We start from the raw sequence: 288,358 nt of genomic DNA on the forward strand, positions 1-288,358 counted from the left end.
TGAAGGTATAAATTTAGCTTTCTCTCCCCTGAGGAATTTCCCTATGGCCTGTACAAATGCAGATAACATTGAGAAGAACCCCCTGCCACGTCATCTTTCGTCACCGGGCCAGAGTGACCCACAGGGAGTGCGGAGTTGAATTTAGGTGCAAGGCTTAAGGATCACTTAGGAAATGTCTACGAAGCTCGATGTGTTATTTGCAGGCTTAAGCTGACCCAGCTGAATTTAATCCCTCTTTTCTCTGTCAGTGTGCTGGCCTTCTGAGGGCCGGCACTGACACGGTGAGTGCCCTGTTAGCTTAAGGGAGACCATGGATTCTGAAGGAAGCTCTCCTGATACGGAAGCAGTAAACCTGGCCGTTAGGATGTAAGATGCTTCTGTCCCCACGGCAGGCCCTCATCAGCTGGAGGTGCTCAGACCTCATACTGGAAAGGAGGGATTGCAAGTTTCCTGATCACTTCTCTCACTTAGGGTTCTTTGATTGCTGGTACCCAAAAAGGACTGGTTAACTTCAGCCAAAGGCAATTGATGGGAAAGATATGGAATACCTCACAGATTCTAAGGGCCTGCTGGAAAACCTGACGTGGAAAGCGTACTAGGGATTCAGGGAGTAGGAACTGATCTTACCACATGCGCTGGGTGAAATCAGCTCCACCTTTAGTCTATGCTTGCAACTCTGTCTTTCAGATTCAACTCCTGAGTCTTACTGGCCTAGCTTGGACCTTGTGTTTCTCCCATGGCTAGGAATTCAGTGAAAAACATTTAACTGACAGTCCCATGTAATGGGGGAGAGGTAATTTTCCAAAAGCAAAACCACAGTGCTTTTGCTCCCTTAGAAAGGGGAAGTCAATGCTGAATGCCTGTGATACCCCAGCTGGTCCACTAGCACGTTAACCCCATGTATAGCCTCTTGGTGGAGCCTTGAGCTTTGCCTCATTCTAACCAAGGAACGAGAGAGTATTTCCTCGCGTCGCCTCCCTCAACCTCATCTATAGAGCATTGGCAAGGCATGTAGACTTCGCCGAAGATTTTGGGGGGAGAGTAGAGAGGGTTGGCATTGACCATCATAGGGAAAGTGACTCCCCACACGTCTTGAGAGTAGGGACCACGTCCTTCTATTCGCCATCACGTCTCAGTACCTACTACAAAACTTGGCTTAGGCTTCTGGAGATAAATAGTTGAGGGAATGAATCCATTTTATAACCGAAATTCTCTTGAACTGGCCCCCTGCCTTTCTCTCCATCCTTTCCCCATGTGACTTTTCCAGGACCCCCTAATGTCTTGGTCAACCTCGCTCTGGCTCTAAAACTCCATACTCAGCAAAATAAAAGGCTTACTGTGCATCAGACCTACCCACCTTAGAAAGGCATATCAAAGGTATTCACCAAATACAAAGCAAGACTAGGTTAGGAAGCAGGGCAATTCTGCTGCTAAAAAAATCAAGATGATTTCATTAAGTTTGTTATTTCAAATGTTTGATGATTATATATCCCCCAAATTCTGATTTGCCCCCTATACTGGGTTAAATGGTGACTCCCCCAAAACATATCCATGTACTAGTTCCCGGAACCAAGGAATGTGACCTTATTTGGTAAAAGTGTCTTTGCAGATGTAATTAGGGATCTTGAGATGAAAAGGTCATCCTCGATTTTCTGGGTGGGTTCTGAATCCAATGACAAGTGTCCCATAATAGGCACATGGGATACTTGACAGAAGAGAAGATACAGACACACGGAGGAGAAGGTGATGTGAAGATGGAGGCAGAGATTGGAGCGATGTGGCTGGCCACAAACGAGGCCAACAGAAGCTGGGAGAGGCAAGAAACAGCTCCCCTAGAGACTTTGGAGGAGGTGTGCTCTGACACTGTGATTTTGGACTTCTGGCTTCCAGATCTGTGAGAGAATAAATTTCTATTGTTTTACGCCATCAAGTTTGTGGTGATTTGTTACAGCAGCCACAGGAAACTAATATATCCCCTCAAGTACTGTAACAAGCTCCTAACTGTCTTCTCAGAATTCCTTAAATGCAATCAATGTAGTCTTTTCTGCCTCTCACACCTGGAACACTCTCAACTCTATCTCTGGCCTAGCAAGGGGTATTGGTAATCATATGTTATCTCTTCAGGTGAGCCAATCAAACTTCCCAAGACACAAAGAAAGGTTGAGCACCACTGTTCCCACCAGATAAGATAACTTGGATGCATCTCTTCCTTGTTCCCTGACAGAGCTTTAATTTAGAAGCTGACCACTAGGCTTCTCTCTGCATCCCAATATCTGCCTACTTTTGTTGTAGACCACTATCATTGGCAAGACATTACAAACATGGAATTTTGGGTTTCTCATATAAACTCAAAGATCCGTTAGGCTAAGGGGTACCAAAAAGATGAAGTAAACCTGTGATATTTCAACTGATTTTTAGATATAGAACTCTTTGCTGTACTAAAATTTCAACTCTTAATAGATAAAAAGACAAAAGTGAAGCTGATCTAAAATTGGTTAGGAAGAGGGAGGACGGGTGGCTCAGTTGGCTAGAGCGCGAGCTCCGGGCAACGGGGCTGCCGGTTCAATTCCCACATGGGCCAGCGAGCTGTGCCACCTGCAACTAGAATGAAGTTAAGGAGCTGCTGCTCAGCTCCCGGGTGGCCAGATGGCTCAATGGGTTGGAGCGCGGGCTCTCAACCACAAGGTTGCCGGTTCAACTCCTCAACTCCTGCAAAGGATGGTGGGCAGCGCCCCCTGCAACTAGCAACGGCAACTGGACCTGGAGCTGAACTGCACCCTCCACAACTAAGATTGAAAGGACAACAACTTGACTTGGAAAAAGAAAGTCCTGGAAATACACACTGTTCCCCAATAAAGTCCTGTTCCCCTTCCCCAATAAAATCTTAAAAAATTTTGGTTAGGAAGAGAGGGGTCCCAGCTAGTGTTGTCTCAACCACCCCCGCCCCCCATTTCAGTCCTTTTTTGTCCTCATTTTTTCTTAACAAATCCCTTGAAATTATCCTGGCTTCTGTTGTTAAAAAATTTTGTTTCTAAGTTTGTCTTGTTTCTGGGCCATTGCTACAGAGAACAGCTCCTTTCCTAATCTTGGTTGTTTCTTTAGGAAACCAATAAATCACTCTCCTCTTTTCCTCCTCAGCTTGGAACCAACTGAGAGATAATTACAGTTATTAGATAGAGATAAAAATGTTAGCTTCATTACTGGGAAGAGCTGGATTGGAAGATAGTCCATAGTGGTGTAGTCATGTGGATGTCCTAAAATGGGACCCCAGAATTTGAAAGACACCCCTGGTCATTGGCACAGGTAGGCAAGCACAGGATGGAGTTTACTACAGTCTTACCACCAGGAAGAGCAGAGAAGGCGGCTTCCGGAGATCTGATAGACTTCACAAGGGCTAAACTCAGTTCCTTAATCTCCTCACCAGTTATATGTCTTCATCTTGGAAGAAAAATGAGTTTCTTGTTTACTTTCCCTTCCTGGGAAATCCCTTCTCTTCTATGGAAATGTAAGGAGTAAGGAAACATTTCCCCCTAAGAAAGTATTTCTCCCTAAGAATGTCCTCTTCCATTCCCATGCACAAGGCAGAGAAGCTCCTCTTGGAGACCCAGGACCCAAGTGGCCTCTCAGTAAGGCATATTGCATATTAGTCAATAGATTAGGCTAATAGCTGTAACAAACCTTAAATCTCCATTGCAAAACACAGCAGAGATACGTTTCTTGTTCAAATCACAGTCCAATGGAATTGTGAGTAGGCAGGTGGGATGGTGGAGGTGAGGCGGGGGCGTGGGGAGCAAGGAGGGGCTCTGGTCCCTTATGCAGGGCCTCAGTCTCCTTTCATTTAGTTCAGGGATTTTAAACTTTGTGTGTGTGTTCCATGGTACATCATCTCCTAGGTCCCCAGTGTCCTCCACTGACTTCTTTGTAGGTGGTGAACAGATGGAGGAATAGCACATGGAGGGCTGTGCAGGAGATTTTAGTTAGCGGCCAGGCTGAAAGCCTGTCATTTCTGCCTTCTCCTATTGGCTGGCACTCAGTCACATGGTCCCAACTGACCCCAAGGGAAGCTCAGAAACCTAAGTCTCCCCGACATCAGAGGAGGAACATTACATGAAGTTGATTGAACACAAAGCACTGTCTCAGCACAGCATTGCATTCACATAAACAACCCAGCCAACCAAATTCACGTCTTTCCTTGAGAAATCCAAAGAACAGATCTACTACAATGCTGCTGCTTTTTAAAAAAAAAAAATTTTATTGGATACTGTACCTTCAGGAAATCGCACACATCCTAAGTGTACAGCTTGATGCGTTTTTACAAATGGAACACACCTGTGTAACTAGCCCTCCCGCCCGATCCGCATACATCACCAGCCCCCCAGCCCTTTTGAACCCCTGCCAATCATCAAGTCCCCCACGTGAGCCACTAATCAGACTTGTAACCACGAAGATTAGTTTTGCCTGGTTTTTGGATGGTCTATAAACGGAACCATACCACGTGTACTCTTTTGTGTCTGGCTTCTTTTACTTAACATTACACCGGTGAAAGCCATTCATGGTGTTGTGTGTAATGGTAGTGCTTTCATTCTGGCTGCTGTAGAGCATTGGATGAATGCACCGTTATTTACTTATCCATTCTACTGTTGATGGGCATTTGGGTGGTTTCAGGATATAACGAGCAGCACTGTACAGTTCAGTGCACACCTTTGGTGAACATACGGACACGTTTCTGTTGGGCGGGCACCTGCTATACCACATCCTGAGAAGTGGGAATTGCCAGACTGTGTGTGCGTGTTCAGCTGTAGTGGAAACTACCGGTTTTCCAAAATGACTGTACCAATGGCATACACTCCTCGCTGCTGTGGTGTGTGAGGGTGCCAGCACCTGGTTGTCTTTCCTTCCCCCACTCCTTCTTAAAATGCTCAGTCTTGCTTTGTTCCATTTTGTCCCTCACACCTGAGGCTGTGCTAGAACCTCTAACTCCCTACCTTCAAGAACACTGTTCCCCAAACCCAAAGTTTTGAATGTCAACATTTCTCCCCTCTTTCCCTTTACTTCCTGTGGGGACAGGGCCCCAGAAAGCAGTTTCCAGGCTCTTGGCCTCACATAGAAAGGTGCTGGCTCAGGTAGTAAATGATCGTCAACTGTGATTGGATGGCCATCAGCTGTGGCTGGTTGGCCGTCAGCTGTAACCAGTGAGCCATTGGCCACTAATATAACTGCTGTGGCTACGCTAGCAGAAAATGGGGGCTAGCAAGAAGATGGTGGCTGAGCTAGCAAGAGCGGATTGCAGACAGGCGGATGCTGCCAGAGAGAATATAGTGGTATGACGCCCCTACTTGTGGCTCCAGTGGTGTTCCTTTTTGGTCTCACCATATCCTGCATTCTTATGTGGGGAGCGGGAGCAGAGACCCTGCAGGCCGCCCAGCACGACACCTGTGTTCCTGTGCAGGGAGCGGGAGCAGAGACCCTGCATGACACCCTGCATGACAAATGGCGCAGCTAGCAGGGTACGGTGCCAGCCAAAGCTCTCCGAAGGGCGGTGGAACAGTTTGTGGGTATGAACACTCAGTCTCTGGAAGACCAGGAGGAGCAGCTGCCAGAGAGCTGGACCTTCGTGGAGGGGTGGGAAGACGTGGACGGTTCTCCCACCAGCACAGCAAAAGCCGTGCAGCTGCTGGAGAGCTGGACCCCTGTGGAGAGGTGGGAAGACGTGGATGGTTCCCCAACCAGCATAAGATGGAAAAAGCGAAGGACATTGCGGCCCTGTGGGCTGGGAAGTGCTTGCTGAGGCAGCCCGGATGCGGGACTTGTAGTCCCAGGAGGAAATGCTTGCTGAGTCCTCCATGGGAGATGAGGGTGAGGTCAAGGTCGTTCCTCACCCCCAGGACAGCCCTGGCAAATGACTATGGACTATGGGGAATTGCCTTCCATCCCTAATTTAATGGACTGCTTGACTGTTTGCTTGGAACTTACCACCATGTAGTGGAACTGGCGGATATTTGTTTGACTGGCCACCATTGAGAATATGTAAGCACCTTGACTGTGAGCCGCTGTTGTTCCAGCACGGTACCCTGAGAGTCCCAGAGAGTGGCAGTGCCCTGAGAGCCCTGGCTGAGCCCAGGAAGTCTGGCTGTGCCCAGACGCACTGGTGGTGCCCTGAGAAACCCTGGCTGTGTCTGGGGAGACTGGTGGTACCCTAAGAAACCCAGGAAGTCTGGCTGTGCCCAGAAGTACTGGTGGTGCCCTGAGAAACCCTGGCTGTGCCCAGAGAGCCTGGTTGTGTCCAGGATATTGCATTCACCCCCAGGCTCCTCGCACAGGGCCCCTCGTGGAAGATGCTTGTCGCGTAGATTGTGAGGCGAGAGCCTGTAGGGGTGGATGTGGGGACAGAGCCCCAGAAAGCAGTTTCCAGGCTCTCGGCCTCACATAGAAACGTACTGGCTCAGGTAGTAAATGACCATCAACTGTGATTGCATGACCATCAGCTGTAACCAGTGAGCCATTGGCCACTAATATAACTGCTGTGGCTACGTTAGCAGAAAAAATGGGGGGCTAGCAAGAAGATGGTGGCTGAGCTAGCAAGAGCGAATTGCAGAGAGGCGGATGCCGCAGCGAGAATATAGTGATATGACTCCCCTACTTATGGCTCCGGGGGTGTTCCTTTTTGGCCTCACCATATCCTGCGTTCTTGTGTGGGGAGCGGGAGCAGAGACCCCGCAGGCCCCCCCGCACAACACCTGTGTTCTTGTGCAGGGAGCGGGAGCAGAGACCCTGCATGACACCCTGCATGACAAATGGCGCAGCGAGCACGGTCTCCCGCATGACAGGTGGGAAGACTTGGACAGTTCCCCAACCAGCATAGGCTGGAGAAAGCAAAGGTTGTTGTGGCCCTGTGGGCTAGGAAGTGCTTGCTGAGGCCCTCACCCCCAGGTTGGGGAGGACTTGGAGCCCTTGCCCTGCGGAGAGGGCACACGTTGTGAGGCTAACGCACAGCCCTGGCGAATGACTATGGACTATGGGGAATTGCCTTCCATCCCTAATTTAATGGACCACTTGAGTGTTTGCTTGGGAACATACCACCATGTGGTGGAACCAGTGGATGTTTGCTTTTGTGCCTAGACAGGCCGCCTTCGAGAATATGTGACAGCCCTGGCTGAGTCCAGGAAGTCTGGCTGTGCCCAGAGAGAGTGGCAGTGCCCTGAGAGCCCTGGCTGAGCCCAGAAGCACTGGTGGTGCCCTGAGAAACCCTGGCTGTGCCCGGGGAGACTGGTGGTACCTTAAGAAGCCCAGGAAGTCTGGCTGTGCCCAGAAGTACTGGTGGTGCCCTGAGAAACCCTGGCTGTGTCCGGGGAGACTGGTGGTACCCTAAGAAGCCCAGGAAGTCTGGCTGTGCCCAGAAGTACTGGTGGTGCCCTGAGAAACCCTGGCTTTGCCCAGAGAGCCTGGCTGTGTCTAGGATATTGCATTCACCTCCAGGCTCCTCGCACAGGGCCCCTCGCGGAAGACGCTTGTCGCGTAGATTGTGAGGCGAGAGCCAGTAGGGGTGGAGTGTGGGGACAGAGCCCCAGAAAGCAGTTTCCAGGCTCTCGGCCTCGCATAGAAAGCTGCTGGCTCAGGTAGTAAATGGCCGTCAACTGTGACTGGATGGGCATCAGCTGTGGCTAGTTGACCGTCAGCTGTAACCAGTGAGCCATTGGCCACTAATATAACTGTTGTGGCTATGCTAGCAGAAAATGGGGGGCTAGCAAGAAGATGGTGGCTGAGCTAGCAAGAGTGGATTGCAGAGAGGCGGATGCCGCCAGCGAGACTACACTGATGTGACTTCCCTACCAATGGCTCCCTGGGTGTTCCTTTTTGGCCTCACCATGTCCTGTGTTCTTATGTGGGGAGCGGGACCAGAGACCCCGCAGGCCGCCCCGCATGACAAATGGCGCAGCGAGCAGGGTACGGTGCCGGCCAAAGCTCCCCGAAGGGCAGTGGAGCAGTTTGTGTGTATGAACACTCAGTCTCAGGAAAACCAGGAGGAGCAGCTGCCGGAGAGCTGGAACCCCGTGGAGGGGTGGGAGGACGTGGACGGTTCTCCCACCAGCAAAGGCCAGAGAAAGCGAAGGTCGTTGCAGCCCTGTGGGCTGGGAAGTACTTGCTGAGGCAGCCCAGATGGTGGACTTGTAGTCCCAGGAGGAAATGCTTGCTGAGTCCTCCATGGGAGCTGAGGGTGAGGTCAAGGTCATCCCTCACCCCCAGGACAGCCCTGGCAAATTACTATGGACTATGGGGAATTGCCTTCCATCACTAATTTAACGGACAGCTTGACTGTTTGGGAACATACCACCATGTAGTGGAACTGGGGGATATTTGCTTTTGTGTCTTGACTGGCCGCCATTGCTAATATGTAAGCACCTTGACTGTGAGCCGCTGTTGTTCCAGCACAGTACCCTGAGAGTCCCAGAGAGTGGCAGTGCCCTGAGAGCCCTGGCTGAGTCCAGGAAGTCTGGCTGTGCCCAGAGAGAGTGGCAGTGCCCTAAGAGGCCCTGTCTGTGCCCGGGGAGACTGGTGGTGCCCTAAGAAGCCCGGGAAGTCTGGCTGTGCCCAGAGAGAGTGGCAGTGCCCTAAGAGGCCCTGTCTGTGCCCGGGGAGACTGGTGGTGCCCTAAGAAGCCCGGGAAGTCTGGCTGTGCCCAGAGAGAGTGGCAGTGCCCTAAGAAGCCCTGTCTGTGCCCGGGGAGACTGGTGGTGCCCTAAGAATTCCAGGAAGTCTGGCTGTGCCCGGAAGCACTGGTGGTGCCCTGAGAAACCCTGGCTGTGTCCGGGAAGACTGGTGGTACCCTAAGAAGCCCAGAAAGTCTGGCTGTGCCCAGAAGTACTGGTGGTGCCCTGAGAAACCCTGGCTATGGCCAGAGAGCCTGGCTATGTCCAGGATATTGCATTCACCTCCAGGCTCCTCGCACAGGGCCCCTCGCGGAAGACGCTTGTCGCGTAGATTGTGAGCCGAGAGACTGTAGGGGTGGATGTGGGGACAGAGCCCCAGAAAGCAGTTTCCAGGCTCTCGGCCTCACATAGAAACGTACTGGCTCAGGTAGTAAATGACCATCAACTGTGATTGCATGGCCATCAGCTGTAACCAGTGAGCCATTGGCCACTAATATAACTGCTGTGGCTACGTTAGCAGAAAAAATGGGGGGCTAGCAAGAAGATGGTGGCTGAGCCTGCAAGCGGCACAGTGAGGGTTGAGAATTGTGTGGCTCCTGTTTCCTGTGTCTCCAATCCAGCTGCCAGCGACAATATAGTGGCACGAACCCCCTATCCGTGGCTCCCTCGGTGTTCCTTTTTGGCCTCACCATGTCCTGCATTCTTGTGTGGGGAGCAGGACCAGAGACCCCGCATGATAGGCCTGCTGAAGAGGGTGCTGAGCAGAGGCAACTGGGCCCTAAGAGTGACCCCTGTGCTGGGGTGCTGGAGTGCTCTTGCCGAAAGGTCACTGTCACTGCTCTGACTTCACTTGTGGCCGCCCTGATTAACGTGCACTTGGGGGTGGGGGTGGGGGAGGTCCCAAGGCCTGAGATGAAGCTGAGCATCAACTTTCGAGAAATGCATTATCATTAATCAGCATGACTGGGGCCCCAAGCACACTAAGTGGCCTCTTGTGATTAGGAACGGGCCCTTGAAAAAGAAAAACGCAGTGTTTTAGCATTTTGAGTGTGTGCATTTGACAATGGCTTTCTGGATAGCTGTGGGGGGTCAGGAGGGGAGTTCATAAGCAGGGCCCCATGGTGTGTGTGTTGGGAGGGAACCGGCCTGGAGTGCAGGGCCTGAGGAACAAAGACAGTTGGAGGAATTATGGGTCTGGCCTTAGTGGCAGGAGAGCAGATTCTGTCCACTCCAGGTTGAATTCTGATGGGGTAAGTTTCTTCGGGCAGGAACTGGAACCTGCAGGGGTGATGAGGACAGCTGGGCTCGGGACTGCCTCTGGGACATAACGGTCATAATACACCTGGAATTCTGGAATTAGAAGGAAATAATCTGGCTCCCACCTTGGAAGGCTATTGTGAGACTCTAATCAGATAATAAATTGAAATCATTTGGCTCTCCTCAGAAATGTTAGTTCCTCTTCCCTTCCCAATATCTAATCCTCACAATTACCCTCTGAGGGTGTTACAAGCCCCAGACTGCAAATGAACACACTGGGGCTCAGAGGAAGCCAGTGACCCCCATCACCAGTTAGAGGCAGAACCAAATCCTTACCTTCTGTTTATATTCAGCGTGGACTGGGAGTCCGGCCGACCTGGGCAGAGCTGACACTGCCCTCTACCAGCCCTAGCACCTTGAGCCAGTTATTAAACCTCCGTGAGCTCCCGTTTCCTCAACTTGATAAACAGAAGGATGAGACCCACCTCACAAGATTCGCACGACAGCTCGATAAGCTACTGTTTGGGAAGCATGTGGTACAAAGACTGTCCACAACAAATATTAGTTCCTCTGCCTTCTTTCCTTTTCCCTCCGATCAATCATCACGACAGCCTGGGGAGGTTGGTGTCATTGTTACAGATAGGGAAACTGAGGCTCAGAGAGATGATGACCCTGCCTCTCTGCCATGTCCCACTGCAGTGAAGCAGCACTAAAACTACTTAGCACCCTCCTGCCATTAAAGTGGTATGAGGTACAATGGGCCTAGTGGGTCACCCTAAATTCCGCCTTTAGAAATGATTCTATTTGCTGTCAAGCCAGTTTGGGGAAAGGTTTGTTTAAAATCACCTTTTTTCCCTATAAAAATCTGAGTTGGCCCCAGTTCTGCCTTTCCTTATGTAACATGTCCTGCAATGTGCATGAAGGGCATGTTAATAGCAGCATTATTTATAAGCGTAAACTAGAAATGAACCAGAGTCCATCAATAATCGAGTAGGTCAAGTGTGGTTTCCTCCCACGATGGAATACTACACAGCTAGGAACACGAACAAAGCACTGCCACAGATAGCAACGTTGGCAAATCCCAGAACGTTGCATGAAAGAAACCAGGAGCAAAAGTGTATATACTGTGCGATTCCCTTTGTATAAAATTTGAGAATAGGCAAAAATAATCTACGGTATTAGAAGTCAGGTTAGTGATCACGTTTAGAGAGGGGACAATTACCGGGAGGGGCCGTTGGGGGGTACACCTGGGGGTACTGGTAATTTCCTATTTATTGATTTGGGTTATGGTTCACTTGATTAAAATGTATTGAGCTGTAACCTCACGATTTGTATACTTTTTGTGAGGACAGTATAGTTTTAACGTTTGCTTAAGAAGATTATTGGGTAGCTAAGAGAATCCTTGGAAAGGCTGGAGAATCAGGCTTCAGGCTAAGTCCCTGGCAACACATTATTACTGTGTTGCATCCTGACAAGGACGAAGGTGAGCGAATGGCTTGCGGTAGATGGACTGCCACTCGTCTAGGGTACTGGGAAAGCTGCGACCAGAGGGTTGAGGTCTAGGATTGCAAAGCTTAATAGGAGAAATGTTATATTCCCACCCTGTGGACAATGGCTAGATGACAGCTACCCATGTTATCCATTATCACAACCAGCATCGCTTGCTATGGCAAAGTATTATTGTGTATATTAGTACATTATCTCATATAATAGCCACCTGTAGGGCAGGTTTTGCTGTCACTTTAGAACTGACCAGAATGTGGCCCAATTTGTTAGGGATTTGTTCAAGTCACCTACAGGTACTAAGTGGCAAAATTGGTAGTGGAACCCAGGCCTTTTGACCCCAATTTTTTTTTCTCCCCTGCACAATGCAGTTCTTATTCTAACTTCTTACTTAGTATGGCATTGTCTTAGGAGGTAATCAGGATAGGTATTATTATCCTAAAGCCACAAGGAAGATAAATATCTTTTAAATCATTTATCCACCAACTTCTCATTCATCTACTCACCCATCCATCCATTCACCTATTCACCTAACATCTATCCATCTGTCCACCCACATATCCATCGGCCCATTGACCTATCCAAACATCTATCCACCCACTCATCTACCTACCCATATACTCATTCACCCATCCAGCCATATATTAATCCATTCATTCATCAATCTATCCAGTCACCATTCAATTAATCAACACACATGTGTTAGGTATGTACTATGTACTAGGCAGTACATTAGGGTCCTGGAGCTACAGAGATGCCTGGGATGTGACTCTGTTTCATGGTGGAGACAGAGTGGTAAGTGTCACGACGGAAGTCTATTTAAAGGGCGATGGGGAATCAGGGGAAGGAGCAATCATCTCCCTGACACAGCAGGATAAAGGAACACAAGCTCTTCTCTGCAGGTAACAACGCTAAAAATACTTGGTGGGATGCGAACTATGCCGGTCCATCATACTCTGGGGCCAAGGGAGGCTTTTGTCATCCGTAGAAAGATGCAGATGCTTATTGTGTGTATGTGTGCACGTGTGTTGGGAAAGGGAGAAAAAGGAAAATTTAAACATACTTCATGGACAAGAATCTTGTCTAATTCACAGAGAAAGACAAATACCATATGCTCTCACTTATATGTGGAATCTAAAGAAAAGAAATGAATGAACTAATCAGAAACAATTTCAGAGACATAGAGGAAAAACTGAGGGTTGCTAGATGGGACGGGGGTGGGGGAGGTGGGGATAAGGGGGAAGGTGAGGGGATTAGAAAGCACAGTCGGTAACCACAAGATGGCCACGGGGATACGAAAGTTAATTTGGGGAATATTTTAAAGATTTTGTAGGGTATCCAATGGACACTTGTCTCATTAGGGAGACCACTTCAGGGAAGATGTAGATGCCTGATCACTGCACTGTACACCTGAAGCTGAAGCTGAACAATAATGAATGTCAACTATAATTATACATATATAGTTACAAGAAGCAGAGTACAGCATTAGGAATAGAGACAGTGGAAATGTAATGGCTGTGTCCGATGTCAGAGGGGTAGTGGATGGGGGGAGGGAGTTGTCACTGTGTGAGGGATATAAATGATAAATGTCTAACTATTACATTGTTTTGTGCACCTGAAACTAATAAAAAAATGTTATAAAAATTAATTAAGAATCTTTTCTAATTCATATTCGTATCCCCAGCACATAGTATAGTGCTGACTATATAGGAGATGCTCAGTAAATGTCAGGAAACGTTGCTGTAATCTGCAGGGAGAGAGAGATGAAATGAATGGATCAGGAATGACACCAACAACCAACCACCTACTACCACCTTAAAAGATACTCAACTTCATTTCTCCCGACCATGCTTCAGTTTGAATTGGGACTGTTAATTTGAAGGCAGATTTGTTCTTCATTATTCCTTGAGATCTGAAGATGGTCTTCCTACTTGCTCGAGCCTGTAAAAGAAGAGGCTACTCTGGTTTCCAATAGTGTATGTTGGGTCAAATTTATAACGGACAATTCGCCTTGTGTGGCTCAGCGACTTTAGGAATAAGGGCACTGATGGCTCTGCCAAAGACACCTTTGATGCATGGCTGCAATAATAATGTTTATAGTAGAAAAAAACAACAACAGCTGGTTCTGGAGTCATAGCATTTCAGTTCTGGCCCCGGAAGATGGTCTTAGTACTGGTCCTAACTAGAAGATGACCTTACGCAAATGAGTTGCTCGTGCCGGACCATTCTTTTCTCATCTCTAAAACCAGGGGGGCTGGGTTGGATGAATTCCAGCACCTTGCATTTTGGTGGCTCTGAATCGATGGCTTATTTAACTGATTCCTGACTGGAATCCATTTGTGTCCATTTGAGCTCTTGCCTTCCTCAGGCTGGAATTCCTTTCGTGACCCTGCTCCACCATGAGCTTGTAGGACCACTGTTTTCTGCTGTATGTGCTGCTAAAGGCAGTCAGCATCCCTGATGCGGTGACATTTGAAATAGAAATGTGCACTGAGTGGGTCTGCGTCATCCAGAGTCCCTTGTCCTGTCATTGGCTTCTGTTAGGCTTGGCCATGGGAGGCGGTGACAGGAGACTGAGGGTGGGAGGAGAGAGAACACTTGTTCATTTTCTCTCTCGTGGATGTTGTGTCACCAGCAGCAGCTACAACTCCAAGTCCAGCTCAGGGGTCCCTTGTCTGTGAGGCTAGCAATCACTGAGGTATGGTAACACTCTTCCCTCCACTGTTCCTTCAGTCTTAGGGGTGGTAACGGCTTCTCACGGTTGCTGGTCTCTGGGAGCCTCCTCTTTCTTCACCCTACCCACAGTGTCTAAGTGTCCCTGCAATGAAACCTCTTCATGGGAACCACCTGCGGCGAGTACATTTTCTTCTTAGGTTTCTGACCGTCTAGTCCTATACCAGTGCCTCCCCTTTGGTATCTAAGTGAGTTCTCTCCAATCTCCAGGATGCAGCCATTATCTTCCCAATTCACACGCAAGGAAACCAAGGCTCAGAGAAGTTCAATGACTTGCCCCAAACCACAGAATTTCGATCGCCTGTTTTCAAAGTCTGTTCTTCCTCCCCAGTTGTGCTGCGAGCGAGGTTTCCATCTCCTTCCTTGTCTCTAGGCAGCGTGGCATCTAAACGCTTCCGTGCTTCCTGTTTTTCCTTTCTGGCATCTTGGGACAGGATATTCGTCTGCCTGGGCTCTACCATTTAGGTCTAGAAAATGTCAATGTGCCTTTCCAGAGTCTTAAGTCATCTGTGTGGGCAATAATTGGTGTGTGTCGTTAGTTAAAACCCAGCTTTCACGTTTGGTCCACTTTCAGCTCAGGCAGGTGGGGAGGCAGCCTCCTGCCACAGAGTCAAGGCACAAATAAGGAAAAAACAACAGGCAGTCTAACACTACTGTCTGTAACCCAGGCGTTGAATCTTTCAGGTTTGGCTTTGACCTTGAACGCCAAAAGCCTCTCCATTTGTCCCAAGGAAATACTCAGAGACATGGGAAAAGAAGGATGAACAAAAATTGTAGTGGAAAAAAAAAAAAAGATTAGAAACACACTGCATGCCCATCAGCAAGGGATTGGTTAAATAAATCACATGGCCTGACATTGGACATGACTCATTAAAAAATCCACTAAAACTGATCTGCATTTGTTGACATGGAAACAATGTCCAGAGCAAGTTGTGAAATGAAAGGAGCTGCTTATAAAACAGGACACATGGTGGGATGCCATTTTTTTTTTTTTTTTAAAATAAAAAACCATCTGTTTTGCTATATCTCCATATTCAACCTGGCAACCTACAGTCTCCAACCTTCAGGCTCATCGACTCCTCACTGATTCCAAACACACCTGCAAAACCCATCTCCCCATCCCTACTGGGGAGCTGCTATTCCTCCTTCAAGAGGGTTCCCATCACAACTTCTCGTACCTTCTTCTTCTGCTCTGGAGCTCTTTGCTCACCACTGTGACAGCTCCCATTGGGTTGGGAAGTTACTCACCTGATTTTCTGTCTTGCTCCGTCGTGAGGCCATGGTTGGATTCAATTTGGGGGCATCAAAGCTTGGCCTCTACTGCATGCTCTGTACGTGTTTGTCGGATACATGATTGAGTAAATGGACCAAGGTAGGCTGCTGGAGGAAAGGGTCAGAATGATCTAGTTTCTTTCACATTTGTGCTTTGGCCTGGGTCCTGCTGATGCTGCTCATGATGTGAGAGGCAGAAGAAATTGGCACCAAAACTTAGAATTGCTAAAATGTAGGACACGCCTTTAATCCCCCACGGAAATGTTTATATTGAAAAAACATGTTTTTGAGTCCATACTGTGAATAAACAAACAAATGCTAGGGGTAGAAGAGGCAGCTCTTCTTTTCAGCAGGATGTCAACTGATAAACGCAGAAGGAAAGAGAGCTAGAAAGCCACCATTTTGCAGCCGTCAAAGTGTATTCGTTGATTCAAGCAACAATCATCAGTGGATGACAAAAACCATTGGGTGAAATGTGGTTGGAGAGCAGGGCGGGGTATTTACACAGTCTCAGAGTATCTGCCTCAAACAATCGGTCTCAGATCAATGGTTGTTTACAAAGGCAGAAGAGGTACCTTTACAGGGGAGAAACCTGGCAGATACCACCTTCACCAGTGACCAACATGGACACCGCCAATAACAGGACAAACTGACATCTGATACGTCTCCAAGTCTCTCACTGAGAAGGCCACAGCAGTGTAGGCAGCGCTCCTGCCAGAATCCTATAGTATTTGAGAATCGAATCCTGAGGACACAAATCAGACAAATGCCGCAAAACAGTGAGCCTTACTCTTTAAAGACATCGTTTTGTGAAAGACAAAGAAAGGCTGGGAAACTGTTCCAGACTGAAAGAGAGCAAAGAAGCATGACAAGTAACTGCAAAACGTGACTCGGGATTGGATTCTGGAAACAAAACTTTGACAGAGAGGGCAGTATGAGACAACTGGCAAAATTGGAATATGAGATGTATATGCGATATGTGGTTTTGTAGTAATGATAATTTCCTGAATTTGTTAGAAAACTGCTTAACTGCTTAAAGCTTTCGAATGTACAGAAAAGTGGCGAGAATAGTATAATAAGCACCTGTATACTCATTACTTAGGTTTAACAATTGTTAATTTGCCCTCCTTTGTTTTCTGAAATATTTAAAATATTTAAGAGGAAATTATATGTATCTCATGACATTTTGCCACTTTAATATGCATCTTTAAAAGTAAGGACTTTTTTTTTTATCGTAACCCTAGTACCATTAACATGCCTAATGATAAGTAATAATATCCTAATATTATCTAATATTGATCCATATTCAAATGTCCCCCTTTTCTCTACATGTTTCTTAGAGTTCGTTGGTTCAAACCAGGATTCAACCAAGACCGTGTGTCATGCTTGGTTGTTATATAAGAAGAGCCTTAAATTTATGTCCTAGATCCTTGTTTTTATCTCCTACTCAATTCCCTTCTTTTCCTCCTTCCTTCTTTCTTCCCACAATATTGATCGAGAGCCTTATGATGTGTTATGCATTGGGGATACTGAGATGAATAAGACAAGCTCCTTGCCTCAGGCTTCTCACAGACTAATGAAGGGGGAACAGTCACAGGAAGAGATAATTATAAAACAGTGTGTGAGCACTCTGCCCGAGATAGATGCTGGTTATTCCACAACTCTTTGTAACGTCCATCGAATAACGAGAAGAAGAAAAGGAAAGATAAACTGGTTTAGGGAGGCAGTTGGAAAAAACAATGAAATAAAATTTTATGGGTCATGATGTGGATTTCACATTCCCTTCGTCTCCTGGTCCTTCACTCTTAGGAGTCAACAGGAGTTGGTCGTTCAAATCACTTGCTGTCCAAGTTGTTTCAAGCCTGTGTTTATTTCTCTTCGCAGAGTAATAAAACCCCAACCCTCGCCTTCTGTTTCCAGTTAGCCTTATATGACCACAAACATGGAGAGTCCTTGCAAGGAAGACGTCCACTCCCTTGGAGTGGAAGTGAATGGAAGAATCCCTGTGGGACATAACCCACATCTCAGCCTGTTGTGAACACGCATGTGCCCATGTGCTGTTCTCAATGTTGTAACAGGGCCACTTGATGTAGGGCTGGAGCGATGTGGTTAAAAAAAACATGGGTTTTTAGTCTCAGAGAAACCTGGGTTCAAATCCTGCCCTGATACTTCCTAGTTTCTGTGGCTCTGGGCAGATTTCTAAATCCAACCTCCAAGACGTTTTTCTGAAGTCTACATTGGACTCCTCCGATGTGGAAAATTTGTGCAATTTCCCCGCTGCAAAGCATCACCATTTTCATGTGTCATGGAAGTCCTTCCTTCTTGTAGCCCTAATGGTTCTCACAAGATGCTGCCACACAAAGGAGTCAGAAGCACCCTGTAAAACTTCTGGAACACACATGGATTTTAAAAAAATCCCTTGTAGAGAAATTCGTCCTGCTCAGGCCAATCTAGTGCTCAGCCTGGTTCCCGGGCCAACGCCTGGAAGGTTCACTCACTTCTGCTGGGAGGAGATGGTGCGTAGGAGCCTGTCCAGGCGTAGAGCAAGAGCAGCTGTCTATCCAGAGCAGCTGGTTAGATGACCCCAAACAAAGGTTCTCTGTTTCTCTCACAAATGCCATTGTGAGTGTAGCTTGGTTGAGGAGAGACGCAGAGTGACAAGTTCTGGGTTTGAAGAAGTATTTCTGAACAGCCTACTTTTTAGTTTTCTATGCTGCCGTTTGCTGCTCTTTAATTAAATGCTCTTTATGGGCACATATGCGTCTTCAAAGCTCCTCCGGGGAGCTGGCTGATAATCTTCGCTCCAAAGCTTTAGAGCTGTGCCCTAAGACTTTCTTTAGTTCACTGCTGTCCTGAAATATTCTTCCAAAGCCTTCATTTGAGGGTAAGGGTTTGGGAGCGTAGGGGTTTGGAGGCTTTTAAGAGGCGTGTTGGCCCAAGCTCCTATAATCATAGAATCTCAGAGTTGGAATGGTCGGTTGATGGTCATCTGGCCTAAACGCCCTCAGTTTTCAAATGAGAAAAAGAGGAGAAGTGACTTACCCAGGGTCATACAACCCATTAGTGGTAAAGCAGGGGCCTGAAATTAGGGCACCTGAATCCTGGGTGGCCTGGCCATGTGGTTGTGGAAAGTCACTTGTCCTCGGCTGCGTCCCTGTGTTTCTGTCTCTTCCGGGCTCAGGAGAATTCCGCCCAGACAGACAACAGTATGAGCAAATGTGAAGATGAGTTTGGTCCATGGAAAGGGGTAAGGAGTCTCATCCTCTTAAGAGCAGGATATGTTTTCATGGGTTTTCCAGTTTCATTTCACTGAAACGACTGGCTTGTGTCACCCTATTGAAGCGGTGACCCTCATGGTCCAGCCCTAGAACCAGTCGCAGAAGCATAGTCCAAATAAGCCAAAACATGAAGAAAAGGGAATTTAATTTTTGTCTGTCTTTCTGGAAGGACATTAGGCTTCCATGCCTTCCCCGTGGCAGCCTGTCTTACAGGCTGTTTCCTCTCTCCGTTCTTTATTACATTGATTGATTTGATCTTTTTCCCTTGGATCCTTCTACTTCTCCTTCGACCCCTCTGCTGTTGTCTTCCTTTGCTGACTCCAGACTCTGCACCAAAAATGTCGAGGACGTGGTCTCTCGGGGCACCGGGGAGAAAGGAGAATTAGGCTGTCAGTGAGAGGGTCTCTTAGGGTAAAGGGAAGACGTTTGTGAGATTTAATCGATTTTATCCCATTTGGGTATTTTCCCACAAACGATTTTTTTTTTCCTTCAAATATCTAACTACCATCCTTAGTCTAATTACGCGTCTGAAGTTGCTAGTGCAGGTTTATTCCTACAACACATGGGTGAATGCATGCTTGCCTTCTCCCAAGAAAAGGGAAGTGCAGGCAACAAAAACAGTCAGTGCACAGGCACCAGCAGGAAGGAACCTGGAGAGAGGTGGGATGAGGTATACAATGGATCTGAGACTGGGAGATACAGGCAGGGCCTGGAGCCCAGAGGACCTGTGTGCAGAGCTCAGGAGCCTGGGTTTTCTTCTGTAGGCAGTGGGAGCATAGGAGAGGCATGGTCAGACTTATGTTGTAGAGATCACTCTGCTGCTGTCTGCAGAACAGAGGGGGTGGGTGGGGGTGAGACTGGGGCAGGAGGCGAGTTAGAGGGCTGTGCAGGGAAAGAGGTGAGGGTCTGAATGATGACAGTAGCTGCAGGGGTTGGGGAGGGATCATTTGGAGAGAGATTTGGGAGCTAGGAGTGAGAGGACATGGTGTTTGGTTAAAACTCAGGACGAATGACAGGTGTGAAAAATGCCCCCCCCCACCCGCCCCCAGATTTCTGGCTTGGACAATTGGCTGCTGCTGCCGCCATTCACCAAGACAGGAAATGTAGGGGCAGGTTCTGGGGGAAAAGATACATTAAATTTGGGAGATGTGTGCAGTCCTTAAATTCAATTTCCCTGCAACTAAACTTTAACTTTTCTATTTGGTTTCTAATTTCTATTATCACACTAAATATATATATTAACAACTTTATTGAGATATAATTTACATACCATACAGTTCACCCATTTGAAATGTACAATTCAACGGCTTTTAGTATATTTATGGAGCTGTGTAACTATCACCACAGTCGATCTTAGAGCATTTTCATTACCCCACAAAGAAGTCTCACGCCTCTTAGCCCTCACCCCACATCCTCTTTCTACTCTCCTGCCCCCTCAACCCAAAACCACTTTCTGCCTCTGTGGATTTGTCTATTCTACATATTTCATGTAAATGGAATCATAGCCAATATTATTTTAAAATATAATTGAATCTGCTTTTATATTTTCAATTGTTATCAGTTCTGCAGACATATGCTGGGCAGTGGAGTGATGGCGTGGGTTGTATCACAACTCTTTCATTTCCAAATGACAGCAATGCAACTTGAACTAACTTAAGCAAAAGGGAGATTCATTGGCTGACATAACTGGGAAAAATGGGGTGGACCTAACTTTAGGGCTGACTGGACCTAAACACTCAAATGATGTCATTAGCCTTCTCTCTCTCCTGCATTTTGTCTCTTTCCATCTCTTTATCCACCCCCACGCCTTCAATTTCTATAAACCTCAAGAAAGACTCAGCTTGGGTCATGTGCATACCCCTTGGACCGCCCACTGAGGTCAGAGATGAGTGCTATGATTGGCTACACCCGAGTCACATGACCACCCAGGGACAAAAGAGTCCTGTTCTAGGCTGGTGCCACACAGACGTCCTATAGTTGGGATAGGGAAAGAGCAGATCCATAGAAGACTTCCTGAGAGGAAGGGATGTGAGTGTTGCTAAAAAAGAGGGGAAAGCGACGCTGGGTGGATGCATTCAGCACACTTCCTGACCTAGAAGAGCGTCACACACAGGGAAGATTAAACAACGAAACCCACATGTGGTTAGGACTGCATAAATCCTGTTGATGGTAACTGCTTCAAAAGTTCAGAGCATCAGGGCTCTTAAATCTAGTTTTCCTGTTACCCAAGATTTACCTTTATTTGGTCTGGTGGAACTTCATCTGGGCCTGGAAAAACAGGTAGGAGGATTCAGGCAAGAAATGGGAAGGAGCTGAAACTGCAGGGACCCAGGGAGTGTTCATCAATCAAAGATCACGAGTGTGGCTCCAGGAAGAGATTGTGTAAGAAGTTGGGGGATAAATTTGGAGACCTGGGCCTGATCCCAAGGTCTGTGACCCCGATTCAGCTATGGGAAGTAGGTCCCCAGTAAAAGAATTTGAATATGTTTTGTTTCACTTTACATCTGTTTTATATAATATTTTACTTGTTTGGGGAAACCCTAAACCACTTTTCAATTTCCCATCATATGAGCAAATAGCATAATGTTTGGCTGTTTTTCAGGTTCTTTCCAAGTAGATAATCATTTCTGGTTTTTTTGTTTTTTTTTTTCATGACTGGGTTTGAATTGGGGTGACTGTTTTTCAAAATGGTTGCTCAAAGCAGATCGTTTCTTCTTTTGTTACATTTTTGTTACACATTATAGACTGCTTGTTGGATTTCTACTACTCAATACCCTGACATTGTATAAACTCATTCATTTCTGCTGCCTGTCCCTTCCTCTGATTTATCCATTTGGCAAAGTCCTACTCATCCTGCAAAACAATGATCAAGTTTCCTTCAGGAGGGAACAGACTATGCCTAACTTATTTCAACACCCAGCAATTAGCACAGGAGAAGCGAACACATGTATAAGAGGATTTATATCTATGTAGCCCAAGGACGGCACGTGGCTTTTGTGTCAATCAGGAGTGCATTTGATTGCAAGCATCAGACAAATCCGATGAGCGGTGGGTTATCGAAATAGAGGTTTACTTTTGTAACATTTCAAGAAGTTTGAAAACTTTAATTGCAGCACTGATTAAGCGACTCAATGAAGCCGTCAGGGGCTTACTCTCAAGATCACCAATGCATACACGGGAAGAAGAAGGGAGGGAGAGTGGGACCAGCTATGCAGTGGTCTTCTGTGTGTCTCATTAGCCATTCCTAGCTGCAAGGGCAATTGAGTTTCTCACCTGAGGCTGGGGTATGTTACTGGGTCTGTTAGCAGGAAGAAGCAGGGGATGGATATGAGCTGGACGATCGATGGCACCCACCGCGTATTTCATCTCATGTTCTAAGGTTGATAGACTTGAGGCGGAGCTCTGTGTTAAGTATTGTGAAGACCTGTCCAAGCCCAGCAGGCAAAGGCCTTTTGCTTGATTATTAGAGCCTGCTGTGGGTATGGAGAGGGGCAGATGATCTGCATGCTTGGTGTGTACCCACTCTTTTTGGTGCAATGATGGCATCTCTGCTGTGGTTTATAAGGACACCCATCAGCGCGGTGCTCCAGACGGGAGCTTTCAGGAATCAGCGGGAGTGCCTCCTCCTTCCTGGTTCTGTCCAGATCCCATTGTGGCAGGCCAGTGAGCGCTGTTGGTTGGAAGTGGCTGTCCGCCTGGCGTCTTGGAAGGACACGGGCACCCACACCTGATGTACCATGTCACCTCCATCCTGCTCCCCAGGGCCTTGGAGTCTGCACTCTAGAAACGGGCTCCATGGTGTATTAGATCCCTGCCTCCCGCCCTCCTCCATCCCCACCCTCCCTGAGCTGGAGGAAGTATGGTGGGGGGAACCCCTTCAGAGCAGGGTTTTTTGCACTTGAATGAGCTGGTGTCAAACTGTAGAATCGATTCAACAGGTGGGGAGGAGGTTCTGTGTTTCTAACAGGTACGCTGGTGATGCCGATTCAGGGAACACACTAGGTAGCAAGGACATGGAGATGAGCCATCCAGTAGGAAATGGCTCCATCCAGGAGGAAAACCTAGCCAGCCACCCGTGTCTATTTACGTTTACTGCCTTTCCTTTGGTGTTTGTCTCATAATCTCATCAACCCACTAGACCTGAGTTTCTAGTGAGAGAAACCCAACTCAAAAGGTTTTTAGCTTAAGTGAAAAAGAGAAATATGTAGGTTTTTATGAAAACTGGAAAGATAGGGAGTGGGACTTGGGAATGGCAGGGTCCAGGGACTCAAATGCTGTTGCCATTGTGGTCACCACCACCACCACCACCACCGCCACCACCACCACCACCCTCCTCATTATCATCCTCATCTTTCTCCTTTCATTGCTTCCTTGCCTCTTTTCTTGAAATTTTTTTTTGTCCTCACTCTACCTACAGACTGGCTTCCTCTCTCTGGCAGGGGCTTTGGCAGGTGACTCCAGGCTGATGTCACACTCACATGGTAAAGGGGGCTCTTTCTCCCAGCGTCTGATTTCTCCTGCATCGCACTGCACCTGGCTCTGTGGACGGGGGGCTGGAGTGCCAAGGCTCGCCCTGTGGGAGGGGTATGGGTCACCCCAATGGGCAAGATGAGTGTACCTTAAAGAAAGAGAAGGTGGTGCAAAGAGGTACGGGGCAGACAAAACCAGCAGATTCTTATTCCACCCTACTATTCTCTTCCACCTAAGAATCCCATCCATCTATTCCCTTTAAGAACCTCTTACTGATTTCTGCCACCCTTTCATCATTCGCAATGGAGAAAAGATAGCTTGACATATTTTGCTGGGTGGTTTAAAGAACACAGCCCATCTTCCCTGTGGAGTTTCATTGCACCCAATTATCAAGGCTTCTCTTTGGTGCAGAACTTAAAATTAAAAGACAAATGTTCTGGCTAGGTTTTCCTTTTGCTTTCCTCAGGCATTTGAGAACATCTCACACTGCTTTGCTTGAAGAATTTATTTAAATTCCTTGAGAGTGACAAGCAAACTACAAGGGTGGTAAGTAGCAAGAGGGGAAGGCACCTGCCTGCCAAAGGAGCAGCTGGAGGCTGGGTTTGGTCTGAAGTTCATGAATGGGCTGGAAGGACAGGACAACATTGGGAGATGAGGCCCGTGGAAGGTCCAGTGCTGGGAGCATACACAGAAAACACCGTGCCGGCAGGACCAGGAAACAAGTCAGCTAAAGCCACTTTTCACTTTTTTAAGTAAGAAACGTGCAGGTTAGGATTTGTGGATTTTGGTGGGTAGAGGAGTGGTAAGGAGAGGATTGGTTAACATATGGCGAAGTCTCCAAAGTCAGAGGCACAGGTATGTGGAATGTCATCCCAGACCTGGATCCAGCTTCTTCCTGTCTGCCTTCCTCTCACAAACACCCCATCTGGCTATGGCACTGCCTGGCCCAGTGCCCCTCCCCAGTCAGAGCAGCAGGAGGGAAGGAACATTTGTGGATGAAGTACCTACTGTGTGCTGGGCACTTTGTGTTCGTGAACTCAGTTAATCCTCACACCAGACCTACGATGAAAGTCTGTACCTTCAGATGTCAGATGAGAGATAGGGGTCTGAACAAGTGAGATAAATTCCAAGATCACGTTGGTCATCGCCAACAGAGCTGGATTCAAACTCAGCTCTGTATGACTGCAGAGCTGGCATTTTTCATCCATCCATCTATCCATCCAGCCAACAAATATTTATGGAACATCTACTATGTGCCTGACACTGTCAAGGACAGAGGATATGGGAGAGGGAACAAGATGGACACAGGCCTTGCTCTCCTGGATCTTGCGATGTAGGAGGATGAAAAAGACAGAAAAAAAAAAAAAAGATATATACCATGTTGTGAAAAGTGAGGTGGAGGCAAATAAAGTAGGGTTAGAGGAAAGCATGCCAGCTATGCAGGGTCAGGGCTAGGGTGAGGCAAGTGAGGCACGTTGGATGCAAAATTTAAGGAGGTGCCTATTCTCAGGATCCTGCAAGTACAGGCTAGGCACTTGCATAACCTTGGCTCCTTAACTTTTGCACCTGTAGGTACCTTGCTCACCTCACCTTCATCCTGGTCCTCCAGATAGGGAGTTGTGGAGGGCAGGTGATATCTGAACAGAGACACCAGGAGCCCTTGCAAGGGTCCAGGTGTGGAGTTAGGTATCTAGAGCATGAGCTTTGGGGTGGGTGCGGGGACGGAGCAGATTCCACTAAGCAGAAGACATCCTTACATCCTGACTATATCATAGACTGGGGGCATGCGGGGGACCAAGGGACAGAGAATGAGGAAGGGGTGAAGAAGTTCTGGAGGAAGAGATTAGTGGGCAGATATCTCCAAGGCAACTGGAGCCCACAGCCAATGGCTGTGGCAGGATTGCAGGGTTTCCAAGCCAAGGATCAGAACTCTCCCACAATGCAACTGCGTTTGACCTCAATAGTGAGGGCATCTTCCAGAGAAGAGCCTCTTTGGAACTCTTGGTTGTTCCATGTTTTCTGTATTTGGGAAGTGGGAGGAGAGAGGAAGCTTCTTTTATCTGAAGAATAGGCGTATGCATGCTTTGACACATTTCGTTTAGATAAACTGGCCTAACGCCTGTAAGTCCATGTAAAGATGAAACCTCTAGACCAGAGATTCCCGCAGTGGGGTCCCTGAACCAGCAGCATCAGCCTCATTTGGGAACTTAGCCATGCGCATTCTCAGGTGCCACCCAGACCTACTGGATCAGAAACTGGCACCAGCCCTTCAGATGATTCTGGTGCCTTTTCAAACCTCTGGTCTAGATGAGAGTCACCCATGAACGGTGAGGGGCTCTTTAAATCTCACCTGGGCAGAGACACAAAAGCCAGCCTTCTTGGAGAGATGGCAGTATCCTAGTCACCAGTAGCCTGGGGACCAAGTGATTTACCTGAGAGTGAGTGGTGGTGCTGGGCGTTGCCTGTAGGTCTCATTCCCATTCTGATGCTCTGCTCTGCAGGGCTTTAGGACTCTATTTGTGCAGCCCTGGAGAAGCGGGGCCTATCGCTTACTTTGCTACGTCAAAGAGATACGATGAAGATCCCCACATCAATATTTACACTGGTTTTTAAAGTCCCAACGTGCGATGTCTAACCTCACCCAGACGGGAAATGAGAAATGTGGTCATACAGATTTGAAACAGGGGGTGGCTGGGTTGGAACCCTCATGCTGTTCCCTGGGAACCAAACAGAAATGAAGAACCCGGAGCAGAGGAGAAAGTTATAAAAATGTTTAGTCTTTGCTTTATTGAGTTACAACAAATGAGCAACAAGTTAGAAAAATCGTATTTTTCCCCCCCAAACTCCCTATTGTTTTATGTGTGCAGTGTACTCAAATGGGGGGTGGCGGGGGATTGCAAACACAATTCATATTGCAACATTTACACCAGATATGTCTCTTGGTTTTTCTTCTTTAAAAGTTAGGACTAACTGGAAAAAAAAAAGTGCACTCAGGAATCTAAAATTGGCCCAAAACAAACACACAAACAACAAAAAAAATGAATTCATGGTGAGGCTTCAAGCTGAAATCTTGTCAAATACCACACTGAAAAAAGGCAGTTAGGAACAGAAATGAAAACCAAAGCAGTTCATCTTTGTATCATCTACATAGGAAGATCTCTTTTTGTTTTCATTTCACAAAAGTAATGAAAAGGCTAACAACGTGGTGGCCCTTTCTGCAGTATCTAAACAGGGGCTTAAATGGTCAGTCACCTGCTACCTAATCCTCCCGGTGCTGGTTGGGCCCCAGGTCTGACCTAAGAGGCCAGGCTGTTGAGAAACCAGACTTGTAAGAGGCAGTTCAGAAAGCCTTCTGTGTGGCTAAACAGGGACCCACAGGCAGTTGGAGGAACAACTGGAAACGGATTTGATTTGGAAGATCTACCATCTGTAAAACCTTTCCAGTTGAGACTGACGCCTGAATCCCAGCCCTTCTCCCCGAGAAATCTCCCAAATTTCAAACTACTTTTAAAAATGAACTCTTCCTACCTAAAATCCAGTAGATATAATGGCACTAATGCTAACATTCTCCCCTTCCCCCAAATTAATAAAATAAAAATAAAAAAAGAAACGGAAGAAAGAAAAAAGCACATGTGATCAGCCCTCCCCTCCTGGAAAAACCTTACAATGGTAATGCTGGGAAAGGAAGTTGCCCTCGATTAAAAAGGTAGCAAAATTCCCACATTGTACAAATTGGTTCCAGTTGAGCAAGAAATGGGGGACAGGGCAGAGGAGCAAACTATTTACAAGGACCCACTGAAAATGCAGTAGTAGGACTTTGGCACTATGAACAATTCCCACCGGTCCTCTGGGAGGTGCGTGTGACAGGGGCTGGGTTCCTGCACCCCGCAGGCACACGCCAGCTAAGTAGTTCCGCTTGGAGTCTCTGGCCAGGTGGCCCACCAGCCCGGGAGAGACGCTGTCTTCTTTCTTCAGAGACAGAGCATCCCCTTTATCGGCACAGCTGTTCTGAAGGACTTCCCTAGAAGGAAGACACAAAACCAGAGAGACAAGACGTCAGGGAGGTGACAGGCATTCCCTGGGTGGACGAGTCAGGGGCGGCCTCTTCCTGGCTCTCCTGGGGAGGACGCCTTCCAAGGTCATCCTGGGACTTGGAGGAGAGACAAGCAGCCTTCACGTTTGGGGCCTGTTTTAAAGTGTTTCCTGAGTACAGTCTGACATGATGGAGATCACAGTCCAGAATCAGGTCTCTGAAAACAGGATGGCTTCCTGGGGAAGTGAAGGAGATGGCCTGTGAGTCTTGTCATCCTTACCAGACCCTTTTATTATTGCTGTGGAGGCAGCCAGTCTCAGTGGCTCTGAAAAGGCCACAGTCAGACAAACCTGGACTTGGGGCCCAACTTTTCCATTTACTGGCTGTGGGGCTGCACACATGTGACTGATTCCGTCTAGGGCTTGCTTAGTCTTTGCTTCTACAAAACAGGAATGATAACAGCATCCACCTGATGGACTTGTGATGATGAAGTAAATTGATACATGCACCAGCATTTGGAATAGTGCTCAGTACATGGTTAGTATTTTACACGCTTTCACCGTTTTTGTTAGATGGAGCCGTTTCCAAACATGGCAGGATACACATATCTATCTATTTTAGTAATTATAATAAGATGATTTTTAAGTTCACTTTTTATTTAATATTTATAGCAACGCTCGGAGGTGTAGGTATTATCATTCCATTTTATAGGTGGGAAAACTGAACACAGAGAGGCTAAGTAATTTGCCCAAGATCACACAGCCATTAAGTGGCAGAGCCAGGATTCCAACCCAGGCAATCTCCAGAGTCTGCGCTGATACTATACACATGGTATTTATTAAAAGAGTCAGTATGGAGAAATGTTTAATTCTTACATATACTTTGAAGTGATGAAAATAATCCCAGGACCTTGTTATGGGTTGAATTGTGTCCCCACAAAAGATATGTTGAAGTCCTAATCCTCAGCACCTCAGAAAGTGACCCTACTTGTATATGTGCTGCTGAAGCGAACACAGAATGTGACCATACTTGTAAAATTCCCTTACTTAGGGAAGTTAAAATGAGGTGATTAGGATGGGACCTCATCCAGTATGACTGGTGTCCTTATAAAAAGGGGACACTGGACACAGAGATGACATACACGGGGAGAATGCCATGTGAAGGCAAAGACAGAGGTCAGGGTGACACTTCTATAAGCCAAGGAATGCCAAGGACGGCCAGCAACCCCAGAAGTTGGAGAGAGAGGCCTTGGGACAGACGCTCCCTCACAGTCCCCAGAAGGAACCAACCCTGCCAACACCAGACTTCCAGTCTCCAGACTGTCAGAGAAATAAATGTCTGTTGTTTAAGCCACTCAGTGTGTGGTACTTTATGGCAGTCCTGGGAAACTAAGACAGAACTCTGTTATTCCTTTTGTGGGCTCCCGGGATCAAGAGATCCTGGGCCAGGAATCCCAGGGGAGGGCTCGGGGACCTCAAGGGTGCAGCCAGTGTCCCACAACAGGCTGGAAGTTTATCAAATGGTAGAAGCCACTGGCTTTTCCTTTACCTCCTTCCTAGTAAGGCCGCGTCACTGCTCTGCTGGCCACTTCTCTGGCTGAGAAAGCCCTGAGAAGTGTGTTTTTCTTTTTTTTTTTTTTTCAGGGGACCAAGGGCCAGAAGACTAGATTCTCAGCCAAAGGTGTCAGCTGATCATCTATGTAGTCATTTATTCCTAATGTCTGGCTACCAAACGTACCCACATTTCCTAGATGCGCCCGACAATAAGACTGAATCTTGGAGTTAAGAAACCAGCTTTCGAAAGAAATGTCTATGGATGAAAGCAAATCCCAGAGGTGTCCTTGAGATCTGCTACCGCCTGAAAGGGATCCAGCAAAAGTCACCGAATCATAAGAGCTACAGAGATCCTTATGGGGGATTGCAACACCACTCACTTCACGAAGGAAAAAAATGGAAGCACAGGGAGAAAAATTCATCTCCCTAGGTCACAAGACTCGTCAGCAGTGCAGTCAGAAGAGTCGTGAATCACGACCGTGATGATAGTGAGAGGGGCTAATACTTATCTTACACTTGTTTTGAGCCAAGCCCAATGACGGGTGCTAATACAGAACATCTCATTTAGGCCTCACAGTAACCCGGGAGGTCAGTGACTGTTAGGCCCCCCTGGCAGTGAAGAAATGGAGGTTGGGAGACATTAAATGACGGCAAGTCAGTAGTAAGTGGTAGAACCTGGATTCTACCTTGGTCCATCCAATGAATTGCTCTTCCCCATACCTGGCCCACGGCCAGGGCTCCTTGAACTACGTGCACAGCCTCTCCCTGCACGGAGCCACCAAGGGACAGGAGACAGCACGTCTGCTTCAAGGGCAGGGGCTGGCAGTCCCATGCAGAGCCACCGCGCCCCTGGTATAGGTGCACAGAGTACAGCCAGCCTCCCGTGTTCCCCACGGAAGAGGCATTTCCCCAGCAAACAGGCTCTTTCACCGCCTTTGGAAAGGGGGCTGTCTCTGGTTGGATGTCCACCTGTACAGGTCTCAAGACACCAGGAAACAAGGCCCAGGGCGTTGGATAGACAGCTACTGTTCTTCCTTCTCCCAACCAGGCTGACGAATGCCAGGTCAGCCCAGGACTGTGGGTACCGGCCGTGGTGGGACAAAGTGGAAAGAGATGTGAAGTTGGATCCAGGCTCTGCCATTTCCTGTGTGCCAAGCTCAGGCGACGTCCCCGACCCTCACTCCCACAGTTCATACCCGACAGGCGGCTGGACGGTCATACATAAGGCAGGAAGATGCTCCAGAAATATCGCTTCATTTCTCCTTGAGGAAGGCCAGGTGTCAATTAGAGTCTTGGGTGTAAACGGGCTCGCCTATGTGTGTGAGAGTATACATGTGTTCTCCCTTTTTCCCTCTCCCATAAACAAAACTCAACCCTGTCTCTTCCAGTGATTGGCGGAAATTCACGGTTTTAGATAAACCTCAATATTGAGGAGGCTTTCCATCCATCTGGCAATGAGTTTTTATGATTTCCTGTGTAATTTCTTATGGACACGAACATGCATAATCCTCCAACTATATGCATGAATAAAGAAAAAAAATGCTGAACAAGTCTTTAAAAAAATCCAAACAAACAAACAAAAAATCCCCCAACCAACCAAACAAACAAAAAACCCCACCACAACAAAAAAAACAGATTGCAAGGCCAAAGGAGTGACTTGGAGAAAGGGTGACCAAGTCACTTTTTTTTTCAGCTTTTGCAGACCTCCCAGAATCTGTGTAAGCACCCTTGGAGCCGCTGGGCTTCAAATCTCCTTTGAACTTTCGCAGGGCAGCGTGGGCAGGACTTGGGCTGTGAGAGTTGGCAGCACTCTTACAGTAAGGCTGGGAAAACCCTGGATGCAGAGGGGGAGGAAGCAGAGGCAGGGGTGGTGCCTCCATCGGGCCCAATCGCCTATTCCCTGGGCAGCATTCCCAGGTTGCCGGCCACTTCCCAGATGCCTGGTCCCAGCCACCGTCAGTTCTCGTCAGTTCTCCTTGTTAAATGTCCCTGAGCTGGGGCTTCCCAGCACAGCTTCCTCAAATTGCCTGGTTGATTGTACATCCTGTGAGACCCCTGAGGACATGGACGGTACCCACCGTGTTCGCTGCTGACTCCTTCTACCCGATGCCTGCACTGTGTCTGGCCCACTCGGGATACTCAGATATCCATTAATGAATAAAAAATGGGAAGAGTGCATGGTGCTGTTAGAGGTGGTTGGTTATACGAGGTTGGTGACAAAATTCACATTTCAGGGTTTTTATAAAGAGGATCAGTGATATTTGACTATGTGGCCTCTTGCTAATCTCCTGGGTTTCTACGTGGAGTCTTACCCCTTGGTCACAGCCATTCCCCACCGCAGAGAACCAACGACCTATCCTAGAGCACCAGGTCTCAGCTTTGGGAGGAAACCGCAAGGTCATTGGGCCACTATTCCAACATTTCTACCAACCAAGTGGATAGAGACGTCCAAGTCCAGCCTCTCCCTGCACTGTGCTGAGGACAGGGAACTCACTGCCTCTTGTAGCGGTCTCTTTCTATCTTGGGGGACAACTTGGACTGTTAAAACGTACTATCTAATTCTTTAGCAAAATCTGCTTCCCTATTACTTCAACCGTTGGGGAAACATGCAACAATTAGAATTCTTTTCCCATGCAATAGCCTTTGTTTCTGCTTCTCTTTAATTTTTCCTGTAGGGATTTCCCAAAGCCCTGCGGATTCAGGAGAGAATAACACTATATTCCATGAGAAAGAAAAACAAGCACTGCGGTAGTGGTGATTCATTCTCTCTCATCGTATTTCTGAGTCAAATGGTCTTTTATTGAGCAGGGCCTATCAGAGTTGAATTAGAATCGAGATAAGGAAAAGACAGTGACATGGAGAAGGATGAGGCAACTTCCCAGCGGACAGGGAAAACTCCATACCATCCTAGAGAGTCCCCACACCAGACCTTGGTCAACCCTGGCACATCTGGCAAAGCTCTTCGGTCAAGAGGAACCCCAACCGAAAAAGGCAGCTTGGAAAGGCAGGAGGCAGACGGCCAAATTCTTGCCCATATGGAGAAGTGTGCAGCATCCACTGAGCAGCAGACGCGAATGCTAGGTCCCTGCTTAGGGGCTTTCACTTATAATATCTCATTTAGTCCTGACAACAACAGACAACTCTATTAGAAAGTGTTACGGACTAAGGTATGTCCCCCACCGCTGTGTATAAATTGAAGCTTTAATCCTCAATACGACTATTTGGAGATGGACACTTTGAGGAGGTAATTAAGGTTAAATGAGGCCGTATGGGTGGGGCCCTAACCTGATAGGAATAGTGTCCTTATAGGAAAAGGAAGAGACACATGCACAGGGGAAGAAAGGCCATGTGAGGACACAGAGAGAAGGTCTGTAAGCCAAGGAGAGAGGTCTCACCAGCAACCAACCCTACTGGCACCCGGATCTCGAACTTTCAGCCTCTAGAACTGTGAGAAAATAAATTTCTGTTGTTTCAGCCACTCAGCCTGTGGTATTTTGTTATGGCAGCCCGAGTTGACGAATATAGTAGGTATTAAGGTTACAGCAACTTAACTAATGAAAGAGAACAAAGTAAAATGTATAGGCACGTGGACGCTCTAGAATTTTCCACCATCCATCCTCCACTGACCACTGGAGCAGAAAAGTCTAACCGCCCAGACATTTGCAAGATGACTTTCTCCTTTTGTTTCTTCCTCGTGTATCTCACAGGGTCTCAAACTTTCTCTACAGGATCACACACAGAATCCCAGCCAGTATACTTTATTGTGAGTAAGAGGAGTTTCAAGGGAAAATCTGATTATCTGTGAGTCCATCTAACACCCCTGCCCTTCTTTCTATGCAGTGTGAACTCATAGCCACAATAGCCACCTTTCAGGTCCCCTGATGTGGTACGTCCCCTCTGGCCTCAGAGCCCGTGAGCGGTTTTTTTCTGCCTGGAATGTTTGTCCCCTCCCGTCCACCCAGCCAACTCCTACTTAATCTTTTAGATTTTAATTCACCCACTAACTCTTCAGAGAAGCCTTCTTTGACCCCTTAAGTCAGGTTTAATCCCTCTAGTCTATATTCTCACAGCACCATATACCTTTCCTTCCAAATACTTGCCAGTGTAGTAACTTTCCCTTTTTGCTTGATGAAAGATGGATGACAGCTGCATTCCCCATTAGACTATGGGCCCCATGAGGGCAGGGACAGGCTAGGCACCACTGCCTTCCAGAGTCTGGCCCATGGCAGGCAGTCCACAAACACTTCATGGATGAATGAGCCAAGGCACTGGTCGTGAATGTCCCTGAACTTGTCACTTCCTCTCGTCGGGGTCCACATCCTTCCTCTGAAAAATGAGGGGCTTAGGTTTCATGATTCCTAAGTTGCTACAAGCTACCCAAAGCACAGTGAGAATTCTTAGTGTGAAAAGCTCCAGAATTAGGTAAATGGAAGTGATAACAGTTAATGTTCCATTAGGTACCAGGGTACTGAGGGTTTTGTGCAGTCTCTGAGAAGCCATCACCCAGTAAATATCCAGTGACCAGTCTCCAACAGACCTGTCCCTCGAGCTGCACACACACATGAAAAGCAAACTGTCCTCAACTCCTCGGACTGCCGTCATCTAATGGGGTTAATGAGAGATGGAAAAAAAAAAGAAAAAAAAAAAAAAGAGAGAAGCAAAAGGATGGAAATACCAGACCCTGGATAATTAAAAGCCAACTATCTTTGGTAATTCTTAGGTTGGTTCAATAAATTGTTCTTGAGCATCTGCTCTGAGTAAGGCACTGGGCATTCAGAGACCAATGGGCTATGGTCCCAGCCTTCAAGGGTCTGTAGAGGGGACACAGGGAAACGGATAATTACAGTATTTCCTTCAATCCTCCCTCCCTCCCTCTCTCCCTCCCTCCCTCTCTCCCTCCCTGTCTCCCTCCTTCCCTTCCATCCATCCATCCATCCATCCATCCATCCATCCATCCATCTATCCATCCATCCAAATATCTGTATTTGGGCAGCTGACCTGAACAGACTGTGGGGACATACATATCCTGGGTCCTAAATTGTAGCCAGGGTGCAACACTTGGCAGCCTTGAATATTTTAAGCAAGCTGAACTATGGAAAATACTTTGTTCTGACAATTCACACATGTTACCTCTTCCCTAATTATCAGGAGATGGGAATGAGCAGACATCAGGAGGCAGCAAAGTACTGAGTGAATAGTTGTGTATTAGTCTCCATTCCCACACAGAGTTAAGAAATGACCGTATCCTGTTGGTTTGCTTATGTGGCGTCACTGTTGGAGAGGTGGTGGGCCATGGTGGTGGGGTCAGGCACTGATCTGACAGATGAGAGGTGGCCTCCAGGCTCCACCAGCTGCTAGCTGAGGAACCCAGAAGTCTCTCTGAGCCTGTTTTGCCTTCTGTAAAAAGGGGGAAAGAGCCATACCTATCTTATAGGGTTGTTGTGAAGTTTAAATGGCTTAATAAATGTGCTTAGCAAAATGCTGAGCACATGGCATATACAAATGAATAGGAACTCTTCGTAGTAGTAGTGCCGGAATATTCCATCTGGCCAAACATCAAGGCATATGTCTGACAATGTCTTGTTCAAGTACTCTAATTTTTAGGAAAGGAGGGATTTATGTGTCAGCCTCTTACCAGGACAAGTCTCTCAATGGATGGCTCGAGAATTATTTGGACATGGAAATTGAATCAAGACAACACAATTCAAGGCTTAGGAAAGATTGCTTATCTCTGTGACTAACCCCAGGACTGAGGTGAGCCTGAGCTGAGTCAAATGCTGTCATGAGCCTTGCAAAGAAAGTATCAGTCAGAGGAAATGGTCAGGGGAGATGCTTAACTGCTATAGAGGAAATCCCACCCTAGTGTCAGCTCTCAGCTGCTTACCCAACTTCTGTCTCTCTCATACGTACATCACATAACACCTTTTATGAAGTCAAAACCATGCATTATTCTCAGGATTATTATATGTGTAACAACTGAACTCAACTGCAGGTTCCTAAATAAATATATGTTTAAATATAGGCATCGCTGAATATTTATGAATTTCAAGACACCCATGTGTTTGGTTCATAACAGCTGTGAAGTAATTTGGCGAGTTTATTTTCCTCTAAGTCAAAACGTTCCTTTAAGGAACCTCTGTCGAGGACGTCACCTTTCAGTGCAGACTGCAACCCCTTCCTCAGTGCAATGGCACTTCCGAAATATCAGGAAGCCCGTTAGGGATATTGGATGTCGCTAGGTATTGAGTAGACCTTAGTGTCTGGTTTAGGAATATTTGCCAGTGCACACTTGTGGCATTTACCATAATTTACCATACAAAGGGGTTCCTGGGTATTCCTGCCTTTTCAGGGATACAGCCAGTTCCTAAATCTCTGAGTTCTCAGATGTTAATGCAAAACTCAACTCCAAAACCTCTAGGTATTCTCTTCCCTGCTACTGGGGGGGAGGTCAACCAGAGAAGGGCCATTTATGTCAGAAACAAAGAGGCAGAGACGGCAGTGGGAAGAGTGAGGCTCAGTGGTGAAACTGGGTGCTGGCTGGGGGCATGTGCTAAGTTCCTTGGTTTCTGAGTCTCAGTTTCTGCGTTTATAAATGTATAGATAAGTTACCTCTCAGGGTTGCTAAGAGAACTGCGTGAGGCCATCTGTGCCCAGAGCTCCCAGCTCAGCCTGTGCTACTCAGGACGCCCTGCTCCACCCTTCTATTCTTCCTCCTGTCCTTCCCGAAGCTCCTCTTCACGGTTGTAGCTCTGTTTCCCCATCCTGTTTCTCTTGGGCCTCTGGTGGAGGCCAGGCACAGTGGCAGCCAGCCCAGCTGGGCATTTCCAACTGGTGGTTGGGAGAGAAGGGATGGGGACAGGTGGCCTCTGGGGGAGCTGCCCGTCCCAGACAACCTCCCACTCAGTGATGGTCATCCAGAAGCACCATGGAACTCACTCTGGGATACAAAAACATAGCATCCTTATACTCCCATGCAGCAAACCAACTGCTTCAGAATAGCTTTTGCCTACTGTGGGAAACCACTGGGTTTTCTTTCAGTTTGCCTCGTTTCATTGTTTACTGAACCTCAAACTCTGGTTTGCCTTGTCTATTCCTTCCACTTGAACCACTCTTTTCCTTGTGTGTGGATTTGGGTAACTCCTTCCCATCAGCTAGCTCCTGAGTCGGATGGCCCTTCCTCCAGGAAGCCTTCCCTGATCTCCAACCTGGGTGTCCCTCCTGGATGCGCCCACACACAGCTGTGCATGTCTCCATCATACCCCAGAGCACGCTGGCTAGGAAAGGGAAGAACAGTTTCCTCTCTCCTTGGCCTGGCTGAGCTCCATGTGAATGAGGACTCTGTAATCGGTCTTCACGATCTCCAGCGCCCACCACATAGTGGATGTTCAGAACGCAGTCATTGAATTGAACTGAACTCTATCGTCTGTTCAGTAGTAGGAGGAACAAGTAATCATGGAGACTTATGTCATGTATCTGAAAAGGTCAAGGACAGAAGACAAGGAAAGCTAGGAGCTTTCAGGCAGATTCTGACTAGACCAGAAAAGAAAAAAAAAATTGCTCCTTCATCTCAGTGAGGGAGACAGGGGCTGGACTGGCAGGGTTTTGTAAGAAGCAGGAAAATGGCCAGAGGGAGGACGAAACTGAGGTAAGCCAGATAAAAGTGGATAGTTGGTGCTATTGGTGACGTCAGTAGCCTTTAGGCCCCCTCCTGTCACTAGGCCTCCTCCGCCCCCTCCCACGCGCCCCCCCGCCCCTTGCATCTTCACCCACAACCCATTACCACTTCCTCCTGAAAAGTGAGAGGAGAAAGATCTGATGGCTTTCTGTGACTGGCTGCTCACTAAATAGCCGATGACACCAGCTAAAACAAGGTTGCTTGAGGACTTCTTTTTTTTTTGCCAGGTGCCTTATTTTATTACCGAATAAATAAATGAATGAGCGACATGGCCAGCCCAAGTTATCCGCATTCATTAATGAAGAGGCATGGTAACTTCCAGGGAATTATCAATCATTCTGGAAGTTCTTATCTTTATTTCATTATTTTGAAAGGTGACCTGGGGGACCTCTTCCATTGCCTTTTAAGTGAACTGTGGAGAAGCCGACCTGGGCGGGCTGTAAATCCTGCATCTCTTTCCTGGTTTCAAGCTGTCTGTGGAATATTTCCGCTTTGGCCAAGGTGGACCTTTCCCTCCTGAGTCTTTCTCCCTGCTACCCTCCTTTCCCTGACCCCCATTTCTAAATTCACCACCAAGCAAGCTGCTGTGCTTCAGGCCTTGATTTGCATGGACCTCTTGTGAAACACACACACCAAGGGCTTGGGTGACACGTCCCATCATGTGGATGACATGGCCATTAGTAACCATGGTAACCTCCCTTCCCCGGCTTCTGTGGCTCCATAGGCCTAAATTTACACCAGTCTCTCCCAGATATGAAGGGGTTCTGAGGACCCAATCAGTGCAGCTAGGAGCAGGGTCATTTAATGAGACACACAGTGCAGCTTCCATTAGCCACGATGAGGCAAACACCCAAACCTTTCAGGTTAATAGAAACAACCCCAAATCTCTAACCAGTAAACTTGGATACTTACTCTTAAAAAAATCCAAAAAGAAAAGGATTAAAAAAAAAGAAAAAGGAAAAGACACATCCTTTTCGTGTTTGTTTCTTACAGCACCAAACATAAAACAGGCAGAGGATGTACTATTACAACTGTGACTAGAATTTAGCACGGACAGGCCCCAAACAGGCCACAGGAAGCACTGCTGTCACCCATCAACACAGCCTTTCCAATAAGAGCATGAAATCTACCAGCCCCCCGACCCCCATTTTTCTTCCTTTTTAAAAAAAAGAACCCATCGTCTTTGTCAACATCTGTGTATCCTACAAACTATATGGACTCCGGAAACATAAAGAAAGACACCCAGCATCCTCCCCTAGTTACCTGGCCGGGGGGGGGGGGGGGGGGGGAGGGAACAGGTGGAATTACCTGTCTAGGCCTGGCCAGCCTCGGCAGGGACGCTGTCGGAGTCTGAGTCGGCCAGCTCTGCTGTGCCTTCGGGGGCAGTCTGACTCCAGCTGTCCGACCTGTCTGAGATGGCGTCCTCCTCTCCGACTGTCACCTCCACCCAATCCACAACGCCGGACTCCTCATTTTCATCACTGCCCTGGCCATCCCGGCTGTTGCCCTCTGACCTGTCTGAGGTGACCTCTGAGGGCTTTGCAGCCGGCAAACCGTCTTTTGCTTGCTCGCTGCCCACTTTTACCCTGGGCACCACCTTCTCCAAATCCTCTTCACAGAGCCTTTTGGGGTCCTTGTAATATTGCTGACCCACCCCACTTCCGTTCTTTGGGCTCTCGGTGACGGTGGCTTTAGCTGCTTTCCTGGACGCGATGTCGTAGCCGTGGTCCTCCGCCACATGCTGTTGCTGGTATTGCTCCATCCACTTCAAGGTCCCAGTTTTTAGCAAGCATCTGTTCTCCTTAAACCAACGCACAATTTCAGTTCGGACCAGGCCGGTCTTGGCTGCTAACTGGTCGTACTCCTGGGGGGTAGGCCACTGGGTTCTTGCAAACGTGCTCCTCAGGAGATGAACCTGTTCTTGACTTTTTGTAATGGCTGGTGAAGGGCTGGGCAGAGAACTGACCAGCTGGGCACCGGAGAGCTGGTCAAGTCGAGACAGAGCACCATTGGGGGCCACCACATCTTGGCCTCTTTTGCCAGACCCCATGGAATCCAAGACTGCTTGTTCCATGCTGTCCCGGAGCTTCCGCCTCTCTGAGAACCAGGAGTCGATCTCCCTCCTGCTCAGCTTGGTCTCCACCCTTAGCCGATCCAGTTCTGCTTGGGTAGGAAAAGAGCTTTTCAAAAAGCTGTCTTCCAGGAGTTTAACCTGACCTTGTGTTTTCTCCTTGAACTTCTGGGGGGCAAAGTCTGGGTATGCATGGTACGTGCGACCGTGTCGGGAGGCCGCGATGGCCAACTGGTCTTTGGCAAGGGATTCGCTGGTGATGTGGACGATGCCCCTTTGACACCGATACCGGTGGTCACTGAACCACTTCTTGATCTCACTCCTGGCCAGGCCGGTCACCTCGATGAGTCGGTAGACCTCAGCATCGTCAGGGAACTGGCTCTGGAGAAAGCTTGCCTTGAGATGTGCTATCTGCTCCTTTGTCTTCTTGCGGTCGCTGGATGGGGTCAGTGAAGGGTTGGCCACTTTGGGTGGGGGCTCTGGCACCTGAGTGACATGTGGACGCTTGGGCTCAGGGGCAGCTTGGGGAGTGACTAACGGTCTCTTCTGGCCGTGGTTGGTCACTCCGGCCATGGCAAGTGTGATGGGGGAGCAAGAGACAGTTGTTGACCCGCTCGTCACCTGAGTCAGCACCAGGCTGGTCTGGCCGAGGATTTGGCACGGTAGAGCTGTCTGGAGGATGGGCTGCGACATCTTCGCGGGGGCCAGCTGGGCGGGCAGCACAGTGATCGTCGGGGAGACTGTCTGGATGGTACCATTAAACATCTTCTTCCGGGCCTCCTCCACTTCCTCGGGGGACCAGCTGATGCCATGCTTCAAGCGCTGGGTGGCAAACCAGATTCTGATGTGCTCTTCTGGGTGTTTGGAAGCAGCGGTCAACCAGGACAGCTCAGCTTGGGTTGGGTAAGGGAACTTGTTGAAGGAGTTGATCATGGTGGCATTCGTGTCCAGGGCAGAGTTGTATTTGGTAGTATTCAGTGGGACGGGGACCTTGGGGACAAGGTTGATATTTGGTGGGAGCTGGACTGAAGGCATGACGTGCCCTAACTCCTGGAGCAGCTCCACACCTCCGAGTCTCGAGAGGATCTCAGCTGCGTCCGTTACCAGGCGGGCAGTCCCTTCCATGTGGTTCTCCGGGGTGGCCTCTTCAGGCTTCTTGGGCACCTTCTTGGCGTCAGCTTTCGGTTTCCCCGTCTTCATGATGGGAGTTTTGCTCACGGAGATCCCAGGGTCACTGTCACCGCCTCCAGGGCCACTGGTGGTGATGGACACGACGTGGTTGGTGGCTTCGATGGACTGCTCTAAGACGGTCTGGTTATTGCGCTTGATTAACTTCAGCTTGAAGTTGGTCTCCCCGGGATGGAACTTGGAGTTGTGGTCAGACAGCGAGTCGTACTTTTTGGTTGTGAAGTTACATTCGGCACACACGTACAGGGGGTTGAGGATGACATTGGGATGCTGTGTGTCCACGTGCTCCGTGAACTCGTTCAGGTTTTGCGTGGAGTAGGGACAGTATTTGCACTCATAACCACCTTGGAGCTTTTTGGATGGGTTCTCCCCTGTAGATTTCACCTCTATCACTTCATTTTCTTTGGAAGAGTTTTCAGGTTCCGCTGCCCAACTGTCCTTGGCCATTTCAGGCTGTGGCGTGCTGATCCCTTTGTCTTTGGCCCTGTCTCCTTCCTCGGGCACATCTTGTTCTAGCACTTGTGATGTCCGAACCATGCACGGGGTCGTAGATTTTCGTTTGCTTGCCATGGCGCTTGTCTCTGTGCAATGGCTTATTTTGGAGAGGGCAGGGGCACGTAGGGAAGGGGCAGTGAAATTTTTGGAACAAACAAGGTCAAAGAAAGGCTTTTGGCTTTATCCCCCCTCCAATGGCTTTGGCTTCCTTTCAGTACTGAAATCTGGTGTTTGAGTTCCCAGAGTGATCTCAGCACAGAAAATTGTAATCGCTCCAATGGCTAAACACAACTGGCAGCATCATATCTGTAGGACAAGAACAAAGAAAGGGTCAGTGTTTCTTCAATAGGCGAAAGAAACTAGCATTTCTTTCTGAGTTGCACCCATGACACAGCCAAGGGGCACCCAAAGCAAACACCTAGGAGAGCACAGATGGTGTGAGAGTGGGTGCACGTAGAAATGAAAGATCATATTCTTCTCCTCTTCCCTTCTCTGGGAAGGGCAGTGGGAATGGGCCCAAAACAAGCCAACAAGGATGTAGGTCACTCGTTCACGTTTAGAGACAAATGGACACAGAAAGCAACAAACGTAGTGGGATCCTCTGAAGCGGTTGGTGAATGGTGGAGGGAACGTCGCACATGAAATGTGGCTGGGCTGGCAAGGTGCTTTAATTGATGGTACATCAGAAGCAAGATGCTTACCTGGGGCTGGCAAGTGGCGTTTATTAATATATGGGCATTAGAAAATAGATATGAACTTTGATCCCTTATCATAAAAGTACAGGTAACCCCCGTATAACACAGTTGTTAGGTTCCTTAAAAAAATGCCATGTTATGCGAACCCGTGTTATACAAAACAAAGAACTAGTGCAAAAAAGGGGGTTAGGTTCCAAAAATTAAAAAAACGTACTATTATATTTTTATAATTAAGTGACATGTCCTTATTAAAGCAATTTTCACCAAAAGTATAACATATTAATATGTATTAAAAAATGTTTTCTTCATCATCATTACTAAGCTTTTATTACACTCTGTGTTGTTCGGGGATTTCTCTAATTCTCAAACCGTGTTAGAGTGAAACTGTGTTCTAGGATGCCCTGTTATACGAGGGTTCCCCCCAATTCTCGAACTGTGTTAGAATGAAACCGTGTTACAGAAGTGCCGTATTATACGGAGGGGTACCTGTAAAATCACTATAGAGAATCCAGAAAATGCATTTAAGTACAAAGGAAAAAAACAGTCATCCCAAATATTGTAGTTCTTTCATTTCACTTGAAAAGTTCCTGATTTTTATAAATATGGAGCAAAATAATGATTTAAACATGGCTGCATGATACCACATTGTAGAGATATACCGCACATAATATATTTAGCTATTCAACTTTTGTTGGACACTTATTTCTAATTTTTGGCTTTTCTTAACAAAATTGCAATTGACACCCTGAGTCTTTATTTCTGAGAAGTACCTGTGGATGAATGCTTAGAAATGGAAGCACTGGGTCAAACAGTGTCAACATTTTAAGTTCTCTTGGCTCATATGGCCAAGTTTTTGCACCAATTGGCCTTTCCCCTGGCAAGGAATGACAGCGCCCAACTTACCACTCAACCTACATCAACTATTACCATGAAAAAGCTGATAAGATAGGTGAAAATTCCATTAATATGCTTTTGTGCTTTGTCTTGATTGCTAATAAGGTTGAACGGTTTTCAAAGACTTACGTGCCGTTTGTATTCTTTCTTTGTGAATTGTCTCTTTATGCCACTTTTATATTGTGACTCTCAGTGGTTTTAGTATTAATTTGCGAGAGTTCTCTATACATTAAGAATAGCAGTACTTAATTGGTTGCAAAATTTCCCCAGTCTATCATTTACGTGTTAGTTTTTCATATAGTGCTTTTCATGGTTTACACATCAAATTTTAATTTTTAGGTAGCAAATTTATCAATCTTTTCCGCTTGCGGCTTCTTTCATTGTGATTTTATGTATAGAAAGTGATTCCCTGCCTTGATAGCAGAGACACATTATTTTGTGTTTGCGTAGAACGATTTAGCTTTATTTTTTACATTTAACTCATCTGGAACTGATCGTGGGTTCAGCTGTAACACACAACTCGAACCATTTTTCTTGAAAGTTACCAATGATCTCAGTAGCATGTATTGTGTTATCTTTTCTCTTCTCAGTAACTTGTGACACCATCTTTGTTATACATTCAATTTTTAAATATACGAGGGCATTTCTGGGTTATCTATTCCATGTTTCCTATTGAGCTACTGAGTCTCACACTTACACCTAAATTTTTTTCCCTGTAGATTAGATTTTTTTAATATCTGGAGATATTAAGGGAGTTCTCCCTTGTTACTCTTCTTGTGCAAAACAGTTCTGGGTCATTTTGATCACCTATTCACATAAATCAGTTCTCGTAAAGCAGAATCATCTGCAAAATCAAATAGAATTTTGATTGAGATTGCATTAAACAAATATTAATTTGGGAGTACAGGAATAATTGGCTTATTATTAGGAGGTAGGCGATGTGAACACAACCCAACCTGGAGAACTGATGGGCTATGCATCTAAATGCATAGGCTGATGTGGAGCGGGCCTTGCATTTTGTGGCTAACGGAGGAGAGAGGTGTGTTTTGGAACCCGGATAGCTGACATCTGGGGACAGGGGAATGGAAGAGATGGACTATCACCTCCTGCCCCTTCCACCGGCTTGGTTTCAGGTCCCCTTGATAAGCGTGCTCAAGGGCAGAAGTGAAGACTTATTTTCGTGAGCTACTACTCTGTGGGACTCTGAGCCCATACCCATCTCCTTAGGGGCTCAGGTGACAAACTTGAGCAGGACTCAGGAGAGGGGTATTCCTTGCCTTGTGCACTCAAACTCAGACACTCGAAGGCTGGAGTCCTGGCATTTTCATACTGGGCAACTTCATCTGTAGTGGGTAAGGGTCCCTCAGGGCACTGGTGAGGACAGGACACGGGCACAGTTAGAGCAGACTGGCACCATGTCTTTTTGCTGACCACTCTCAAGTGACATCTTCAGCTCCCAGGTCCCCACTGAACATTAGATTCTTGATTCCCGCACCCCCCCCCCCCCCATGCGTCACTCCCTCCAGAATTCTTTGTCTCCATCAACACTTCCACCATTGCTCACTTGGGCTAAAAGCCGCTCTGCCTCACCCCACACAGTCAACCCATCAGCAATCCTGTTGACTCTGTCTTCAAAAGAAATCTAGTATCATATCACTTCTCACCACTTCCACCTCTCCCTGCCTTGTTTAAGGTACCATCATGTCCCACCTGGAAGCCTAGAGAAGCCACTCATGGGTCTCCTGCTCCATTCCTCTCCAGAGCAGCAGAGGGATGTTTGGAGATAGGAAGCAGTTTACGTCACCTCTGTGCACGACAAAGGCCTCTGTCGGCTCCCCATCCGAGTGAGCTCCATGCCTTTATTGCAGCCTGCAAAGCCCGCAAGTCCTGGCCTATGCTTCCCTCTCCTCCTCGTGCATCGCACTCTGGCTGCTGGAATGGGTGTACCACCTCCATTACAGGGGCTCTGCCAGAGCATCCCCTCCCTAGGACCCCTCAGTTCTCAGGGCTCCATTTAAAAGATCCTCCCACAGAGAAGCCTTTCCTGACCACCACCCCATCTAAAATAATGCCCCCCTCAGTCTCTCTCGTTCCTTACTCTGCTTTGCTTTCTTCATAGCACTTGCCAACATTGAAAATTTATTTACATATTTTTGTGGTTGAAGGAAGGAAGAGAGAGTATTTACCTACCTGGTTTGTTGTTTGTGTCCCCCTCTAGAACTGTGCTCGCAATATGGCAGCCACCAGTCACATGTGGCTCTTAAATTTAAATTAATTTTAAAAATGCAGTTCCTTAGTCACACTAGCCACATTTCAGGTGCTTGAGAGCCACACGGGGCTGGTGGCTATTGTATCAAACAGTGCAGGACATTTCTATCGTTGAGGGACATTCTACTGGACAGTACTGCTCTAGAATGTAAACTCCATAAAGGCAGAAACATCTCACTATGGTCTCCCCAGAGCCTGAAACAGCACCTGGCCCTCAGTATGCGTCCCACCAACATTAGGTGAATAATTAAATTAACTGTAACTGATACAGAGTGATCAGGTATAGAGATATTTCTTGTGGGTGCTCAGTAATGTGTATGTATGTGCACGTGTGTATGTGCCTGTGTACACATGTGTGTGCGTGTGTGTGCGTGTGTGTGTGTGTATTGGGACTTGTATGAGTGGACGAACTCTGTAAAGGAAAGGAGGTCCTATAGTCCCATAGTGGGTACTTTTGACACAGCAGAATGTAGCTAAATTTGCACCCATTTAGTCTAGAGGCTTGGGCATTTGAATTACAATTTTTTTGAAGAGAAGAGAGCAAAAGGACACTTTTCTTTTGCAGAACAAAGAAATGGGGCAGGAATGGGTGTGGAGGAGAAGAGACCTTTCTTACAGAAACTCCCCACGTCTAGAATTATTTAAATCTGTTGACAAGTGAGGCCGAGGAACGAGCCACATGGTGGTAAAACATCCTACAAGCTTCCCAATATTCCAAAAACTGTGGTTCAGAATAACCACTATCTTCTAAAACTTAATCGGCAACCCAGAATCCCAACCACAGCAGATTAAAAGGAAGGAAAGATGAAGGAAGGAAAGAGAGAAAGGGGGGAGCGCTGTGAAAATGCTGAGCCTTTGAAGAATTCATCTCTGGGCGGCCCACTGGGGGTGCTGCAAGAACCCGTGCCCATGGGAGATCAATCCTGGGGCAACCAGGGGTGAGTGTCTGTGAACAGCAGCAAGCTGGTGTCGGTCTTTTTGAAAGTCTGTAAGCCACCAATGAGGTCAGGACCAGTGAGGCCTGGTACTTGCCGGCATGAAGGCTGCCTTGTCTCTGGCAAAGTCTGCAGGTTTAGGTATACACTGGCCAAAGTCGGCAAAAACAAAAAACAAACAAAAAACCCTGAATGAACGAATGAATAAAATGCATGTTAAAACACCAACACAGTCCCTTTTACGCTGTGGTGAGTACCCCAACAGACCAGCTCTGCATCTCGGATCTTACCCTACGCCAGCTTCCCAGTGGGTCTGAACGGGGCGCAGGCACATTCTGTGCCCACCTGCAAACATGCCACGTAAAGGACTTCAACATGTGCATTTTTTGGGGGGCCGGGGAGGCGGCACAATTCAGCCCATAACAGCCGGGCAGGGCAGTGCCATCTGAATGCCCCTCGATGGCACAAAAACGATTTGTTCATGCAGCCAACAACAAATACTGACCAGGCACACATCACTGCTAGTCTCGATTCTAGGCGCCAAGGATGCAGGAGTGAACAGACAGGAACCTGCTCTCGCGGAGCTGGCATTCACGGGGGAAAAAACATGCAGGATGCCCGATGATTGACAGATACTCTATGGAGAAAAGCCAAGCTGCAGAGGATGGGGGGCGTGCAGTGGACAATGGTGATTTTAAGCAGGGAGGTCAGGGACTCCATGAAAAGGGGTCAATGGAGCCTCTGGATGCTGCCTAGACAAGAAGCAGAAAGAGCTTGTGAAACACCGAGGAGGCTGTGCTTCATTTTGTAGGATGGGGAGGGTGAAGGATGCCTAAATGCTTTACAGGGGAGATAATGGCCATGACCGTGATCAACTGAAATTCTCCACACTTTGTTGATGAATCCTCACAACCCTGCAAAGCAGTTGTCAGTAGCCTCAACTTACAGAAGAGAGAACCCAGGCCAGGGAGGAGAAGTGCCTTGCCCAGGTCACATGGCTAGTTTGTGGCAGAGCTGGCATTTGAACAAAGTCCGTCCACGCTGTGCCCGGGCTCTTGGCACACAGCACACGGCCTTTCCTGGTTACACAGGGCTCCAAAGGTGAGGTAGGCTTCTGCCTTGTAGAGAGAAAGGAAGAGCAGGCAGAGGAGACAGCAAGAGCAAGGAACTGTCTGAGGAATGACAAGGACAGAGGTTAAAGGGCAGGGCGTGAGGGTGGAGCCGGAAGGAGGCTGACAAGTGAAGATGTGAAGGGCCTTGAACACCATGCTGAGTTAGGATTTCATTCTGCTGGCAATGGAGTGTCAAAGTCTTCCAAGCAGGGTCATGGAAGCAGCAGTGTCTCAGAGATGTTTGGAGGTGGGGAGGGCAGAAAGAGCAGACACATCAATGAAGGTAAGAACCCCCAAGCAGAGGAACCATAATCTTAACTAACCCTAAGTGAAACAGTCAGGGCTCCGGCTGCTAAGAGACACTCTCCTCTCCAGCCTCCAAGTTTGTCCTTGAAGCAGACATTGAGGATTCTTTACTTTTCACCTGGAACTTTCTTGCATTCAGCTCGGACTTTCTTCCTCACCAAGGTATGGCTGGATGCTTTGGGTTTAAATGTGGCAAAACTGTCCTTTCACCATTTTCCCAATAACAATGACAGCTAACATTCACTGAAGGCTTAGTGTCTGCCAAGTCTCAGTGTTTCACTTCTCAAAAAAACCTATGTAGCTACTGAGGCTCAGAGAGGTTAAGGAGCTTGGTTAAGGTCACACAGCCTGGAGCCACCACAGGGCTGGGATACAAGCTTTTTGTGCAAACTGCCTGGGGATCTTGTTCAAACTCGGATTCTGATTCTGTAAGACTGCATTTCCAACATGCTCCCAGGTGAGAATGATGCTGCAAAGGTGGCCCATGCTCGAAGTAGCAAGGCTTTATACGCCTCCCCAAGTAAGCACTTCCCACTGTCATGCCCTTGGTCACCCTCCACCAACCCTTATTTCCAGGGACAGGGTGGTAGCATTTCTTGACCTTTCCCCATGAGTGGACTGTGACCCTCAAGGGAAGGAAAAATGGGTCAAACCATCAGACCAGCCCTTGGAAACTCTTCTCAAGGTAGCTGACATGCAGCCTGGCTGCCAGATGAGGGAAATGTCTCAGTTCTTGAGCTCCCTAGGGAGGCATCTGGGGGAGGCGAAGAGTCAGACTGCAGAGGCCCCCCCCATGGCCAGGGGTCTCCAGCCAGAGGGGCAGAGGGGCTTAGAGGTTTGAGCAAGTGGAGGAGCCCGGGCTCCCGGCCTCCCAGGTGGGTTTCATACCTACTACCAGGGAATACATGTGCTCCTTTCAAGAAATCGCACCTTCAGGCTTCAGGGGGTGAGGGGCAGACACCACTTCTCATTTCAGAGCCTCTCACTGAGTCTGTCAGAGGAAATAACAAGGCTGTCTCGGAGCCTTTTTTTTTTTTTGGAGCTTTTAAAGGAAGTATCTTGTCAAGATATCAAAGCCAAAAAGGATGCTTTTAGCTTTGCAGGGTCTTCTGACAGAGCTGTTAACAGATTCTGCTTCAGTTCAAGGGTAGATTTGTGTGTGTGTGTGTGTGTGTGTGTGTGTGTGTATGTGTGATTGTTCCTTTATGTTTTAAAGTCACAACATTTCACCTCCTCCCCCCAGAAGAAGGAATTCTGAGGCGTGGGTTTGTGGTGGTGGTGATGAGATTGCGGGGTGGGGTAGGGAAAGGAATTGGATGCAGGGGTCCTCGGTTTTGCTCTAAGCTTCTGGCTATGCAGCTTTCTCCTCATGTATCTCCATCCTTGCCTCCATTTTTCTCATCTGTTAAATGGGAATTACTTTTGAAAGGTCACTGGTGACCATGAATTAATTCCCAAGTTTTACTGATTTCTCCTCAGGCTACTTTAAATCTACACTTGAATTTGGGGTGAGCCTACAGTGTGCCTCCCAAACCAGCCTGGGTGCTTTGTCAAAATACCCATTCCTGAGCCTGAGTCCAGACTTATTAAAACCAAACATGCAAGAGCAGGCCCAGGAATCAGCATTTCTAACAAGCAGCCATGTGACTGATATGCAGACAGGATTGGAGGCCTTGGCAACAAGACCTCCCTTGGTTTCTCCTAATTCAGACGTGGATGGGCTGAGGCCAACTCAGTGCCACAAAGACAGGAGATGCTGCTCACTGCATTCCATGCTGGACTGGAGCGGGACAGCGTGCTCCAAGGGAAGTGACAATTCAGAGGATGATGCAGAAATGGAGGGAGAACTGTACAAAAGAATGATGGCAGTAGAGAATAGAACAAAGAACGCTGGGTGCTCAATAACATAGTGTGAGACGTCTTTAAAAACAACAGGGTCCAGAGCAACAGAGTTGGAGGCTGGGGAAGGTGAGGTTTAAGAGGTTACTTCCTGTTACCGGTGTCTGTGCTTAGCTTTTATTGCTCAGTTGCTCAGATGATATATATATATATATATATATATATTTTTTTTTTTTTTAAAGAAAAGAGGGGTTTGCGGATCTAGTTAAGCGTGGGCAGGAAAATGTAGTAACAAGGTACTGTTTACATGTAGAATCTTAATAGTCCCACAATACCAACAGATGTGTGTATGTGTGTGTATGTGATCTCCATTTCACAGATGAGGAAACTGAGGCTCAGAGAGGTTAAATGGGCTGCTGAGCAGGATGAAGCCCAGATAATCCTGCCTCCACACCCACTGCTTGGTTGTTAATCGTTAGCAATTCCATTTCCTGACACTGAGTCGATAAATTAGATTTCTTATAAATTCCAAGTGGCTTTCCCCCTCTGGGAGTGTTCAAAGGAGAAAGATTTTAATTGAATTATAATGTCTTTTTCAACTTGCTACTCTCGAGGCACTCTCTGATTAGGTAGAAGAAAGCCTGCATGGTCTCCTCTAGCTGAAGAAATTCAGTGGATGACAGGAAGTTTGCGGCTGCTCCACCTGACCCACCACATTAGTGGCACCATGTGTGGGGACAGAACCCCAAAAAGCAGTTTCCAGGCTCTCGGCCTCGCATAGAAAGCTGTTGGCTCAGGTAGTAAATGGCCATCAACTGTGATTGCATGGCCATCAGCTGTGGCTAGTTGGCCATCAGCTGTAACCAGTGAGCCATTGGCCACTAATATAACTGCTGTGGCTATGCTAGCAGAAAATGGGGGCTAGCAAGAAGATGGCGGCTGAGCTAGCAAGCACGTATTGCAGTTAGGATGGTGGGTTGCGGACAGTGTGGATCCAGCCTCCAGTGAGAATATAGTAACGCCAGCGAGAATATAGTAGTATGACTCCCCTATCTATGGCTCCGTGGGTGTTCCTTTTTGGCCTCACCATGTCCTGCGTTCTCTTGTGGGGAGCGGGAGCAGAGACCCCGCAGGCCACCCTGCACGACACCAGGCCTGTAGGTGACACAGGGCTCTGAGAGGAGGCTGGTGTCCTGCTAGCAGTGGGGTAGTAGTGGTGACCTGAGACACTATTCAGTTAGTACTTAGGGGCAGAGAATGTCAGCTACGCCTGAGAAGGCAGACCCATCCTGGGCCCCTGTGAACCTGGAGCCCAGAATTTAGTCATTTACTCAGACACAATGAATTAGAAAGCTCAGACACTTTTCACCCTTCAGTAGGTGAGGACTGGGCCTCCAGTGGCCTTGCTTCCCTCAGTACTTATCATTCGTGCCCACCTGGTTGGTGGAAGAGGGCACAGCCTGGCGTCCAGCCTCCCCAATTTGGATCCTGGCTCTACCACTTACTAACAGAGACATCCTTCTCTGGCCACAGCCAAGATGTCCACCTCACAGGTCCCAAACACACCACAACCCAGAGAACACCAAACGCAGCACACCCACTCACCATGGCCAGCCTCAGTTCCTGCAGCTGTAAAATGGGGTGAATCTCCACCTGTAGGACTGGCTTGAATGAACCTTTAACACTGGCAGCTGTGGTTCCCTTAAAGGGTGATTTTAATTAGTGAGCTGGTATTAGTGATGAGGGAGCGTTCTGCCCCCTCCTCCTCCTCCGTCTACCTTCAGATCATCTCGCCCTTTTCCCCCCATGACCCCCTTCAGCTGCCAACCCGTGTATAAGGTGCAGCATGTTTACACCAGCTTATCTCACCTGAGTCATGCTGCTCCAAGATCTATTTTCTTATCCTTTGTTCATGCCCAAAGAAATTTCTGTGGCAACTGTGCCAATATTTTTAATTTCCCCAACTTTGCCTCTCTGTTTTAGTAGGAGATTTTGCCTTGTATCTTGCTGAGAATATCAAGGTCACCTGATGAAGGTCACAAGACAAAGGGCACCTTCTTCCCCATCTCTATACTCATCTCTTTTTTCTCCACCTTGGAGGAAGTAGCTGGACTCCTCATTATAAGGCCAACCCCTCCACCTGACTCCAGCTCAGCACTCATCAGCTCTCTCGGCTCTATCTCCTTCCATCAGATCCCCTCCCTTTTCGGTCACAAACACTTCTCTAAAAAAGTAACCGAAGCAAAACAAATACAGAGAGCAACACCGAATTTCCCAAAGCTGCTCAATTCCGCCATCGTCTACACATTACTATTGCAACTCTTGCTTCCTCTGGCGGCAGTGAAGAACTCAGGCTCCCGAGTGAAAGAGGCTTACCGTCTAGGTCTGGTTCTGCCACTCACCAGTATGTGAATTTGGACAAGTTACATCAATCTTCTGAAGCCTCAGCTTCTCCATTGCAATAGGGGGATGAAAATGGTACAAATGAGCTATTTGAGCACAATGTTTGGCTCTGGGCCCCATTCATGATGAGCTCTGAGCTTGCAACACAGGGTACCTGTTGTTCAGATAACGTAACCATCAAACATCTCCAAGGAAGTTTGAGATTCCTGCTGTTCATTCCTTCTGTTACTGCACTGTCCATCCCTCACACTCAGCACATTCTGTCCTCCTGTTCTGTTGATGCTTTTGTCGTCAGCTGCCAAATAGAGCCCATATTACCGCTTCTGGGGGGCGAACTGTCTTCCTCAAGCCCCCCCACCGCCCCGGCTTCCCTGGGCCAGGCTCCTGGTTCTCCTGGCAGCCCCTTCTTTGCTTCCTCGTCCACTTTCTGCTCTCATAGGTGCATCTCCATGCCCTTGGCTCTTTCTCATCCCTCTTCTCTCCATGCTCCTTGGGGATCCCATCCACTCCAAAGCTCTAAACTCATCCCTGTAGCTAGATAGCGACCAAAACAGACTTTCTAGTCCCAGCTCCTCTCTGCAGAGCCCCAGACCTTCCGTTCTGCCTGCTGGATGGCAGTCATGATGGGCTACGTGGACTCGTAAGTGGACAAAGGCTGGAGTGGCCATTCTCCACTGAAACCTGATTAAAAAAAACAAAAAACAAAAACAAGGCCAAGATGATTTATGAAAACCAAGGAAAAGAGCGTATAGGTAAAAAAAAACGGAAGGTCCATTCCCAACAGGTTGGATAACAGACTCAACTCAGTTACCAACACCTGGAAGGTGTATCTGAAGGGAAAATTTGGCAGAGGCTGGAATGTCTGGCCTTAGTGCCTCTTCCAACTGTATATATACTCTGTGCTTCTATGATCTTCACTGGGAGTCGCGTGGGCACCTCCAATTTAGCACATGTAGAACCAAGCTCATCACCTGCCTCCCAAACCTGATCTTTCTGTAATGTTTCTTTATTCCAAAAAAAAAAATAAAAAAAAAAAATGCACCACAATCTACTCAGTCAGGCTGGAAACCTAGCTGACTCCTGCTCCTCCACTCTCCACTCTCCCCTCACCCGTAGTTTATTATGCACTAGGTCCTCCCAATTTTTCTTCCGTCACGTTTTCTCATTCTTCATTCCTCTGCGTTAGGCCGAGACTTCCTCCTGGCTTTGCTCGGCAGCTCCAGTAACTCCCTACATCGTGGTCTGGCCTCTGGGCTTCACCTGTTTGTGGCAGGCATTGCCTGTCCAGCATTCTTTCCTTCTTCCTTTGGCAATGGCAAGCCAGTTCTTTCTAGAGAAAGACCCCTACCCACTCTTGGCCCATGTGGATCCCGCAGCAGTAGGCATGTGACTCGGGCCTGACCACCGAGAACATTATGTGAGTAAAGAATGGGCTGGTGACCCAGTGGAGCAGTCAGAACCAGTGCGGGCTCCATGCTGGAGCCTTTTTTGGAACCATTGGGAGAAAAATGTACTCCTTTTCTGGTGGCATTGGTGAAGGGATTGGACGTAAGCCCAGAAGCGCCAGTGGCCATATTGCCACGTGAGGGGACACATGCCTGAGAGCTGAGAGGAAAGCCAAGCTAAGAGATGCAGAGAATGAGTCCTGATCACATCCCACTAGATACTGCTACTCCCGAACCCAACATCTTCCCGGACTTCTACATTATGTCAGTTTGCTTAAGCCAGTTTGATGGGATTTTTCTGTCACCTATCACTGAAAATATCCTGACAGAGTTTCAGGCCAACCTCTGCCACTATTTCTTTCTAAAACAGCAATTCTCAGCCATTTCCTGCCATGATAGATGTGCGAGGTGACACGCCCATTTGCAACATTCTCTCATTCTTGTTGTGTTGGCTATTATTCCACACCATTCCCTCTTCCTTAAGAAAGAATCTTAGGACGTTATTGGGAGTGACATCTCTATAGGGACAACCTTGAGTCCTTGCTAATCAAGAACAGTGAGTCATTTATAAACTCCAACAGTTCATTTTTAGAAACAGATTTCTTGCCACGACATACCTGACAACTGATGCCATGATTGAGCATCACGTTTCTAAACACGAATCTGACCACATCATCCTTTAAAACCTCCCTAGAAGTATTGTGAGCTGGCTGTGCGAAGCACTTCTGGCCACCCATTTCCATCTTGATGCTCCATTTCCAGCCCCAAACACCCCTTGTATTTTAAAAGGGAAATACAGCAGAAGACCTGCTTTTTTTAGAAACAGAAACATGGACCTTTCAAAAGACACACATTATCAGACATACATTCCTTCGATCGTTCATTCATTCATTCTTGAGTGCTGGCTGTATGCCGACACTGCTTTAGATACTCAGGAAATAAGGCATAACATTCCTACTCTCAAGGCACTAATGGTCTAGGAGCGGGAGGCAGAAAAGAAATAGAAAACAAAGAACTTACAGATAGTGGTAAGTGCTCTGTAAAGAGTTTCTAAAAGTGATGTGATGGAGACTGAAGAGCTACTTTCCATGAAATAATCAGGGAAAGCCTCTGAGGAGAGGATTGATCTATTGAGAAAGAGCAAACTTGAAACAATAACGAGTACCAATGAAAACAGAGGCGGAGACTCACTGACTACTTGTGACATTCCATGTTCATGGCAAAGTAATTTTCAAATTATTCAGTTATTATTGACAAATTCTATTCTCCTCAAAGATATTTCTTTTTTGAAAGGTCTCAAAAAACTTCACGGAAAAGTACAACTGTTTTCCTGTTAATTATCAACATGGAAACAAAACTCTTCAATGGTCATATTGTGGAAGAAAAGTTCTTCTTTTCCCTACTTTGGACAGTTCAGGAATAGATAAATATGAGGTGAGTTGAGAGCTCCGAACAACTCCAAAAAGGAGGAGGGGAGTTGTCTGTGCATCTAGAGCAAATATTAGAAGAAACTTGAATCCCAAGGAATAGTTTGGAGAAAGTGGATTCAAAAATAAAACTATAGCATATTGTTTTTGGAAGGAGCCAAAATGAAGCACTGTCTTGATAGCTTATAAACGCTTTGCCCCCAAATACCATATTCTGCCTTTAAGGACAGAAGCTAAAAGAGAAAAGGCAGAATCAAGAAGGTTCACAGGGCATCGAAGTCGGAAGGCTCTTCGAGGTGACTTGAGCCTGTATTTGGGTAAAGCCAACTATGATATCTGGGAAGGGAGAGAGTGCAGGTGTGGTGAGAGGAATCAGAATCTAGTCCTTTGTCATCATTATAAGACTTTAATGGCCGACTGCCTGGGGCAGGTGGGTGAAGTTTCTCTTAGAAGTGGTTGTGTTGGGGCAATGGGTTCTGCTGGGTGGCTGTCTGTTCCCAATGTCATGGTGAGATCAATGTGTTTTAAGCCGAATTGGTCCCTGAGAAGCCAATTAAGCAGAGTGGGGAAGTCTGCTAGCTTTGGCATTAGAACAGACCTGGGTGTGAACTGAGGCTCTCTCCAACACCTACCAGTTGGATGACGCTGGCAAGATACTTCACCTGTCCTAGATGTGGTTTCTTTATCTATAAATCTGGAGCTAATGCCTACATCTCGGGATTGTCAGGATGCCACAAACGGCGTAATGCTTGTAAAGACCTCATCAAAACACGAGGTAGCTGCAAACTCTCAATAAATGGCAGCAATGCTGATGATGACGCCAGAGCAGCTCCACTATGACGTATTATAAATGAGGAGTTAGTGTTGTAAAAGACGGGAAACTGTTGTTGCGTGTGTCTGCCTGGGTTTCCAATCACAAATCGATCATCCTGGAACATCTTTAATCCCTCTCTTTCTCTGAGAAATCATTTTTAAAAAAGCAACAAGATTTAGACATAGTTTGAAGCAAAGTGGCTTCATTATTTTTACAGTTAATATTTAGCAGTTAATTATCATCTTCTCCAAGGCAAAGCATCCTTTTTTCTGGGTAGAAAGAATCATAACATCCACCACCACATACAGGCACCCACACCCACACACCCACAAACATGGAAAAGCAGGGCTGGGAGAAGAGTGATGTGTTTCTGAAAGCGGAAAAAAAAAAAAAATTCTTGCTGCGACAGAAAGAAAAAGGAATGAATTCTGGTTTCCCATGTCATGTACATAAATAAATAAGGCACTATCAAATGTTTAAGATGGGCCGACTCTGATTTACAATCCATCAAATTCTGCTATCCAAACGTTTAGAAAGGCTGTGAGACAGTAGGGATTCATCATATTGACAATTCCCTATGTAACCTTTTCATTTCATTCTTTGGGTGGTTCACGCACACTCCGTCTTCTTCCCGGAGCCAGGAGAGTAGTGAGATTTCTCTATTCCCCAGACACAGATCAGGGCGAGACAGGACTTTCCAGCAATCACCGATTCTGTCAGATCTCTCTCTCTTCTGTCTGCCCGCCCTCCCTCCAGTGCTCCTACCCATCCTTTGCATCACCAAACATACAGCTGTCTCTTGAACCTCTTTTATCTCTACCTCGAAGAGACTTCCCTTCACCTCAAAGCCTGGGATAAAGGATGAAGGTTTACTTGTACTCTCTGGTACAATGTTCTCCACAAAGCCATTCATCCAAGCCCGTTCAATCCTAGACAAAAAAATCACACAGATTTAGATCGCATCTGGGGGCTATACTTCTCATCTCTGCACAGGACACAGGGTATAAAGCAGACTGAATAATGGTCCCCAAAGCTTTCCAGGTCCTAATCCCTGGAACCTGTGAATGGGACCTTATATGGCAAAACGGACTTTGATGAGGTAATTAAGGTAAAGATCTTGAGATAGAGAGATTGTCTTGGAACCTCCGGGAGAAACCGGCCTTGCCAATGTCTTGTCTTTATTGCGGTGAATCTCAGTTTTTGACTTCTGACTTCCAGAACTGTAAGAGAACTTCTGATGTTTTGAGCCACTAAGTTTGTGGTCGTTTGTTACAGCAGCCACAGGACACGAACACACAGGGCAAGCTGAGCTAGGTTTGCAGCCTGTGACCTTTGTATCACTCCACGCCACACGTTAGGCGGGCTTCTCCCTGCTTCTCGGCAGAAGCTGGAGGCCCGGCTCCCACCAACACTCGTGCAATAAGAAAATAAAAACAGTAATAGTAATGACGACAACCGTAATAAGAACAGTAGGATGTCCTATCTTGATTGCAAACCCAACTTGTCCCAAGCCCAAATGGTCACCTGGCTTCCTCATTTCTTCTCCCACACCTGTGGGGGTACCCAGCTTTCTGTCGTCCGGGATGGCAAACACAAGTCATTTCGGATACTCCCCCTGCCGTGCCCTTCTTCATATGTGTTCCCAGGGAGTGATACCTTAGCTCATGAGTGTTTTTCTTCTCAATCTGAATACAAGCGCTGTCATTTCCTGTAACAGTCTAGATGGTTCCACATTCGTCCAAGCCATCATCATACCTCGTCTGGTTACCGAAATGGAATGACTTTCCTTTCTTCCACCATTTCCCCCATTCCAATTGGCTTTGTGTCTGCTGCCAGGCACACTCATCCAAGCTCTGAGTTTACTCCAGCACTTACTGCGTTGAGGCCCAGTCACGGCTTCCTGTCCTCCACTGAACCCCATTCCAACTGTCTGATGAACTTTCAGGGTTTCCCACGACACAATTCCAAGGGTCTTACCCACACTCACACACTCTTCTCCCTGAACCTTCTGCGTCTAGCAGGTTCTTTGCATCCCACCCCTGCCAAATATTTTTTGATGACTTGCCAGGCAGACCTCTAGTCTAGGCATTGGGGAATGAATGAAACAGTCCATTTCCCCCTGATAAGCCAGTATTCTTAAAAGCAAGATTGTCTGCCTCTTAACAACCCATTAGTCTGATGTTCCTTTATTTACTTAATAGATATTTGAGCACCGACTAAGCATCAGGTTTTGTCTTGGGGGCTGGAGATGTGGGGGCGGGGGGCACAAGCTAGGCTTAGAGCTGTCCTCTTGGAGTTCAATTCTAGTAGAGGAGAAAGCAAATTACAGAAGCAATGGTAATGTAGGCGTGCTAAGTGCAATCTCAGGGGCAGTGTGGGGTGTTCAGAGAGAAAGGCAGGAGGAGAGCTGGGAGAGGCAAGCAGAGGCCTCGGTGGACTTTATCGTGAGGATGACGGGAAACCACTGAAAGGGGAGGGGGACGTAGGTGCGGTGACCGGCATGAATTGACATGTGTTTTAGAAGGTACCAAGTTAAATCCTTCTATGCCTGACACTTCTGTAGCTTGCCTCCAGCTTTCCTCCTGGGTCCCTCTGGGCCTGACTCCTAACACAAGGCGACTTTGAGCAACCAAGGCTTTGAGTTTATGCTGTTCAGCTATTCATTCACTATGTCACTATGTCCCAGGAGCTGGACTAGGTTGTGAGGCTACAAAGGTGAATGAAGATATCACAGTCCCCTATGACTGGTGGTAGGCTGAATGATGGGCCACCCAGAGATATCCAGGTCCTAAGCCCTGGAACCTGTGAGCGTGACCTTATATGGCACAAAAGATTTTGCAGATGCGATTAAGCTAAGGATGGGGAGATGGGGAGATCATCCTGGATTATCTGGGTGGGCCCTAAACGCCATCATAAGTGTCTTTATAAGAGGGAAGTGGAGGGAAATGTGAGAGAACAGAAGGCCTTGTGACATAAGCCGAGGGAAGCAGAGTCACACAGAGAAGATGCTGGCTTTGAAGATGGAGGAAAAGGCCATGAGCCAGAGAATGCAGGGAACGCAGCTCTGGCTGCTGGAAGGGAGGGGAACAGATTCTCCCCTAGAGCTTCCACAGGGAGTGTAGTCCTGCCGGCACCTATGGCCTCATGGGAGTTCCCAGCGACCTGTTGAATGAGCACACACTTAGGCCTGGTTTACAGATGGGTCTGCACGATATGCCACCTGGAAGGGAACGACTGCAAATGACATGCAGCCAATAGCTCCTGGAATTCTCTGGTCTTCCATGTTCCCCATGATCCTGAAGCAGCTGGCTTGACAGAATGGTGGAATGACCTTTGGAAAGTTCATTTATAGCAGCCACAGGAAATGAATACAATTCACATTTTCATGGCGCTTACCTTCGAGTGCCAGACATGGCCTTTAATTTAAAAAATAGCACATAAATTAATAGCTACTGACAAACTGACAATAGCTGGACAGCCTAACTTTATAAGAGAAAGCATTTCTCCAGGGCAGGGGCAGGGGCAGGGGCAGAGGCAGGGACTGTCACCCTTGGCTCCTCACTGGCATAAGCAGGGGAGCTCTTAAATACCCCAGCGCTCAGGCCACACACCATACCAATTAAGCCAGACTGCCTGGGGGTGGGGTTCAGGCATCTGTATTTTTTAAAGCCCCCTAGGTGATTCCAATGGGCAGCTGAGTTTGAGAAGCACTGGTGTCAGGCGAACCACTTCCCAGGAGACCTGAGTTGGGGAGCATGGGTGTTGCTTCTGTGGAGGCTGCTCTAAGATGGGGGATGGGGTTATTCCCACTCTGTTCTCCTACTAGGTGGGGTCGTAAATCTCGGCTGTCATCCCACTTGAGCAGTTATCAGAAAGTACTGGCCTGAAACTAATATACAAAAATATTGAATATCAACTATAATTGAAAAAGGAAACAAAAGACAAAGAAAAAAAAAAGTACTAGCCATTCTATTGTGTCTTCTGCCGCAGGTCAGGCCTTCCTCCTGTGTCACCTGCACTGTCACAAGGACCTTCCCACGGGTCCCCCATACTCAGCCATCGAATTTTTCCAGGGCATTGTCCAAACTGCTGCCCTGTGATCCACCTCAAAAACAGACGATGGCACACCACTCCTTCCTCAACCCTGTAATGGCTTCTCAGCGCTCCTCAAATATTGTCCAAATTCCTCAGTGTCGTCATCAAAGCCCTGCTGATATTGCCTGGGTTTCTGATCCCCCCTCACCTGCACTGATTCTTTTGGAACCTGCTCTTCCCACACCCACTGCCAGGCCTCGTCCGTGCAGTTCTCTCTGCCTGGAATGGCTCTCCCTCCCAAATCTTCCTATTGAAGGCCAACTGAGCCTGTCTTTCAAATCGAGCTCAAACTTCTTCTCCCAAGGAATCTGTCCCAGTCCCTCTGCCAGAGTGTTTGCTCCCTCTCCTGCTCTCCAAGCACACAATGTGAAGTCTCCACAGGGTTCTATTAGAGTTACTTGTCCAGGTATCTCTCCCCTCCGTGGGTCAAGAGCTCATTCCGGGCAAGGACCTTGCCCTCTGCATCACTGTGTCTTTTACATCTCAGAGCACAGGGGCCTGCTCAGTAAGTGTTCGATCGACATTTACTGCACATCAGTCACACCCCATTACTTTATCCTCTATCCTGCACCTTTCCTTGGTGTCTAATGCAATTTGCAGAACACAGGCCCACTGAGAACCTCATTTGGCAATTATTTGACTTCAAGGGGACGACAAATTAGTATCCTCTCGTAACAGCTGACAGTAGAGGAAGTTATATAGTCTCACCTACATTTTTCTGAATAGCAGGATATTGCTGATTCAACTTCAAAGGAGGATCAGAGGTCTGTCAATACTCCTGTATTGTTAGCAGCAGAAGCAATCACAGCAGTAACTACTCAGAGGCCCTTAACTACCCAGCCACTTAGGTTCAACTCACAGGGTATGGGGCAGGTTGGGTCTTCTGCTCTCTCTGTCAAGGCCACTGGCTGTTCGTTCATTGGTTGACTGGTTTGTTCATTCATTCATTCAACAAAAAACGTACTGATGGCCTAACATATGACGGCACTATTTAGGGCACTGGGAATACTGCCCTCTGGAGTTTATATTTTGGACGCCTGGGTTATGGGGAGGGAGGGAGGGAGGGAGGGAGGGAGGGAGGGAGGGAGGGAGGGAGAGAGAGAGAGAGAGAGAGAGAGAGAGAGAGAGAGAGAGAGAGAGAGAGAAAGTGAGATGGCATGAGGTCAGGGTTTAGCCCAAGTCCATCTCTGCTCACCACTTGTTATGGGTTGAATTGTGTTCCCCCCCAAAAATATGATGAAGTCCTAACCTCTAGTACCTCAGAATGTGAGTGTATCTGGAAATAGGGTCTTTACAGAGGTAATCTACTTAAAATAAGGTTATTAGGATGGGCCCTAATCCAATAGGACTGGTGTCCTTATAAAATGAGGAAATTTGGAAGCAGAGACAGACTTGCACTAAGGAAGATGGCGTGAAGAGACACAGGGAGAAGACGGCCATCTACAAAAGCCAAGGAATGCCTCAGGCGACCAGAAGCTAGGAGAGAGGTATGGAAGAGATCCTTACCTAGATTCCTACTGAGGGAGCATGGCCCTGCCTGTCTTCGTTCAGACTTTTTGCCTCTAGAATTGAGACACAGTGAATTTCTCTTGTGTAAGCTCCCCAGTTTGTGCTTTGTTAGGGCAGCCCCAGGAAAAGAATACGCCACACAAAGCAGGGATATCTTCTTTCCAGGCGATTGTGGCCTGGAGAACCAGCCCGGCTGATTCTGCCAGTTTTGAAAATCTGGACTCACCTTTCATCAGGAAAGAGCAAAGTGACTTGGAAACGGAAATGCCTCACTTTAAGCAAACCTGATGTGTGAACACATAGCACTTACGCTCTAGAGAAATTGAGGGGTGGCTGTGTTACCGATAGGAACCTGTCAGAGAGTGTAGCATGGAGCTTTCACAATTCGGGGCCATTCCAGAATTCTAGTTTGCATAAAAATCTTCAAGCAGCCTTCTACCCTGAAAGGTGTGCTATCCAAACTCCACCTTCACCTGTGACCAGTGATGTCAGCCCTGCCTTTGGGTTCTGCTCTTAGGTTCCACCTTCAGCTTCTCAAACTTCCCTTCTAGGGCAAACAGGCAGGTAGATGTGGTGACGTTGTGGCAGATTAAAGATGGCCACACATTCTTTGATACTTTTCCCACTGATAGGTGGGGTACATGTCCCCATCCTTACCCCCCCTGAAAACCGGGCTGCCTTATGACTACTTTGGCGTGTAGAATGTGGTGAAAGTGACACTATTACAGACAGTTCTGGGCCAAGGCCTTCAGGAGGACATACAGTGTCTGCTTCCTTCCCCTTGGAGCTCTGGGCCGCCATGTAAGAAGTCTGACCGCCCTGAGGCTGCCACACTGTGAGGAAACCCAAGCTACCCACATGGAGAGAGAGAGATACTCAGCCAGCCCCCAGCTGCTCTAGTTCCGTCATGTTAAGTCACTCAACTGAGTTCCCCAGCCATCACGGAGTAGATGAGCCCAACTGCTACACTCTGCCTGAACTTCTCACTCACAGAATTGTGAGGTATAATCCATTTCTGTTTGAAATTCCTAAGTTGTGGGGTCATTTTTTTAAGCAGCAATAGTGAGCCAGAACAGACCCAAGATATCAACCAAGAGTGTGACTTCAAGACTGACAGGTAATCTTAATGCATGAAGGATGCTGAGGAAGGCTTGAGGTGGGGTCCATACCTGATGGGGCCACCTGGCTGGCTCTGTCAGCAGGATGACAGACACAAGCTCAACTGCCCCTACGCAGCCCATGGCCATGTGACTAGAAGGCAAGAGAATCAGTTTCTATCATAGGACACTGCTGTTAATAGATCTGTGCTGGCCACTGGGCCACGTGCTTCACGTATTATTGCTAAACTTCACAAAACCTTGAAAGCAGGTGTTTTACAAATATGGAAACTGAAGCTCAGAGGTGTGGGCTAACATGCTCAAGAACTAGAGCTAGTCCATGGCAGAGCTGGGGTTCAAGCCCAGGCTATGAGGCTTGGCTTTTGGAAGGAACTCATGGGGGTCAAAGTTGGGGTGACTTGACACAGGAAATGGCAGGGGGAGCGGGAACAGGAGGAAGGCCTTTAAAAGAAACAAACAAAATGGAGTTCAGTTATTCAAAGGTTCCCCTTGAACGGCTGCCATGTCATCCATGTGGCCAACATGGAATATTCCAGACACCAACCTAGATGCTCTGCAAAGAGTGTTCTGCAGGACTGAGAGACTGACGCCGTGTAAGCCCTAACGTCTGCTGATTTTGTAAGTGGATATATTTAGTGGTGGAACAGTTTTTCTTCCAGTTTCGTAACACTTAAAAAAAAAAATCCTGCTTGTCCTATTTTATTCCTTTCTTTCTTTTTTTCTTTCATAAACTCGCAAGTGACGTCGCCATTCTTTCCATAGCAACACACTAGGATCCTGACTCTGCTTTGCTGGGAGAAGTTCAAGCAGGACACGGGCAGAGGGAGAAGAAACTATGGGGTTGGGGTGGGGAAGAAACACTAAAACATCACCACTCAATATGAAGGCAGAAAAGACCTTGGCTGTTTTGGTACCGAGAGCTACAAGTGTCACCAGCTCCCGCTCCTATCCCACACGGAGGGGACGTGTTCTGCAGCCAGGGAGCAGATTCTGGAGACCCTTGTGGATTTGTTCCCAATGGGTCATGATGTTGACACTTGTGTTAGTCTTTCCGAAGTGCTCCCTTTCTTCAATTCTCTTTCAATCCTTCTGATGATGGTTGGGGGACAGCTTTAACTAGGTGACAACTTGTCTTCCATATTTTTCCTTACCATCCACTCATCTTTGCTTTTTAAAGGGAGGTGGATCCAGACATGTGGGGAAGGTTAGAGAGTGGAGGAAGGAATGGAAAACCAGCCCAAGTGCGGGTCCTTGAGGTCACATACACTGTCTCCTTTCCACCTCTCAATTGCCGTGGGGTGGACATTCTTATCTCTATTTCTAGGAGAAAACTCTGGATCTGAGCCCAAGAATCCAGAAGGTGCCGTGTGTAAGCAAGGGCTCTAAAGGCACCGAGCTGGAGACAAACATCGGTGTTGTTTGTTGTGGAGACAAACATCGGTGTTGTTTGTTGTGGTTTGGCATTGTCCGGTGTGCCTACGTGGCGCTCGGCCACTTTGGCCTGCAGGCAGAAAAGCCAGCACCTCCTCGTAAGGGGGACAAGCATTAACCAGATCCATTCTGCCCTGTTCTTTCCAACGTGACCTTCTATCTCTCATTTCTACTCTCTGAGAGGCTGCCGCTGCTGTAGCAAAGTGGAGAGCACGTGAGACGGAGAGTGCCTGGCAGTCATTAAAAAATAACACTTTGGAAGAAAGTAGAATGACATGGGAACATCCTCATATAATGATAAGTAAAAAAATGAAGTTACAACACGCCATATGATTCCATTTATCCTATGTCTGGAAAAGGCAAAATTAGAGAGAAAAGCCAGGGGTTACCAGGGGCTGGGGGTGGGGGCTGATGACGGGCACAAAAGAATTTTTGGAGTAATAGAATTGTTCTATATCTCGATTTTGATGGTGATCATTCAACTACATGGGTTTATCAAAAGTCACAGGAGTGTACCTGGTGGTGATGGCACTATCGCAAGGACTGTAAGAGTCACCTGCGGTAGCTCTGACACCCTGCTCGGGGCTGGGATAGCCGCCTCTGTCAGAACACTGAGACCGAGGGGGATGTGGCAGAGAGGGTCCTCCCCCACTAGTCCCACCTGCACCCCAGGTGGCTTTGGCTCTTTCACAAATTCTGATGCCATCAGCTGAGCTTGGGGGTGTTAGGGAGGAACTAGCTCCTTCTACAAGAAAATCGAGGGCTGTTAGGGAATAAAAGACATTAGACTCCAGCTCTATTCTTTCCTCTCCCATTCATTTTAAACTCTTTGAATGAGCCTTCTCCCTCAGTCTCCAATTCAGCTCCCCCATTCCTGAATTTAGCTCCCATCCTCTTCCCTCTCTATGAAAACTGTGATCCAAATACATGATTTCTTAAGGGCTACACTAAGCAATGTGCTAGGTTCTACTTCTGTCCCCAGGGTCTATTGCAACACCTGGCACACGTGGCTGCCTAATAAAAATGTTGGCTGAACCACTGAAATGACAAAGGCGGGTAGGATACAGTTTCTGACTTGGGAACCTGTAGTTCCTGTGTCTCAGGTTCCTCATCTGTGAAATGGGGATAATAATGGCACTTACTTCATATGATTGTGAGGATTAAATGTGTTTAATAAGAGGTACTTCGAATAGTGCCCGAGTCAAGGTAAGCTCTCAGGAGATGGCAGCCATTAGTTTTGTTATTACCACTTAGATGAGCCCAGACAAGACAGAGTGCCGAAAGTTATGAAAGGTAAAAGAAAACAAGAGGATTCAGAGAGCCTTCACAGCACAGACAGATGTGGTCTGTGGTACCTCTGACAGGTGTGTTGACAGGAACCCTAATGGCTTCCCTGGACAGAAACTGTGCTGTGATTGATTACTGATGTCTGTTCTGGGCAAGGAAAGTGGAATTGTGGTGTGTGTGCCTCCTCGGCCTATATTGTATTTGCTTTAGGATTCAGCCATGTCAGGGCACATCTGGAATTCTGGCAGGACAGGCCTGCCAACAAGTTTTTGAATTCTAAGGCTTACGGGGTTTTGGGGGAAGTAACGTATCTTTGGGGAAGGCACAGACCCTGACTGAAGGACATCATCTTAGACAGCAGAAGGCAATGCAGTTCTGACTGAGGCCGGTGCCCGGTCTTCATCAGAGCACCCTTTGGCCCAGATCCCAATGATCCATGTCTGAGTCCAAGAGAAGGGGACAAGTAAAACCTGACAGAGCTGTCTCAACAAAAATCTCTGCATGAAGCAGCATGGTGAGGGTGCCCTGGTGGAATGTAATGAGGGGGGACGGTTCTCCTCATTGCAACGGGAGGACACTGTGGGGACTTGGGCACTCTGGCAGAGCACGGTGTGGCTGCTGTGTGGCCTCCCAGGGGCCAGGACAGGAAACCCAACTCTGGTGCGTGCAGGTGGTGGTTTCATGGTGGCTCCTTAGAGTAAATACCCACAGTGTTCCCTGAGGACTCCCAGAAATAGTTAGAGGGCTGGAGATGATCCAGAGCTGGAGCCCCTACCCCAGTGGGTTGGGGACAAAGCCTTCGGCGTAGTGACTCAAAGGTAAGCCCAAGGCTGGGAGCCCTGAGAAACACACAGGTCATAGTTTTAATGCCATGTGGGGTTAGAGCTCCAAGTGCACAGGCGAGGGAGTTGCTAGCTGTCTGGCATGGCAGCAGGAAGCCTTCATAGAAACAAGAGTTGAGCCAGGTAAAGCTGTGGATGGGGATCTGGAAAAGGAAGGACACCCTGGACCGGAGAAGATGCATGAGCAGACGTACAGAGGCATGAAAGGGAATGCTGGGTCAGGGAATGGTGTGGATTTGGGGTGGGTGGAGGCCAGGAGACAAGTGGTGGGTGAGGGAGCCAGGACGGGCAGGGAGTGGGGAAGCCAGATGGGGAAGAGAATGCCTGCTAGGAGCAAGCACTCTGCTTTGTTCTATGGAGAGGGAAACTCCATAAGAAACAGGTAAAGTATAGGATGGATAGATAGAAGGAAGGAATTAGGATTTAGGAGAGGGCAGAGGCTCCCCTCCTTTCTTTGAGAGCAATATGGGAAGGAAACCCCGTTTGGTCTTTTAAAGGAAAGAAAACCAGAAAAGCAAGATCATGAACAGATACAGCAGAGAACGAAGGGTATTCGTGAACATATACACACAAAGCAAAAGGGTAAGAGATGTGTTATATTCTCAGCTCTGGGCCTCAGAAAAGTACCTCGAGGTTTAAAAGAAAAGAAAAAGAAAAAGAAAGGCTCCGAAGCCCCTCTCCACTGGATTGAGGTGGAAGGCACAAAGCAAAGGGATGATTAGAGTGTTCCCAGGATGCAATGCAACTTCCTGCAGGCACCCAGGGGGAAGGACCCCTCTTAACCTGGTCCTCGGTGCTCCCTTCCCAGCCTCCAAGGCTCAAAGGGACACGGCTGGAAGACGCACAGGCCAGGTCGCCCCGCCCAGCAGGGATGCAGCTGTGAATGAGCCTTCTTTCCTTGTTCTTGCCTTGTCGCCTGTCTTTGGAGCCTTGCTGAGAAGGAGAAAAATGGGGCCAAAGCTGAGATGAAAGTGTCTGTCATCTCATAAAAGAGCCAGGCGGATGCTCTGAAAGGCACAGAGGAGCCAACACCTGCCATTTGCACTTCAAGGTTTGAAATCCACTGAGGCAAGAGGACTGTCTGCCTTGCCCCACCAGTGCCCAGGCTCGGGCGAGCGATGGCCCTGGGGACCAGAGTCTGCTGGCCCTACACAGGGGCTATAGAAGGATGAGGAGGAGAGGAAGGCAAACTGCCGAAGCCCCGGGCCTGAAACCTGCATGTCAGAGGGCTGGTGACTTAAAAATCTATCATCTCCTCTCCTTGCTGGACAGGGGATTCATCGATCACTTTCTTTGGTCTTCAGACCATTGTGTGATGGGGAAAAGTACCCCCTGACCACAAACAGACATTTCCCTATTGTCATCACAAAATGAGACTCTACCAGAACTGAGAAAAGCATCGAGTCTGCTTCGGACGGGGCACGAATGCAGCCTTTGCTGCTTTTATTTGCTCTCCTGAGAAATTCTGTAACCCTGCTGGAACCCAAGGCCCAGACGGGGTCCGAAGAATCACTCATATCTGGGAGAAGAAAGGTTTTCTGGCAGAAATGTTTCACCCATATCTGGGAGAAGAAATGTAAAGCCAAGAGAGCAAAAGCAGAAAGAGACAGACGATTTTCCCAGTGAAATCCCCAAATGACCAGTACAGATCCTCTAACACATTTCTTACAATTGATTTTCTATTTCCCACAAATGATCTAGGAAGAGTATTCGGGGAAATCTCCAAGTTTGAAGAGAACACACCGTCCTTTTCGGTTGTGAAACACCAAGATGGTGGGCGAGATCACGGGAAGCGGAGCTGAGTGGGAAGACGAACTGCAGGATAAGTTTAGGGGTTATTCAGCCACGTGTGTGGAATGGTGGGCTCTCGGTTACCCGCTGTAATTATGGAAAGGCCTCCATGTGGAGAAGGGACTCAGGAGACCTGAATGCTACTTCTGGTCCCGTTCCTAAGGTGTCATTGCATTATCTGTAAGTCACAGACATTGGACGAGATGAGCTCTCTGTGTTCAGCTCCGCACCCTTCGGCTCTGAGATGCTAACAGCTTTTCTGAGAAAGGTGAAGGAGAAGCATGGCAGGCAGTCAGCAGGAATGGGTAAGGTGGGGGTGGGGCAGAAGATGCCCAGTCATGGCTGTAAGGAACCAGACGTGACACACCTAGCCTAGAGTTAGGTGTTGGAAAGGCAAAGAAGAAAGCAAGATGCTCCCTTTGGGGAATAACATATTTATCGCAGCAAGAATAATCTTAGAGAGACGTGCCACCCCAAAGAAGTTTGTCTGGGAATATCTGAATTACAAACTGAAAAACCCAAGAGAAGTGACGAAGCTCGGATAACAAAGCAATAGGGAGAAAACCAGTTCTCCAGGACTGAAGTATCTGAATTAACCTGTAAGATTTCTGAGTGAATTAAGATCCACTGTTATAAGAAATTAATTGCAAGTTTTAATCAGTTGGGGTTTTTTGGTAAGTGGCGAATCTTGGACGCAGTAAAATGCCAAGTGAAGGGCCTGAAAGGGCAGGTCTCAGAAACCAGGGGCAGGGTGAGCATTTCGCTCCAGCAGAAGCATATAATGAGCTTGAAAGTAGGCCAGGGCCGCACCAAGGACTGCAGGCGTGGCTGAGAAATAAACAGTGGGGCCCTTGGGCTTGTCAGGTGTCGGCAAATGCCATCTGCTGCCCACTCTGCCCCATTGTCTCCCCATTTCCCCATTTGTGATTATGGTGACCCTGGCTTGGGGGACTCAAGAGCTGTTAGTGTTCTGTTCCTTCTTAGTACATGCTGCCACCTTGGACCAGGCAGCCTTCCACAGGGCTGGCTGCCAGGACCAGGCAGCAGGATGAGAGCAGCAGCTCCCTGGTGCTGTTTGCTGGCTTGTCTGCTTCCTTCCATAATCTTCCCCGAGTACCTCCAAGGTGCCAAGGACTGTGCTAGGTGCTTGGAATAGAACAATGAACAATCTTTTCTCCCTGGGTCCGGGGAGGAGGCAGATAAGAACACAGACAGAGATGAGACAATAGATTGAGTGCTGTGAATGGAGGGAGGATACTATAGACAACCAGAGAACAGAGTGTGTGGGGTCTGTGATGTGGAGGTCAGGGAAGGCTTGCTCCAGGAGCCAGCTGAGCTCATTAAGGCCATAGGTATAGGATGGGTTCACCATAGACTTGGCAGAGCTTGCCGGGCTCTACGCACACAATCCCTTCCCTTCTATCAATAATGGACAGTGTCACAAAACCCTCCTTTTGTCATAAGAGGGAAACAGGTTAGAAGGTGACTGGCTCAGGGAAGAGCCATGAGTGATTGTAACACATGCTCTGTTAGTGAGCAAGTCCAAGCCAGAAAGACACCACATTCAAGCTCCACTGCTGATGCTGCTCAGACTGTTCAGTTACTCCCCTGTATTCCCTGAGTTTCGGGATGCTCAAAACAGAGCCCCTCAGCCTTTGCTGTTTGCCTGTTCCTGTCATGAGGGGCAGTGGTTAGGCTCTGGAGATGGGCAGAAGTGGGTTCAAATCTGGGTTCCTGCCACGCAAACTCTTGTGTCTGAAGGCTCAATGCAGCCTTATTCATGATGATCAAAAAGTGGAAATGCCTGTCAACTGATGGAGAGATAAATGAAACATGGTTACCCACACAATGAGATCTCACCTGGCAAAAGAGGAATACTGGCATGCTACAACACGTACCAGCCTTGACAACATTACGCTAAGTGAAATAAACCAGTCACAAAAGACCACATACTGAATGATTCCGTTCATATGACATGTCCAGAATAGGCAGATGTACAGAGACAGAAAGGAGATAAGAGGTTGCCTAGCGCTGGGGGAGAAGGGGATTGGAGGGAATTGGGAAGTGACTACAAATGGGACCATGGTTTCTTTCTGAGATGATGGGACATGTTCTAAAATTGCACAACTCTGTAAATATATTAAAAACCACTGAATGGTACACTTCGAAGGATGAATTATATGGCACATGAATATATCTCAATAAAGCCGTGATATTAAAAACAAATCTGGGCTCCCACCTCTTCTTGGTTCCCTCTAGACTGTAAGGTTCACAAGGGCAAGGACCCCTTTGTTTTGCCCACCATTGTCTTCGGAGGACCTGGCACAGAGTAGGTGCTTTCATATTTACTAATGAATATGTGGCCTTGGGCAAGCCCACAGGCTCTTTAAGCCTCAGTTTCTGCATCTGCACAATGAGTTAAGGATGCCTTCCGTAAAGGGCTGCTGACAATTAGGAGACAAGGCACTGGAGGCCCTTGGCAGTCTGAGGCACACAGTAGGGCCGATTAAAGGGTAGTCCCTGGATTTGCAGCTCAGTGCTATTGACCAGGCTCTGCAAAGGGGAGATTAGCTCCCTCCACCCCACCTCCCATCACATGTCCATTCTTAGCACGCAGTGACCACATGGTCACACAGAGCAGCCTGCATGATGCCATGAGTCGGCCATTAGAAGCCGCTGTGGAAGGTCAGGCTGACAGGCTCCCCAGTGCTGACAGCCCAGACCAGCAGGGGGGCTGGTGCATGCATGCGTCAGGCTGTATTTTCTGTTCCTGTCTGACAGCCTCTGTCAGACTGTGTCTGTCACTGCCTGCAGGTCCGATGCCAGCTCCGAGGCCATGCTGTGTGCTAGCAGTACACACTGAAAAGGTACAGTGTTTTCAAAACAGCTGTGTGGGTGTCTGAAGGTTCTGACCTCTGGAAGCCATGCCACTATTCCTATAAACTCATCTTGCAAAAACCGTGAAAGGGATCTTCCAGGCCACCAGATACTTAGAACTCCAAGCCTATCTCTTTGTCATGTTCAAATGGGGGGTGGGTGGGGGCAGAACCTCAGTGGGGTTCAGTGGGGGGGACAAACTCTGCTGGGGGTCCTGGTGGGCAGTCTTTTCATGGAGAAGCCCTCTATGTGGCGAGAGCAGGGGGAGGAGAGAAGAGGAAAGAGGGGGTGTGGGGGTGAGGGTTGGAGGTGGGGTGGGGGAGGGGTGTGTGTGTGGTGTGTGACTGCAAGGGACAGGGAGGGGTTGAGGAGATGGTGAGGCTGGCCTGCTGGTGCCCTCTAACTCAGTCCACCCACACTTCTACTCCCCACCACCCACGCTTCATCTTGGCAAGCCCCTTTCCTCCTCTGGGCACCATCGGGGAAAGGGGGCAGTTTAAAGCTGGCAGAGACCCTACCAAGCAACCCAACAGTTGACTGCAAGGGGCTGACTCACTAGTTTTCAGCCATTTTTGACTGAAACTCACAGTGAGATATACATTTTATGTGGCAATCCTGTGTGTGTGTAAACCTACGTATAAAAACAAAGTGAACCAAATAATACCCTCACTATGCAGGGTGTATTCTAATACCTTCTATTGTTTTCTGTTTCATTTCCGCAAAGCTTCCTGTCATGACCTGCCAGCAGGGACGTGCAACCAATACCGTGGCCAGGGCCCAGGCTCAGAAGGGGGTCCTATGCTTCGGCTATAATGTTCTGTAGTCACCGTCTCGAAATTCTAGATCATTTTATCTGTGAATTTTTATTTGGTAAGTCAAGTTGGATGGGACGCAGGGTTCCACTTCCCGGGTTGTGGGCCACTCACTTCCTGCCCCCACCCAGCAAGGGCTGCTGTCCCCCCACCCACCAACTCAGGGTACTGGGCACTGGCTCAGAATGGGTCATGGTCAGATGCGTGCCCAGGGTCCCCAAGAGGGTCTGCACTCTCCCAGGGATATCTGCATGCCTGAGGGAGCATGACATTAAATGGTGAATAAGAAACACTATGACAGGTTGAGAGACTGCAGAAGAAAGGGAAACGCTTTTCCCTGCTTTTCAAACAAGGGGCCCTGCATTTGCATCTCACCCTGGGACCCACACATCACGTAGCTGGCCCTGCCTAGTGGACCAAGTTCACAACTCCCTAATGAATTGTGACTGGCAGTTTGAAAAATCCTGCACTAGGCAGCAGAACGTTGCAGCTGACCAAAATGCAAGCTTTCATCAGACGGACTGAAGTTGAAAGCCCAGCACCACTATGAATTGGCTGTGCGCCTTTGGGCAAGCCACTGAACCCAATCAACATTGGTGTCCTCATTAGCAAAACCAGCATAACGACAGGACCTACCTTTATAGTTGGGGTGGATGCTGACGTAGATAAGGCAAGATGCCAAGGGTAGGGCCCTGAATTTAAGGAAGAAAGCAGCTAGTATCACTAGATCCCTCTGGTCTTTGGCCGGCCTCTGATTTTTCCCACTTTGACTTACTTCTCTGAAGAGGGGATTCGTATGCTGAGTTTTGAGGAGCAAGCAGCAGTTTACCAGGTGAACAGAAGGGGGAGGAGGATTTCTGGGCCTAGAGGCTGCAGAGCAGAGGCTGGGTTGTGTAGTGTGTAAGGGGAGTGGGAGCTGACCAGTTTTGAGAGGGTGCACTTCTGGGGGGCGGGAGGTGAGCTTCTGGGAGAGCAGTGGGGCTGAGGGGGGCGAGGGGAGTGGAATCCAGGCAACCTGACTTACCTGGTAGCCAGGGAAGGCAGGGAGGGTTCTATGCAGGTGAAAAGGCATGACGCTTTCAAGGATCACCCTGGCTAAGGGTGGGAGATGGACAGGTGAGGGTAAAACTGGAAGTGCCGAAGAGGTCAGGTGTCAGATTCAAGGTCCTGCATGGGTCACACGAGTGACAATGGGGATGGAAAGCTGAGGTTGACGATGACCCAGGAGGTTGGAGTGAGCACGGGAGGTGAGTGTGAGTGTCACCGGGGCCACCTTCCAGGTTTCTACCCTGAGTAAGTAGAAACAAGAGCAAGAACAGGTCTGGGGGAGGCAGGAGCAGGATTATGTGGTCTGGGCTCTGGAGGCGAGTGTATCAGAATAATGTGTGTTTAGTTTATTTTTAGAAACTACCAGGAATGCAAAGTCTATAAGTCAACTGAAGAGCAATGACTATTCACAAAGTTGTCCCACCCACCCCGTCACCCCCACTTTTTTTTTAACCAAACCTAACTCCTTTCAGCTACTATGCTCAAATCAGATAAACTTTAAGCCACAGTACAAGTGAGTTCTAACCCTCATTGGTTCAGCTTTATTGATTACTAGAATCAGGTGGAAGAAATTTAGAACAAGTTAGAACTAAGTGGCATCTATGGAAGAGAGGAAATCACTAAGGAAACTTGTAAAGGTGATTGATCCCTAGCCCTGGGGCAAGGCAAGTGTCCAGCTGCCAACGGAGTTCAGGTAAACTCAGATCAGACCAGGAACTAAACATCTACTTTGGAAAACAATGCCAACAACTGCCTTCTTTTCTGGAAGGGCCAAGCTTTACCTGTGCTTTCTCATTTCATAGTTATTATCCTAGCCACAGCCATTCACTGGCAAGCAGTTTTAAGTATTCTGAAAACTTAATTTTGGAGCCAAAGTCTACGATGCCTGAAAGCTGGGTAGGTGAGGGAAACAGGTAACTTCCTACAGTTTTAGGCCAGGGGAAAGGGAAGATGGTGATAACCAGGGTTTTCCATACAGACGGCACTTTACAGTTTACACAATGCTCCCACAGTGGCCCTCTTATTTGTGTTTACAATAGTCCTGCAAGATAGAGGGTAAGGTTTGTCGTCCCAATTTCACCCACGTGGAACTCATGGCCCACTGTGAACTAAATTATCGGATCAGAGGGCAAGTATATAGGCAGGTCTGTCTTTTGCAGCTGTCCTTCTGTTGTACTACCATCCACGGTGAACCCCTTAACTATCTCGAGATCATATATCGGGGGTGCCAAAGAAATGTATACAAGTGGACACTTTGGTCAGTGTTGCTCAAGCAGTAGTTCGCCATGATCAGAAGTGTCTGGACGTTGATGGTAACCACTTTGAGCACCTCTTGTCATTGCAGAAGTCACACGTGACTTGTATTCACCTTTTGTTATCGGTATATATTGAGTATTATTACAATTTTAATAGCTTTTTCCTTTCTTAAAATGTGTATACATTTTTTTGGAAATGTATTTGGGAAATGCAGCAACAGGTATTAGAATTAGTTTGGTTTAGATAACACACACACACACACACACACACACACACACACACTTCTGTAGTACCTGTCACACACCTTTCTCTGGGCTCTATGTGAGGGGTGGGATAAAGACGCTACCACTGCTACCACTTCTGGGTACTTAAGATCGAGGCACTTTATACATCTTTGATTTCTAGATGGAAAAATGTCTTCCAACCTTTGCTCAGTGGCTCTGGGCATCCAAACCAAGGCTGGAGCTGGACTGACTTCATGCTGATTGGGTACCTTCCATGCAGCTGTACCAGTTTCATTTCTCCAACACTTCTGGGAAGTTTCCCATTTTGAGGAAACTGAGGCTCAGAGCTGTGAAGTTGATGATTGACCCCTGAGATGGGGTAGGCCTTCAGGCTTTCTGTCCTCCTTAAGTTGAAACCATTTACATTTTTCAATCTCACACGCAACATATGGAATTTATGAAAACCTAAATGATACGGGAGCACTTAAAAGGACCTCCCACCTTTGCTTCTCTATTTCCATTCCCCAGAAGGAACTGCTTCTAACAGTCTAATGTATAATCCGTTTCCCGTGCACAAACACACCCACACATGGAGCTTATTTTTCACAGAAGGACTGCACTAGATGCATTATTCAGTGACTTGTGTTATTCAGTCAGCCACATATAGTGGTGATACCACATCCTCACATAAGGAGTAATCCTTTAATCCTTACTTATCCTCTTGGGCAGATCTCATTGTCTGAATGAAGCATAAACCACTCCCCTATTGATGGACTCTTGGTTGTCTCCAATTTCTCATTAATTCTGCACCAAACATAATTGTAAGTGTGACAGATCCTTGAGATATAAGCTCTCAATAAACATCAGGTAATTTTCAGCCTCCTTATATAGCTTGGATTAACTGATGGCCTCCGTTCAGTTCCTATTGCAATTTAGTGCTCATTTCAAAGAGATGAATTAACTATGCTTCAGTCTCCTGACCTTTAGGAAAACTGGTGATTTTCTTGGCCCAGAGGTTATAGTTACCTAACCCAAAACGGAAGTTGGGTTTAGATAGAGAGTAGTATCAGTTCAAAACTTTTCCCAGATTTTCTGACTCATTCCCTAACTGAGGCTGTCTTGCAGGAAACTCATTAGAGTTGTGTTTTAGGTTTCTAAGAGAAGCTGTGGAATTTTTGCCCAATGTAAAGAAGGAAGGAAGCCCGACAGCCTAACATTTCTGCTCTAGTCCAATTCATTTTATTCTACTAATTCCAACACCAAGAAGTTGAGCATATAAACTGCAAATTGTGTTCCCAGACCACTTTTTGCCCTGGATAGGGACCACGTTATCCCTCTCTTCCGTCTCATAGCATCCTTGAGATTCAGACTGTCTTCCTTTTTCAAAACTGACTCTGCTTTGCTTTTTGTGGTCCTTTTCCTTCAGGATGGGCAGCAAAGTAGAAAACAGTTGTGTATTCTTCCTTCCTTCCTGACATTCCCAAATTCCTTCTTTCAGCATTTTCTGTCTGTCTAGAGAACTTACTCTAGCCACTCTTTTAGGGTAGGTCTGCTGGCAACAAATTCTCTTAGTTTTCCTTTATCTGAGAATGCCTTGATTCCCCTTTCGTTTCTGAATGCGGGAGCACGTGTGTGCATGTGTGTGCATGTGTGTGTGTGTGTTGTGTGTGTTTTGCTGGATATAGGATTCTGGGTTGCCAGTTCTTTTGGGGCAGTTGCCTGACTCCTTTTAATAGACCTAAGCCCCTTGAGGAAGAGGACTCCATCTTACTCATTTTTGTATTCTCACCACTTACTGTAACACCCAACAGAATGGAAGCCTGTATCACATATTGGATCAGCAGAACTTGCCTGGAAGGGCAGACCACTAGTCACGTCACCTGTCCCAGGTACATTCTGATTCCACGCAGTCCCTTGAATTAGCAGGTGATCTAAAGTAGGTTTTTGCCAGGCTACTCATTATGTTTCACACACAGAATAGAAATTCAAGGACCACAGAGCTCTCAATAATTTCTGCCGGAGCATATTTTTCACATCTGGGGACCTGAGTTTTCACATCCCTCAGTCCTAGCAGTGGAAAGTTAGCAAATCCCTTCTTGCCACATCTCCTGAATCCAGCCATGACTTGAAAGGTTAATCAAAGTGGAATGAAGTTACTAATTTAGCCCCGGGATTCTCAACGGTAGATGGTTTTGTCCCTTTTGGGGACATCTGGCAAAGTCCGAAGACATTTTTGGTTGCCGCAATAGCGGGGATGTAGGATGTGCTACTAGCATCCAGTGGGTCGAGGCCAGGAGTGCTGCTACGCACCCTACAATGCAAGGGTAATCCATCACAACAAAGAATCAGCCAGCCCAAAATGTCAATAGTGCTGAGGATGAGAAATTCTGATTAGCCCAGCAGCCCCCAAATGTGCATGTGTAAGTGGTTTCAAAGAAGAAACATTGCTTAACAATTAAATTAGGTTTTATGAGATTTTTATTCCCAGAGAGCAGACCTAGATCACTGGGGGGAAAATGAAAGTGAGCATTCCGTGCGTAAGTAGAACCATCTTTATTTGGGAGCTCTTCTGAGGCAGTGCTTTGAGAAGTAAGGTCTTAGGACCTCGTACCATAAACCCACCTGGAAAGCTTATTCAAATGCAAACTCCATAGCCTCACCTCAAACCCACTGAGTTAGACTCTCTTGGGGAGAGTCTGAGAGATCTCCATTTTAGGGCATTTGTATAGATCATTAATTATGAACACAAAATGGACTCTCATAATTCTGATAGCTGTGTCAGTCCCAAAGTGACAGTCATGCCAGAGCATCCCGTGAAAGGCATACCCAGTGAATGCCCTAACCAGATAACTCCAGATGCAGGGTGGAGTGTGACCATCTGGACGGCTTTATCAGGCTGCGGATGGGGGCACCACACCCAGTGTCAAGCATAAAACCAGAGCTCTCTGACAGCTCATTGTTCAGGCTTCAACTGCTGAGCTGACAGCCACATCTGCACTTCTCCCAGATGGAGCACTTGAAGCTTTGCCTCCTGACCGTCTCACCAGCCCTACCCGATGCCCGATGCTACACACCCCAGCGCCATAGGGACACTCGCTGAACACCAGACTCGCTCTCTCATCTTTGTTACGTAAGACTCTGTTCGCCTGGCCTAATCCTATTATTGCAAACCTGTGTGACCTTCTTGTGTGAAACTGCTCGACTATCGGAGACTATCCTCTGGCCAGAGCCTTGGTTAATGCCCGTGGTAAACGGAATCAGTAGGACTAGATCCATGGCTTTATTCTAATAAAGTCTGACATTGTGGACAGAGAAACGTGTGTGAGACTGCTTCTTTGACAGCCACGTCCCACTCACGACAGGCAGCCAAGGTGATTCAGACACACACTGATAGTTTTCATCAATTCTTCCAGAAGTAGGGAAGATAAATTGGGGGGGATGGGAGTGGAGGAGGAACGCGGGTGGACAGACCACATGCTTGGTGTTTTTTAAAGAAGTTAAGTAAATATGCTCACATTCTAGCATGGTTCCTCCAGCTTCAGTCATTGATTCTCGTACTGCATTGTTGTGAGTTACGTTCTAGACAAATACCCCCTGTACTATTCTTTTCTTAATAATTGAAAAAAAAATCATTGTGTAAATTCTAGCATCATTCCAAGCAATAATACCTATCACAGGTTTGGGCAGCAGCTAGTTATATATTTTTTCCAATACTAAGGATAAACACATAACTACAAAAATAAACAATATTTGCCCATGCCACTTATGAGCCTTTGAAACCAACCACCTTGAACCCAGCGCTAGGACAAAATGAAGGACCGACGTATTTTGAGCATCACTGAGTCTCAAAAATTGGAACCCACAAGTGTGAGGAGCCCCCTAAAGCAGTTTCCATGATCATCCTGCTTCCAGAGACCCTGCTTTTTAGGTTTGGTGGGGGTAGACAGAGGCAGAAACATGCTACATTGAAGGCTACAAAAAATTTCATGTCTCTGCTAAAAACCAGAATAAGCATCTGTGGTTTACATGTCCCTTCACATCCTTTCCCCCAAAGCCTAAACTTGACATACTGTTAGTTTTAACTGCACACAGCCCACCTTGTTACAAATGCAGTGAATAAAGCAATAGCACTATGTGAGTGCGCCTGTATTAGCTGACACACTTTATTTTTGTCTTTCCCTCCAATTTGCATTAAGCCACCTGCATAATTTCCACCTCAGGTGAAACCGCTCTGCATCAGCTGTTTCCTACTTGAAATACATTGATTTTCCATGTAAGTCAGAAGATTGGGAAGTGGAGAGGAAGGTGTGATTGTGCAACTGGGTTAACAGGAGTTTAAGACATACCATTTTCAGACACAGGCAAGACAAGTGCAGCAAAAAGTCCTCCCCTTACTCCCCAGAATTCCTTTTTTACGGTAAATACAGGAGACTCAAGGTGGTGTCTCTGTGTGAGGAAACTGGAACTCACAGAGAGGGGAAGTGACTTGTCCAAGGTGACACAGTTATGAAGTTATTGAGCATAGCATGAGTATAAATACATACCCTTTTCCTACAGCCTCACAGGGCCTGTTATTTAAGAAGCTTCTCTCTTTGTACAATTGGAAACCATGCCCATTTAGCTCTAACTGGACAGACAATACAGGGTAGGAGCTTCTTCTGTTAAGAAGCATTTATGGAGCGCCTACTTCTACAAATCAAGCAGGTTCCAAGTATTGAGGACAAAAGTCCTGCTCTTCTCCAGCAGGAGTAGGGAAGAAAAGCAGTGAAAATATCTGTCTGGGAGAGGCAATGCTCTCAGGGCTGTGGGCGAGGGGCTGTAGGGTGGTGAGAAGGTCTATGTAGGACTCACAGGGGGCTGCTGCTCTGGGGAGGGAGAACAAATTACAAGATATGCTGCAGCCCTTGGGAACATTGGGATTCCATCAGGGTATGGATGAGGACCCAGGCTCATGGTGGCCAGTTTGCTGTTTGGGATCCAGTAAAGATTCAGGATAGGTTTGCTGAATGGATGGATGCTCTATGGCTGTTGACTGAACCCTTAATCCTGGACACCCAAGACTTTCGTGAAATTGTGAAGAGATCCAGAGAGTGAATACTGGACAAGTCCGTGCAAACCCACCGCAGCAACTGGCAGAACCAGGCTGAGAGCAGGTTCTGCGGAGCTGGGCCAGGAGCCCAAAGGTGCAGAGGGGAGGAGCAGACTGGGGCGGCCTGCCTGGGCACATATCCCGGCATGGCCACTTTCCAGCGGAGTGACCTTGGTGGGTGACTTAGCTTCTCTGTGCCTCAGTTTCCTTATCTGTGAAATGGTTATAATGGTACGTGTCTTGTGAAGCTTTAAGGAATGAATGCAGGTAAGGGCTCAGAACAATGCGTGGCACATAGAGAATGCTACATACGTCATGGCTGTTATCATTTTCCTGTCAGTGGGACACACTGGGATCGCTGGGTTCTATTTGGACAAGAAGCGAAACAAACAAAACAAATGCTACAATGTGAAGCTTGTGATGCTTGAGGGTGGGGAGGAAAAAAAAATGCAGAAGCAGGTCAACTAGGCTTAGTTCTGCCTCTGACCTTGGAATTCATACTTGCAAACGTCATTCTTTGTTTTTCTTCAAAAAAAAACAGAGTTGAATATGTGTACCTGTTCGTCAGTTTTTAGATCCTTTTCGGAAAGTGAATCGTTAATAACATCACCCCCCACCCCACCCCCAATCAGGATGAACAGCAGCAATTTTTCACTGATGGCTAACACCACCTTCATTACCATCCCTGAGGCTTTTTCTACAGTTTTCTCATTCCTAATACTTTTCCCCCCAGGGGTATACCAGAATGAATAAGAGCTTGGCAATGAAAAAGTCCCCTGCTCGATAACTTCATAGCTGTGTCATCTTGGGCAAGTCACTTCACTGCTCTGAGTTTCAATTCCTCATCTGTGAGATGGGGTTTCTGGTAAAAACTGGTGCTAATGTAGATAGCACCTAGCCAAGGTTTGCTTGGCGATGCTGAGTGAATGGTGGCTGATTTTCACAGTGTGGACAAATTAGGGAGTACCAAATATGCCCAGTTCCTTTGGACGACCTGAAATATGTCATTTACTTGAAGACGACTGGTGGCCATAATTTCTCATGAATTTGGGATTCCCGGCTGAGCAAGAGTGCTGGAGGCCTCCAACAAGCCACAGTGGGCCCTATGTTACCCGGGCCACCACATCTGGCAAGAAGAACCAAGCCGTCTTGACACACTGATTGGGGACACCCCTGTCCCTGCATCCAGACTGCTCCTTCTCTTGGCCCACACTGCCAGCTGCTTGGTTTTACAGAGTTGACCTGGGATTGAGAAAAGAGGCTTCACCACTGACCAGCTTACAGAAAACAACAAACTTAGTTCATTGTCAGAAAAAACAAAAATCACTCCGTGTATGAGGCAACATCCTGGGCCCTGAACCAGGCTTCACTTTCCCATTCTTTTAACAATCTGCTTCACTACATGACAATGACACTGCTCCATTAAATCTCCAAACGCCACATTAAAAAAAACAAACAAACAGACAGAACAAAATATTCCCCGTCTGAAGGATATAAACTCAAAACCAAATAGTGGGACACGATGTTTTCCAGAAACAATTAGACTTGATTTTCAGACTAAGAAATGTGATCATCAGTGATGTCTTAGACTTTCAGGGTTTTGTCAAGTTCTTTAAGAAAAGAACAAAGAAAGCTACGGTGCCGGAAGGCATTGAGTGATGGTGGCTACTCTTATCCCTGGAAGATGGTCACTTAATTCTCGTAACAATCCTTTGAGGTAGGTAGGTACCATTATTATTCCCATTTAATAGGTGACAAACTTGAGGCACAGAGAGGTGACTAACTTGCTGAAGGTCACACAGCTAATAAGTGGGGAGCTGGAATTTTAACCTTGGTCATAACCACTAGGCAGTACTGCCTTTCATGATCTAGAAGAGACTCCAGCACCCTGCACCAGGAGGAGCTGAGGCTCCCAAGGAAACCAGGCCTATCAGGGTGCCAAGAAATAACTCCTACTAGCTCAGGACACCATGGCTTTTAAAGTGTGTTCCCATATCCTGGTTGTTTGAAAGTCCATGTAAACTTAGGTGTTATACTTATCCCCATTTCACAGCCATGGAAACTGAGGCTCACAGGGGTTCAACCACCTCTGAGGTCACACCCATTATCTCCTAATTCCCAGGCACTGTTTTCTGCTTGATGCTGTGTAATTGAGTCTAAACAAAACTGGGGAAGGGTAGGGGGAAGCTTCAGACGTTGACAAAGCTCTCTCCTTACCCAGGACCATGCTCAGACCCAGGGAGGCCAAGAGGCAGCAGAGTAGGGACTGGTTTCAGAGCCAGATAGGTGGCTATGTGACCTTGGCCACATAGCTTCCTGTCTCTGAGCCTTGGTGTCTTGGTCTATAAAAGGGCGCCTGCTATGGTGCCTCATACAGAGCATGTCCTCAAGAGATGCTTGCATGGCACTGTGTGGAATGAGTAACCGTCTCCACTTAGTCACGGACAAAAAATTCAGAGGCATTTTTCTGTCCGTTCCAGAAGATCTCAGTACGGCCTCTTAATTCTCATATTGTTTTTCAATCACCAGAATTGATTTCCTTCATCCCTCTCCCCAGGGTCATTGCCAAGGAACTGTATTAAATTGCAATTAATGTTGACATGTGTCCCTCTCCCTCTTGTGCTCTCCCTTTTGTTAAAGGGGGCACACAGGTGGTGGCAAATTGAAGAGCCAATACTAATCAGATTGCAGGGGAGGTGTGAGGACGGAGGAGGGCATTTGCAATTAAATTAGGTGGAGAAATGTGCTTTCTGAGGAAAGGGACACCAAGGGGACGACGCCTGCTGCAGGGGAGCTGGCTTCTCTTCAGAGGCACCGAAGCAGACAGCCGAGAAGAGGGTGTGGCCGCTGGGAGTGTTACAGCATAATTGGCTTTACATGGCTCAAGTTTAGCAATTTCTATAAGCCCCTTTACAGTTGGAATTCTAAACAAATCTGTGCGCTCTCACCCTGTAGCATTTTTCCTGCTCTTTCTTTTGTTTCACTGTGGTCCTCACTAGTAACAAGACTTCTTAAGTCAGGGATATGGACCAGATAGTGTCATACCTACTATGTTTGGGATGCTATGTTGCTATTACAGGGGATCGAGGGGGGGGATGTCCCTGCCCTGTAGGCACCCACAGTCTAGGAACCAGGCAATTTCCATGTGGTGTGACAAATGCTGACCAAGATAAGTGTAGCGAACGATCACATTCTGCAGTTTGACCATCAGAACCATTTCTTTAAAATCTCCTGTCGGATCCCCAGGAGAACCCCAGTCCTCCCACCTGCCAAGCCAGACTCTTCCCAAAGAATAAGCTTTAGCAAGAGTTTCAATCAGCTCACTCTTAATTTTTTTTCTCTCCTGCAATCAGGGATTCATCAGCCCGCAATTTATTAGGACTACTATTATTGTCAGTAAGAGCACAGCTGGGCACTCAGGGTCCTGGCCAGAGCTCTCTGCAGACAGGAGGAGGCTGATAGCAAATGTAAGGGTGGGGGGAGTCCCATCCTGCCCCATCCTGGGATGCCGCTCAGGAGGGAGGCAGAAACACCCAAGTCTCCTCTTCCTGGACTGACTCTAGAGCCTCCCTACAGCTCCTTGTTGTGACTTTTTTTTTTTTTTTTTTTTAAAGGTACAGTTTTTACTAAAAGGGACGAGCTCTCCTCTAAAAATTCTTTCACTCCCTGTCCTCTTCTCTGGTTTCCTCTTGCACAAAATGGGCATAGCCAGACCTATTGCATGGGATTCTTGGGAGGATATAACAAGTTAATGATGATAAACACCCAATGATATGTGTCACTGGCATTTTTTGAGCACCAGTTCTATGTTTTACGTACTATGCACACAGTATCTCATTTAATCCCCACAGAAACATTATGAAGTGATTTTGGGGGGTTTATTTATTATTCAGTGAAAAAAAGTCCTCCATTTATTGAGTACCTACTATGTGCCAACTATTACGCCACATTCTGGGGACCCAGCCATGAACAAGCCAATGCCCTGCTGACAAAGAACTTATGTTCTAGTAGCTGCTGTTATAGCATTTTACAAACCAAGACGCTAAGGCTCAGAGACATGAAGCTACTTGGCCAGACAGGTGACACCTGTCTGGCTCTGAAGCTAGTCCCAGGTCCTCATGTGGGTTTCTCTGTTAGCAGGTGAAAGATGAGGGTCAAGATACTAAGATGGATAAAAAGGTGACAAGGTAGAATTAGGAAAGTGGGTAAAGAGAGAGAGGAAGACCATCTTCCCTTCTACGTGTATCATAACTTTATAAAAGATGTGAAAATGCCAGGTGGGGCAGCTGGACCTTCCTTCCATAGTTTTTGGTCCAGAGTGACATGATCAGACACCCTCAAGGAAACTGGGTGGCACAGAACAATTCATTCTTGCACCTTCTGAAGGAGACGAGTGGCGATTTCTGTGTCTCTGGACTGTCAACGCAGCAGGCACAGTCTGCAGGACCAGAGGCAGGACTTCGGGTTTATATGTTGCTCACCCACGTTGAAGGATGAAATGGCAGCTGCCTGGTCCTCATATTCTCTTTTGGAAACAGAACACCCTTGGAGAAGAGGGTGTGGGCTCCTGTTGCTGACTTGGAACCTTCTATACAACCTTGGACAAGAGGAGCTCTCTAGGACCACCCAGGGAGGCAGGCTTCAAATGCAGCTCTCAGGCTGGCCAGGGCCCAAGGGAAAGACTGGTCAGCTTGGGTCACAGCCATACACTATCCCATGAGGAGCCCTCGTAGGCAAGCAGGCAACGCCTGCAGGAAGAGGCCCAGACGCAGGGTGGGGGGAATGGGATAGGGACAACCTTCGTTTGCCGGGGCCACCAGCTCCAGGCAGCTCCGGGGGACATGGCTCCTTGACTTCCTCCTCCGTCTACTTCTGCCACTTCTTTTTGTTCCATTTTCTTCCTTTTCTCTTTGTCCTTCATTTGTGTGTATGAGTATTTTCATTTTTGGATGCTTTTCTTTCTTCTCTTGCCTTCTATCCACTCACACTCACCGATCACCCCAATCTCTCTCTTCTATGTCACGCATATTCACTCTTACACGGACGTGTACAATGGCAGAGCACACGGTGAGGTACATGAGCCCAGGAAATAAATCTGGTTCAAATTCTGCCTCTGATGCACACGTCTGAATCTCTCTGAATCTCCATTTCCTTGTCTTACGAAATGAAGACGATAATTAGAAATTTCCTCCTCGGATGATGGTGGCGACTAACCATATAGGGCTTGGACCTGAGTAAATGCTCTTTGAATGAGAGCCGTCTGTTCCTTCTCAGTTCTGTTATAACCCTTGCCAACAACGATGGCAATGACAACTTTTTATTATGCGTTTGCCTCTTTGGAAGCACTCAGTAAGTGTAGCTGCTAGGATAATGATAATAATTTTGTTAATTCTGTTATAGCACATTGCTTAACTCGAAAAAAATTAATGGGCTAATTTTTAGAGCAGTTTTAGGTGTACAGAAAAACTGTGTAGAAAGTACAGTTCCCACAAAGTCCACTCTCCTTCTCTCTGCCATTTCCCCTAGTACTCACATCTTGCAAACGGTGTGGCCCATTTGTTACAAGTGCCAAACCAATGCCCACACAATGAAACTGACCACTAACCAAAGTCCATAGTTTACATGAGGGTTCCCTCTTTGTGTTGTACAGTCTATGGGTTTTGACAAATGGAGAATGACAGGTATCCATCATTATAGCATCACACAGAATAGTTTCACTGCTGTGACTGCCCCCCGCCCCCCATATTCCACCTAGTCACCTCCCTCTGCCTCCCCCTGTACCCCTGGCAACTCTTGATCGTTTCATTGTCTTGATAGTTGGCCTTTAGCAGAATGTGATAGAGTTGGAAGCATACAGTGTGTGACTGTTTGAGACCGGTTCCTTTCACGTATTAATGTACACTTAAGGTTCCTCTGAGTTCTTTTGTTGGGCTTGATAGCTCATTTCTTTTATGGCTAAGTAGCACTCCATTGCGTAGACGGACCACAGCTTGTTTATTGGTTCGCCTACGGAAGGGCATCATGGTTGTTTCAATTTTTGGCACACATTGCTTAACTTTTAGTGCCATTTTGGCGCATTTTCATTAATTTTTCCCCTTAACTTGGCAGCCTTTCAGAAACACTGATCTAAACATATGTGTACTCAACTCATCAGTGCGTCCCAAAGATGCAGAGCAAGAGGTTTCTGTATCACATGTGGACAGCAGCAGAGTCCACTGGGCCCCACAGCCCGTGCTGCAGACCAGGGGGTTTTGCCACAGGCCTGAAAAGGGTTAACGATTTCCTCCCATGTTGGATGTTTATGATATTTTAAATCAGGGTTTCTCACCCTTGACACAATTGACATTTTGGGTCAGCTGACTCTTTGTTGAGGGGGGCTGCCGTCCCATTGGAGGCTGTTTAGCAGCATGCAAAAATCCTTCACCCACTTGACACCAGTAGCAACCCCACCTCAAACTGGGATAACCAAAAATGTTTCCAGACACTGCCAAACGTTCCCTGGGGGACAAAGCCGACTGACCCCTCAGCCCTCCCACTGCTGAGAACCACTGTTCTAAATATTTTGTTCTTGTCAGTGCTGTTAGGATGAGAACTTCAGATGCCACTTCAAATCTCCAACATAAAACCCCGAAACAAAACCCCACCTGTAGGAGGGGCCTCTCTTTACTAGGCAGGAGGGAGGTGCCCTCATCTCCCCATGACTTCCTGCATTTCACTCTCATTGCGTGTGTTTGCATTCATCACAGCTGAATGCTGCCACTATGCAGACTGGCCTCTGGATGGTTCCTCTAGAGATGACACATGCAACATTTCCATGATTTTAAGCTTTCACTGACTTGCCAAATATCGTACTGCTAAGGAGGGCAGGCCTGTCTCCTGACTACAGTCCAGTGACTTTTCCATGAGCCAAAAAGGAGTCATCAGTGGAGTCATGACAGGCAACAATCCTCTCTTCCACTCATACTCCAATTTATCCATCAGCAACTCCTGTTGGCTCTTCCTCCAAAATACACCCTGAATCTGACTACTTTCCACCACTTTTCTAACCCGAGTCCAAGCCGCCATCTCCGCCTGCCTGCTCTCCTTCCTGCTCTCTGTCCTCCACTCAACCAGTTTCTACATTGCTTCGGGATAATACTTAAAACATCTAAATCTGATCATGTCACTCCCAGCTCCAATGGCTTCCATTTCTGTTCTGAGTTTGGCAGCGTTGCTACCACTCTGCCTATGAGCTTTACCTCCACCCCTGAAGAGGTGTCTTAAGTGGAAGAACCAGAGGCTGGACATATAAGGGTCAGGAAAGGGCAGGTGGGCCCAGTGTAGGTACCCCCTAGCTCTGCTGGGTTTACTGGGCCCACCTGCACCCTGGTTTCCACCACTTGCTCCTGACTCCAATAGTTTTCTCAGTCCCCCTTCCCCTCCCGAGAAGCCAGGCGTCAGCCTGGCCAACGTTACACCCTCGATATGGGGGCTGCTGCCAGCTTCTGCCCTCAGGTTCCCCCTGTCCAGTCCCCAAGGGCTCTGGCTTCTCCAGTGGCGGCCCAGAGGGGCCAGGTCAGCACCCTGAGCACAGGGGCGAGTTAGCGCCGATGAAGACTCTACCCCATGGGAGACAGGAGAGGGAAGGGGCTGACAAAGAAATTCCTCACTCTTTCTGCCCCGATGGGCTCGTCTGAGACAGGGTCTTGTCAGTGCTGTTATCATGCTTGTTTTGAAAAGGCAGATTTGTTCCAACACGATTGATATACAGGTTAGAGGAAAAGTTGCGAAAACCTGAATTTTGCATTTGTTTGTGTCCGATTGCATCTGTGAGAAACAGCAGGCAAACACAGACAACTTTATCCAGCTGAACAGGGCCTCGCTGAAATACCCATGACGCACACACGCTCCCACCTCACACGTGGGCCAGCTACCTCAGTTTACCTTGTGTTATGAGCCATTCTTGTCCACACCTGGTGTTACCACTTTCGTCCAATTTCACGCTCCGTCCTCAACTTCACAATAACCCACACACTGCAACCCCTATGACACCCAATTCCTCAAGCTAATAGGTCTTTCCTTAAAGGAAAGCACCCCATTTATGGTAGTGTTGGTAGATTTCTAAACTGTGTGTAAAACTGTGCTACTGCTTTTATTAGGTTCTCTCTCTCTCTCTTTTTTTTTAACGTGACATGACAAAGTTTTTAAGTGTTGTATCCCTAACCTCATTATCCCCATAAGTCTTGTGATTTTAATTGTGCAGTTTTGCATTGTGTGGTAGCTTTGGGTAACATATATGCTGCATTATAGTACAGCTGACTATATTCTATATCGCCCTTCTGAAGACATCCCAGGATTCAGAGGAACTGGCTAGATTTTCTGATGAAGTACACAATCAGTGGAACAATGCTTTCGTAGCCTTGTTTTCTTGCTGCCCACCTGGCCCTGTCCCCACCCTGTTCCCTCATAACACCTTAGGATTTTGCCTCAGCCTCTGTTTTCTAGGGAACGCAGGCTAAGATAGAACATTGAACATGGAGGGACATATAGCAAATGCAAAACTGTAATGTGGACACAGGCTGGTTATATCTGGGGGACAGGAAGACAGATGGCGTGGCTGGAGCACAGTGGGGGAGAAACAGTGTATAGGAAATGTGGTTGGAGGGGCAGAGAAGGAAGAGGTCTGTTAGGGTTTGGTCAGCCAGGGAAAGGAGTTTGGACATCAGTTCAGTTGCAGGGAGAAGCTGTTAGATGTTCCCTGGGAGTGATGTGCTTTGATTTGCACTTTAGAAAGATAACTGGCTCACATGTGAAGGATGGATTACAAGTAGCAAGACCGTAAGTGGGGAGACCACTCAGGTCCAGGTGAAATGAGGGGGTCTGGACCTGGGTGGCAGAAGTTGGCCTCAGGAAGTGGCAGGGCATCACAGTTGTCCTGTGGACTTGGGAGGGAAGGGAGAAATTCTAGGGGACCCAAGGTTCAGTTGTGTATATTTCATTATTTTTCAGTTTGGGGCGGGTCACTATTCTTTAGAGGAAGGAAGAAAGAATATTTAAAAAAGTAATGATGATTCCTGAGGGTGGAGGCATTGGACGTGGTTGCAAAAATGCAAAAGCTCATCTGTTGGCTTTGGAATTATTATTAAAAATAAAAAGAGGTGTGTGTGTGTGTGTGTGTGTGTGTAGAATTATGCAAGGAAAGGCTATTGTTCCCATTCACTCCTTTCACAGAAAAATAACCACAACATGATAAACTGCAGTGCAATGCTTGTCTACGTCTGAAATGTGGCCAAAGAAAGGAAAGATTAATCGCACAGGGAAGGCTGCTATCTCAGGGGCAGATTTAGACAACAAGCTAGCAATCTGGAGACTGATTAGAAACCGCTAACATCAGAACTTCCAGTTAGGGACTACGCGTTAACAGCCGTCTTTTTTGAGGGGGGCATGGGAGCAGGGAGGGAGATTGATTTCAGTTAATTAAACCTAGTGCTTCATTAAGTGTTCTCAGATACAAACGGTATCCTTTATGCATGGTTAATGCAAACTGCGTTCACAGCTCCATCAAGTTTGCTGGCTGGAAGTTTTGGGGAAATGGGGGTGGTTTCCACTAGATATATAATAAATGCGGGCACTTTTCTAATTGTGAGAATCGTGGAGTGGGACAATAGGTGACTTAGGGATGGGACAGAGCCCCTTCTCAGGAGAGTCAGGCAGCCTGGAAAAGCAGAAAAGTTTAAGATCTTGGGGTCAGACAAGCCGGTTTCCAGTCTCCATGGGCCTCTCACCAGCAGGGTGACCTCGGGCAAGTCACCTAGCCCAGTGGACTCTAAATGTTTTCATCATATGAGATGCCTTTTGTGATTCCATCCCCGTGCCCTGATAAGGATTCTGTCCACAAACTGCATTTATCCAACTCGACTTCATTTCTATTTAGAATTGATCAAAATGCACGTATGTAGTAACGGCCACAGGTACTTATTGCGTGCTTCCTACGTTTGTTCTAGGTAGGCCCTTGCGTAATGTCATCCATCGGTGCTGTTACGTTAAGTAAAACGACAGATAACCAAACTGATTTTACCACAGGCTAACTGACGTAAACAAGACTTAAGTTCCTACAGTATCTCATCAACATTGTAAGGAGATGTGATAAGGAGATGAACCAAATGACATTATTCAAGGACGAGCTATTTGTTTTAAGCATGTGGCATGGATTCACCATTTAATCCCCATAACAACTCTAAGACGTAAACATTATTATCCCTATTTTATAGAGGAGAAAGCAGAGGCACAGAGAAGTAAAGTAACTTTGCCAACGTCCCACAGATAGTAAAGGATGGAACAGAAATCTAGACCTAAGGTTGAATGCAAAGAAACGGAGTTTTTGTCAGTGTCAGACTTGACCTCTTTTGCTAGGGGCTGGCAGCCAAAACGTAGCTGCTCTGGCTTTGGTTTTCTTACGTGTAAAACACGGGCACGCATCTCTATCTAACTGCCTTCTAGGAGTTAAAAGGCGCCGACTTCAGGATGCTTAGAAAGCTTTGAGATTCACGATATGGACGATGAGGGTAGAGGGGCCCTGAGTGCTCAAGCACAGATCCTTTTAGAAATCTTACGTGCCCAGCAAATGAACCCGCGGCAGTATCTCACCTGAATCAGAGGAATTTGGTCACATAGGTCATTTGGTGTTACGTGTTCCAGTGATGATGCTACTGCCTTCTGAGTCATCAGGTCAGTGAACTCAAGCTTTGGATGGAGCAGGGTTTCTTTTCTGTTGTTTCTTGGGGCGTGAACTCATGGTTCTCTATTGTTCCTATTATCTGAAGGGACCAGGTGCTTGGGCTGCATCTGTTTGAGATGCTTTTTAGGGTGGTGGCAGGGTTTTACCTTTGCTTCTATTGTGGCATGCCTCTTCTCAATCTCACGGTGCCAAAGGGACAACGACAGCTAGTATTTGTGGGGTCCTTGCCAAAGCTTTACATGGGAAGCAGAAAATGCAAAAGTTCTGGAGGCAGATGGCCTGCATACAAGTCCCAGCTCCACCATGGTGGGACCTCTGGAAGGTCACTCAGTGTCACTGAGCCTCAGCTCCTCCCCATAAAAATGAGACAGTAACTACTTCTCTCAAGGGGTTTGAGGATGAAATGAGCGTGCCAGGAACATTTCCAACCGTAGGGCAGCACTCAAGAATCTTAGTCGTTCATTTTAAACTCCTTTACTTCTCATAACACCCCTATCAGGGACATAAGATTCTCTCCAAGGGAAGGAGAGGGCAAGTGCCATCCAAGGCCACATGTCTGCCAGAGGCAGAATCAGGATTTGAACAGTCTGAAGAGTATGTGGGAAGGTAGTATGAGTTGGAGATTGGTGATGGTGGAGAAAGAGTGAGAAAGGGAGGGGTGGGTTTCACACGTGGCTTTGAGGAAGTCACTTAAGCTCTCTGAGGCTCAGTTTTCTCATCTGTGAAATGGGAATAATGCTAGTGCTTATTGTTATGGGAAGTATCAAGTACAAAATAAACTCAAGGTACTGGGCTACTATGAAAAAAAATGATGTGGAATTAAAAAAAAGTCCTTAGACAGGTCTTTCTGTTATCTGACCTACATTTCTAGACAGACTGCCTTTAGGGCAAACCTTGTGTACCAAGGTCTATAGAGAGGCACACAGTTAACTTTGAGTTCCCAGGGCTGTGCTGTACCTGCCCTGTGGGGAAGCAGCCTAGGACAAGCAATGCATCCAAACTTAGGGCTATTGGGAGTACACCAGGTCCCCATTCCTCTAGCGATGGTTCTAATTGTCACCGCAGACACCTTGAGTCAGGGACCAGGTGTAATGCTAAAGACACAGATGCTAACATAATTGCCACGCGTTAAGGATTCACTCTGAGGTTAAGTCCATCTTGTGGCTCCTGAATCAGAGGAAATTATGCAACTATTCCAAGTTTGTCTTTGAGGACACCTCCTCCCAGGTGGCTGGGTGATTTCATCTGGTGGATTTGGGGAAACATGGTATTGATTGTGGTAATAGTTCTGATTCTGTACCCCTCCTTGTATCCACGCTCTTTTACACATGACCTTGGAGAGCCCTTCCACTGAGACTCTTGCCACTTGACTTGCTTTGGCCAATCGGATGTTTGTTAGCAGAGGGAATGCAAGCCAAGGCTTGGAAAAGCACTAGCATCTTTCTGCTTGCACCTTCACTTCTCTGCCACCACGAGAACATGCCTGGGCAGACAACTGGAGGATACACGATGTGTGGAGCTCTGTCAGCTCAGCCGTCATCCCTATTGAGGTCATCTTAGATTAGCCAGCATCCAGCCAACCATAAAGATATGGGTGGGCCCAGCGAACGTCACGGAGCCACTTAAACTGACCTCTTGAGTGAATCCAAGCCAGACAGGTTGAACCCTGTAGATTGTGAGCTAAATACATGCTTCTTGTTCACCCGTGAGGTTGGTGGGGGTTTGTTATGAAACACTATTGTGGCAATAAATAGCGTGTGTGCACACACACACTTAGACATGTACTAAGCTATGGCTTTGATTATAATTAAAATTCCTACACGATCTAAACCTTCCTTTCTCTGCCTCTTTCTTTGCTTTTGGACATACTGGCACAAAATGTTTTCATTTTCCATATACATACCCAGTTGATACAGAGAGTCTCACGTTCTTCCAACTAAATCCTGCTAGGAAGAAATGGAAAACTCTAAAAGCTTTGTTCTACCCCAGTATGCCTCACTTCCTCTTCCAATCCATATAGCTTAAATAAAAATCTAAGATATATTGTAAGTCAACAGGCCATATTTAGTCAACATAAGCTCCCCCTCAAAGCCAGGAATCTGTCTCTTGATTAATCAACCACACTGGGGTTCTCAGAATCCTTCTCCGTCTTCCAATCTTGTCCTCTATCCATGAAGACCCAGGAGCCGTCTCGGCATCTATGTCCACTTCCCCTGCCAGTGCTTCCCGGAGCCTGCTAGCCAGGCGCCTGTGCTCCCACAGCACCATCTGTGGGTTCCCGGCACTTCGTGTTTTGTTAGGTGGCAAATGCAGACCAACTGAATTCAAATCCCCACTTACTAGCCTTACGACGTTGGGCAAGTTCCCCAAACCCTCTGAGCCTCAGTTTCCTCATCTGTGAGGTAAAGATCATAATAATGAAAGTATTACAGTGTTGCCTGTGAAGAGCAAATGAACTAGTATAACTCCAACACTTACCACAGTAAGCCCTTAATAGGTGTCAGCTATTATTATAATTGTATGCACGGTACCATGGGAACCTGGAATCCCAGCTAGCAGTTCTTTAAAACTTAACATGTGTCCACTCTTTTGTGTATTTTGCTAACTGTGTTAGTGCTTTTTATATGTTTACTTCATGTTTTAAACCTCATGACCACAGTTAGGGGGTCAGATAGGTAGTGCTATTGTCTCTAGTTTATGGATGAGAGAACTGAGGCACAGAGAGGTTAGGTAATTTACTCAAGGGCACACAGCTAATAGATCACCATGTTAGTGCTCTCTCCACTTTATTATAGTTATCACCCATCTTTCCTATTGGGGAACTGGAATGTGTAGTTAATTTGTGCCTTCACAGTGTTTAGCCCTTAGTCAGGCCATCATCGTGGTGGAGGCTGCCACAGAACGTTCTGCGTCCCTCTGGTCTTTTCTCCTTTGGCACTGACTCTCTTGAGGGTAGGGGACGGGGTCCCCTGCTCCCTGCACCTGGTTGCTACTGATTTAACCGGGTGGAACCAGATGGCACACAGAAGAGAAACTGAGAGCCTTCTCACATTGGCACACACGTGCTCTGGGTTCTCCACACGCTGTCTCACAATCCAACCGGATTCAAGACACAGGAAGCAAACAAGGCGTTCAGCAGCCTCAGGCGAGCAGCGGAGAAATTAGTCGATCAGTGTCCAAAGCCGTGTTTAATAATGCTATCACACTAGCCAGTCCTCACGGAGCCGTTGTGACATTCTGCATTAAAGACGTGACAACCCTCGGTGGCTGCGCATAATGGAGGCCTGGCATCAGGCTGGCTCCCAGCCCCCGGAACACTCACATTTCCTGGCGACAATGGCATATAGGGATCAGGGGAACTGATGGCTTCCTGCAAAAATGTCCTCGCAGACCACTCGAAGCCCTTTGTAGTGTGGTTGCTCTTCTGCTCGTCTGCCAGGAGCACACTTTTCATTAAATATGAAAATATTTAAAGGCACTGTTAAAATAATGTCGTTATGGTAACTGGGTGGGGGGCGGGCAGGGATGCTGAAATAAGATGGTGCTGCCCAAATTGCAGCATATTAATCAAGTACTTGGTGTTATCTAATGAGCTTCCCTGTATGTCTCCCTAGAGCAATGAATTTGGAGGACCCCGGGGCTTGGGGTCTGCCTCAGTGGTCACTGTCAAGGATGTGGGTTCTCATGAGTTCCTGGTGTTGTGATGGATGGATGGATGGATTGGATGGATGGATGCTGGAACCCAAATTGTAGATGTCCACATCAGAGCTGTTTCTGACAGCTCTTCCATTTTTCATATTCCCCTTTTATGGTGGAAAAAATTTTTGCCAGAGAACTGGGGAAAAGAGGTCAGGAAAATAACTGGGGGGGTAGGAAGGGAGGGGAAGCCACGGCCAAAGATTTCTTTGCCTGAAAGGAGAACTAAATGCCAGAATAAGGAGGCAAAGTAGGAGACTGTAGAGTCAGGCGGCCTGGGTTCAAATTCTAGCTCCCTCTCCTCTCCTGGTGTAATCATGAGCCAGTCACCTGCTCCCCCAAGCAGCTTCTGTTTCCCACATGTCAAAGGATTGATAAGTGTGCGGACCTCAAGGGCGACGGAGGGTATGATGGGGATGAATCTCGCACCACAGTACGTGCCCAGAGGGACTGCTCTATGAATTCTGCAAACCACCTCTACTGCTTCTGGCCGTGCTGCTGCGGCTCCCAGCACAACTGCTATGAAAGCCACCCCTGAGGGGAGGCCCCGCGGTTCTTTCACGGACTAAAGGTCTAACTGGGCCCTGAGCAGCCAGTGCAGGATCCAAGCCCAGGTCTGGGACTCCACTGCCTGTGTTCTTTCTGAGGTTGGAACACTTTTCCTGTCAAGGGCCAAATATTTTAGGCTTGGTGGGTCACATGCAGTCTCTGTCACATATTGTTCTTTTTGCTCCTTTTAAAAATCATTATTATTAAGCAACCCTTTAAAACTGTAAAACCATTCTTAGCACACAGGTTGCTCAGACATAAGCATAGTTGCCTGGTCCCTGCTATCTGGCTTAAAAGGAAGTAGAGGGAAAAAGGAAAGCAAAGTACAAGAAGATGTATATATGGGCATTTGGCCACTAAGCGTGGGTTAAGACAGACTTTGGGGGTCTGGCAGATCTGTGGTCCAGCCCTGACTCTACTGTTACTGTATCTGTGACCTTGGAAATCAATCAATCAATGAATCAATCAATGAATCAATCAATCAATGCCTCAGTTTCCTCAATGGTAAAATGGGGGTATCTGCTGTACCCTGCTCTGGGTGGTTATGAGAATGAAGTGACTTAGCAAGTGGCCTTGAATACCGGAAGTGCTGAATGAACATTAGAATTGATGATACCGTGTTTCCCTGAAAATAAGACCTAGCTGGACACTTAGCTCTAATGCGTCTTTTGGAGCCAAAATTAATATAAGATCTGGTCTTATTTTACTATAATATAAGACCGGGTCTTATATAATATAATATAATATAGTATAGTATAGTATAGTATAGTATAGTATAGTATAGTATAGTATAATATAATATACATATAATACCGGGTATAATATAATGTAATATAATACTGGGTTGTATATTAATTTTTGCTCCAAAAGACAAACTAGAGCTGACGTCCGACTAGGTCTTATTTTCAGGGAAACAGGATATTACCACAATCACTATGACCAGCAGAATAATAGCTCCCAAAGATGCCCAGGCCCTAATCCCCAGAATTGATGAACAAATTATTTTAAATGATAAAGAGGAATTAAGGCTGCAGATAGAATTAAGGTTGCTAATCAGCTGATCTTAAAATAAAGAGATTATCCTGGATTCTCTGGGTAGGCACAACATCATCACAAGAGTCCACTAAAGACGGAAGAGAGAGGCAGTGTCAGAATGATGAGGCCTGAGGAAAACTTAACTGGCCATTGCTGGCTTTGAAGATAGATAGCCGAGGCATTCAGGAGGCCTTGAGAAGCTGGAAATTCAAGGAAACAGATTTCCTTTAGACTCTCCAGAAAGGAAAGCATCTCATCGACAACTTGGTTTTAGCTCAGTGAGACACGTCTCGGACTTCTGACCTCCAGGACTGTTAGATAATAAATATGTGTGGTTGAAAACATGAAGTCCTTTGTTAAAGCAACTATAGGAAATGAAAAGGAAACTAAGTCCAGTTGACCCTTGAATAACATGGGTTGCAACTGCACGGGTCTACTTATAAGTGAATTTTTTTCAATACATACTGTGCATGTATTTTCTCTTCCTTATGGTTTTCTTAATAACATTTCTTTCTCTAAGCTTATTTGATTGTAAGAATACAGTCTATAATACATGTAACAAAATATGTGTTCATCGACTGTTTATGCTCTTGATTAAGCCTTCTGGTTAACAGCAGGGTATTCGTCATTAAGTTTGGGGGAGTCAAAGGTGACACGCAGATTTTCGACTGCAGGGGGTTGGCACTCCTAACACCCTTGTTGTTTAAGGGTCAGCTGTATGCTGTTTATGACAGGAGGGGACTCATCAGAGTGCCACCTGCAACAAAGAAACATCTTGCACAGGCTGGAGGATGAGGGGCCTTTTCTGCATGTTCCCTCTGACGCTGCGAAACCACAGCTCTTGGCTTACGGATGGACATGTGAGCTGAAGCTCTCAGTTCCCAGCATCTGCTAGGACAACAATGGAAGTAAAGCCCTCTTTTGCTGGGGGTTGCTGAGAAGGTGCTGGGTTGGTGGGGGAAATGCGCCTGAGTGGAGCCCACAAAGAAGAAAGCAGAGTCAAGAGATGGAGAGAAATGACGCCTGCTGACATTGTTTAGATCCCACCAGGCTCAAAGCCAGACCCTCACTTCACATGCTTAAGTCCAGTCAGTGCTTTCTCTGAGCTAGTGCTCTGGAGCCCGCCTTGCTCTACCCCTGCTGTGACCACCTCAACTTTGATGCCCATGCACTCTCTCTGGGGCCATCTCTCTGCCGTTGCTTCCTGACTCACCTGTAGCTCACCCTCTGCACTGTGACCAGGTCATGTTTCTAAACTCCGGGTTGTATCACGTCACGCACTTAGCTTAAAATGTCTTAAAACTGCGCATTGCTTCCTGCAAACAGTCCACTTCTGAGTATGGCATTCAAGGACTTGTCCGAGCTTGCCCATCTCGACTGTCACAAGCTCCCCAACCGGGCTCTCCCTCCTGCAGCAACACCAGACTTCCGACATCCTCTATATGTCCCGGGCTCCCTCTCCCTCTGCACCTCTCCCCAGGCTTCCCCTCCCTCAGAGTCTAGTTGAAAGCCTCCCGAACCCACAGACAGAATGAAGGACATTGTTTCTGTGGGTACGAAGCTTACAATCTTGATGGCAATTAAGCGATCACATGACACACTGATTTCTGCATTTATTTACTTAATGATTGTGTTTCTCTAACACTATACTCTGTGCCAGCAACACTCCATTAACTCGGTAGTCATCCTAACTACCCTAGGAGGTGGTCCATTTTATAGATGAGAAAACTGAGGCACAGAGAAGTTAAATCACTTGGTCAAGATCACAGGGCTAGCAAAGGTGGAGCTGGGATTCCAACTGGGCCAGTCCAGCTCCAGAGTGTATGATCTTCACCACTCAGCACCACTTCACACTGGGTGGTACAGACTGTAAGGTCCGTGGGAGCCCAGGGCGGGGACAGAGCCTCAGCAGAAGCTATAGGACTTGCCCTGAGTTCTGACTGCTGACGTGATACCCCTGCCTGCCCAGGCCTCCAAGTGGCAGCTCCCTGGGCGAGCCTATGTTGGCTATGCCCTCTAACCTCAAGGCCTCCCCCTTGCCCACCACACCCTCCGTTCCATCCTTGGGAGTGAGGAGTCTGAGGCTGGACAAGGCTGAGGAAAAGGACCCATACCAGGGTCACCGCACCACGGAGTGGAGCCTCAGTGGGAAGAGTGGGAAGAAGGATAGGGGTCCATTCCTCTTTTCCCCTGCCCGTGAAATAGTGGGACGACCGTTGGCCATGCCTTCTCTTGGGGAGGGGCACATGGAGGCTTCTCAGGCAGGGGAGCAGAGCCATTTTGCGCTAGGCCTCAGGAGAGAGGACAGAAGAGAAATGTGAGGTTGTCCAGGATGGGGGCCAGAGAGGATTGGAGGCCAATGGCCAGCACAAAGGGCCTGCACTTGCCCTCCTTAATACCCCAGCTCTCAGCTAACAACCCAGGAATTCTGAGGAGTTCATCTGGGCTTCGCAGGCCCATCCCCCTGCCCTTGGCTTCTGTGACCAGGGTTATTACTTCTCCAGTTGTGTGAGTTCCTCTCTCCACTCCCCATAGATTTCATTGCTCCTGATTTTTTTTTTTTTTTAAGTGGCAACTTAACCTTTCTCCTGAAGATTCTCAGGGACAAAGGCTGAAAGAGGAGGCCCTTTTCAAACTTCGTACCCATTTTTTTTAAAACAAGTAAAGCCTATCATTTGGGCATGCTCACACTCAACTTCACTTGGTATCAATTTGCCATTCGACCACCTTTACTGACCTGACTGTCCCTCAAACCCATGGAATTTGGGTTGGACACTTGCTGAGTTGAAGGGAAGATGTGGACATGGTCTAGTCACCATGTGGTCCAGTGCCCTCTAGAGAAACCTGCAAGCAAGCGTTCGTACACACGCAGTTTGGGACCTTGGCAGCATCAGCTACTTGACCCAGAAGGCCAAGCGGAGAGGAACTCCAGTTGAAGGCTTACGTGCACCTTTCCCAAAGAAGAATCATCAGGAATAAAAAGGAAGAGCCTCTGAAATACTAACAGGAGTCATGTGAAAAGTATGACACTATTTAAAAAATCGATCTGGAACATTTTCTTGAACATACTGCAAGAAGAAAATGACGCTTGCTGGGCGAATATAGATGGAAAGTGGTACAGGGGGAGAAGAAATAGTGTTTTGGACCATCTTTTAGGAGCAAGATCCCCTGCTGGGTCTCTTGCACATTTGATCTCATTTACCCTCCTGACTAGCCCTGTGGGGTGTATTATTTCCCCACTTTACAGATCTGGAAACTCAGGGGATCTGAGTGCTAGACTATTTTGTCTCATCTTCTACATATAATTCTGGAAAAACAGCTTATTCCCAGCTACTGCAGCCAAGTCTAATTCAAATTCTCTGGCAATTTGAAACAGTAGAAGCAAAGCCGTCCATAGAAGGATTTTCTACTTCAAAAAACAGCCTGCTTGTGTCAGAGTTTCGGTGGTATCCATCCTAAGCACACAGAGTTAAGTGTCCCTTTAGGTCAGGCACACCCAGTCATATGGTCAGACCTGCTGGGCTCAGATCACCGTGGCCCCTGCATCGGCCAACTAGCTAGTTGGGCTGAGCTGACTCCGTGTACTGAAGGTAGTAAAGCTGACCTGCATGGAGAAGCCCCTCAGATTAAGACTTTTCACTCACTTGGGTTGGTCCTAAAGTGGCGCAGATTAATGAGGTTTAGCAGTGCTTTGCCTCTCAGATGTAAAACATAGTTGCTGAAATAAATTCATGAAGTGTGAGGGCACGAAGGGGGTCTTAGAAATCGCTTTGTCTAGGGATGCTAAAAAGTGGCATGTATGCTACAGCCCTCCTTCTTGCCTCCTTAACAGACATCACTAATCCATGGCAGCACACGATTTCTTGGATAGTCCTCAGAATCCTTCTCAACACAGTGCCTCTGGCAGCCATGACCAGTGGATCAGAGTTGGCAGAAGATGAAATCTCTTTGCCACTCCTGACCTAGCCCAATCACCTCACCTGACGAGAGTGGAACGAGCTAAATGATTGACGGAGCTAGGAATTGGGACCTCTTTCCTCTGAATGCTTTGCCTTTGAAGCGGCCCTGGGAAATATCCCCTAATCCCTGTCCCCTTCCCATTAAAGGTAGAAGTGAAGGCGGGGTCACTTGGCAGATGTTAGGGGGTCCACAGGGAAAAGGAGACTGGCATGAGTGACATTTTTAAAGACCCCGTAAGCATAGGGGCTGTGCTCGTGCCATAAATGATTTTGGCTTACACAGGATCATAGGCTAGTATGATCACAGGCTCCTACTATCCAGTTAGAATCACAGTGTGATGGGCAGGGGCAGAAGAGGCAGGACCTTGAATAAGCTCATTCTACAGTCCCAGGTCCACTAATGTGAGAAATGTGACCTTGATAAATGTTTCAGGAAAATGCAATTTTTATTTGAAATATGCTACAAGGCCTAGTATGGTAGGTGGCGTGTTTGACAACGCGAAGCATTGTTCTGAGAATCTGTCTTCCAGCCAAGAAGACAGCCAGACCTCACTGGGGAAGGAAGGGGAATCTGACATTCACCGTGAGGCTCAAGATTACAAGACTCAAGCTTGATTTTAAATGATTTTCCATCTGTATCAACAGAATCTTTCTTTTTGTACCAGTGTTTTTCAAGTTTTCAAGACCATTTCTACAAGGGAAGGAGGCTAGCACTGGGAGAAAGGGTTTGAGAAGTCAAATCGCTGTCCGTGAGGCCCCTCAGCTTGTAATAAAAGGTTGAGCGCCCCTTGTCTTTGGTCCAGGGCCAGGACCACGATGGACCGTCAGAAGGAAAGCAGGAAAATGGAGCTGCCCTTGACCTCTGACCATATACTCACGTCTCCTGTGTAGAGAGTGGGCTCAGCAGGAGCGACTGCCTCCCCCATGCGCCCCTGCAGCTAAGCCAGGGCTTCAGACTCCCTGTCCAGCGCTCTGTCCCCTGACTCACACTGTTATTTCCTGTTCCAACATTGAACTTTAACCTGGGGGTTATGTCCCACATCTAGAACAAGAATAAGGGCTACCCTGTTTCCTTGAAAATAAGACCTAGCCGGACAATCAGCTCTAATGCGTCTTTTGGAGCAAAAATTAATATAAGACCCCGTATTATATTATATTATATTAATTATAATACATTATATTATAAAAGCCCAGTCTTATAGCAAAAGAAGACTGGGTCTTATATTAATTTTTGCTCCAAAAGACACATTAGAGCTGACTGTCCCTAGGTTTTATTTTCGGGGAAATGTAGTAATATTTATTAAGCTCTTCCCACATACTGGCACAGGGCCAAACAGCATGGCATAAATTAACTCACCAAATGCTCACAGCCAACCGATGCGGTATTATTATTATTCCCATTATACAGACAGGGGATGGAAGCATAGAGAGGTCGGCAATTTGCCTAAGGCCCCACAGCTAGTGGAAGAGGCAGGGTTTGAACCCGGGCAGTCTGATTTCCAGGGCCTTGCTCTTAACACAGACAATGCCTCCCTGAGCTGCCTCCTCACAACTTTTCTTTACAGTCATTCGACAGTCACTTACGAAGCACCTACTACGTGCCAGGTCCTGTGAATCAAGCAGGTCCTGTGAATCCTTGTCTTCAAAGCCCCACTCCTGCTTGGAAATTTGCCAAGAAGTACCATGTCACGGTTCGAATGCACTGTTCAGCCCTCCCCTCCCCACACTGCTCTCCTCAGCACTCAGGACTCTGCTGAAAGTACAGCCTATGCACAATGACTGTCAAACGTGATTCTCATCCAGGCTGTCAGTTTCTTAGAAAAGAAAAACACCATCTCTGGCCTCCCATGGCGTCCTGCTCTCAGGAGCCCTTGGTAAATATTTACAGTCGCCACTGCCCCAGGCCCAGGGGAGGAAGACCCAGTCACAAAGCACAAAGGAAGATGGGTGCTCATTATTCAGACCCTCCTATTGGCTATGGGTGTGTCTCCTGTGCAATATCCCCAGTTGTGTCTGGGGTGCAATTCTTCTCACACGTCGAGGGCCAGGTCTTGGTGACTAGAATTTGTGGTACTGGTCCTGCCAAGGGGTCCCACCTCCTTTGGAGAAGGTGCGTTCACTGTCCTTCCATAGCCTGGGGTTTGGAGGGTTCTGCCACAGTGTTCCCCGAAGCCTTTTTCCTGGTCTGTGTGGTCTGGATCCTGGTTCAAATCTCTCGATGGTGTGACTCGCTGGTAAATCTTTTGGGGGCCTTGGTAAAAGTGAGCTTGCTGAAGCGTCTGATCTAAACCCCTGTCATGCTTGGAGAGTCCATCCCATCACATACATCAGGTGTTTGGGGTCACACCTGTGATATGCGTAGCTATCTGGCATCAGCTCAGGGACAGCTGGCCAATGAACAGCACGTCTTAGGAGAGACCAGAGGGTCACCTCATCCAGCAGCTTCTGAACAGTTTTATAGCAGAACCCTGTCATAAAACAGGCTGAGGGAATGTGTGCTTGAGTGATCTCAGCAGTTCCCCTCGTTCACTCTCCCTGAACCCTCTCCCTCATCCCACTGCCCCTCAGGGTTTCCAGGTCATCATGGAACAGAGTCTGTAAAAACACTGCCGTACTCAAAACTGCACCCCGCCCCCCATGTTTCCCATCGATGTTTCTCTAACCTGTGCTAACATTCTGCCAGCGACAGGGAACTCACTACTTCCACTGGACGCCTATTTCGCTGTTGCAAACCTCTTTTGTTAGGAATTTTTTCTCAGGTTGTCAACAGCTATCCAACTTCCTTCCATCAGTGACAACCCTTTAAACACACAAAGGTACCTTTCTCACCTTTTTGTCTCCTGTCTCCTCAGGGCTATAGTTTACAAACTGGGGTGAGGCAGGTAGTTTCCTCTCTGTCCTAAGAATGTCTCCTTAACCCTGGTGAGATGTCCCCTGAAAACAACTCCAAATACATGCCCTCTGGATGGTGAGTCTGAGCTGCTATGGTCTCCATGCAGAGGACAGAGGACAGCCCAGTCACCTGTAGACTCGGTTTGCCTCTGGGGAGAGACTGGAGGGACCCTGGAATGCCAAGGGACTCACATCTGGATTCTCTGCACTGTGCCGTTTCCAGGTGCATCCGGAGGAAAACAGTTTCAGAACTGCCCCTGCTGTTCCCATTCACCTCCTTCCCTTTCATGACATCCAACCAAGGCCCCAACTACCGCCGAACACGTCGTCACTCACCTGTCCCATATTGCTCACATCCTGGGAATCTTTCTACACTTCGACTCCGAGAGCAGTCAGTGCATCAAGACCTACAAAGAAGAGCGATTCAATATTAAAAGCAGGGCAGAGCAACTGGGTGTCCAACTCCATTTTTCTGGCAGGATTGTGGCACTGGAGTGGAGGTGGGGGTTGGGATGGAGACGGGGAGAAGAAAGCAAAGGCAAAGGAAATGGTAAGGACGGAGCTGCTCATTAAGCGAACCTCAAAACCTCTGGGCTTTGTCGCAAGCAATTCTGAGAGTTAAAAAAAAAGAAAAAAAGACCCTCACCCCAAGTGAGTCAGCAGCTGGTTGAGAAGCAAGCCTTTTGAGAAGAGCTAAACTACTAACAAGATTGGGGTGGGGTGGGAAGGAGATCTTGAAGCTCACTTGGAGCCTCCTCCAGAGGCTGGTCCTTTGGGGCAGTGGCAGGTTCTTTGTGTTTCCATTTTGATGAGTGTGAGGGGAAAACGTCTGTGCTCAGGCCTTAAAACAAAAGTCCCCAATGCGAATGTATATCCTGGGAGACTCCCGAACCCCGAACCCTGTGTGCTTTGAAAATTCCCCAGGAGAGCTGTAGCTGGAGGAACAAGGCGTGTGCCGGCTGGGAGGATGAGGTCCCAGCATGGCAAGTTGAGGCCTGAGCTCTAGAGGTTTCCGCCACTCGGCAGAGGCCCACCTGCCGTGCACATGTGCACGTGAAGTGGTGTGCTCATGAGCTGCCCAGCCCGCCTTTAGAGCAAAACTTGTTTTTTCTTGTTTCGCTAAGAATTCAAAGTGAGCAGAAGTTTCTCAATTCATCCATCTGTACTTTCAAGGGAGAATACCTTCATGAATAGCAATAGTTTCTGTTGACTGAATACATACCATGAGCCAAGCACCTGATCTATATTCTTGCTGTACAGGGGTGAATTCACGTCACCTGGAAGCTTGCTGGAAAGGCAGGTTCTTAGGTCCCACCCAGGCCTGCAGAACCAGAACCTGCTTTTTCACAAGCTCCTCAGGTGATTCCTGAGCACATTAAAGGCTGCAACGTGCTCATTTATAATCCTCTTCATCACGAAAGGACGGATGTCAGTCAGTCAGTCAGCCAGTCAATCAGTGGGGAAATCGTAGCCCATTCTCCAGGTGAGGAAATAGACTTACAAAAGCCAGAACGTGGCATTGTGGTTTTAGAGCCAGTAAGTGGTAGAGACCATCCAAACCCATGTTCATGAGATTCCCAAGCTGGTGTCCCTTCGACTATTTTGGGAAAGTAAAATGAGAGGGTGAAGGGGGCAGGCAGACCTGGCCTGGGGGGAGTGGGTGAGAGAAGGGCAGTGGGCCAGGGGTGGACGGATGACCTCAGGCCCTGGAGAGGGATGGTCCTGGGTGTTCTGGAGAGCTCTCGGAGAGGGAGGCTTTAGATATTGGAGTCAAGGCTCCCCTCCTCCTCACTTTTGTCAAGGGCCAGCAAAATTTCCTGGTCAGAAGTTCTGGGCCTCCTTCCTGCAGTGAAATCTAAGCGTCTGCAGTTAATCCCAGTGAGGAATTTATCTTGGTTCCAGGGAGTTTAGCTCTCTTGCCCACTGCCCTTAGAACTAACCATCCAGTAGGAGAAGGTATCCCAGGAGACAAGTGGACCTGAGTATTCCAGGTATTGACTTGACAACACTCTGCAAAACACTTTATAGTTTACGAAGAGCTTCTCAGCTAATCTGCTCCTTAAAAGAACTTGGGGGTTGTCACTAGTACTATTTTGCAGTTGAGGAAACTGAGGCACAGAAAGGTTAAGTGGTTTTCCTGAGGTCATACAGCTTTTGGGCAGGCTGGGGTTGAGGTCCTCTGACTCCAAGGCCAGAGGTGTGAGCTCAGGTATTCCTGATGGGGAAAGAAATCACATCACAGGTGTATGATGCTCTCGCTTATTGTCACCCCGCTCCCTATGGTCTTGCTCTATATTTTAACAGAATGGGTTTACTGAACAGGTTCACAGACCAAAAGGAAAACAGTCCACAGCCCACACGGGGAATGTGAATGGTACCTTTCTCCATGTAAACTGGCCAGCTGGCATTCCTAGTTTATCACTTAGTCATGGATTACATTATATATCATTTGTTGTACTGCACTTGCAGATTAGTGCATATAAGGTGTATGGGGGGAAGACGTCAATAAAACGAGGAGGTTGCACTGATTCACAGATAGGCAAATGTTCCCACCACATTAATGTGTTGCACCACCAACCAAGTGACAACAGCTGGATGCAAAGTACCCAACACAACAGAGGACAGAAAGCCACAGCAGACGCCTCACTGTGCAGACGCCCCCTAGCTCCACCCTCCCCCTTTCGGTGGGCGGGGCCTCGTGCTTTGCCTTAGGAGCTCTGGTTGCTCAGTTCTCCCGGATCTTTGTGCGAAGGCCGTGGGCGGCCCGGTCCATCTCTGTACATTTTGGCAAAGCCTGAAACCTACTCTTCCAACTCAGCAGCTTCAACCTTACTCTAGCCCCTCCATCAAGTCCCCCCTTTGGGTTTTTAAGATATAGCCTTATAGGTACTCAGGTCCTAAACTTACTGTTTGTTTGTTTTTTAATTCAAAATTCAGCAAGCCCTTTGAACTGGGCCAGTACCATCACGAGGATAGTGCTTCATTACAGAGTTGCATGAATTGTGAGGGTTCTGCTGCACCCCAATGGTCCCCCAAAGCACTGAGTTTTGAAGTTTTCAGAATGCAATGTTTTAGAGGCATGCATATTATCGTTTTATAGCAGAAATGCTTACATAATGGAAATGATATTATAGGTACTAATAGCTATACATAACAAATGTATAATATATAGTTATTAAATATTGAACATGTTAATATTAAATATTGAATATTATATTAAATATTTGATTAACAATCATTTATTGAGTACCCATGTGTACCTGCTTCTGTGCTGAGCACCAGATAGACATAAATAAATAAGACACAGCCCCTACCCTTAGGAAACTCATGGTATAAAAAAGGAGAAAGACAAATAATAGCCTGAGTGTGAGAATGTACACAGAGGGGATAAAAGGTGGGAACCGCTAATAGATGCCTCATTTGTCTCGGGATAAAGACCACACTCCTTAACCTGGGGACGCCGAGGCCCTGAAAGGTCTAGCCCTCTCACCTGACCCGGACTCACCTCGCCCCACTGTGTTCTGGGCTCACTCTCTGCTAAGCTTCTAGAACCTACTGTGCTCCGTGCAGCCACGTGTCTGTGCTGTCTTCCTCCCTCTCCCTTCGATGCTCTGTCCTCCCTCTTCCCCTAATTAACCCCGACTTACCCTGTAGGACTGAGGGAGGTGACACATATAAAGTGCTTAGGATCATGTAACCAGATGACGTTAACTGCTGCTATTATCGATAATACTTATTATCTTCAATTGATTAGGTGCTTCTTGTTGAGCACAGAGAAGTAGAAAGGCGTGGCCAGGGTTGCACAGCGCATTATTCTCAGAGCTGGGGAGTCTCATTGAAACGGTTCTGTTTCGCCATTTATCCTCGAACCCAGCATCATCATCCTTGATCCTAACCAACATGGGGGAAAGAGTCCTGGTCTTAGAGGCAGGACGTCTGAGTCTGGTCCTGGTTCCCTCACACACTTCTTCTGTGCCATCACACCAATCACTTTCCTCCTTGGGACCTTGGTGTCCTCGTCAGCCAGGTGGGCTCTAAAGAGAACCTGCCTCCTTGGGCTGTGTGAGGGACCCAATGACGTGGTACCCCACACAGTTCTGCACGTGGAAAATGGCAGCTCTCGTTATGAGCATTACAGATGAATCAAAGGACTTCTCAGGGACCTTCCAGCTCTGAATGTGCACACATTTCCAGTCTTCCTGGCTCAGGACTCCTTTTGCCAGCAAGTATGGGTCATATGAAGCAAAACCCCAACAAGGAAATATCTGCCTGTAGGATTTTCCCTTTTAGCCTCGTCTAAGACTATCAAATTGCTAAACACCTGAAGGGGGAAAAAGAGAGGAGCTACTTGAATAGTCTGTGGAAGAAGAAAAACACCCTTCTTTAGGGTCACTCTCTCTAAGGCAGTTTATTCCATTCCATTTTTCGCTCAGCAAACATTTAGCAGATGAGTAAGGAACTCCAGGTCTAGTAAACATGTCATTATGTCCTGAGGTGACGGCCTCAGATTGATGAGAGGGCGAGAAATCATGGAGTACAGTGGAAGGAGTGATGGGCTCTGGCTCCAGACTGGACACAGGAGAGGAAGGTCAAGTTAAAAGAAGGTGGTAAGCTACAAGTCACTTCTGGCGAGCCATCTTTCTGCAAGCCGGAAGTCCACTCCTCCGCTGCCTGTGTTTGCTCCAGAAAATGTTTCACCTTAGCCACCACCAACAAATAGCCTTTAATTCAAAAGAACATCACTACTGAATGACGAACGCAAGGGCCACCACTTCCTGAGGGCTTGCTCTTTGCCAGGCACTGAGCTGGGCCCTCATGTCTTATCTCTGTTTCCCACAGCAACTCTGAAGAGCAGGTATTCATCTACCCATTTTACAGATGGCAAACTTGAATCTCAGAGTGATCAAATAAATTGCCCAGTGTCACAGGAATGGAAAGTCCAACACTGGGATTTAAACTCTGGCCTGATTAAATATAGTTTTTCCATTTTTTCCGTGATACTGCCTTTTAAACTTTGACTCCATGACTGGAGTTACTAGTAAATTGGGCCTTCTCTCCCAGCAACCCCAACCTACTTTTCCACTAAGACCCCCAAGTGTACGGAGGAAGCTGCGTTCATAACCTCTACCAGGTTGCGGGTGCAGCTTGATGTCTTGAACGAGAACACTGAACTCTCCTCTAGAATTGATCTGTATTTGTTTCCAAATATTTCTCCCTCAAGATTGTCAAGCGCAATCGACACTCTGGAAGATATGCCCAGCATCTTCCTTCTTTGTGGGGCATTGACTATGGGCCAGGTCTGGGAAGATAAGGTGGGCCCTGCCCTTGCGTTGGGTTGGAGACTAAAGGCTTCGATGACATTACCGTGCTCACCGAAGCGCACACAGTGGTGGCAAGATCACCACGAGAGACACACGAGGATATAGCACATGGGGAGGGGGGAGACCTGAGAGGTAATCAACAGCGAACCTTGAAAAGAGGGAAGGAAGAACTGAGAAAGCCAGGGAAGAGTGTGTACGGGAACTGTGGTAGGAGGGGGCATGGTGGACACCAGACAATGGAGGCTGGCCAGAGAAAGAGCAAGGACGGGATCTCCCAGGGGCTTGTAGGCCTTTCAAGAAGTTGGATCTTTACCTGGAAGTGATAGGAAGTCACCAAAGAGTTGGCTTCTCAGGGTCTGCAGTTCCCAGCACGTGGTGGTCCGCAAAAGTATGTGATGAACGGATGGTGAAATCCATCCATTACCCTGGGCCCTCTTCATGTCCCCCAGCAATCTGAGAAGCAGTGCCTGGGCCCCTGCCATCTTTACGAAGGGCAACCACAGGGCAATCTGATTTGTGTAGGGAAGAATTCTCCCTGGGCACCTGGCCTGAGCCCCCATCAGGCCTCGGGGAACCCTGGCTCCAGCACGGCTGCTGGCAGATGTGCACGGATGAATACACCTTTGATTACAGCTCACGTTTCCGAGGGAAAGACACAGCTCCCTGGAGATCGGGAATCTATGAAAATGAGCCCTTGCAAAAGAGACGTAAGTGAGCTGGAAACACAAGCTCTCTGGGCAGGCAGAGGTTTCTTTCTTTAAAATAAACAACGGCAAAGAGAGGATCAACCTGGATCCTCTCAGGTTTTTCATAATGTCTAATGGGCAGGACTCAAAGGCAAGTGGCAGAAGGTGGTTGAAGAGACTGGTCTACGAGAAAGTTACACCTGGCTAGGATAGGCAGACGTGATCTCCAAGAAAGAGAGTGTCTGTCTCCCTCCTTGGTGGGAAGCTCAGCTCCTACGCGCTTCCAGGAACACTAATTTAACCCTAATTTCTTTACCATAGGGAGACTGACAGACCCAGTTTAGAATGATTTCTACCATTCAAGAGCTTTATGATCTTAGACAAAATATTTTATCTTCTCTGAGCCTTAGTTTTGTCATCCATAAAATGGGATATGATGGGGATTAGATAATATTATACAAGAAGGTAGCTGGGGGTTGACTCTGAATGTCTGAATATAATTGTTCCATTTCCTCCACACTGCCTTTTGAAGTTGGGACATGTCCCCTCCCACTCATGATTATCTGGCACATAATGAGTGCTTAATAAATGCTTCCCTTCTTTTACACAGCTCTCATTTCCTACCCTGTCTAGTACAACTCTGGGTATCCAGGAGGACCTTAGTAATAAACTCACGTAAATTGGACCCTCCTGGCGGAACACAGTGGCTGTGAGTACAGAAGGAAAAGGCAGCTAGCTGTGTTTTCTCTCTATTACATCCTGTTTCGAACCCTTTATTAAATGTCTTGAGTATTACTTGCCTTCAGGGTCAAAATAAAATTTCCAGAGGTTTCCACTTTGCACTCATAAATGTTTCTCGCTAAACTCTTTTTCTCTTAATTTTTTTTTTTTTTTTTATGTGTGTGTGACAGCAGAAATGTACTGACTCATAGCTGGAAAAAACTCTCTCTCCTTAATACATTCCAAATTTGTCGAGTCACATGAATTGAGTAAAACCGCTTAATGTGGCTGCTGGTCCCAGGCTGGGTAGCAGTTACACCAGCAACTTGGGGCTCCATTTCTTCCTTCCCCACCCCCTGATCCGAGCAAGAGTGTGGGGGGATACTATGCAGTGTGCAGTCATAGTTGATGCAGGCTCAATGAAGGGAAGGATTGGAAAGGATGTGGCAACTACACGAGGCCAAACTCGAGTTCTGCAAGGCGGTGATGAAAAAAAAAAAAAAAATCCAATAAAAATTTGCATGTAGGATCGCCAAAATTGAACAACTACACTTACTGACTCAAGTCTATCCGGGGCTTTCTCAAACACATTACATGCATGGCTCACTTAATCTTCACAGCCACCATGTTAGGTGATTATGATTGTCCTCATTTTACAAGTAGGGAAACTGAGGCACAAAAGTGTTAAGTAACTTGCCCAAGGTCCCACAGTGTGCAGATGGCGGAGCTAAGATTCAATCCAGTGTAGCTCTAAAACAGATGTTCTTACACGCCCCACCATTCATTCTGAAAGGAAAGAACCCTTTTGCATAGAAAGCAAACTCCATTTATTCCACAACTATCTCTCCAACACTTAGAACACAGACACTACACCAAATGTCGAAGTGGAGGCTGGTGGTAGGCATGGTCAACATGGGGGCAATTGATTACTGCTGCCCATGAGTTTGAAATTGTATAGAGGAGCCATGATGTATGCCCAAATAATTAGAATAAAAGTATGTGGAAAGGCCAATGGCAGGATTATAAAGTGACATGGATGGGAGGGCTTGGTAAGGTGAGAACTCTGGCTGGGGTGATCTGGAAAGGCTTCCTGGAGGAGGGGCCATTTAAAATGGAGGGAAGGATATAGGACTCGGACAGGAAGTGGCTAGAGGAGGTTCTGCCGGCTGAGGACCAGTGAGTGCACATAGATGGCTGATGGCCTTGGCAGTTCCCCTCTTGGTTCTGTTTTGGGACCCACCCACTCCAGGTGGGAACATCGTCCTTGGGGTGGGTGAACCTTCATGTCTGGCAGGTGAGGAGCACAGGTGGAGGGGAAAGAGGGGAAGAGGTGTGAGTAGGGACTAGAAGATGGGGAAGAAGAGGCAGGACATCGGAGCAAGGATGGAGGGTGCAGATCTAGCCAGAACAGGAGTTCTAGTTCCACCTTCAACGGGGTTGGCTCTGAGCAGACCCCTTGCTCTTGGGCCTCAGTTTCTCCTATCTATAGCGAGGGAAATGAAGGAAGTGCCTGGAACCAGCTGGGCGTTCGGAACCTTGGAGAGCTCCCAATTTACCCCATGACTTTGTAGATGAGAGAACCAAGGGCCAGAGAAGCTGTGTTAGTGACAGTCCTATGATTTGAAGCCAGGTGTGTGGGATGAGGAGTCATGGGTCCCGTCTCTCAATCTAGCTGCTTTTCCCACATTCACACCTCGGGGGGCGGGGGGGCGTGCTGACATCCATCAGAAGGCCAGGAAATGCCAGGCATGCTATGGAAGGGGAGACAGACCCCAAATGTGTCCACTGGCATCAGGCTCCAACCCCCCAGGGGCCCTGGAAGCCTCGGCCACACACTCTGAGAGGTGCAGCTCCAGGGCTGCTAGCCTGGGCCCAGCCCTCCCAGCACGTTCCCCTCTGTCACCTGTGGCTGGCACCTGTCCTCAGGGAGCCCCCTCACCCTCCACTCAGGAAGTTTCCAGGAAACCAAGGCCATGACTGCAGCCACAGTTTTCCCTGACAAGTTGTACATCTGGTTGTGACTCACACCACTGGATTTCCGCCCAGGGCCTTACATCTTGAGTGGGGAGCACATTCTCTCAAGCTGACAACCTGCCCACCCTGCTGTGACAATAGAGGCTGCGGCTGCCCTTGTTAGCTAACGCTGAGGTCATGCACGTGGTGCCTTGAGCCTCCTGGCCTGACATTTCTCTCAGAACTGGCTCGAGCCTGGGCAGTTTTCAAGGGCCCCTCAGATACCAGGCTCTTCAACCAAATCGCCCCCTTTCCCTGGGATGCTCGTCTCCTTTCCCACACAACCCCCTCCTCCCTCGTGCAGCTCCAACAGCCCTTCCGGCCCACGGCAGACCGCCCTGAGCTGCTCTCCTCTGAAAGCCCAGTTCACCTGGGCCCTACACCCTGGAGGACTGTGCAGAGGTCCCCACAAGCCTGGTGGGCCCTAAGGGTGGGGCCATGTGCAATAACAAGCGCAATAATCACAATGAATATGCACAGCTCGTGCAGGCACCGAGTGTGTCCACCTTCAGGCCTTTGCACTGACTGTTCCCCACCTAGAACACGCTGTCCCGAGCCTTTGTATGGCTGTCAGCTTCCTGTCAAAGTCACCTCCCCAGTGAGGCCTTTCCTCTCCTGCTGCCTCCTAGTTTACCACCTGTTTTATTTCCTTAAAGGAAATAAAGCCCAGGTCCCAGTCTCAAATTATCGCCTTGTTATCTGATGACATATGGACTTGTGTATTATCCGGCTCCTCCAGGAAGAATGAGAACAAGGGATCTGCTCTGTCTTGCTCTCCCCCGGAGTCCCAGCCCCCAGCCCAGCGCTCAGCATGGAGTATGTGCTCAATAAAGTGTTCCTTGAATGCAGTAATGAGTGCTGCGCGGCTGTGGATGTGTGTTAGTCTCACTTAATCCTCACACCAACCCTGTGTGGTTGGTGTCATTGTCCCCATTGCACAGCGAGGAATCTGAGGCTCAGAGAAGGTGAGGCGGATGTATAAGGCCACATGGTGAGTAAGTGGCTGAGTTAGGTATCAAACTTGAATCTGTCTGAAATGAAAGCCTACGCTTTTCACCACTGGACTGGACTGCTTGCCTTCAATGTCTCTGGAATCCCCATAGTAGGGACACAGGAAAAACCTGTGGATCGAACAATCTGGAATGCCATGTCTTATAGACTGAGTGGTCTGCCCCTCCCCCCACATTCATATGTTGAAGCTATAACCCCCCGTATGATTGTATGCGGAAATGGTCCTCTGAGGGAGGTTAAATGAGGTCACAACGAGCCCCTGATCCCACAGAATTAGCATCTTATAAGAAGAGACACCAGAGCGCTCTCGCTCTCTCTCTCTCTCTCTCTCTCTCTCTCTCTCTCTCTCTCTCTCTCTCCTCTCGCACACACTGAGGAAGGGCCACGGCAAGACACATCAAGAAGGTGGCTGTATGCAAGCGAAGAAGAGAGTCCTCACTAGAAACAGAATTCGTTGGAACCTTGATCTTGGACGTCCAGCCTTCAGTTCTGTGAGACATAGATTTCTATTGTTTAAACCACCCAGTCTATGGTATTTTGTTATGGCAGCCCAAGCACACTCATATACCATGTCTTATGGAAGCCTAATTGCCAGGTCTAGGAAGGTAAATTTTTCCCTCCCTCCCTCCCTCCCTCCTTGCCTCCCTCCCTCCGCCCTCATTTAAGCACTGACAATGTAGAGACGCACAGGAATCCTGAGGAACTCTCAGGAGCCTCAAACTGGTGGCCCAAGGTTCCAATCCCAGCCATAAAGCTGTTCTGTTGGGTTGGCATAATGTTTTAAAAAACGACGAGGAATGAAAATGCCCTTAGGTGGGGCGCACGTCTTCCAGCCCTTCCACACACAGCACAGCTCCCTGCTGTCCTTGGATCCTCAGGCTGTGCCCGTGACACCGTGTGAGCTGTGCTACAATGGAGAGTGGTACCCAGTGCCCTGGGGCAGAGTCACGGTGTGGCCGGAGAAGGGCATAGGGAATGGTGGATCAGAGGAGGCTGCATGGAGGAGGTGGTTTTGGCCTAGTCCATGAAAGATGGGAGGGCAATCAGTAGTCAGCAGGGGGAGGCAGTGTGCATTCCAAGGAGGGGAGCAGGGGGGCAAGGTCCAGAGGACGAGGTGGCTGAGCAGGGAGGAGGGAGCAGCGGCTGGTTGAGTATGACTGGAGTGACGGAGGTGGAGCTAGTACGTGGGCTGGAGGGACAGGTGCAGAGGGCACATGGGGCCCTGCCCACCACGCCAAGGAGTTTGGACATTGTCCTGTCCGGGAGTCATGACCGGGAGTCCCAGAAAGCTTTAACCAGGGAGGGGATACCAGACTATCTGGGTTAACACCTGTGGATGCTGGGTTACTACTTTCTAACTGTGTGACTGCATGCACCGTCGGCTTGGCACCGTGTAGCTTCAGGCATCTCAGCTGTAAAATGGGCCTCTTAGTTAACGCTATATATTCAAAGGGGTGTTTTGGGGATTAGAAAGAAATAAAACGTGAAAAGCCCCTAGCACAGTTCCAGGCACCTGAAGGCACCCGATAAAGGACAGCTATCATGATGGTTATTTATTGCAACAGTGGGGGAGGTGGCTGGGGGCAATCAAAGGCCATGCTTGCTAAGACCACGACAGTAAAGTAAGAAAAACCCTGAGGAAGGACCCAGGAAACGCTTGCAGGAGTAGGTAAGTGTGCCCATAAGATCAACCTCCTCAACCTGTTTCCTCATCTGTAAAATGGGACTCTCCCTGCTTGTCCCCACAGGGTTTCTGTGTGAAATAATTGAGAAAAGAGACGTGAAGATGCTTTGAAGTTAAGAAACACCACGTGACCAAAAGGGTTTCATTTTCCTTTTCCCACACGGAAAGGAAAGACGTCCCACAGGCTCTTAAGTCTGTCTGCAAACCATGGAGGCAAGAAAAGTAACAAACGATAGAACAGACAGACGCAAGCAAAACTTGATAAAAAGGAAGCCACATCTTGGACCTTTCCTCTGGTCAGCTGGGCTCAGCCTGGCTTCATCCCAGCCACCTACATTTTTGCGTTCAGGCTGATGACTCAAAACTATGCCCTGATCCTCAGGCCCCAAAGCATAGAGCTTTCAAAATTCAAAATAGGATTCAATGCACGCCACCCCGCCATTGATAGATGAAGCTGAGTTGCAAAAGAGAGCTAGTTAAAACCCGTCCTCAGAAGACAGATGGCCTGAGTTCATATCCTGCCTCAGCTGTGTGACTTGGGCCAAGTTACTTAACATCTCTGTGTCTCTGTGACTGGGATGAAATGGGGTTGATAAGAGTACTGATTCCCCAGAGTGGCTTGGGGAATTAAGTGAGTTACTAAGTATAAAGCACTTGTAATGTGCCTCGTACCTAGCAAGACTCAGGGGATAAGAGTTACCATTATTATTTCAGCCCATAGGGTATTTGAGTGATAGAGTTGGGAATATATGTCTTTTGATTCAACCTCGTGCTATTTGCATGGCCCCACACTGTGGTATTTGATTCTAATCAATACGCCATGTTTTGTAAAGGGAGAGACATGGACTGACCTGTTTTTGGAATAAAGGACACATTCATGCAGCCTGCGCGCCCCATTTCTGGAACATTCCAGGCCAGCCAAGTCTGACAGTAACTGAACTGAGCAATGATGCTTCGTAGACACCCTTTTTTTTTTTTTTTTTTTTTTTTTTTTACCACCTCATGTTGTACCATCCAGGGAGGCAGCAAAAATAGTTCTCAAAATTTTAAAAATTAAACAGGACGGAGACCCAAATCAATTGGAAGCAATCTGCTTTAGATGTCCCAGGCATGGTGATGGTCACTCTGGCATTTATGTGTATCACTTTTCCGTCTCCAAAGGTCTTTCACCTACTCACCTACACTCTTTCATTTCTGCCTCATGACAGACGGTGACTCAGAAAGTGGGTTCTGGAGTAAGACCAGTTGGTTCAGATCCTGCGGCTACCACGCACGAGGTGGGTAGCCAGGGGGCATTTATTACAGTGTCTGCGCCCCGACAAAGGAGGAGATGACAAACACCGATGTCATGGGTTGTTGGGAGATCTGAGGGAACACATACAAAGCCAGAGCCCGCCCATACGAATTCCCTCATCCTGGAAATGTTTATCCTGTGCCGAAGACGTGTGCCAGGTGCTGAGGACTCAGCAGCTGCCACCAAAACAAAGTCCCTCCCTTCATGGAGTGGAGTGTGATGGGGAAAGCAGACCATTCCACATGCAAACACACACACCGCGTCCAGCAGCACGATGTGAACAAAACACAGGATAAGACGGCGGAGATTTTAGAGGTGCTCGTTTAGCTATGACCCAATGCAGGTCAGGGAAGGCCTCTTTGACAAGGTGTCTTTTAAGTAGAAACTGAAGGAAATCAGGGAGAAAACCACAAGCCAGCTGGGGAAAGAGCGTTCTAGGCTGAGCCAAAAGGCCAGGTGGCAGCAGCGACAGAGATCATGTGAGGCCTTGTGGATACCAAAGGGACTTTAGGTTTGGCCTTGAGTGAGATGGGGGAACCCGGGGAGGGTTTGGGGCAGGGGAGTGACAGACCTATGTTTTGAAAGAGTAGCTGTGAGGAAAGCAGACAGTCATGGGGTGTGTGAAGTGGAGGGAGGGGTGGTGGGTAAGAGATGAAGCTGAGAGGATGGCCAATGGCTACTGCAATGGTCCACATGAGAGACGGCAGGGGCTTGGCAGAGGCGGCAAGATGCAGCAGCATCGAAGTGGCCTCTCTAGCATGTGTTGTATCTATAACTCAAGAGGTGCCATTCATATCCACCAAAATGGAAAGGACACCCCCCTGGAGGTGTGCAATATGGTGGTCCCAGAAGGCAGTGGTCAGGATGGGGATATTTTGAAGGCAGAACAGACAGGAAACCAGGATTATTGAAAGGACAGGTAAACAGAGGTGACTGTTTACTGAGATGTTGAAGAGTGAGAGTCACGCGTTAGTGTAACATGTGTTAAGTTTGGGAAGCCACTTGACCAAAGTTAGCGATGATGATGATGATGATGGTGATCATGAAATGATGGCTCGTGAGGATTAGGACAAGAACAGACGTTGAGTGGGTGCTTGTGGCTGCTGGACACTGCTTGAAAGACTTTAGACATAATTTCCATAATGTGGGAGGCATTATTATCATATCCTCATTTGATAGACAAGTATAGTGGGTTGAATTATGCTCCATGCCCAGCCCATATGTCCATGTCCTACTCCCCAGAACCCATGAATGTGACCTTATTGGGAAAGAGTCTTTGCAGATGTAGGGATCTCAAGATGACATCATCCTGGATTATCCAGATGGGCCCTAAATCCAATGGCAAGTGTCTTCATAAGAGACACCCAGAGGAGAAACACACAGACAGAAAGAAGGTGATGTGAAGACAGAGGCAGAGATTGGAGTGATGCAGCCACATGGAATGTCAACAGCCTCGAGACGCTGGAAGAAGCAATGAAGGATTTTTTTCTAGCGCCTTCAAAGGGAGCTGGATCCTACGGACACTTGATTTTGGATTTCTGGCCTCCAGAACAGTGAGAGAGTAAATCTGTGTTGTTTTAAGCCACCAAGTTTGTGGTCATTTGTTATGGCAACCGCAGCAAATGAATATAAACAAGGAAAACCAGGCACAGAGAGGTGAAGCAACTTGCCCAAAGTCACACAGCATGGGAGTTGCAGAGCTGAGAATGTCTGGCTCCACAGCTGCTCACTCAGCAGGTAGCTATTGTTAATCCCGTTTCTCCAGTGAGGAAAGGGTGACCAGAGCTACAAGAACACACCATGAAACAGAGCTGGTAAATGGACCCACCAGGCTCCCTCAGCCTCCAGTAGGGAGGCTGGATGCCTTTCCCACTCTCGATCCCCACCTCTTCACTTTGAAAAACCCAGAAAAGCCTTTGTCCCACCCCTCCAATGTTTCTTAGCAGCTGCCCCATAGATCCAGGGCTTTGAGAGCAATTCTATCCAACCTGGTGTCCACATGCAAATGGCAATGAAGAGATGGTAGGGTAGTGATCTCAGTAAACAGATTTCAGTGGCACCTCAGGATTCATGACAATCACTCAGGAACTGCGTATGATCTGGGTTTCAAAAACCACGTCCTCTTTTCGTGACACTGAAAATCTCTTGGCTCCCACCAACCCTGGCCACGAGGATTGAGAAGGGAGGAGAGCTGGGGCAGGGTGTGTCAGCTGCTTCTGAACCTCTGCCAGCGGCTAAAACTAGTCTCTGAAGAAACAGAGACTGTCCACTTCCTCTCCCTCTGATGCCCAGGAAAATGTTTTACTGGGGAAAAAAGAAAAAAAAAAATTGGGACTCTGGGGAAAATATCCTGCCCACCCCCTCCCCCACCTTGTCAAATCATCATTTTAACAGAGAATGACAGTGGGGACCTTTGAACAATCAGCCTGTGAATAGAACTCATGCCACTTCCCACACAAAACCATGTGCTTGGGACACTTAATGAGGAGAGGTCAGTTAATTTGGGGGGTGGGGGTGGGAATTGGGGCAGGGGGAGGTGTTCTACTTGTGAAGAATAAAATAATTAAATTCAGGTCAGTGGAGGGAGCCACTGGGCTGAAAGAATTTGGGGGCCAGTGAGGGAAGGCAAGAGGAACAGAAATGAGGGTTAGGCGGCTTCAAAAGCAGGGATTGTCTCTCTTGGGGGGGGGGGCTTCTGGGGACTGGGGCTGGCTCAGCAGCCCCCTCCACTTACAGGCGCACACATACACAAACACAACAACGCATACTTTGTCTCGCACAAACACACTTGGGCTGTGAGGTCACGAGGTTTTACTCAACCCCTCACTCCCTTGGTCTTTCTTCAAAATGTATTTTGAGGACCAACTTTAAACACACTCACAGAACTGACCCAGTCTAAAGCAGACCTTTTACATTTATCTCAGTCATGTGGCGCTTGCCTGAGACATGTTTGAAGCCCTCCTTTGCAGCTGTCTTCCAAGTCCGGTTAGGAGGCAAAGAGTAAAACTGGGCACAGTATTGTATAATCACCCCTTATTCTGACCACCCATCCTCCCACGGCTGTATTTCTAAGGTTAAGTCGCATCCCTGGTTCCACAGATGTGACTGGTGGAGCCACCTGCAAAGATTTGCCAACACCAAGGATGAGCGTGTGGTGTGGAGGGAATGTTTTTGGGGCCTCACAAGTTGTGAGCATGGTGCCACCTTTGGAAGAAGGGGTGGGCTTCCCAAGGGGATGACTCAAAGAACACACTACCCATTAGCCAAGGTAGGTTCGGGGAATTACTAGTTTTATTATCCTTCAGAAGTCAGGTGCATGATGTCATGGCACCGACTCGGCTTGGTACTGGGCCAGCTCATGGGGGATGGGGAGTCAACAAGGTACAAGACCAGGTCTCTGTCTCCAACTACCCAGCGGGGGAGCCAAGACTCACACGCAAGGAGTCTCCTGGGATGGATGATGTCATGTGCCCATGTGTGGGGCCCAGAGACTCTGCTGCGGAAATTCATGGGAGAAAGGCACCAGGTGGGTGGGGTGAGGGAAGGAGGTAGTGAAGGTGGGGCCTGAACCCTACTTCAAAGCATGGGCAGAGAGGAGGGCACCTGGGGCAGGAGGCTGGGAGGACAGGCATCCTGGATGGTATGTTCAACCCACCGGAAGTGGAAGGTAGACTTGCAAGGGAGGGGTGCGGAGACTGGGAAGGCTCCCATGGGGGAAGGAGAACTTCCCAGGGACCCAGCCCTGGAAGGAGCCTCCCCATTCAACCCCATATCAGCCTGAAAGACAGACTCCTTTGGAGTGGCATCCAAGAACAACACAAAATAGTACCCAACTCAGAGTCAATTCCACTACTGAATGTGTATATCGCAGTGTCATGGTGCCTCCATTTCTCTATATAGAAACTAATCATAAAAACAACAGCTAACGTTCCTGCGCCGAGCCCTGTTCTGAGTACCTGAACTCTTTTAATGTAATAATGCTATGAATATCATAATTTTACACGCTCTTGGCTACTACATTCTTTGGCCTCTCAAATACAGATGCTCCTCAACTTACAATGGGGTTACCTCCCGAGAAACCCATCGTAAGTTGAAAATATCATGGGTTGAAAATGCATTTAATATACCTAACCTACCAAGCATCATAGCTACGCCTGGCCTACCTTACCCATGCTCAGACGCTTACATTAGTCTGCAGTTGGCCCAAATCATCTAACACAATGAATATACTGTAGGTATCAATTGTTGGCCCTCGTGATCGCGTGGCTGACTGGGATTGTGGCTTACAGCCACTGCCCAGCTACATGAAAGAGTATCCTACCTCTCACATTGCTGGCCTGGGAAAAGATCAAAAGTCAAAATTCGAAGTACTGTTTCTATGGCACGAGTATCGCTTTCGCACCTTCGTAAAATATAAAAATCCTACGTGGAAGCTCTGTGAGTTAGGGACCATCTACAGAGATTTCCCCGAGGCTAAACTCAAATAACATATATAAAAGAGGTCTTTTAATGAAATGGCACTCTGCAAAAGCTTCGTATTGTTGTGGACGTTATTATAATTTCTTCAGGCTTCGTCTACTCACAAGCCACCACAGAGAGTAAAGGTTATTTAAGGCCTGAGTACAACATGAAAAGAAAAAAAGAAAAAAAAAAAAAAAAAAGAATCACTTTCAAACATTAGCAAAGGAAAGATCCTGTGGAGATTGGCAAAAGAAAAGGTTACCCAAAGCCTGAAATGTTAGAAGGTAGGACATCAGGGTTTTTGTTTGTTTCTTGTACCAGGCCCAGCGTTCTGAGAAGCGGTCATTACTGGCTCCCTGGTTCCCTGGTGGCAGAAGGAACAGAGTGCCTTGCCAGGGGCGCAGCATTCTTTACAGACAGACTGCCTGGGGACGGGCCTGAGCTCCCCCAGCTCACTGAAAGCATTTATTCAAAGCTCAGGAGCAAGTGAATATGACCTGCTCTTTGCCATCAGAGGGCTGAGTGTTTGGGGAAATATATCCTCCTTCCAAAATTAAATGCAAATGAATCTCCTGATCCCCCTCCTCTCGCCTCTGCAGACTTCCCCACCATCAACCACCCAGCAACCCCGTGGAAGATTGGAGCCATCCTTGGTTTTCCCCTCCATCAACACCCCATCCAATCCACCATAAGGCCATCTTGTGACCTCCATATCTCTACACCCATCCACTTCTTTTTATCTCCATGATTGCAACGTCATCTCTTGCCTGAACTTCCACAGCCACCTCCCAAGGGGCCCTTGGCTCTTTCCCTCTGAACCAAAAGATCTAAAAATGTAGGTAAGAGCACAACGCTCTCCTACTTAAACCTTCAAAGGTTTCCCACCGAACTCCGAGCAATCCAAATTCTTTTACCGAGTCCTACAAGGCCTATGTGATGTGGATTCTGTCTGTCTTTCCCACTCAGCATCAGCCCCCACCGTGCCCCCAACCCACCCAAGACTATTTCCTGGCCTGTGGAATGGGCAGAATAGTATCTACCTTCCAGGCTGGGTGTGAGGCCACCAGGATATATAGAAGTGATTTGTAAACTGGAAAGTACGGCATATTGTCACCAGTGTCCCATTTATAATTGGGCTTTTGAGTTTTTACTCCTGTTTTCATAGTTTCCAGTTCCACATATTTGTACCTCTTATTGTTTGCAATTTTATATCCTTTTCAGACATAAGGATATTTAAAGGCAGAAGGTTGTATTGAAAACTACCGTGACAGCATCTCAGTATTCCAAAGGTAACAGCCCAGCTATGGTGTGCTTAAAACTTGCACGATATTTGTTCTTCCCTGGGAAGAAAATCAGAATTTTAACTATGCAGTCAGATTGCTAGAGGCCTAGTGAGATTTCATTTAAAGGACAAACCAGTTATTCCCCTTACAAAAATGTGATCTTAATATTTCTCCAACATTTTAATAGTAGCAGACAACATTTGTTAAGCCCCTACTTTGTGCCAGTCCCAGTATTAAGTAAGCACTTCTTATGCTTTCCCTTTGTTAATCCTCACCACAACATTAGGAGGTATTATTAGCATCCAGATGATGAAGCCAAAGTTCAGAGAGGTTAAGTAACTTGCCCAAGGTCACACAGCTAGTGAGAAATAGAGTTCTAATCCTCTATCTGTCTTGTTCTTTGCTTCTACCCTATGTATGTTTGGGGGCAGGGTGACCAGGAATGTGTGTCTCCGTGGGAGGGGGATAGGGATAATAGGGGCATAGGGGCTTAAGCAAGGCCCACAAACGCAAGGGAGTTTGAGCAGTAGGCTCTCTAAGCTTCACTCCTTCAAGTCTATTTGCAAAGCTGCATAATACCCAATAGATTTCCCTATAATCAGTGAAAAAGAGTGTAATTCTCTCTTGTAAAGAGTAGCCATTGCTTTTTTGCTATTTAACCCAAGAAATGTGTGTGTGTGTGTGTGTGTGTGTGTGTGTGTGTGTGTGAGAGAGAGAGAGAGAGAGAGAGAGAGAGAGAGAGAGAGAGAGAGAGAGAGAGAGAGAGCATTCAGTCACCAAGTGTTCCATTTCAGAAGCTGATGAAGGCTCTCTGGCCAGAGACATCCCCAGAGAAGTTTTCCTTCTATTTCCCCAGTCACTTCACTCACCATTGGCAAAACAATCACACAGAAGGAAACAGCAACAACAACGACCATGACAACACCTACTTCTACTTCCAACCTCATGCAAGTTATCCCCTCTCTCTGGGCCTCAGTTTCCTCGTTCGTCGTTAACCATCAAGATTCTTAGACTCCCTTCCAGCTCTCAGACTGAGGGATGGTTTTACAGCCACGATCTCTTGCTTTCACAACCTCCCCGAGGAGATGGGCAGGTCAGACTGGACACGTGAGGTTTGGGGAAGGTGGCACAGTTCAGTGGTAGACCCTAGACTACAGGAGTTGACTCCCAACACCGATTCCAACGTCCGCTGACTCCACCACGCTGCCTTCAAGGGGGTGGACAGAGCTTGTCTAGGACCTACGCATGTCTAACATCTTACAACAGAAAGGATAACATTCTGAGGCTACTGTGTGGAGATCTCGGCCACCCCAAAGGGATCAGTGTCTGAGGGAAGTTCCTTCTTTCCTTTCCTCCCCACTTCCTGCCTTCCTTCCTCTGATCTGCAGAGACAAGAAACAGGGAAAGGAAGTAGGAGGTGCTGCAGGAAAGGCAAGGGTGGCTTGCATGACTTCCTGAGGTCTCTCCCAGAGGTCAAATTAACTGGAAAAAAAAGCAAACCCACAAACATGATTGCATGTGTGTGTGTTGGTGATGATGAGAATTAAGGGCTAAGTGTGAGAAAAGCCCTGTATTTCCTCTTTAATTACTCTGTGTTTTATATTTCTTCACAAACTCATGAGCTTCGTATGAAACAATAGATGAATCTTCAGGAGACAGGGGGTAGGAAGCTTCCCCATGAAGATGCACCAGCTGCAAGGGTGTAAGTCATGACATAACCTCCTCCACTTCTCTCTGGTGAACGTCTCTTCGGATCAAGTGCCAACCGTTCTTTCCCAAGGCCCTTCCATCTCTTCCATGCAAATAGAATGTCAGCCAAGCTAGAACCCAGGCAGAACTCCACCAGGCTGGGGGCAGCAGACCACCGTTTCTATCCGAGTAGCTCAGAGCACTGTAGAAGCAGCAATCCCCATTTCCATGAGGGGGTCCCCTCTAAGTGGGCTAAATAATGAGATGAGTGCTGTCTCATGGGTGTGAGCCAAAGGCTACTACCCAGAGGGTACAATTTGTGGGGAACTAATGAAAGCCTCCTCCAACCAAAAATATCACCCCAACCTGTGTGGTGACCTCTTCCTGAACCTGGCTTGAAATTCCCATAAGAGTCACTCACGGCTGAGACAGCAAAGAGAGGGTTTGTGAAAAGGGGGTAAGGAAAATAGAACTTTGCCCTAAAAAGTCCTGAGTCCACCGGTAGTTAAGTGCCGTCTTAGATGACCACTTACTCTCATTGATCCTTGCTTTTTGAATCTGAAAACCCTGTGTAATAATGAGAAACACTGGTTGCAGATATGTAGTTCAGGGCCTGGCATGTAGAGTGTGTCTGAGGGAACAGTAGCTACGTGTTATTATAATTATCTCAACAATTTCTAAGGTCTCTGTTAAAAAGTTTGTGTGCTAATGGAGCTGTTTCACCCCAACCATCACCCATGAGTAAAGATGTCCTTGCTGATTTGCTAGTTGAGCTCTCAGGGAATGAGTTAGGGCAGTGGGCTTCCAAAGGTGGTCACCTCATCACCTGGGAATTTTTCCCAATACAAATTTTGGGGTCCCATCTCCAACCTACTAAGTCAGCAGTTCTGGAGGTGAGGCCCAGCCACTTGACAAGGCCCCAAGCTTACGCAATAACCACCACGCCGGGCTGATGATCAGAATTTCCTGGGAGCAGTTAGAGGAGAAATGCAGGTTCCCAGGCCCGATCTCCCAGGGATGCAGAGTCATCAGGTTCTGGGATACAGCCTGGGAGTCAGCATTTTAACAAGCTCCATGGGTGATTCCCCTCAGCGAGGGGTTGGGTTTGTTGGGAGAGGAAAGCAAGGAGGCCGGAAGAGATGCAGGGATGGAGGTGGCTGGGGAGGGGACCGGAGAATGCAGGCCTGGTAGGGCTGGCGGTGCTGAGGGAGAAGAAAGTGCTAAGGGCCAGTGTTCTCAACCCCAGTTCTACAAATGTATGCAGTGGAATCTCCCACAACCGTCTCATTTTCCAACCAGGGAATCTGAGTCTCAAAGAGAAGTAACTATTCTGAGTCCACACAACTCACACCTGGCAGAGCTGAACTTTAGCCACGGGTCCTGCTTCCAAAGCCAGCATCCTTTCCGCTGAACTCATGCCCACGTCTTTGCTCCCTCTCAGTGTCTTAGCAACAGGCTCTGCAGCCAAGCACTGAGTCTGTGCACAGGTTCCCAGCATCAACCATTAGGATGAGATCGAGGGTGGGAGTCAGACCTCCCATCTGAGGGGAAATTTAGGTTCTGTCACTGGGTCGTTGAACCACCATGTTACCTTCTCAAGGCCTCAGTTTCCTCATCTGTATAATGGGGATCAAGTCTGACCTCACAAAGCTGCTTAGCAGGTTAAAGAAAATCACATGTTTGAAGATGCTTTTGAAGCTGTCAATCCACCCCACAGGTGCAGGGACTAACGAAAGAGGAGGAGTCATTATGATTTCTTACCTAGAAGTACTTACAGTCTAGCTGGGGGAGAAGAAACACTCAAAGAGACTGGAGAACAATTAAGAGCTCAGCTACAGGCTAAGGGCAAAGTCGCACCTCTGTGCCTTTGCTGGGGCTGCCCTCTTCCTAGAAGACTGCCCCCCAGTACCTGTATGTTCTAGAATCCCCCTGTGATTTGGCTCACAGTCTGTGCCTGACTCTCCCCACCTGTGAGCTCCTGGAAGACAGGAAGTGAGGCTCATTCAGTTTCGTGGCTCCAGGATGTCTGATGTCTCAAAGGTACGCTCAGGAAGTGGTTGATTCAGGTAGGGAGGCTTCCAGGCAGAGGGGCCTTCGAGACCTGGAAGGGGCTTTGCAGGTGGGCGGGTGCCTCAGAGAAGTCCTGTCATGCCCCACTGGAGCGAGCACAGGGAGGAGACCAGGGCTTCAAACCAGCCGGAGGCCTCCAGCCCACTCCTTGCTCTTCTCCAGCCCCCACGTGTCCTTCACAGCCCCCACCCCGGAGGTTCTCAGGTTCCTGCAGAGCACTGTCAGGGGAAGGAAGGGAGGGAGGAAAGTGAAACAGGAAACATCAAAGCTCCACCCCCAGGGGCACCTAACGCTACTACATTCAAGAAAGAGACTAACCAAACAGCGGGCTCGCAGTAAATGCTGGGTGATTCCCAGCAAACGCTTCTGCAGTTCTGGCTATTACTGTCTCCTATTTCCTTCCTATGTTCCTGGTCTGGGGAATTAAAGGAGGTGTGCAGAGGTAAGCGCTCCTGAGTTAGGCTTTTTCTCCCATTCTGCCCTCATGAGGTGTGACCTCGAGCAAGTTCCATTGGTTCTCTTGGCCTTGCTTTGCTCCCTTTGAAATGGGAACTGGGTGAATGAGGAGCTATCGGGTTGTTTTCCCCTAAAGAATAAAGCCAACAGTGCAGCCAATGGGGTAACTGCCACTGGTGCAGCAAAGGAAAATGGGCTCAAAGCTGGCACTGTGTCCTGGCCCTGGTCCTTCCATAGAAAACCAACAATAACCACGATGACGTTGGCAGCGACACTCTACTGAGTATGTACTGCACGCCAGGCACCGGCCAAGCGCTTGTGATTTGTTATGTTGTTCAGTCCTCGCCATGGCCCTTTAAGGCAGACGCTATCATTATTCCCATTTCACAGCTGGGAAAACTGATGCTCAGAGAAGTTAAACCTGGGATCATGGGCTGGTGAGGAAGGGAGTCAAGAGTTGAACCCAGGCTGTCAGCTTCCAGAGCCCACTTTCTTACCCCCTGCACTTTACTGAACTGGGAAGTCTGTGTTTCCACATTTAGGAAAGATTGGAGGATCTAGAAATGCAATGAACATAATTTTCTAGACTGAGGACTCAGCCTGGAAAGGAAGACCACAGTTGGAGAATGCACAAATTCAAAATCTACTAAATTTTTCCCAGTGTGGGAAACACATCTTAGGAGCTTGGTTTAAACAGAGAGGCAGATGAGCTGCCCTGGAGACAGCTCAGGCCTTCGAGTTAGACAACCTGGGTTCTGGGCCAGAGCCCACATGCACCAGCCTCCTCAGCTGGGGCCAGGCAGCTGCCCTGGAGTCCATTTTCTCATCTGTCAGGTGTGCTGGCATTTTGCTGCCCAGATTAGCTGAGTCCCATCAACGTCCACCTTCTCCACATGCCAGATTTTGAAAGAATCTGTCTCTCACACATGAATTACTTTCTCCATTAACAAAGTAGTGAAGCATTTGTGTAACTGCTGGAGTTTCTGATCAAAACAAGGTAACCATTGTTATCCAATTCCAGCCCAGAGTGAAAAACAAAACACCCCCCTCTCCCAACCCCACGATATTTTTAGGCAGCCGGTGTCACCGTATCTTGGGTACTGTACAATTTCCACTGGTTTCTAGAAATACTGACTCCCATTATATAGACTTTTAGGAAAACAATTGCCTAAACAGTTTCTGAGGTCTCTTCCAACACCACGTTCAGCAACCCCACAAAAGCGATTATGTTTGTAAGTGTGCTTACTAATACTGAGTGTGAATCGCCGTTCTTATTTTGTTCGCTTGATGCTAGAAACGCACAGAGAGGACCCCTTGCAGTCTGAAGGGGGTCAGCTGAGGATACTAGTTGGGCAGGCCTCTGCCACTTCACACTGAGGGTGGAAAACATGTGGAACTCCCTGGGCCAGAGAGGCTGCACCAGCTAAAAATATAAACAAGTTCAAGAAGGGTTTAGATGAACTCAAGGAGGAGTGAACGATGGGTGAGGGGGATGAGAACTCTTCAGGTTTCGTTTTATGCTCCTGCAGTTTTCTGTTTCCTGTGAGCAACAGAATGCTTGGCTGGGCAGGACATGGATGGTTCTACTGACAGTGAAGCTGTTGTTCTCATGCGAGGAGATAAAAAAGAAAGAAGGAAAATGAAACAAAGAACTGAGGGCAGATAATAGTTTCCTGCTTCAACGTGTAACTTCCACTATCAGAAAAAAAAAAAAAAAAAAAAGAAAAAAAAAAAAAAAAATATATATATATATATATATATATATATATATATATATATATATATATATCCATCCATCCATTGTAGGAAATTTAGAAATAAAGGAAGCAACATAATCATCTCTGATTCTGTGTCTCAGGATTAACGGTGTTAACCTTTTGGTATACAGTAGTCCCCCCCTTATCTCTGGTTTCGCTTTCTGCATGTTCAGTTACCCAAGGTTCAAAAATACTAAATGGAAAATTCCAGAAATAAACAATTAAGTTTTCAATTTCGCGCCACTTGAAGTAGTATGATGACGTCTCCTGCAGTCCTGCTCTGTCCTGCCCAGGATGTGAATCATCCCTTTGTCCAGTGTGCCTATAGCTGTAGACTCTCCCCACCTATTAGTCACTTAGTAGCCATTTGGTTCTTAGATTGACTCAGGGCTGTGTTCAAGTCACCCTTATTTTACTTAATAATGCCACATTCACATAACCTTTGTTACAGTACATTGTTATAATTATTCTATTTTATTATTAGTTGTTCATCTCCTCTAGTGCCTACTTTATAAATTAAACTTTATCATAGGTGTGTACGTATAGGAACAATCATAGTATATATAGGGTTTGGTGCTATCCATGGTTACAGGCAGCTACTGCTGAGGGTCATGGAACATATTCCCTGATGATGGGGGGTTGGGGGGATACTGTATTTCCATCTGCGTGTGTGTGTGTTTTCTTTTAAAATGAAAACTATATATACAGTATGTATCCTGCATTTTTCACTTAACATTTAATACTTAAAAGAATCACATTACTAAATAGATTTGCTGTAGGACTTAAGGGTTTCTACTACTTATTTATTTAACCATTAATTTATTTAACCATGGACTTATTTTACCCTTCAGCTCTTGTTGAAAATTGTTTTTCTCTTCTCAATTTTCTGCCATATAAATAATGCTGGGATAGGCCTGCCTGATTACTTCTTTTCAGAAAAATAACAATACATTTCAAAATCTCAGAGGGTACCATTTAGGAAGTTTCTCTTATGCACACAAAGGGCATGTGAGGGCCAGGAGGGCACATGAGGAATATTCACCAGGGCGCTTGCGCCACAGCTTGCTACCATGCCATTTTAAAGTCTCCAGTACCCCACAAACCCATGCTGTCCCCTCCTTCCCCACAGCTATTTATTTATGCTGAAGACTCTTCCTTGGTCCCTGTACACTGAACACTTGGAGAGCGAAAGAGACACGCAGCCAGCCAGGAGCTGCAGCCAGGAGCCAGGCTGAAGCACACCAGGACACGGCCTTTAACTAAAAATGCAAATCTCTGAGCCAACGACATATCCCAAACATTGAGCTCATTAGTCCCCACTATCACCTTCCCCCAAGTTGGGTAGCCTCGTCTTCCATTTTATCTGAGTGAGCTGAAAGGGAGTTGGCTGGGCTGTGGATCAGTAATCTGAGAAGAAAGGGGTCTGGCTGAAACAGAATTGTCTTCCCCGAATTTCAATTTTACCCAATAAGAGGAAGTCAGTTCCTTTCTTCCCAGCCTGAACTCTACGAAAACCCATTAAGCACCGCCAGAGACAGGAGACATTTATCTGTTGGCAAATGTGAATGCTGCATTCTGTACCTCCTGCAGAGATGGAAATTAAGCTGTTTACTTGGTGGCCACCCCAAGGGACTGAAATGTAGCTGTAATGTGACAGCATTTCTGAAATGCATTTTTTTCATGATTTTTTTTTTAATTGAGGTAACATGGGTTAATAAGATTATATAAGCAGTCATGAAGAAACTCAATCTCGAGATACAAGAAAACTGAGAAAGGCAGTTCGATGAATTCAGAAATAAAATGAATGAACAGGAGTACTTTACCAAAGAGATTGAAACTCTAAGAAAGAACCAAACAGAAATTCTGGAGCTGAAGAACTCAATAAATGAGAAGATGTACACATTAGAAAGCATTGGAAATAGAGTAGACCAGATGGAAGAGAGAACGGGTGAGCTTGAAGATAGAAATCTAGAACTAATTCAGGTGGAGAGAGAACTAAGATTTTTTTTTTTAAATGAAAGAACTCTATGAGCACTATCAGACTTCATTAGAATGGGAAACATAAAGATAATGGGTATTCAGGAGGAGAAGAGAGAGAGAGTAGGGAAGAGAGTGCCTAGTTAATGAAATGCATTTTTTAAATCTCAAATTATCATCCTCCATTCCCCGCCTGTAAATCCAGCAGGAATTTGCAAAATTAATTTATCTGAATTATACTCTGACCAGCTCTGACCACCACATGCAAATGGGGTGACTGGTGAGTGACCTCACTAAACTGGTTCTTGTTTCGGAAAGGAGGATGGGCATCTGAAAAATGTTGGGGTTGCAGGAGGACAAACTTATTTAATAACTAAGATCAACGAGAAGCCTGGTACCGGTTAATTTCCTTTGCATGGTCAGTCAAACTCATAATTTAACATGATAAAGTCCCTCAATGTGGTATATTCAGATTCTCCCACTTCCTCAGCGCCAGCAGAGTTCCCTACACAGTCTGTCCATGACATTCCTTCTGCCAGTCTGGGGCCATTGCTACTTCAAAATGCCAGTACAAACTTCCCTTTAATATGTAGAAAACCTGTCAAGACGAATTCCAAATGGAGTCATTTATTTTGTATCCTTTTGGCACTCTAAAAATTCAGAGCCCTCAGTTCCTGGAGTTACTGCTTTGCAATTGTCGTCACCTGACTTTGCTGGTATATTTGGTCTCCACCCCGAAGCACCTTAGCACTCGAAGGTGGAACCAATCTTTTATGTTTGGTCCCTGCTATGCTGAATGTCTGTGTCCTCCTTCCCCCCACCCCTGCAAATTTATGTTAAATCCTAATGCCCAATCTAATAGTATTGAGAGGTGAGGCCATTAGGACGTGATTTAGTCACGAGGGTGGAGCCCTCTTGAATGGGATTAGTGCCCTAACAAAAAGATCCCAGAGAGCTCCCTCACCCCTTCCACCATGTGAGCACACAGCAAAAAGTTGGCCATCTATGAAGCAGGAAGTGGGCCCTCATCAGGTACCAAATCTGCCAGTCCTTTGATCTTGGCTTTCCCAGCCTCCAGAACTGTGAGAAATACATTTCTGTTGTTTATAAGCCACTCAGCACTCAAGTAGAGACTTTCTTACCCAGCTCCTAGAATGAGGTGGGAGAGTTTTCATACTGTTCTTATTCTTTGTCTAATTTATATGAATGTATATATGTGTATATCCTTATAAAGGGAATATAAGCACATTCAACACATTTTGAAAAGTAAAGAAAAACTATCCATAATCCATCACACAACTCTAACCACTGGTATAAGTTCTTGAAGCTCTTTGATGAGAGTAAAAGGTAACAGGCCTTGTTTACACGCAAATTTTGCAGATCCAAACAACTTATTTTTGGATTTGAGGATTTGGAGTTAAAAAGTATCGTAAGATGCCCTTGGTAGTGCAGTGTAGTTGTAATTAAGAAGGTGCATGCTGTCTGGGTTGAATCCTGACTGAGCAGTTATGTGACTGGGCATTTCTGGATTCCTTAAAAATTGTTATTCTGCTATACATACATTTTATATATTCTGTTTTATCTAATATCCCATGCATACATCTACCTTTATTATTACATAGTTCTCATAACCAACACTAAAATGGTTATGTAATATTCTATTCAATTGCTGGCTCAGAGTTAAGTAAATGTTTTCTAACTTTTTGCAGTGTTTTAATGACTTTTGGAAAAAAAAAATCAATACCCTCAATTTGTAGGATAAATTATTATCTACCGTCTCCTGGAAGCTCTGTGTAACTAAAACGCAGCCCATAAGACCCTGGTAGAACTCAAATCCGTGTTATGTGGTTTATTCCCAGTGAGAAGAACCTGTAATTAGCCTTCTAGGAGACCATTCAGATATAACGCGCATCAACCCTATGAAGGGGGGAATATCTGAGATGGAATGAACCACTCACCACATTCAGGGCAGCCCCCTTTTATCCTGCCATACACCCAGCCCATGTCCCCTGGGGCTGCTTCAGGATATCATCTAAGGTCCCTGTCCCCACTGTTATCTCACTCGACTCTGAGGGCTCTCCAGTCAAACAAGGTGTGTTATGGGGTGGCATCTCCTGAGATTCCTCCAGCCTGACACTGTTGGAAATGTGCAAGGGTCATGGCTTTCCCCGTCTTCCTAAGTTTTGGTTTCTCTTCTGATCAGGCCTCTCACCCTTATTCCACATAATGACTCAGGTTGAGCTAGTTTGAGGATACACTGTCCGTTACAGTCACTCCTGAAGGGTGTGTGTGTGTGTGTGTGTGTGTGTGTGTGTGTGTGTGTGTGTGTGTATACGTGTACGGGTCTCCTCTGTCCCCATCTCTATCTTTATCTCTGTCTCTCTCTCTCTCTCTCTCTCCCCCTCCCTTTCCTTTCCTTCCTTCTTTCCCTCCCTCCCTCCCTCCCTCCCTCCCTCCCTCCCTCCCTCCCTCCCTCCCTCTATCCCTTCAGTTCTTAAAAATAAACAGGAATTTTTGCCTTATTCCTCTCCTGAGCCCCAGACCTGTGCTTCTGCCCTTAGGCCAAAGCGGCTCTCCCTGCAGACACTGGAATCCAGTTCACAGAGGACCCTTTGTTCCGTGCACACTGCACCTCCCTTTGCTCTCCGGACCGGAACCTTCGAGGTGCCCCCAGCACTCTCCTGGGTTCCAGCTCTTTTCCCCCTCATCTTGTCTCTGTTCTTCATACTTTCCAGGGGGCTGGTGGCCCAATCCTACCATTTCTCAATCATTTACTTATAGATTCTCTCCTTTCCTTTCTAAAGAGTCTGATTCTGAAATCAGATCTGGATAACCTTGGGCCACTTACTTAATCTTCTTGAGCCTCAGTTTTCTCATCTGTAAGATAGGGCTGTATCAGTACTAACTCACTTCACAGAGTTGCTGTGAGGATTAAATGAGGTAATATAGAAATAGTGCTTGGCACTGTGCTTGAGACAGAGAAAGCGCCCCAAATGTTAGCAATTATTACCATCATCATTATCATTATTATAATAATCAACAACAACCCTTTATTATTCTAAACAGCCTAAGGTTCTCCCACAGCTTGTCATTTTCTAAATTCCTCCAGCTCAGATTTCCGAATCTCCTCCAAGGCACCCTATCCAACCCCATCACCCTTATCCAAACCCCCACCATCCTTATCTCCTGCTTCTTTTCTAGGGACTGGTAAAAAAAACGAATCTGAACTCTACTTTCACAGAACAGTAAAAAAATGGCTTGTGACCCTGGGCAAGTACTAGTCATCCTGAGTGCCATCTTCCTCACCTGAAAAATGAGGAGGTTGGTCTGGAACAGCATTTCCCAGAGCAATTCTGGAAGCTTCCACCACACTTGCCCCCTACACATAGCCCCCCTTGGCCAGAGCAGTGCCATAAGGGCCCAACCTAGCACCCACCCCCCAAGCTTCACCTCCATTAGTCGGCTGTCAAGATTTGGATCCTGTCTACACTGCCTGGCGCCTCAGCAGGCTGCTACAGGGCTGACCCCGGCCTCTCCGAAAGAGAGGTTTTGAATTGGCATAAATCTCAGCTCTGTAAGGAAGGAAAATGAACTGCCAGCTCTGCTCAAAAACTAGGACAAGGTTCTCTTTAGCAAGTCTCCAGGTACTGTTCAGGCAATCACTGGGTATCATGAGCCTTAAAATATGTCCCGCCTGGTACAATGTCGCCTGATTAAGCTGGCTGCCAGGCCCAGGGCATTTCAGGCAGGCACGGTGAATTTCAAAACCACACAATTACTAGTAGTTTGGAAAACCCTTTTGAAACACCATGCCAATCATTTAATTCATCTCCAAGTCCTTTTGAATGCAAAATATGCTAATATGTTGTTGGAGGGTCCAGCAAAGAAACCTGCTAGAAACACGGGCCTCTCTTGCTTGGAGGTTAAGTGGAGGGCTGGTGGGAATGGGGACAGTGAGAATAATGGTCCATTTTCCCTCCAGTGAAGAAAAGAGGCCGATGCCACTGGGCTCAAGGGTTTCTTTGTGTTCCCTTCAGCTGCAGGAGATGCGCTCAGTCTCATAGCTTCTCTGCCCAGAGCCCAAGGCCTGCCCCTGGTAAGTAAGATGTGTCCCTGACTTGTCTGTTAGCATCTCCTGGTGAGTAGGGGGTTATGAAGGAGGAAATAAAGAAAGGGTGACAGAGAAATTGTGGCTTGAAGGAATAAATTAATTTAGTCCCGAAGGACACAGTTTGGCCTTTGATAAATGGCACAGTCCAGCGGGACCCCATTTCTCTTACCTGCATAAGAAAGTAGGGTAAATTACAGACCAGGGGGCTCTCTTAGATGTTTCAGGGGAATCAGCCTCTGTACCAAATATTACACCCATTTTGCCAAAAACCCTGGGCTTCTTGCAAGCAACCTACTTCATAACTGGTTCTACAGTAGCATTAAAAGTTGAAGTTCCTGCCTATTTAGTGAGCATATACTCTTACATATAACTTTGTGTATCAAGTCCTATGCCTGTCTTGGGGTGGGACATGACACGTGGATCTAGTCCTTTATAGCTATCATTAATTGAGCACCTACTGTCTTCTAGGGACAACATATGCTTTGACTGCAGTGTGAGAAACACACATCCAGGTGCAAAGGAAGTAAGGCACATATGGTAGCACCTACTGGAGTGGTACCCACCTACTGGAATGATAAAGCCAGGATGCATTCTACCGAATCTCTGGCCCAGGCCTTGCAAACAGGGTGGCTGAGGCTGGATTTGGCCTCCAACCACATTTTTCTATGACCTACACAATGCTTAAAACATTTTGGAAATGTCTCATAAAAATCAAAATTCCCTACTTTTCTCGAAAAAACAAAAAGGGGATCTCTGGCCATCACTGAATCCACTTCCTGTATGGGAACAATCATCCTGAGCTCAGTGGCAAGTGTCCGTTTTGGACTGAGCCTGGGCTTTCTAATTTGCCAAAGTCACCACTACTCCCTATTACTCACTCCTGGCTAGCCTCTCTCATTCCCTTCACCTGCCTGACATCTGTATTCACTGGGGTTTGCAAGCCTCATTTAGAACAGGCCCTTTACTTTGCAAATGTGGAATGTGGGGCCCAGAGACATTCAGAGATAGGAAACCAGTAAAGACTTGAACCCTCTGCTGGACACCTGGGCCTGTGCCATTTTACTATATCACACTGCGTATCATCAAGGGTATACAGTGTAGGAGGGCCCTCATAATTATCTGATGGATGGAAGAGCAAATGAATGACTGGCCATAGATGCTGGAGGGTGTGGCAGGGCTGTGGTGGGCAGAAGGGCTGAAGGAAGCTTTACGGAGGAGGTAGAATAAGAACAGGCCCGAAAGAGTTCAGGAAAGGAATAAAGGGCTCTTGGCTGACTTGACCTGAAATCCCATTTATTCAGTTTTGTTTATTTGTGACTTTCAAAACACATATTTTTTTAATTGTAAAATAGAGCACAGATACAGAAAAACACATACCACACAAACATACAAATTGTTTTCGATTGTTTATGATTTTTCGGGGTCCTGTTTTCTTTTCCAAAGCTATCAAAGCTGCTTCCAAATCAGAACTTTCTATGCTTTTTCAATCTGTATTCACTGCAGAGTAAGAAACCAACCTACCTCTTCTAGTCTGAGATGGTGTAGTGGAAATTTAGGGGGCAGCTGGGAGACCTGGGATTCAAGTCCTGACTTGGATGGTAGTTTATTCTCTGCAGACCTCAGACTGGGGGCTGGACCAAATCATCTCCAAGGTGCCCCCCTCAAATGCTCTAGGATTCTGTGAGGCTCTGAATGACTGGGGAGAGAGAAGGAACCTGCTAGGATGTCCGGAAAAGGAAGGCCAGTGATGCAATCACTTATTGGCTCAGGCCAGAAGCAAAACTGTCACTGTGGCTACATTTTACCAGAAACCAGGTGGCAGCATCTACCACAGATCCTTCTAGGTAATAGGATGGTGAAAAGGGAACTTAGAGGTCATGAACTCTGAATCTGCCCCCACCCACCCACCCACCCCCAGCCAATGACAGGGAGTACAAAGGAGTTTGGATGAGGGATGTGACTTGCCCAAGGTCTGATCCTGAGCATTAAACTGCATCCTAGATGCTTTTCCTTTGGCCTTTATTCCAAGCAGGGTCTCTTGCAAGAGCCGGAGGCCTGGAAGTGTGCACAGAAAGGCTTCTTAGACTAGGCTTCTTTGATGAAAGGGCATAAATTTAAACTTTTGACACAGTCCGTACAAGACACAGGTTGCATGTGGCAGTTTGAATTTGGGACTATGGCAACTGTAGAATATCCTGAATTAATATATTCTAAATATAAACCTCGTGATATGCTAGCATGTAGCATGAGTTTATGGCATAGTATTTAGATGTCAAAAGAGTTAACTTGCTGATTTAAATATTTTACAGATCTACAATTTTTGTAATCAGTTTTACATTTTTTACCTTCATATTTTAATATTCCAGGAGGCTAACATATGCAGTGGCCAGGGTCTCTCTTGACTTCTGCGAGACCAATGCTACGGTAGAGCTCAAGCTCCATGCAGGATCTGGGGGCCCCTTCAGTTCACTGAACGGGAGTGAGGTGGGGCTATGATGAAAGGAGATGAATCACTTCTATCTCAGCCGAGGCAACCAGCACTTCCTGCTCCCTTACTAAGTGCCAGGAATGTGCTACCGTTTGAGCACAGAAATGACCAGGCATTGCCCATGTGGAAGTCACAGCCTGGCCAGCAGCCAGACACTGAATGAGCTGTAAAGTAATGTGACAAGTATTATAACTAAGAGGTGCAGAAAGAGCTGGGGCACATGGTGGGGGGCGAGGGGAGGCGGGAATGTGCATATGCCTGACCGCATACCAAGAGGCAGATGGTGTGATGGGAGGTGTGGCAGACAGAATAAGGCCTCCTCCAAAGATGACCATGCCCTCATCCCCGGTGCCTGTGAAAATGTTGCCTGACATGACCCAAGAGACTTTGCTGATGTGTCTAAGGTAAGGATGTTGAGATGGGGAGATGATCCAGGTTTATGTGAATGGGCCCAACGTTAATAGCAAAAGTACTTAGAAATGAAAAAGGGAGGCAGGAGAGTCAGAGTCGGAGAGCAGCATCTTGAGAAAGATGCAACTGGACAGTGCTGGCTTTGAATGGAGGAAGGAGCCTTGAGCCAAGGAATATGGGCAGCTTCTAGAAGCTGGAAAAGACCAGGAAATGGATTGTCCCCTACAGTCTCCAGAAGGAACAGCATTGTCATCACCTTGATTTTAGTCCAGGGAGACCCATTTCAGACTTCTGACCTCCAGAACTGTCAGATAACAAATGCGTGTTCTTGTAAGCCACTAAATTTATGGGAGTTTGTTACAGCAGCAATAAGAAACTAATACTGAAGGATAATTTGAGTAAGGGACAAAGCCTTGGGGGACCACTCCTGAGTTAGTACCAACTAAGCCTCTAGTTCTCCCTCCCAAAAAACAAGAGCCGTGGGCGAGGTGGTCTCTAATGTCCCTTCCAGTTCTGACACTTGGGACTTTTATGAAGAGTGAAACAGCCACTGTTCTATTAATATGATGGCTGGCAACTTGTGGCGAGGGTTCACAGAAAACAACATTTCCCAAACTGTGTTTGGTGGACTTTAATTTCTATCGGCTGTTGATGAGGGTTAGTCATAAAAGAGGGCTATGCATGCCGCAAACCGTTATTGCACTCTTACCAGGAGCTGTTCTAGGTACTGGGGGAGTCAGTGGTGAATAGGGCAGACAATGTCATCCCTGCCTAAAGAGAGCTCACGTCACAGGAGTGAGCTGTGAACCCTGAGAAGATACATATTTGCCTAAAAGGACCTTTGGGGATGTTTAACAGGGCCCAAATTCATAACCAGAATAGAGTAGCCATTGTTTTTAGAGGCCTCTCAAGCACACTGCATATCAAGGAAAAGCTGCAGACTAAGCTGCCAAGCCTCTTGCACGGTGTTCTGCCTTCTGAGTCTACCTTACAAAGGAGTTCCTGGAATCATATTTTGACCAAGGGGCTGAGACCCACCTCCTCCAATTGGAACTGTGCAGCTGTAGTACCCTCATTTGCATATTTACCAACCATTCAGAGCTGTTCCATGTGACCAATCAGGATGTGCGATTCCAACCAATCAGGATCAAATGTGCAAATTTAAATTGCTTATTTGCATGAAAATGGACCAATCAGGGACCAAGGCGGGAACTCTCTCTCTCTCTCTCTCTCTCTCTCTCTCTCTCTCTCTCTATATATATATATATATATATATATATATATATATATATATATATATATTTATATATATATATATATATATATATATATATATATGTGGGCCTCCGCTTTGTCTGAAGGAAGTGCACTTTCGGTTTCTGCCTGAAGCTGCAGCTGTTTCCCCAGGTTTGCAAAGTGTTTACCTGAGTAAAGTTTCTCCTTTTACCGCGCCCCAGATTGGGGACTCTTAGTGCCATTGGATTGGTGGCAGTGATCTTTTGTTGACGAAGCAAATGCCCACAGAACTAATGAACAAGCCATTTCCCACTGGTCATTAGGACTCCGAAAGAAATGAAACCTGGTGACGAGATAGAGTGGGACAGGGAGGCTGGCTACTGTCAGCAGGGTGGTCAGGCTGGCCTCCCAGGTCAAATTTGACCTGGGCCTACAAGACAAGATGAGCTGGGCATTTAAGGAAAAACGAAAAAAATATTGAGCCAAGGAAAAGGGAAAAAAATTAAACATAATTATATGTGGAGGAGTCCTGAGGGTTTGAATATATTAATTAATTGGTTCATGTGTTCATTCGACATACTATTTTATTGAACCAGGCAGTATTCCAAGCATAAGGGATGTAGTACTGAATAAAACAGACAAGGTCACTAGTGAATGGTGTATTGTTGGTGTGTGAGAGGCAGACAATACAAAAGCAAACAAACATGAAAATTGGGATGCAAGAGAACTCCGCAGAACAGAGCAGGTAAGGGGACAGAGGTCTGAGCGGACCTCAGGGAGGTGTTGATATCTGAGCAGAGACCTAACACACAGAATGAATCAGTGTGCAGCATTTCCCAAATTAAGGTGACAATGAAACCCTTTTGTCATACAGCATCTTGCAAGACTCTTGCTCCTCAGAACACATTTTGAGAAACACTGGCACAGAGACAGTGGAAGCATGACGCTGGTGTCTGCACACTCCAACAGGACCCAGGCTGGCATGACAGAACGGTGACTATGACTGTCATGAATGCAAAGTACATTTAATGTAGGAGTCCCCCTGCCAATGCATATCAGAAAATGGGAGTGACCGGGAGGTCCCTGCTGTATTGCAGAATTAGTAAATCCCTGCACACATTCTCCTGGACTGTCCTGAATTCAGCCTCAGTTCTGCTGGATGCACGGACCTGGAGAATACGATGAACCCATGATTGGACGAGCTGGCCTCTGCAGGCATGAACAGATGCTGGTTTTCACATGTCCCAGAGAGCAGAGTATAAGAACTGGAATCTTCTCCTAGGGTGTTATGTTGTAAAGAACATACATGTGTTTTTAAAGTGTATCCGAGTGGCAATGATCAATGTCCAGAGTGTCGGGGATCTTTATCCAAGTTCTCCTTCAGTCTTTGATAAAGGAATAAATTCTACACCCCAGGCCCAGAAACAAGATCTGGGGCCTAAACCAGGGCACACCCTGTACTCATGGAAAGTACACGCCCTGAGAGAAAGACTAATATTCTCTCCAAGGAGCCACAGGGAGTTTTTCTGAGAAAGAACCCTGCCGTCCCTGCAATGTCCTTTCCTGTCTAGCGAAGGCCGTCTGGACTTTCTCACAGCTCACATCAGATGAGGCCTATTATGTATTCAAGTCCTGCTGCAACGAGCCTTCCAGCACGGCATCCTGCCTGGGCTCTGGCAGAAATGCCTCTCCGGGGAGCAGCCTCCATTCATGATAAGCTGGGCTCCAGGTCTGCTGGAGGACCGCTCTGAGAACCCGCAGCATGGGCCTTACCTGACAGGTGGTGATGCCACTCACCTTCCATGGACCCTAGGTGAGGAGTCAACACAGAGACAGATGGGAGCAGTCTTCCCACGGGAGCTGCTGTTTTTCCCAAGCCCCTGTTTGCCAGGAGTGGTGAGATGACCAAGCACCTGTGTGGTTTCTCTGCTTCGATGCTCTCCCTGCCCTTTGTCACCTTCTTGTCTCCCATCATCTTTTTTTTAATCTCTGCTCAGTGTCACTTCCTCTGGGAAGCTGTCTTGATCAGATCCAACCCCATCATTTTGGCTTCTGATGGCACATCATGCCTCTTTTACGAGACCTGAGATGGCTTCAAATCCCAGGTCTGCCACTGACTGTCTCTTGAACAAATCCTATCACATCCCTGGGCCTCAGTTACAGAAGGAAGGAGGTTGATAAGATGCTCCCTGTGGTCCCTCCCAGTCCCAACCCCCTGGGATTTCCCTTCTTAAAACAAGGGCCATGATCCCAGCAGTGACCTTGGGAAAATTCCCTTCCCCCTCTTTTACTTACTTAGCACTAAAAGGACAGCGTGTGCTACACTATTGTTTTCAAACTTTTTAAGGCATTCATTAAAAAAAAAAAGTGCAATCTAATACCTAAAACAGGTAAGAGTGAAGCTGCTTTGTTTGGTATAGGTGTGAGGGTCTGGATGGCCCCTCTCAGTGGGGGCCTTTGAGGCACATCCCCCCACTGGGCTCCTGAAGCGTAGTTTGAAAACCACTCCCTTAGATGGTCATTCCAAATCTAACCCCGAGTTCCAATGTCCACCCACTCTCTTCATGTCTACGGGTTGCTTGCATTCTGTGGGGTCTGGAGATCTTCTTTTGAGGAGTGTCCAAAAGATACAAAGGTTTGCCTGCAACTCTTTAATCTTTTTTTGTTTTTTCACATGCTTGATTTCAAGTGTTGCTGCAATTGACACAGGAAATAAGAATCATAAAGTAGGAGAGGAGAAACCAATCAATTCACGCATTTCCAAATCATTGCTATGGACGCAAAAGTGCTACAACAAAGGATATGAGCAACAACTGCCAGCTCTGCCTGCTCGCAAAGGAGGCACTGACACCCATGGAGGGTGACCCGGCTCCCCACGTGCTCCTGGGCACCTGTGTCTCATCACAGCACCCAGCAGAGCTCCTCCCGGTCCCACCATGGAGGGCTGGGCAGCAAACTGGAAGACATGGCCACTGGTCCCCAGGAGCACCCCGGGGAGCGAAGGACACAAACAGGGACTTCAGGTTTCTGCAGAACCAGCCTGTCCCTCCTTCAGAATTCCCTGCAACATTTCCCACGCTTCACTGTTACCCAGATGTGAACCACTGGGTGGCTTTCTACAGCCCGGGCTGCACATTCCTGCCTTCCTTTCTTTTTTTCTAACACCTTCTAAATTCATCACCTGCGTGTGGTGAGCAACACATGCAGAGGTTTGCAGAGAAAAAGTGAGTGCCCCTGCTTCCTGTGTCAGGGAGACACAACACCCACTGAGAAATCCTCTGGGAGAGGCTCCAGGGCTGGGCCTTCGTGGGTACCTGACCATAGCTTTTGATGTGGAAGCCAGAACGGCTGACCTTTCAGAACCAGAGAGAAACCATTTATATTCTTAGGCAGCTGATTATTATTATTACTTTTTAATGGCTCTGAAGCTCCTCCAAAACCATCTCCTGGAGTTCGAGCTTCCTTTAGTATTCCCTCAATGCTTATTTGGCTTATAAACATGCATGAAATCAGTAGTCACTCTGCAGCCTTAACTGCATCCCCTTCTCAGCCCCATCGTAGGGTGACGATGTTCTTTATCAATCCCCAGCCAGCAGCTGAACTTATTGCACCATCCGGCGTTTCCCCTTCATCCCCACTCCCCACCCCCTTGTCCTGTTCTGTCCTCTTAAATTTAAACTGTCAGCCCTCCAGTGACAGACATGGCAAGCTGGAAGGGGAGGGAGGTGGTGCTATTTATAATTCGGCGTTGTTCGCCCTCAGAACACGGCCATTTTTTCCAGGCCACCTGCCAGAGCCACATTCCCCAGGCTCCATATATGGGTTTCCCCACAGGCCCGTGTGGCCATAGCCTTGTCTCTGAGGGGACCAAGGCAGCCTGGCAAGTCAGGAAGGTAAGGTCTGATCTGCTTCTCCTGCTGCTTGGCCTGGGAGGAGGCCATCGCCAGCTGGGCAGCCTGGCCTCCCACCGCAGGGTGATCTGGGACAGGGGACACAGAGTGAGGAACCTGGGGGTACCAGCTTGACAGAGCTTGGAGAGCAAACGGCTTTCTCCCCAGGGCTTGAAAAAGAATGGCGAGGAAAAAAAAATGTATTCTTGCTCTAAAACATTAGGTCACCCCTTCTTTTGCCAAGTGGTTTTCAATTGTTTCCATCGTGATGTGACTGAGGGCCATGGCAGCCTTGCCAGTCCCCGAGGGCTCCGAAAACTGGATTTATGGACACCCTCAGATAGGCAGATGGGAGGGGAAGCCCGGGAGGGCAGGCAAGCCAAGGCAAGGGAGTGGGGCCTGGCCACGCAGGTATTTTCTGCAGGCTCTCAGCTTTGATTCCCATATATTAAGGATATGAGAGAAAGTTGCCTGGCCTCTCATGGGCATTGGGACACGAAAACCCCACTGTCCTCTAGAAACCATGCTCAGAGGCAAAAGGAAGCACCTGGGCAGTTGACAACTCCAGCCTCCTCTCCTCTCTGTCCTTTCTGTGCTGATGCCCCTGGGGCCAGGCTGAGGTCACAAACGGGCAGCGGGGCCCTACAGAGCGGGAGACCTGTAACCCCTCCTCTAAGTTCACATGGGCAATTTTACTTCGACTTCTTGAACAGACAGTATCTCCCAAACCTCAAGAACGGTCTGCAGTGGACACAGCTGTGTCACATCAATTTGAAGCCCTTCCTCTAAACAGCCGTCTGTGGCTATTTGGATATCTCTTCCTTAGGACGTAGAGCAGCTGGTTTTATCAGGTTGGTGCAAAAGTAACTGCGGTGCTTGCGATGATTTTTAACCTTTTCAACCACAATTACTTTTGCACCAACCTAATATTACGAATGGTTGTTACTATTAGTAACGACAGTTTGGCTCTATCGAGAGCTTACCTTGAGGCCAACCACCTAACATATAGTATCTCATTGAATCCTCATAACGACCCTGAGAGGTGGGTGGTATTCTGAAGGTGAGGAAACTGGGTACAGAAGGGTTAAGCAGCATGTCCACGTTTACCCCGTGGGCAACCAGCAGGACCCAAGTCTGTCCAGCTCCTCACTCCCAGCTTCTGCTGGCAGCACTGGTGCCTGTCACTCACTCCTGCAGTCTTCATTGTTACTTGATATCCTTGCAGGTTGGAGGCCACGTCTTAAACATCTCACCTCTTCTTTTCTTCTCCCCTCAGCATCTAGAACAAACTAGACCTGCAGAAAATGTTCACTCCCTGCAGGGGTCCTTCCACTAAGGGCACCTTCTACCTGCAAGTTCTCTTCAGCCTACGACTGATTTCTGATTCTCGTTTGACTCCATGGCCTCTGTAATCCTTCCTGAGCAGCCACCATCCTGCATCTGAGGAGGACCCTATCGTCACTCGTCACTCGCTTGCCTGTGGCACTTCAGTGGGGAAAAAGCAGCAGCAGGAGTTGATCAATTCCTAAGCAACGAAGATCCTGTTTTCATGCAAACGTCCTCGGCATTAAAGCAAAAACAAATTCCTCCCAGGGAGCATCCTGGATGCCAAGACACATTTTTAAGCGAGGGTTTGCGCCTGCGTGAGACACTAACAGGGATGAGAGGAGAGTTGTGTGCCAATTGCTGTCTCCTATGCACTCATTGAAACCTCACAGCCACCCCGCCAGCCAGCCCAGTTGGATCCCGATTTGACAGATAAGGAAACAGGCAGAAAGAAATGAGGGACCGTGTCTGGGTGTCAATCACATGGCAAATGGCAGCCAGGGGATGTGACCAGGTCTGATGGAAGCAGGTTGTTTCTGACAAAGCACAGGTATCAACTGTGACTGCATTCATCTCACAGAGACTCAGGATATGGGCACGGACATTTCAGACAGATCCCCCTTTTTTTTTCTTAGTGTGCTTTTCTCATCACCAAATAAAAGAAAATTAGGATGGTGCCTGGGTATCAATTCTCTCCTTATAGAAAAACCAGACTTGGGTGTGAATCTGGATGAAATATTCGAATTGAGTAAATGCTGCTTAGTCTGTGATGCAGACTCAGGGCTCAGAAATGTCCTTGACTACTTGGCTCTAGGAGTGATCTTGGCTTTCTTGTGTCGGAGGCCAGCAGCAGATAAAGAAAGGGTGACCATGAGAGATATTACGAGGTGATGCAGGACCTATAGGTGGAATGACAACAAGCGCCCCTAGTTCTGAAAAGGTGGGGACCCCTGAGGGCTTCCTGGAGGAGGGAGACATTTTGATTCAACTCAGGGAGGATCTTGTAACAGACAACTTTGGTCGGATCCTAGAGGAGCTGAGGACCCCCCAACACCAGAACTACTGGAATATCCCCAGGGTCACTGGGCTTGCACAGTGGTTATTAAAATTGTCTGCAGGGCATCTAGTCTTCAGCTGGTTCCAGCTTGTCCTTTGGGATCATAGGTGCCCAAAAGAAATACACAGAAGACCAAGTCATACAATTCACTTTTGGAAAATAACCAGTCATACCAGGATTGTGGCATTTTAGTGCTGCAAGGTCATCTGGTACCATCCCCTTACCGCTGATGCCTTGCTCAAAGCTCATGGTCCAGCCAAGACTCCAGCTCGAACCTCTTTCCTCCTGCTCTCTGAAACCCCCTGCATAGCCCCCTAGTCTCACACTGAGGAAGTAGTCACCGACTTCATTACTTGCTCAGACATACCCCATGGGCCCGGGACTGGTAACTACAGTGGGCCTAACACCTGGCTGCAGCTTTCTCAAGCCAGCCTGACAACGATTCCAGGATGGGGAGGAGCTCCCAATGCATCTCTGATGCTGAGGACAAGTGGCTAAGTGCAGAACTGAAACCACTTCTGGTGCCAAATCTAATGCTCGCTCTACCACCTGGCCTTCCCAAATCTATCAATAGCTGTGTCATGAGAATTGATAAACGGCAGTGTCTGTGGAGGGTGTCAGACACCCCAACACCTCCTTTCACAGAGTGGAGAAGAACACACACCATGCCAGATTATGCTTGTGCTTTTTCATTCTCCACCCAAATGTACTCTTTAGAAGGTCTAATTATAGTGACTTCTATTTTCTTGTAAATAATCACATCTGTCATTACTGATTTAACGGATCTGAGGTTCCAAGTTGACAGTCTTGGAGGCCTGAGCCAATGTGTCAATTACGCCAAGAAGGTTGTAAGCAAAAGTTGCACGAAATGGAAGAGAGAAAAAAATTAATCACATGTATCTTAAGTGGTGGGGATCAATATGTGCTTTTTCACAACAATAATATCAACACAAACTCCTTCATGTGGCCAATGGGTGTCGATCCCTTAGCAACCCAACTTAGTAAAACAGACACAGCCAGGCAGATCCCAGGGAATAAAAACAATTTTTTTCATGGAGACACAATTCTAGAAACTGGCTTCTTAAATACCTTTTGAGTCTAAGTAGATACCCCCAGGAATTTGCCACGGCTCTTTATGCTTGTTTTCCGGAAGAAAGACAGAAGGAAGTGCTCCTGTGATTCAAGAACATAGTCTTAAGGGCTATATTCTGAGTGTGGCTGTTGAGTCAGCCTCGAGTTGTAGCAAGAACTTTGGGTCTTGTCTTGGGTACAAGTCTGCTCTCTCCAATCAACTTATCTGTAAGCAGTGTCACTAAGCAACTAAACAAATCATTGAACTTTCCCAAACTCATCTCAGCTTTCTCATCTATAAAGTGATGACAACCTAGAACCCTGCTGGAACTGATGACACAATGACTTTATGTGACAGCTTGTTGGAAAGTGTAAGCAGTGCATAAATGCTAATCTTCATCATTACTAACAGAGCAGCCTATACTGAGTCCTGTTTTTAATCCATGGGGATGGCTTCTTTCTCTCCTCAAATAACTCTAAGCAGAAACAGTCATGTTTTATGTCAGAGAGGGGATAAGAGATGGGATCTACTTGGGACTTCTTTCATAGAAAGGTGTTTGAAAATCATCCTGCCAACCAAGCTCTGAGAGTCCCTGTATCTGATGGGAAGCTGCGAGAAAGGAGCTTCTTCCAGGTAAGAACACGGGGAAATGAAAGGGGCCACTTATCCACTCCCCAGGTGCTCACAGGAAATGGACACATAGCTTTTGGTGACCCAAATCCTGTGGCTGGTGAAACCTTCCTGGGGTCTGGCCAATCTGTGTGAGCAGAGTGGTTAAGAGCACAGACTCTGAAGCCACACTGACTGGGCTTTGAGTCTAGCTCAGCTCTTTGCTTAGGGTGCGACCTTCGTTCGGCAAGTTATCTCATCTTTCTGTGCTTCAGTTTCCTCACCGATAAGATGAGGGTAAGAACAGTACCTATGTATCTCTTAGGGTGATGGTAAGGAATAAATGAATGAACACATATCAACAGCTTACAACAGGGCCTGGCCCACAGGAAGCAATCAGTATGTGTCGGAATTTACTACGATGGCTGCAACGTTCATATTACAAGTCAATGTCCTTCCTTCCCTCATCAGTATTTATTAACATGTGTGTTTAACATGGTAACCATCTTCAGATTTTCCACATTAAACCCCTTACTGAGAAGGACATTGTATAGCCCACCTAGAAGATCTGGCAGCAACGCAGTGTTAAGAGCTCCCTGATCTGTACCCAAATCTTCAAGAAAGGGCCTGAGTCACCTCCTTCAAAGGAAGTTCATTTCTGGGCCAGATAGGTGGGCGTGTTCTGGACTGAGAATCGGGGACCCAAGTCCTAGCCCAGTGCCATTTTTCCCACTCTGTGGCCTTTGACAAGTCACTCCCCATCTTTGTGTATCAATTTTCTCAGATATAAAATGAAGGGGACTTTTGGCTATAAATTTCAGTTTATTCATCTGTAAAAACAGATAAGAAGAAGAACTATCGTAGAGGTGTGAACCACATGACACCATTACACACTGAGATGGATGAGGTCCGGACCATGACCTTGAGGCTCTAGGCCATCTGTGTCTCCTGGCCCACTGTCCTCCCGTCACTGCTCTTCTGCACACATTGGTGTCCTTGTTTTCCCGGCACCCCTCAGGCACTCTCCTGCCTTAGGGCCTTTGCCTCAGCTTTGTTCCTCTGCCTGGACTGCTCTTGTCCCAGAAAACCCCATGACTCATTCCCCCACTTCCTTCATGTCCTGGATTATTATTTTTTTCCCCATGGCAACAATCATTTTCTAGTAAAATACATGATTTCCTTACTTATGATTTTTGCTTATTGTCTCTCTCCCCAGACCCAGAATGAAAGTTCCATAAGGGCAGGAATCTCTTCCTGTTTTGTTCCCCAAGAGCCTGCAAGACCTGGCACATGAGAGGTGATCAATAAATATTTGACAGTACATTGAATGAAGGAATGAATGAACAAATGAATGAATGGACAGCACTCGATACTAAGAAGGAGCTTACTGAATTTTTGGCAATCTTTCTAAACATGAAAGAGGGATTCTTACTCCTTACCCATCTTCTTTCCATGTGGAAGGATCCTCACCTAGACACCCTAGACCTGTTACTATCCTGCTTTCCCTTTTCCCCTGGAAGTGGAGGAAAGGACCTGGTTGGCAGGTGACAGTCATTGGTCCATTTCTCAACTTGGTGACATTAACCTGTTCCTGTGGGGCTCAATGCTGTTCTGCAAGTCACTAGATTTGGCTCATTCTTCTTGTCCATGGAGACCTTCTAGGAGGCTGCCTATCATCCCACAAGTTCACTGTCGCTCCCAGTTTCTCTGACCGCAATGGTGTCTGCTGACTCTCTGCAAGGTTCAGGCACAGGGACCAGCATTCTCCCTACATCATCCCATTTAATCCTCCAAATAAGCCAATGAAGCAAGTGTTACTATCCTTCATTTTATGGATGAGGAAACAGTTTTTTTTTCTTTTTTACTTTTCTTTTGTTTTTGTTTTTGTTTTTGTGGCAGTGTCTTCATGTATCATTGTAGCTCATAAGTAGCAGTGTGAGTTCCAAAGCCTGCACACCGGAGGGTTCTAAGAGTAGCATTTAGGTCTTCATTTAAGCCACAAATAAAAACGTGGATGGAATGGGAGTGTGCCCTGGGGTCTTCAGGCTCACCCCTAGGTCCTCAATCCTAGCTATGTTGGCACCCTTTGGTGTGCCCATTTAACCTGCAAACTTATTCAGTGGTATCATCCAACATTTCTCCATCATGTTCCCAAGGAACGCATGAGTGTCTTCCTAAAACACCTCAGTAGAAACCAGAGATGCCTATTTTGTGGTTTTCCCTCATCTACCAGCTCAAAAGCCATTAAAAATAAAAAAGAAGACGTGAATCTGGCTCAACCTGACCTTGGTGAGCCCATGCTGGATTCTGATGACCACCATTCTTCCCTCTCTAAGCCCTGACAACAGAGCCCAAGGAACCAAGAGATTTAGGGCGGATAAGACCGACACTACCTGAGTCCAGGTACAAGGTTAGACCTGTATAGTAAGGACTGTCTACCTTCATCCGCAAGTCGGTGACAGGGAGGTGAGAGTGGCAGAGGCTAAGGAAGCAAAACAGTTCCTCTGGCAAGCAGAGATCTGTCTCAAGCCTACCTGTTCCCCTTTCCTGCTGTAAATCTGAAGCATTAGGGTGCATTCAACCGAAAGAGTGACCTTGACTCCCTTCCTGAAGCATCCAGGAAATCGTGACAGCAAGGTTTTGGGGTACACAGAAATTAACAGACTCCATTTAGTAAGCTCTTACTATTTGCCAAGCCTTGTGCACAGTGCTGGGTTTACATAATCGCTTCAAATGTTTTAAAAATATTTTTAGCAAAGACATACACGCTCATGGTCAAGAATCAAAAACTACGAGAGGCTTCTAACAAAAACCACCAGCTTATAATAAAAACTAGCCCTCTTCCCTCCCCACATTCCCCGAAGGTAAACTTTTCTAACTCTTTCTGTTTCTAGTTCTTTGGTAGTGATCTTTTGGTAGATCCCTAAGTACAGGATCTCGTAACCTTCAGAACGTTTGGATGATGAAGATAGAATTATTGCCTCTCTTTACAGATGAAGAAATGGTGGCATAACATGGTCTCAGGTCACCCAGCTGGGAAGGAGTGGAGCCAGGATTCAAACTCACATGTGTCTCACTCCAGGTCCTGCTCTTAAAACTTTAGGCTTCGTGGCTGACATGTCTGGAGTCTAGTAAAGGATGTGCCTTGGCACATCCCATGATGGCTTCTGAGGTCACCTGTTAGCTAAAACCACTCCCGGTGGACATGACTAATAACACCATGGGATTACACATACGTGAGCTTTCTTTTCTCCTGGGAGGTTTGTTTTGAACTCTTTCCAGTTTGCCCTCCTCTAGCTACTTCAGCCGCCCTTTATGATACAACACGTGACTTCAGAGGGCAAGTCTCTTAGGCCCTTGTACTTGCTCTCCAGGAACCTCACAGCTTCCTGTCTCATCCTAGGAGACGGAGCTAAGGGCATTTATCACCATTTCTGTTCCAATGCTGCAAAAAAGACCAGTCCCTTCCAGATTCAGGTTTTATAAAAAAATGATTTTCCTTTGCTTTGTGGCTATCGCTATTTCTTGACACAATGTGTGTGCCGTGGAAAATGTAACAACATCGACAATATTTGTTAATAATATAACTAGATGCCCCAATCCAGACAAGTCAGGTTCAAATCTTGGTAAGGGTACTCACTTACCAATTCTGGTAACCTGGCAAGTTATGCCCTTCTCTGTAACTGTTTCCTAGATGTAGACCTGGAAGGGGTGTGGTGGGAATTATGGACTATGAATGATGAATTAATTAGATGGGTGAACAGATGGGCTTTGAACTCTCCTGCCCAGAGCCAGTGCTCTATATCGGTTATTATTATTTATTAGTACTGTTCTTGTCTAGCCCCCTGCAGTTTTGTTGAGTTATAGCCATACATCATATGTAGTCCTTATATCTAAGAGGAGTCAGAGCAGAAGGGATCATTAGCCTCTTACAAGTATTTAAAGGTATAATTATTAGCCCCATTTTACAGATGAGTAAGTAAACTGAAACCCAGATAAGTGACCTGTCCAAGGAAACAGGATGATTCAGAATCAGAAGCAGTCACTGAGATCCATTTGAACTCTCCTGATAACAAGGTTGAGTGATTTTGTTTCATTTTAATATTTTTAAAAATTAATTAAAAAACAAAGTTTTCAATTTTCAGTAGACATGCAATGTTCTATTAGTTTTAGGTGTGCAGTATAGTGGTTAGACACTTATATAACTTACAAAGGGATCCCTCCTATAAGTCTAGCACCCACCTGGCACCATACACAGTTATTGCAATATTATTGACTATATTCCCTATGCTGTACTTTACATCCCTGTGACTACTTTATAATGGCCAATTTGTACTTCTGAACCCCTTCACCTTTTCAAGGGCTGGATGACTTTGGGCAAGTCACTGTACCTCCCTGAGCCTGATTTGTAAAATAAGAGGGCTGAAGCTAGGGTCTCAGCTCCATCCTCTCTAACAGAGAAGTTAAGTGCCCCAGTTAAGAGAAGGTATCCAGAGTCAGACTCTGGACTCGAATTAGGGGTCTTCCACTTACACCTGGATGACGTTGGGTAAATTCCTTAATCTCCCTGTGCCTCAGTTTTCTCATCCAAAAAATGGGGCTAATCATAGACCCCGCCCTAGAAGGCAGCTATGGGAACTGAATGAGCAGACCCATGTAGCATCTCACGACAAGGCCTGGCACACGAAAGCACACAGTAAACGTCAGCTATTATTACTAAGCCTTACGTGGTCAGCCCAGCCTCCAATACTGTGTTCTGCTCTAAGCCCTGTGTGTCGGTACCAGATCACTCTCCTGACGGTGGGGTACCCATTGGGCAGGGCATCACCTGTGCTTCCCAGGTGGGGTGGTCTCAAGCAGGAGTGTTAAACTCTCAACCTAAATTCAAAGGCCACTTCCAAGTGCCTAACATTTCAATCTGAATGGAAAACCCCAGTTTTTCTATTTCCGACAATGACATGGATGGTGGTGTTTTGCTTTCCTTCCCATGCAGTCTGGAAATCCTGAATAAATGTCAAAAAGAATTCACTGAGTCAACAAATATATAATAGCATTAAAACTCTTAGCAGCGAACCATTTCCTATATTACCAGAAGCTTAAAGGGATAATATTTTCAATTACATTACTCAATAAATATGCTATTTAGGGCTTAAGTGATGTTGCTATAATTTGTAGTTAATAGGTCAGTGGTTCATTCAATTGGAAAATATCTGAGCCTGCCTAGGAGCCAGGCCTTGCCCCAAGCTTTGATGAGCCCACTACAATAACAACCTTCAGACCTAGCATGGAGCTTTGTATACAGCAGGCGCTCAATAAGTAAGACTGAGCTCAAAAAAAGATCTATGCTTCAGAGGTGTTCCTGTGAGTTTGAGCGGGTGCTGACCCACCCACCTCCCCTGCCCTTTCCACTTCAGTGGGCATCACCTCACTTCTAACTGCGGGCACCTGTGTTTCTACGCCTGGAGACTCCAACTGATTTGTGGGCTCACTTTGCTTTCCAAGTGGCAGGCCTGAAGTGCAGGGGAGTTCAAGCCCCTCAGGGAGCAGCCTGCAGCCATGACTGATGGGAGCTGGTGGAAAACTACCGTATCTCAGCCCTCAGGTGTGATGTCACTGAGGTGTATCAGTCTTACTGGCCCAGAGGTGCCCGGTGGGGTTAAGCCCCAGTGGCCCACTGTGCTAACTTGCTTGAAAATGCTCCATGTCCTGCCACCTTCTCATCCCGGTCTCACTTCTTGGCTCTCCTGCCAGAGCTCCCTTCACCTCTCAAATAAATGATCTGCACGTGAATCTTGGTCTTGGGGTCGGCCTCTGGGAAACCCAAACGAAGACAGTCTGATTCTTGGCTTCATAGAATGAAAGAGCACAGAATGAGGGGACTCCCGGGGTAATAACCTTCCAGGGACAGGAAACACATGGGGTCTACAGCCAGAGAAGGGCAGAAGCGGGATTTATCCTGTGTGCAGCTGAGGGCACAAAGCAGCTGGCCTCTGCCCTGCACACATGGGGATGCAGGATCCTGGGTTCTGATCTCAGCTCTGGACGCAGCATCGTATGCTGAAAAGAACGTGGGCTTTTGAGAGAGGCAGATGTGGGTATGAAACGAGGCTGGGCCACAGGTAGGCAGCAGGTGACCCCATAGGAAGTTATAAGGGGTCAGCTGCTGTGTTCAGCTGCTGTGATGATGTTCAAGTGTGAAAAGGTAAGTAAAACTCCCCACTAAGAGACTCTAGGTTTCTTTCGAGTGTCTTTTTAGGAACTACTCATTCTGTGTTCTCATTGCTTTGGGCACACCTTTCAGCCTAGCAATGATCTCATTATATGGGCAACCCTGTGTAATTTACATATTTGCCTCCCAGGAGATTGAGGTCAAGTTTTACTGAACATTGCATCACTAGCATTTAGCACCACACCTGGCATGAAGCAAGCACGTAAGGTTGGTTGAATGACTAAATGATAAAAATGAAAGATCCCTAAAAAAGCATCTACCAGTGATAACGGGTTCTCTGGAACATTCGTTCCTTCATTGAGTCTCAGCACTGAGTCCTACTAGGCGCCAGGCACTGTTCTATGTACTGACAACACAATTGTGGCCAAGACCACCACGTTCCTCCCTCAGGTAGTGGCTTCCCTTCCAGGGGAGAGAGCAGTGACCCTGAAGTCAGGGTGCCCAGCAGACAAACCTGGGACGCTTTTAAAAAAAGTCCTCATACTCTAGCGATTCTAATTGAATTATATGGGCTGGGCCTGGGCATTGAGAATTTTTTAAAAAGCTTCTCGGGTGGATATAATGTGCTACTAGGGCTGAGCACCAGTGTGAGCACGAGAAAAAAAGGAGATCATTTCAGAGTGATGTGGGCTGTGAAGAAAGTAAAAGAGAGAATGCGATTTAGCTGGTGGTTCTCCACGGGCGGGTGGGGCGGGGGGAGGGAGTGACGGGACAATGTGTCCCCCAGGAGACCTTTGGCAACATCTGGAGACGTTTCAGGTTGTCATAACTGGAGGGAAGGTGCTACTGGCATCTGGTGGGTAGAGCCCAGGGATGCTGCTACACATCCTACAATGCACAGGACAGCCCCCCCGTGACAAAGAATGATCTGACATCAAATGTCGATACAGGAATCCTGGTCTAGAGGGACAGGAAGCAAGGACCACTTCAGGCAAGGCTTCCCCTGGTAGGTGACAGAGGAGCTGAGACATGAGTTCTAGCACAAGTGTCTGGGGCGTGATGAGGAGCGCCGAATGGGAGGTGGGCCCCAAGCCACCATCACAGCCTTGGACAGAAATACACCAGATAGTTAAAACCCCCAAGTCTGGCTCACGTCACCCACTAACCTAAGAAAGCTCACACCTTTGCTCCTGGTGTCATTTGTTGGGGTGGGGTGAAGGGAGGGAGGGGGAAATCCGCCCTTGCTTGGCTGCTTTCAGTTTTAAGTCTCCACCCCCCAGAGTCCCCACCCCCTTTCCAGGCTCAGACCCGGAAAGGGGGAAGGAGAGAGTGTTAATCCAGGCTGACCAATGAGATGTCGCCCACACCACCTGCAGGCTCACTTCCTTCTCTTTTCCTAAAGCATCTCTCACTGCCACCCTCCTGCTCCCCAAAAGCTGTAACTAGGGGGACAGGGAAAGGAAGATTTCTTTGGAGACATCCTGCCAGCTCCCCTCCGCCCTGGCAGAAGTGATTTCTCCAGAGAAACAGGGATCCATAAATAAACACGGCATTCCAGGGAGGAGGGGTGGGAGGGCAGCTCAGCCAGCTTTGTCCCTGTCACTGAGATGGCCCATTAACTTTTCCAGCCAAGCACTGGGACCTGAGAACCTGCCAGCCCTCCCCACCTACCAAGCCCCCTTTTCTTTCCCTTTCTTGCTGCTTCCCTCTAAATCAGTTGCAGACCCACCGCCTTGGGAGCTGGAACTAGTGGGAGCTGCACAGAGCAGCCTGCTTGCTCAACACCACATGGGCTTTCCAAGGAAGTGTCTACAGTTCCCTGGGCAATTTTGGTGGAAAGTCGAGTTCTTTTTGTACAGGCTTCCAGAAAGCTCTGAGTCAATAGGCTGCTCCGAGGGAGCCACGGCAGCAGCAGGCCTCTGACAGGCAGCCCTACCTGCACAGGTCTTGCCCACCTGGAGCAGGCAGAGAACCCAGTCACAGACTGCTGAGAAGAAGAGTGACTCAGAAGCTGTGAGGCCACTTCCACCCCACAAGTGGGGAAACTGAGGCCCAAGAGACAATGAATGACCTGGTCAAAGTCAGCAAGCAGTGGGTGGCTGAGCTGGGTGACCCTCCTGACCTCTGCCTATGTGTGGAATTTCTTTCAGTCCACATACTTATTCCAGGATAGTGGAAATGTTCCATGTCGACTCATCCAAACAGAAAGACACTGTCCAGAACTGGCAGCCATCTACCTCCAAATGTGCAGTCGGAGGACACAACTAAACATCTCTGCTCCCTTAGTCTAGATTTCTCTTCTGAAATGAAAACAGTCCCCTTGTCTTCCCAGAGTCCCCAAATATAACCCCCATGTCAAAATCCTGTTCATGAGGAAAGTTGTCAAGTATCAACTTATGAAACTCCATGTCACACAAAGGGGCATTATGGGAAACTTGCAGGAATATGTTTACTTAAGAAATTATTGTATTACAAATAATTTGCCCAATATGCCCCGAGAATTTTATTAGAGATACGCACGATGAAGTAGGTAATTAGGAATAAATAGTCCCTTTCTGCAAACCTAGAATTAGGAATTTTTCATGGGTTGTTATTTTAAACAAACACCACACAAACATGCAGTCTTTTCATTCATTGAAAGCTTTGATTTACAGACTTGAATATCTACAACCCAGAACTTATAAAACAAACCATCAGCTTTGACGTATGTTTTCTGGTCAAAGTTGTACGCAAGTACCTATGCACTGTCAAACAAAAGACTCAAAACTATTAAACTTTTCAGCAGTGCTGTGTGTGTGTGTGTGTGTGTGTGTGTATGCACCTGTCTACACATGATATAACTTCCAGTTGTAGGTTTTTGTTTTGTTTTTATAAGTCTTTCAGGCAAGCCTCCCACATGGTTTTGAAAGAGGGGAAAAAAAAAACCATGTTCTTTGTTCTTTAGCTTCTGCAGTTTAATATCATTCTCATCCTCCCTCCCGCCTCCCCTCCTCCCTTGGGAAAAGACTTGGCTCTTTTCTCATGATTAACCCAAGCAATCACTGTTAACGTGCACTTAGGGTTACCGATAGCACATGGTGCAAAGACATTTCATTAGTTGCCAGAACAAATGACCAACGTGCCAAATCTCCAACAGCTTGTGTCCTGGATAAGGGTCATTGTGGATCCATTGGGGCTGCCTGCCTCAGAATTTCCACAAATATTTACTGAGCATCTACTCTACACAAGGGGTGGCCACTACAGCTTTGGGGCTCCGCTATGTGGTCCAGGACACAAATACTACCCCTTCCTACACCCCTCCACTGTTTTTGCAGAAACCAAGGGTTTCAGGCCCAGCACCCGCTTCTTTTGAGGGTGCCTAGCAGGGAAGAAAAGCCAGGGGTCACCACGGTCCTGGCTACAACCACCACGTGAGCCCAGGACAGGGAAAGAGGGCAGGATGGAATGGGGTTGGGATGAAAGAGACATAACGGTGACTGGTGTCTTCTGTCACAAAGGTCATCTGAACAGCCAGCCAGCCAGACTCTAGCTACAGCAGATGAGCTAGCGGGAGCCAAAAGCACTTTCTTTTTCTCCATAGTAAACTCAAATGCCTGTTATTCATGCAAAGCAAAGGTGTAGGGTTGGTGGGAGGCAGGTGGACAGGACTCTTCCCGAATCTCAGAAGAAGGAAGTCGCCTACACCTCAAGATCCAGCCAGGTTTCCTGGACCAAGAGCTTCTCAGAGTCAGAGGATTAACCCCCGTGGGCTCCCTCATCCACGGAGACCATCAAGTCACACTGTCACTTTCTGGGGACCAAACTCCAAAATTTAAGCCATGAGTAAAAAAAATCGTGAAGTTCACCAAAACAATATCTAATAGACATACTTTGTGGAATTTGGATCTCCTCCACGTCCATCCTCCCAAAGTCTGAAACAATTAGTTTGTCAGAGAACTTGGCACGAAATTCTAATACTGAGAAACAAACAGGAAAATAACTAGAATATAGCGAAGCACGAGCAAAAAGCGCAGGGCTCCAGCCCAGGTTCCACTGCTACATAGTAACTTGAGGTGGTGCCTGTCCTTCCCCTGCTCTGTGATGGAGAGAAGGGTGGCTGATGCCGTAACCTCCTCCTCATACCTGGCGGCCAGACCGGTGATGAGGCTGGTAGGCTCTTCTGCTCTGGGTGCCCTACGGTGGTGAAAAGGCTTGTTGTCAAAGGTATAAAGGGCAACCAAGGGGTAAAACACTGTACCTTTAAAATTCCTGAACGGACTTGTAGAGGAGGGAGGAGCACTTTTTGTAATCATTGATAAACTCTGTTGTTCTAGAGTGAGCTTTGATTTTAAAACCTTTTAAAGTCGAAGAGGGGCCCTGGGCATTTCACAACCTAGAGAGAACCTTGGTTTCCTCTCCTATAATAATGCCTCAGGGGGTTGGACTAGGTGATGGCAAATGTTGGCTTTAATAGTGGTTGGCTGGTTGTTTGAGACAGGCAACGAGTGCAAAGGTAGTAACCAACAAATGCCAGGCTGGTTAATCACGGAACCAACTGCGTGAAGAGGGTCCTTGCTTTTCGAGCGGAGCCCAGGTGCCATATGCAATGTTTTTGGAGCCAAAACTCAAATGATCCAAGGTCTTAAGTGACCTTTCAAGCCAATTTTTTAAAATCTAGAAAATTCCACAGAGAAATAAACAAGTCTAGATTGAAAGCAGTATCTCATTCACCACTGTTATCTCTATGTCACCTAGTAGGTGCTCGAACGTTTCCTGTTGAATAAACAAAGTCTTCAGCAAGCATCACACTTCTGACACCTTGAAATATATAGACATAGCCGAATACACAAGAAATATTTAACTACTCACCCGAATAGCACTGGTTTTTAATCCCTGGCTTTTTTTTTTTTTTTTTTTTGCATCCCCCAACATACTCCCAACCTCCCAAATTGAGTGTTGGGTTGAGAATCAGCTAGACCTGCCTGTGAAGCTGGACTCTGACCCTTCCTATTTGTGTTTCTGCACCTCTCAGAGCCTCAGTTTCCTCATCTACAAAGTGCAAACAATCAGATCTCTCTCAGGAGGAAAGTAACAGTAAGGGTCTCCTAGGGGCGTTGAGTAAAGTGTATAAATTAATCCACGTCGTGCTGACAATCCATCTGGCACATTGTGCGCACATGGTAGATTACTCTTGTGCTCAGCATCATTAAGTGCTTGGCAATAATTAGGGGCTCATTACCTGTTAATTTTCTTTACGCCAGGCTGGATGCTTAATGTAAAACCAAATTGTAATGGTGTTCTACAGCATCTAAGAAAGGTAAATATGCCGCAGTAAAAGGTTACCTTTAATGGTTCGTGGTCTTTCAGATCATCACACCTCTCCTCCACACAGAGCCCAACATGGCACTGGACTGAGTGTCAGGAAGCTCCGTTCAGCTCTGGGCTTCGTCACTGGTACTCATTCACTGATGCTCAGTGATGCTGAGAGGAACAATGACTTGCTGAAGCAGTACAGCCAGTCCAGGGTGTCGCCGGATAGAGACGTGTACTACCGGCCATCTATTTCCCTGCTCCCCCATTTGCCAGGCTGTGAGGCGGAGTCATGTTAGCAGAAGTGTCACCTATAAAAAGTGTGTATGTGACCCTTCAATTTTCTTTTCCTCGGCTCCAACAGCCTAAAATTGTGTCAAAGGACGTGGCAACCAAATGTAGGCAGCCTGAGTCCCTAAGTCATAGCTTGGAAGAAAGCTACCTTGAAGAGCTGTTATTCTTCAGTGCACTTGGTGAGCGTAAACAATAAAACTTGCTGTGTTGAACCACTAGGATATTGAGGCTTACTTGTCACTGCATCACAGCTGAGCTTAACCTGACTACCACATACCTCGTTTTATTGCACTTCACTTTATTGCACTGTACAGATGTTGCATATTTTTACAAACTGAAGGCAAGAACCCTCTACCAGCAAAAAGATTACAACACTCTTTACTGCGATATTCACTTCATTGTGGTGGTTTGGAACCAAACCCACAATATCTCTGAGGTATGCCTGTGCTCATTCTTCAGTGCCGATTCCAGAAGGTTCATGCACATTCATCACAGAATGGCCAGTTATTCTCTATTATTTAAGGCACACAGACACACACACACAATTGAAATCTCAACAAGACCGTTTTTCCTATCACACAAGCTAGCCCAGCAAGATTGTTAAGATTTAGTAAATTTGACCATCTCTCTCGAGACATGTATTTTTTTTTCTTCCCTTCCCAGAGGAAAAAAAAAATGGTGACCAACTGCAAGAGGACAAGTATCTTGAGAATGAGAAGCTGTATTAGTGCCAAGAAACACCTTTTAAGGGAAAGGAAAAAGATGCCCTGTTACTAATTCTAGTCGTGCAACCTTTCATAAGCAAATCTTGAACTCTGGAAGGGGGTACAGAACAAAGGGCCGGTGTCGCATTTGCTAAGGCGCTTAACACAGAATCTTAATGACCTTTATTTAACACTCCAGCACCGTGATGTGGCATGTACCTGGGCTCTGACGTTACTCAGACCTGGCTTTCAATCCCAGCTCAGCCATGTACCGTGTAACTCGGGCAAGTTAATTTCTTGAAGCCTCCATTTCCTGATATGTAAAATGGGTATAAAAATTTCTACTAAGCAGGGTTGTTAGGTGACTTAAATAAAACAAGGTAGCGTATACAACATGCTTGATTCAATGGTTGGTATATAGCAGGCATTCAGTTTGTTTTCTTCCTCTCTGTACCACATTTAGAGTTTGTTCTCAAGTTCAGACTCAGTCAAAAGAAAGTTTAATATTGGAAGTAGGAGTAAGAACCTGCAATAATACCGTGACATTGCTTTAGGTGCCACAAAGGAAGGTGGAGACAGTGTTGTTAAGAGGAAACAAAGGGTAAAGCCAAGTCAGAGGGAGGAAGTGGATTCAGAGGCCAGCTATCCAGACGAGGCAGCAGGGCTGGGCTAGGGAGGCAGGCAGACTGGCAGAGTTTGGCTAAGAGACCTTGAACCTGGGACAAAGCCAGACTGGGACCGGAAGCTTCCCTGACTGCTTCCTGTTACACAATGGTCCAGTGACTGTTCTTCCACGTGGTGGCGAGTACCTGCCACCAGGGGCAGTGGCGAGCAGCAACTCATTTCCCTAACTTGTGCGGATCGCGCGCACAGGCTCCCAAACAGACTCTGGTGAAAGGGTCACTTACTTCCACATAACCATCCAATCACTTAGAAAACGTTCATTTTGAGCCTGCTCAGTGGGCCCGCCCTGTGCTGGGAACATGGAGACAAAGAGGAAACTCTCCCTTGGGGTGGGGGGTGGGGGGGTTGAGCAAAGTTTTTCTGGGAGACATATGCAAACAGATCAAAACCCACATGCTACAATTTCTAAGGGGTTATTTCCAGGGCACACTAGCCTCTCAGAGAAGAGAGCAAGTATTCTGTAGCAGGAATGAGGGGGGTTTGATAAGTCTGGAGGAGGAATCTTTCTGGACAGAAAGACCTACATGTGGAAAGGAATGAAAAGGGAGTGAGGATGACACATGCGGGGCTCAGGGTTCAGTCTTGCATGGCTGAAGTGTAGGGCATATGGCAGAGGGGAAGTGGTTATAGCAAAATATGCCTGGTAGATAGAGGTTAGCTCTCGACTCTGACATACTCCCCACCACTTCCTACCAACCTACACTTCACCCCCTCACTTTTCTATGCTACCTGCACAGCCCCTGAAAGCATTTGGGTTTATGACTCCTGGGCCACCTGTGACCAGCGGAGGTTTTCAGGAGGATAATGAAACATGGTCAGATCCAGTGTTTTAGAACCACACGTCAGTGGAGTTGAGGCAGGGAGAGAATGGTGACAGATGCCAAGACATGTATTCCCTCCAATAAGAGTTTCTCTTGTCCTCTTATTGGAAAAACAAAACACAAAACATGCAAAATATCAACTCCGGAAGAGTGTCTGCATAACTTCTCCCTCATATTTCAACACACACTGATGCTCTCTTTTGTTCAATTCTATCGATCAATTAAACAGCTATTTATTGAGCAACCACTCAGCCAGAGCTAGGTGTTCAGGTGGCAGAGGGTGGCGGTGGGGACATGGGAATCAAAATGAAAAGCCCCAGTGTCCAGCAAGCCTGGGTCTTGTCACGGCACCAGCACCTGAGACCAACGCTGGACAGTACAAGACGCCAGGCTTCCGAGACACACGGTGACCCTACAGCACAGACCGTCCGTGTTTGGGTGTGCCCGCAGGTGTGTGCCAGGCATGGCACATGCACAGGGCTGCGAGGGCACCTCCCTGAACGTCTTAATACCTTTGGTCCTGTGGTTCTACCAGTAACACACCTTCCCCTGAAAAAGGAGCCCAAAGCTTCAGTTATTAAGAGAGGAGACCGTTTAAACCATGAGCAGAATCTAAGTGGCCTTTGGCTGAACTGAGCAAGAAAGCTTCATAATTTCTATCATTTTGTAACTGACACGTATCTTCTATATCCAGAAATCTTGACGTTGATTCCCCAAATCTCCTCATGCTCAATCAGTGGCCTGGCCCACAGTTCGTGCCCTATACACCATACTTGGTACTTCTTATTATGCTCAAATAAGTAGCTGTTGCTCAATTGAAAGTTGCCTAAAGGACCTCAGGGTTCCGTTATTTGGGGAAAGTAAACTGGGCAGTCACTGGTGATTGCGTGTCCCTTCGGGACGTATGCCTGCCCATACAGGACTCCCCATCAGCTACTCCTGGCTGCAGCCTGCTTGAGGTGGATGAAACTGCTCCGGTCTCCGATTCCACAGACCTGTATTAGAGTTCTGACTCTGCCCTTCACACTATCTGCTCAGCAGGGTTGCTGTACAAATGATTTGGGCTATGGTGTGAGGGTGGAGCCTGTACACAATTGGCATTCCGTAAACTGGAAAAAAAAGAAAGAGACAGACCTATCCATGAGAAAGCGCTGTCAAGCCCCGAAGGCATGCCCATTCTTGCTGTTATCCTCAGTGCTGGCTTGGCCACTGGTTCTAGTCAATGGAGAAGGAGCCCCAGGTGCCCGGAGGGCAGGAGAGGAGAGTGTCGTGTAAGGCTGCCTGGTTTCCAGAAACCTTGGACAAAAGTCTTCCCTACTCTGTACTTCTTCACCTATTAAATGGGGTAACACAGTCCCCATCTCGCTTAGGACCGTCAGGAGCTAACCCACAAATTAGCACTCAGCAGTGTGCCTGTGACGTCATTCGGAGCTATGACATCATTGAGTTGCTTGCTAAGTGCCAAGTGACTGTGATCTCCCTGAGGGCAGGGACGTTGTTTTCTTACTCTGGCAGGTGTTCAGTGAGTGTTTGCTGACTGGACAGAGACAAAGACGTGGGGGAGGGAGGGAAGGTACTGGGATGGAGCTGGCTGCTCAGGGAAGGCCCAAGGAAACAGAAAGGCCTTAAGCTAGACTGAACAGAAGAGGAAAAGCAATGCTCTGCCGTACGATCATTAACTTTGGGCAAATTTCCTTTCCTCTCTGAGCCTCAGTTTCCCCAAGCTGGACGAGGTGATCCCTAAAGTTTCTTCCAGTTAGAACATCCTACTAATACACCATGTTGCTATTATTCTCATCCCCACAACGTCCTTCTCTGGGGATCTCAGAGGACATTAGACTTTTTACCAGGAGACCCACAATTCCATTTCCAAGAGTCCTGAAGTCAGGCCATATCCAGTCTCAGCCCTCAGTCTTTGGAATGTCTACCATTAACCCAGTGATGGATGCAAACTGTCTCTACTCTGGTTCTGTGCACCCAAGAGCCCTTGCTTTTGGAAACAATGTGCATCTTCCAGCTGTCTTGAACTGTGTGGCTCAGGGAGAAGTCACCAGGTGCTCAGAATTAATTCTGTAACACAACGTGCCCCCTGAAAGAAAGTAACAGGCCATTCTGCAAGACAATGGAACCTCAGTGCTCCCTATTAGGGCAGGTTAGGTGAGGGCCTGTGCTTCTCTCCCTCTCCCCTGAAGCCACCACCAGCCCTTCCCCAAAATTTCGTGGCCAAGGGGCAATCTCTTTTTCCAGCTTCCAGCTGTTAGTTCATGTCCCTCCGTTATCCACCCTTACCCTTTGCCCCACAAAAAAGCAAACACACCCCATCCCTGAGAGTGCTGACATTCTAGCCTTTCCCTTCGCCCTCTGGGCCACCACCCACCGTAAACAACTTCGTCATGACATCCAGCTCTGACCATGCTGTGTGTAAATATCTTAAAGGAGCTGTTTCCAAAAAGTGAAGGGGATACATTTTTAAATGTCCCCCTCCACAGGCCAGGGAGATTGCATGGGGGCTCTGGGTACACCCAAGGGCTGGGAGAGCCTGAGATGGCTTTGTCGTTAGAACAATGCAACTCAGTCTTGTATTTTAAGAACAGCAGGAAAGTAATATCAGCTGAAAGGAGTTTTCTGTGCGCTATTTAACTAAATGGCTCTATAGCTGGAAAAAGCCATAAGCAGACGTGTTATGATTCACGGGCTCCCAATTACAATGATCCTCTTTTATTGTATAAAAACAGCAACACAGCCATTCTCCACCCTCCCAAAGCCTGCTCGCTGTAACCCCTCCCCCACTGGCTGGCAAAGCCGCTCAGCATCCTGAAAGCAGCATCCAGATTCTTCTCTGTCTCCAACTTTGCAGCTTTCAGTCCACTGGGATTCCTTCTCTCCAGAGCCAAGGAGAGGGTGGAGAGGGTGCAGTGCCCCCTGGAGAATGTTCTGTTACAGACACTGATACAGGCTTTAGGATTGTCTTTGGGGAGGGTGGGTGCTAAGGATAACCGGCACAGATTTGGATTCTCTCCTGTTTTGGCTAAGCACAGATTTGGATTCTCTCCTGTTTTGGCTAAGCTCACACACACACACACACACACACACACACACACACACACACACAGAGTACACACACATGCACGCACACACATACCTCTACACCGCTTTAGCAGAAAAGCATTCAGACTGTCCAGAAGCACATTCCAAAACTGTCCTCTCTCCCCACACTTCCTTCCAGGCTGGGGCGGGGCTGGCCTCCGGATGACTTCAGAAAGATCTGATGACAGCTAAGACCTTTGGAATCAGACTGATCTGAGTTTGAATCCTACTCGGCTACCTTCTCTTCGTGACCTTGAGCATGTACCTAACCCCTCTGAGCTTTGAGTTACCGTTTTTAAAATGGGGCTATATCACACTGCTCTCAGCGCACCCCTCATGATCAGACGGAATGACATAGCCAAGGGAAAGTGTTTGGCAGCGTGCCTGGCACAGAGAAGTCCCCCCTTGTCCGAGGTTTCGCTTTCCGCGGTTTCAGTTACCCATCGTCAACCATGGTCCGAACATATTAAATGGAAAATTCCAGGAATATAAAAATCATACATTTTAAGTTGTGTGCCATTCTGCGTAGTGTGACAAAATCTCATGCTTGTGTTCAAGTCACCCTTATTTTACTTAATAAAGCCACAGTCACATAAGTTTTATCACAGTATATTGTTATAATTGTTCTATTTTATTATTATTGTTGTTGTTAATCACTCACTGTGCCTGATTTATAAATTAAACTTTATCATAGGTATGTATGTATAGGAAAAAAACAGTACAAATAGGGTTCTGTAGTTTCTGAGGTTTCAGGCATCCACCTGGGGTCCTGGATCGTATTCACCATGGATTAGGGGGGGACCGACTACTGTAATAGGTACTAAGTTTTTGGGAGCTGTGCTGCTCTTAAGATGGCGAACACTGTGTATTTGTGGTGTGTCTGGGTGTGTAGAAAGCTTTGTATGTGTTCGATCTCACCAGCCAGAGTGGACAGGCTGGGGGTGGGGGTGGGGACAGGGTTGTGGGGTCCTGAATGTCGGCTCCACGGAGGAGTGCTTTTCTCAACTCTTTCTGCAACACTGATTTAAACCGTCATGTTTGCACAGCCCATGCATGAGTGCTGCCTCCTCCTTAATTTAGATTTCTGGGCCTTCCTTGGTTTTCTGCAGATGGTTTGGAGCCCAGAAGCTGCAGCTGTAGGCATCTACTCAGGCCAAGGCGAACGTGTAGCCTAGGAACTCCATTTACCTCTTCTCCCTACCCTCTGGACAGCAGGCTCCCTCTCTCTGTCACACAGTCTGTTCCGGGCCTCCAACAGGGAGAATTCCCTCCCACGGAAGGAACTCACTCCATGTGGTCACTCTCTGAGGCCCCAGCCATCTATGAATCCACTCCCCACACTGATCTTGACAGCAAATGGTTCCCAGGCTTTTGCCAGTTTCCCCCTGCAAGGTAAACTCCACGTGGCTTTAAACCCAGGAAGGTGAGCCCAGTACGCACGCCCCACTTTTCCATCTTAAACCAAGCCTCTGCACCCCTAAAATATACCATAGACCTCGTACACCAAAGTGAATGCCTGGGTCACACTCTTTAATATCGATCCCCCATGGATCAATAGCACAAGAATTTCATTCACTGCAGATTGTAAGTGTTAAATACTGTCGCAGTGAAATATTGTATAATAAGATTAAATCTCTCCATTCTGTGTTTCTAGTACTGGGGGACTGGAGAGGGGTAGAAAGAGGAAGAAAGGGAATGAACTGTGGCTTTTAACAGGGAAATTGTCTCCCAGGGTGTAAAGACAGCTGTCAGCAAGAAAACTGGTTCTGGCTCTGGTCTTCTCCGTTCCATTTTAAAGTTTGGAAACTGATGTACTGCTCTCCCTGGGGGTCTGTTACACACACACACACATGCATGCACGCATGCACACATACACACACACAGACACACAAACACACACACTCACGCCATTGCCAATCAATCCCTCTTAAATACATGACTAGAAGCCTAAGAACAGAAAACAGATTGTGGGTGGACGTTCTTAAAATCACAACCCATTCAGTGTAGAGTGGGGGCCTTAGAGAAGGCTGGAGGAAGGGCATTCCTTGGAAGGGAATTTTTATTTTTTAGTTAAAAATGAAACTACTTTATCAGTACTAAAAACAATGTCCACTCTATTGTTTACCACAGAAGCATGTCATAGCCGAGCATCCTTCCAGAACTACGCCCTCTGGATTTGACCACGACACAGCTCATTACTACCTGAACACTGTACCACGGTCTCCCTGTGACAGTCCGGGAGACTGCATGGGTGCATGAGAGTGGAGGCAGGACAATGACAATGAGATGGGGACAGTCTAGATCTCGGAATCAACAGTAAAATCTATGCACAGTTAATTACTTAGCACCTGAAGGATACAATAAAGTCACAGCCTAGTGACAATGATGAGATGGTGGTGGTGATGGTGGTTTATAACAGGTAACATTTACTGAGCACAGTTCTATGTATTAGGTGTTTGCTAAGCCCTCTTATAAATTTCTTCTTGAACTTCACAACAACCTGTAAGGCTGCTAGCTGCTAGAATGATCTCCAATTGTGAGGGACGAGGAAACTGAGGTTTAGAGAGCTAAGAGGCCAAAGTTATAAAGCTAATGAATTGAGCAGAGAATCAGGGATGTGGGTCCTTGCAGGAGGAATCCACCGAGGGAAACCTGACAGGAATGCCCTCCGAGGGACTCTTATATCATCCCCTGGATTTAAAACAAAGGTGAAGGGTCATGCCCAAAGTTATTCTGCTAATGCGTGGTGAAGTTTCAGGATGACCCAGGAGCTCCAGGGAGAAAGGCAAGTATAGTGTTTGGGGAGTAACTGGAACCCCTTTCTACCGATTTCAGTTCCACTGAGTTATTACAAAAGCAGAGCTAGTTACCTCCTGGAAACAGCTGACTAACATTGGGTTAATTTTGGATTCTTATTGGCAGGACCTGAAAGAAAATCTTCCCACCATCACTCACTTTCTTATTGTATGCTGTCTTCTTTTTGCCCTTAAGGCAAAACTGGTGCCCTGGTCTGAAACTTTCCAGAACTCATTTTATTTCAAATAAGAACCAAGCTGATTTTCTCTCTACAAAGCCTACCGCTGTCAGTCTTCCCTTCGTAAAACACAGGACACTCCCTCCTCAGCAACCTGCCATATCTTCCCAGTACCTGCAGATTAAAAGCCAACTTCCTCCACGTCCAACCCCAAGTCTGGCGTCGTCTCTGCACAACCTTCCCTGCATCCCCTCACCACCTCTCCAGGATACACACAGAGACCATGATGCACTTTTCATTTTGAATATCTTTCTTTCTGTTCTCTCTTAGGCCACACACACTTTATCTGCCAACTCAACAGCTGTTCATTCACTCCTTCTACCTTATAAGTTGAACCCAATTTGTTCACAGCAGCAAAATACCTAACTAAAAATATTTGACTGCCCCTCCCTGGTAGGATTGGAAGGCCAAGTGGCACAGTTCTGGCCAATGAGCTAAGGACAGAAGTCCCTCAGAGACGTGTTCCTTCCTAGATGTAACAGTAAAGCCATACTAGGTAAACACTCTTTATGCCTCACTCATCCCACTTTCTCTTTCCTTGAATGCAGATATGAGGCCTGGAGATGCAGCAGCCATCTTCCCACCATGAGACCATAAACCTGGGCCAAAGGTCTATACTTCACAGATGGAAAGACAGAATGGAAAGACAGAGTCTAGATTCCCACTGGAACAACCGAGACATCGTCCCACCTGCCCTTCTTGTTGTCTGACACAAATGAGCCCCCATATGGTGAAGTTGCCTGTGGTTAGGATTTCTGTTGCTAGCAGCTGAATGCGACGATGTCTGATACACCTCCAGACACTGTTCCTCACCATTTATGGGTCAATTCAGATCCTTCCCTCAGAGCAGAATAATCACGTTCTTCATTGTGCCTCCACGTAGAAGTTACTTTTCTCAGTCACAGCCCTTATTTATTTCTGCTTGATTTGGCCTAATGAGTGTTTCCCTGCTGGTCTGCTCAAACTCCTAGAGGGTAATAGGGCTCTATCTCACCATCATCTTCGTAATGTCTGGAGCAGTGCCCTGCATTGGAGGATGGAATGCACGTGGCACCCCATTTATTAGCTGTTTGGTCTTGGGCCCCAAGTTAGAGACCCTCTGTGTATCTCTGCTTCCTCGTCCATAAAAAGGAGAGAAAGAGAGTGCTTACCTCACAGGGTTGTCACAAAGACAAAATAGTTTAATCATACGCACTTAGAAGAGTCCCTAGCATATAAAAGTGCTTAACGACTGCAGGCTCTTATTAGTGTGATGAATATTACAGTTGCTGAAGCAACAAATACATCAACACATAGTTGATAAATAAGTGAATAAAGAAATGAAACCCAGGATGATTCCTATGAGTTCAGACCACAGGACAGTGGTCACTGTTCCCTCTTTGCTGCCTGTGCCTGACCTGTCCCTTTCATTCTAACGAGGACTTCCCATATCCAGAGAGCTGCTATAATGGTGTATTTAAAGCTAAGGAGCTAGTAAAAGGCCTGGCTTCAAATGCTGATTTGACTTTTTGCTGTGCAGCATGGGGCAAGTTTCTTCACCTCTCTGAGCTTCAGTTTCTTTAACTATAAACTGGGGATAGCAAAAATACTAATCTCATAGGGTTATGGTTAGAATTAAATGATAAAGTGTTGTGCCTGGCATACTGAAATAGCAAGTGTTGGCAACTGTTATCAAACATTGCCTTTATTTCTTTAGTCAAATGCACAGCATCTCACCAAATAACAGCCCTTACGTGCATGAGACACGGGGTGGAGTCACTTTTCATCAGGGAAAATACCCTTCTTGAGTGCCAACAAACAGCTCTGTCATTTTGATCTTTTCCTTTAAATGGGGATTATTTAATACACATCAGGTGCTCAAATGATGTCATTTCGTCCAACGTCATGTCGTCCAACGTCATTTCGTTCTTACGTTGATGAGGCAAAAATAATCGATTCCCAGCCCGGGCCACTGTCAGTGTGGGGTTTGCATGTTTTCCCCATTTCTTCGTGGCTTTCCTCCGGGGTCTCCTGTTTCCTCTCACATCCTAAAGATGTGTATATCAGGTGAATTGGTGTGTCTAAATTGTCCCAGCCTGAGTGAGAATGGGTGTCGGTGTGAGTGCACCCTGCCATGGAAGGGCTCCTGCCTCGCATCCTGAACTACAGGAATCGTCTCCTGCCACCGGAGACCCTGGACTGGAATAAGTGAGTTGGAAAAATAATTATGTTGCTTGTTTTTATTAATCTTTCTTAGGTGAATGTATAGCTCACATTTATTTCAATGTTTAATGTTAGAAGTGTTTTGGGTATTTCGAAGTTTGGTGATTTTTTTATGATCAGAAATAGGCTTGTAGGAACTTAACTCTTGATTATATCAATTAGCCTAGGGGCAAATTGGTTTTGTTATGCATCGCTTAGCTTAAAGCTACAGTTTCCACAAACCTATTGATGACATTGAGGGCTTACTGTATTTGGTTTACCCTAAAACCCTGGCCTCTGGATTTCCTCTTAAGATCTGCTAACTTCAGGGTGATCCTTAGATGCCATCAAACCTGGCCAGAAGGTACCTGTGCACAGAACAATCAAGGAGCGGAGCTTTTAAACAGCAAAGCTATTCATTCCCACAGTTCACACGTCCAGTTATCGTCAGTGACACACTTCAATCTTACTTGTGGAATTTTTCCCCTTTGGCCTTAAAAGAAAATGTGTATACAGCTCTATATAACTTTCCCTTTAAACTTAAATCAAGCCTTTAGGTTAGTCCCATTCAAGCACTTGACAGCTCTATTAATCTATTTTCACTATTAAACATGCCATTTTACAAGATATTTATTCCACTTGGTTGTCATCCAAATGCTTTTTGACATTACTGCCCTGGGACTGAACTGCTTAAACTCAGTGCCCTCATAGATAGAAAGATACTGTTTGACAGAAATCTTGAAGAGCTCTCAGGACCTCACCCCCTTCACTTCAACAGGCATTAATTTCTGCTCTCCATAAAGGAGTGTGTGTGTATTTTAAGAGGGTAATTGTGGGAGGTCTGAGTGAGCTGAGGATTGAAGGCATGGATTCCTGCCCCCAAAATCCTGCTCATCAGGGCTTGCCTCAGATCTGGGGAGATGCTAACTTGCAGAGAGAGGTGCTTAGCAGAGATTAGGTAGCCGAAGAACTCGAGGGCCTCAAAAGATCCCTGGGGCCCAAGCTGCGCGGCGTCTCTTTCAAATGGGAGCGGTCCAGAGAAAGTCATTATTCTTCCCTCTCCCTCCTCCCCAACTCCCGGACAAACACGCGGCCATCGCGGAACAGCTGAAGGCAGAGACCCCCACTGGCTTGGTAGCCCATCAATCAGGTGGAAGAAAGCCTGAGCAAATCACAACTTGGCTTCCCTGTCAAGTTTTCTCCCCAGCCTAACAAACCACCCTCCTCCTCTGTCTCCGAGCACCGTACAGCTAGGAGGCCAAGGGGACTGTCCTGTGATGCTCAGTGGTTTCCAACTTTCCGCTCCTCTTAGTCTCCGCAGCCTCCTGCAAAGCTGCTGGGGAAAGGACAAGTTTGCAAAGGCAAGCCTACCAAGTCCTAGGGAAGCCACAAAGAAGCTGCCACACCAACAAAGATTAACCTCTTGTGGGGCAGACGCAGAGCGCCAGCTGCCGTTCCGGGGGCGAACGTGGGCTGGGACTGGTAGAGGCAGGCTGCGGGCGTGGGCCAGCCGGTGGCGGACAGCCAGCCCGGGGACCCCGCGGTCTCCCAGAGCCCCTCCCCACGCGGGTGCCCCGGCACCTGAGCGGGGCGTGGGGACAGCGCCACGCTCTGGCCCTGCCCGCGGCAGGTAGCTCGGGTGCCCGCCTGCGCCGCGCGCCCGCTGCCTGCAGCCACCAGGAGCTACGAGAGAGGAGAGGCAGCCTCAACCCACGGCGTCATGCTTCCTGCCACCACATTACGGCGAATCGTCACCAGGCGAGGGGAGAAGAGGGGAGGGAAGGGAGCACACACACGCAGCCCCCCGCCTGCCAAAACCCGCCGAGACGGGGCCACGTCCCGGTGGAGTCCCCGCGGGACCTGCCCCGTTTGCACAAAGCGCCGCAGTTGGGCCAAGAAGGGAGGGAGCCGGCCACGAAATAAATAAATAAAAAACAGAGTCGGGTCTACGTAACGCCCTGTCGAAAGCGGACGCCATATTTTTTTGTGGCTTATGTCGACATAGGGAAACGTAGACATGTTTTTCCTCCTCCTCCTCCTCTCGGGCTGGCTCCCATTTATCCAAACTTGTAATCAAAACTCTTAAAAAAAATCTCTCCCCCAGCCCGGCTCTTCTTATTTCCTCCCTCCCGCAAAAAGAGCCTGCACCCCCCTTTCTGCACCCTCCCTCCCTTCCGATCACAAACCCGGTTAAGTCCCATTAACAACACATTTTTGGGAGCCGCGGTGATCGCGGCGGCGGCGGTGGGAAAGTTGGGCTGGAGTGGCCGGCGCCCGGCGTGCGGGGCTCGGGGCTGGCGGCGCCGGGCGGGGGGTGCTGGGCTCCAAGGCGAAGTTTCTTACCTGCGCCGGGGCTGGGAACGCGGGGACCCGGGCTGGGAACGCGGAGACGCGGCACGGGCGTTCCAAAATGGAACTCTGCTGGCTGCCCCCACCCACTCCCCACTCCCCACCGGGCGCCCTGTTCGGGCTCCGTGGGAAAGAGGGGGAAAGCCAGCCCGCCGGACAGACAGACAGAAAAAGCCCCCGTACGGTGAACAGTGGTCAAAATTTTTAAAAGGAAAAAAAAAAAAAAAAGAAGGAAAAAAAAAGGGGAAAAAAATGTCTCGATCAGTGGGGAATCTACGCCAAAACCCACATGATCTGTAACGTCAGCATGCGTATTTGCATACGATACCACCACCCGAGCTGCCACCCCGGCTCGGGTTCCGCAGAAAGTTACAAAGTGAAATTCAGCCCCCTCCGGAGACGCCGGCGAAATGTCATTTTCAGGCGGGAGCTGGAGGTTGGGGCAGGGGGGGGGGGGACGCTAGTCCTAAAGGCGCTGGTTACTAGCCAAGGTTGGGGGGGTGGGCAGTAAATTAACTTAAAAGTCTGGGCCCAGTAACGGAGTCGGTGGAATTTCTGTGAGGGGAGGGGGGGGAGGCGTGAGCGAGATCATTGAATATTAAGCACCGCTCCGCGCGGCAGCGGAGGCCGAAACCTCCCGGTGCAATACCCATTTTCTTTATGAAAAGTTCAAGGTGTCACTGATGAGCTCAACAAACTGTTGATCCTGACCACGTGGAGTGGCGGACTGAGGACCGCGGGGCACGGCTGCCTGCCTGGAGCTGGTTGCACCCGGGTACCCGGCGTCTCTCCCGCAGCAAAAGGGGCTGCGCGCGGGTGGGGCTGCCACGCGCCCAATGGGCTGCCTGTGCCTTCTCTCGTCTTTGGGCTCAGGGAAATAATAATAACTTTTTTTTTTAAGGGACATTTTAATCCTGGAATAGTAACGAGAGGGCTTGGGGCAGGGAGGTTAAGAAAAAGCCCTACGTTATATAACTACTTGAAATTAGGTGTCTTTTGCTGGGGAGATTACGAGATTTCCGCATGCGCCAGGTCCAAGGTTGGTTTAAGATTCTCAAACTTTTTCCCTTAAGAGCCAATAAACAAACAGACGCCCCGAGAGTTGACTTCAACTCTTGCAGGGCCGGCGTTGGCTGGGATTCTCAGACTCAGAGAAATGTACACTCCTGCAGCGCTCGAAGGGAAGTCCCTCGGAAGCGAGGCGGGTCACTTTCAGAGTTGGGACTTTGGAAATTCCGGAGGGAGGAGATCCCTAACCGCCACCGCCTCCTGGCTCCCCTCGGCGCCTTAGAGCACGGGCGGGCGGGTATCTAACTGCCCTTCTGAGGCCTCGGGAACCTTGAATTTGCGTTCTGGGAGCCGCGCTCCTGCAACAGTGCTCCGCTAAGGGGCTCCAAGGGATTCGGAGTCCAGGGGACGCCTGAGAATCTCACCGGGCAACCTGTGGGCGCCGCACATTCCTGCCTGGATGGACCCATTTCCCTTCCATGGGCATCTCGATGCGTCTGCATCTCCCGGGCAGGAGCTGGGTGCGAGCGCGTACCAGCCGAGCGAGGGCGAGGGCCTGCTGTCTGGGGTCTACTTTTGACACTCTGAGCGCAGAGAGAAAACAAAGGGAGCCTGGGACTGGGAGTCTCTCCGGAGTCGCCTCCCGCCCGGCAGGCACGGAGCTTCGCGGCCAGCCTCTGCTCCCGGGAATTAGAACGAACTCTAGCGGTGGTTTGCGACTCGGCTCTGGGCACGAGGGCAACAGGTGGCCATGTGCGGCGGAGGGGTGGGAGGCTAGGACAGAGACTGGGGTAGGGACAGCTGGCCTTGAAGGTGACTGCTTGGCCAACGTACTGGGTGACCATTTGGCTTTTTTCGTTTCCTAGGGTGGGGAGAAGGAAGTAAAAAGATTTTCTAGGGTCTCCCCTAGGGCTCCAGTTTCTCTAACATAACCCCGTGAGTCCCCAGAAATTTTTACAATAAAAATAGCTTGTATGCAAAACTTTCTTACTGGCCTGCATCTGTTTTGTTCAGTTATTGCTGATGTAGAGTCGGTTTGGTTTTTCATGCATAAAACAAGATCCTGGCCTGGGAGGGGGGTGACAGGTGATGCTGAACCCTTGAGGTGCGAATGCCCAACTCTTACAGCATTCTGTTAAGAACTTTCTTGATGACTACGATCCAGAGCACATCACATCTTTCTCAAACTCATTTGATAACCTGTTGTCTAAGATCCTCATCAACATCAGAATTTAGGGATGCTGGTGTTTTTTTTCTTTCTTTCCATTGGGGGTGTGCCAGAAGAGTAAAAACACACACAGACACATGCACACACACCCCAACTTTAATATTTTTACATTTTTTACCTTGACTCTTCCAGGTCTTACTCTTACTTACTCTTGACTCAGGTCATCACACCACTTTCCCACTCCTTTTAAAATGAGTATAGTTCGCATTTGTTTCCATGGAAATTACAAAAACCTTAAGGAAGCAATTCCTGTTTTGAGGCTGCATCCTGTTTTAATGGTCACTTAGGAGAGTTTCTGTGAGCCAAGTTTCCTTTACCTCCACCCCACTAGCACCTGCTGGCTGGATGAGAGATTCAGAGGGTGGGAAGGGTCAAAGTATAGCCTACAGTCCCCATACCTGCAGGGCACTTCGAGCTCCTGGATACTGGGGGAGTTTCTGATGTGCTGCCATGTCCTTCAGTTGGTCAGAACTTAGTGTGGACTGAACTTTTACTGTACAAACTAACAGCAGGGAATAAAATAAGAGTGACTTTTGCAATAAGTGCTATGATTCTAGTTTGCCTTATGTGTAGGTGAGGTAGGCACACCCCTATCTGATATGATTCAGGAGTTTTGGAATCAGTCATTATGAGTGTAATGTTTACTGAGTGCTTTGTATGCATGTGCCAGATGCTACTTAATCTTTTCAACAGCTCTATCTGTCAGTGATTCTCAAAGTTTATTTTTTCTTTTTTGTCTCAGGTCTCCTTTAAACTCTTAAAATTATTGAGAACCCCAAGTAGCTTTTGTTTATGAGGAAAATACATATATATATATATATAGATAGATAGATAGATATTTACCATATTAGAAATTAATCATATTAGAAATTAGATTGGAGAAAAATGAAATCAGAGAAATTTACAAACACAGTATTAACCATCAGAACAATGACAACATTACATGTCACAAATTATTGTATACTTGTGAGAGAATGACAGTGAAAAGAGCAAGTAACATTTTAGCACTATTATGAAAATAGTTTTGACCTTGAGGACCCCCTAAAAGGGTCTTGGGGACCTCCAGGGTCCCAGATCACATTCTGAAAACCACTGTTAAGGTACATTGTGTTATTATGCCCATTTTGCAGATGAGGGAACCAAGGCTCAGAGAAATGTAGTCACTTGCCCAAGGCAAATGGAGGAAATAAGGATTTAAACTGGGTTCATTGGAGTCCAGAGCCAGAGTTCTTGAAGACTGCACAATTCTGCTTTTCTGTTACAACCCGAGCTCCACTCCTAGCCTAGAAAAGCCTCTACTGCTTCCTAAGACTACTTTTATTAACAGCAGTCATGTTTTGAGGCCCTACCAGGTGCCAGGCACAGTGCCAGCCCTTCAGATGCATTATCTTGTCAAATCCTTATACCATCGACCTTGTGGGTATGGTTTCCACCCATTTTACAGATGACAAAACTGCAGTTCAGAGAGGTTAAGAAGCTTCTCAAAAGTCACTCAGTCAATAACTGGTAGAACCTGGATTCAAATCTTTGCCTGGTGGCTTCAAAACCAACAAAGGACAAGAGTCCATTATGGTGCTTTATAGAGGCCTAGGGAGGAGAAAGCAGCTTCTGTTTATAATTTGGTAAGAACAAGGCCTGGCTAGGAAGTCTTGAAAATTTATAAATGGCAGGAAAAGAATGAAAACAGGCATTACCCTTGAGGAACCCCTCATCTAATGACAACAAATCCATGCTGTCTTGTAAACCCAGAGCAGTCATGTGAGACACAGAAAAGATTTGGAATTGAGAGGTGAATTGCAGGGTTGCCCCTTTCAGCTGTCTGAGCCCTGCACTTTCATGTTACACACACACACACACACACACACACACACACACACACACTCAAAATACAGAGAAGCAAGAGAAGGAAACCACTTATTAGCAGTCCGACAAGCTACTCGTGATCATTTTGGTATATACCCTTTCATACGTTCATTTATTTAATTTTGTCATTATAAGACTCTTAAGAGAAAGGAAAACTATTAAATATCAATTTGCCGACTGTAGCATGGACCAGCCAATACTTGTAACAAACTGAGACAGAGTGTGATCTTTTGGGACATTCAGATGGCTTTACCAAATATCTACAAGTGGGAAGGAAATAAGGAAACATGCTGGGCAGATTCCGTTTCCTTCCATGTCTGCATGTCCTCACCCTATAGTTTGATATAAAATGTCTCATGCCTTGAGGTGTAATCCCATGGCATTGGAAGGATTGGAGCTGGGACTTGATGTTTTCAAGTTTATAGCAGGAGCTTGACTTATTGGCAGCTTGAACCTGCTTGGTGTAGAACTGAATGTTTAAATAATGGGGAAAGCTCAGAGCTTATTATTTATTTGATTTCACGGTTTGGTTTGATCCTTGCGTCATCCTTGGAAGGTGAGCAGAACTGGTGCTATTACTCCCGTTGTACAGAGGAGGTTATAAAGTTTAGAGTAATTAGTTCAAGTTCACAGACTAAATTCAGAACTGTGATTTAAATCCAAGTCTTGTAATGACAAGGCCAATAGTCTCTCTATGCCCCTTCTTTACCATTTGCTATCATACCAAAAAGGGACTACATGGCCACTACCAGGTGGCCAGACAGCATCTGATACTGTCTCTCTTTTTTTTGCAGAACCCTGGAGGAGAATCATCTCTCCAAGGGTCTTTTTATCACATACTATTTCATACATACTTCTTCATTTATTTGTCTCCCCTCTAGAATATAAGGTTCCTGCAAGCAGGTACTGTGTTTAGTTCATTGCTGTATTTCCAACTTAAACCTGCCTGGTGTGTCATAGGAGCATCGTAAGTGATTGAGTGAATGAATGAAGTGAATTTCTTGTTAGGGCTCATCCAGTAATAAGGAACCAATGCTGTTCAAAATGTGTATACATCTTCTGTTTACCTAGAATGATTTTAGCTAAGCGCTGTATTTCCCGGGGTCAAGGCTTTTCTTTCTATGGAATATGGACTTTGTGTCTGGTGAGGAAATGCATAGGCGGTCACCTTACCTGGATTCCCAGCATGATAAACATCAGCTCTGCGATGATCCTCAGGCCTCGGTTACTCCAACCAGCTCATTTACAGGTGGGGAAACTGAGACTCTCAGATGGTGGTAGTGTCAACACCACAAGCCCAGGCTCCCAACTTCTGGCTTATATGAATTCTTCTACAGATTCGCTTATAAACAACAAAAGCTCAAGCATGCCAGAGAGAAACAGAGTGGTGCATTCAGTCAATATATGAAAGAGCTAAGAAAGATCTGTCCAGCCAAGCTTTGTGGGGGAAAAGGCTGAGATAGGTGTGGTAGGAGACAGATGGCAAGACATGGTCATAGAGGCTCATGAATTTGTCTTTAAAGCAAGGATAAGAATGCCTGCTGGCTCCCTTCATAAGATTTTGTGAGCTTCTGATGAGACAGCCTGTGTGAATTGCCTTCCTGTTGTTTATAATGAACTTATATTATAAGCAATAATATATTATAAACAATCATGATGTATACATTGATCTAGTTAGTCATTCCGTAGCTATAGCATAGAGGCTGTGGGGTTTGCATTCCAGCTCCAGAGCTCACCTAACTTTCCCAAACTTTAGTACCCTTATCTACAATTTCTAAATGGTGATAATGGTTAATACCTATCTCCCAGGGATATGGAGATAATTCATGTAAGGTACTGAGCTTTAGTGCTTGACTCACGGCGAGTGTTCAGTAAATGTCACCTACTATTATAATTTCTCATCTGAAAATAATACATATTCATTGTTGACAACTTTAAAAATTTACATAAATAAAACATATCTGTTGAAGGAATGCATAAGCAAAAATAAATACATAAGATAAATGGATAGATAGATATCACTTAATTTTACTCCCCCAAAGAAAGCCCTGTGAATGTTTTATTAGATACGTGTGCCTACATTAAATTTTTAAAAATTGTCTACTTTTTTTTTCCACATGTTTTTCTAGGGCCTGGGATGCTGAGCTTATATTAGATCTAGATAATAAGTAAATATATATTGGGTGATAAATTCCGTGAACATAAATAAAGCTTAGTAAAAGGATAGAAAGAAATGCCCTCTTTTTGAGCTGATATTTGAATGAGTGATGTAAGGTACCTGGAGAGATGTACAAAAATATTTTAAGTGGCCCTATGTATACTGAACCCTCTGTGGTGAATGTGACCCTTACCTAATGACTATGTTTTCTCGTCCCCACTTATTATGCACCTACGATGCACCAGGCGGGTTTAAGTTGGGGATACAGCAAAGAACTAAACATAGTACCTGCTTGCAAGAACCTTATATTCTAGAGGGGAGACAAACAAATAAAGGAAGAAGTGCCTTTTATTATATGCCACTTTTAACGGCTCCATAAAAATGTTCCATGCAAGGTTGAACAACAATAAAATCAGCCCCAAAGCTTTATGAGGAGGCCACATGGAGGAAAAGCAAGATGCTAGGGACAACAGCCCCAGCTGACTTCTGGATGGCATTGTTAGACTTTAGCCATGTGAGTGAGCCATCCTGGATGCTCCAAGACGGATTAATCCCCCAGTAAACTATAGCCCTAGTTGACGTCATATACACATAGAGCAGAAGAACCATCCAGCTTAACCAAGTCAACCCACAGAATTATGAGAGACTATAATAAAATGGCAGTTGTTTACCACTGCTCGGTTGGGGGTGGTTTATTACTCAACAATAGCTAACTGAAATGGAAAGTATTTTCCATGTGTCTTCATTTGCACATATATCTAAATATTCTTGATGTCCTTCCCACTGATCTCAGTAGGATGTAGCTTTCTGAGATCATAGAACAGGCCAGGTCAAGGGATTGGGGTCCTGGTCCATGATACCTTGGCTGGCCACTCTTCTGCATCAAACACTATTTTTTTTAAAGAGGAATTAAAAAAAAATTTTATTGGGGAATATGGGTGGACAGTGTGTTTCTCCAGGGCCCATCAGCTCCAAGTCATTGTCCTTCAATCTAGTTGTGGAGGGTGCAGCTCAGCTCCAAGTCCAGTCACTGTTTTCAATCTTAGTTGCAGGGGGCACAGCCCACCATCCCATGTGGGAATTGAACTGGCAACCTTGATGTTGAGAGCTCGTGCTCTAACCAACTGAGCCATCCGGCCGCCCCTCTGGAAGCTCAGCAGCAGCTTGTTGTCTTCAATCTAGTTGTGGAGGGCACAGCTCACTGGCCCATGTGGGAATCGAACCAGCAACCCTGTTGTTCAGAGCTCGCCCTCTAACCAACTGAGCCATCCAGCCGCCCGAACACTTTTCCTGATACCCGTTATTTCTCACAAAACAGCTAGATTCAGCCTAAGAATTCCCCACCCCCCAGGTCCCAGATCCTATGCAGATGAATACTTTTAGGTAATACTTAACCAAGCACTGACACTCACTTGGTGCTGGAGATAAGTTCCTATTTGGCGTTGCCAATAATGGAGGTTTCTATTCTTCAGAGAAACACTCTGATGGGAAGTCCAAGTGCCCACGATGTACAAGGCAACTTAGAAGACGCTTCTTACACTTTATTTCACAACCTTCTGAGTAGGTGTATCGTCTCCTGAACTTGTAGCAGGAAACTGAGGCTCATAGAGGTTTAGGAATTATCCATGTCTCATCCAGCTAGTAAGTTAGAAGGACGACTTGAACTCAAGTTTGGCTGCAAATCCTGCCTGCTTCCCATTACACCAATATGTCCCAAATTAACTCATTTGCAAACTACCTTCACAATTTTTCCCAGATGGTATATGTACCATCTGCAGTATTATTTATTTAATATTTTTATTTATAATGATTCACATTAAAAACTTAAATGCACTTATTTAATAATAATAATAATAATAATGCTTTTTATCACAATGGAATAAAGAAAATCCAATACTGATTTTAACAAATGACAGATACCAGCAAAAATAGTGCACACAAAGAAACAATGCTATTAAGTGAGCTAGGTCCTATTAGTTGCAGAAGGTGGAACTGAGGGTAAAGGTGTTAGAAAGGTGTTAAAGATAGACTACCACCAAAATGAGAACTTTTGCTGGAGCTTATTTAAAAGGATGGGAAGAGAACTGAAGAGAAATATCTTTCTGAGTCAGAGCCATTGCTGCTGTGTCCACGCATCATTTAAAACCATCTCATGCACCACACATGTTACCCGTGGCACACGCCTCATGCTATGACACCTGCCTGCCTCTCACAGATGAATCGGTAAGAATATTGCTCCCTCTAAAAGCACAGGATTAGTTTGAAGAACTTGAATGGTGTAAACACCAACTAACACACTTCCCTGGCTCCACTTCTTGCCCTCAGTACCTCTGCTGTCACCAATACACAGATCTTGCTTCATCATTTCCCTGCTTACAATCTTTTGTTGCTTCCCATTTCTTTAGGAGGACATGAGTCATCTTGCACCAACTGGTCCCAAGCAACTTTTCCAGCCTGGTCTTCCCTCTCTTCTCCTCTTGTCCTCTAAGATCCAGCATCCCTAGCTGACTTGTCACTCTCTAAATTTGCTATGGTCTTTGTAAATGGTACCTGGAATGCCTTCTGTCCTCTGTGCTTCAAGACTAGATCAAATGTCACTTCCTTTGAGAAACTCTTCCCAAGAGAGTTAATCCTGCCTTCTCTGGAGTCCTACAGAAGATCGCTCTTTTCTTGAATTAGTAATTATTGCCTTATAATCTAGCCACTTCTTTATATTTGCCACATCCGCTTGACTGTAAGTTCTTTGTGGATGGATATTTTGCCAGTCATTCCCATGTCCTCATTTCTTGCCCAACACGGAAGATGTGATAGGTAGAATTATAAGGTGGTCCCCAAGATTCCAGTCCCTGGTTATTCAAACATTAACCCAGGCACCGCCGTGAAAGGATTTTGCAAATGTAACTAAAGTCTCAAATCTGTTGACCTTAAAGTCCAGAGATTATGAAGATGATCTGGATAGGCCTGATCTGGTCATGTGAGCGCTTTACAAGCAGACAGGTTTCTCTGGTTGGTTGAAGAAGATACCAGAGACATTCAAAGGATGAGAGAGAGTTTACACAAAGCACAAGGGAGGTTCTCTTTTGCTGAGATGTAGGGGTCACATGGCTAGGACCTGAGAGCCACTTCTAGAGAGCAGTGCCTGGTTGACAGTTAACAAGACAATGGAGGCTTCAGTCCTACAACCACAAGGAACTGAATTGTGCCAGTAACCACTGAGCTTGGAAGAATACCCTGAGCCCCAGACTAGGACTGCAGCTCTGACTGACATTTCGATGTCATCCAGTGAGACCCTGAGCAGAAAATCTAGTTGTGTCGTGTCCGAATGTCCGACTGACAATTTGGGCAACAATGAATTTATGTTGTTTTATGATGGTCAATTTATGGTAATTTCTTACACAGCAATAGAAGACTGATAAAGGATAGATGCGGAATAAATGTTTGCTGAGTGAATATGTGAATGGAAACATGCATCGGTTGGTAGTCATAAATGATATTTGAGAGGAATACCTTTCCTCACTCCTGGTTCCCACAAAAAGGTGTTTTCTGTAAGGTTGCTTCTGCCTCTCTCTGCCTCTGGACATGTTTGGCTCAGCTGCATGCTTCCCCTCAGGGGCACTTCTCTGGAGAATATGCGTCTCCTTTGTTCTGATCTTACCATGAGTGATGGTACCCCAGGCAGCACTGCCGTCACCTGTGCGGGTACATCGGACACATTGTGGCTTCTGGATGCACAGCCCACATGTCTATAGCTGTCTTAACCTGCTCTGGCTGTCATAACAAAATACCACAGACTGGTTTATCTTAAACAACAGACATTTATTTCTCATGATGCTAGAGACTGGGAAGTCCAACATCAAGGTGACAACAAGGTAGATTTTATTCTGAGGACTCTTCCCTTGGCTTGTAGACACTGTGGGCTCACATGACCTTTTCTTTGTGCACACACGGTTGGAGGGGCAGGTATCTCTTCCTCTTTTCTCAGTGGCACTAATCGCATCCCCAGCACCCCATCCTCAGGACCTCATCTACCCTAATTACCTCCGAAAGGTAATTAGGATATATCTCCAAATATCATCACATTGGGGGGACACATTTAGTCCATAACACAGACCTATGATTCCCTCCTTCAGGCTGGCTTCTACCAGTACCGGCCCATAATGTGTTTTTTATTTTATTTCTTAAACTCGTTCTAAACCCAGGTGGGGAAAATAAGTACTGTTTACTGAGGAACAGGTCGTGTGGTCCCTTGGAGACCCCAATAGTAGACACAAGCTATTGTGAGATTTGTATCTGTGGCAAGATAACACTTTGGGAAACCTTTACAGATAGTCTTGCCTCCATCTATTTCGTTATCTCTTGGATCTTCCGCTCTATTCCATCCAGGTGGGCATGAGACCTTTTGGTGCTTTTGCGTCAGAGAAGGAATGAGGTGAAAATTGCGTTTTGGAGCGCATTCCTACTTTTCAGTTTAAAAAATGCAAATCCGCAGGGGAATGGAAAGAATTTAGGACATGGGCAATACATTTTAGTGAGAACGTGATGGAGGAGAGAAGTCTCCTCCCCCACCCTGAACTAGGCACAGATTCCTTTGGTTTGGGGGATGAAGACTGAACCCTGTGGAGGCAAAACTTGAGGCCCTGTGTCATACTGGGTTAGAGTTCTGTTGGTGGGTAGCAAGACTCCAGAGAAAAAGTGGTTTCCTGGCAAGGCAGATTGACACAACACTACCCCCATCCCAAGTGCTATTCTATAACGTGAGCTTGTCACCCTCTATCAGGGGGTGGGGTCTGTGTACCTCTCCTTCAACCTGGATGGGTTATGAGCGCTTTGACCAACAAGTGATTCTGTGTGATGTCCATGGCTAGGACACAAAAGGCCAGCTGGCGTCTACCTTGTCCACTGGGACACTTGAGTTTTGGAGACCTGATCCACTATGTAAGAAGTGGGACTCCTCTGAGGCCGCTGGGTTGTAAGGTCACCTCTGCACATAAGGAGTCAGCAGCTCCCGCTGAGGTCCCATGTGACAGTTGGCATTGATCACTAGCCATGGGAGTGACGATACCTCCAGATGATTCCAGCTTCCAGGTGTTGAGTCACCCCCAGGTATTGGGTGTCACCAGCTAATGCCCTGGACATCGGGAGCAGAGACAAACCATTCTCACTGTGTCCTGTCTGAATTCCTGAGCCACAAAATCAGTGGGCATAATAAAATGGTTGTTTCACATCCCTAAGTTTTGGAGTGGTTTGTGACTTAGCAATAGTGACTAGTGTGGTGGGTGAGCATGGCATGACCCCGAGTGCCAAGGGTGGTGTGGTAGGCAGAATAATGCCACCACCCCACCAAGTAGCCACAGTCTAACTCCCAGAAAGTATACGTGTGTTAAATTACATGGCAAAGGGACTTATGGATATGAATAAGAATCTTGAGATGGGGAGAATATCCTGGAATAATACTGAGTGGGCCTAATGTAATCACAATGGTCTTTATAAGAGGGAGGCAAAGGATCTGAGTCAGAGAAGATGTGACAATCAAGCAAGAGGCCAGAGTGATGCGGCCACAAGCCAAGGAATATGGCAGCCTCTAGGAGGAGGAAAAGGCAAGGAAGCAGATTTTCCCCTGGAGCCCCCACAAAGGAATGCAGCCCTGCCGACACCTTGATTTTAGCCCTAACCCCCCCCCCCTTCAGACCTGCAGAACAGTAAGAGAATATATTTGTGTTGTTTTAAGCCACTGAATTGTGATAATCTGTCATAACAGCCATAGGTGGTATGGACGTGGTGCCCCTGGGTGCAGGTGCCCTTGCAGGTGGGGCCCAGGGATGTCTGAGCATCTGCCTGTGTGGACCAGTGACTGAGGGATGATGGGAGGATGTCTCCTCACAAGATGGCAGCATGGACACATGGCTCTGAAGATAAGAGTATGCTTCTCCCCTTCTCTCCCCCACTCCCACATTGATATCAGGCTCTATATACACTTTCCAAAACTTGGGCCAGCCCCCCAGGGAAAGGAACCCGGGGCAGGAGCTGAATTGCCTGAGATTATTTCTTTCATATTGGCTGAACGTCAGGGAACTCAAAATACAAATGAAGTTGCAGTATAGAAATTAAAGAAAGCTGTAAGCCTTCCACACCTGAGTTGAGATTTCTGGTTTATAACTGATAAGGCTCTTTGCGGAATGTGTGCTTTTCCAGGACAGTGGGTACATTGATACAGTGGTCATACATAGGCACCAGGCGCTGAATGTGTCTGTGGTCCTTTAAGAATTGATTGAAGATGAAAAAATTAGAATATTGAGTGTGTTTTTTTAATTATACTTTTTTAATAGTCTTGAAATAGTTCAAGATTTCCAAGAAGTTGAGAAAATAGTGCAGAAAGATCCCATGTGCACTTCCCCCAGCTTACATAACCCTAGTACATTTTTTAAAATAAAGAAATTGATGTTGGTAAAATGCTAGTACAGGCTTTATTTGAATTTCACCAGTTTCTACATGCACCTTTTATTTTAAGTTTAAAAAAGTGTTTTTAGGTCTATGATTTTTGAAGTTTATTTTTTATGTTGTAGTTACTTTTTAAAATTAAGATTCTTAATTTAAAATTATAAATTCACAAGCAGAGGATCCCTCATGTTGTCCCTTTATATCCACACCCTCTTCCTCCCTTGTCCCCTTCTTAACTCCTGGCAACCATTACACTGTTCCCAATTCCTGTAATTTTGTCATTTCAAGAATCTTATGTAAGTGGAATCATATAATATGTGACCTTTTAGGACTGGCTTTTTTCCACCCAGAATAATTCTCAGGAGATTCATCCAGGTGGTTGCATGTATCAATAGTTTGTTTTTATTCCTGAGTAGCATTCTTTGATATGGATGTATTCGTTTGTTTAACCATTTACAAGTAAAAGGAACTCTGGGTCTCTTCCAGTTTCTAGCTATTATAAATAAAGATACTATAAACACTTGTGTACAGGTTGTGGTGTGAACCTACAACTTCATTTATCTGGGATAAATGCCCAGGAGTATGATTGCTGGGTCATATAATCAGTGCATTTTTAGTTTTATAAGAAACTGCCAAATTGTTTTCTCGAGTGGCTGTATCATTTTACATTTCCACCACCAATGTATAAATGATCCAATTTTTCTGCATCCTCATCAGCATTGGCTGTGTAAATATTTTTTGCTTTAGTGTTTCTAAGTGTGTAGTGATACCTCATTGTGGCTTTAATTTGCATTTCCCTAATGGCTAATGATGTTGAACATTTTTTGATGTGCTTATTTGCCATCTGTAGCTCCTTTTTGGTGAAATGTCTCATCATGTCTCTTGCCCATTTTCTAATTGGATTGTTTGCTTTTATACTGTCGAGTTTTTGAGAAGTTTTTATAGATTCTAGATTGCAGTCCTTTGTTGGATATATGGTTTGCAAATATTTTCTCCCATTCTGTAACTTGCTTTTTCATACTTTTGACATAGTCTTTCACAGAGCAAAAGTTTTAATTTTATGAAGTTCAGTATTTAATTTTAGTGTTTAGTTTTCAAGTATTTGGAGATTTTTTCTGTTATAGTACTGTAATCGATTTCTACTTTGAAACCACTCAGTTGTGTTTGGAGAATATACTGCATATAGTTTCCATTCTTTTAAATTTTTTGAGGCTTGTTTTATGGCCCAGTATACGGTCTATCTTGGTATATGTTCTGCAGACACTTCAAAACAATGTGTATTCTGTTGTTATTGGGTGGTGTTCTATAAATATCTATTGACTGATGATGCTGTTGAGTTCTATATCCTTGCTGATTTTTTGTCCAGTTGTTTTATCAATTGGTGAGAGAAGGCTATTGAAACCTCCAACTATATGGATTTGTCTATTTTTCCTTTAAGTTCTATTCATTTTTGCTTTATAGATTTTGCAACTCTGTTGTTTGGTGCATACACAATTACCCCATATGGGGTTCACCCAGCTTCTTAAATCTGTAGTTTTAAGTTTCTTGTGAAAATTGCGATGTTTTCAGCCATTATTTATTTGATAATCTTTCATTCTTTCTCCTCTCCTTCTGGGACTTCAATGACACAGATGTGAGATCTTTCGTTATGGTCTCACAGTTCCCTGAGGCTCTGCTTTTTTTTTCCTCCCCACTCTATTTCTTCTTTTATTTGGATTGGGTGATTTCTATCATTCTATCTTTGAATTCACTCTTTCTTTCCTCTGTCCCCTCTATTATGCTATTGAGTCCATCCACTGAGGTTTTTATTTTGGATATTATATTTTTCAGGTCTAAAATTTTCATTTGGTTATCTTTTATATCTTCTTTTTCTTTATTGATACTTTCTATTTTCTTGACAATGCTTTCTATTTATTCATTTGTTTGAAGCATGATCATATTTGCTTTTTAAAGCATTTTTGTCATTGCTGCTTTAAAATATATGTCAGGTAATTCTAATGTAATTCTGTCATCTTGGTATTGGCATCTGTTGTTGCCTCTTTTTATTCAGTTTGATACCTTCCTGGTTCTTGGGATGACAAGTGATTTCCGACTGAAACATGGACATTTTCATATTACGTTATGAGCCTCTGGATCTTATTTAGCTCTTCTGTTTTAGCTGGCTTTTCCTGACACCACTCTGGCATGGGAAAGGAGAGGGGCTCTGCCTTGTTACTTACTGCCAGATAAGGGTAAAAGTCCAGGTTCCCCACTTGGCCGCTGTTGGTACCTGAGATGGAAGACTCCTGATTACTGCTGGGCAGGTGTATGCTGTCCAGATCCCCATGTGTTCTATACGGCCTTGTGACTGGTGGTCTATGTTGAGCACTTTGAGTCACTATTAGGCCTCCTCTGATGTCACTCTGTAGGGAGGGGAGAGACACTTCATTATTGCTGGGTAAAGGTGGAAGTCCAGGCTCCCACATGGCTTCCACTGAGACCAGTTGTGATGGTCTTTGCAGGTTGCTGGTTTCTTCAGCTCCAAGTCTTGGGAATATGAAGTAAAAGGAAACCCAGAGAAATCACTGCCATATTATTCCTCAGATCCTGAGACCCCGAGTTGGTCTGCCTTCTTCTCTCCACCTTTCAGTTTTTTTTATGTTTGTTTTATTAATAATATCGAGAGATTTTAGTGGTACCTTGTAGGAGGAATAGGGGGAAAAGTATGTCTACCCCATCTTTCCAGAAGCAGAAATCCTAAATGATCGAATTTTAAAGACCTTTCCATAGGATCATCATGAGTACTTCCTGCCTGTAGGACGGTGATCATACTATTACCACCTTATGCAGGATGCTCGGCTGTTTTTGCGAAGGGCACTGGGCGCTGTGGGCACATCCTGACTAGAAGATCTGCCTTTGACGTATCCTGGATTTTTAAAGGGTCAGGACTCATTTCCCTTTTAGAAAAATAAAGAAAACGTTTCCATCTGCCCTCACTGACACAGGGTTTCTCAGCTTGTCTTGTAAGCTTGAATCCCAGGTCTTTCATGAAAGTTTGAAACTTTGAGCATGGTCAGTGTAAAAAGAGCACTAAAGAAGGGGTCAGGCAAGCATCCTGCTGTGCGCCCTTGGGCAATTCATTTTCACTTTTGGTCTTTCTCAGTTTCTCCATCTTAAGTGCAAGAAACATAGGGATGGATCAAATCAGGGTTCCCAACTTCAGTCATTTATATAGCACCTGTTTGAGTTTGCTATGGCAGGACCACCTACTTTTTAATGTACTTTTTTCCAAACTGACTCACTTTAAGGAGGAAACTTGATGTTGCTGTGGGACACGTGCCCCTTGGCAGAGGGTGATTACGCTGGCTCAGTGCACCCAGGCCCAGTGTTTAGTCATGGTGTCCTCTGAGGTTTCAGTGTCAGCCTGAAAGAGATGGTTACTTGGGCTTATAAGTTCAATGTGTTATCTCTACACTAACCGAGAGTCTAATACAATGTGTCCTCCTAGCAGTGGGCCAGTTATGAAGACTCTCCAAGCACGAATGCCATGAGCTGTCCAGTATGGTGTTGCTTCACCCTCCTCAGCCTGTAGATAGAAACCTGTTGTTGGTTAATTTGAAAATTTCCAACCATGCCCCTCCTCCCTCTGTGCAATTCTAAGGCACCTCATTAAAAACAAACCAACAAACCCAAACTCCCTTATTCCCAAACATTTTGGAGCAGACATTTAACATCAATCATGGCCTCCCTTTAACATTCCTTCTGCTCTCCCTCTCCCATGACAGAATGTTGTTTGCCAACATAGTTACTCTTTAAATGAAAGTGAATGGAAACTCATCTCCAGGGGAGCACTTGTAAGGAGAACTTCATGACACTTCTTATGATAATTGGAGAGCCCAGGGGATTCAGCACAACTGGGGATTAGCTAGACCCTGCTATAAACCAGCCAGCCCCTCTCTGACCCCGTCCTGGGATGTGACACTGGGAAGTGCCTGCGTAGGTGACTGCCCCCCTCAGAGGACCAGACTGCCCACTGACAGATGGATGCCTCCCTGGAAGGCAGGGAAGGCACATCCCAGCTGGGACCAAGTGTGGGACTCTTGTTTCTCCTTCTAACTCATCCACTGTCTTTCTGAAAAGTTCAGTTACAACTATGTGGTATCATATAGGTACTAAACTTATTGGGGTGATCACTTTGTAAGGTATATAAATATCTAACCATTATGTTGTACACCTGAAACTAATATAATACTGTCTATCAACTGTAATTGAAGAATAAATTTAGAAAAAGGAAGTGTTTACACAGGTCTGGGAATAAAGTCAAAGTGAGTTTAAGTTGCAAATAACAAGTAAGGATGAGGGGCAAAGTTGTAAAATGTTTATATATCTTTTTTTCTCTCTGCTTTTTAAATGTAACATTCCTTTATGATATCTTTTGAATTGATTTTACAAAAATTATAATTTGTAAAAACTAAGAAGGAAATGTCCTTACATTATGAGGGCAGCATCTCTGTCTTTTCTGTTCACCGCTGCATCTCAAACACTTGGAAGTATGTCTGGCTCTTGCATATAGACTTTCAATGAATATTTGTTGAATGAATAAGTCACACCAGTTGTCCTCACTGAACTCTACGTTCTATGAGGCAGAGACCATTTCTGTCTTATTGAATCTCCAAGGCTTAATACATTACTGGGCACATAGTAGTTGATCAGTAAAGTATCTACTGAACTAAGCTTGCTCCTAGGATGTTCCTCATTAATTGCTTAGAGGAATCACTGTGGCTTCGAGGTTAGGAGCTGGGGTTCAGAGTCTGACCATCCTGAGTGGGAATACTGACCGAGGCATTTTCTTTCTGAGGATCTGTGGCAAGACCTTCAACTCTTTGACCCTCTGCTTCCTTCGTGAAAGACACGGATAACAATACCCACCAAGTTACTTCAAACACAGGTTGTCAAGAAGATTAAATTGCGGGCACATACATAGCACTCAATAAATGGCAGTTATAATTATTCCCGTTGTTGACAATATGTCTCACTTCTGTGTCTTATGCAAATAATCATGCCCACACCACTTGGTTGGGTTTAAGTGGAAAAGGTGACCTGGTGACATGTCAGGGAGAACTGGACAAAGCCTGAGCTGTGTATCTAGGCAGTGGCCTTCTTTCTAGAGCCCACAGGAATGGATCTGGGTGCTTTGAGAGTTACCCGAAGGTTGTAAAAACCACTACTGGGAATGCTAGTTCGGCCTTGATGAAAGTGTATTGTGTATGTGTGCGGGTGGGTGGGTGGGGGTTGGCATTGCAGGGTCAAACAATGAATTGATCATTACATAATAAATGCTGTTTTGTAGATAAACTATTTCAATGCCTGGGAGTGGTGAGAGGAAATAACAAAAGGGGCCTCCGTGTTGTTCCTAAGTGACCGTCAGCCTTCATTTGTCCCTGAGGCTAGAACAGAGAGGTCATGTCTTGACCCATATCTCCCGCGGGAATCTGGACCCTCCACCTGGAGTTGTACTGCCTTGGGCAAGTTGCCCTTCTGCGTCTCTTTGTTCTCACCTGTAAAATGGAGGTAATAGTAGTAGCTACCATGTAATTTTGATTGTGAGGGTTAAGTGAAGCAATTCACATAAAGAGTTTACAGCAACACTTGGGGTGTTGTAGACGCCTAATACATGTTACCTACCATGAATGGATAAGCCTAGTTGCTTTACCTTCTTCACAGGTGTTATTCTCCAGCCAGCTTCCTGGCTCCCTTCTCACCTCCATCATGTTCTCCTGACTCGAGCTAGTTGTGGGGCACAGGTGTGGGCCCGGCACTCGCCTGGGGCCTGCCATGACAGCGTTAGGGGACGATGACCTCAGCCCCAGGAATACTTCCTGATGACCGCTGGCTTCTATTTATACACACCAGCAGTAGGCTTGCTCAGAGAACGCCAGCATGACTGCGACGCCATCAGCTTGTCAGTCACCTCGTGTCTAAAATTGTCCTCTGTGGTTACCATAAAGCGTCCCAGAATGATATGGAATGTTGGAGCTGGTGTCAAAGCCACAAAAGCCTCTTAAATCTGACGGATAGAAGTAGTCACAGCCATGTCCAACACAGGAAATATTGAAAGGTCCCAAATTTGTAAGCTTGTTCTTTCTAGTTTTCAAAAACACTACTACAGAGTCTCTCTCCCAGCTCACTGCTCTCCGTTTTCACTGGAATCTCTTGCTCAGACTCTACAAGAGTCTGCGAACAGGTCCCCCTCCTGGTACTTTAGGGCGCTTCAAATCCACTCTCTAGAGCAGGGGTTTGCAAAATTGTTTATGTAAAGGGCCAAACAGTAAATAAATATCTTAGGCGTTGCAGGCCGGAGGTCTTTGTTTCAACTGCTGACTTGTGCTGTGATAGCATGGAAGCAGCCATAGACCATATGTAAATGAATGGGGGTGGCTGTGTCTCAATACAATTTTACTTATGGGGGCTGAAGTTTAAATTACCTAACAGGTTCATGTGTCATGAAATCTTCTTCTTCTTCTTTTTTTTAAACCCAATTTTAAAATGTTAAAACCATTGTTAGCTTGTGGACAGCACCAACCTAAGAGGCAGGCTGGCTTTGGTCGGGGAGGGATCGTTTGCTTACCCTCAATCTAGAATGATTTTGCAGAGATGCACTGCAGCTATTATGATGGCTGCTGCTTCAAACGCATCTGCTGAGTGTGTGAGAGGCACCAGGCCCTGCACTCAGAGCGCCTCCTGGGACATGCAATGAACCTCACCCACGGTACCACAGGCACTGTTTGCCTCCTTATTGAGAGGCATAGGGCTGCCCTAAGGCACCCAGCCAGGAAGTGGGGGAGGGATTTGAAGCTGGTTGTCTGAGCCTGCTCTCTTATCTGCTGCGCTCCGCTACACTGCCTCGGGTGGAACCGCCAGTGGTTTCCTTCTGCACCTGGAAGGTCCGTGGGGTCCCTCTGATGGTCCTTGGAGGCTCAGGAAGTTTTCATCTCTCTTTTGCCTCTAGCTCTCCCCACCGCCTGCCGTTTAGATCGTCTTTTGGTTCCTTGAACTCTCCAAGTTTATTTTTGGCTCAGGACTTTCACCTGCAATGCTCCTCTCTCCTCTCTGGGCCCAGTGAATGCCTGTGGGTCGGTGCTTACATGTCACTGTCTCAGAAAGGCCTTCTGAAATCCCTACAGTCGTCTGTCTCACAGAGCTGATTCTCTCCTGCAGTATTTTCACGACAACAGGCGACTGCATAGCTATGTATTGACTTTATAGCCGTCTTCCCCACTAGACTGGAATCCTATGAGGCGTGATGGGGGAGCATAGCTGCTAGACACACCTTGTTAATATGGAGAGTTGGGCCCAGGGCCTGGCCCAGAATAAGTGCTCATCGAATATCTGGAGAATGAATAACACATACATTTTGCCTCTTAATCCTTTCAATATCCCTGGGAAGTAGTTATCACTGTTCCCCCCATCCCCCAACCCCTTCTCATTGAAGAAACCTGGATTCAGAAACATCAAGTAGCTTTAAGTCCAGGGTGTCAGGAATGATAATCAAATTCAAGGTCTCTAATGCCATGTGCAGTGACTGTTTTGATGTGCCATGAGCATTCCCTTATGGTTATTCATATGTGTGCGTGAATTCATGTACATGGATTTATTTTGGTATAGGCGCCCAAATTTAGAAAGTACATGAAAGGAGAGAGCAAGAAGTCCCTGTCCGCTTCTGTCTCCCAGACACCTAGATCCCTTTCTGAAAGCCACCAGTGGCACCAGTTTCTTATTATATATCCTTCTAGAGGTCACTTAGGCATATACTAGGAAACACCTGTATTTATTCTCCTTCCTCCCCATATTTGACACAAGTGGCAGTGTAACATACATGCTGTTCTTACTCTTGAAACTCGGCTATATGCTGTTGAGATCTATATCCTACATACATACTCCTTCTATATTCTGCAGTTAGAGCTTCCTTCTTATTTTTATGGCTGCAGAGTATTTTGTCATACGTGTATTGCACAATTTATTTAACCATTCTCCAATGACAGACTTTGGGGTTGCTTCCAAATTTTTGCCGTGACACACAATGACTAACTTTGTAAATATGTCAGTTCACACACGTGCAAGTAGATCTGAAGGATAATATTCTACAAGTGGAACTGTTGGGATAAAGAATATGTAGACTGCAATATTTTTTTAAAAGTCTGTCTTTTCAGAAAGCATGTTTTAGAAAGTATGACACATAATTTCTCAGGTTCAGAGTGACCCTGACAATTACATGGTCCAATTGCTAGGTCAATGCTAGGTCAATGTCTAGAAAGAAGCTGGTGGTAGACAGATCCCTTTCTAGGGAGATCTGAGACTCAGCCAAATGCATTCTTCCCCCAACAGCTTTGCCTTCATCCTGTCTCTTCAGTACCCTTACTCCCGTGGAATAAATCCTTGAAAGGCAGCTTCCCATGATAGAGTCAGCCTGACCTCCAAGATCAAACATACCTCAAATCAGGTACCAGCCCTGTAATTTATAAGCTGTGTGACCTCGGAAAAGGTACTTAACCTCTCTGAGTCTCAATATCTTCACCTGTAAAATAGGGCTAATAATTCCATCCAACTCACAGGGTGGTTGTGAGGATTAAATAAACCGATACATGGATCATAGTAAGCACACAATACATGTAAGTTTTTATTATTATTATTAACTGAGGCCATAGAATTCCAAATGGCAAATCTTGACTAGACATGGAAAGATAAAAGCAATAGTCTGGGAGTTTAATGTAGGTCTGAGAAGGGAAATGAGATGGGGCAAGGCAATTGGGGTCCCAGTAGACTTGGGGGCAGCTTAAAGCCACAGGGTGCTAGGACCAGGAGTAAGAAGGTGATGCAATAACTCCAGAGATAACCTTTGCTTCCCAGCTTAGCTAGAGCCAGCTTGGTTAATGGTTAAGTGAGCGGCGCTTGCAGTGTGGTGAGCGTGGAAGGGCTTCCTGTGTACTTGGGACAAAACATAGCCAGTTAGAAACATCCTCTCAAAGCAAAGGCTCCTAAGGTTCTGAATGCTGGGAGTTGTGTGGAGAGTGATCAGGAACTGACTCACCTTCTGGTGAAGTCTGACAACTACTGGGGACACCCTCTTTGCCGTTGTCAAAGCTGCTGTTGTCACCACCGCCCTCCTTCACTGTGCATCAGGTGCTAGGTTCTGTGCTAAGAAACCGACATGCTTTTATCTCTTCCCAGCAACACCATGAGGGAGACACTATTCCCAATCCACAGATGAGGAAACTGAGGCTTAAAGAAGTTACTTGCCTAAGATCACATAATGAGTAAGGGCTGGAGCTGGGATTTGAACCAGGTCTCTGTGTAACTCCAAGCCTATACCTTTACCCACTGCACTATAAGGCGTATGACTTCACCACCATTCCCACCACCGTCTCCAGCATCACTTATATCATTCCCACTGCTTCTGCCACCTCCATCATCCCCATTATCACGATCATCCTTGTCATCAATTTCACAAAACCAATTTCACATACGTCATCTCATTTAATATGCACACCATGTGATATGTGTCACGAATACATTATCTCCATTTTATGGGTGGATTACATGAGTTACGACATGCAAGTGTTTAGAACAGTAACTGGCACATTCTAAGCTTCCAATGAATCTTTGTTTATAAGTATTAAACTCTCATCATCCTCATCATTGTCGTCATCATCGTCATCATCTCAATACTGCCCAGATCAGACCCTCTGTGAAGTCACTGGGGCCCTCACCTGGGTCATAGCTCCTTCCCCCGGCTCTACAGCAAGGAGCAGTGTGATCACTGAATGTCTCCTGATTGCTCTCCTGTGATGTGACCGACATGGCCTCTGCCTCCCAGGCTGCCGGCAAGGTGCTCAGGGGTTGGCTTAATGCCATTGCACCCCTGGGACCTACATCTGGGCTGAGCAACCTCCTGTCTGCTGAAACAGCCTTTACCCAGGGCCCTCAGATGGCGCCATGAAGGGATGACCCTACCAAGGCCAGTTTCCAGCTGCCACCTCAGGCAGGTTTCATGTTCATCGCTGTTTCCCTTCTGGATTGTCTTACCTGGGGTGCGCCAGCCCCCTTCCTGGAATGTACAGCTTCCCTTATCTGGGGCTTGTCTCCTCTCACCACCTGCTTTCTCCAAGACCATCCCCTCCTCCTCTGTGTCCTTCATACTTTATCTACTTTCCCATGCTCTTCTTGGAGTTTTCATTTTTGCAAATGAGACCCAAGGCTTGTAGTTTAGGGACACCTTTGCCTCCCTTGTTCAAAGTCCAGGTCTAGCAGAACTTGCTAGGCACCTGACTGGGAAAGCTGACCAAGTTTTGGTCTTGAGCGTGGTGCCATAACTTTCCCAGCATCAGCCAGCTGTAAAGGAGATGGGGTGGGGAGGCCCCGGCAAGGCCCAGGTCTGACTGGGACTCATGTCCCTCCGTGAACATTGGAGCGTCTCCTGGGGGCCCCCAGCCCTGGAATTCGTGGGTTGCTACCGGGTTGCTCAGATAGTCTGTGTGCCTCACCTGTCAAAAAGCAGCATCTCTAATGTCGAGTCACGGGGAGGTAGCCCTGAACCCCAACTCTGGGATTTCCAACCCCTTGAAGGTGTCACAGTCCCCAAAGAACAGGACTTCCAACCCCCTGAACATGTCACAGTCCCCAAAGAACATGTTGCAAAGACACATGCACAAAAGGCACTCAAAGCAGGGTGTATGTGTGTGTGTGGGAGGGGGCACAGGTTCATTTTCTGGCTTTACTCGCATGGGTGTTGGCCACACCCAAGTGACCACACGGGTGGAATATTTTGAATAGGCAAGAGCTTTAGAGCTGGGCAGGCCTGGGGTCTAGTTTGGCTCCCTTCCCCACACCCTGAGACCATCGTCCCTGTGGCAGACAGAATAAGAGCCGTTACAAGTGTGGGCTCAGGAGTTAGTGTGCCTGGGTTCAAATCCTGTCTGCACTGTTTATTATCAGTAGAACCTTAGGCAAATTGTTAGGCGTCCCTGAGCCTCAGTTTCCTCACCCGTGAAATGGGCACGATGATCACACTGATCTATGGCTGTTGTGATGCTGCCACGTCCTCCTCGCAGGGCTGGCAAGTAAACTTGAATAAATTGTAGCTGCCAGTTTCTAAGCAGATGAGGCCACTAATTGTTCTTAGTCTCTCTCTTTCTTCTGTAATCGTGTCAGCGGAGAAGGCTGAGAAGCCTCCGCGCAGGAGCCGCTTCACCACGCCACTCTCCTGGTTTGACCCCCAAATGTCTCAATTTGCCAGTCACAGTCACGTGAGCTGAAGACAAAATCCTTGGCGCTGTTTGAGGAGCTTAACAGTCAAGATGTCAGCCACGTCTCGGCTGCTTTTCTCCCCTTTCTTGGCTTCGGAATCTCTGATCTAATGATTTGGCCTGGTAGCCTCAGATTTCGCTGTCAGTGGATTTTGCAGGCTTTTCCCAGTGGAGCCCTTGCTGAAGAGGTTCTCAGCCAGGGAAATTCTTCTCTTCTCTAATGTGAGGCAGACGCCACTTACCTAAAGGAGGTGGGGAAACAGACACCAGAGCTGGGCTTCTCAGATTCGAGTGTACATTCAAAGTGGCTGAGGACATCTGGCCATCCCTTGAGGGTCTCAGTTGAATGTCTGGTGCCTGATATACCTGCAGGACACCAGCCGGGGAGATGGGCTGGGTGGGCTTGTTTGTCCAAAAGGAAAGATTTGGTTTATACGGGGAGAGATGATGGGTAAGGAAGGAAGAGGAGACCCAAGCTCGTCAGTAAATATATACATTTACTGGCTGCTTTGAATCCTGAACTCTTCAAATCCCAGTTGTAATCCGGTGTTGTACCTCCCTTATTCCCTTTAGCCATTCTTTCCCCTTGTTTATTATTTGCAATTTAAACAGAACTGTTTTGTTCAGGTGCGAGATATTTTGTATTCCAGCTTGTGTGGAAGAACCTTAGCAACATAAAGCCATTTGCATATTATTTCCCAAAAGAAAGAAAGAAAGAAAAGGCATAACCATCCCTTCAACAACATCCCACAGACTTTCTAAAATAAACCTTTCTTCTTAATTATTTCTGAATGGACATCTTGAAACAGAGTCCTGTTTCATACGAATATAAAAATGTTGCTACCAATTGAGGAAAAAGAAAAGCACAAGTAATTAATAGGAATATTAAACTTCTTCCTTATGTTTGTACGAAGTTTCACAGTTAAAGAAAATATGCTTTCCCAGGTTTTATTTTATTTAATGACTAAAACAAGCGGTTGGAAGCAATGGGTGAAGTATTACTATCCCCATTTATTATTAGGTGGGTGCAAAAGTAATTGCGGTTTAAAAGGTTACAAATAATTGCAAAAAACACAATTACTTTTGCACCAACCAATAGATGAAAACACCCAGACTCAGCGAAATAAAGTATTGTGTACAAAGGTAAGCACTTGGGAAGTGGCTAAGTTCATTTCTAGCCCAGGGTTTTTGACTATAAATCCAACAATGCTCTATGTTGTAGGATTCCTAATATTTGATGAGATCAACAGCAGTTTATGTGTTCTGTATTAGGTTTATCCAATTTGTAGTTTTTTTCGCCAGATATAATAAGCTTCATTTTACCTGATGGAAAGCTTTTGTTATCGTCTTCTCGTGTGTCAGTATTAATTTCACATGGGTAATTTCTGAAAATCTCGATCTGTTGACACAAATATCAAGTCCTACGATGTTTCTGATTTTAGTGACATCAGCCATGCCTTGGTTGGCTCTTTGTTTCGTGAGGCCTATAGGCAGCTCGAGAAGGGTCCCAAGTGTGCTATGGCAGGTGATGTGATGATACCTGGTTAACAAAGCAGTGGGGACAGAAAGGAGGAAGGGCTCACTGTAGTCCTGGGAAGATGAACGAGGGAAGGCTTCCTAGAGAAGGTGATGCTTCCGCTGAGGTGTTCAGTATAATTAATCTTGCCCTGGCAGTCAGGGGTCAAGGAGGGGGCATTTCAGAGAGGTAGCAGACATACGGAGGGATGACACAGCCTGGTCTGTCCATGGATACAGTCTGGTGGAGCTGGACAGAGAAGCCTGTTTCAGGTAGGGTAGGGCTGCTGCGGGGCAGAAGTGAAGGTCAACCCAGCCAGAAAGAATTCATGGGACCCTCCAGTCTGAGAGTCCAGCTCTTGGATTCTCCAGCACAAAGGAGATTTGTGCAAACCTTCTGGGCCTGTGGTTCTCAATCCTAGTGCACATTAGAACTGTCTCCATGGTTCTGATTCATGGACCCCAGAATTAAAAAATAATGCCCCAGGTGATATTAGTTAACTGTTAAAGAAATAATTGTGCCGACACTGGTTAAAATGGTAAGGAAGACTTTACTCAAGATTCTTGCAGTGGAGATATTGCAGTAGGGGAGAAAGATGGACTTTAACTCCAAATACAACAAAGACAAGTGAGGATTTATAGTCAAGGAGCAGAGTGACCGGGTCAGTGATGGAAAATTACTAAGAGGAAACATCAAAGGTAAGGGGGGTGGTTCTTGCTAAACGCAGACCAAGGATTTAGACATCAAAGGTAGGAGATGAAGAGATGAATCGGATATCAAGGGTCGGGGAATCACTTAGAGAGTTCTTTGCTGAGACTGGACTGTGCAGGCCAATGGCAGGGTGAGGGCCCAGGTTGAGACCTAGTTGAGACGAGGGCTCAGAGGAACCTGATGAAAGTTTGGTCAATGAGAGAGTCTTTGTTAATGAATCTGGGGTGGAGACCCTTGGCTCCCAACTGTGGCTGGGGCACAGAAAGTATCCTCAGTCACAAGCTCATGGTCACATCCCACGGCTGCAGAGTTTCTTATGTTTAGTAGTGCATTGAGTGTTTTCTCAGTGGGACCTTGAGAAGGTTAATGAAGATCCAGAGGCCTGTTCAGAGGTGTGAGGAGAGCTGAGATTTCAGGGGGCAGGTGGCGGGCTGGGAGGAGAAGCAAGGGCGCAAAAATCCCACAGTCAGCCTTGAACTCGGTGACTCACACGGTCTGCCCCTCGGCAAGTTACCTGAACTCTCAGAGCCTCAGTTTCCTCTCAAACCCAATGAGGACAAATATGATAATTACTGCACGGACTATTGTGAGGAAGAAAGGAGACAAAGTATGTCAAGTGTCTTTCATCACACCCAGGGCATAATTGGTGACATTAGAACGTAGTTGACTTCAAAGTAGGATTCTGAGTAAGGAAGGAAGCTCAGGAGACATGCTTTCCTATCTTGTGCTTACGCCCTGCTCCCTCGCCAATAATGATAGTGATAATATACATCCTATACTTAATATATCGCATGGTTATTTATAATATAAAATATAAATGGTACTTTGGATTCATATGAGAAAACCTATCAAAGAACACAGCTTTCTTTCACTGCTACTGTCTGGGCTAGAGAGGGGATCCAACCTAGTGATTGTACAACACTAGGCTTCCCAGCTAGAAGGTCTTGGTTCGAATCCTGGTTCCACCATTTACTGACCTTTGGTAAGTTATTAAACCTCTCTGTGCCTGAGTCCCCTCACCTATAAAACTGAGACAATAATAAGATCATTGTCATAGGTTGTCGGATGGATGAAATGAAGTAAAACAGGTAGCACACGTTGAAAAGTGTCAGAAAATGCTCAATAATTATTGGCTACAATTTAGACTTACGGATATGTATTATTTCCTCTCACTGCCCTAACAAATTACCATAAACTCAGTGGCTTAAAGCGACACACATTTATTATCTTACCGTTTTGTAGGTCAGAAGTCTGACATGGGTCTCACCGGCTAGTCAAGGTATTGCCAGGCTGCATTCCTTTCTGACGGCGGCACTAGGGGAGAAGTTTTTGTTTGTGTGTTTGTTTTTCCTTTGCCAGCTTCCAGAGGCTGCCCACATTTCTTGGCTCACAGCCCCTTCCACCCTCTTCAAGGCCGGCGATGTTGTAGTTCATTCTTTCATAGTCACAGTTCCTCTGACTACAGCCAGAAAAAACTTTTGAAGGACCTGTGTGATTTAACTGGGCTCATTTAGAGGAGCAGCAGGATAATCCCCCCAACTCCATGCCCTTCATTGAATCCCATCTGCAAAATCGCTTTGTCATATAACATAACATAGTCACGTTTCCCGGAGCAGGACATAAACAGTTGGGCGTCCATTTCCCTATGTACAACAGGATATAGCCATAGAAAAGATGGAACATTGCCCACAGATACCACATGATAGCATCAGTGCCCTTTGTAAAAAATGTTAACTAATTAATTAATTAAAAAATGGATCTCTAATTGACATATGACATTGTGTAAGTTTAAGGTGTACAATGTATTGACTTGGTCCATTTATACATTGCAACATGGTTCCCACTGGAGTGTTGGCTAACACTGCTATCACATCACAGAATTATCATTTCTTCTTCGTGGTGAGGACTTTTAAGTTCTAGTCTCTCGGCCTATTTTCCAGTATCGTTGACCATAGTCGCTATGCTGTGCATTGGATGCTCAGAGCTTGCTCAGCTTCTAACTGCCACTTTGCACCCTTTGACCACCATCTCCCCAAATTGCCCATGTCCTACCTCTGGGAACCAATCACTCTGCTCTCTATTTCTATGAGTTTAGCTTTTTTAGATTCCACAAATGTAATTTAGATTATAGAGTATTTGCCTTTCTCCGACTTATCACGTTTAGCATAATGCTTTCAAGTTCCATCCAGGTTGATGCAAATGGCAGGATTTCCTTATTTCTCAGTGGCTGAATAATATTCCATTGTATGTATATATATATCTGTATATATATATTTGTATACGTATACACACATATATATATATACTCATATACATATATACATATACACCTATACACACATAAATACACATATATATGTATATGTATATATGTATATATATATATATGTGTATGCATGTGTATATAACACATATTATATATAATATATATAACACAATATATATAACATATACAACAATATATAACATATAATATATAACATATAAGATATATTATATACAATATTATATATTGTATATTACAGACACAAATACACACACACACATACCAGGAGTACCAAAAAAATGTATACACATTTTAAGAGATGTTAGCTATGTATTACTTTTCAAAGTTGAATTGAATTGTGGTAGCAATGTGTAGTATGACGTTTGCTGATGGTAACCACTTTGAGCACTTCTTGTAATTATAGAAGTAAAACGTGACTTGTATTCATCTTTTGTTATTGGTATACATGGATTATTACAATTTTAATAGTTTTTTTCCTTTCTTAAAATTTTGTACATTTTTTTGGCATCCTGTGTGTGTGTGTGTCTTCTTTATTCACTCATCTGTTGATGGACACTTAGATTGTTTCCATCGCTTGGCTATTGTGAATAATGTTGCAATTGTCCTTGTTTTTTAACTTGTTGATGAAGGTTTTAGAAGGGCTTGTTCAGTGCCAGGTGCTGGGCATGACAGAGTGAATGACACAGAACTGGTCTTCGCTTTTGTGGAGATCAAAGTCTAGCGGACACTGGGCATTGAACAAATGAATAAAAACAGACTGAGCTGGGCAGAGCGAAGGAAGTCAGTGCCGTTGATGAGAGAGAATAATAGGGGCACTGAATTTAGAGTGGGCTGTCTGAGGTCAGAGCGCACATCATGAGATATATTTAGTGGGGTGGACCTGCATTAAAAAAGAAAAAAGAAAAATGAAGTAAAACAGGAAATCTTAGAGTATAATGGATATAGGAAAAGTAAGTTGTGTTTTTTTAAAAATTTTGTTCAAAAAAAGTCCACACGTGTGTGGACTATAGTGTCTGCTATGGATCCAGAGTCACTTAGTGGCAACGCTGCAATCCAGGCCTATGGAACTTCCACCGGCCTGGAGCTGCACCATCTGGAACTCATCGCCTCTTTGCAGATATGCCTGGGGAAGAGGATTCTGGAGAGACTCCAAGAGGCAATTAAATGCCTGGGCATGAGAATGACACGCATCCTCTCTGCTCACACTCATTGGTCAGAACGGGTCACGTGGCTCCAGTCAAGTACGAGGAGCCTGGGAACTAGAACCTGGTGTACTTTCTCGTGTCTACTACACACTTGTTCAGACTTTGCCACTGGTTCCGGAAGCAGTGCTATGCGGACCCCCATACCTCCGAATAGCCTTCCCAAAGGCTGTCTTTTCAGCATTACTTGAAACATTTCTTTCCTTTGCATAACATAAGACTCCAAGGTTTAGATCCTGTCTTCTCTGCTCCTCTTCCTTGTCATGTGTGTAATGTGAAAGCAAAACTCCACCTTCTGTTGTAGTCATAAAACCTCTGAGCTGTGGGTCCACTGGAGAAGAATAAAGGATTATTGAGCACAGGGAGAACCCAACGGGGGCTAGCTAACATGACTTGATTTGATAAAATGATTGATGATTTGATGCCAGCAGGCTGAGTGGCTCAGAGGTAGAGACGATGGGGTAACAAATCTCTAAGCCTGGTGACTAGCAGACTAGGATTGTGAACAAAGCACACATTTTAAGGTGGCTGGAAGGATAGTATGAACTGACCTTGGGGACTCGGACAATAGGAAGGAAGGAGATTACGACACGTTTGAGGGACTGGAGTCCACAGAATCTTACACTTACACAGGCAGGAGTTCATTGACTCTTTCCCATGACCTTGTAAGATGGGTAATGTTCTTATCCCCAGTGAACAGATAAGGAAACTGAGAGTCAGAGTGGTTTTATTATCTGCTCAAGCTCATAAAGCTTGTAAGAGGTAGCAGCCGGACCAGGACCCAACTTTGTTTAACACTAGGAACAATATCCTTTTCACAGAGATGGAAGAGTAAAGTCATGAAAGGAGCCATAGAAGCCAAAGAGGCCATGTACCCATCTAGGTAGCCATTGTGGCTCTGCACCTTCCCAGACCAGGCCTAGGGGAGCCCAACATGGCCTGTCCATATCCTCTGGAGAATGGCATCTGAAGGTATGATAACGTCTTCTTGCATGTGGTCCTGTGTACCAGCATGAGAGGTAAAGGTCATGGCTGCAGGAAGGGATTTCCCATCTGTTGATATTCAAATTCTTCAGCCAACCACCCCAAAACTGAAATGCATACTTAATAAGCCGACTCTGCCACAAAGCCACTCAACTCACTGATAATTATGCAGGGCCACCTCTCGCTCTCAGGATGCTGGCTTCACTCACAGTGTCCTCGATTTGGCACATTGAAAACCCTTTTATCTGTCTCGGGAGTTTGGATTCCCAGAGATGTGGTCATTATTTTGGAAATGTCAAGAATTCAGAGCCCTGCAGCAGCACCACCTTTTCACGAGGGTTGGAAGATAGAATAGAGGACTGCCCAGTTAAATTTGAATTTCAGGCAACAATGAAGCATTTTTTAGTATAAGTGGGTCCCAAATATCACATAGGACATACTAACATTTATTTTGTTAATTATTCAGATTTCATTGGGCATCTGGCGTTTTTATTTGCTGAATCTGGCAATCCACTTTCCATACTGAATTAAGATTTCTAATTGCTCACAGATTTCAGCTGAATCTTTAGCTCTAGGCTAGAAGGAACCTCAAGCATATGAGAGGACTGTGAATTTGGGGAGTATAGTCCAGTTTACACAGACCTTCTTTTTTTATAGTTGTTCAAAGCAGCCATGTTTATTCCTTAGGATCCACACTCTTGGCAAGAGTTGATTGGCTGGGGTTGAACATGTGAGTCAAGTTGAGTCAATCAGATCTATTCGTGAGAATTGGGGTTCAGAGAGAGCCAGTGAGTCTTTGCAAGTGGTTGGAACTGAGGTGATGGTCTGTGAGACACCCCATTATCTCTCCCACAAATCTTCCCCTTTTTGCTGAGCTGGATTGAGTTGATTTCTGTTACTTGAAACCAAAGAAATCTTACCTGAGAAAGGGTAGTAATCCTAATATGTGTTTAGTGGAAGCATGAAGGAATCCTCTCCTGGGATTGCCATGCCAATCGCTTCCCCAGGCTGCTATAACAAAATATCGCAGACCAGGTAGCTTAGAAACAATATAAATTTATTTCTGGAGACTGGAAATCCAAGGTCAGGGTACTAGCATGGTTGAGTGAGGGCCCTCTTCTGGGCTGTAGACTTCTTGGAGTGTCCTCACAGGGTGGAAGGGGTGAGGGAGCTCTCTGGAGTCTCTTTCTAATGGCACTCATCCCATTCATGAGGGCTCCACCCTCATGACATAAGACCCACCTCCTAATACCATCACCTTTGGGGTTTAGGATTTTAACGTATGCATCTTGGGGGAACACAAACATTCAGACCATAGCACCCACCCATCCACCCACCCACCCAAATCTGACTCATTCTTCAAGACCTGATTAAATCCTATCTTCTCCATGAAGCCCACTTTAATGGTCCAGCCCATTTAGAAAAATCTGACTCTGGTTCCTGGTTACAAAGGGCTTCCTCAACTGAAATCTCAGTATATGAAATCCCATCAGAAGAGTAGGGCTTTCCTGGAAGCTGTAAAGAAGACATTTCTTTTCAAACTTTCCATATCCCTCCGCTTAAAAGCTCCATAGACAGCCATTCAGGGAATCGTTCCATTACCTGAGACCCTTCCAGGCTGCACCCTCTGAGGTAGGACAAAGAAAACTGCATTAACATGCGCTATATTAAGTTTCTGCTTTGACTTCCGCTTTTGCTGCATACCAGAGTGTGACTTTGGACAGCTCACTTGGGCTGTATTTTGGCTGTGACTCACCTGCTTTGAGTCTGCATTGCTTCTAAGTGGATGAACAATCTCCCAACTCCTGCCTTATCTTCAGCTTTCCCCCACCATACCCTATTTCATACACTTCTACAGATTAAGTCTCTAATTTACAACATTGTTCGCTAGACAAAGGAACAATAGCCTTAATTTATGAAGAACTTATACAAACTAATAAGAAAATTACTCTGACTCCAAAAGTCTATGTCTTAGCACTTCTAGAAGTTACACCTCTTTTTCTTTGCACATACTCTACCCTCTGCCCAAATCTCCTTCCCTTATTTCTCTTTTCACTCTTTAAGATGCAGCTTAAATGTCACTTCTGTGGAGCCGTTGCAGTCTCTTCCAAATCCCCTCTATCACAATTGAATGTGTTTTCCTTTCTCTGTTCTCCCCCATGCACTTTGTACATTCTTGCGTTATAGTGTTTATCACATGGTATTATATTTATTATTGCACGTCTTGTATTTGCTTGCATATCAGTCTCCTCTCATAGACTTCGAGCCCTTCAAGGGCAAGGATGGGGTCTTCCTGTGCATTCAGCACCTGGCACATATCAGGTGTTCAGATGTAAACTCTCAGGACGAGAGTAAATCCTCCAGCTCAGACTTGCTGCCCTGTGGGTCCTTGGCCAAGTTATATATGAGGAATAGTAGTCAAATGGGGGACAAAGTACCAACTTGCTTCATGATTGGCAAGCACCATAAGGCCCCCAAATGAAGGACTCCTTTGATAAAAGCTGGACGGGAGAACAGGTCCTCAGGCCAAAAGAAAAAAATGGGGCTTCCTTCTCTCTGTTCGCTCAAATCTAAAATGGCAAGGCCTGTAGAGCTGCCTCAGAGTCCACTTACCCAACCAGCTGCACGGGCAGGGATGGCTGGCTTGCACTGTATACCCAGTCGTGGGCACAGAGTTAGGCAGAGGGATGATGGGACATGGGAACTGGGAAGGGGGCTGTCTTCCTGGATGCAGGAAGGGAAGGGGTGTATTAGCTCCACCCACTGGGAAATACGGTCACTGCTTATTGTGTGCTTACTGTGTATCAAGCGTTGTGATAAGCTCTTCACGTCCCCTGGGCCCCTTGGTCCTCACACCTCCAGGATAGATGTATTATTTATTATCATTCCACATGGTGGATGAGGAAACCAAAGCTTAGAGTGGGTAGGGAACTTGCCCTAGACACTTGGTAGGAAGTGGCAGAGCTGGGATTTGAAATCTGACTCCAGGAACTATGTCCTTAGAGAAGGGGACATTTCAGCTGATCCTTTAAGGAGCAGTATGTGTGTGCGTGGGTGGGGGGGGTGGCGGGGTCTGCCAGGTGGACAGGGGAAAAGGACGTGTCAGGCAGACAGAGGAACAGGAGCAAAGGTATGCTGGGCGCAGTGGATCTTGCAGAGGGGTTGCTGGGAAAGTGGGACGTGTTGGGAATGGTCTAGGTAGAAGCTGAAATGTTTGGCTGGGGCCAGGCTGTAATGGATTTCACTCACCCTGCTAAGAACTTTGGCCTGAGAGCTATTGGATGGGACACCTTTAAGCCCAGAAATGACATGCTCAGACCCGTGTAGCAGAGGGGAGAAGGGATCGTAATTGCAGAGGTAGCAGGGAAACCAATTAGGAAGCGACAGAGATTTGATTTGCCTTGTTCCTGCCATTTTCCTAACTCCCTCCGTGGAGATGGACCTGGGCTGGCTGGTAAAGGAGCTGAGCAGCTCCCCTGGGACCATCGTTTCAGCAACTAGCTGTTCTTCCTACAGATGAGCAGGGTTTGCAAAGCAGCCCACAGACTGTCCTGATCTATAAATAAGCCTTATCTGTCTCCACTCCCCCCCTCCCCCAGTGTTCCAGGCAAAGCCTTTTCTAGAATTCAGACAACCAGAGAGATCTCTGAAGCCTACACTGGGATTGGGAGAGAGGGGTGGGCAGGCAGTACTGAGGGATGTAGGTGGTGGACATGTTTGAGACAGACACAATTTAGAGAGAGGAGACCTGGAAGACATGGGGAAACTGAGGCCAGAGATGAGTGCCTGGGTCTCCTGGACCCTCCCAGGTAACACAGCCCCACCTTAGGCCGTTACTTTATCTATTTCTGTCATCTAAAAATGTTCTTTTCCCAGGGAGTCACTTGGAATACTTCACCCCTCTCCTTCAAGTTTTTGCTTAAAAAAAAATCTCACTTTCTCAATGAGGTCTGTAGCGGCCACCTATTGCAACCTGCTCCCTTCATCTGCGCTCTGTTCCTTCCCCCTTTTGCCATAGTACTTGTCACCTTCTCATATACAATGCCCTTGGCTTGTTGTTTCTGTCCCATGTGAGCTTCTCAAGGGTAGGATCAATGTCTACATTGTTCAGTGAGTAATCTCTAGAAAGTTCCTGGCATCAACGGATGCTCCATACACATTTGTTGGACTAACCACATTGCTTGTCTTTCTCTCTTCCTGGCTGCCTTGAATGGCGATTTTCAACTGGTCTCACTGATGGTTAAAGGGAAGTGGAAATTTGACAAAATGTTAAGAGACATATAAATATGACAAAGGGGTGATGGTGATAATGATGATAATTTTTAACTAAGAGCCACAATCAAATTGTTGAGGAAGACCCGAGGAGCTTGTAAATCCATTGAATGAATTACTTCTCTGAACCCATTGGTCTAAGCATCAGGCAGCTCTGTCCCATGGAAATAGAGGATAAGGGCACACCTTATGTTGTAACTTTTCTAGTAGCGAATTAAAAAGTAAAAGTAACTAAAGAAAAATAATCTATTTTATTTAATGTTGTCACTTCAACAGGTTGTCACTTCATCTTGTAATAAACATAAACATAATGAGAGACTTTACATTCTTTCTTTTTCCTCACTACGTCTTTGAAATTCAGTGCCTATTTTCTACTTTCAGCACATTTGGATTTGGACTAGCCAAACGTGAAGTGCTCAAGTAGCCACATGTAACTCGTGGCTATGGACAGGGATGTTCTTGAAGGGACTCATTCCTTGCCCTCTGGGAGCTCATATGTGAGCCAGTAATTGCGACTTTGTGCTAGATTGAGAGGAGAGGTAGAAACTAGGGACTAACAGAACACTAAGGGAGATGTGCTTACTTTTGCTTGAGGGAAATCGGCAAAGATATGAAAAATCAGGTCACATAAGACTATATGCTTAGCAAATAAATATGGGAACATGTTTAGCTTTCCTATTACCAAATAAATGAATTAAACTAATATCAAAGTTTGTTTGCTACCATTAAATTAGGAAAAGTGAAAACGAATGCGGTTGGTACACTCATGAAGGGACAATGGTACAACACTGTTGGAAACCATTTTGGGAATATGTCCCAAGCACCAAAAGAAGCCTTTATATTCTTTACTCCATAATCCCATTTCTGGGAATTCATCTTTAAAAATAATTCGACATGAAAGGGAAAAAAAGGCAAGTCATGATATCGTTAATTTTAAGGTTACTTAAAAAGCAAAAAAAGGGGAAATGACTTAAAGGAACAATAAAACAGCTGCATCCATTTGGAAGAATACCTTAAAGAAAATATACTCACATAGGAAATGCTAGTGTGATAATGATAAGGGAAAAAATTCAAACCCAACGTTATATCTATTTGGTTTCTGCAACTCTGTAAACATTATCCAAGTATCTCAGAAAAACTGGGAGGGAATATGGAATGATTGTTTCCTATGGTGACATTGTGATGACTAAAATCTTCCCATATAATGTTTATCTTTATACAAAAATACAAACATTTAAACAAATTTAGGAGGACAGGTACAGGGCTAGAATATGCTTCTTGCTTGTGAGTAAAATATAAACAGGGGCATCAGGCTTGGTGGAAAGTAATCTATCCTACAAAAACACTCTTCAAACATGACAATTGTGGGTCTTTTTATAGGATGGCCTTGTATGTGCACTTCTGAAAATATGCTGGTGGGCCCCATGTTTTCAAGAACTTTATTTTTAGAAACAGTGACTTGAAAAATTGAGGCTCCAGTCCATGACAGTCTTTTAATTGTGAGTGAGCCGTGTTGATAATTTTGTCTTTAAAATTGGTATCATAAAAATAAAAACACTAAATTAAAAAATTCTTATAGAGCTCTCACACCTCTGAGAAAAGAATTAGACCTTCAGGGACCACGGAGCTTCTAGTGTGTCCTAGTGTGAGAAATATGATCCGGCAGGATTCCTCTAAGCTAGGAGGTGAAATTGGGGCCTTGCAAAGGTCTTAATTGGCCAGTACATTGCTTTAAAAAGTCTCTTTAGCTTGAGTGACTTTAAGTGTGTCCTCTGCATCCCGGTGTGCTTTAGGTCTCTGTTATGGGCTAAATTGCATCCTCAAAAATTTCGTATATTGAAGTCCTAGCCCCCGGGACCTCAGAATATCACTTTGTTTGAAGATAGGGTCTTTTAAAGAGGCAATTAAGTTAAAATGAAGTTATTAGGGTGGGCCCCAATCCGGTATGACTGGTGTCCTTACAAGGAGAGGAAATGTGGACATGGAAAGGCACAGAGGGAAGGCCATGTGCAGGCACAGGGTAAAGATGGCCATCTACAAGACAAGGAATGAGGTCTGGAGCAGGTCTTTCCCTCGTGGCCCTCAGAAGGAACCCACCCTGCAGACGCCTTGGTCTTGGACTTACAGCCTCCAGCACTGGGAGAAATTACATTTCTGCTGTTCAAGCGGTCCAGTCTGTGACACTTTTTTAGGGCAGCCCTAGCAAACGGGTACAGTTCCTTAACTCCCTATTGGCCCTCTCCTCCCTTGGGGGTCCCACTCTTGCCACTTCCTTCTATGTTCCCAGCCTTATTCCTGAAACACTGCCTTTGGCCTTAACCCCTGTGGCCCTAGCCCCTGCCTTTATGTGAGCTCCAGTACTTTGCCACTCAAGGCAGAAGGAAAAATAAATTAGGATAGAGTCAAGATGTCACTTGCAAGACTGCACCTGTGGCAACATGGGAAACTCTAAGCGTAATGATGCATATGGGTCACTCTCTGGGAAAGACAGGTAAGAGCCTGACTTTTGGCATCAGAGACTTGCATCACGTTCTTGCCCTTCCTCTTACTGGCTTTCTAATAGTTGGCAAATTCTCTATTCTTGCTAAACCTCAGTTTTCTCATCTATAAAATGGAAATAACTTAGGACCTATATGACAGGGTCGTGCGTAAACAATATACCATATCTAAAGAACTCAGCATGGTGCCTGACACATCAGGGCTCCATCGAGGTGAGTGAGTCACATGATCAAAGTGCCTGACTGGCATAATATGCACAAAGTATTAGCTGTCTCCCAATCTCTTCCCTTTGGGTTTATTTCAATATCACACAATATTCGGTGACACATTCCATAACTCAGAGACATGGAAAAGAACTTGGGGTGACTATGGTTCAACCTCCTTATTTCACGTGTAGGGACGCTGAGATTAACAGAGGGGAAATGACTAGCCCACGGTCACATAGCAAGACACTTTCCTTCTCAATAAAATGGAGATAAAACCCCTCGTCCATTCTTCTTGCAGTGTTCTTGTCGGGAGAAAATGGGATCACGTGCAGGCATGAGTTTTGCAGAGAAGAGATGGCTACAGCACCATGACTCAGCACACCTCTAAACATGTAACTTCCAAATGGACTCTTCCTGAGGGGCTGTGACACTCAGGTTTCTCCATGTGGTGAATGCACTGGGGCTTAAGAGACCTTGCTTGTGTCTGTGTGTTGCCACACTGTGTTGTGGGTCTGTTCCTTTGCTGGCCATTGGTGTCTCTGTAGAGAATGTCAGAATGCACAGTCTCCTATGCGTGGAAGGAAGAGGCCCCGGAAACAGGCAGATCAGAGCTTGCAGGTTGGCTCAGCCAGTTCTTGCTGGAATGATATTGGGTCCATCCGTCACTCTCTCTGAACTTTAGTTTCCTCATCTGTAAAATGGAAGTGCCCACAAGGCATATTGTATGCCAGGTTATGGTGGTGAGGGCTCAGCGAGGTGGCTCATGGGAGATGCTCAGAGAAAGGTTTTCCTTCCCCATCCCTTTCAGCCCCAGCTTTTGATGTGATTTATTTCAGCCGTTGCACTCTCCTCTCTCCTCTGTGCCTGGAACCAGCTGCGGACTTTGGTATGTTACCTCTTAGAATCCTTATGGTTGCTTCTGTTAAGTTATTGAGGGGTGTAAGTGAAAAACATAGCCAGAACCATATGAAAACCTGCCTTTTCCAAACTGGCACAGGTGTTACTTCTCATATTTCTCTCACCTCACTCCTTTCCCTCCATGGAGAGCAGGCAGGGGCTTTGTGGGCCTCACATCTGCCATTTGTTTCCATTCTGGTTTCCCCTGAAACCGCATGAGGGATAACGGGAGAAGCTGGACTAGCTTTGGGAGGCACTCGTGGGGTCCTGCACTCACCTGATGGGGTTCCAGAGGGCACCCTGGCCACTGCTCTTGGAACTTTGTCAACATGACTTCTCATTTCTGTTCTCTGTACAAGGTGAGAATTCAAAGAAGTTAAAGTAAATAACAGTAACGCCACCAAGGTTGTTAAGAATAATATCACTGAATTCCTACACATAGACAGAGATAAAAATGAACTTGAGGCCCTGCCCCCTGGTGGCTGGTGACACCTGGGGCAAGCCCTTCACCCCTCAAGTCTGTTTCCTCCCCTGCAAAGTGGGGGCTGATACTATCGCCCTCCCAGGGCTGTTGCAGAGAGTGTCAGCTTTGTAAAGTGCAATTTACTGTGAACATATTAGGTAGTGGGGACCAATTCTTCAGTAGTCTATTGTTAGTGAACCCACACGTAGGGCCTTGTGGGAGAAGCCTGGTTAAAGTAGCAGAAGAGAGTTAAATGACTAATACCTCCTTCACCACATCCTAGTCCGCTGAAGGGAGAGGAAACCCTCAAGTTAACCCACGGTATAGGCAAGGTGGGTTTCGTGGGTTGAACGGTATCCCCCTGAATTCATGCCTTCCTGGAACCTCAGAATGTAACCTTATTTGGAAATAGGGTCTTGCTGATAGAATTAACGTGAGGATTGAGGTAAGATCATACTGGATGAGTGTGGGCCTAAATTCAATGCGAGTGTCCTTATATGAAGAGAAGACACACACAGAGGCAGGGAAGGAGGCCATGTGAAGATGGAGGCAGGTCTCACCAGCCAACAAGGGGCAGGGCCTCCAATCCAGGCCTGCTGATTCTGACCCAGTGCTCCACCCACTGCAGCAGGGAGATGGTCATCAGGGGCCCAGGAGGCAGGCTGATCGTCGCCGTGGTGGGATTTCAGGGGGAACACCTTTTTCTTCAGGGTTCATAGATAGGCCTTTGATTTATGTGCTCCTGGCACATGAAGCCACATTCTTATGAGTTTGTAGGGCTGAGTGGTGCTGGAGGGGAAGTGGTCTAGAGAGTGCGAATCAGCAGGTCTGTACGGGAGACAGTGGGAACAGGGAGGAGGGGATGCAGAATGGGGACTTGAGGGGAAAGCTAGTATCTTCCCTGGTAGTTAGTGAGACCCTGGAAAGGCCCGTGACAGTAAATCAGGAGATGTGAGCACTTCAGATACTGGGCTCGTCCTGTGACCTAGTACTATAACTTGTGTGTCTGTGGAGAAGTCACTTGTATTTCTCTGGGATCCAGTTTCTTCATCTGTAGAATGGAATTTATTTTTGTTCTGCTTACATCATAGAGCTGTAGTGAGAGTCAAGTGGAATTCTGCCCCTGAGAAGTTATCCTATTGAAAGAATTTAAAACAAAAGCATATAAATGTGTGGAAGTATTCACTGCACCCTTTTTTTAAATATTTATAATAGCGAAACCCAAGAGACAAACACAAACACCTCCAGAAAAGAACGAAACTCACAAAGAAGCAGAAACCCTCAAATAAATCTGGAAGCTATTCTGTATCATCAGCTGGATGGAAAATTGTGTAGTCATTCATGAGCATAATTCTGAAGCATGTGTAGTTACATGGAAAAGTGTTTGAGCAGTCACTGCTACAGGGAATATAGATAGTCTCTGCTCTAATGCATGTGAAGTCACTTATACATGTGAGGACAGCCTGAAAGGAATCATGGGAACATGAGGAGTCAGTGTGTCAAGGTGATAAGATTTTGAACCAATCAAAAACTCTGTATCAATACTAACATGTTTTGAAGATGAATGTAAATTGGAGAAAAATTCAAATAAAATATATGTGAATGGAAGGAGAATTGACTCTGAGTAGTGAACACACAATGGGATTTATAGATGATGTAATACAGAATTGTACACCTGAAATCTATGCAATTTTATTAACAATTGTCACCCCAATAAATTAAAAAAAAAAAAGAGAAAAAAACTAAAAAAAATATATGTATATGTGAATGTGTATATTTTTATCTAGTGACTAGGGATGTCTAGCTCAGAATTCCTCATGACGGGAAGTGCGATTTGTAAGCAAAGCTGAGAAGTTTTCAGAGGAGAATAATGAATATGGGTCAGGTGATGACAACTTGGAATGTGAGATCCGTGGGGACAGGTACTGTGTTTCCTATACCTCAGGGTCCTTCACTCTGCCTGGTCCATAGGAGGCCCTCAGTGGGGAATCACATCTAAATCTCTTAACAGTGACCCAGGGCCAGTAGGCAGGGAGACTATTTCCATTTTACAGATGAGGAAGCTGATGCCTAGGAAAGGGTGAATCACCTAAATTTCCTGGCAGTGGACAGCCAGGTCAGGCCACACCGCACACCCACTAACCCCCAGATCAGTGCCTTTCTGGTCCCCATAGGGTTGCTTGGTCACCTCCGCAGATGGACAGTGGACCAACTCCTCTCTGTTCATCCAGGTTCCACCCCATCTCTGGAACAACAGGTGTGGTAGGCAGAATAATAGCTTCCCAAGGGTGTCTACAGTGCAGTCCTCAGAACCTATGACTGCCTTAGGTCACCTGGAGAAGGGAAATTAAGGTTACAACACGGAATTAAGGTTGCTGATCAGTTGACCTCGAGACAGGGTTATTATCTCAAGTTATCCCAGTGGATCCAATGTAATCAATCACAAGTGCAAGTGGGGTGCAGGGGAGAGAGAACCCAAGATGTCAGTATAAGAACGAATCAGAACATTTGTGACAACATGGACGGATCTTGAGAGTGTAATGCTGAGCGAAATAAGTCAGACAGAAAAAGCAGAGAACCATGTGATTTCACTGAGATGTGGTATATAAACCAAAAACAACAAAAGAACAAGACAAACAAATGAGAAACAAAATTCATAGACACAGACAATAGTTTAGTGGTTACCAGAGGGTAAGGGGGGTGCGGGGTGGGAGATGAGGGTAAGGGGGATCAAATATATGGTGATGGAAGGAGAACTGACTCTGGGTGGTGAACACACAATGGGATTTATAGATGATGTAATACAGAATTGTACACCTGAAATCTACGTAATTTTACTAACAATTGTCACACCAATAAATTAAAAAACAAACAAACAAAAAAGAACGAGTGAGCCCGATGTTGCTGGTTTTGAAGATGTAGGAAGGACCATGCGCCAAGGAGTGTGGGTGGCCACTAGCAACTGAAAAAGGCAAAAACATAAATTCTTCCTTAGAGCTTCTAGAAGGAATGCAGCCCTGCCAACACCTTGATTTTCAGTCCAGTGAGACTCACTTTGGACTTCTGACCTCTAAAGCTGTAAGAGAATAAATTTGTGTTGTTTTAAGCAACTAAGTGTGTGGAAATATGTTACAGCAGCAATGGGAAACTACGACAATTGTATTCCTACACTCCTGGCTGGGCACCTCAAAAATAGACTATTATGACCTCCCTTAGTGAGGGGACATGCGTGGGCAAAGCCCACATTTTTGCAATTAGTCATCATGCTTAGTTTAACTTTTTACTAATCCAGTGAGTAATTTATCCATCAGCAGTGATTAAATCATTTTCAAGCCAAGAATCTCTTGTTTTAAGTCCCAGAAAAAGTTCTTAGTGAAGCCCTTGGGTGAGGGGGTGGGGAGCACCCTACAGGGAGGCCTGTGTGAATCCTCATGGCCAGCCTCTGAAGTATTGTTATCTCCATTTCATGGATGAGGAAACTGAGGCTCAGGAGGGAATCAGAACACTGTCCAAGGTCCCACAGTGAATGGCAGAGCAAGGGCTTCCATCCAGGTCTGTTTGGCCTGGCTCTGCATTCTACACACTCTGGCCTTAACTGCCTTTTCCCTGAATGTGTTGTTGGGGACTTTCAGGGTCCTCTCTCTGTTGTGCACTGTGGTTCTTATGCTAAGTTAACACGCACACGTTCTCTGTTGACGGGATACTATCCTTCACCCTCCCCCCGCAACCTCCACCTAAAGTTCTTGCCTCCATCATTAGATGACACAACACTGAGAAGGAGCATCCGTCCTTCTGAATTCTGCTCAGTGCCAGAGCCTGCTTTAGGGGTGCCCCCAAATTACTACAGGATGAAAGAATGAAATCTACCAGGAGAGAAGAAACCCTTTCCTCTATTTTGAATCTGTGGAGAATTCCCCCCCCCCCCCCCCATCCCGAAATCCCAAACCCATTTTTGCAGCTGGTCATTACTGGGTATTAACAGAGGTGTGTGTCTTAGCCTAGAAATTCTTTTAGTAGATGTGTTAAAAACTCAACATTAAAGGTGGGAAATGATAGGTAGTTTTTGAAGTGCATGAGGGAAGTCAGATAGACTTTTGGTAAAGGTGTGTGAGACACACACACACACACACACTTTTTTTTTTTTAACCAAACATAAAAGATTCTTTCTGCTTCCTTCATCCTCAAATAAAGGTTGGTTTTAATTCCTGGGAGCCCTTCTGTTGCTGTCCTGGCTGGGTGGAGAATGTTTCTGCATGTCTTTAGCTCTGTTGGGCTTGGTAAAACCCTTCAAATATGATTCCCACTTGTCCTTATGGCGAATAGTGTTGCAACAAGGGCCAGGAGAGTTTATGCAGCAATGTGGTGCAGAAGAAAATACACTGGCTCTGAAGCCAGAGGAATTCTCCAAGGTCATGCACCTAAACTATGGCCCTGAATATTCGTTCCCCTGTTCCGATGAAAGTTACGTATATGAGCGCTCAAAGTCTGCTTAATTGACAAATTAATGTGTGCCCCTGGAATTGTTTGTGCAACCAACTTCATGTGAATCTTGAAGAGGCGAGGGCGTCAGAAGGGTGAGCGTCTGGGATATTTTAATATTCAGTATTTCCAGACTCAGCAGGCAGCAGGCTAAATCTGTCTGCTGATGGGCAGGCATGAATTATGAAACCACTCTCGTAGGTTGAGAGGTTGCCCAGAGCTGGGGAAGTGTCACCGCCAGTATCTCCTCAAGCTGTTTGAAGGAGGGGTGGCTCCCCTAGTCGGAGGGAAGGTCGGATGTAGACTGGTAAATGGTCACAGTGCAGGTGTGGCCTGCATGTAATGGGGCTAGCAGGGGCTTCCCAAATCCCGGGCCCTAATACAAGGTGGGTAGGGAGATGAGAAAACTGAAAAGGACCCTCAGGATGGCACCAGCTTTCTGTGTGGCTGGAAGGTGATGCTGTCCCCTAGTGGCTAAGGTCCGCACCCGGGACGGGGGTTGAGGGGAGCTGAAGTTCAAGGACTCAGGGGACTAATGTGACCTCTTCCTGCCCTGGGTTCCTCTGCCTGCCTGCCATGGTGGGGGCTCTATCGGCTGCGGGTGCCCTAGTGTGAGCCTGGAGGCTGAAAGCCAAGGTCTAATCATCAAGGGGAGAAACCTGAAGGCTAGGAGTAGGGGTTGGTGGTGGTGGATTGAGTTCAAGGGCCAGGGAAGAGAATGAAGGAGCTGATCCTCTGAAATAGAATTTATCAGCAACATGTTAATGGGAACCATTTATTGGTGCTCTGTGTCCAAGATGGTGCTAAGCACATTACATGTATTTTCTTAATTCTTCACAACAACCCTCCCTATTCATCAGATATCATTATTCCCACAATTATGGATAAGAGGCAGAGAATCCAGTGTCCTCATTACCATGTCTGTGGTAGTTAACAGGTGCGTAATGATTAATGTAACATAGGCACTTTACAAGCATTATCTCATGCAGTCTCCACACTTACTTTAGGCGGTAGGTTTTATCATTCCTATGTTCATTATTTCCATTATATCATCGAGGAATCTGAGGCTTAGAGACGGTGTGTATCAGTTACTTTTTACAATGTAGAAGTCACCCCCAAATTTAGTGGCTTGAGACAACACTCATTTACTTAGTTTTTTATGTAGTGAGTTGGCAATTTGGGCTGAGTTCAGCTGGGTGGTTCTTCTGGTCTCAGCTGGTCCAGCCAGCCCGTCATGCATCTATGGTCAGATGCTGGTCAGCTAGGTGGCTCTGCCTCAGGGGATTGGTTGGTTGTGGGCTGGGGTAATGGTGGAGACTGGTCCATGTGTTTCTCATCATCTAGCCCTGGCTTATTTCTGGGCAGGGGTCTGAGAGAGAGAGAGAGGACACATGCAAGTTCTTTTGAGACTCAGGCTCAAAACCGGTATAGTGTCACTCCTACTGAATTCTACTGGCCAAAGCAGGTATAGGACTAGCCAAGATAAAGGGAAAGGGAATCTAGACTCCTGATAGGAGGTCCTGATACCACAGAGCAAAGAGTAAGTGTAGATAGTTATAGGGAGGGGTGGAGAACTAGGGCTATTCTTGCAATATATCATAAGGTGGATATGGGGAATGGGTGGGGGTGGAATGGTGTTCCCAGGCAGAAAGAACAGAATGTGCGAAAGACCCCTGAGATGTCTAGGCAGGCAAGACCATGTGTTTTTGAGAAATAGGCAGGTGTAACTGAAATCCAGGAGGAGGAGGTTGGAGAAGTTAAGTATGGGGTGCTGTTCTGAGCACTTCATCTGGGTTAACTCAATCATCACAACAGTCCCACAAAGGAAACACTATGGTCACCTTCCCTCTTACTAGATGAGGAAACTGAGGCTTGCACAGGTTGAACAATACCCCAAGACACACAACTAGAAGCAGTAGTGTCAGGATTCCAATCCAGGGGGTCTAGCTCTAAGGCCCACACTCTAATGAACCACTTGCCATGCTGCTAGCACCACAACCCATAGAAGAAAGAACGTGGGAAAGAAAAGTTCTGTGTTGAGTACAAGGGCCTGATGTTGAAACTGCTTTCCTTACAGTCTTAGAAACAGTAAGGTTGAGATTTCCTGTCACCTCCTATTTGCCCAAGATCAGGGCTACTTATTTCTGCTTGGAGGTGGGGGAACTAGTCTTTCTGACTCTGTGACCCTACAAATAAATGGGTGTACAAGAATGTCAAGTGTATTCACAAAGAAACTTTTGTTTTTAAGCAAAAGAAAATAATTTGGTCCAGCTCATGTTTCAAGGGAAGTATTACTTAGGAGAGTATTGGGATAGCTCACAGAATCAGACAGTCTTAGGAAGGGCAAGAGCTTGACAGCCCCTGGAACCTCAGTCGCAGGAGTTTGTGAACTCACTTTCTAGTTTGCTTTCAGCCACAGGATTCGATTCTATAGACGTACCATCATGATGTCTTTTTGTTTACATTTTGTTGACTTCCCATGAGAGAGAACCTGACACAACTCGGGTCGCATGTTTTTACATTGGACAAATTGGGTCTGGCCAGGAGAATAGGGACATGAGCAAGCCAAGGCCACCGAGAGAATCACTATGAAGCCATCACACTGCTTGGTGGTGGGATTAGTTTTAAGCGCCATCCACCTGGACAATTCCAAGGACACATCTCTTCCAATGAAAGGAGTAGAGAAACTAAAGTTCCAGAGATTCTAACCAAACTCACTTCCAGCTGCTTTGTTGCAAATACAAATTTTCGGCAAGATCACTTGAATATGGTTTTATTAATTGCATTTATTTAATTGCAATTTTTTGAGTTCAGCAAATAGTTTTCATTAAATCATAACAATCTAAGGCAGATGATATCTTTAAGCTCCAACAATTTTGCTACATGATTTTACTTATACGGTAGTGCTTTTCAATCCTACTTCCTAAGTGATCAGGTTATAAAATATTTATTAGCGTTTCAAAGCCATTGCTCTTGTGAATTCAATATCTTTTCTAGGAAAGATGGCAGGGCAGGCAGCTCTATTTGGTTGCATTCACAGTGTGATGTTCAAAGGTGCTTCATTGCATTTGCTGAGGGTTGAAGCTGGGCTTTATAGACAGACAGTCAGTCCTTTTCTGAGATTCCTATGTGATTTGTCCCCATGAGTGAAAAGGCCATTTGCACAGATTATATGAAATCCATGGTTTTCAAAAATAAATTTGCCTACTTAAATTTCTGGATGGGTGTTTATTATATATGGATACAGCTAGCTTCCATATAAATATTTTATAACCAATCATTCTGATTCTTGACATAAATACCATTTTCATTGGAATGTAATCTGTTAGCAGAGTATTTGGGGTGGGAATTTAAGACTCAGATACTCAACAGGCCTGGGTTTGCCACCAATCCATTCATGATATGACCTTAGATGAACATCCCAGCATCTCTATATCTTGCTTATTTCAATTCATCGAACCAGAATTGGTAAATATCAGTTAGGAATTTGTTCAACTACAAATAACGGAAAACCTGATAGGGGCTTGTTTTTCTTACATGACAAATCAAGAGGCAGAGAGTCAAGAGTTGGGATGTTATTTAGGCCTGATAACCTAAAAATAAAAGGACTTTCAAAGTGAGAGGCAACAAGCATTGATTTGAGATCACAAAGAATAGCTATTTGGGAATCACTGGTTCAGGCATAAACCCAAACAACGTTTAGGAAACGAAGGCAATGGGGTATTTATAAGAAAGGGAAGAGGAACAAGTACATCAATAGAAGAAAGTTATTTCTACTGGTGCCGATAAGCTAAAATAGTGACGCTAATTATAAAGAATGTTTTTAATTTTCAGTCCGGCAGTCATCAGTCCCATAGCCATAATATCTGCTTTTTTGTTATCCTTGTAACAGTTCTCTGGGACACAATGTTGTTTTAGGCCCAGTCCAAAGGTTATTTTGCCATTTTAAAATTCCAAAAGTTTGAGTCATAAGACATGCCAAGCAGTTCCTCTGGCCTGGCAGCTCTGACTCCATTTTAAAGTGGCTCCATTTATATATATGTATATATATATTTAAAGGACCTTTCTCTATTTCTCTGGTCAGCTTATGGTTTTTGTCCTGGTGGTTTTGTTATGGTGGAAAGATGGCTGTTGTATCTTCTGAAGAACGAAGAGGGAAGGGCAAAGGGCACAGTTCAGAGGAAAATGCTAGCTGAGTTTGTTGGCTGTTTTCTGGGAAGCAACAAATGTTCTGGAACCAACCCCCAAATAGTCTTCCCCTTACATCTCATTTGCCAGAACTGAAATATGGCCACTCCCACCCAGAAAGGAATCTGAATGAAAAAAGAGGGGTCTGAATGAAAAAAAAAAAGCCCTGAATAAAATCAGGGGTCTGTTGGTAAAGAAAAATGGTAAGTTTTAGGTAAGAACCTCCCTGTGTCCTTTTTTCTCTCCAAAGGGTAGAAGTAAACTGTCATTCATTTATTCACTTATTGGTCTTCTAAGCCCTTTCCACCAGTCATCTCAATTTAATACTCATAACATATATGTGCAGTAGGTCTGAACTCTATTTTAGAGATGAAGAAACGGAGACTAGGAGACATTAGGTAAATTGCTCAAGATACTAACAGCTATATATGACGTCAGAGGGGTAGTACACTTGAAGGGGGTTATCACTTTGTGAGGGGTGTAAATGTCTAATCACTATGTTGTTTTTGTACACCTGAAACTAATATAAAATAAAATCAAATTATAAAAGAAAATCTCTCTCTGTTGAGTTCAGGAGGGCTGCAGGAGGTCTCAAGTTACTCTGAATATTTTATGTTGGCCTCTAGGCGAGGGGCTTAAAGCATTTCTCTTCCTTCTTTTTAACTCCACACCCCTGAAGGAGGTAAGGGAGGAGCTTCGGGGTAAGGGAGGAGCTTCCAGAGGCCCAGGACCTCCTTCGGAGCTCCCATGGTGATGTTTGGGGGTGCTGGAACTCTTGTCCAGACCTGTGCTTCCCTGAGGATGTCATCAGTCTTTCCTAATTTTTCTGGAGAAGTCTCCCTCTAACGCTTCTCCCTACCTATCAGAAAAAGGTCACTTCCTCACTGTTGCCCCACTGCAAACTTTGTGCAGGTCACCTGTAGTGACTTGAGTGAAATGGAGCAGGATTCAATTATCCCCAGCTCTCATGAGCAGTAACCTTGATTAACTGGCTCCCACAAAGGGGCGATGTTGTAAATAGTCAAGCCCACAGTCTTGGGAGTCAGACTGCTGCCTTTGAATTCCACCTGGCCACTTTCCGGTCATGTGACTTGCAAGTTACTTGATTATTGTATACCTCAGTTTCCTCCTCTGTAAAAGGGGTGATAACAATGGTACCTATTATAGTGTTGTGAGAATTTACCTACATGAAACACTGAGAGCAATGCCTACCATGCAGCTAAGATTAGTGTGGGCTTATGTCAGCTCCTTCTGGACGTCCTCTCTTTTAGATGTCTTTGTGACTCACTTGCTTTTATAGATTCATTCTTTCGAATCTTGAAAGCCAAGTCTCCCAGGGTTGTTTCTAAGTTACGATGTGTTTTTCGTGAGTCCCGTAGTTATCAATTAATGCCTCGCTTCCTGCTGTTATGCAGAGCAAGAAAAAATAATAGGTAATATTTAAGCTCTTACTCTCTGCCTTTCTAAAATACCGATTAACAGTACAGTGAAGGTTGTGCAATATGGTGGCCCTTGGATTAGTCAACTTGGGAGGGATGGGGGGTAAACAGTGAAGATCATTTTGTTTTCTTCACCGCTGGGGCTAAGCCTACAGGTTTGAGATCCACTCTTTTCCTTGGCACCACATCTACTTTCTGTCGTATGTGTATATATGCTCACCTGAGGGTGAAATATATTTCTCAACACGGATCATGGTGGGCCCTAAGGGGACCACTTCAGGGTGCTGACGTTCTGTCTTTCCTCAGCCTGCAGTCCCTGCCCAGTGACACACCATCTGGGGACAAGAGGTCAATGCACAGGGCTCCTGCCCCTCATCTGCCATCGCCTCAGGCCACGAGGTCGGGCAAGTCACTGCCCCATTTGGACCTTCAGATTCCTCTTCTACAAGATGATCTCTAGGGCCCCTTCCAGCTCTACCATTTTCCAATCTTCACTGAAAGGTGAAGGTGTTATTGGGCTTTAGAAGCAGAGTGTGCTTGGAAAGTCTTGGTTGTGAAGTGTTTCTGTTGAGGATTGCCTTAATTTATTGGGCATCTTGTTGCTGAAAAATATTATCAAGAAAGCAAAGACTCAAGTTCCTTTTCCTTCCCCAAATGGGATGCTTAAATACAATTCAGTTGCATGGAGCAAACACAGAGGAATAGAAATGGATAGGATTTCTCCTGTCTGTGAGCACTCCCAGAGGAGGCTGTAAACAGCGGGATAGCTTTTCAACCAGATGGGCCCTGAGCTTGGAGAGCCAAGCAGTCAGCAAGAATAGAGAAATCAGTGACAGAAATGAGAAGAGGCTGGGGGCTGCGATGTCAGTTTATTCTCACAGCAGAATATCATCAGCCTGGAGACCTCGGAGAAGATAGAGAGGAAAAACCATGCTGAGAGGCTCTCAAACTCAAGCTGGCGGGCTGTGACGTTCTAAGTCACTGTTCAGGTCCAATGGGAAAATGGCCTGTTGAGCAAACCTTAGACACGACACCATCTTGAAAGCAAAGTGGGTCTCAGGGAACATTGGGACAGGGCAGGGGTAGCTGGTACTTGAACCCCCATTGATGGCTTTGCCTCATTTTTCTTGATGCAAAAGCCTCAGATACCCAAGGCCTCTTATTGCCCTTGGAACCCATCTTACTATACTTTACCAAGCCAAATCTTGATTTATTCAGTGACTATTGTTTTCAAAAATTTTTTCCGTTCCCTTCCTTTCACCATCAATCTTATCAAACTTTTCCTTGGGAGCTAGCATGGTGGAGTAGAAAGAATTATGACATCTTGACTCAGTCTTGGATGGCAACCTTGGTCCTTTTGCTCATAACAATGGGAACCTCGGCAAGTGACCTGCTATATCTGAGCCTCAGTTTTCTCACTGTCAAGATGGGTACAGCAATACTGAATACACAGCATTATTGAGAGAATTAGAGGAGATACTAAGGTTACCTTAGAAAAAAAAACAGCCTCAAGAAATGTTATTTCTTCCTTCCTGTCCCATCTTACTTCCCTCATGTTAGAATTTGGGGGATTCTAAAAGACACCTGGGATCCACCCCATCCTCCAGTGGGAACAGGTACTGTTTAAAAGCTGCTCAGATGATGTGTGCAGCCTGGGTTAAGACCACTACCCTCGGGCAGGGCTGATGAGGAGTTTGCTGCCCTATCTATGCTCCATGCTGTTTCTGTTCCCTCCCCTTGGACCTGATTCCCACACCGTCAGTCTTTCTTCTGTGTTTTAATCTGACGAGCAGCAGGCGATTCATCAAGGTTTGCATGCTGGATCCCTCCCCTGTGTTCTGGATATTTGTTTTCATCAGCACCTCTACAGGAGGAGGGCTGTGTTCTCCTCTGGCGCTAAGGGGAGGGAAAAGGTGGGCAAAGGCTGACTGCAATATTGTGGCAGAGATCGTTGGGCAAATATGTGACATTCTCTGGGACACTGGCTGAGAGTCAGAGGGGCCAGGTAGGATTGGTGACTCGTTTGGGCAGATTTCCTGTTTTCCTTCAGTAATGAAGGAAGGAAACCAGGCAGCCAAACATTGGTGACTCTGGGCGTCAGGTCCAATGGGATGGGAATGGAAGCAACCTGGAGCATAGGGTAGCAAACTCTTTCGTAAGTTGGTGAACTTAGAACTCAGGGGATGGGGCGATTCTAAGGTGCCATGGAAAGTAGGGTGTACCTGATCATGAGGTGTGGCCTGGAGAGGGAGGCAGGGGTTTACGACTGAAAATGGCTTCCTGGAGCACTGTGTCTCCCTCCCAGTTACCTCTCATAGAATATCGTCAAACGCTATACTCTTGACTCACCTGAAGGTTATCTGCAGACAATTCCTATATAGCCCAAAGCTTCCTGCATCTCTCTGCCTGAGGGTATTCTCTGGCCATGACTGTCACTTGGTGGCAAGCTGGAAGTACTAGGAAATGAATGGCTTTGGTGCCACCCTCACATGGAGGAATGGTAGTTGGTGGATGAACACCCCAGCTTCCCATCCCTGAGGCATATTCTGCAGTTTCTCAGAGGGTCTCCTATATGATTGCACCCCAGATGCCCACAGGCACAAACCCTCCTCATAAACTGTTAGTTGGCTTTCCTCACTTTCCTGTCTACTCCCTTCCTCTCCTTTCTGAAATCACCTGGCAAATGAGCTTCTTGAACCCAAATCCTTGTCTCAGGTTTCCTTCTGTGGGAAAACATCCATCTTTCATCAGTGTCTTTTTATTCTCAGGAGTTTTACGTCTCTATTCGCACATCCGTCTTGTGAGATAGCTTTGCCAGAATTCTCTGAGGCTACATTATGGATCTTACTGTTTTACGTCTTCACTATTTTAAACACGTCTTCCTTCTGGAGACTTCATGGATAGAAAAAGGAAATCACGGTATGTGCAGTGCTTTCCAATCTGCAGGTTTTGACCCACACAAGAGTTACAATACCCATTTTTTTTAAATGAAAGGAAACAAGTAGGATATATTAGAATGTACCACACATTCTAAGGGTACATACTGTTATATGCAAATTTCATTTCAGTCGCATGTGAATATACTCATGTGTTGGTGAAATACATTTCTCAACATGGGATCATGGTCAGAAATTTTGGAAGCCACTGCCATAGTGAGCCTCTGTGGTTTTGCCTTCCTAAGATCCGTTCTTATCTTTCCCTCCAGTAACAGCACCTCCATATTCCTTTCAACAAGGAAAGGAAACTATACCCCTAATTGAACACAGTTTCGGTGGGACTATTAATCAAGGTGTTCCATCATTTCTTGGTCAAAAGATGGTCACATGACCCATGACAGATCAGTCAGATGACTGATCCTGGGAACCTGAGACTAGAGAGGGCACATACAAGGGCAAAAAATAGTTGAAGGGGATAATCTGGAAGTTAACATCTTCCCCTCCCCCCGCCCGCCCACGACCTGGATCCTTAAACTTCCTTGATATTTTTCCCTTCCCAGATTTGGTTGTTCAGCCATTGGGTTGGTTCTGTGGAATATCTGTGGGCCACTTCTTTCTTTATTTTTTGCTCCTCAGATGGAGTTGTTTTCTGTTTCTAGAAACCAAAACCCTCCCATACCTGAGGGCAGTGGAGCCAGCTTACTTATCCTAACTATACAGCTTCCTGTCTGTGTGATGGAAAATTAAGTTCTCTAAGCTTCAGGTTCCTTTCCTGTAAAATGAGTAATAGTAATGCCAGAATGGAGGGTATAGATGGTGTTTATATGACCACTGGCCCAAGACCCTCAATTAATGACAGTTACTACTGTGTTTCCCCGAAAATAAGACCGAGCTGGACAATCAGCTCTAATGTGTCTTTTGGAGCATAAATTAATATAAGACCCGGTCTTCTTTGACTATAAGACTGGGCTTTATGTAATATAATGTAATGTAATATAATATAATATAATATAATATAATATAATATAATATAATATAATACTAGGTCTTATATTAATTTTTGCTCCAAAAGACTCATTAGAACTGATTGTCTGGCTAGGTCTTATTTTCAGGGAAACACGGTATGGTGGGCCAATTTTTATTTATCTTTGTTTTACTAGTGATGACTTTCTACTTCTTAAGTATCTGTGGAGTGAATGAATGAATCTACATGACAATGTGGATTTCACAACTAACATCCATAGCTGAATTTTAGACAATTACAGCTCCTTGGGTAGTGAACATGTGATTTATTGTTCAAAAACTTAATGTGAGAAAATCGTGATAACCTGGGGTTAGGCAAAAGAGTTCTTGCTAATGATAATAAAAGCATAATCCATAAAAGAAAGGATAAATCAGACATCATTGCAATGAAAAACTTTGCTCCGTGAAAGGTAGTAGTAAGAGAATAAAAAGACAATCTAGAGACTGGGAGAAAATATTGTGCAAATCACACATTCAACAATTTTGTATCACAGATTTGTATTTACAATATATAAAACTTTAGAAACATACAACCTATTTTAAAAAGGAGCAAAAGACTTATTGAGACCTATCACCAAAGAGGACACATAGAAGGCAAAGAAGCACATTAAAAGACGGTCAGCAGCATTAGTCCTTAGGGAAAAGCAAATTAAAGCCATAATGAAATACAACTATTAGTTTGGTGTAAAAGTAATTGTGGTTTAAAAGGTTAAAAAAAATCATAAAAACCACAATTATTTTTGCACCAACCTAATACATACCTATCAGAATGGCTAAAAGAAAAATACTGACAGTACCAAGTGCAGATAAGCATGCAGAGCAATTGGAACTCTCCCACATTACCAATAGGAATAAAACATGATTCAACTACTCTGGAAGACAATTTGATAGTTTCTCACGAAATTAAATATACATTTACCACATGGCCCAACCATCCCACTCCCGAGAAATGAAATGAAAACTTATGGTCATACAAAACCTGCACACTTATTTAGAGCAGTTCTAATCATCGTCACCCTAAACTGGAAACAACTCAAACGTCCTTCAGCAGTTGAATGAATAAACAAACTCTGGTATAGACATACAATGTCATAAATTCAGTAACAAAAAGGAATGAACTATTGATATACACAACAAACTTGGAAGAATCTCAAAGGCATTATGTTGAGTGAAAGAGGCCAGTCTCCGAAGATGACATGCTGTACGATTCCATTTGTTCAGAGGTTAGGGGTGGGTGTAGGGTTTGACAGTAAAGGGATAGCACCAGGGAATTTTTTGGGGGTGGGGGAGGGGGAACTGCTCTGTATCCTGACTCTGGTGGTGGGTACATGAATCTATGCATGTGTTAAAATTCATAGAACTATACGTCAAAAAATCAATGTTCTTATATGATAATTTTTAAAAAATGCTTTTCATCATGTAGAGTGAAGTATTTATTTGTAATAAATACTTGCGTCTTATATTAATAAGATCTTTTGGTCTCCATAGATCTGTGCCATCCAACACAGTAACCACTAGCCACTAGGCTAGTCCAGCTTGAGGTGTGGAGTGCGTGTAGAGTATACGCGGGATTGTGAAAATTTAGTATGAAAAAGAGGAAAAGAATTACACTATAGCCATAAGTTTTTTAATGTTGATTTCATGTTGAAATCATACTCTTTGGATAGAACTGGGGGTTAAATAAAGCATGATTAACATTAATTTCACTTTTTACTTCGGAAAATGTGGTTACCAGAAAGCTGTAATTACAATATGTGGCTTGGGTTATATTTTTATTGGACAGCACGGCCTGGGGTGACAGTACCACATTGGGAGGTCTGGATTCTTCTCTCTCCATCTGGACAGGCAGGTGAAGGATGGCCTCAGATGAACAGGACCAACCTGGGCTTCTGAATTGGGTGGTCGCTCACTTCCTCCCAGCCTGTCTGGGGAGGTGAAGCATCTGCTTCCTTTCCTGTCTGGTTGTCTTTTCCTAACCTTTGGAGGAGAAAACAGCGAGTGCAGGACAAGACGACATCTAACAGAGGTGGGGTAGGACGGGGGATTAGATGCAGAAGAGCATCAGGCTTTGCGGCTAGACTTGAGTTTGAATTCCATCTTAACCACTAGCTGGCTGTGCAGTCTTGATGTTTCTTAACCCCAGTTTCTTCATGTGCAGGAGAAAATAGTTCCCCTGGGGGTTTGCTCATCTCATGGGGCTGTGGTGAGGACAACTTACAGGAGAGCATGGAAAGCACCCAGTAGGCCTTCAGGCAATGATCATTTTGCGGTTGCTCTTCCCGCTTAGTGTGGTGTTTGCTCTCCCAGTTCAAGCTCTGTTTTTTTTTTCTCTCTCTCTCTCTCAGTTGAACCCCGCAGGCATTCTGCCCAACTCTTCTCCCTGATTCAGCACTGAGAAATGCCGAGACAAGCGTTCCCATGAAGCTGCTTGTCAGCAAACACCCACTCCTGTCTCCACTCTCCCCATGTGTCAGAGACAGGCCTGGACTCCACGCGAGGCCCTGGGTTGTGCCAGCTCCCAGGATGACTCACACACACTTTGCTGCACGGAGACTTGGGGCTGCGTCCCCAACCTGTGAGATTAGAAATCGGAGGCTCCCAAACGATGCGACGATCCAGGGAGAGAACGTCCTCACACTGTCTTCGGGGGCTGTGGCAATTTCCCTAGATTCAGTTTCAAAGGCACGGACGCCTTGGTTTCAGACATTTAGTTGGTGCATTGTCTGCATTTTGCACTTTCTCTCCTTGGCATTTGGTTTTAATTGAGCTTTTACTACGTTATTGTTGTTGCTTGCTTTAGCGTTGGCATCAAATATTAGGTGGGTGCAGTAAGCCTCATCAGCCACATGGATTTTCATTAAAGGAGCTTAAGAAATAGCTGTCTGGCATGTCACTGTATGAAGTTCTGCGGAAGGGAAGTTAAACAGACACGAGTGGTCTCTTTGGAATTGCAGATAGTGGTGGCCACACTTGCTACCTGGTAGGGCTATGTCGATCACCGTTAGAACTGTGAGAGCTGCAAGGCCCTGTCAGATCCCTGGCAGGGGTCTGAGGGCTATGGTTAAAGACCTCAGAAGCAGACCAGGAGTGGGACCTTGGCCCATCAGAAGAGGCCCTATTCCACGAGAGAGGCAGTGTAGTACGCTGGGCAAGCACATGGATTTTGGCACCTGGCAGCTCTAGGTTTGCATCTGGGCTCTTCCACTGACAAGCCACCTGGGTGCGACATCTAATCTTCACGGGCCTCAGTTTCTTCTCTGTGACCTGGGATCAAAACACCAGTGGCGTAGCTTGTGAAAATGTCTTACCTGCCATGTATTGAGCTCTGTACCGGGCACCAGCGAAGTGCTCTACAGTGTTTTTCAAATTTAGTGCTTACCACAAGCCCAGGAGGCAGGTATTATTTTTGTCTTCATTTGGCAGATGAGAAAATTGAGGCTTACGGATACAAAGAAGGAAAAGCATGGTGCCTACCTTTGAACAGCTTCCAGTCTAGTAGAAAGCTAGATTTTGCAGACAGAACAAAGGGAATCAAGATCTAAGACAGAGTAGCCAATGCATGTATTTGCCAGGTACTTTTCCAGGATCTGTACATATCTGAACTCATTTCATCAGCATTGTAGCTCCGTGAAGTGGTGATTTTATTAACCCCATTTTACAGGTGAAAACATGGAGGCATGGGATGGCTATTTGATAGCAGATGTGGGCTTCAGGCCCTCCAAGTCTAGTGTTTGTGCTCTTAATTGTAAAAGCTTCACTCTACTGCTTTTTGCTTGATAACTTGTGATTTAAGGCTGTGCCTGTAATCTTGGATGGCACGTAGTTTTGCCTTGAGATCCAAAATGATAGATTGTTATTGGCTGCCTGAAGCTCCACGTTAAGGAGGTTTCCAAGACGAAGCTGGGACTCAGAGAGGAAAGAATGACATGATTGATTAGTAATGCCCACCATGGGCATGAGAGCTGGTGTTGTCAGGGCAATATATGTGGTATCCCGGGTCTATTTAATATCTAGAGCAAAGTGGGTTTAATCAATTTATGAACAAACAAAGCCAACACCAAGCAACTCATTCATTGACTGTTTTCCTCACTTTTCAATCTGTGTTCTTGTGTTAAGGCTCTAGCACGTATGTGGCAGCACAGGCCCTCCTTGTTTAAACACTTAGCTTTCCTTTCTGGAGATTAATGTTTAAAATATCAAAACTGCCACCCTTCAGGCTGACATAACACCTTCATTGTCAAAACAATAAAGATGCCAGCTGTGGCCAATATTCACTCCATTGCACCCTGGGTGCAGCCATCAGCTGGGATGGCATGGCCATGAGAGTAAGAAAAAAAGGATTCTAACTGCTGAATTCAATTTCTGTACAAGGAAGAATCTATCAGCTGACTTGGGGGACTCAGCCATAAGAGACTCCAGCTGCAGCATGCATCATTAGTGGAATCTCCTGCCTGGAAATGTTGGAGGTTTTCCTCTGCAGGGAAGGTTCTAGGAGCATTGTTTTCCTCCACCCCATCCTCAATCTCTTTTCTTGGCTTTTCTTTCCTGGGTACCATTTCTCCCTGGGCTCAGACTTTTGTTTCTTTCGTATCCTTTCCCACACATTCCTAGGAATGGATCCTACATTTAGTCACCTGGAGATACAGATACCGACTAAAATGCTCAAATGATAAATAGGTTTTCTTTCCTGGGCCAGTTCTGGTCAATCGCTTGTGGCTACTGAAATGCTGAGTTGAGAAGCTTTGTGATGGACTTGGCCTAAAAGCATGTTGGAATTGATTAGTGATGTCTGCCATGGGTATGGGCTAGGAGCAATAATTTGTGTAGGCTCCCACTGGCTCTGCCAAAGTGGAAAGCCTACACGGTTCTGAGAGCTGTGATGTTAGGGAATGTACTTGGGGTTTGGTCCTAAGAGATGCAAGTTCAAGTCCTGTCTCTTCTCTTTCTATGGGAATCTTAGATGCGTCGCTTATTTTCTCTCAGTCTTAGTAAAACTTGCATAAAAATAATCCTCCTTATCAAGTGGTTGTAAATATTGTAGGAATGATGCACATTCATTCATTCATTTATTCAACCCATATTTGTTGAGCACAGTGTGAGGAGTTTGGGGTACAATATGGATGTGGTTCCTGCCCACGCAGAACTTATCATCTAGTGGGGGGTAGATTAATTTTCTATTGCTGAGTAACAAATAACCACAAATTAAGAGGCTAAAACGACACACATTTTTATGTTACATGTTATGTGGGTCAGGAATCTGTGCCCAGCTTAGCGGGCTCCACTGCTCAGGGTCTTATACAGTTGTAGGCAGTCATGTCCGCTGAGTTGTGTTCTCATCTGGAAGCTTGACTGGGGAAAATCTGCTTCCAAGCTCATTTCGCTTGTTGAAAGAATTTACCTTCTTACCATGGTGAGACTGTGGGCCCTGGCTTTGGCTGGCTGTCAGCTGGATTCCACCCACAGGTTCTGGATTACCCATAGGACCACCCATGACAACTAGAGGCTTCCTGCAGCTCCTTGACACGTGGGCTTCTCCAACATGGCCAGTCACCTTATCAAGCCAGCAAGTAGAGCCTGTCGCTCTAGTCTGCTGACATGGAGTCTTACGTAACCTAATGTAACCACGGGGGGAGCAGCCCATCACCTTTCTATAGTCTATTGATTAGAAGCAAGTCACAGGTCCTGCCCATACTCAACGTTGGCGGTGGGGGGAGAGGGGGTTTGATGCCAAGGCAAGGACAATAGGAAGTGGAAAACACTGGGGGTCACTTTAGGGTCTCCACCACAGAGACATACAAATAAGAGTTTATTTATGAGTATATATATATATATATATATATATATATATATATATATATATATATCAGGGAGATATTATACACAAGAACAACAATGGTGTGATAATTGTTATGACAAGGGAGATTCAAGGTGTAAGAAAGTACACACGGGGACACTTGAATAGTCTCAGGGTGGTCAAGGGGGGCTTTCTAGAGGAAATGATATTTTTTTAAAGGTGAGACCCAAAGGGTGACCAGGATTAGCCTTATCCTAATGTACTGTCCACATATTAGTTCTTGTTTTCATTACCACGTGCCGCCCAGCATTGGAACAAGTCTTCAGATAAGGTCTTTTCAGCACCGATAACAGTGAGACCCTTTGCAGACCTGCTCTAGGATTTCGTCTTTGTGAAGGCACCCCAAAGAAAGTCACCTCCTGGGCTCAGGTTTTGCAGCGTGGCAAGGAAATAAGCACCAGGCTGGGAGGGGGATGGTGGAGGGGATTCCAGGGATGTCTCTGTTCAGCCCGTGTCGATTTCCATTGATGTTTCCCTAGAAGGGTGAGAAGCCAATGGCGGCTCTAGGATAGTGAAAAACTACCATCTGTTTCAGATTGGGCCTCTGGTTGGAGAATCGCTGGCTTAGCCAAAGCTTTCCCCATCCCACATGGATCTGTTTAGAAATAATGAGAGCAATAATAATTGTCATCCAAAGTCATGTTTCATTTTATTAAGCTTTTAATAGGCATTACTTGCCATTATCGGGAATAATGCATCATAGTTTTGAACGTTTGCTGTGTGACAGGCACTGGCCTAAGCCCTCAGTGTTTGGGTTGCATTATCTAATCTCCAAAAGGAGTTTCCTCCATGTCTTCTAGCACAAAAAGGTTACCCTCCCCTTTCCTTGCTGCCTATTAAAATTCTTCTCAGCCTGCATGCTCCATCTCAAGTCTAACCTGCTCTAAGAAACTAGCCATGAGCATTCCAGTGCATACCATTAATATCACCAAGCTCATTACCCCATCGGCTTCTGTCTTCCATTACTTGCTAATGAGAATCATAGCATTTTGGTTCTCTGGCCCACCTGTCCCTTCCTAGCTGCACTTCTTTCCTCCCGATAGTCTGACTGCTTTTAGCCTGGTCTCTCTGCCTACACCCCTCCCTTCCTCTTCTCCATCCTGGGCAGTGCAGACAGATTGAATTTCCTAAGGTTCAACCTTGGTTGTGTCACTTTATCACTCAAAAAACTTTCAGTACCTAATCTTTAATCCACCAATTTCACTTCCAGCAATTTATCCTCCAGACATACTTGCCCATGTGTGAAATGATGACTGTTGTGCATATTGAGTGCTGTATCACTGGCAGTAGCAACAGACCTGGAGCAACCTGCATGTCCATCAATGGGGGCTCAGTTAGTAAGGTCTGGTACATTTATAACCGTGGTTTTTAAGCCTGGTTGCCCATGCAGGTCACATGGGTGTGGTACATTAAGATGACCACAAATTCTCTGCCACGCCTATTGACAGGTGAAGCCTAATTCCCCTTCTCTTAAATAGGAATAGTCCTTTGTTTAGGGATTTGCTTGACCAATAGAATGGGATCAAATGGATGATCTGAGACTTCCAAGGCTAAGTCATAAGAAGCCTTGTACATAGCAGCCGCACTGGCCTCTTGGAACTTTAACTCTGGGATGAGCCATCTGCCATGTAAGAAGTCTGACTGTCCTGAGCCCATCATGCTGTGAGGAAGTCCAGCTTAGCTGCACAGAGGGAGAGAGAGAAAGAGAGAGAGAGAGAGAGAGAGAGAGAGAGAGAGAGAGAGAGACAGAGAGAGAGAGAGAGAGAGAGAGAGGAAGAAACATCCATCCAGCCGCAGCTGTTGCAGCCATCCCTGCCCAGGCACGAGACATGTGAGTGAGGAAGCCTTCTTGGATATTCCAGCCTCTGCAGACATATGAAGAATAGCCAAGGATCCCAGCTGATATTAGAATCAGGGCCCCAGATACATGGCTCCATTCGAGCCATTCCAGCCACCTCCCAGCCACACATGTCGCCTGTGAGGCCCTCAGTCACTCCGGAGTAGAGACAAGCTGTCTCTACTGTGCTCTGCCAGAATTCTTGACCCCCAAAAATGTGAGCATAATGAAATGGTTGTCGTTCTTGTTTCTATGTTTTGAGGTGGCTTATTGTAGAGAGCTAGCTAACTCGTTCTCCTGGGGATCTTTCAGAATCTCCCCAGATCATTCTATCGAACAACCATGCTGAGAACCACTGGTCTATACAATTAAACACTATTTATTCATTTGAAGTGAGTAAGGAAGCTCTGTTATTCATTTGAAGTGAGTAAGGAAGCCCAAGGCATATGGTGGAGGGAAGAAGAGAAATTTACCAGAACAATTTTTATATTATGGTACCATTGTATAAATATAGGTACGGATTTTTTTCTGGAATAATACATGAGAAAGTGGCAAGTAAGCTAATTTTTTGCTTCCAGAGATGGAAACTGAATAGCTGGAGAAGAGAAGAAACATTTTGCTTATTACCTTACGATAGCACTCACATTTTAAAACATGTGAATGCAACAATTCATTGGTAAATAAATCCTGCCTACTGCTTACCTGGAAAATGCCAAATCCTTTAGCTTGATCTAGACTTAGCCTTTATTTCCAGGCTTATTATCTTATTATTTATACCTCTTATTTTACACTGAAACTGGTTGTGGTAAGCAGAATAACGTCCCCCCACCCCCACCCCACCACATACACATACCAAGATGTCCATGTCCTGCTTCCTGGAGCCTGAGCATGTTACCTTATTGCTAAAAGGAACTTTGCAGATACGATTTAATTAAGGATCTTGTGTTTGGGAGATTATTCTGGATTATTTGAGCGGGCCCAATGTAATCACAAGGGGCCTTGTGAGTGAAAGAGGGAAAGAGAAGTCAGAGAAGGAGATCCGGGGATGGAAGTAGAGGTCAGAGTCATGGGATTGCTGACTTTGAAGATGAAGGAAGGGGCCATGAGCCAAGAAATGTGGTGACCTCCAGAAGCTGGAACAGGCAAGGAAACGGAATCTCCCTTAAAGCCCCCAGAAAGAATGCAGCCCTGCCAACACCCTGATTTTAGCCCAGTGAGACCCATTTCAAACTTGCTGTTTTAAGCCACTTCATTTGTGGAAATTTGTTACAGCAGCCACAGGAAACTAACACAGTGGTATTTCCCCGGATGGTATTCCAAGAAATAGGCCTTTTGAGGGAGCCTTCATGAAAATAATCAAAAAATTATTTAAAGTCAAATAAAAAACAAGTTATAATTTTAATCAACTTAAATGAGGTGCAGTTTACATACAAAATGTACAACAAAATATATACATTTTTTTGTGTGTGTACCGTTCAGTTAGCTTTGGCATGTCCATACACCAAGGTAACCCACCATCCCAATCAGGAAATGGATCGTGTCCAGGGACCCAAAAATGTTTCCTTGTGCCCCTTCCTATCTCCACCTCTCACCCCAGGCAACCACTGATTTAAGTTTTGTCACTAGACAAATGCTTTTTCACTGTAGGGGATCTTTAATATGTTAAGATCATTGTGACTGTCCAAGGGGAGGTTCTGTAGAGCAGGTTGTATCCTCAGGTTTATTTGACCGCAGGTCCTTTGGTCCTGCAACATCTCCCAGGACGAGGGGCTCTCAGAACACACCTGAGAAATGCTTTACTGCTCACCTGTGTCAGTTCAGGTGTTTCCTTCTTTTGGAGGGCCCATCTCTAGCCTTCAAAAAGGTACTCATCCTTCAAGGCCCAGCTCAAGGATGAACTCCTCCACGGAATAGACCCTTCACTTGGCTAAGTCTCATATCTGTGGTTTTCCATTTACATACAAACTGTACAACAAAATGTGTACATTTTGTGGCACACAAATGACATAATGGTTAATATTAATGCAACATTATGTTATATTTGCATTGTCGATCCATAGTCGTATGGTCTTTTTCTGAGGGCGAAGAATGACTATTTCGTTCCTATGACATGATTAGCAGGAAGTGGTCAAATGTTCAGCAGGAGTCAAAGAAGGTTTGCTCCCAGGTAACGTTTGAGCTGCCCTAGACTTGGGAGAACATTGTTAAGCTCTGCCTCAGCATCCCATAGCTATGTGAACTTAATGGGCTGATGGTAAATGACTCCCTCATCTTCATACCCCATATTCAGCCCAACACATCCCTGGGTCCTGCGGATTTTACTTCTGAACCATCTCTCCCATCCATAGCTTTCTGTCTATCCCCTCGGCCCCGTCCTTGTTCAGGCTCATATCACTTCTCACCTGCACTATTACAACATCCTCCTAAATGGTCTCCCACCTTCAGTCTTGACCCTCCTCTGATCTACGTTCCATCCTAATGCCAAGACCCTGATTTTGTCTTTCTGCCTAAAAATCTGAATACGGATGCCCATTGTTTATAAGATCAAGTTGGGAGGCTTGGCATGGCACACGTGCCGCTTTTCGTACGAGATCCTTCCCCTATCAAGTTTCACTTCTTGTTAACACTTTTCTATGCACCCTCTGTCCCAACCATTGGGTGGGGAGCTCCTTACAGGTTCAAGAACACACCACGCCTTTCATGGCTCCATGTTGTTTCTTCAACTGGTATGCTCCTCTCCTCCATCTGGCAAATTCCTAGCCAGTGGAAGACCTTTCCAAATATCATCTCAGAAGCCTTCTCATCTCCCCAAGGCACGATGAATCCTTTGCTTCATTACATTCCACTAGTACTTGTATACATTCCTTTGGAAAAACTCTTATCTAATCGCATTACAATTATAATTTAGATGCTGTCTCCTCACTTAGAATATGAGTCTTGTAAAACACAACTGTCATACTTTATACTTTATCTTTTTATCCCCGGCACGTAGCACAGTGCCTGGCAAAACATATTTGCGACTAATGATGACTAACACTTATTGAATTCTTACTGTGTGCCAGGCACTGCACTCAGCACTTTTGTGGATTCACTTGATTATTTCACTTATTTCTCACGCAACCATGAAGAAGGTTTTGTTAATGTCTCTGTTTTGCAGGAAATGAAACTGAGCCTTGGAGAGGTTAAGGAAATTTCTAGGGACATGCAACGGGTAAGTGGTACAACTTGTATTTGAACCCTGGTTTATCCAATCTGTTCTCTTAATACTAGTTATTAGTATTTCTTGAATGAATGCATGAACACTGCCAGTTATTTGAATATTTAAAGTGTGTATCTTCAAGCAGCAAAGCATGACCATTCCCTTGGCTTGGAGAAGGGAGAGGAGACTTTTCTGCAGAGACTTGCAAAGCCTGATGGTAAGGGGTTGGAGACTCAGAGGAGTGAAAAGACTTGACTCAGGAAACAGGGTAGTAAGTGACAGAATCCAGATTTTAACTCAGGTTTCCAGCGTGGGGGTCCTAAAGCTTGGTGCCTGCTCCAGAGCTCACTTCTTTAGGGACATTCCAACACTAGGGCCTTTCAAATTGCAGGTTTAAGGAGTAAGAGAGAGTTCCATGTTCTCAGGGGAAGGCCACCCCTCCCAGGCCTCCCTCCTCCACTGCCAGTAGCCAAGAGTACCTGAGCTCTGGGTCCTTTTCTGGCCTCCATAGGATGTTAAGACGAAATTCTAGAATTCTCTGTGCTCCTGGCAAGAGACCTGTTTCTTCATCAACACTCACAGCCTCTGGTTCCTGCTTTGGGGTCTTCAGGATCAATCTCATGTGCCCTTTATTGCTGCTTACACCAGTCCCCAGGTTCCCAGGCCATCCCTCATCTCTTGCACCTCCATCCCCACCCAGCTCTGTAATCCCCTTCCGTAAGCCTATCACTTACTGCTCCCTGTCTTCTGAAACCCTTTTGCTATCCCTTTGGGACTGGTGGTTAGCCAGCAGCAAAATCTCCTACATTCTCATCATCTTCGTTGAGTGTTGTCTTTACTTCCTTCCTCCTAGAGAAACTGGATCTCACCTGAGGACACGGTAGCCCTTTCCCAAGGCTGAAGTGTAGAGTAGGTATCCTGTTTGCCCCCCTTGTGGTTCTTCTAGATGATTTTTACCATCTGCTCACTAACAATGCAAAACTTGAAATCCTCCCGGGAGCAGTTGGAATACTTACCCTACTCGCCTCAACACGTTGAAGATTTTAGCTCCTGGTTTATGGTCATTCTCTCCCAAACTACTCCTGTCCCAATTCTTGGTGATTTCACTATCTGTGTAGATAATCCAGTGCCCTCCAATGATCATGTCCATCCTTTACCTGAGCCACAAGCTCCCATGGTCATACGCTGGATTGGCCCTGTCGGCTAGAACTTTCTGTGTTGGCAGAAATGCGCTTTGTCTGCACTGTCCAATAAAGTAGCCACTAGCCACACATGGCCATTGAGCATTTGAGAGGTAGCTGGTGCAATGGAAGAACTGGATTTTAAACTTTATTTCATTTTAATTAATTGAAATTTAAATAGCTAATGTGGTCACTAGCTACGTCTTGGACAGCACAGCCGGGACCACAGAATACCACGAATTGTATCCTCTTTTAATCCCAGTTTCAAGAATCCCATTCCCTGCCACCTTCTAATTGTCCAGTTTAATTTTTCTAATTCCTGACCCCAGTGCGTGCTTGGCTTCACTGGGACCTGCAACCCAGTGATCCTGTTACCTTTTCACAGTCCCTCACTTTGTGTGAGTCCTCACATCCTTTATTTTAAATCCAGCATACATTCCGTGATCCTTCCTTGGAGGCACTCCCTTGCATATGACTTCCACAAACGTGTCCCTTTCTCACTTCACTGTAAGTGCCTGGCTAAACGTCAACCCTTGTTAAATCCAACTCCCCACTGTCTACTTGTCTCCAGACTTGAGGCTGAACTTGGCTGGAGAAAAACAAAAGGATGTTGATGTGTCACCCAGATGGAATCGATGATGCTGAACCAGCACACATTTCCTGGTCGGCTCAGTCTTCTAGACAGCGATTTCCAACCCAATCCTCTTGCCTTATTCTTCCAATACTCTCCTTCTCCTCTCTCTCAACTGGCAAACTTGATTCCCATTTCAAGGAGAAATCTTACACAACAGAGGAAACTTACAGGAGCGTCCACCACTTTGTTTACCCACATCTGGGAGTATATTCCACCTTCCCTCATAATATTGGTCAAACTCCCCAGGCTTCTGTTTTGGGCTGGCCTCTCATGTGTGCTGTAGTTCATCCTCTTCACCTATCAAAGACATCATTACAGTTCTTGCCTCTCCCTCAAGCAATCATCAGGGGATCCCTCTCACCAGTATATAGCTGTCCCTCAGTATCTGCAAGGGATTTGTTCTAGGACCGTCCCTCACAGTTACCAAAATCCATAGGCACTCAAGCCCCTTGTATAAAATGGTGTAGTATTTGCAGGCAACCTACGTACACCCTCCCCTATAGTTGAAATAATCTCCAGATTGCTGATAAAGCTACTACAACATAAATACCTTTAAGTTGTGGTACTGTATTGTTTAGTGAATCATGACAAGGAAAAGAAGTCTGGGTACGTTCAGTTTAGATGCAACCATTGTAGTTAGATGCCTAACTACAGAGCCCACATCAGCAACAAGGTAACATTTTCTTTTTTTGAATATTTTCAGTCTTGAAATATTTTCAGTTGGTTGAATCTGCAGAAGTGGAACCTGCGGATACGGAGGGCCGACTATACACACACACTGGAATTTCTCCTCCCCAGAGCTTTGCATGCACTATTCCTTTTACCTGACATGCTGTTCCAGTAAATACCCACCAAGCTTATCTCTTCATTTCCTTTGGGTCTTTGCATAGATATCACCTCCTGACAATCCTACTTAAAATTGCATAACTTCCCCTCTCCCTTTCCCATTTTAATTTTTCTTCATAGTACTTACCACCATCTGACATCATAGAGACTCTCCTCGTCTGATCCTGGAGGGCAGGCATTCTTCATCTTCTTGTTTTTCGTTACTGTATCTCAGGACCTAGAATAGTATCTGGCCCATAATAGGCCCTAATGAATGTAGAAAGAGCAATGCAGGGACTTCCGTTCTCTGACGTTCCTACTGGTTTGTAGCAATGGTGATTTTTTTCCTTACACAGAGGGACAGTCAGAATGAGTTACCACCCACCGCTCTTAGAAGTTTTTAGAACAGAAGTTCTCAAACTTTAATGTGCCTTTGAACCACCTGGGGATCTTATTAAAAATGCAGCTTCTGATTTGGCAGGTCTGGGGTGGGGCCTGAGATTCTGCATTTCTAACAAGATCCCGGGTCACAGAGATACTCCTGATTATGGCAACACTTGGAGTCGCAAGGCTGCTTTGCTCATCTTAAGCCTCCTTCTTCTTTCTTTTTCAAAAAGTGGAGTGAGCATAAATTCTTCCGCAGCCCATTTCCGTATTTACAGCGTAAGCCTGACCCTGAGTTCAAGCAGTTCTGTGGTCAGCGCCTCGGTAGCTGCAGGTGACACATTTGTGCCGAGCTTCACCCATCTCTGTGTGTGCCTGGGAGTAATGCTGACTAGTTAGGCTGTTAAATAATGACTGTTCCCTGTTCTGGGCAGAATTCGTTTTTTGTCTTGTTTTGCTTTAATGCCTGTGTATATGTGTGCAAGAATCTGATTATTGATGCTAATCAGTTTCCTAGCCGTTGCCTGATGTCATTTGCCATGTTTTGGCACGACATCAATGCAAAACGAGTCCTGCCTTTCTGTTCACATTATTATTATTGTATCACTCTGCTTCTGTCTAGAGCACAAGGTGGAGGGCTGTCATCAATTAGTTTTAAAATCATAGTCAGGACCTCTTTACAAACTTTGTACAGTTTGTAAATGCCACAAAGAAGCCCGGCCATGGGGGGGATGAGGTGGCAAGTAAAGATTGAAAACCAGCCAACACCTCTTTGCCAAGCCAGGTGCTCTGACTGGGGTTGCATTGCCTATTTCACCCAGAGGGGTTTCCTTTTTGCAAAGGTTATAAAGCTAGGGAGAACTATACAGGAAAATAGAGAGTTTCTCTCTCTATTTTCAAAGAGAGCACAGCACGTTGATTTCAGGGATATGGAGATACTGAAGGCTAGATCACTTGTCCCAATTGTCATCATCACCATCATTATAACCATCACCGTCACCATCATCCTCTGTGTATTGAGGACACAAGATACTGGGCCAATTGTTTTACAGCCATTGTCTCATTTGTTCCCTACAAAAGCCACCTCCCCCCAAGGCAAGTATTCTTATTCTTATTTCATCCTCATTTGCAGAGATGGAAACTGAAACTTGGAGACGTTAAGCAACTTGCCTACGATCATAGAGCTATGTTAAGTATAGTTTTCAGACATGGAAATCATGACTCTTAGGCAAATATTAAATGATCCCGTGTCAAAGAGTGTATTTAACTCATTGATGACTGAGAGAACCAGTAATATACTCATAGACTTATACAAAGTGCATGAGAGAATTTAGGCATATGCACGTGATTTACAGAAATATAAGGAAAGTAAGGTAGGCTGAATAACGGCTCCCTCAAATATACCCATGTCCTGATCTCTGGACCTAGTGACTATGTTACCTTACATGTGGAAAGGACTTTGCAGAGGTTCATGAAGGATTTAGAGATGGGGAGATTATTCTGGATTATCTGGGTAGGTCCAATGTAATCACAGTATGCTTATAAGAGGGAGCCAGGAGTGTCGGAGTAACAGAGAACCTGTAAGAATGGAGGTGTAGAGGTCGGAGTGAAGTGCTTTGAAGATGGAGGAAGGGGCCACATGCTGAGGAATATATGTGACCCTAGAATCTGAAAAAGGCAAGGTAGTAGATCATTTTCTAGATCTTCCAGAAGGAACGAACCCTGCTGACACCTGATTTTAGCCCAGTGATATTGACTTTTGACTTCTGACTTTTAGAACTCTAAGATAAATGCCTGTGATTTTAAACCCTAAAATGTGGTAAATTGTCATGGCAGCTGTAGGAGATTAATAAAGATCACGAGATTAGATAGAAAGCTGGTTAATGTCCAACAGGGCTATAAATCATAACTCTGGGAGCTAATTCTCCTACCAGAGTTAAATTATTTGCATTTTTACTAGACCAAAATATGCAAGTTAACCTCTGTCCCCACAGAAATGAAAATTGTCTAGTCATGAGAAAGTCAAGTTCAGGGTTGTACTGAAAGAACACCCAATAATTTCTTCTGCATATCCCAACTTTAGGGTATTCTTTTGGACAGCTAGGAAGTGGGAGAGCTGGGCTTGCAACCAGGCCCTTCCAAATGCAAAATGTATGCTTTTCACTGTGAAGGGACCTACCTTCTCACTAGCGTTAGTGGGTGGACTAGCAAGGCCATTGAGGCAAAGAAAATTGTGCCTCGGAACAGAGAGCACAACTCAGAAATTGCCAGCATGAGTTTACCAACACCTTTATGGTGCTTCTCTTAAACCGAGGACCCCAGAAACAGCCTTGCTCCTTTCTTAATGCCCACGGTAGAAATTCCTGCGCTAGCTCTCTGAACACTTAGAGTCAAACTTGTAGTAGGTGGTTTAGATAGATTCCTGGCTGTAACTAGAGAGATGCCATGGGAAGCTGAGCTACCATCCCCACTCCTCCCCACCTCGCTCAGGAGCAACGCTCTCTGAAATTCCCTTCTCTAAAAACACAAGTATATTTCTTAGTTAAGCATCGTAACACTTACCTAGTAATGTTTGATAAAGGCTTGAATTGCAAATGGTTTGGGGGAAAGGAGAGGTGAAGACTGGGGTTGGGAAACAGACTGCAGGAACACGAGAGTGGTATCAAGAGCTAGCATGACATTCCGAAGAGATGGTGTGGTGAAGGTTTTGACTACAGTTAGGACTTTTATAGGGAAGTGGGGTCTGTGGTTGGACAGGTCAAGTGTCTTGAATGAGGTCTGAGGAATGTAGGTTTACCTTACAGGACAATCATTCTTAACACTGACTGAGCATTAGAATAAGCTGGGAAGAGTGAAGAAATACGAATGTGCAGAGGCTGTATTCATTGGTGAGGGCTGCCATAAACCCAGTACTACCGACTAAGTGGCTTGAACAACAGAAATTTATTTTCTCACGGTCTGGAGGCTAGAAGTTCAAAATAAATTGTCAGCATGGTTGGTTCCTTCTGAGGCCTCTCTCCTGCGCTTGTAGAAAGCCATCTTCTCCCTGTGTCTTCACATGGTCTTCCTTTTGCAATGGTGCCCAAATTTCCTCTTCTTATAAAGCTACCAGTCAGATTGGATTTAGTTGCATCTAAAGATGTCATTTTAGCTTAGTTACCTCTTTAAAGAACTTATCTCCAAATGAAGTCACATTCTGAGGTATTGGGGGTTAGGACCTCAACATATAAATATTGGGGGGACACAGTTCAACCCATAACAGGCCCCATCCCTAGAGACTGATTCAAGTGACCAAGAATGGAGCTGAGGCTTTGGTGTGGAAAGCTCCATTTTAATACATGCCCAGGAATGCCCATTGCTGTGGGGTCTACAGTGCAGGTAACTGGGGTAAGAGCTGGAGATGAATTGGGCAGAGTTCTCCTGGTACAAGCCTTGTCCTTGGCACTCCACTGCCCTCATCAGTGGATGGCTATGGGGAACGTCACTCAAAGTCATTGAGCTTCAGTAGTTTTATCTGTAAAGTCAGGACAATCACATTTTGCCTGCCTTCAGGCAGGAGGCTGGACCAGGTACTTTCTTAAGGTTTCTTCCAGTTTTAAGATATTTTATTCTGAAGGCAATTATAAGGCCAATTCATGGTGGTGGTAAGGATTGAAGAAGACAAGAAGAGAGTCAATTTGAACGGGCTTTGACTACCACTGCAGCCCCCCCACACACCATTATCAACCTCTCTAGCATCACTAGGACCCACCTCCATTATTATAAGCATTATCACTATCACCACTGCTGTCCCCATGCCTGCTGCCATCACCCCTCCTCCACTGTCACTAACAGGGGCAAATATAATGGCAACATTTGCAGCCGCCATGGCTCCCATGTTGGTAGAGACAAACGCAGACACACACATTTTAGAACCGGATCCCTTAGACCAAGTTCTTGATTTTGTATTGGGTGAAACTGAGGTCCAGAGAGGTTAGTTGACTTATTCCAGGCGACAAAGCTATTAAATAGAAAAGCTAAGTTCAAGATCCTTATCTTTGGACCTCATATTAAGAGATCTTTCTGCTGGCACACACCATCTCATTACAGCCCATCAGCATGGGGCTGGGCGATGGAGACCCCCACCGTCTGAACTTACTGTTCTTTCTAGTCAGGAGTATGCCATCATGGAAAGCAGCCTCATTAAACACAGATCCCCTGTGCCTGGGTTCCGGAGTTCCCGTTCCAAGAGGCTGGAATGCTCTGGTTGAAGGGTGGGATATGATCCGTCCTTTAATATTTTGTTAGGACTTGGTCAGTAAACAGTGACATAAACCCAACCAAACATGAACTATGCAAAACAGAAACTTATTGGCTCATGTAATTGAGAAGCCCAAGGGCAGCTCTGGCTTCAGGGCTCTCATGATGTAATCATGGGTCTCTCCATGTGGCTTGTGCCCTGCTGGCTCGGTCTCAGGCTCCATGTGGTGGCATGATGGCAGCTCTGGCCTCTGAGTCCTCTCAGGTTTCTGGTACAGCAACAGACATGTTTCTCAACAGCTCAAAGAAAAGTCATGGAAATTAAATAATTCAGAAAGATATTTATTGAGGGCCTACTCTGCACCAAGAACTCTTCTATGTACTGCGAATACAGAGAGGAAGAGACAGAAGCCCACCCAGACACTGAGCTTTCACATGAGAACCTTAGAGGGCTCTGATTGGACTGTCTTTGAATAAGTGCCATCTGTGAACCAATCATTATAGCCGGGAGTATGTGATCTGCTGATTGACTTGGGCTGGGTCATGTGCTCCACTTAAAGAGCCCGAGCTTTTTTTTCTTGAGGTGCAGGCACTATGCCATAGTTAATGTGTGCCCTGTGTCCCCAGGGCATGCATGACCCAGGGACTTGCCTGTAATAAGGCAATGAGAAATGACGTCAAAGGAGTGTGTGAACAAATGTGTAAATAAGCAAAAGACAGAGAAAGTGCGTGGTAGGTAAATGTATAAAAACACATTAAGTGGGGGCAACCAAACAAATCAAATCATGAAATGATGGTTATCAGCTGCCAATCAGAAAAGATATGCAATAGTCACTGTAGAATATTCGTTAAAACCATTTCTTCTGCGTGTTTCTTATCAGCATAAGAAAATCCTGCTTATTATTCAGAGGCGCATTAGGAAAAAAACGAAAGTCGTGGTTACTTTCAGAGTTGTCCCTGGGGTCAACAAACCCAGGGGGTCACTCTGGGTCTCTCACTTTAAGAAACACGTGAAAGAAGAAAGGAAGACAGCTCATAGCTGGCAGCTAAAATATGTTGATGTCATGATGTAAATGTCTGCCACCCTCACCTTTCTGCTTTCACTGTCTCAGCCTGCTGTGGACACCTGGGAAACATTTCCCCCCACTGTCTGACGTTCTTGGGCACAGTTTCTCAGTCCCTTTGATAGAGGCTGACCTTGATGTTCATTTTATGCATATTTCAACTGGTACAAAGGGACAAGGCAAGAAAAAAGTCTAGAAGAAAAATGTGTTAGCACGTGTAGTTCATTGGTCTTAGATCCTAAAAGTTTGGTTCTATTATCTTGCATAAAACCTAGGTGGGTCAATATTTGGAGGAAAGTGTGTAATTTTAGTCATTGCACTGCTCAAGGAAGGACATGTAGAGGACACATAGGAAGTGGCAAACTAAATTATTGGGAGGAACCTACCTTTGAGCAAGAGCTCAAAGGATGTGGACTCAAGTATGGAAAGGCCAAAGCTTTAAAGCAATAAGCAAGTGCTATGAATTTATGAAGGGCTTAGAAAAGATGCCTATACATAAACTTGCTCACCAAATTCCAATATCCCCAAACGAGAGGGGCGCTCACGAAGTTTCAAACATCTCAAAAAAATTATAAATATTGAGTGTGAGTGGTTTCAGACAATGATCATAAACACATGGGATTCATTATTTTTAGGAATAGCACTGTTTGAAAACATAGAGTCCCTGAAGAATTCGGGTAAGTTCATGGGTGGCAGAGCAAGAGTAAGTCTTCAGAGACTGGAGGATGCTTTAAATACAGCTCTGCCCATGGGACGATCACATCCACCCCCAATTCTTCAGACAAGTGTCTGGATGGATCACAGACAGGCCCAGGAGAGGTCTCAGCAATGCTTTGAGAATAAATCAAGAGATCTGCCACGTGTTTGAAGTGTGTGTGTGTGTGTGTGTGTGTGTGTGTGTGTGAGTGAGTGTGTGTGTTTGATACGGATGGTTACATTAGAATTAATGTCATGAATGAATGATTAAGGAAAAACAACTAAAGGAAAACAATGAGTCGAGAGCTTTTTGTAACATTTAATTGTGAAATAATTATATACTCACAGGAAGTTGCAAAAGTAGTAGAGTCACGTGTCTCCTTCACCCAGCTTCCACCAATGGTGACATCTTATAAAGCTGTAGTAGAATATCAAAACCAGGAAACTGACATTGGTCCATTACTCTTGACTATAGACCTTATTTTGTTTTCACCATTTTTGAGCCCGCATTCATTTATGTGTGTCTATGTAATTTTATTCCTGTGTAGATTTGTATAACCGCCATCACAGTCAAGATACAGAATTCCTCTGTCACCATAGAAATCCTTTACGTTACCTCTTGTATTCCCACTTCCCCCTCCTCCTCCTTCTCTGGGAACAGCTAACAATTTCTATAGTTTTGTCATTTCAACAATGTTCTAGAAATTGAATCAGACTTCAAAGGGTATGTAACCTTTACAGACCAACTTTTTTCATTAGGCATAATGGCCTTGAGGACCATCCAAGTTGTCACATGTACCAATAGTTCATTTGTTTTCTTGTTGTGCAGTATTTGAGTGGGTAGATATACCAGAGTTTATACTATCACTCACCTACTAAAGGACATTTGGGTTGTTTTCAGCATTTTGCTATTATGAATCAAACTTCTACAAACATTTGTGTACATGTGTTTGTGTGAACACAAGTTTTCATTTCTCCGAAATAAATACCCAGAAATGTGATTGCTGGGTTTTATGCTAAGCACATGTTTAGTTTCATAATAAACTCCCAAAGTATTTTCCACAGTGGCTGTATGATTTTTACATTGCCACCAGCAATGTATGAGAGACCCAGTGTCTCTGTATCCTCACCAGCATTTGATATTATCACTATTTTTTAAATTTAGCTATTCTAATAGTGTGTAAGGATGTATCATTGTGGTTTTAACTTGCATTTTCCTCATGGCTAATGATGTTTAACAACTTTCTTGTGCTTATTTGCCATCTATATATTCTCTTTTGTGAAATATCTCTTCATGTCTTGGCCATTATCTAAGTGGATAGTTTGTTTGCTTTTTCACTATCGAGTTTTGAGAGGACATTATATAGTTTTAATACAGGCATTTGTCAAATACATGACTTGCAAATATTTTCTCATGTCTGCAGCTTGTCTTTTCATTTTCTAAACAGGGTCTTTCACAGCAAAAAACAAGTGGAGGTTTTAAACTCCCGTGTAGAAAAGCCTGACCTCTACTTGAGAGCTCAGAACATGGTCACTCCATTGGTTGTCACTCATGAGGGCAGATAACAGGTCTAATTCCCATTGGGGTGTGCTCATTCAGATTTATAGTAGCTCACCGCCCACGGGCTTAACTCTGTTCAGTGGCCACAGGTCCATGTTTTTCAGGACATCACAAAAAGATGAGCTGAGAAAGAGTGGTCCACCACTGAGAGGGCACCTTGAAGGGCAAGTCCGCAGTGACCCAGAAAGTGAGTCTGTCACATCCTCCCCTTCCTAGAAAACTGAAAAATGCACTGTCATCAGTATAGCTTGAAAGCCAACACTTAAAATGCCAGGAGGCTTCTTGAGCCATTTCATACAACATAAAGTAACAGACTTAATTGTTTGGGTGACTTTAACCAATACAGAGAGCCAAAACACACATGGAATTCAAAACCAGAAATAATCTCAAGTTTGAACCATCCAGTGTGCTTGCCTACATTGCATTCACCAGGTCAAAGTCCAACCCAGTCCATACGGCAAATGCAGCCTTGGCTCAAGGTTAAGGGTTGCTGCCATGGAGACCACAAGAGTGGAGATTTTCTGATACCCTTTCGGCCTGAAAGGAATGGTTTACAGCTCCATCTTATGTAAATTTCCACTGGGGGGAAAAAAAGGATGAAAAGGAAAATAATCATGCGTTCATCATTTTCATTTAGGGTAATAAGATCCTTTAATGCCTTCTTGGAAAAAGAGGCAACAGCTGTCCTGTCACAAATGATAAGGCACTTTACTCGACATTTTGCAGGAACCCAATCTTTAGCTGAAATTTTGACCTAATGGTTGCACTGAGTTATGTTTTTAAAAGAAAGATGGATTTTCTTTAAACATATGACATAAGCCAATTGGCCCCAGACGTGAAGAATTAAGAGCAAATTGTACCAATCTAAATTTCAGAAGTGGACAGAGAAATCTTATCCTTCCTGTCTCTCCATGTTCAGGCTGAGTGGGTGGGAAGGAGGGTGAATGACTAGGTAAAGACCATTTCACAGGGTCATTAAGTGAACATTGGATGTTTGCTTCTACAATATTCATTCTCTTTTTGTTTTGGTGGCAGTACGCAGCTTTCATGTGAGGATGTACCTTACCCCAGCTCTCACCCCAACTCCCTCTAGGTTCTATAAGGAAGGGGAAAAGATGGTGAGAGGATGAAATAGAAATGACGGTATTCTTTCTTGGCTCAGGTAATGGGTAAGAAGCTTATAAACTGTGAGATTTAGACTAATCCAGGGTACCAAACACCCAGCTGCCAGAGATGGTCCCAGTTAATATATACCTGCCCGTGGGCCCAGAAAGAGCTAAAAGTCAAGGGCATGGCTCAGATCCCTGGGAAGAGCCAGGATCCATATATCAGAAGAATCTAATACTCATGAGAGCAGGGGTTTGGTCAGTTTTGTTCACCGCTGGACCACTAATACCTGGACTGGTGCCTGGCCAGAGAGTGGCTCCATAAACATTTGATGAACGAACAAATAAATGAAAAAATGAATGAATGTAGCAGATGCTGGCAGGGCTTCTTGTTTTTTCAGTTACCATGAAGGTGAAGGACATAAAAAACGGGTATTTAGACCCTCATCAGAAAGTTTCAGCTGTCATACATCCTGACTTGATACTCCTAATAATTATTTTAATTCAATATTTCTTTTAAAGAACTAACTCCCTTTTCTTTTGTTATCTTCAGACTCCCCTCCTACCTACATCTGAACTTGACCCTGTATCTTTCTCTATAATCTCTCTATTTCTACTTCTCCTTTCAGCCAAATTTCTTAGGTCATCTACAATTTGTTTCTACTTTCTCTCTTCCTATGCAATCCTTAAACCCATTGCTAACTCCCCCTGCCCCTGCCAGCTTCCAGAACCCCATGAAAGTGTTGTCATCAATGTCCACTATTTTACCAGTCCAACGAATAGATTGCAGTTCTTTATTTTAATGAAATATACTTTAGGTGCATTTGAAAGACCTGTCCATTCCATGTTAAAATTCTCCTTCCTTGGTGTCTGTGACATCATTTGATTTGGATTCTACTCCTCATTCTCTGACCACTCTTCCTTTGCTGATTTCTCTTCCTTTGTTCACATGCAGGTCCTATGTGGTTCCATCTTCTGGCCACTCTTTGTCTTGTGCCACACATTCTCTTTACATGAGCCCTGTGTTTTGGCTCATGAATGGTCATATGATCCAGCCAGACCAATCAAAATCTTCCCTGGGAATTTTGTTACAATTATCAGGAAGAAACTTCTATTTTCTTGGAGATAATTGGCTTTAAGGATCATACCATGTTTCCCTGAAAATAACTGGAAAATAAGCCCTAGCATCATTTTTCAGGATGACATCTCCTGAACATAAGCCCTAATGCGTCTTTTGGAGCAAACCTTAATATAAGACCCGGTCTTATTTTTGGGGAAGCACAGTATTAGTCTGGAGCTTCCTGCGACCATCTTCTCCAGGAGCAGAGAGCCTGCCTGAGAATAAAGTCCAAACTGGGAAAGCAAGGGGGAGAGATATGTTGTCATCATGTTGCCCCTAGATTGAGGCATACGTGAAGCTTGAACTAATCCTGGATTTTAAAGTTCTGTGAGTTAATATATGCTTTTGAAAGCAGAATTGAGTTGTGTTTTTGACACTTGCAATCAAGAGTCCTGAATAATATGCCTTCTACTGCATTCCTGTTTCCAGTGTGGTCCTCATAACTACACCTTCCCCACTGCTGCCAGGGGGATTAACATAAGATGTACACCTGGCAGTGCCACTTCCCTGTTTAAGATCCTTTGATGGCTCCGCAGCGGCTACTCAGGCGAGGCAAGCTCAAAAGTCTTGAGGAAAGAGGCAGATGATGTAGATGAGGGAAGAGGGCCAGTAGAAGGAGGCTCAGCTGGAGAGTAGGTGCCCTGCCTCCAGCCATTATATTAAGAATACAAACACTGTGTGCCTGCCAAACAATACATGAGGAGGGTGGGTTTGACCTCCAGGCTCCAAGTTTGCAATCTCTGGCCTATATTGCAGCTTCAAGTTCCAGCACACAGTCCAGGAGTGCTTTGTGACCAAGTCCCCAATGCTTCCCAAGACTCATTTCCTGTCATGAAAGGCTCTAGCATTACCAAATTAGTGCCAACACCTTTCACCATCCCACGCTTTTGCTTTTGTTGTTCCTTTATCTGGAACCTCTGTCTACCCCATCCTATCCTCATCTTCGTCTTGCTAAATTCTTAATCATTGTTCGTCAATATTAATCTCAAATGTTATCAACTCCTTCTGGTGGGACAGGTGTACTTCCTCCATGCGCCCACAGCTGGCTGCATGTTTCTCTGTCGTTGCACCTGACGTGCCCACCAGACCCTGTTGATGGCTAACCCGTAACTAACCCACCACCATTTCTTCTCCTGTTTACTTGCTGGCAGAATTTGCCTCTCTCAGAAAAGGCTGAAAAAAACCCGATACTCTCTTTCCCAGCCTGCTTAGCATGTAGGGTCCGGGATGTGATCCAATTGTGCTCAAAGGGATTGGATGGAAACGCTACTAAGGGATTCTTGGGAAAGATTTCCCTCCATGACAACAAAGGGGTGATGCAGAGAACACCCTTCCTTTTCATTTCTGCTATTGGATGTAGTTCTGTGAGGAGTGATGTTTGGAGCTGTAGCAGGCATCTTGCAGCTATGAGGGGAAAGCCAAGAGAACTACAGAGAAGATGAAGCAAATCCCTGAGCCGCTGAACCAACCTGGGAACTTTCTCCTCTAACCTCTTTGATTTGTGAGATATGGTAATAACCCCTTGTTGCCTAAGTCACATTTTTGCAGAGTATTCGGTGGATAAATTATCTGATATGAATGTTACATCATCTCAGTGAAATTGACTAGTGCTCTTCAAATTGCAGGCAAAGCCCAGCACACGTGTATATCAGATAATAGTGTGGTGTCTTGGTTGAAGAAGAGAGGTGGGGGTGGGCACATACAGCCCCCTCCTCCATGCTGAGCCTCTCTCATATCCAGCTGTGGTCTCTGACCCTCTTTTCTGATTCCATAATCTCGAATCCGTCCAACCTCTTGGATGTCCCTTGGTCCTTAGTTGGTGCCTAAACTCTGTTATGCAAAACTGGAGGTTGCCATTAGCTTCTTGGAGGTTGGTGAAGTTCCATTTTTATTGAAAGGTTTAGAGCGTGACAAATAGCTTTGGCTAAAAATGGTGCAGCGGAGCAAAAGGAACAGTTACTTTGGAGAATCCATTTGGCAGGCCCAGTCCTCTATGTACATACATTTAATTTTATGGATTGTTATACAAATCTATCGAATTTGTCATATGAGAGGGAGCCACTGTGTTTCAGCAACCCTTGTAAACTATGAGCAGAAATTCTTAGATGGGCTTTGGGCTGTTTTGTTCTTACTAATAAGGGAGGAAAATCACTTTAGATTTCAACATTGACTCACAAAAAGCCATTCATTCCGCTTTTCATATTTGCACGTCAATGTTAACTTAAGTCCTAATCTCCTTTCTTCTTGACTCTCCAAGTGATTTAAGAGCCTAGAACCTCTGCAGCCAGGAAAGTGACTTATATAATGGTGCTGGGGGGGTGGGGTGGGTGATAACATTATGTCCAGATCATTAATGACCACACACAAAAGAAGCCCAGTGTCTGAGTGTGTGTGTGTGTGTGTGTGTGTGTGTGTGTGTGTGAGTATTTTCTAAGGGGAAGAGGTTTCTATTTCTCCATGGCCACCAGTTTGCTTCCCTTTAGTTTCAGAAAAGTAAATTGAAGTTTATCAGCTTAGATGAATTACAACCCCTGGCCAACTTACTACCCTATATCATTAAACTCTTGGCTTAGTTCCCCTCACCTCTGTGGCTCCCCTGATTCCTGTCTCTTTTCTTAGGAAACATTCTCAAAGCCCCCTCATTTTCAGTCTGCTATTTCTCTCATGCTCCATGTAACCCAGGATGGAAAGATACTTTTTGTTTCATCTTTGATCAACAACACGACTTTGAGATCTTTACACTCTTCCCTTCATGCTGTAATTCTTTTGCAGCTTATATTATCCATCCATCCATCCATCCATCCATCCATCCATCCATCCATCCATCCACCCACCCACCCACCTACCTATCCATCCACCTAACAAATACTTGAGCACTTTCTATTTGCCAAGAGTTCTTCTAGGAGCTGAGGATACAGTGGTGAATAAGCCAGGCAGGTCTCAGTTGTCATAGAGTTTGCATTTTAACTTGAGGGCAACAATAAACAAATAAAACTAAATGTTTGTCAGACAGGGAGAGTGCTATAAAGAAAAACTGTGGTGGCCATGGGTCATGAGAATGGGTCTCTCAGGTCTCATACTGCAGGGTGTGTAAGTGACTGAGAGACGCCCCCAGCTGCATTCAGAGATCCATCTCTTTGTTTCCTGGGGACCATCTTCTCCGGGGCTGCTCCCTGCCAATAATGGAGCATGGCAGGGACACTAAGATAGATGCAGGACTCATGGATAGGAAACTTTGGTTGAGTCCTCTCTGAAGATCTTGCTGAACGTTTCTTAGAAGTCTATTGTAGTATCAGACCCTCCCTGTTCCCACCTTGTCTTTTTCCTTCCCTTCCAACCTTCCCAACCTCCCTCCCTCCCTTCCTTCTTTCTTTCCTTCCAGCCTTCCATTCTTCTCCCCCCTCCCTCCTTCTCTCCTTCCTTCCCTCTCTCCTTCACTGTGGAGCAGACCTTCACTGCAGGCAGCCTATTCCAGTTCCCTCCTTTTATACTCTGATGTTTCCCCAGATGAAATTTTGCATTTCTTATCCCACCTTGGTGTCTTTTTCCTAGTGGACCTAGATCAACACAAAACCAATGCAGCCTGAAAGAAGAATGTCACTTGGAGTGGAACGATCCATGCAAACACCTGGGGGAGGCTGCTTGGGGCCAAAGGAAGGAGGAAGAGCCATGTGGAGATTTAGAGACCTGGGTTTCTGAGGGGTCCCTTAAAACTGCTGAGAGGTGGGGTGTGAGAGCAGGCACACCTCTGGGTCCCCTGCAAATTCCCTTCCCATTTTGAGTGACTCTACCTTTATCTGCTTTGCATGTTTGGCTTGCCTGAAGATTTCATATGAACAAAGAGCTCCAGGTTTCAATATAAGTACGCTGAAACCACTGCTCTGGATGAACTCTATGATCTCTGGCCCATTTTACTCCATGAGGCTATGGGCCTTGGGGAGAATGGGCAGTGGAAGAAATTACCTCTATTGGGAAGCCTAATTGTTCCACAGAGATACTGGGTTAGTGCGAGGCAGGTGTAGATAAGGGGAATTAGGGCAAGAGATTAGAGGACTTAATGCATGGAACCTAGTAGAGAGAATTGGGGCTTGATAACTTGGGGGATTTCACGTGAAGCTCTGAAGCCCTGCAGTTGGATGGCAGCCAGAGGAGACGGCACATATCAAGCTGGCAGAAGTAGGCACACGGCAGTCGTGAGTGCTAAGGCCTGGGCAGGGTGCGGGGGTTAAAGGGTTGTCTTCCATGTGGAATGGAGACGCATTTAGGGGAGCAGTGGAGAACAACAGCTCTGCTCAAGGACTGTGGTTTCACAATGTAAACGATTAATATCGCCCAGGAGAAAGGTGACAGGATCTACCTGTTACCAGGGGTTTGTACCTGAATTTATCAAAATTTCCTGGCATTTCTTCAGTGATAAAACTTTATATTTGTTCTGCCTTTGTTTTCAGTAGGAAGAGGTTAGCAGCAGTAATGCAAAGAATGAGCTGGAAGTGAAAGGCTCCCCCCCCCCCCCTTTTCAACAGCCCTTGAAGACTGTGTAGAGAATGCCAGAACTACTGATAGGAGAGTGAATGTATGTACAACACACTGAGATGAAGATGTGTGCAGCCAGCGAGGACGCGGGGAAACCTTGAAGTGTGCTTTAATTAGTTTGTAAATCAGAGGTTCAATTACAGTGGCTAAAACATGTAAGAGTTTACTGCCTCACGTAAAGGAATTTTGGAGGCAAGTAGTACGGGGGTGCTAAGGCAGCTCCATGAATTATCAGAGACCCACAAGCCTTCTATCTTTCTGCTCTGCCATGCATACCTCCATCCTCATGATCCAAGATGGCTGCTTAAGCTCTTGCCATTACATCTGGATTCCAGGCAGCAGGAAGGAGGAAAGGAAGATCTGTCTTGTCCCTGTTAAGAAGCCATCGAGGAGGTCCCATACAACATTTCTGCTTATATATTATTGGCTAGAACTTAGTTTCATGGGCACATCCTGCCAGAAGGGAGGTTGAGAAATAAATGATAATGTTTTCGGTTTAACATTTAGGTTTTAGTTCGTACGGAAGAAGGGGAGAATGGCTTTTGCGAGGCAACTAGCTGTCTGAGTAAACTAATGAGAACTATACGTACTGGAAATGGAACACAGCATTTATTCATTTCATTTACTGAATCATTCATTCACTTTCTCACTCATTAAATCAACAAATACTGAGTACTTAGGTGCTGGGAGCCTGAAATGAATAGGGCACTGTTTTTGCCCTCAGAGTGCTCCTTAAATGTGTACAGATAAGGGCAATGGCACGTGAGAAGTGATCTGACAGATGAGTCTATATACAGTGACAGCCAGAGAAAAATTTAACTCTGGTTGGGCTGGGGAGCTTTGCAGAAAAGGAGACATGTGAAGTGGGACTCAGAGAATGATAGGAATTCTTCAACTGTGGGTGAGGAAAAGACATTCTGGGTGGGAGGTGTGGGAGGAGTGGCAGTAGATGCCAAGTCCCGTTGGTGTGAAATAGGATGAAGGATCCATTTGGGAGCTGAGAGCACAGCCAGAACAAAGCTGAAGAGATGACAGAGATGGACAACGAAGGCTTTGACGTTCTGCTAAAGACTTAAAAAATGCTAATCTATTGTCGCCTATTTGATTCCCATAAAGGATGGAAGGCAGTCTGAGGCATTTAGCTTTATCCTGTTGGTATCATGGAGCCACAAGTGGGTTTGGCCAGTGGTATGTGGGCTGAAGTGACAGTGTGCCAGTTTTGAGCCTTCGGAGGCACCACTGTGCTTGCTCACCCCTCTGGGAGCTTCCATAGGGAAGAACATGCCCAGTTCTTGGGGTCCCTTCAGCCTGGACTCCAGAATGAAATTCATGGGGCAGACCTGAGCTTGACCCACAGCTTGAAGCAGAACTACCTCAGCCACCTCTCAAAGCTACGAGCCACAAAGAGATGCTGATTTTGTTTGCCTCACAGATTTGTAGTTGTTCGTAAGGAAGCATCATTGTAGTGGAAACCTGTGAATATGCCTGGTAATTTGATTCCTCTCTATTGTGTCACACTGTGCGTGCTAGACAGTGCAGGTGGTCAAACCTACCTGCTTGGTAGACCAGATGACCGCAGAGGGAACTGCCACACAATGGTGGCATTCCACAAACAGGGCTGTGGGGCTCGTCAGGACAGGAGAGCTGGCACTCAGGTGGATAGATGCCCGGGTCGGTTTAAATCAGGGCTTCTCAATCTCAGCAATACTGACATTTTGTTGTGTGGGTCTGTCTTGTGCACAGAGGTTTAGATTCACCCCTGGTTTCTACCCACTAGGTACTGGTGGCACCCCTTCCCCCAATTTGTGACAACCAAAAATCTCCCCAGACATTGCCAAATATCTCTTGGGTAGCAAAAGCACGCCCAGTGGAGAACCACTCACGTAGCTGATCTGGCTTCGGTTTTTCTGTTAAAGATAAGCACAGAAATGACAACAAATGACACCATTTATTGAGCACGTACTGAATTCCAGGCATTTCGTTAAGCACTTGCAGGAGTTAATCTAATTTGGAAAGTATATTACTTATCTGGGCTGCCATCACAAAACACCACAGACTAGGTGGCTTAACCAATAGAAATGTATTTTCTCATCACTCTGGAGTCTGGAAGTCTGAGATGAGGGTTGGTTAATTCTGAGATCTCTCTCCATGGCTTGGAGATGGTGTCTCCTCAGATGGTCCTTTCTCTGTGTGTGTCTTTATCTGAATCTCTTTGTATAAGGACTCTGGTCATATTGGATTCGGACCCACTCTAATGACTTGGTTTTAATTTAATTACCTCTTTGAAAACCAATTCTTTAAATACAGTAACATTCTGAGGTACTGAGGGTTAAGACTGCAATGTATGAATTTTAGGGGACATGATTCAGTCATAGAAGAAAGTTCATGAATGAGGAGACTGAGGACACAGAAGTGAATTAACACTTGCTACTGTAACGTGTTTAGATATGAAAGAGCCAACGCCAGCTCTTCTAACTCCAGAATCTGTGCTGTTGACCATGGTTTTTACTGCCTCGCCAAAAGATTCATCCTGCGAGGGACTCAGAAAATGGGGCACAACACAAATGTTATGCAATGAGTGTGTGTGTGTGTGTGTGTGTGTTATAGTAGAAAAAAAAGAACAGGCTTGTTCAGGTATAATGCTTGCTCCCCTTACATACCCGTGCGTGGGAAGAACCTCTCAAAATTGGTGTTTCCTAGCTCATCTGAGAGAAGCTACTCAGATTGCATGAAGCTGCCAGCCACTGCGGGGCTGGTCTGCACAATTCAATCCTACTCAGTGAAAATATATTTTTAGACCCTGTGCCTCTTTGATGATAGAGATAAAAAAGAAAAAGACCTTAAAAATTTCTACCTGTTTATCTTGCAATTCTACTCCTTGGAATTTATCCGTAGGAAGGAATCAAATATGTGTACAAAGGTTTATGCATAGGATATTTGATTTTAGCATGATTTGCAAGAGCAAACATTGGATAGATATTGGATAAATAAATTACACATGTCCATATGGTGGGATGTTCAACTTGTAGATGAATATATTCTTCCAAGGGAAAAACTACATGATATGTGAGTCCTTGAGAGAGAGAAAAAAAAAGATTTGAATGCCTTATAGAGTAGAGTATGGTCCCAGTTTCTGAAATTGTGTGTATATGGCACCGTCATATTGGACAGATTCGGGACTTGTAGGATGTAATGGAAAAGAATTGTATTCGTGGTCTCCTGCTGTCCCCTTGAGCTTGTTCTGTAGATTTTATCCTACTCCTTGACAAAACTGGGGCAAGTCCCAGGACTTCTTTCGTCATTCTTATCTAAGAAAAAGTCATCCAGTCACTTCTTTTTCAAAAACAAGTCTCCATTTAGTAATTAATAGATCCACTCCCAAGTAAGGACTCAAACACTCCAATCTTCATTGACAATGCAAATTCCTTCCCTCACCCAGCTCGGTGGCGTCAGGCTGGCCCCTGGAGTGAGAAGGGATGTAGGACTGTTGTGTCTCTCTTTTTGTACCTGGTGCTTCTGTTTCCTCCCACATTCCCTGGGCTCTCACTGGCTCCTCCAGAATTGAGAAGGGGGAAAAAGGAAGGAAGGGGAGGCAAAAGACTCACTGGACTGGTGGTGTCCTAGTTGTCATCCGGGTTTGATGCTGACTCATCATCTCCTGCGTTCCTTCATGGGTCGTTAGAAGCCAGTGCCTCCTAATTCCTGGTGGGAACCAGCAATGAGTTTGACCTGGAGCTTGTGTCCCTTCTGATAGTTCTGCATGATTTCTCCCTCACCCCCAGCATCTGGTGGCACACCTCCTAGACCAGCTCTGTGTCACTGGAAACTTGCACACATCCTTGGCCCTGACAATTTGGAGAAAGCAAGCCACCTTGAACAGAGCCTCCATCACTTTGCCCTCAGTACAGCTTGCTGGTCACAGTCTCTGGCCCTTTAGATTTCTCAGGGTGAGTCAGACATCAATCTACTAAGGGAACATGCATCAAGCCTTCTAAGAGCTCTCATTGAAGCCCCTTTGCCTTGGTTCTGGGTGAGAAGACAGAGCCCCTGCCCCATGGGAAGAGGGGTGTCTAGACATGACAGCTCTCTCCCCAGATCCTTATCTAACACCAACCCCTATCGCTGCCTGTCCAACTTCTTTAAGGTTCTGGAGGTGGATAGATGGATCGCTTAAAACCTGGCTTCTCCCTAGGTTTTGGTGGTGGTCTTACCCCTCCCTTTGAAATGGGAAGCAGCCAGCTTTTGTCTTGGAGCCTCAGCTGATACTGAAAGAGAAAGAACCTGTTTTTAACATCCCATTTTACACAAACAGAATAAAGAGGCAGATGGCATGTACATCAGCCTTGCAGAGGCACCTGGGGGAGAGGGGAGGATGGGGGTCTGGCTAGAATGATCTTCAGGATTCCTTCCAATCCAGAGATTGCATGGCAGGCTGGCAAGGAATCAAAGATAGTATCAAACATATACCTTGACTGGGATGTTGGAGAGACAAGACACCCATGAAGCATGATAGCAGTAGAACATCATGAATGTCCTTGATAGAAATAGGAGGTGTGATCAAAAAATATGGTGACTGTTTAAATAAAAAAAATGTATTACAGTAAAAGACACATTGCCATTAATCCCGCTCAAAATATTCCCCCTCGCTTTGAACACACTTATCCCATTGTTCTTGCCACTTTCTGAAGCAGATCTGGAAGTCCTCTTTTATGAGTGTCTTTACTTTCTCCTCCATCATGGCAATGCTCCGTGTCACACATCGCTTCTGGTATATGGCAATTTCTGTCAAATAAAAACATTACAGTGTGTTTTCGTTCACCTTGTTCACTGGATCTGGCACCATGCAGCTTCTGGCTCTTCCCCAAAGTCAAAATGACCATGAAAGGAAAATGTTTTGAGTCGATTCAGGACATCGAGGCAGCCACGACAGCGCAACTAAAGACACTCATGAAAGAGGACTTCCAGAACTGCTTCAGAAAGTGGCAAGAATGATGGAATGTGTTCGAAGCAAGGGGGAGTATTTTGAGGGGGATTAGTGGCAATGTGTCTTTTACTGTAACAATTTTTTAAAAATTTAAACATTAACTGTATTTGTTTTTATCACACCTCTGTAAATGCCCTAACCATAAGTGTGAATTATCAAGCATTGATTCATCTGGAACAAACTTTACATGTCAGAGAATAGAGAGGGGTCAGCTCATCGCTGTAGGAAGTTTCTAAGAGGAAGTACATGAAAACTAAAATTGGTGTTCAGAAAGGAGAGGGCATGTCTAACTTCAGGCCTCCACAGCCTCTCCTCACCGGCTCTGTACTTACTTGTTTCCCTCAGATGCCATCCTGCCGGAAAGTCATTCTCAATCTCTGTAGCTGGAGGTAAACAGGTCATCTCTCAGCCCCACTCACTGCATTGTATCTACACCCCTGTTCTGCCTTGGCTCATGGAGGGAAACACACATGCATGTCCTTATTACTATTAATATTTCCAAGGTACTGAGTTGGTTGTTGGCTGAGTCAGGATTAGAGCCAAGTTTCTGGGTACAGGGCTCTCTCTACTCCCTCCTCTCTGGCCTCCCGGGTCTTTGTCAGGCACCAGAAGCCTGGAAAGCACTTTGCAGAATATTCTAATCCTGCTGGCATTTGTGATGGGTCTGAGTGCCCAAATCCATCTTATGGGTTTCCAACTGGGAGCCTCCTGGAACGGAGGTGCTCCCCAGAGACAGAGAAATGAGGCCCAAGGCAAGCGGCCACAGAAAGCTGAGTCCCTAGCGTTGGCGCTGCTGAAGAGGGCTGGCACTCGCCACCCAGCCCCCCTCCCACGGTGTATCTTCAAGGAGCGTTTGGCCTGCGTTTCAAGCAGACCTGGGCTTGGGTGTCTGGCATGGAAATGAACTCCTGAGTTAGCTCTCTAGGAGAAAAGCAAAGGCCTGGCCTTGGGCCTGATTGGAGCCCCACTTCTCTGCCAACGCTATGTAGAGAAAAGGGCAGTTGTGTTGAATTACTGCGATTTTAAATAGCCTGTTCAAACCCTCTTATTTTGCAGGGTGAAAACCAAGGCTCAGAGAAGGGTAGTGATACCCAAGTTATCCATTTGGTTTAGGAATAGATGTGGCCACGACGAGGTCAGCTGGAGAGAGGTCTGAATCTCTTCCAACTTTTGCCCAAGTGCCAGCTCATCTGGGGACAGTGCCCTGCTTCCCCAGGCTGGGTGAGACGGCTCCGCATGTACCAGTGCCCCCGCACTTATCCTTCCGCCGTGGGAGCCCTCCCCACGAAGCCCCGTGTCCCTGGAAGGCCAGGTCCATGTGTTTATCATCTCCATGTCACCAGGAGGGGGCCCATTGTGGGCTGGGGCACTGGCGTCAGGAAGTCAGACCCTGCCTTACCTCCCCTTTCATCACAGGGAGGCCGAGCAGTTTGTTCTGAGGATTCCACCCTGTTCGTACTGGGAGGGCAGCCCTGCCAGGGGGCAGCTGGAGTTTCTGTCTGGTTTCCCAATACAAAGGAAAGCTGGAAGAAGATGTAGAACAGTGCTGTCCAATGGAAAACTAATGTGAAAAAAGGGAAAAGAAACAGGTGAAATTAATTTTAATACTATGTTTTATTTAACCCGAGATATCCTCAATACTACTATTTTCACATATAATCAATATAACCCATTATAAATGAGATATTTTGCATGTTTTTTTGACTAAGCACTCCAAATCTGATATGTATTATGTACTTACAGCACATCTCAATCTGGGCTAAGTTTTCACTGAAAATTCTTGATGTGTATTTCGATTTTTATAAAATTTACAGTTGGAAAAACAGATTCACCTGGCCATATGGTTCCAAACGTAAAGTTTCCCAACAATTGAATTAAGTATCTGTTTTCACACTTAGATCTGTTAAAATAAAATTCAAAAAGTTCAGTTCCTCAGTCACACTGGTCACTTTTCAAGTCACACACACGGTGGGGTAGGTGCTAAGGGAAGAGATAACAGAATCAGGGAAGAAAGCCCAAGGAAGGTGGTGGCAGCTTCGTTCACCATTTCTGTGTACCCAAACACCCATTTTACTTCCATTCCTCAAGAGGCAAGGGCTGAAGGCAAGTGGCAGTCGTGGTGGGAGACTCAGCTAGTTTCCAATAGAGTCTTCAGTGGATTTCACTTCTGTGCACTTTCTGCAGCATCAGGAAGCTTGCACAGCACTGCCATTGCTGGGGAGACATGGAGGATTGAAACTCTGGGGGAAGTTTCCTAGTTAGGGACCCCTTTCCTCCCTCCCCCACTCCTCGCGGGGCCCTTGGAGCTGACAGAGGGAACAGCTGCTCCGCCTACTGGGAGCCAGAGGAACTGCAGTCCTGCCTGGCTGGAGTGACCCATGAAATTACAGGGCTGAGGCAGCTCATTATTTTCTCCATTATTATAGAGTCGTCCTTCATGTATGCGTAGGAGGTAGTGACAGGAGTCTGGTGGAGCGCGGTGGGCAGGGACAAAGGAAAGGCTGTATCTCTTTTGGGTTTCCAAGTCTTGGAATACAGAGGTCCCGGACTTTGGAAGCATAGAAATGTTAGGGAGGAAAGGAATCTTAGAAGGTGAGGGTAAGATTATTTAATAAAGTTCTGTGACTTCTAAACTCAACCCAAAAGCTATGTGTTTTTCTCTAGACTTGTCAGCCAACAAATATTTGTTAGGAATCCACAATCATATGCGAAAAGGCCTCACTTGTGAAATACACATTATGAAAAATAATACCTTCAGCGGTCTCTTCTAACATATTAAGTAATTAAAAGCAACAATGTACATAGTAAAAACTTGAAACTGTGCCGGAAGGTTACACAGTGGAAGTAAAAGTCCTCTCTTCTTCACTTGAATGTCTTTTTAAAACGCTCAAACCACCTGGCATACAGTAACTGCTCAATAAATGTTATAGTTTGCTACCCATGAATGTTGAAGGTGGACCAGAAAACTAACAGCAACAAAAACAGTATTATTAAACCACAGACCAACTGGGTGTAGAGTGAGGCAGGGGGTCAGTGGGCCACAGAAGGGGGTGTGGCAGTGGGTTCTTCAGTGTTGCTTTTGAATTTCATAGTTTTAACAGTTATTCAGTCCAGGCACTCTACCACACACTTAGAGAAAACACTCAGATTGAGTTAGATTGAGAACCCAGGATAGTGGGGCAGACAGGGACATTGCTTTTCAGGGCCTTTGGAGGACAAGGGGGGGTGGAAGGGCTGGTGTTGGATGTGACAGGCATGACACCAGAAAAGGAAGCTTTGAGCTTGGTTCTTTCCTTGGCAGATGTGTTGAGTGACCTGGGGCCAATTCAGCGGATTCTCAGATTAGTGGACAGGGATGAAAGAGGACTGAAATGCAGTCTTTATCCTCGAGGAGTTTGCTTCTGGGGGAGGACAGAAGTGTCAGCTGCTAATTGATAATATAACACAGAACATACTGCTAGCTGCTAGCAAATTTCCTTAGGGTCCAAAAGAGGGCTCACATCTGGCCTACCACCTGCTTTTGGAAATGAAATTGTGATGGTCTGGGGCATGCTCATTGGTTTCTGTGTCTGTGGCTGCTTTCGCCCCCTAATGGCAGAGTTAAGTAGTTGCAAGAGAGACTCGATGGCCTTCCAAGGCTGAAATACTATCTTATCTGGCCCTCTATAGAAAAAGTTGTCCATCCCTGGTCTAAAGGAAGGAACAGCAATTTTCAATAGAGAAGGCATGTTGGTGTGACTTCTGGGAATAAGTAGGAGAAGAAAGTGGGGGAATTACGGGTACCTGGCAACGGTCTGAGCAAAGGTGTGGCGGCCTGGTTCTAGGATGGAGGAGTAGGCCAGGCTCAGACTCAGCTCTTGAAGCTGTTCTTCACCTCTCAGCTGAAAGAATTGGATCAATTTTTCCACACCTTGTAGGCGCGCGAGAGAGGATGAATGGCTTGAGATCTGGAAATGCTTTGAGAATACTATGAGAAAAGCAGCCATTAGTCAAAAGACATTATTTCTATTTTATTGTTCAATAAGTGCTCATTTTCTTTTCTTTTCTTTTCTTTTCTTTTCTTTTCTTTTCTTTTCTTTTCTTTTCTTTTCTTTTCTTTTCTTTTCCTCTCTCTCTCTCTCTCTCTCTCTCTCTCTCTCTCTCTCTCTCTCTCTCTCTCTCTCTCTCCCCCCCCCCTTCTCTTTTCTTTTCTTTTCTTCTTCCCAGGCCTGGCTGCCAGTTTCTTCCTTCCTGTTGTTCTGCCTTGAAAAACAAAAGACAAAACAAAACACCAGGCACATCACACATCACAAATGTGTTTCCTTCAATAAATGTTTTTTATTTATTTTTCAGATAGGTCCCCAAGATCCAAATAGGTGCAAATAGGTTCAAATACATTTCATAAGGTCCAGAAGTCAAAAGGTTTAAAGGGTGTAAGAAGGAAGGCCTCCCTCTCATTCTTCAGCCTTTCTCTTCTTCTCCCTGGAGGCGGCCAGTGGCATCAGTTTCTTGCAGTATAGACCCTTCCTGAGATCTTTCAGGCAGGTACACATATTTATACACATATTATTTACACATATGTTATTTTTTCTTCCTTTTAACACAAACGCTTTTCATATATATATGTATATATCATTTGGCACTTTGCTTCCCTCCCCCTCCCCCCATAATGCCTTTTGAAAAGTGTTTCATATCCATATAGACAGAGCTTCCCCATTCTCTTTCATTGCTGCATAGTGTCTCATCACATGGGTGTACCATATTATATTTAGGTGTTTTAGTGGCAAATAGGGCTGTTTCTCCCCCCTTTCCTGCCAGCAACAAGCCCTGGGTAGCGTTGCTGGCCGTGTCCTTCTGCCTACCGTGTTTCCCCGAAAATAAGACCCAGCCAGATCATCAGCAATAATGTGTCTTCTAGAGCAAAACTTAATATAAGACCCGGTATTATATTGTATTATGTTATATTATATTATCATATTACATTATATTATAAAGACCCGGTCTTATTTTACTATATTTACTTATTTTACTTATATTAATTTTTGCTCCAAAAGACGCATTAGAGCTGATGGTCCAGCTAGGTCTTATTTTGGGGGAAACACGGTAGTCGGCCACCTGAGGGCTTAACCCTCAGTTTTGAGCTGATTGTGACTTCTCAGTGCAGGTAGAGAGGTGGGGAAGAGTGGTGACAACTGGGTGTCCTTCTGAGGAAGATTCCACCTGAGTAGCTCTTGCCCGCCCTCTTCTGGGCACTGGCGGCTATAGCTACCTGCTCTTCCAGAACTGGATATAAACTGCCTCGCGATGTGATTCCTGTCTTCTTGTATCTGCCCCCATAGCTTCCTTAATTACTTACAAGTCAAATAAGAAATTTGTTTTTTAGTGACTACCGTGTGTGTAGGTTTGTCTGTGTAGAAAACTCTTCCAACTTCCCACTGACCTAGATATTCTTCATTGTGGGATCTCAGAGCTACACAAACGTCAGAATATTAATTTTTGCTAATTTACATGTCTATCCTATTTATTTGTCTGAACTGAGGTCTCTTCAGTTTATTTCAGCCATTGGAGAGGTAACATGTTTGAACTTTATACAAATGTAAGGCTTACATATTTATATTCCCGTGGAGAACAGTCTTCTCAATAAAGCACACACACCCTGGTGCTTTCATCAAAGTACAACAAGTCCACGAACATATTTTATTATTCACAATAGAATAAAGGCAATGACCCAATTAATGATTTTGCTCAGAGGTAATTGCTGTTTACAGGGAATTTGGGCTTGGAACACTGATCAGAAACTATCCTCAGGGTTTTAGATCTCATGAAATGATGGAGACACCTCCCAGCAGAACACCAGGCTGGATTCTTGGACTTACTGTGGGTGATGGAATTATATTGTTCTGAATAAGTGGTTTTCCTGGGGCCACGGCTAAACCTTTGCCTTTGCAGATGGTTTAGCAGACTCTCATTCAAATGCCTTGGCTCTAGACCCAGCCGTTTCTTCCCGGTGCCAACAACTTGCTTCCTTGGATTCCCATTTGGAGTTCCTCTCTTCCCCCATCCATTCAAGTCCAGCTCACCTCTCAAGACCTACTTCTAATCTCTGTCCTCTGAGATCCCTTCACTGTATCGGGATTTTTCTTTCTGCTAAACAATAACACTTCTGTAGTTTGTGGTATTTATTTAGCAAAAGTCATGTATTATCTTTTTTTTTTTTAAGGAGGACACAGCTCGCAGTGGCCCATGCGGGGATTGAACCGGCAGCCTTGGTGCTACCAGCACCAGGCTCTAACCAACTGAGCTAACCGATCACCCCCATGCATTATCTTTTGACATTGTTTTACTTTTTAATAAAACATTGCTTATACATTTGTACTGTTATTTAACTTTTCAGAAGTTTGTGTCCCATGTCTTTACTTGAATAATAAAATCTTTCCTGCCAGAATCTATATCTCACACTGGGTTGTTTGCCCCCTACACAGAATGTTTATGATCTATTGCTATATGTTCAATAGATGAGCAGCAAGCTATCGACTGATGGGCCGTTGTATCATTTACCTATCTTAGCTCTAATTAGTATACTTTCCTGAGAACTATTTACAAAAGACAGATTGGCCCAGGATATCATTAACGCTTCACTGAAACATTTTCATGCATTTAGATACTTTGCAAATAGTGCTGTGTGTCTATGTGTGCCCAAGACAAAGGGAAGCCAATCATCCTTTTAATTTATTGTTGATGCACGATCATTTTACAATTTGATGTTTCACATTTATCAAAGTTATGCACTTACATAAGATTAGGGGCTGTCTTAGTCTTCTTGGGCTGCCATAACAGAACACCATAGCAGTTGTCAACTGTCTGTTCTTTATCTCCTCTCTCTCTCTGTATCTGTATCTGTATCTATATCTATATATTTGTATTTATAATAAGAAATTTGCTCCCATGATTATGGAGGCTGAGGAGTAATACAATTTGCTGTCTGCAAGCTGGAGACTCAGGAAAGCTCATGATGTAATTCAGTCTGAGTCCAGAGGCCTAGACTCAGGAGAGCCAAGGGTATAAATCCAGTCTAAAAGCAGGAGAAGACCAATGTCCCAGCTCAATCAGTCAGGCAGACAAGGGCAAATTCCCCCTTCCTTCACATTTTTGTTCTATTCAAGCTCTCCATCGCTGCCTGAGGCCCATCCACATTGGGGAGGACAATCTGTTTTATTTAGTCTATGATTCAAATGCTAATTTAGCAACACCTTAACAGACAACCCCAGAAATAATATTTACCAAATCCTTGGGCATCATGTGATCCTCTCAAGTTGACACATGAAATGAACCATCATAGTCAGTGCAGACTGAGAGGAGGGCGCAAGAGGAAGATTGGCACGTGATGTTATCAGAGGGATGGGCTAAGGCTCAACCACAAATGGGTTTATGGAACAAGACAAGGGGGCTGGATTTTATTCTAAGTTGAGTGGGAAGCCTTTGGAAGACTTTGAGTGGGGAAATGACATGATCTGATTTACCTGTTCAAAATGTTGCTCTGTCTACTATGTGGAGAATTTACTGGGCAGGTGGTGGGGGAGGGCCATGACGCAGAAGCAGGGAATCAAATTGGTAAGCGTATAGTCAGGGCGGGCTGAGTAGTGCTGCGGTAACAATGCTTCATGTTTTGCAGCTCTGCTCCACATCACCTCCACTCTAGGATACAGAGGAATGGAGTGGCTCTACCTGGAACATTGCCAGTACCTTTGCAGAGACAAAAGACATCATGGTGACTCTCATGCTGATTCTGAACTTCTCTGCCGGAAAGTGACACACATTTCAATGACCAAATCAAGTCGTGTGGCTAAGCCTGGCATCAGTGAGGGTGGTGGGAAAGTATAATCCTCTCTCCAGAGGAGCCGCAAATACTCAGAAACCATGGTAGAATCTACCACCAGAGGCTATTGCAATCATCAAGGCAAGAATGAAGCTGGTTAGGGTGGCAGCCGTTGAGGGGGTAAAAGTAGGTCAGATTTGGGATGGACCTGAGAGGACTTGCTGATTGAGTAAATGGGAAGTCTGAAAGAAAGAAGAGTTAGGACGTATTCTAGGGTTTTGGTCTGAACACCTTGGTGAATGATGGTACCACTTGCAGAGGTGCAGAAGACTGAAAGAGGGGCAGGTTTAAGGGGAAAATTTTGGAGTCCCATTTTGGACATGCTGGGTTGGAGATCCTTAAGAAGGGAAACATTGGGTTTGAAGATAAAATGTGGGAATCATCAGCATATAGACTGTCTTTGAGGCCATGGGACTGGATGAGATCACACAGTGGGAAGAGGGCGGCTGGGACTGAGCTGTGGGCCAGGCCAGCTTACAAAGTCGGGAAGAAGAGAACCCAGTGGAGGAGAGAGGGCGGAGGCAGACTGGGAGGAGGGAAACCAAGCACATGGAATGACCCAGAAGAAAGGGAAACAGTGTTCCATGAAGAGAAGGATTGACAGTGTCACCTGCTGTGGAGGTGTTGAGAAAGTTGAGAATTAAAATCCCATGTTGGATTTGGCCAGGTGCAGGCATTGGTGACCTGAACAAGCCATTGGTGACCAGGGGTTGCAAGTCTTATTGGAATGGGTTGAGAAGAGCTCACTTGTCCTGTCTCAACGTCCACTGCCTCCTTGGTTTGCTGCACTGCATAATAAGGTCTCATGTCCAGAATGGAGCTGTGGGGAGAGTTACGGAACCAAAGGATTTGTATCTTATTCTTGGAATCACTCGGCCTGAAGGAACAATTGCCTAAAAACTTGAATACAGCCACCTGAGCATAACTGGTTCACTGCCTTTTCTCGTGTGTGTGTGTGTGTGTGTGTGTGTGTGTAATAAAATGTGTGCAGAAATCTCTCTCTCTAGGCCAAGTCTCCATAAATGATGGACGTGTTAGAGATTTGTTAGCCTCCTTAACCATGGACGCTCCAGGGTAGGCAGGGAAGTAGAATTGGGAAAAATAGAAACAGCTTGTTTACTGTTCAGCATTAAGTAGGAGAAAGCAAACCTGCTTCCAAGAGCAATACATTGAATTAAATGAGGTGATTTCACTCTCGAATAGTACTCCGAGGGGGCATTCCAAAGTAATAAACCCGTCAGCAAAAACCATGAAATAAAATGAAAGAAAGGGGGTGGTGGGGGAGTGGAAAAGCAAAGGAAATGCACACCCACTACTGCGTGTGTGTTTTTGTTTGGCCTGTGGGGTACGCCTACTGACAACTGTTTCCAGTTGTGCATGAGGTTCGCCATGGTGATGTGGGAGGGGCAGATGTCGCTCGGTGCCTCGGCTTCAGGTACCGATACATTCAAAGCAAGCCTGCTTGGTCTGGCCAGGAAAGCAAGGCTGGAGGGTGGGCGGGGTGTTCTATAAATTTGAGACTCTCCCAACATTTTCCAAAGATGGTTGTCATTCCTGCCTCGTATGTGTGTGCTCCCAGTCAAGGGCAGTATTCCACATATTTAATGACTAGTAAAAAATAGGCCAGGACTGATTGGAGCAGACACCACACGAGTCAGAATACAGGCTGTCTCTACCCAACGTTTTAGCCGAATGCTAGGCTTGTTGTCCACATCTAGTGAAAAGAGGAAAAGCTGAGTTCAATCTTGGATGTGTCTTAGAATTCCATATAGTCTTTCGCACGTGAAAGCTTTGCTGAGCATCGTTTTCCTCATTTGTAAAAAAGAGAATGATATTTCTTTGTGGTGTGATTTTGAAACAAAATGCATTTCAGTTGTTTATTGTCATATAATCAATCATCCAAAAACTTAGTGGCTTAATGCAACAATGATTTATTCTTTCTTGTGATTGGGTAGGGCAAGAACCCAGGCAGGGTTCGGTCAGGTGGTACTTCTGCTCCACGTGGTGTGGACTGGGGGTCGCTCACTCTACTGCTGCCCCTCCATGTGGGCTCTTTCTCCCCACCCGGTATCTCATCATTCAAGAATCTGTCAGACCTAGAGTTCAGACTAAGGTTTTTTGAATTTGAGTTAATTTCACTTTCCACTACCCTCCTTTCTCGGGGTTGAGATGGGTCCATCTATAGAGAAGAAAGATGGCTGAGGAAGGATGGAGAAGCAGGAAGTTGGAGGGTCTGCTAGAAACTCCCGCCGAGTGTTGAAGCATCTCACAGCAGAAGCAACTCTCGTCCAGGCACCCCAGGATGTGCCCTGTGTGACTCCCAGCCTTACAGAGAAGTTCATCCTCATCTTGGCACCTGGCAGTCGAGGGGAAACAGCTGAGGGAGGTGTCTTAACAGATGAGAGAAGGCTGCACTCCTGGTTCTCTGTGGCCTATGAATGCAGTAAGGGGAGTAAGAGATTCACTAGTTCCCAGGGAGCCCTGGGAAAGTATAATGGGTTGAATTGTGGGCCTCAAAAGATGTGTCCAAGTCCCAACCCTTGTACTTGTGAATGGGACCTTATTTGGAAATAGGGTCTTACAGATACGATCAAATTAAGGATCTAGAGATTAGCGCATACTGGGTTTAGGGTGGGCCCTATAGCCAATGATTGGTGTCCTTAAAAGAGAGAGCAGAAGAAGATTTGAGACAGAGACATGCAGACAAGAAGGCCATGTGAAGATGAAAGCAGAGATTGGAGTGATGCTGTGACAGGCCCAGGAAGGCCAGAGCTACCTGAAGCTGGAAGAAGCAGGGAAGGATGCTTCCCTTAAAGGTAGAGCTCTGGGAGGAGCATGGTCCTGCCGACACCTTGATGTTGGGCTTCTGGTCTCCAGAATTGTGAGAAAATAACTTCTGTTGTTTTGGGCCACTCCAGTTTGTGGTAATTTGCTACGACAGCCATAGGAATCTAATACAATAGGGGAAATGTGGAATGTGAAATAACCGTTGGGCTAGCAGAGGCTTAGGTTCAGGACCAATTATCTGGAGATTTCTTCACTGGAGGCAAACAGCCATGAGCACAGACTTCAGGAAGTGGTGGCCGCTTAATGCCTGAAAAGATGGGAAGGGACGCCCTGTACCCGAGGAGACATCTATGCGGGACTTCCGGGGTCCAGACCAACCCAGCTGCCTCCCAGGAAAGACTGGCCATGCTCCTCCCCAGTCACCATGAGTTTAAAGCTGTCCTCTGCACGGGACATAGGAGAAAACCTGAAAGACTGAGCCTCCCAGTGACTCAGCTGGGAAAGGCGCTGTTTTATGCTGGAAGAGACTGAGAAGCCTTCAAATGGTGAGTTCCTGCTCCCCTGTGGAATGGGGTTCGCGAGTAAGGTTAGATAAGGTGTAGAAAACAAAATGATGACCATTTGGGGGGGCACAATTTAAATTGTACATATGTGTAATTTATATCTAGTGATTTAATAACATATATAGAGTGATATCTATATATCTATTCTAGAAATAGATGATCTATTATCTACATATCATTATCTACTATTATCTATCTATCTATCTATCTATCTATCTATCTATCTATCTATCATCTATCATCTATCCATCCATCTATCACCCATCTCACAATCTCACACCCCTTAATATTAATGAGAAGCAAAAGGAATTCTGTTATGGGGCCCTGTTGCTGGCTCCCAGCGTGTGAAGAAAGCATCCCCAGTTGCCAAAAGGTTGCATGGGGGCTTAGTTGCTAGGCTGTGGGATTACTTTCCTGGGCCTGCTAGGGAAAAGGGTGAAAGGGAAGACGTGAACTAGGAGAGCCGTGTGGCATTTTTGTGCTGGGACTTGGGCAAATTATGTAACTGTCCTTTGCATTCAAATTTGCTCTACTTTCACTGGATATGTTGCTGAGGGGACAAGTGAGATTCCAGAGCTCGATTCGCCGGTGTGTGCAAAATGCTAATCAGCTTTGCAGCCAGCATAGTGATGGAGGGGGCACACCTCTTTGGAGAAGAGAGGAGGGTGAGGCCCCCCCAAACTGGGAGCCCGGAGGAGGACTGACTCAGCGAACCCTCTCCTAGCTCATTACGGCCACAATCTCTTCTCTGTGGGAAAGGGGAGGACACAGAACAATTGTGTTCTTTTTTTTTTTTTTTTTTTTAATAATTAATCTTTTTTTTTTTTTTAACAAGGGAGATGATGTGCAAAAGGGTCATCAACAATAGGATCGGGGGTTGACCTGTGAGGTGGCATGTGGATGGCACGTGGGAGGTGCTAATCTGGGGAAATACTTCTATCTCTCTACAGATGTGCTATTCCGAGTACCTAGTTAGATTTGAAGAAGCCTTCTCTCCTCCTCCCCTGCACAGCTCTGAGCACGGAATGTAGAGATGCTCAGCAAATATTTGGTCAGTGAATGAAGGAATAACTACAGTCCACATGCTTGGTTTATGGGTGAGGGAATTGAGACTCAGAGCAATCAGGAGATGGATCGAGATCAGGCATCAAGTTTATGGTTGATTCAGGCCTCTGAGATCCAGGACTCTGACCACAAAGCTGGGAGTTTTCTTTCTGTTCCATCTCGCTGCTAAGACAACGGTCGCCACCAAAAGGATGCTTCAGTGCTTTTGAAAGTTCTCTGGCTGAATGTTGCTATGATACAGTCTTGCAAAGAACTGATTGCTCAGTTGCAAGGGCAGGTGCTATCTCTTTTGGGTAAATTAGGAGCAATGCCTTGCCGATGTCACTCGTTAACTGCCTCTTCAATATCTGTGAGGCGGCTGACTGGGTCACACTGTGCGTGTATGCACTGGAAAATTTTACAGGGGCTGGGATAATGTGTTGCTATGTGATTTAAAAACTCTTTTCCTTCCTTCATATTTATCTACATGATGAAAAAAAGCACCCATCAGAGAGGACCATATGTGTGTGTGTGTGTGTGTGTGTGTGTGTGTGTGTGTAGGAGATGAGCATTTGCTGAATCTCTGCTCTCCTCCAGACCTTGTACTAAGAACTGTGACATATGAAATCTTATTTAATCCTCACCATAATCCTGAGATTTGTATCATCACCACCTGTAAGCAGATAGCTTTAGGAGATGATGTCTCTGCCCCACCCTTAAGCTGTCACCCACCCAGGAGGCCATCAAAAACTCTGGTGGACTGTTCCTATCCATTGCAAGGGAGTCTTAAGTCTGGCATCCTTGTGTCTCTGACTGCGGGTGTTCTCTGGCCCAGGGAGTATGCTCAATCCAGGTGTTGGGTCTGGGGCGGCAGGTCACAAGTACCAAGGAATTAATTCCAGTGGAGGAACCTTTAAACAAAGAGGGGAGGGAGGTGGTGGATAAGCACCAGTTTCTTTACCCCAATCAGGACTCTTACAAGGTGGAGTTCTCTAGAGGACGCCCTAGAGGATTAGGCCCAGTTGCCCACAGCGGGCACCCTCATATTACCGCGTGCTTCACTGGCATTCTTCCCTTTCCGGTCTCTCTTCCCCATTCTTCACCGTGTGTCTTAGGTTGGGTTCCTGGAAACAGACTGAGATGGAGATTTGTATACAGGAGGTTTATTGGAGAATACACGTTGCTATAACACCTGTTAGGAAGTGAGAAAGCAGGGCTGGGCAGAGCGAGAAGTTTAACTTGGATGGAGTTGCAGAAGAGCCCTGAGCCACCCCCATTGGAGCTCTGGAACTGAGACGGCTTTTCAGAGGGAAGGGGGCCAGGCATTGGACCCGTACACTAACAGGCTGTGGGCTGCCCCTTTGCAGAGGGTATAGCCTTGTGCGAGGCAATTTTCTTAGGCTGAAGGCAAGTCCCAGAGAGGGATGGAGCTAGGAGCCACCAGCACCCAACCCTCTGGAAGCTGGGGAATGAGTACCTCAGGGGTATCTTGGGGATTTCTGGACACTGCACGGCAGCATCTACTGAAGTTTGCCTCTTGCTCTGCTAAGACTCGCTTGCTTTTTCTAAATTCACCGCAAGTGTGTCAAAGGGAGTGATTATAAGTCAGGCCACTCCCAAGTCCACTTCTTGGTCCTTGGGTCCATGCATTCTGTTTATTGGGTACAAAGCCCCATAAAATGGTCATTGATTTAGGGGTATACAATGTCCTTAAGGATGGCATTTAATCATCGTGGGATATCATCTCTGAAGCACGCCTTTCCTTCCCCTGAGAGGCTGGCTATTTCTGGGTTGTGCAGTATCAGTTAGAACTTGTGCATTCAATAGTCATTGGCCCATTGCTGTGGGGTGCAATGGAGTTCCCTGGAGTGAAACAATGGACTGCGGGGCCCATTTTGGTGGCTCTAACATTCTGAAAGCCCTTGGATGGTGGTGCTGGCCGTGGCCTTGTCATGGCAAACCTGCATGTGTTGATTTCATTCAAGTGTCATCTACTTGCCAATAAGTGGCTGCTTGAGAACTTTGAAGGATGGTTCCATACATGGAGCTCAGCATTGGTCTCTGCTGCTGGCAGGTTGGTTGTTTGGCAGGGGCTGCAGCTAGATCAGCTTCCGGGAATGGGAGCCCATACTCCATGCACGTTCTCCATCCCTGCCACCATGGCCACTCTCTTCACACCTCCATCGTGCTAGCCCAGGGAGGAAGGGGCTACTTCTTCAGGCCAGGGGGTTCAGGAGGACCTGATGGCTCAAGGTTTCTAGTGCGTTGACCCAGTTGTCCCCACTCAAGTTTCCGGATCCCGTTCCTTCCTGATCAGAGCTGTTGCCTAGGCACAGAAGCCTCACTGCCGTTGGGATCCAACCTTCTCTGGGGCTCTGCTATCTTTGAATGAACTCCTGGGCCTGATGCTCAATTTTTTCTGCCTTCCAGCTGCAGGTGATGAGGTTTTCTTTACTTGCTGCCAAGGAAGCCCTCTGACTTTCATTCCTTACTTTTTAACGATGATGAATCACCTTGCCTTTCATTGTCTTTTTCTAGCGCATTTCTAGCACCCAGCAACAGGCATCTGAGTCCATTGTGCTTATAATTACTACCTCTCTTGCCCTGTGCCTCTCCAATGCTTTATGCATTCAGCAGCCAGTGCATTCCCTGCCAGAGGGAGGTATCCCGTCCAGTTCAGAACAGGTGACAGTTTTAACAATTGCAATTCCAACATGCCGGGGCTCTCAGTACTGCACCTGTGGCCACTGATGGGGTACTTCTTGCTAGCTCGCTGGTGGGGATCCAACTCCCAAATTTCTGTGTTAGATTCTTCCTCCTAGGACACCTCCTGACAATAAGCCTTAATTCGAGTCCCCCAGAAACAGACTGTGAGATGGAGATTGGCATGCAGTAGTTTTCTTAGGGAATGTACTTGGGAACAGCACCTGTAAAGAAGTGAAGGAAGCAGAGCTGGGCAGAGGGAGAAGGTAAATCATGATGCAGTTGCATTCCCACAGCAAGATCTGGAACTGGGATAGCGTTTTATGGTTGTCCTGCTTTGGGGAAAGAGAGACGGGCCTTTTGCCCCTGCATTGACCAGTCACTGGATGTGGGCTGCCCCTGGGGAAGGGGAATCACTTGGGGTGAGGCAGGTCTCTTTGACCAAGGGCAATTGCTAGAGGGAGGTGCCTCTGTGATCAGCATCCAACATTCCCAGCTGCTGAGGCAATGAATCCTGAAGGGGGCTTCTGGGCCATATGCCACAATAACCAGTATTCCAGTGGTTCTCCACTGGGGGCGATGTTGTCTCCCAGGGGACATTTGGCAGTTTCTGTTTGTGGTAAATTGAGGGGTGGGGGGTTGTTACTGGCATCCAGTGGGTAGAGGGAGGCTATGGATGTTGCTAAACATTCTACAGTGCTCAAGACTGCCCCTCACAACAAAGAATGTTATGATCCAAAATATTGATAGTGCCAAAAATTGAGAAACCCGTGATATGCCATATCTCCTTGGATCAGCTCCCAAATAAAGTACTTGCATCAAAATCCTTGTTTTAGGGTCTCTGTTTGGAGGATTCCAAACTAAGGCAAAGGGAGGTATCAAAGTTCCAAGAGACAAAGTAATTTGCCGGGGGCTCCACAGCCTGTGGGTGGGAGTACGAGGACTAGCCCCTGGCCTTCCTGTGTCCTGAGCCCACATTCTCCTCCACGTACCACGCTGCAGCGATGGTGGGTGGACCAGTCTCCAGAGCTCACAGCACATGTGGGACTTGGTGATGGGCAGTGTTAGCATGTTCCTGGGCATTTTGGCAAATTCTGGTTCATTGACAGGTTTGCTGGCTGTTTAATAACCACACAGCCTTTCTCAACTGGACGGCAGAACATAGACAATGATCTGAGTGACTGTTTCTCAGTTCTCCCAGAGTTGGTAGATAACTGGTACCATTGTAGATGAACAGAGATGTTAGTTCATTATATACAGTGCGTGCCTTAGAACGTTGAAGTTTAATTCTCTTGCAGAGACATGATTGAGAGTGGCATTATGGCTAGATATAAGTCTTCGCAAGTTACTGAGCTTCTATTTATTAGTGCATTTGTTCATATCAGCATACTTGTTACTTCATGTAACAAGTAGTTACGCTCAGTGGTAGAAGCTCCCATAGGCATAATATTTTAGAAGAGAAAGCGCCTTGAGCTATCGTTGTCAGAGGATTCTACAAGTGAGGGAAATGAAAAATCCTGAGAGGTTGAGCAATTTGTCCAAAGGTCTGAGAGCTAATTCAAGACACAATTAGGGTTAGAACGCGATTCCAGAGGGGGACAAGTGTGCCGAGTACAATCTATTACCTCAAGAACAGGACTATGTGACCTCTTAAAATGAATGTTATTAATATGCATCTTATATTAATGATTTCTATCCACTGCCCAAAGGTGCAGGGATATAGCCTTTCCGCTCTCTAAAATTCTCTAGAAAGCTGTGCACCACCGGGAGCTTTCCAGCTAGTAGGTCTCGTCATCCTGGCTGGGATTTAATTTGAGCCAAGGGAGCTGGTTAGATTCTAGAAGTCCCCCTTCCAGCTGTCATTCAAAGTGCAGGAATGTGAATGCTTCCCAATCTTTGAACTTGCCATTTAAGCAAACGATGTGAATTACCTGCTTTCCCTAAGCATTACATCATGCCAACCTTAACTGTGAGCAGAGAAGTCATTGTCAAGTGTCCATAAATTGGATTTTCCGCAGGCTTGGAACCTTGTGTAGAAGCCATGGAGCTTTCCCACTCTGCCCCAGTCCTTGAGTAAACTTAACTTTCCCGTTCTTCTGGGAATGAGTTATGCACCTTTTGTTGCTGGTACAGTGCTGGGTGAGAGATCTGATTTTGTTCCTCTTGACACAGAGACCAAATGTGCTCTGCTTAATTCAGATTTGAATGCTGCTGATTTCCAATCTCGTAATCCCATCAAAACTAGTACACTATCAGTACCACAAAGGTGACTTTCCCTGGCACTGGGCTGTTGGCCTCATGTCAGAGATTCACATGGGTCACAAGGAAATGGTTCCCAGTACCCAGTACAGGAAGTTGGAGGAGAGGTGTTTCCATAGTAACGACACATGCGGGATCAATCACTCCAGATTTATTTCCGGTGAATTTAACCCTAGATTAATTGCACTATGAATTTCTATTGTTGTGTTTACTTTTTTTCTTCCATTCCTATCCTTATATTAGGTAAGGACTCAAAGTCCCAGGTGAACTAGCACTTGCTTCCCATCTAGGGGGGTTGTTGGCTCAGGCAAAGGGGAGGGTCATAGATGGACTGGCCTTTGTGATACCTGGAATCAGGGGCTGGAAAGCTCTCAGTGTTTAGTTGAGTCACTTCAAATTTAGTAGGGTAACAGCTTCCCAATCTTGGTACATCCTTACCTGTGGAGGCAGTGCCACTAGGCTAACACTCTGGCCTTTCTCTGTCCCTTCCCTTTGCAGAGGGGTGCAACATGGCTGATCATAAATTACGGGAGAACAGACTGGGTAGTGTTCTCACCTCAGCTTTTCCACCTCTTAGGATCTCTTCTTTGCCCCCACGCTTGGGGGCAGGGCTCTGGTATTCTAATACTGTCCAGATTTGGGTGGGAAAGTCTGCTTCACTCTGGGCTTTCCTTTTACTTATTTCCTATTTCCTCTATGTTCCCACAAATAGAATCCACCTTCTCCAGCAGGACCTGTTGTTAGTGATAAAGGTGATATTTTGGCATCCCTAGATCTGATTCTGTCTATTTCTCAAATGATTTGGAACATGGTTGGGGAAAGAAGTATTATCTGCCAGACCCTCTCCAATGCCATCATTGGTCATTCATTCAGCAACTGTTTACTGCATGATCCTCGTGTACCAGGAGCAGGACCCGTAGAGTCAGAGAGAAAGGAGATGGTTCCCGCCTTTGATGGGCTCACAGTCTAGTGAGAGCTGCCCACTCACACATCCCCAGGACCTTGCACACTTGAGAACTATTTACTGTATGAAAGAAAGAATGAAGACCTGGCATGATGGTGCGGTAAGTGTGCAGTGGATGCAGCGATGTGTCGAGATTTCCCTTCAGGTGCTCCTTCCTCTTTCTTGGGAATGATGGCTGCTGGAGACTCTCAGCTGAGTCTTTCTCTAGGGAGAAAGCAGCCTTACTCAAGGTCACGTCCTCTCCCTAAGGACAGCGTATGACTGGGCAGTGCTATATACAAAGGCTGCCGCTTGCTTCAGAGTGGGGCCTCCCTGAATGGCCAGCTGAGCTCCAGAGCTCCCACCACCACCCACAGGAAGCTTTTACGTGATGGTATCACAGTTCAGCTTCTCCCTCTGCCCAGTCCTGCTTCCTTCAGCACTTCAGGTGTCCTCTGGGAGCATCCCTCCATAAATGTCCTGCATGTGCATTTCCATTTCAAAGTTCATTTTTAAAAATTGGATCAAGACATAAGTCCAAATGTTGTGGGATCACAGGGGTGGGGCTGTCTGGTCAACCCTGGGCTTTTGGAGAAAGAGAGACAGTTCTGGGATTAGAGGAGAGGATAGGAAGTTCAGGCAAAGGATGGCAGGGGGCTTCCTAGAGAAAGGGGGGAAGGGTGTGCTGGGAGGAGAGGTGGCTGGTGGGGGTGTGGCGCTCCTCAGACAGGAAGCTCACGCCCACAGCTGAGACGTGAGTGCTCCCACCTGCTGTTGTTCTCGGTTTTCCCTGCCCTTTCCAAGGAAGCGCTTGGCCAGAGAGTCAGGGAGACAGATGCCTGGACCCTGGGTTGCAGCGGTGGTAGCAAGAGCAATGGGAAGAGCAAATGTGGAGTCAGGGATCTGCGGGTACTGCATGCAGAGGGCAGCATGGCGTGTGAGTGGGGCCCCTGGGTGGAGAAGACCAGAAACCAGAATGTCACGGCCGACACTTTGGAGGGCTGGCTGTATCTCACCAACTTGGGAAGAGTTTGCCCCTGGCATTCCCTGATGTAATGCCAGGGCCTGCCCAGGCTGCAGGGAGTGGAGAGAGGGCCAGGAGGCCTGCTGTAGTCAAGCAGGGTTAGCCAAGATTAGCATCTGGTCCTTCTCTGGCAGGTGCCAGGGCAGAAGGACAAAGCCAGCGAGGAGCACGCTGCACAGAGAAGAAGGAAGATGGGGAAGAGCAGGAGCTGAAGTGGTCCAAGGAGAGAGCCAGGCAGAGGCAGAGGCCTCTGACTTCATTTTCTTGGCTATTGATAGAAAAATTGGTCGCCTCCAACCCCCAAGCTGAAGAAAGAAAAGCAAGTAGCTTCAGCGTTCTAGATGGCTAAAGGTTTTCATCATGCTCATTGCTTCTATCTAAGATTGGTGAAATTAGTATCCAATCCAAATAACACTGAATAGCTAATATATGCCAGGAGCTGTGCTAAGCAGCCTGGCTTCATTTGCCAGTGATTATAATCAAAGAAGCAGTCCCTCAGATAATTATCTTGAATGTGAGAAGGATACACAGCAACTCCATTTACCATTCGGTTCATTGTTCTTACCACAGACATTAGCTAGGTTGGTCTCAGCAGTGAACACCTAGTCATTTCAAAAATTTGCGAAACAAAATATTATTGAATGTATTTGTGGTGACAGACACTGTGTCAGATGCTGCAAATGTACGTGCTGAGTGTAATGGAAAACAAGGAGATGAGGCTTTTAACACCCACGGACAAAATAATTAGTTTCGGGATATGAATTTTTTTTAGATTTGAACATCTTTGGATGTTAACGTTCAGGAGGATTTAATTCTTGAATGTGTCTTTTATTCTAAGAATTTGATAATGGGACGTCTCTAGGTTGTAATCATTCTGTTAGGTGAGTGTCTTCATGCAGTTCATCATTGGAGCGTTATAATGTTGTCATTTAATCTAACTGCTGAATCTTGGATGTGCTGTATGGGACAGTGTTAGTGCACTTGCAGTTTGGGAAATGGAACAGGGAATACACTCATAGCCTTGCTTCTGGACTCATCCTGGCGTTGACTGAATTTTGGTTCTGTTCTGACGTGTTTCTGAGCATTCTGGAAGCAACGCGTAAGTCACCCACTGAGGTCCATGAGTGGCGTTTGGTACTGGAGATGCAGCCGCCTATTCCAGTGATCACCTCCTGTGGGGACCATGGCCACACCACGCGGTGGTTAACCATGCGCTTAACAACAAAGCTGACTGAGCTGAGAGCAAAAAGCTAAAGAATGCTACGGCAGAGTATTTCTTCCCCACCTCTGATGTTTCCTTCTGGTAAAGAAACTCAATTAGATTTCTGGCCTCTCTCTTCTCCAGGGAAGGTAGAGTGATGTATCTGACTGGGAAGCACAACCTGGACACATTCGGATCGTATTCACCTTCTTCCTCTTGGGAATGAGCTGCCCTCAGGGAGCAGGTGTTTCTCGTGGTTCTTGTAGGGAAAGGCTTGCCCCATCCAACCCCGCTGCCTGTGTCAGGATGGGAAAGCCCACTTACCGTGTTTCTCCAAAAATAAGACCTAGCTGGACAATCAGCTCTGATGCTCTTTTGGAGCAAAAATTAATATAAGACCCAGTATTTACATTATATTATACTATACTATACTATATTATATTATATTATATTATATTATATTATATTATATTATAGCCAGGTCTTATAGTAAAATATGACCGGGTCTTATATTAATTTTTGCTCCAAAAGACGCATTAGAGCTGATTGTCCAGCTTGGTCTTATGTTCGGGGAAACCCGGTCGTTCACTTACTCTGCTTATGTTGTATTCTAATCTGTCCCAGAGACTTTTTGAAGCAAAGTGGAAGCTGCCCACCAGTGGTCTCGAGATCCCAAAGGAGCAGAATTGGCCAGCAGGTTCATTTGGCTCTCACAGGAAGCCCCATCCTCCCAACTCTTTAGTACTGAAAGGACTATTTTGAACTCTCACCTGGAACTCCCGTTTTTCAATTTGGAATTCAAAAGTGGAAAAATAGAGTTATTTATTGTTGTCTCAAAATCCCAACAATGGGATCTTGCAAGTGGGAGGAATTTGTGGGCATAGGGAACAAAAATTCAGGCTCTGCATACGTGTGCTAATTTTGAGTATGGCGTACTATCTGGAAAGTGGAGGCAAATGAAATCATTTGTCCTTCCTGGGCCAGCCTAGTCTGATGTCCTAGTGTCCCCTGAAGCGGCCCTCCCAGAGACTCAGGATGGCTCCCGCTTTGACTTACAACTCTGGAAAGACCCTGAAACAAAAGAAAGACTCCAGAGTCTATCATTAGAATGATAACAGAACATTATGCTAAGAGAAATAAGTCAGTCTCGGAGAAAGACAAATACCATATGATCTCACTTATATGTGGAATCTAAAGAACTGAATCAATGAGCAAACTAATCAGAAAAAAGAATGGTAACGGAAGATAGCATTACTAAGCTTTTCTTATGGGTCAGGCCTAAGAGCTAAGGTTATTTAATTTAAACACAATATTATGGGATAGGTGCTTTGAACATCTTACCCCCCACACCCCAGGTGAAGAATGCAAGGACCATGGGGCAGCCTTGTTGTTTTGTTTTGGTTTTGGTTTTTGAGGAGGAGGTTGACATTTTTTTGGTCTGTTTTGCTGTATCCCTAGTGCCTAACAGTGCTTGGTATATATTAGGGGCTCCGCATGGATTTGTTGAATGAAAAAGCTCAAGGCCATTGAGCTAGTGAGTAGAGGAGACAGCATAGGAGCCCAGGCAGTTTGATTTCAAGGCTCCCCTCTGACTTACATTATAAAATGACCTCCTCTACACGTCTGACACGGCGTATTGTGTTTGCTAATCATTGCACGTGTATTAGTCTCCTTGTCCCCTCCCCATACCATGAACACCTTGAGAGAAAGCCAGATTCCTTCTGCACTTCCCCGCCCTCCATTGCCACGTACACAGTAGGAGTGAGTTACACGTTGATTGGTTGCTTGGTTGCAGAGGCGGCCTCATACCCAGGCAGCTACAAGTTGTTGGTGGAGGATTTTCACTTGACCCCAGGGCTGTTCCATCTCCCCACAGGCCTCCTTCAAGAGACAGAGCCAGTGCACTTTCGCTGCTCCACTAGGGGGACCCAAACGCAAAGAAAAGCCTCTCCTGCATTCAAGGTCACGGGTTTCCTACCACAGCCCTCGGAAGGGGTAGGCCCTGGCTCCGCAGTCCTCAGCACACATACATGCCTCTGCACAGCTCTGGTTGGGCTTTCTCCTTGCCTGACGGTGGCGTTTACAATCAGGGCTTTGGAGTGAATTTCACGCTGGTGGAGCCAGGACTGCACAGCTCCTGGGACCCTTGCTGCTTCTGCCTGTGCTGACATATGGCTTTGTCTTAGGAGAAGAAAAGATGGGATTTCGAAGGGCTGCCAGCCTGGTGATGAGGCTGCTCTGGTTTCACACGGGAAGCCCTGAAATCCAGGTCTAGTGAACGAAGGATGCTTCGTCTTTTCTTCCTCTGTAAAATCACGGGGCCCTCACCACATTTTGATTTTTCAGCGCGGGGCCCAAGTTTAGTGCTTCTTTCTACAGCAACAAGAACTGAAGACGTGGTTTTCACCAGGGCAGCCTGACTTGTTGAGACAGACAGAATGATCTATTTTGACAACGGATCTTACGAGGATGGATGTATTTGTGAAATGTTGGGTAGTTTTATTTTAATATTATTTTGAAACACTAAGCTGTAGAACACTGTTTCTGTTTTTTGAACAGCTTGCAAGCATGCTGCAGGCATTTGGGGGGGAATTCTCAGTTATGTATTTTCTGTGATAAAATCTGATACAAAGTTATATCTTTTCTATGATCTCTAATTAAATTAATTTAGTTTTTATTGTAGAGGGTTTATTTCTTTTAAGATCTGGACTTTTCCTTGAGGAAGAATGACATAGCTATTCTCAGTGAAGCATATTTAATATTCTGGGCTTTAAGGAAGTTTTAGAACCAGTGGCATAGATCCAAAATGGCACTGGCAGTGAAGGGGTTCATGGTCTCTTTGCATGAAAGATGGGGTGAAGAAGACTGATGGACATTAAAGCCAGTGGGACAAATCTTTTCACAGACTATGAGCTCTGGAGGAATCCTTAAAGATTTTCTCATTTAAAACTTGCATTTGACAGATGAGAAAACCAAGGTCCAAAGGGGCAAATGACGTAGCTTGCCACATAGCTGGTTGGTAGCAAAGCCCTGTAGGGATCTGGTCATCACTGTTCATTATCCCACAGATTTTTGTTGTGAACTGAGGGTGAAAGTATTTTTTTTCCCCATGGTTTTTCATTTTACATTAGTCTGCCAAGGAAGTGTCTGAAATAATGCAAGTAAAGCAGAGGGAAAAAAGAGAGGGCTTTGACCTTGTGCGATAAAAACGTTCTGGTGACTCAGTGCCCTGTGACCTGGAGTTGATGTGAAGCGGAAATGGCGAGTAGCTCTGTCTGGGAGCACACAGAAACCTCTGGAAGGTTGTCTCTAAGAAAAGAAGGCACACTCAGCAATCTTGGTTCAATCATCACTGAATGAGAGCATTAGGGAGTAGATGCTGTGGAATGTGCTGGAAAGTACCACCTGGCAGTGTATACATCTTTTACATTTTCTAAGCACTTTCCCACACGTCATCTCTTCCTTTATTTTGATACTCCCTGTATCAACCAGAGTTCCTGGTGACTCTGGCTCACTTGAGCACTGAGAGGACTTTTTTTTTTGAAAGGTGAAGGTGAGTCACACAATGAGAGGGCCCAGCGCTGCTCTGGGGATGGAGGGAAAAGGAACAGGAACAAAAGGGCAATCTGTCCAGGGCGCTCTGCCTTTGCCCTGCCTTGTCTCTGCGTGTATTTAGTTTGTGTGTTACTTTGCTTGGGATCCCCATTCAGGGTGAGGTGTACGATTAGCTCAGCCTGGAGCACACAAACTCATACACTCCTGGACCAGGGTAATGTTAAGGCATCTAGAGGTGCACGCCCTTCAAGGCTTATTCCAAAGCAAAATCTGAATGTTCTTGCTGGAAGGAAGGGGAATAACCAACAAATGTCCCCTATAAATCCTGTGAGGGGGGATGCTAGATGAAATGGTTACATCCGTAGTATAAGTGAGAAAGCTGAGGCTCAGAGAGGTCAACTGACTTGCCCAAGGTCACACAGCTTTATATAGCAGCACCACATTATATCTCCAGATCCTGTTCTTTCTACAAAAAGGAGTAAGGGAAGTTTGTATTTAACGCAATCCCTTCTTTTTTCTTACTGCTTGTGTCCCCTGCTTCCTACCACTCCTCCACAAGAGCCCCCTGACCCCATCGGCTGCTATCTTTGGACCATGAAGCTTATGATTTTATTCCACAGTACTCCTAGATCCCCAAGTTTTCAGGTACCAGTGTAATAGACTGAGGAATATTTCATACTGTGCTCATGGAAAGAATCACTCCCAAGCTGGTTTTCTGGACACTATGAAAATCCTCTCTCATGTCTTGTTCCACTGATTAACTCATTGTTGGGGATCTGGGTCTTGTAGGAAGAAAGCTCAGGGAACCTAGGAAGTCATCCATGCTGGTTTCTTTGAGATGAGGTCTGTCTATGAGTGAGGGGGCCTGACCAACGACTCATGGCCCCATCACAATATCATTGTTTAGAAGTGAATGTACGTTTAGGGACAATAGGAAAAAAAATAAAGGATTCTCCACTCTCTATAGAAAAAAAGCCCGTATTCCTTTGCTTAGCTCCATGATGTTCCATTTCTGATACCTGGGATGCTGGTTATAAAAGGACTTTGAGTCTCTGGGAAGAGTTGGAATGAATTGCATGTCTGACTCGCGATGTCTGCTGGGGGTATAGAACGGAGAGGTGGTGTGCGTGCTGTGGATTTGATATTCACAATGGAAGTGCCATGTTCTTCTGTCCCCCTCGCTTTCTTGCTGCCACTCTCCTTCCTCCTCTGTACTTTCTCTACTCTTTGGTGCTATGGTTTGAAAAGTTGAACTGAAGTGTTTCTGCAAATGAAGCATGGAGAAAGAAGCCCACTATATACAATAAATGTAAAAACCGAGGTGAAGTGGGAGGGGGCTTCAGAGTCTACTGTGGCCCTCAGGGTCTGCCCTGGATTCCCCTGGAACCACCCCTCTAGTCACAAGCCACTTTCCGCGCCTCCTTGGACCTACTCCATATTTTCTCTCCTCTTTGCTTTTCTCTTTCCTGCTACCTTAACCTGGAATGGCATCCTGCCAATCCTTCAAGAGCTCAGAGGTCACCTCTTCCTTAATCTTTCTCTAATACCCTCCAGCTGGACACATTCTTTCCGAAAGCCATAGCTTTTCTCTTGAATTTCTCGGATGACTTTATATTTGCTCATTTGAGTACAGTTTGTCCTGATAAGTTATAAACACCTCTGGGTAAGTCCCTGTGTGATGAGGAATCTGAGGTCTTTGCGGTCAATTCTGGTAAAAAATGCTAATATGTTAATTTATGCGATTATTTATTTTGTTTTACAGCTTTTGCAAACTTTGTGTTGTTTTTCTACCTCCTACATCCACCTATACTTAACCTTTCTGGGCATCTTTGTTTTTGTGAAATTGGGGTTGTCTTTATTGTGAACTCCATAGAGTTTCTGAGATGAGTTACTTTCTGCAAGTGCTTATAACAGCACCTGGCACAGAGCAGGTGCTCAGTCAATGGTACTTATCACTGTCATTGTAATTATTACTGTTACCTCAGCACCAGTAAAATAACAACGCTTCTCCCTCTTGACTTCATGCTCAGGCGCCTGCTTGAGGGGCAGGCCTGAGTTTGCTTTTTGCTGGGATGCACGAAGAAGTGAAGCTTTTGACCTTTGGCTTGGATCCTGGGTATATGAAGTGAGAACTGCCCATAGCCTCATCGACAATCTGAGAACATGCACATTTGTCACACCTGCTTGGAGAGGCTTAGATTCAACCAGCATTTCTCAAACCCAGCCTGTGCGCTGGGGAAGAGCTGGACTTTAAAAGTCTTGCACAGGCCTCCTCACAGTGGCTCCGTGACTTCCTTCAGGAACTGGCCCCACTGGGGAGCCAGTGGCAGAAGCCCCCCCACTGTAAGGCAGGAGAAAGCTGTGTCAGCTGCAGCCCTGTTTTCATAGGCGGGGTTCTCCCAGGGGGCGTATCTTTGCCTGTTCTCACCCCAGGCAGCAAGAGTGTCCTTTTGCTAAGAGAACAAGAACCTTTTTCATGGAACTGCTCCCTGGAGGGGAAGTGTTGTGGTGCCAGATTCTTGGCTGGAGTCATGAAATGAATTTACAACCTGATCTGCTGCAAATGAAGCGTTCATCCTAATAGGAAGGCTTTAGTGGGGTCTTGGGTGCTCGTTTGAAGGGGACACTGTGTTTCTCCTTTGTCCTCCTGTTGGCCTTCACAATTGCTGGACAACTTGCATTTCCTAAATTTACCATGTTCTTTCTTTCTCACTCCTGGGACTCTCTCCCTGTAAAACTTGTCCCTTCTCCTCTCCCTTACCCCTTTAGGCTTCAGCTTACACGCTCTTTCCCCCCATGTCTCTCCCGAGCTCAAAGAAGTTTAGACACTCTTTTCTTTTGACACCATGTATCTCCCTTCCCCATGATGCTCCAAACTCTGGGCATCACGGCCTGTTTCCTCGTCTGTATCTTCTACTGAAAAGTCACCTGCCTGCTCCCAGGGACTGTGTTGTTTATTCATGGTTGTAACTCTGGGGCCTGGCTGGGGACCTCTTAAAAAAAAAAAAAGGTGCAAATGAATGAATCACAAAATGAATGAATAATGAAAGAATCAGGAATAAATGGTTATTTCTGCTTATCTCACTTCCAATGATCTGATCCACGCACGAGAAGGTGAGCAGTGACATGGAAGAACAGATTTATCAAACATGGCTCCATAGTAGCACCCTTTCAATGATAAACTTGTGTGCAGCATCTCAACTTCTGGAACAGATGAAAGCAGGACTTTTCTGGTTCCAAGAGATGGGAAGCCCTATTGGTGTCCTTTCTCCTTTGGGAGTTGAGGCTCCTCAGGCAGAGTTTGAAAGCCAACCTCTAAAAGGAGAGTACTGTTTCAAAAAAGAAAGAAAGAAAGAAAAAAAAAAAAAAACAGCAAAGGGTCTGCAGTCCAGCCAGGGTCCTGATTTCCTGCTTATTTTTATTTTTTTTAATTAAATTTATTGGGGTGACTCTGGTTAGTAAAATTACATAGGTTTCAAGTGTACAATTCTATAATACATCACCTATATATCACATTGTGTGCAGCGGTTCCTTCAAATCAAGCCCATTCTGCTTGTAAGCTGATTTCCTTCCTTGTCGCGGCTAATACCGTGTTTCCCCAAAAATAAGACCTAGTCAGACAATCAGCTCTAATGCGTCTTTTAGAACAAAAATTAATATAAGACTCAGTCTTATTTTACTATAATATAAGACCGGGTCTTAATAACATAATACAATATAAGACCGGGTCTTATATTGTATTTGCTCCAAAAGACGCATTAGAGCTGATTGTCTGGCTAGGTCTTATTTTCGGGGAAACATGGTAGCACTGACTGCGCATGTAGATTGGGCCAGTTACTCTGCTAAGTGCTTTGTTTATATCAATTTTTAATCCGCACAATAATCATATGTGGTGTTTCCTATGCTTATTTCTATTTCAGAGAAAACTGAAGCAGAGAGCAAATACCACTCCTGGGGTCGCATGAGCACCGAGTAGCTGAGTCAGGAACAGACCCTGGCTTGTCTGCCTCTAGAGGCTGAGCCCTGAACACACAGACACCTAGACCAAAGCTGCAGCACCATCCTTCAGAATAATACCGTGGTACCTTGGTTTTTGAACATAATCCGTTCCGGAAGACCATTCGAGTTATGAAACGTTCGAAAACTAAGGCACGGTTTCCCCATAGAAAGTAATGCACAATGGATTAATCCGTTCCAGACCTTTAAAATCAACCCCTAAAACTGCAAATTTAGCATGAATTTTACTATCTAATGATACCATAGATCCATAAATTTACAGCGTTCGTAAATTGAAAAGTTCGTCAATGGAAACAGTCGAAAACAGAGGTACCACTGTACCTGCTTCCGTTGAGTGAGGTGATGGCCCAGCACTCAACTAAGTCCTTCACAGCCTTAGCTCATTCTACCTTCAGGACACCCCCAGGAAGTGGAGACGATGGCCATGTGATCACTGTGGCACCAGAATTGGCTCTATCTACCCTCCTCAGTGGGTCAAGGCCACCTATTGCCAACAAAGGGGTCAAGTAGAAAACAATCAGCTCAGCATTTACATACCTTTTGTAACAAGCTGACCTTTTTCTTTCTAAAGAGAAACACAGATTACTTAAGACCAATGATGCTAGTTAGGCTTGGCTGACTCCGCAGAATAAAATAAATCAACCAATCTACTTTTCTTGGAAGTAGAAGGTAGGAAAGAGGCTACTTCTGAGCTGACTGTGCACTAAAAAACAGATCCTTATTTCATATCAATTGTGAAAATTCCTCTAGATGAACGCAAGAGGGAAATCTGGCACAAGACTTAGAGCAGGATAAAGATGTTTGGATATCCTTTCAGAAATTGTAACTCAGATGCCTCTTCCATCTGCTCCATTTCTGCCCATTTCTACCAAGAAATATGACCCCCTATCTCAGGATTCTCAGCACACTGGAAGACTCCAGAATGATATGTAGAGTAGGAAGCAGTGCTGCTTCTCACAGAGGACAATTCAAAACCTCATGGACCCTTTTCTGATTAGCCACTCAGGGGCCTGCGAGCCCTGTGACGTGAAGTGTAATGAGACATGCTTATATTAGAGGCTGTCCCTGTCCAGTTTCCTTTGAGGGAATGTCTCTGACCTATGAAAGCAGAAAGATTCACCAGCACAGTCAGGAAGGAAAGGACCGAGGACAATGGGATTCTTTTTAAAAATCAAGAGGATGAGATTATGAGGCCATGGTATTCATTAAGGCTGTTCACAGATATTTTGGTTCTGTTTTGGGCCATGGTAGGATTGCACTCACCCGACCTCATGAAATTTAGGCGTGGCCGTGTGACTTACTTTGGACAATGAAATGTGAGTGACAGTGATATCTGTCAGTTCTGCAAGAAAATCTTACAAGCCATTGTGATTTGTCATATTCTCTTTCCCTTTGCCACAATGACAGGCAACATTCGAGATGGTGACTGATTCTTTAGCCTGGTGCTGATGGTGAATTTTATGTGTCCAGTGGGCTAGGCTATGGGCCCAGTCGTTTGATCCAACAGTCTACATGTTGTTGTGAAGGTATTTTTTAGATGTGATTGACATTTAAATCAATAGACCGAATAAGCAGATTGCTCTTCATAATGTGGGTGGGCCTCATCTAATCAGTTGAAGTACTTAAGAGCAGCCTTAGGTTTCCTAAAGAGAAAGGGATTCTCTTCCAGACTGCAACATAGAGACCTTTTCTGAGTTTCCAGTCTGCTGCCCTGTGGAATTCAGTCCCAAGACTGCAGCATCAACCCTTATCTGAATTTACTGGCCTGCCCTACAAACTTTAGACTTGCCAGTCCTACCACCATCCTGTGAGCCAGTTCCTTAAAATAAATCTCTTTTTCTCTATGCATATATCTTATTGGTTCTGTTCTTTTGTCTTTTTGTTGTTGTTGTTGTTGTTGTTGTTGTTGTTATTCTTCTTGGACTAATATACTAGGTAAGGTTGGCCTGGAGAAGAACCCTCAGACCACTCATAATGGAAATGTAGGGTGAGCATGAAATAAATCTTTGTTGTTAAAGCCACAGATTTTGGAGTTGTTTGTTACTGTAGCATAACCTAGACTATCCTTACAGATAGAGAACTTACACAGTCTGTTCCATTCATCCATTTTCTTCTTAAACTTTTTCAAGAGCATAACTGAATCTCAGTTGGACCTCATGATTCAGCTTGGCTTAAACAAACTTCATTCTATTGATTACCCCTTCTCTAAATGTTGATGTGAAAGATCAACACTGAATCTACAGAGTATTAGCTGAGAGGAAGAAAGGTTGGAAGGAAATTAATATTAGTTGATGGCTTACTTCTGAACCAGGTACTAAGCTAGGTGCTTGGCATATATTGATTTATTTCTGCAACTATAAGGCATGCGTTATATTAGTTTTGTAGGTAAGGAGACCAAGGCCAAAGACACAGAGTTGGTGAATGCCAGATGTGGGATTTATAGTCAGAATTATGTGTGCTGACACTTATGGTAATTCTATCAATCAGGATTTTGAGCAGCAGAAAATGAATTTATTGCAAAGGCGTCCAGTAGTTCACAGAATCGATGAGGAGAACTGGAGAACAGGTTCATAAAGCAACAGGTGCGTTGAGAGTGTCAGAGGTCGAGGCCGCAGGGATGTTTCAGTGTCTCACTGGGAGATGCTGCTGGAATGAATGGGCTCTTTCTGGTGTTTTATGGTTTTGTGCAATTTCTGGTCAAGTTCAAAGTCTTGAATCCAACCAGCCTGGCTTAGATCATGGGCTCACTTCCTGACACTTGCACTGACTGTCAAAGTAAGACTACCTACCACTGGGGACAGATGACTCAGAAGGACATCAGGGGCTCTTGTCACAAAAAACTCTCTCTCTCTCTCTCTCTCTCTCTCTCTCTCTCTCTCTCTCTCTCTCTCTCTCTCTCTCCCTCTCTCTTGGATGAAAGGTAATGAATGTTAGGTGGCCAAAAGGAAGAACAATTATAAGACTTGGTTGGACTGGAAAATACCCAGTTTTCTATCTGTTGTCCTGATGTCACCTTAAAAGAAGCCACTTTCATCTTAAAAATTTCCCAGTGTGGAAGACAAATTATGGGGTCACCAAATAGCACCCCATATATACAATACTATTACTTACCTAAATCCTTGAATAGCTGAAACGGGGCATTTCATTAGGCATGGAGGTCTATCACGGAGTTGTTGTTCCCTGGATTTGTTTTGGTTCAGCTCACAGCAGCATATTTCTAAACTCCTGAACCATTTTTATCTGAGTGGTTAAGTCTACTTCTACCAGCTAGAAATTATGTGTGTCCTTTGCTGATGAAGAATTATGCCGTTTCTAGGTGACACTGTCTTCTTTCTGGTGAGAAGGACTAGTGGGGATGGGTGCTGGAACAATTTCCAAGCTTTGTGCAGGGTTTTGATTATTTGAGAGGCTGTACCAAGGACATGTGTCAAGTTGGATATAATTGTGAGCAGATCCTATAGATCCCAATTCCTAGGTATCCCTTGAATCCGTCCATTCTGCCTTTAATCCTGGTAACTTGGTTCATGCTGCCACTATCGGTCACTGGGATTGCCACCTCCTGGTCAGCACCTGGCCCTCAGTCCACTCATCACCTGACAGTCAGAGCGATCTTTCTACGGTGACAACCTGATGAGGTCGGCTCCCTTGCTCTGATGGCTCCTTGCTGCTCTCAGTTAAAGTCCAAATGCCTTCCCCCGGCCTGCCAGGCCTGCCTGATCTGGCCCAACATAACCCCTCCGCTTCCTCTCAGCGTTCTCCACCTGCTGCCCTTTCCTTCCGATGCTCTTGGGCTCAGGCCTACTGAAGATGCGTATCCTTCTATCTGGACAGATCTCTGCTTCTGCCTTCCCCACTAAGTATGTCCAGGATACTCTTTCCAGAGTTGAACACAAGAAGCCATGACATTGGGGTTGGATGAATTAGTTCGAAGGTTATGGGAGCAAGAGTGATTTAAAAAAGAAAAAAAAGTAACATGCTGGTGGTAGAAGGAGCCTGGGATTCAGAAGAGATTTGAGTTCAAGGTCCAGATTCTGCCATTTTCTTTGGGCCAACGCATGACTCTTCAAGTTTTCCTTAATGATACAATGGGCGGGAGTATAATGATTAACTCCTAAACCATTCATGCATGAGCACACAGTAGAAGGAACATGACTTTGTAACTGGAAGCCCTGGATTTAAGCACTACCTTTCCTCTTCTCGATGTACGATCATAGGAAAGTCATTTATCTCTCTGAGTCTTCCTTTCTTCATCTATTAAATTACCCTAAAAATAGCTTCAACTTCAGAACAGATTTGGAATATTAAATGAGAAAACAGAGATGAATCTGCTACGATAATTATATATTTGTTATTATCACTAAGAATGGCGATAATGACTTTCTTCAGAGTCCCACCGTACAATCTGACTCTTTCCAGATTGGGGGTGGAGGGGGTGTGATAGGAGCCAGCTTTCCTTATATATAGCAGCGCAAGTAAGAGAAAGCTGCATCATTTATGGTAGTGTCCTGGGTCTTCTGGATGTGGCATTACTAGCAGTAAGGGAATCACAGTAGCAGGGAGATGGCCCCTTGCCTGATGGGCCAGTGGGCCCCACTCTGGCTTGCACCTGCTGAGCTGTGACTATAGGGCTACTTATAGAGCACAGACAATGCATAGACACATGATCAAATATGATATGAGTGGCGATTCCCAGAATAATGCAGTGCACAACTTGTACAACTGTACGTGATGGCTCTGGCATCTACCTGTCTGTCCATCCATAGACTTCTAGATTTTCTTCCTGTGAAGTTGTGTCTGAGCAAAAGATCTGGCTTTTCTGTTGTGGTTTGTGTAGTGCTAGAGGCTATACTGGAGAGTTTTCCTCACCTGAATCAACAGGGGACCTCACAACTAAGACATGCAGAGAATAGACCCATGGAGGAAGATGAAATCTAGGAGTCAGAAGTTCAACCCCACTGGTTGTCCAAATGAAGGGCCCTGATACAGCTATCAAAGTTAGGAGGGGAAACAAGCAATTCCAGAACAAGGGAAAAGAACAAGTTCAAGTCGACACAGTTCAGAGGGAAGATTGAGGTAGCTCCCTGAAACAGGCAATGTTGGTCTGAAATTTGCTTTCATGTGCAAGCTGAGGTGTCATGAAACATGAACCTGCCAAGTTCGAAGGCCAAGAGTTTGGCTTGGCTCTTTATAATAGAATCCATCAAGTCACTGTTTATTTTAAAGGTTTTTATCTTACCATGTAAAAGAAGACCAGAGATAGGGATGTTAGGACCGGGATGGGGGCCTTATAGAATGATCTGGGAGCCAGACTCCTTCTTTTTCCTCCAAGGTATCCATCTTAAGGTCACCTCCTGGTTCACGGTGGCTCTTGGATGCCAGCTGTTACAGCAGCATCTCAGGTGTCAGGATAGAGAATGGGGGGAAGGTCAAAAAGAACAAACTTCTTGACTGAGTCAGTTCCTTGTAAGCAATCCTCCTGGAAGCCCCCCATACTTCTGGTCACCATCTTGGGCCAAAATTAGTCTCATGGCCACATCTAGCTGAAAGGGAAAGGTTAGGAAATTCAGAATTTTAGCTGAGTACGTTTCCGTCCCTAATAAAATTGAGGTGTTGTTTTCTAATGAGAAAGGGGGACAGGGTTTATTATAGACAAGTGATAACCTCTGCCACAGGAGTCTTTTGCATATCTCTTTAGGCAACGATTTTTGTTGGAATTACACGTCTTAAAAAGCAACTAGCAAGCACAGGTGATTGTGCTGGGCATATAGTTACTGCTCAGTAAATGCCAGCTGGGTTATGGAATTAGATCGTTTGTTAAAGCATTACACTGATTGAAGGGCAGGGGAAAATATGAGCTCCTTCGTTTGAAGACGTGGTGACCAGGGCCAGAACAAACATTCTTCGTCATGTCAACCTGGCTTGCAGAGAAAGGAACCCAACTGTTCCAAAAACTCAGCATGGGTCAGAACTTGATCTTGCCTTTGTTGCTGCTTCAAATGACAGCGCTTCATTACTACATTGTGTATGGTGGCTACTGGTGCCATAAGAAACAGGTTTGTGATCCACGGAATTACTTCTTAGCCAGAAATGTATTAAGCTGAAGTAATGAGGCAATGACATTTTTTTTTCCCCACGTATATTCTAGGACATTACTTGCCAGTGATTGCTCAAGGAAACTTGGCCTTGACATGGCATACCAGTGTATATTGAATATTGCAAGCTTTTTAGGGTCACCCAGTAAAATGGAAAAGCCAGACCACATGTGTTAGATCATTGGAAGTTCAGCTTTGTTGCTTTATGCTTTGAGGTGTCAATCATTACAGTAAACAATTATTG

The 288,358-nt window shown here is 46.0% G+C and overlaps 1 protein-coding gene and 2 long non-coding RNA genes across 4 annotated transcripts; 2 read left to right on the forward strand and 1 right to left on the reverse strand.

Moving 5' to 3' along the window:
• Positions 1-25,917: 25,917 nt before the first annotated feature.
• On the reverse strand, positions 25,918-168,297 carry ZHX2 (zinc fingers and homeoboxes 2). Of its 2 annotated transcripts, none has more exons than XM_019717501.3 (4): positions 167,770-168,297; positions 100,878-100,948; positions 37,731-40,482; positions 25,918-27,182 (listed from the first exon to the last, which is right to left on the reverse strand). In XM_019717501.3, the coding sequence occupies exon 3, from the start codon at positions 40,249-40,251 to the stop codon at positions 37,735-37,737; it is 2,517 nt and encodes an 838-aa protein (XP_019573060.3). In that variant the 5' UTR covers positions 40,252-40,482; positions 100,878-100,948; positions 167,770-168,297; the 3' UTR covers positions 25,918-27,182; positions 37,731-37,734. The 2 variants fall into 2 exon arrangements, with proteins under 2 accessions (XP_019573060.3, XP_074172374.2); XM_074316273.2 differs by lacking the exon at positions 25,918-27,182 and adding an exon at positions 27,192-27,430 and having other exon boundaries at positions 167,770-168,166.
• On the forward strand, positions 69,047-75,920 carry LOC141567816 (uncharacterized). The gene is made up of 3 exons (XR_012490658.2): positions 69,047-69,254; positions 69,989-70,134; positions 75,612-75,920. It is a non-coding gene; the product is annotated as an uncharacterized LOC141567816 (long non-coding RNA).
• Positions 138,875-141,103, forward strand: LOC141567867 (uncharacterized). The gene is made up of 2 exons (XR_012490797.2): positions 138,875-139,102; positions 140,376-141,103. It is a non-coding gene; the product is annotated as an uncharacterized LOC141567867 (long non-coding RNA).
• Positions 168,298-288,358: the final 120,061 nt, after the last annotated feature.

The sequence above is a fragment of the Rhinolophus sinicus genome, chromosome 6 (genome assembly GCF_057876585.1).
Source record: "Rhinolophus sinicus isolate RSI-liver-muscle chromosome 6, RSI-T2T, whole genome shotgun sequence".
NCBI lineage: Eukaryota > Metazoa > Chordata > Mammalia > Chiroptera > Rhinolophidae > Rhinolophus > Rhinolophus sinicus.

Coding starts and splice junctions, on each gene's coding strand:
- ZHX2 (XM_019717501.3), bottom strand. CDS start 40,251: ATGGCAAGCAAACGAAAATCTACGACCCCGTGCATGGTTCGGACATCA.